At 47.3% G+C, this 277765-nt stretch overlaps 7 protein-coding genes and 2 long non-coding RNA genes across 21 annotated transcripts; 6 read left to right on the top strand and 3 right to left on the bottom strand.

Moving 5' to 3' along the window:
* Positions 1-5710: 5710 nt before the first annotated feature.
* LOC148685390 (uncharacterized) lies at positions 5711-7731 on the top strand. The gene is made up of 2 exons (XR_015950385.1): positions 5711-5920; positions 7418-7731. It is a non-coding gene; the product is annotated as an uncharacterized LOC148685390 (long non-coding RNA).
* Positions 7732-21605: 13874 nt separating this feature from the next.
* On the top strand, positions 21606-78703 carry KIRREL2 (kirre like nephrin family adhesion molecule 2). Its single transcript, XM_035119529.3, has 15 exons — positions 21606-22109; positions 54319-54468; positions 54984-55133; positions 57840-57997; positions 59817-59967; positions 61003-61108; positions 62482-62630; positions 63944-64071; positions 64504-64630; positions 65054-65154; positions 68153-68351; positions 69522-69632; positions 70545-70654; positions 74305-74388; positions 76958-78703. The coding sequence occupies exons 1-15, from the start codon at positions 22040-22042 to the stop codon at positions 77399-77401; spliced, it is 2238 nt and encodes a 745-aa protein (XP_034975420.3). The 5' UTR covers positions 21606-22039; the 3' UTR covers positions 77402-78703.
* A 10316-nt stretch (positions 78704-89019) lies between these two features.
* Positions 89020-144755, top strand: APLP1 (amyloid beta precursor like protein 1). Of its 3 annotated transcripts, none has more exons than XM_088671138.1 (16): positions 89020-89437; positions 96737-96904; positions 100062-100191; positions 101698-101810; positions 105034-105212; positions 105559-105815; positions 107235-107365; positions 108436-108510; positions 109396-109554; positions 114585-114713; positions 114832-114931; positions 116767-116913; positions 125705-125772; positions 130941-131009; positions 140357-140500; positions 142226-144755. In XM_088671138.1, the coding sequence occupies exons 1-16, from the start codon at positions 89336-89338 to the stop codon at positions 142322-142324; spliced, it is 2070 nt and encodes a 689-aa protein (XP_088527264.1). In that variant the 5' UTR covers positions 89020-89335; the 3' UTR covers positions 142325-144755. The 3 variants fall into 3 exon arrangements, with proteins under 3 accessions (XP_088527264.1, XP_060131688.2, XP_088527263.1); XM_088671137.1 differs by having other exon boundaries at positions 89047-89437; positions 130941-131066; XM_060275705.2 differs by lacking the exons at positions 125705-125772; positions 130941-131009; positions 140357-140500; positions 142226-144755 and adding an exon at positions 125515-125594 and having other exon boundaries at positions 89031-89437.
* Positions 144756-152896: 8141 nt separating this feature from the next.
* On the top strand, positions 152897-165108 carry UPK1A (uroplakin 1A). 2 transcript variants are annotated; one of them, XM_035117988.3, is made up of 8 exons: positions 152897-153077; positions 158719-158820; positions 159420-159620; positions 160082-160156; positions 161665-161772; positions 163419-163598; positions 163792-163875; positions 164748-165108. In XM_035117988.3, the coding sequence occupies exons 2-8, from the start codon at positions 158758-158760 to the stop codon at positions 164790-164792; spliced, it is 756 nt and encodes a 251-aa protein (XP_034973879.1). In that variant the 5' UTR covers positions 152897-153077; positions 158719-158757; the 3' UTR covers positions 164793-165108. The 2 variants fall into 2 exon arrangements, with proteins under 2 accessions (XP_034973879.1, XP_034973877.1); XM_035117986.3 differs by lacking the exon at positions 152897-153077 and adding an exon at positions 154873-156236.
* A 2919-nt stretch (positions 165109-168027) lies between these two features.
* On the bottom strand, positions 168028-215542 carry ARHGAP33 (Rho GTPase activating protein 33). Of its 2 annotated transcripts, XM_035117984.3 has the most exons (22): positions 215201-215542; positions 201549-201637; positions 200045-200129; positions 199794-199877; positions 196453-196590; positions 195058-195150; positions 193991-194113; positions 192542-192619; positions 191019-191085; positions 188750-188809; positions 187797-187946; positions 186786-186888; positions 185319-185463; positions 182282-182364; positions 181984-182091; positions 179966-180111; positions 177962-178151; positions 177455-177600; positions 176782-176856; positions 175739-176299; positions 173969-174333; positions 168028-173802 (listed from the first exon to the last, which is right to left on the bottom strand). In XM_035117984.3, exons 1-22 carry the CDS (start codon positions 215204-215206, stop codon positions 172660-172662), a joined length of 4038 nt encoding a protein of 1345 aa, XP_034973875.3. In that variant the 5' UTR covers positions 215207-215542; the 3' UTR covers positions 168028-172659. The 2 variants fall into 2 exon arrangements, with proteins under 2 accessions (XP_034973875.3, XP_060131690.2); XM_060275707.2 differs by lacking the exon at positions 181984-182091.
* Positions 215543-221041: 5499 nt separating this feature from the next.
* Positions 221042-244569, bottom strand: PROSER3 (proline and serine rich 3). 2 transcript variants are annotated; one of them, XM_088671134.1, is made up of 13 exons: positions 244402-244569; positions 231731-231840; positions 231508-231616; positions 230666-230964; positions 229638-229783; positions 228684-228745; positions 227655-227734; positions 227391-227509; positions 226212-226402; positions 225223-225750; positions 223662-223833; positions 222791-222872; positions 221042-221640 (listed from the first exon to the last, which is right to left on the bottom strand). In XM_088671134.1, the coding sequence occupies exons 2-13, from the start codon at positions 231739-231741 to the stop codon at positions 221574-221576; spliced, it is 1866 nt and encodes a 621-aa protein (XP_088527260.1). In that variant the 5' UTR covers positions 231742-231840; positions 244402-244569; the 3' UTR covers positions 221042-221573. The 2 variants fall into 2 exon arrangements, with proteins under 2 accessions (XP_088527260.1, XP_088527261.1); XM_088671135.1 differs by lacking the exon at positions 244402-244569 and adding an exon at positions 232831-232853.
* A 3461-nt stretch (positions 244570-248030) lies between these two features.
* On the top strand, positions 248031-257091 carry LIN37 (lin-37 DREAM MuvB core complex component). 8 transcript variants are annotated; one of them, XM_035117990.3, is made up of 10 exons: positions 248031-248103; positions 248853-248907; positions 249140-249215; positions 249437-249487; positions 250875-250904; positions 251923-252008; positions 252334-252500; positions 253723-253872; positions 255720-255793; positions 256884-257091. In XM_035117990.3, exons 1-10 carry the CDS (start codon positions 248032-248034, stop codon positions 256963-256965), a joined length of 843 nt encoding a protein of 280 aa, XP_034973881.2. In that variant the 5' UTR covers position 248031; the 3' UTR covers positions 256966-257091. The 8 variants fall into 8 exon arrangements, with proteins under 8 accessions (XP_034973881.2, XP_088527256.1, XP_034973880.1 ...); XM_035117989.3 differs by having other exon boundaries at positions 248080-248608; XM_088671132.1 differs by having other exon boundaries at positions 248080-248608; positions 249294-249487.
* Positions 257092-263142: 6051 nt separating this feature from the next.
* On the bottom strand, positions 263143-268395 carry HSPB6 (heat shock protein family B (small) member 6). Its single transcript, XM_035117078.3, has 3 exons — positions 268101-268395; positions 264872-264994; positions 263143-263755 (listed from the first exon to the last, which is right to left on the bottom strand). The coding sequence occupies exons 1-3, from the start codon at positions 268332-268334 to the stop codon at positions 263558-263560; spliced, it is 555 nt and encodes a 184-aa protein (XP_034972969.3). The 5' UTR covers positions 268335-268395; the 3' UTR covers positions 263143-263557.
* Positions 268396-268582: 187 nt separating this feature from the next.
* LOC148685389 (uncharacterized) lies at positions 268583-269491 on the top strand. The gene is made up of 2 exons (XR_015950340.1): positions 268583-268924; positions 269210-269491. It is a non-coding gene; the product is annotated as an uncharacterized LOC148685389 (long non-coding RNA).
* Positions 269492-277765: the final 8274 nt, after the last annotated feature.

Genomic DNA, 277765 nt, shown 5'->3' with positions numbered 1-277765 from the left:
ACATGCACACCATTTTGAATGGCAATGTCCATCGACTTTGAGAGGTCCCTGGCCCCCTCAATTTGGAGGGGGGGGGCTGAAGAGACCTCACCCCCTAGAAATTGGCTCCTATATACACAGCCATAGGTGGGTGATCAGGAGATGCATGCTATTGGGTATGGCTGGAGCTGTTGGTGAGCAGTGTCAGAACAGGCAGCGGGGGTGGCCTGGACTGCTGGTAGGTGGGACCCCCACTTTCCCCCCTGCCCTGCTGCCCCATCAATCAAACCCCCTTCTCCCTTTTCAGATTATTTAGGGGTTGTTGTTTTTTTACATAATTTGTATGATACTGCACTACTCTTTCTATTCACTGATTGTAAATAAATTAAAATACCACACACATAAACACACACACAAACGCCATAGATTGATAGACAGAGAGCACGCATACAGACTCACAAATGCGCATACATTTGTACACATGCTGAGAGCAGACTTCCCTATTTGATCTAGTTCTATCTTCTGAGGCAGTGGATAACAGGTATTTGGAGGTTTGGGGGGGGATGTGAACTTGGCAGAGAGACAGTAAAATTCATGAGTGGTGCAAATTTGGCGACAAGGTGGCTCGGTCACCCACGTGGTCCACCGGGAAGGTCCCTGACAGCTGCAGGCAGCCTACAGATTGCCCGCATGTTTCGCCTGCTTCCTTGAACTCTGTAGAGGAAAACATGGCTCTATATGTAATTAACAATAGCAAACCAGCTTATTTCCTTTCCCGGGACACATCTTTCTTTACTTAATCTTTCCCAACCTCGATCCAGCCCTCCAGTATTCAGCTAAGCTTAATATACATGCATTCATCTAGACAGACAGACAGGGGCCTATAATGTTAGTTGAATCGTGGCCCCCCTCTCTCTTGTTTTTTTTGTTTTCCCAAATTTATTGCGTCCATAATCAATACATCCCATAATTTATACCCCCAAGCTGTCTCTTTTTTTTGTAGTCCTGTTCGATTTCCATCCCTGAGCTATGAGCATCTGTGCTTCCAACAGCATATTTTGTGCAAACTTTTTACCGGAGTAAATGATGTTCTCTTCATTAATGGATCCCAGCAACAGGCTCAGTGGCTGGAATCCCAACCTCTAAATCTCAAAGGTACAGGAAAGGTTGAAGGACTTGCGTATGCTTAGCCTGGAGAAGAGGAGAGGGAGGGAGGAATACATTTTGCATTTAGACACTATAAATAGTAGTGACCCTATACATCTTGGGTAAGGAAGCTCAGGCAAAAGTGATCCTCTGGGCTTCACTATCTAGCCCTCAGGACTCTCCCCAGACATCCCAGACATGGCCCCTCTCCCCAGGGTTGGCCCAAGACATTTACCCAACGTTGGGTAAAAGATTCCTGCATTGCAGGGGGGGCTGGGCAAGATGCGCCTCGTTGTCCCTTCCAACTCTAAGGAAAAGGGTAAAGGACCCCTGGAGGGTTAAGCCCAGTCAAAGGCGACTCTGGGGTTGCGGCGCTCATCTCACTTTCAGGCCAAGGGAGCCAGCGTTTGTCCACAGACAGCCTTCCAGGTCATGTGGCCAGCATGACTAAACTGCTACTGGCGCATGAAGGACCACGATGAGTGCCAGGGCGCACGGAAATGCTGTTTACCTTCCTGCCGCAGCAGTACCTATTTATGTACTTGCACTGGTGTGGTTTTGAACTGCTAGGTTGGCAGGAGCTGGGACAGAGCAACGGGAGCTCACCCCATCGTGGGGATTCGAACCGCTGGCCTTCCGATCAGCAAGCCCAAGAGGCTCTGTGGTTTAGACCACAGCGCCACCCGCATCCCCTTCCAACTCTATGGTTCAATGAACAGTGTGAATCAGAGGCTGTTGTTGGGTGAGGAGGAGGGCCTGCTCTGAACCATACTGAGCCCAGGAAACCCCGGAGGGCAGCCCCCACAATTTCCTCCATAGGGGTGGGACGAGACCAGCCACACCTATTTGCCAAGAGGCTGCTGTAGAGGTGGCATTGGAGGGGGACTGCCGAGGCAGTGGTAGCTCCATTATCAGAGGAGTGTACTGCCGCTGTGGCAGCCGCTGTGGCAGCAGCAGCAGCAGTGGGCGATGCACTCCTTGCAGCCCAGATCTGTTGCCCCCACAGATCCTGCCACCTGAGGTGGTGGCTTCACCTTCCCCCATGGGTGGGCCAGCCCTGCCTCTGCCTAATCCAGGCCCCTCACCAGCGCTGTGTCACATCCTCCCTGAGTTTTTGCCTGACTGGAATGTGGACATTCTCCTGGGTTGGGGATAGAGAGGGTCATGTGAGTGTATGCAGAAAGCAGTCTACAATAGAAAAGTAAAATTTACATTTGTTGCTCCAGCCCCATTTTCTTTGGGCCCCACCCACTGCTGGAATGTGGCCCCCAGAAGGTTACGCAGAAGTGAAAGTGGCCCTCAGCCCCGAAAGGTTTCCCAGTGCCTACTATGGCTCCTTACATCTTACGCCAGAGGTTCTCAAAGGGTGTGGCAGGAGAGGGTGCCAGGTGCCAGGAAGATTCAAGGACAATCCATATTATATTTTGGGAATGACTCAAGTTCTTATGTAGCTGCTTTGTTTTATATTATCTGGATGCCTCGCGATCATATTATAAAGTAGTTGTGTTCTGCGTTCTGTCTTTTTTGAATTTCCAATGTATTTATTATGAGTAAAAAGTTTGGAGTGGCGTGAGCAAATTTTTATTCTGAAAGTGTGGTTTGAGAATCGCTGGCTTAAATTTACGGCTTCTTGGACTTCCCTCAGCAACAGAATGGACCTGTGTGTTTCCTTTTCTTTCCGGCATCCCTCTAAATATTTCAAAACTGGCAACACACCCTCCCTTTAATTTTCTTGTCTGTGCGCTGAACATGCCCACTTCTTTCCGTCTGCCCTCTTTGGCATGTATCTTCTAGACTTTTGACCGTCCTCCTCATCACTCATCTTCTGCGAGATGGTCCCAGCGGCAGCTTCCCCCGCAGCTGATAAAGTGCAGTAGTGCAGAATTGGAAGTGGGGTGTGGGAAGATTATCCCAGCGAAGGAAAGCTACAACCATAGGAGACGGCAAAGGGAAGGTTCCACTATGCTTGCACCTTTGAGACTGAGCTCCTGCACTGATCCTGCTTCCACTGCATGCTTTCAATTTAGATTACAGTGATCAGCATGGGGAGGGAACCGGAGGACTAGTTAGCATATTCAGCAAGATTAATTGGTTAAGTTTTTAGTGGACTGTACCCCTAATAAGCACGGATAAATCTGTCAATTTCAGTTCTTTCAGTTTCAACTTTTTCCAGTCTTAAATGCAGTTTTCCACATTGGCACAGTGAACTGTTTACTTAAAAAATAAATTAAAAAATCTTATCTAAATCCATCAACATTTTAGTGAAAATTTCTCCTTAAAAAGCCCACATTTTTGTGCACAGTATAATGCCTTTTTGTAAGTTATTTTCACCAACATATGCATTGGTGTGCCTCCTTTCCCCTAATATGTGCGTTGTGGCATGTATTTTATTTTAAAACATTTATTTCCTGCTTGATTGTAACAAAACCTCTGTGGGTTGTTTTGTACGCATTGTTCGGGCAGGGAGCTGCTTTGCAACATTTGGAGAAGTGTGAATTCTGAAGGAAAGCTGTGCCTCAATTTGCATACTGGTTCGAGAAGTGCAAATTAGTGACTTCCTCACCAAAATGCAAACAACAACTGAATGTCCCCATCTTTAACCCCTATAGGCTGGGATGGCATGTTGAAATACTCCCTGCACATAAAAAGCTAGCATGTCAGTGGGCCAGGCTTGACACTTCAAGGGCAAACAGCAACTTGGGGCGGGGTGGGGGGGGGTCGTTTCAGCAAGAAAATATACAGGGAAAGAAAGTTATGCCCGCTCCCCAGCACCACATTTCCGAAACAGATGAAAAGCCCTCTTAATTTTTAAAAAGAGAGAAAAAATAGAATCCCAAGTACAGGATTCAAAGGCATCTAACCTTCTTCCTGACATGCTGCTTTTCTATGCTCAAGGATGTTTGTTTGCTTGTTTGTATGGGGGGGGAACTATTCAAACATGGACCCTTCCTCAACTGCAGCCTGTTGTGATGCAGAGACAGCCCACTTATTTGTGCCCGACACTCCGAATGCCTGATGTCTGGAATTGCCTTTAGTAGTCCAGAGAGGCAGCCTCTCTCTTCCCCACCCACTCTCCTCCCCCTTCTTCCCCTTGATCAGACAGAGCTGGGGGAATTTACCAAGCAGCAGGAATAAGCACATTGGCCTGGATCCCTGGAAACGCCACTAGACCGAAGAGTGAGTTAAGTTCCTCACAGTGGGAGCCCACTAGCCCAGGAAGAACAACTGTGAGGCTTCCAGAGGGTTTCAATGAACCAACCCCTCCATTCCTATCTTAGACATTTCTTTTACACACACACACACACACACACACACACACACACACACACAGAGAGAGAGAGAGAGAGAGAGAGAGAGAGAGAGAGAGAGAGAGAGAATTTTCCTTTTGTTTTATAATTGGCAGGTTGTGCATTAAAGTTGTCTTAAACTTTTTCACAATATACGATTACTTCCTTCCCCCAATCCTGATTTGAACATGCCTGTCTTGTATTTGTAGATGGCACATGGTAAGCAAGGACTTGACATTTTGTGTGTGTGTGCCATTAGGGCTTGTTTGAGCTGAAAAGGTCTGGTTGTAAATTAAGAAGAAGGGAAGAGGGAGAAGCTATCCGGGCCATGCTGACACTCAGAACAGAGCATTGCTAACACAGTTTGGGAAGCATTCATCAAACTGCACAGCAGTATTTCTGCAACGTAAGTTCCCAAGCAAGTTACACCAGTCGCCTATCTCAGGCCACTTTCAAACCGCCTCCTTGTTGAGCACTCACCCTGATTTGCTTGTGAAAAGTTTTCAGGGAGGTTAGAAGGCAACAGGTATTTGTTAAACATTTGTTCAGATTTGTTTGCGGAGAGTTTAGACGACGTTGTGTAAAAATGCAGGTTCGGGTTACGATTAAAGGCAAATCTGCCAGATCCACCCTTTCCGAAACAAGATGTGAACTGAAACAACCCTCTGAAATTTGCACCCCTTCGAATTTTGCAGTACAGCCAAGCAACATGTACAATAATGCCTAAGCTGGAGTGAACTGCACATAGAAACACACAAATTAGTTTAAACAACATACAAAAAGTGTGTTATTTTAGGTCCCATTGCATTGCCAACATGTGTCCATTAGGCAAAACTGCATACAAAATTGAGCATTTGGGGAGAAATTTGTACGAAAAGGCCGGTTAGGACTTCTTTTTAAACTGACATGGAAATGTGAAGGAAATGAGAAATGGAGGGAAAGCAAAATTGACAGATTTGCCTCCCTCTCACTTCAAAGGAAGTGTTAGCCCACATTCCCCACTGCCTTCCCCCCCCCCCAGAACTGAATTTGCCAGTATGTGACTGAAATTAACTACAGTCTGGAAGCACTCAGAGAAGAGGCTTCTGGGTCCGAGACGATTCCAGGACCTTCACTCCCCTGCCTCTGTTTCCAAATTCAAAACCATCCATCAGCCACTGGCTCCCACATTGGTACAATAATTTCCCCCCACAGCTCAGGAATGGCATATTGCACAATTCTCATGAATAGAAATAATAAAGCCAAGCCGACGAGCACCGTCCCCTCCTTTATCTCAAACTCCCCCCCCCAACCCGTAGATCCCCAGCAAAGATGGCTGCTTAGACCGTGGAGGAGGAGAAACCCCATCTGGAGCAGCCTGCAACATGCCATCGCCAACAGAGAGGACAACTCTTGCCAGGCTGTTCCCGTATGGGAAGCAGATGGGTGACCGGCCATGTACACCGTCCATCATTCGGCCTGTCACGGCTCTATGGAAGCACTCGACAGGGAGCAGGCCACAGGCAAAGGTAACAAGAAGGGGAGCAGAGTGCACATTGGAACAGGGCAAAGGAGACAGCAGAGAAAAGGGGACACTGTAAACAAGCTGAGCTATGCAACTCGTGTCCGTTTCTAACCTCTCCCCCCCTCCTTGCAGCTTTCCTGCCCAGTAGGAATCAAAAACACGTTGGAGGTAGTCTTAGGGCGGCCACTTGCACACGAGCACAGGGAAAGAATTTGATTCGGTTTGCATTTTAAGGTAAACTCGCCTCATTTGCACAGTATGGAACAATGCATGAACCGAGAAGCAGCCCGCCTTCAAAATTCGCACATCTCTGAATTTTGCAATGCAGTTCTCTAGCCAAGTAATGTGCTGGAAAAAATGCATATAAAGGAATGCCTATATTAACAATATAAGCATGCAAAAGTTCATTATATGAGTGGGGAGCAACCTGCTTTGCAGCTTAGGCAAAATTGCATACAAAATGTGTGTGGGGGGGTAGTCCTGACCATTATTTTGGTGTGAATATTTCTTTTTAAAAAGAAAAAGCAAGCTAATGTGGAAGTGTAGAGAAATGAACTGAAGATTAGAAACATGAGAAACCGGCAATTTTGCGTCACCAAAAAAGAAGACGCCAATTTTCATAACATTTGCATATGCTAACTTATAACTAAAAATCTAGAAATCAAGATAGACTTTAGAGAGAAACCCCAAGCATCTCACTAGCATAGAAAAGCCTACAGTCAGGTGAGTTGGACACCTGCTCAGTCTGTTGTCCAGGTGCTAAATGTTGAAAGGCAACTTTCTCCTGCTCTCCTTTCTTATGGTTTGTTATCTTCAAAATTGACATGGACCCAGGGCCGGCCCAAGACATTTGGCACCTGAGGCAAACCATAAAATGGCACCCCGCTCCCCACTAGGAAGAAAGGCATTAGTGAAGATGTGCATCAGAAACGGGGGGGGGGGATAAAGAGCTACTTTGGGATCTGCTGCCCCTGTGGATCCTGCTGCCTGAGACAATCGCCTCACCTTGCCTCACAAATGGGCCTGCCCTACTTGGTCCCATTAGCCCGTCAAGATAAAGGGCTCCTTCAAACAGAGGACTGCCCTCTGGAAAGTAGGACATGTGGCCACCCTAACCAGCCTCACCATTAGGCAGAGTGAGGTGACGGCCTCAGGCAGCTGATTTTAGATGTTATGAAAAGGGAACAAATTGTTTGTTGGTTATTATTAGGGCATTTTTACTGACAGCGAGGGCGAGAGGCACTAATGAGATTTTGAGCCTCAGGTGCCAAAGGACTTGGCCGGCCTTGGGTACTGGGTGCCTTGACTTTGCATCCTGCTCACACCCAAAACATGCAGGCAGAGGCTCTTGCTTGTAATCAAGAATTAGATCTTTATTTGGGCAAGTAACGGCACAGTCCCAACATGACACTTGGGGGGGAGGCACATTTTGCTGCTCTGTGTCAAGCAGAAAAATGTCTTGGGCTGGCCCTGGGCAAACCAATTGGCTTTTTTTCAACAGGCCGCACCGTGAGAGCATAAGCCAAGATTCTAAGTCTACTTGTTTCACTTTAAGAAGAAAAAGGGGGAAAAACAGCCTACTGCACATTGCTTTTCAAACTGGTGTAAACACATCGCATCTAACCCATTTGAAAGATGCAAATCCACAAGGTGTGGACTTCAGAAATGATGCTGTGTATCAAGGAGACAAGAATGGCAAACTGTTGGGTAGCTACAGGTGACCATTTGGCTGCATATCTATGTCTGATGTGTGGGGAAATTGTCCTTACCACTTTTCTGAATGTTTAATTTTTATTAAAAGTTTAATGCTTGCAATGCTATCTCCTCACTTTGTTTATACTGATACTGTGTGTATGGATACCATTTATGTATTTGCTTTTTAAATGTAAATCACCTGCATTGTTTCTATTGTGCACACACGCACACACACACGCACACACACACACACAAACTCGATCTGTAAAACAGCTAACCATGAATTGGTACCCGCCCCCCGTTTAATTGCCCAGCCTCTCCTTTCCCTCATTCAACAGTAGTGTTTATCCTTCCAAGTCCCCCCCACAGAAACTTATCCAGGTTAATTAAATAAAAAAAGTCCAGAGCCTCTTGTGGTTTCTACATAATTATTATGCTGCCAACTTGAGAGGACAGTACAGATGTCCAAGCAACCCACTTCCTGGGGTACTTTGTCTATCTCCGTGAGCTCTCAGCCTCCTCCAGAACCAAACCTGCATGAAGCACAGATATCAACTCTTGCAATGGAAAAAAAAATCTCTCCTGTGAGACTCTCAGGTTATTATTGTCTGGAAAAACTGAGCTTTAATTAGCCATTCGTTAGCATGCTGTTTATTTTTCTTGCGTTCGTACTCCCCTCTGCCTTCTACAGCTGCTGTCCAGGACAGAACCCCAGCCCCATTCATGGCACTGAGGATACCTCCCACTGGAGATAATTATTGCCTTGGCTCTACCTGCTTCCTTCCATGAGCTCACCCAGCAATCCCATTAGGCCCCTCGTGGTGCTGGCACATAAACACAGGCACGTGTAAGTGGGCTGTAGCAACTTAGTTAACACACTTTTACATCTTGCAGAGTTCTTTAGGGTCTTTTGGGCAGCCTGGTGGCCCAGGTCTTTCCATTCCCACACGTGAGATGCATAGCTGCCAAGTTTTCGCTTTTCTCGCGAGGAAGCCTATTCAGCATAAGGGAAAACCCCTTTAAAAAAGGGATAACTTGGCAGCTATGGTGAGATGTAAAGTTCAACTCACTTCCGCCGGATTTATGGTGTGGCCAGTTACCAAAAAAGAAAAGAAAAGAGAGCTTGCATTATCATTAGCAGCAGCATACCAAAAAAAAGTGGGGGGTGTAGCAAAAAAAAGAAGGCAGCAATTTGCTTTTAAAAGGTGGTCTGCATCACCAAAAAAGGAAGACAGCAATTTGCATATAAGACAGTAATTGATATGTCTAGGTGCCAATTTAGAAACAATGACTATAATTTAAATAGAAATGCAATACCTCTCACCGTAGTGGGTAAGACAGCAGGTGACTTCCATGCAGGCTTAATCTGTTGACCAAGTGCTGCAAACTGGGGGTGGGCAACTTCAAGGCTCCTGCTCTTTCTCTGGTTCCTTATCTTTAAAGGAGACTTGGGGCTACTAGGCAGTCCTCTGACTGCTCTCCAAAATAAAGGGCTGCTCTCTGTAAAGGAAGACACTGGACTATCCTAACTGTATGAGAGCCACTGAGCAGAATCCATTTCCCTTCGGTGCATTGGCTGGGTGACGGAAATACAAGTGGCAAGTGGGGGGGGGCAATTTCAGGGGAGAAGCAGCAGCTGGGAGTGGCTTCACCCTTCCCCTACATGTGATTTCCCTCCACCACCACCATAGAATCATAGAGTTGGAAGAGACCACAAGGGCCATCCAGTCCAACCCCCTGCCAAGCAGGAAACACCATCAAAGTATTCCTGACAGATGGCTGTCAAGCCTCTGCTTAAAGACCTCCAAAGAAGGAGACTCCACCACACTCCTTGGCAGCAAGTTCCACTGTCGAACAGCTCTTACTGTCAGGAAGTTCTTCCTAATGTTTAGGTGGAATCTTCTTTCTTGTAGTTTGAATCCATTGCTCCGTGTCCATTTCTCTGGAGCAACAGAAAACAACCTTTCACCCTCTTCTATATGGCATCCTTTTATATATTTGAACATGGCTATCATATCACCCCTTAACCTTCTCTTCTCCAGGCTAAATATACCCAGCTCCCTAAGCCATTCCTCATAAGGCATCGTTTCCAGGCCTTTGATCATTTTGGTTGCCCTCCACCACTACCACCACAATGTTTCCCTCACCATCTTCCCCACAACCTTGCCTTTTAATCTTAGAGCCAGCTTGGGTGGAAGGGGCGTTACAAGCCAGTAGAGGCTGGGTCACTAGGGCACGGCCCCATCAAACTCAGTCTGCTCCCAGCCAGCCCCCACCTGCCTGCCTTCTTAATTGCAACCAGTCCGAGGCGTGGCATTGCCTGTGTGCTTTTGCCTCCTTGCTCTCAGTGTTGCCCTTCTAGTACTCAGCAGCAAGAAGGATGGGGGCAAACCTAGAATTACTTGGCTCTGCCTGTCATTGGCTCATCCCACCTACTATTGGCTCCCCCCTACTGCTGCCTTCTGCCCTACTAGTCCCAAGGGGGGGGTGTTATTGGGTTGTTGTTTTCATTCTGATTATATATTTTGTGGTTTTATATTTAGATTTTGTTCTGTGAGACCTCCAGGTATAGGGTGGAATAATAATAATAATAATAATAATAATAATAATAATAATAATAATAGGCAGCAGTCACCACTAGGTACATCCCACTCACATTCAGTTTATTCAGCCTATATGCGGTAGAAACCGGTGCCTGCTGATTTTAGCACACAGTTCTACCCCGAGGTACGGAATTAATGTCGATTTGATTTCTGCACCATTCATATCGGTCATCTAGCACACTTCACCAATCTGACATTGTCACTATCTTGTGCACAAGACCTCCAACATCACGCAAAAGCTATGCGTGTTGATTTGGCAACGCGTGACTCCCCCGTTTAGGTTATCTGTTTCTGCACATTGCCTGCTAAATATATACACAGCCATTTACTGACCCTCTTACCCAAATTCCTAGGCTGGCTTTATTGCATCGCTGACACTTGATGGTTGACACCTACCTACTTTTCAACAAGTCTACAGGAACACGAGGAAATTACTGGGAGCAGAGGTGGAGGAGACAGGCTTTTAAGGAATTCATGGTGTGCAATCTGCTGTAAGTTTGCCCAAAGTGTGTTGTATTTTCTTCAGCGGGGCTTATTAAGTATGTTCCGTGTTGCAGCCACAGAGAGAAAAAAAGGTGAGAAAATGCATTTTGCAGCTGGCTACAGATCACCGGAGCAAATCGCGTCAGGCAGGAGAGCAGAAGGGTGGGGATTGGTGGGTCCCCACATTGTAAATGCTTCTGCACATGTTTTAGCACATGTTTTGATCATCATGGGGTTAGCAAGCATCAAACATCAAATCTATTGGAAGGGAAGGTGAGAGTGGCTAAGGGCAATGATTGTAGGGCAGGGTTTCCAGCACTGAAGCAGAAGGAAGAAGCTTGCTCCTATAGGACAGTTATCAAGGCTTGGATAACTGCTTTGGTCTTAGCACTTTAATGTGTTGTTGTTTTATTGGTTGTAAGTACGCCGTTCTCTTTTTAGCATATGGTAAAATGCCCTGTGGTTTTCGATGAAGGGTGGCCCATAAAGGAAACAAAATTAAATTAATAAACCATCAGCCAAAGACTTGACCTGGTTTAGACTCAGATATTACCTAAATCAGGACTTAGCCCTGCAACATGAGAGCCTGTGTGGGGTAATAGTTAAAGCATCAGACTAGGACAGGGGCAAGATCTGGGTTCAAATCCCCATTTGGCCATGAAGGGTGTCCTTGGGTCAGTCACTGAATCTCAGCCTAACCAACCACATGCAGGATTGTTACATAGGGGATATAAAAGGCAGGCAGTGTGTGTTGCCATGAGTGCCTGGGAGACATGGCAGAATATGAAGCACAATAAGAAAGATCATGCACACCATACAATTAAAGAGAAAAGATTCCCGGGAACTGTAGTATGCTAAGGGTGCTTAGAACCTCTGTGAGGGGTAAACTACAGTTCCCAGGATTCTGGGGGAGGCAGAAGATGTACTTTAAATGTGTACACAAGACAAAAACAGGGACACGGGTGGCGCTGTGGTCTAAACCACTGAGCCTCTTGGGCTTGCCGATCAGAAGGTCGGCAGTTTGAATCCCCGCAACAGGGTGAGCTGCCGTTGCTGTGTCCCAGCTCCTGCCAGTTTGAAAGCATGCAAGTAGATAAATAGGTACCACTGTGGCGGGAAGGTAAATGGTGTTTCCGTGTGCTCTAGTTTCCGTCACGGTGTCCCGTTGTGCCAGAAGCGGTTTAGTCATGCTGGCCACATGACCCAGAAAGCTGTCTGTGGACAAACACCAGCTCCCTCGGCCTGAAAGCGAGATGAGCGTTGCAACCCCATAGTCGCCTTTGACTGGGCTTAACCATCCAGGGGCCCTTTACCTTTTACCTTTACCTTACAAGACAAAAAAACCCTCACAAGCATAGGGAGAGCATCATTACCTCCCCACGTAGAGCAGCCAGAACAGGCTTCCATTCATCCAGGATTTGGTGGTACTGCTTCTGGGTCAAAGAGCAGAATGAAACTCCGAGAAAGTGCTGCATCTCTCTTGAAAACCTGAGCTGGCTGTGATGGAAGGGGTGCTCTGACGCTCCTTCCCCACAACCGTTCCAGCATCCCAACTGTCCCACCTGAGAAGCCAAACAGCTGCTATGTGATGGCACTCTGAATGTAGGCTGTTTTGCATCCTTCTTGGGAAACTCCACTAAGCAGGAGGGGGTGGGAATGGGTGGGAATGCATGTCCTCTGAGTGTCAACAACTTTTCTGAACATCACATACCCCTCTTCTCAGAGATGGGGAGAGAGCATTGAATTTATGGGTTTTTTTAGAAAGGGGGGACACACATTCAACCTTCCCAGCTCATTCATCCCCTGGGACTCCCTGCTGCGATTATCTGTGAAAGGGCCTGTGAGTGCCAACTGCCAACAGGCGCTTGGCAGGCCAGTCGATAAGGAGAGCCCCGCGCATGAACAAGTGGCGAGACTCAAGCAGCCTTGGGTATCTCGCAGGTCCGGGAAGGGCCCCCGGTCCCCACCGGTGGCACTCGAGCTCTGTTTCTCACCAGCTTCCTCCACTCCCACCTGCCTCGAGTTCGCCGACCCGCCCCGCTCGGCTCCTTCTCGCCCTGCCAAAATGGAAAGGGGGACTCCATCAATTGGCAAAGGCGTCAGAAAAAGCTGTCGGAATTCCCAGGCCCAGCGAGAGGCGAGAGGCGAGCACAGGCCTCGTCTCCCCTGGTTACGCGGCCTGCTGTGTCCCTATTGAGGGAGCAGCAGAAGGGGCGGTGGTGTGTGGCGGGGCTGTTGTTGTTGTGTGTGTGTGTGTGTTTTCTTCCTGAGGGGGGAAGAGAGAGAGAGAGAGAATATAAAACTTGAGAGGGATGTGTGAAAAGGCCAAAGCTCCTCCCTTCCCCACCAACTTTGTTTGAAGGCATCTCTTCGAACACCCCACCCCCCACCCCATCTGAAGCCATGGCAGTGGCGGGAGAGGAGGCGACAGAGGCGGCTGGGAGCGCAGCCACACACTGCCGGCCGGCTATGGCAACATGTGGCTGCGCTCCCACCGTATCCTTGGCCGCTCGCTCCGCAGTCCAGCTGCCGTCAAACAGCCACCATTCAGTGGAGTGCTGGAATTGGGGGGTCAAGAGAGTAATGATGGGGGGGGGACGATGACAGCCTCCAGTAGACAGAAGGTGCTGCTGGGGTGGAGAGTAAGGGGCTTGAGAACCACAACGTCTGGGTGCCATGCCACTTTCAAGCACCCGTCTTTACCAGAGACAGATCTCTCCCTTCTAGTCATGCCCCCAATAAATCATTGCCCCTATTTTGCCTTTGGGGAATATATATATATATATAAGGGAAGTAGGCACCAATATTGGCAATTCTTTGCGGTTCAGTCCTATTCTCTGGGTTTCAAGCTGTTAAATATCTGACTGGGGAGGAAGAGGGATTCAAACACAAGGCCTCTGGTCCTGGAGCAGAGGAAAGCACCTGCTGAGGCCCACACCCTTGCATAGGGCATGCTGGCATGGGGTGGGGAACCTTTTTCAGACCCTGAGGGTCATCTAGTCCAACCCCCATGTGTTTGTGTTGCTGCTAGAAGTGCTATTGGCTCCATTGTGAAATCCAGATGTTTTGCTTACGGGTTCCTAAGGGATTTTATTGCTGTTGCTGAAAAGGAAACCGCTATGATCGACAAAGAGTCTTGTAGTGTTTTAAAGACAAACAATTTTATTCTGGTACATGCTTTTGCTGGTTCGGAGTCCACTTGGGTCAAATTAACGGGGTGCAGAATGATGATGGGAAACCTGTGGCCTCCAAATCTTTTCGAACTCCAGAGCCTATCACCCCCAATCTGCACGACCAGCGCTCAGGGATTTTGTGAGATGTAATCGAACGATGGAGGCGGCGTGTGGCACAAGTCCTCCATTCTTGGCGAAGAAAGAAACAAATATGAGCTGTGAGGTCAAATTAAATTCAAGAAATAAAGTGCTAATTGTACTAAAGCTAATGTTCTCTCTCTCCCTACACTCATTTCTCTCTGCATATCTTCAAGTTTGGGTAATATTTTGGGCAGCTGATGTCGACCCTGAAAGCTTATGCTATAATAATGCTCAGGGTTGGATCCTGCATTGTTAGTTGAAGACAATGGGACAAGTTGACTTAAGTCCCGTTGGTTTCCATAGGAATGAAGCAACCAACTTATAGTGCAGGGAGTGCCAACCTTTTGGGGTCTGTGGGCACGTTTGCAAATTGGAGGAACTGTTGTGAGCAACACACACACACACACAACACACACACAAACCTCACAACCAAGCACAGACTACAGCTTATTCTACAGGCTACAGTAAAACTATTCTTTCAAGCCTAATTTCAGAGGGCAGAGGGACCCTGCAGGCATCAGGGAGAGACTTGGTGGGTGCACTGCAAACGCTCCTCCAGGCACCCCATTGGGGACCCCTGGATAGTGCAATCCTATGCATGTATACTCAAAAACAATCCCCACTAAGTTCAGCAGCACATAGCGCGAAGTAACCAAAAAACCAGGTCTGAACCATCCTTAATCCTGATCTGAATCTATTCCTTTAAGGCAGGGGTCGGCAAGGTTTTCCTCGCCTGGGCTGGTTCACTCCAGCAGAGATCCCTCTGTGGGCTGGAGCGAGCGAGCGTCCGCGTGCGCATGAGCCCCCGCAATTTCCAGCGTTGCATCTGCACAGATGCAATTTCTGGCACCGGGGAAGCATAGGCGTACCCAGGGGGCAGGGGGGGCAGCTGGCCCCCTGAAGCCAAAAAGGAAAGGGGAAAAAAGGTGTAAAACAGCTCGGCGCAAAAAAAAAAAGCCGCTGTTTTTTTACCAGCGTAAAAAGAGGCCGGTGGAGAGGAGTTGCGGTGGACCGCATGACCGCCCCCTCCCCTCCGGGGGGGATGTGGACGTCATCACCAGCCAATCAGTCGAAGGCAGGGCGCAGCCTCCGTCGGAGCTGGCAACCGTCCACGGCCCTCTCGCCACCACCGGCATGAAGCTGTCTGACCCTCTCCTAACGCCACCCAGGGGAAACTTGAAGGAAGAATCGGCACTTCCTCCAGGGGACCACGCTGGTCAGTCACTTTTATAGGGCGCAAAAGACACGTCATGGTGTACCAGTGGGTGTTTAGTTTAGCACTTCGCAGATACAGCAGCAGCAGTCCCGCTGCTCCTCTGGCACTGCGGCGGAACAAGCGCCGCCATCTTGCTCCCTCCCTCCCATCTCAGAGGGGCAGGACATGTCCCGGGCGAAGGTTCGCGCCTGCTGCGCCGGCGCCGAGAGGCTGCAGGAGCTGAAGGGCCATCACGGCTGGAGAAGGCAAGCGGCTCGCCCCGTCCCCTCCACCAGGACCCAGCGATGGCTGCCAAAGCGTACGGGTGTATGGGAAGCCCCCTGGGCAGGGTGGCGGCACCAGGTGGTCCGCTGCCCATGAACCTGTTCGCTGCCTGGGAGGTGGACGGCTCCGGCCCCAGCTGCGTCCCGCGGTGATGCCCGCCTTCCTTGCGCTCGCTCCGGCGGGCCCTGCCGCCCCGTCGAGGCTCCGCTGTCCGCCGCCCCAGCCAGAATGCTCATCCTCCGGGGGGCATGGACGTAGACCACGCCTCCTGGGAGGATCCCAGCCATGTCATCGCCAGCCAGCCAATCAGGTGGCTGGGGAGCGTGGCCGGGCCCCGTGGCTTGCCTGCCCCCCCTAGTTTTGATCCATGCGAGGAAGTGAGTCCCCCCGCCGCGCTGCGCTGGTTTAGTGCAGCACGCAAGGACTCACCGAGCGGGCAGCTCAGTTCGGGGGCGGTTTGTGGGCTGGTTAAATGACCCTGCTTGTGGCCCATAGGCCTTAGGTTGCTGACCCCTGCTTTAAGGTGCCACACGACTCTCTGCAAACCCTGTCGTAACAGACTAACGGAGCTAATGTGTCTCTGAAAACACGCTAGCCATGAAGGCAGAGCAGGACAGGCTTTTGTAGAGCAAATGACTGTCTGACTTGATGCTTGATGTTAGAATATGCGTTACAAATACACAAGCGTCTTTAGTTTTCACCTGTGAAATATTGAGGAGCTTGTGAAAGTAGTGTCAGGAGCAAGGACTACTGGTTTTTAATATTCCCATCTCTGGAAGAGGGTTATTGGGGTGAAATCAACAATATGCATTAATCATTGGATTTATATCACCATCATAAAGTTGGGCACTTGAGCTAGAAGCCTGAGGTCACTATGTGGACCTCTCCATGTGCTTCCTGTATATGCATCATTATCCCGGATATTCTGATATATAGCATATATCATGCCACTGCCTTTTCACTTGTATCCTTGAAGGGAGATTAAAATGCATTGTACTACCACAAAAGCATACAGCCCCAAGGCTTGTTACAGCAAAACAACATGAGGTTGGGAAGGTGCATGTGCTCTGATTGGCTAAGTTTGAACCACGCAGAAGTGTGGGGTAGTGGTTAGAGCGCAACCAGGGTTCAAATCCCAACTCAGCTATAAAGCTCACTGGGTGACCTTACCTCGTAGGGTTGTTGTGAAGATAAACATGCAGGGGAGAAGAACCATGCATGCCACGTTGAGGCCCTTGGAGAAAAATTGAAATAGAATCATGGAGTTGGAAGGGACCACCAGGGTCATCTAGTCCAGGCATCCCTAAACTGTGGCCCTCCAGATGTTTTGGCCTACAACTCCCATGATCCCTAGCTAAGAGAACCAGTGGTCAGGGATGGTGGGAACTGTAGTCCATAACATCTGGAGGGCCACAGTTTGGGGATACCTGATCTAGTCCAACCCCCTGCAATGCAGGAATCTTTTGGCCAATGTGGGGCTCAAACCCACGTCCCTGAGATGAAGAGCCTCCTGCTCTACTGACTGAGCTAGAAGTAGTGCTGTTGTACTCTGAACAAATCCCTGGAGTTGTATGTACCACAGTCAGCTTTTGCTGATGTAAACACGGGCAAGAATCCAAAGCTTCCATTCATGGAGTCTGATGCTTCTCCCAGGCCCTGCCTCTGCCGAGAGCACAATCATTCCCCCTCCCATACAGATGCCAATTTCCACCCCCCTTCTTTAATCCCCAAATCTTCAGAATATTCTTTTCAAATCCTCTTGGAGGGGATTTTCAGCGGGTGCTTTGCTTCGTGTCTTGAAGCTCCCCTCCCCCAGGCCAGCTGCAATGCTCGCCCAGAATCCTGCTTACACGTGTACAAAAACACACACATGTACTACTGGTGCATGCACACACCCACCCCCAATTGCAAACACAGCAGCACAGCAGAATTTCTGCAGCCACACTTCGGCCGGTTTCTGCTGGTGATGATCTGTGTGTCAGCAGCGTGGCAGACCGACACATGTGGAGATTTAGAGGGAAAGACGCCGGAGCATATTTTCCAGGGCTGAGCCTTCAGCCAATCTTCCTGGCCCGCTTAAATCTCCACCTCAGAAATATATCTATGTACGTATAAAGCAGCAGAAATCGCTTTAAATCTCCCCCTCCCGCTCTTTGATCAGCAATCTGCTTCCCATTCGCTGAGCTTCACTCAGGGGACTAACCTGTGACATGGAATTATTCCCACTAGTGGCTTGGAAAGAGGAACCTGAAACCCTGAAATGTGGGTTGTTCCCAGCACTTTTAAGCTCTCGGATTTGGACAAAGAGGAGCAGGGTGCCAGGTGGCAGAATGGCTCTCTCCTTTTGAGAGGCTAGTGGGCTCAGTGGTTTGGATGGAGCAGAACCAGAACTCCTGGATTCTAAGGTGTGGGGCTGGAGCCAATTGCATGGAGTTACATCTCTGGATCTGAAAGGCTCCCATAATTCCATGTTGTTCACCATCGTATTCCCCCCCCCCCAAATGAGTAAATAAAACGAGATCTGCTTCAGGATAGGACAGATGAAACGAAAAGCCTTGACCAGTGCAGCACTGAATGCCATTATTGTGACATGGGGTGGGGGCGGGAGAGGCCAGCTCTGCGAATCCCTTTGCCCTACCCCAGCCCCCAGCTGCCTGTTGCACACACTTCCAAGAGATAATTGGGAACAGATGCTAGCGGGAAAGGCGTGTGTTAAAGAAGGGAGGGGGTGTCCACAGTCTAACGGCATCTTAGTTCTCTGCTGCAGAAGGGCATCCCACCCGGGAACCAGCAAAAAAAAAAGGTCAGCGGAGGGACAGCCTCAATAGTTTTGTCCTCTTAAACCTGGAGTATTGGAAACAGGCATAGAGGGAAAGGAGGCCTAGGCCTGGACTGAAGGACTCAAAGCCCTGTGGTGATACAGACAGAATCACCATAGAGTTGTAGAGTTGGAAGGGATGGTGAGGCACGAATCTTTTTTGCCCTTGGGGCTCAAACTCATGACCCTGAGATTAAGAGTCTCATGCTCTTCCAACTGAGCTATCCAGGTGCTGCAGCTGACAGGGCAGTGGAGGCTGGAACTATTAAGGCAAACTGGGCAGTGCCCAACCAACCTCTGCCTCCCCTCAGCCAGATCTCACCTGCTTACTTTCTTACATATATCCAAGACTAGGAAGTGGTGCTTCCTCCTCCTTAGTGCCAGTGCTGCCCTTGTAGGAAGCAGGGAGGCCATGAAGTTCACTGGGTGACCTTGGGCCAGGCATTTTCTCTCAGCCTGTTGCCAGGGGGGGGGAGAGGGAAGGGGAGACTCAGGTGAGATCCTTGAAGGGAAGTTGGGATAGAAATGTGGTGATTTATTTACCGTATTTATTGTAAAGGACTGTATTATGCAGTCTCTCCTGGTCACAGGCCTTACCTGTGAACTCTTTTTCCACTTTCCCACTGAACCAAAGAGCCAGCCCCTTACAGGATGTGGAAGATGCGTTGAGCATATCCAAATGATTCAATCTCACTTACAGGTCAGAACAGAGAGCAGACCTATCAGATGTGCTGGTCAAACCTCCCACATCTCGTAGGTCAGCGACCCCTGCTGCTCACACAAAACCCCACCAAGAAATGTGGCTGTGCTGGCAAGGAATGCAGGGACGGAAGCTGCAGTGCCAATTCACATAATCCCATGTGATCACTGCATCAAAAAGGACGGAGTTGCTCATTTTGGCAGTGTGGTGTAACCTGTCTTGCAAATGCAGAAATGCAGCCCATCCTAACTCTGCATGCAGGTGACAGAACAGTCACAAAGCCATGCCAGTTGGCACCTTTTCTTTTCTACCTCAAACCATTAGCATAAATCAACCTGTCTTTTCTCATATTGTGCAGAATTCCAGGCACACCGGGAGCTACCTTTGAAACTGCCCCGCATGTGCACATATATTAATGGTAGCAATGCAGGATCAAAAGCAGAAGAAAGCTATTTTTGAGACTGAATATATTTTCTAATCAGTGTAGGGTTTGTACTCAAACTACGGGCACAGGAAACGAAGAGATAGTAATCATGGTAAACATGATGCAAAAAAGCCTCCGACTCCCCGCTCCTTCCCTCCCAGGTCATCCCCCACCCACCCATAATCACACGCTGCCCATCAACCAGAAACCAAGAAATCCAACCACTGGTGCATCTAAGTTCAGAACTGTCCACACTGACTGGCAGGCTTTCAGGCAGAGCTCCTTCCCAACTTTATCTGGAGGTGTCAGAGATTGAACCTTGGATTTCCCGCTGCAGCCTTTCTGTAATCTCTTTCATTACAGAAAGTATTTTGCAGGATTACCATAGGTCCAGGCCCGGTTCAGGTTGCATGAAGTCATGGCGGTGTACATTTTCCTCACCAAAGAGTAACCACAACTCTAAACATCTGGGATCAAGGAAAAAGCCCTCAGCCTCACCCCTCTCCCATCTTCAGTATGGGGATAATGCCAACCCAGCGTTGTAAAGATGGTTGAGATCAGGCATACGAAGTTCTCTGAGCAGTCTCAAAGCACAATCCTATCCACTGCGTTCAGGATTGCAACCTGACAGTGCAATCATATTATACTTGTCTACTTCAATGGGATTTACTCCCAGGTAAATGCATTTAGGAGTGCAGCCTAAAGTACTGAATGAATGCCAACCTAACATTATTCATTTCCAAAAGCAGGGTGGGAGGGAGAGTAGACTGGGTGTCATGTGACCTTTTGCCCTGAGGGCTTGTGTACACATTCCCTTCTTTGCTCTGCATGCAGGGCACTACACTACCACTGCTGGTTTGGCAAGCAGAGTTAGCCACAACCCATATCTCTCCTGCCATTTCTTAGACAATACAGTACTGCATTTATATGCATTCTCTCCACCACCACCCCCAAAAAAACACCCAGCCAATGCAAATTGAAGAAAAGAACAATTGCATTTTTATATAGTAATGTGTACATAGCCCCAGATACTAGGGGATCAGGAACTTGTGCTGGGAGGAATGCACTCTGCACGTGCTCAATGCACTCACGTTCCAAGGGTCTGCAGGTTAAAACAAAAAATAGAGCTAAAATTTGGCTCCCATTAAGCCTTGCCTATGAGTTAGACAAGCAGAAATTTGAATTAGACAAGCCCCTCCAGCCTACCATTTAAGCTATGGTTTCGCTTAGGCCTGCCTGGGGCAGTTTAAGGAGGGAGCTAGGTTATGTGCAAATAGGGGCAGGCAGAGTCTCTTGCGGGCAAGCAAGGCCCGGTCAGAAAGCTGCCTTGATGCGTGTAGTTGTTGCATCAGATTGTTGTGCAGCTTGCTTTCCCACCCCAGGGGCTTGCTGTCCCCCCCCCCATTTCTCGCCTTCCTCTCTTTCCCTGCAAAGCGGGTCAGCAGATCATTCCACCAACCCCCCCCCCCACAAATAAATAATGCAACTTCCACACTTTTCAACATAGGAGCCCAGAACAGGCAAAGTATCAGAGGGGAGATTTGATTTCAACAAAACAAAAAATACCTTTTTCCAGGGTAGGGGAGAGAAACCAGGAAAACAATACTTTTCTTATAACACCACCAGGAAAAAATTAATGAGGTTCTATATGGAAGGAGTTTGGAATATGAGAATGCTCCACTGCATCCTTTCTGGGACTATCGGATGCTGGCATTCTCAAGATCCTTTTAAATATTAAAAAAGGACAATTAGAAACACACACACACACAGCCTTTAATTTAACACTCAGTATGATGTGCCCCATTGTGATACACGATGCGTTGGACGAGGTGCGTTTGCTAGCGTGCTGCACACCCTTCCGCAGGGAGCAGCTGCCTCCTCCCCCTCACACGCACTCCCCACCGCACCCACTAAGCTCGGACCTTTTCACCCACGGGGGTGGGTGGGGAGGAGGGGAGAGGAGGGGGCGATGCGCGAGCCGGTTCATCCATGCCCGCCCGCGAGCGAACCGGCAAGCCAGCCACCGCTAGCCAGCGAGCGGTTTCTGAATGTGAGCGCGTGATATATATATATTTTTCTTAATGAGTGCAGCTTCCCAGGCAGCCAATCCGGAGCCGCGGTGGGCGTGGCCATGCTCTACCCTTGCTGAATGAGCAGGAGCTCCCTGGAGGTGGACGGCTACAGTGTGGAAGTAGCTGGGGAGCTGGCAAGTCCTGCAGGAGGGGCAGGAGAGCGCGAGGAAGGCAGGAAGGAAGAAGGGAGAAAGTGGTCCGGTCCCTCCCCGCTTTTCTTTTCTTTTCTTTTCTTCTTTATTTTAAGGGGATGAGCTTCGGAATTTTTCCTTGCAACTTCAAAAATCCCTCCTCCTCCAACAACCTCCACTTTTGCTTTAAACCATCCCAGTCCCAGACACCAAGGTCACGATAGACGTCCCCTCTCTTAAAAGCAGGAAAGAACCCGCAACTGTTGGAATCCTCGAGACCCGGGTCAGCCTCGCTGAGGAACTCGAAGGCGGACACGGGAGAAGGACGGTCGTGTGAAAGGGAGGCTCCTGCAGTGAGACCCATCCCCGCTGAAGCGCCCATTCCCACCAGCACCCACCCTCGATGCCGCCCACCATGAGGACGGCGCTCCTGCTGACCTGGACCGTATCCCTGAGTTACTTTGCAGACCCAGGTATGAACTGCAACTGCTTTATATTTGTCAAACTTCCTTCTGGTGGAGACGGGAGGGGTGTGTGTGAGAGGAGGGGGGAATCTCCCAATTTGCCAGCGTTAAGGGGACCCCCCCCAACACCCCACCCACTGACCCTAAACTTACGACTTTAAAAATAATAATTGAACAGGTCCAACTCTTTCAGAAATTATATCAGGCTATATATTATTATGATTGGGATCGGGCTGAGAGTGCGGGGAGGTTGCTCTGTTTCTGGCTACAAGGGTGGGGGGGGCAAGGAGCAGTGCCTCAGGACACCTGGGTTCTATTCCTGACTCTGGGGAAGATCATGAGGCTTAATGGTTTGAGCAGAGGAACGGAGGCGGCCGGCAGGGACCTTCCTTGAGGAATGGGTTGGACTGCTGGAGCGGTTTTTTTTCCTGGGGTGGGTGGGGGGGCTCATCCGGACTGTGCCAATGATTCTTGAGTACGCATGTATGTATGACCTTGAGGAGAAGTCGCCTTTGTACCACCGCCTTTGCCGCTCCCTGTTATCTGCGGGGGTGAATTTAAGCATATAACCTTTGGTGCAGCCAGCAACGAAGTGAGAGGGTCGTTCCCCCCCTTCTATGGGAAGGGGTATTACCCCCACCCACCCACACCCTTGTTAAAACCACGCGTTACAGTTTCATCTCAGGGAGGGATTTTTTTGCGCGCGCGGGGTGTGTGAATAATTATTCTAATTTTTCCCTGTGGGAGTGGGAGGGCTAGCATCGCCCTGCCTGATTCCCTGAAGTGCTCTTCTCCGCGGGGGCGTGCTTGGGGTTAGGGTTGATCTTTGAGTTCCCTTCCACCCGCAGACTCCCTCTCGTGGTTAACCTTGAACGGCTAAATCTCAAGCGATCTCGGTTCGCACGCCGACCAGCGCCCCCCCCTCCCCGCCCTCCCGCAGCCCCCTCTTCCCACTCACCCATCCCTCCCCCCACAGTACTGCAACCCCAGCACCCACTCCTCGTTGTCATTCAGGTGCGGCTTTATTAGCAAGCATACACGATCAGTCTTGAAGGGGAGGGCGGGAGAGAGGAGCGCGGAACCTCTGAACTCCCCCCTCCCCTTCTGAATCTGGGTAAGCCTCGCCTGGCATTGGTGTGCTTCCACCCACCCACCCACCCTGCAGCACCTTTACTTTTAATATGATTTAATTTCTGCCCCTCCCCTTCCTGTCTTGTAATTTCTACCAGAGGTTCAGGAGTTGGGGGGGGGGGTGTTTAGGAGACCTGGCAAGTTCAGTGCTAACCCTTCTCTATTCAGAAGTAAGTCCTATTGAGTTCATTGGACGCTTGCGCCCAGGTAAGCGGAATTTAGAATAGCACCCTGAATTCCAGAAATTCCAAACTCTGGTTGTTGTGGATGCATAAGTGGAAACTTGGGGGGGGGGGCTCTGCAGATGCTCAGAGTTGTGCCTCTCACCTCCCACAACTGGCATTGGTGTCTAGGGAAAGAGTTCTGTGATTGAGTCATGTAGGGAATGTTGGGGGGTGGTTGGCTAGTTAACCTGCCAATCAGCTTCAGTCTCTGGTTATGAGATTTCTTTGCCTAGATTTGGGGTCAGCCCCTCAATAGGCTGCATCCCCTACATGCACAGGAGCAGGCCTAGCTGGAGACTCCAATCATAGCTTTTTTAAAGGGAAATTCCCTTATTCCAAATAGGATTCCTCACGAAAAAAGGAAAAAGTTGACAGCTATGGACTCCATATGTATCATATACATTTAAAGCAATCCGCCCCCACCCACCCCCACCCCAGAAAGAAAAAGAATCCTGGGAATTGTAGTTTAAGAGTGCTGGGAATTGTAGCTCTGGATGAGTAAACTACAGCTGCCAGTATTCTTTGGGTGGTGGAAATGTGCTTTAAATGTATGGTGTTTAGGTAGCCTATGGCATGTTGGGGCCTGAGGCGGGATGGGAGGAATCCAAAGAGCACTCTTCTCCCCACATCCTGTCCCCATTGGCACATGGTGCCATGCACTGGGAAAGTTTTCCTGTGCAAACCCCCCCCCCTCCAAGAAGCAGGATCTGGATGTTAAGAGATACCGTGGTTCCATCTCAGTTGGGTTTGTGCGGTGCAGTGGACAGGCCTGGTGGATTGTGGGTCAGGCATCTGCCTGTGTTCTGCTGTGCTTCCCTTAAAGGCATCATATATACTGTATATATCTCTGCTGCAACATGGGAAGCCTGCCTCCAAGCAGGGCACCACAGGGTCATCCTGGCAGTGGGTCACTGGGAGGAGCCACCTGGGCCAGTGGGCAGATGTGGTTGCACCTCCTCCAATGTAGAAAGGGAATCCTGTACCTCTTTAAATGGCTCTGCTGTTCGGCCAGGAGGAGCTCTCCTCCAGTCGCAGTGCAGTGATGGGGGAAGGTGCACCTGCTGAACTTCTCCCTGACAGCTCTTAAAGGCACAGGAGCCGTTTTATTTGGAGAGGACCAGAAGCTGCCTTCTGGAGAATTGCACCCATGGTCCGTCTATAGGCTCAGTATGGTCCATACCAACCCTGGCAGCGCCTCTCCAGGATTTCGGACAGCGGCCTCTGCCAGTCCTAGCTGGAGATGCTGAGGACTGAACCCGGGGCCTTGCGTGTACAAAGCAAAAACGGACTCTACCACTGATGCAAGGAGTCGAATGTGTCTTCCTTTGGGCCTGGCAACCCTCTGGAGTTGGCCGGGTTCTCTTGGCTCATCTGCTGTCAGATGCCTTCAGTGGCAGCGATGGGAGTGCAGAGCGGCGCCCCCAGGGCAAGGTTTGGGGGTGCCAGGATGCGTGGGTTGCGGAGGTGTCGAGGGGATAAGTGAGTTCACACTTGCACGCCTGGCTTAGCCTCTGCCCCCTGGCTACAAGTTCCCTTTGCAGTAACGCTAACGATTCCTGAGTGGTTGTGGCGCTCTTTCCCCCCCATGGCGCCTGCTCTTCGCTGGCGTTGAATCAACCTCTGCACAAGGGTGGGGAGGGAGCCAGGGAGGGGGGCAGTGTCTAATGATGATGTGTCTTGAGCCAGTAGCCAGAGGCGGCAGCCGGAACATGGGAGAATAAGATGCAGGGCGGGGGAGTTTAAGGACAGAAACAGGATTTCAAATGGTCGCGTTAGGGCAGCTGAACACTTCTCCCTAGAAAAAGAATTTCCCTGTGGCACCAATGCATGGGCGGAAAGTTAACAGCCTTGCACTTTTTTTTGCATTGTGTGATTTATGACGGGGAACCTGTGCCCCCCCCCATGCCGTACTACAACTCCCAACACCCCCTGACCATTGGGCATACTGGCCATGGGCCATGCATATAAGGAGTCCAACAGCAACTGGGGGACACTGCCTCCATGCACGATCTGGTCTCAGCGGTGGTGCTGGAGAACACCAGCCTATTGTAACCAGGGCCTTCAACATCCAAGCCAAGGCTCTCTTATCTGGGCTGCCTCAGGAGGACTCTGTGACTGTCTTGGGGACCCTGTGGGCATCCAGATGTTGGGCAGATGATCATTGGTTATGCTGACTGGGGCTGATGGCAGTTGGAGTTCAACAACAGCTGGAAGGACACAGCTTCCTCCTCAGCTCTTTACCAACAGAATTTGGTTCATTTACCTTTTTAAAAAAATAAACACACCCCTACTGTTCCTATCTTCATTTTCCACAACAGTTTTGGTGTTTGCAGGAGACTGAGGAAGCAACCTGCAAAGTAGGTTGTTGTCTGTGACGGCATGTGCAGTGATGCACTTAATTTCCAAGGAGCTGCAACACTTTTCGTTTCCCCCCACTCATTCTCTAACATTGCAACGTCCTTATAATCTCTGACTTTTTTCCAGAGCTGGGACCCCTCTTTAACATGGATCTCCAACACGGAACCCCTTTCTAGGTCTGATGTCCTCCTTTGCCGCATGTTTTCTCCTCCCTTAATCTCTTTCACCTTCTCTATAGGCAAAAGTCCCTCAGTCGCTTCCCCCAAGCTCCGGATAAAACAAAGGCTCCATCACTGATGCAACCCAGTATACCAGGGATGGCCATGTTGGACTACAACTCCCATCATCCCTGACCATCAGCCATGCTGGCTGGGGTTGATGGGCGTCGGAGTACAATGACATCTGGAGAGCGGCACATGAGCTAACTCGCATCACACCATGTGAAGGCTATTGGTCTCTGTCAATGTTCATTGGTTTGCCCCATACTTCCTGTCTTCATCAAGGACCTACCACATATCTGGCCCAACAATAAGTCCTACATTTGGCAAAGGATTCTAAGAGATGTTTGGAGGAAATATTGTTTTCAGCCCAGGGACCGCCTTCCTCAGAGGCAACCTTTCAGGGGCCTCTTGGCAGAGGTGGGCACTCAAAGGAAGACACAGAGCAAGGCTGGTCAGGGGTGTGGCCTGGAGTGGGTGGGTGTGGCTGTGAAGGGCAAAGGGGCGTAGCCTGAGGAATGTGGACAGAGGCCTTGAGGATGACGTTGAGTTTCACCTTCTGTATTTTATGGTGTGCTTTTTCATCAGGGGGGTAACTATGGGTTGGGGGGAACAGGTTCAAGGGGGGCACAAAAATCGCGTCTCCACTCTACTTGGGAGTGGCAAGGAGCCCACCCACCTGTTTGCGCACTCTCCTTGCCAAGGGTGCAAGAGACAGGGAGGGGACGCCTGCAGCTCCTTGCCCAGGTCACAAGGGAGCCTAGGTACGCCCCGCTCTTGGTTCCCATAAGGACCTGCCTAAGGCTTCGCAGTTTTGACCTCCACGCTCCCCTTCATTGTAGGGGAAGGTCTGTAGTTGAAGACTGTGCCTTTCACAGGAGCTGCTTTTCTCTCCATCAAGGAACCCCTGGCAAGCTGCTGTGGAACCCCAGAGTTCTTTGGAATATATTTTGAAAAGCACTGTTCTATTTTAGTAACACAGAATAAGGCAGACTCTCCCCCCCCCCCCGACACACACACACACACTTTCCCTCTTTTTATTTAGTTTAAACAAAGCTTTCAAAGAGCACACAATTCTCCACTGAGCCAAAGGTGTTCCGAGCTGGCAAAAAAATGGTATTGTGCGTCCCTGTTCTGTCCTTGCTTTTTTTAAAAAAAAGCATCTGATCTGAAATAGTTGTAATGAACCTGCAATTGTCAAACATTCACAGCTTCTGCCCATCTAAGGCTGCTTTTCTCTCTTCCCGCCCCCCCCCTTCCTCTGTGCTTCAGGGTTCTGTTTGGTGTTCCAGCAGCATAAATAAATAAATAAATACATTTCCAGCTGGCTCCCAGAATTCTAGAAAAGGGGATAATTTTCCCTCTTAAACCTTCAAAAAAATTTTTTATTTTTTTTAAAAATGCAGCCATCTCATTGAGAAGCTGTGTGACTGAAATTTGGCAGGAGCAAAAGCTGGCCTGGGGGATGTGCCTTCTGTTGTCTCTGTGGAAATCCACTCAAATTTGCAGTGATCTCAAGTTGGCAAAGTTGCAACGAGTGCATTTATCTGAATACTAATGCTGAGCCTTGCCTGTATTAAGTTATGCAAATGACTACCCCCTCCCGCCTATCACTGACACAGAGCTGGGAGGTGGGGTGGGTGGAAGGAATGGCTGGTCGGCAGCCCCCAGCAGTGGTGGGGGTGGGGGTGGGAGAGGAGGAGGAGGAGGAAGAGAAGGCTGCCTTGGTAAGGCTGACAAAACAATTATAACTGATGCATTGATCAACTAAAAATAAGCCTTGCCGTAATTCAAGGTGATCTTTAGAGTATCTCGGAGGAAACTTAACATGGTGCGGCTTCTTCCCCCTCTCTGGGTGAAATGACAAATCGTTGAAGTGCTGGGAAACCTGCTTAGCCAGAGAACTGCAGAGAGCTGGCAGGAGGGGTGGGGGGGGGACGCATGGCCCTCCACATGTTGTCAGACTCCAACTTCCAAACCATTGGGCATGCTGGCTTGAGCCAACAGGAATGAAAGGGCTTCAGGTTGGCTATATCCAGTATGCACAATGCATGCATTTTTTATTTTTGCATACATCACCCTTCTGCAGGTCAAATGGGCAAAAATGCATACTTAAATCCAGTCCAATGATCCACTGGAAAATACCAATGGTGCTGTTTTTCAAGCCTTCGCCATTTCACCAGGCGCTGTCTGCAAACTTTCAATATGGTCTTCTTAACCCTATGGGGTTAAGCGTGCTTTTATACTTAAAAAAGAAGAAGTGGTTTTCCCACGAGGCTAAATCCGTCACTCGTTACCTGTTTCCACACTTGCACAAGATGGGTTACGGGAATTGGAAAGTGGACACCATCCTGTCCATAGTTGTATGGGCCGTAAGAACTGAACAAATGCACTGAATGATGGATTGCATCCAGAGCCCATGTGCTTAAAAAGAAGAGAGAGAGAGAGAGAGAGAGAGAGAGAGAGAGAGAGAGAGAGAGAGAGAGAGAGAGAGAGAGAGAGAGAGAGAGAGACTTCTATGCTGATGTGTTCTTTGCTGTGGAACGCTATTTGCTTCAATCACTTTGCATCTGTCCTGGGTTCATGTTGCAAAATAAAGTATTTCATGCGTGTATGGACCACCACATATAGAAAAGTGTTAATAAGTTAAGTTTGGCACGGCACCAGTCACTTTGTCCATGGCTGTTGGTGACCCAGCTGCTTAGAGGGAATCCGTAGCACTTCTCGTCTTGCCCCCCTGGCACACCAAGAAACTTGAGTATTGAAAACCATGCTGTGCAGGAACTTTGTGCTGGTGGGCACAGCTTGAGTTCTCCCGTTTTGCTTCTCTGTTGGTTCAAGCAGGTTAAACAAAGCTACGTGAGGGTTAGCACAGGGCTGGGTGTTTATGGCACCTGGCCCTCCAAATGCTCTTAGACTCCCTATCCCATCAGCCCTAGGCCAGTGGCCAGGGATGATGGGAGTCGTAGCCCAACAATAGGTTTTCTGGCCCAATCCAAACCCCGGGACTGTGGTTTGTTTTGCTACCCGGCCTTGAACCAAGGTTTGCTGGCTTTTACTGGTCATGGTTCATCAGGGCAAAATGCAAAGGCTTCCCCTTTTGTAATGCCTTTATGAAGTAAGGGATAAAAGTGGGAGTCAGGGCCATCTTAAATGTACCAGCGCCGTGGCACGATGATCTGTCCGGTGTCCCACGCACTCCGCCGGGCAGGGCCAGGCACAGCAGGCAGCCGGAGGCACGGCGCAACAGGCAGGGACGCAGCCAGCTGTGCTCCGCCTCCGCCTGCTTGGCTGAAGAGAGACGGCAGCAGCGGCAGCAAAGCTGGGGGGAACCTGGACCTGGGCTATCTTCCGCCCACACTCCTTCAAGTCACAGCGAGCACAGACAGCGCTGCCCCACAATGCTCCGCGGCACCTCATTTGCATGCATTGTGGGGCAGCGGTGTCTGTGCTCGCTGTGACTTGAAGGAGTGTGGGCAGAAGGTAGCCCAGGTCCAGGTTTCCCCCAACAGAGTCAGCTCTGCTGCTGCTGTTGCTGCCTCACTTCAGCCACCGCTACCGGGAAAGGAGCGGAGCAAGCGAGGCGGAGGCGGAGGCGGCTCCGTATGCCTCTTTGATGTGCCCCCTGTTGGGCGGGCACCCTGGTGCACCATGCCAGTCAGCCCAATAGGCAGGAGGGCCCTGGTGGGAGCCTTGAGCCTCATGCACCAGCCCATAGATCATGTGCATTGTGTAAACCAGGGTTTCCCAAACTTGGATCTCCAGCTGTTTTTCGACTACAACTCCCATCATCTCTAGCTAGCAGGACCAGTGGTCAGGGATGTGGGGAACTGTAGACCCCAAACAGTTGGTGTAAGCCAAGCTGGACAGTGTGTCCAAACGCAGCCAGTGCTTGGCTGAGGATCCCCACTGTGCCTTTCCCCAAACATTGGTGGTTTCCATGGATTATTCTGTTTATAGATTTTGGTTTGTGTCCAGCAGCCTGTTGCATTGGCACAAACTGGGGGGGGGGGCAGGGAGGAGGAGGAGAAGAAGAGTCTATAGATTTGAAAAAGGACGCATGAAAACAAATGAACAGCTCAGTCCCATAATGAATGGCGCATAAAAGTGCCTATCTCTCCATCTCCTGTAAATACTGGCATGCTTTGTGGATGTGAGGCTGCTTACACTGTATGAAGTGGCAGTTGCTATTAAACAAAATAAAGCTCTTATTTTCTCGCGTCTCATCTTCTGTCACGAAGTAATTGTCTGCTCCCTTAATTTCCTGCGGCAGTAAACATTTTGGATTGATTTTTCCACTTTTTTTTAACACGTCTGGAGAGATGCTTTAAGATAGCCATTGATTATTACCAGCGAAAATTGTTGGAGGAAATAGGGAAAATTGAATTTTCTCAGGGAGAAAAGACACAGAAGCCTTCAAAAACTGCAGTTATTACATGCTTGATGGCCACTAGATGGATTGGCAGCCTCCCAAAGATTTTGTCACTGCTGAACATATTTCATGGGGAAGAGAGGATTCAAAGAGCCGTGTGACTCTTCTCCTGCAGTTATTGCTCCTTCCAGAGCCAGGACTTAACATGATGTATTGGTTTCGCCCTAGAACCTGTGTTTTTTTGTGCTTTTTCACTGCCAGAGCCCAGCCCCAGAACACGTGGAGCTGTAAAATAATGGATGTATCTGCTGTAAAATGAGGACACTGTTCTTAAGACATGGTTTTCTCCTCTTGCCATGGTGGGGCAGGGCTGTGGTTCATTGGTAGAGCATGCACCATGTATGCAGATGGTCCAGGTTCAACCCCCAGCATCTCCAGGTAGAACTGGGAGAGACTCTGGTCTGAAATCCTGGAGAGCCACCAACAATGCTGAGCTTGATGAACCAATTCTGTAACAAGCCAGTTCATCTGTTGTTGAATTCAGGCTCCCATCAGCCCCAGCCAGAATGTGTCACGGCTGAAGGAGGCTGTAGTCCGGTAACCTCTGGAAGACCACGTCATATCTGCAAGGGCATATTGAGAAGTGGAATACAATGATCTCCCGCATAAGCTGGCTTCCATGGTGGTAGACATTGGTGCCACCCAGATGTTGTGGACTACAACACTTGTTCTCCTGGGTTATTGGCTAGACTGGCTATGCCTCATGGGAGTTGCAGTCCATAACTGGAGGCCGCCATGTCTGGCCGCCCCAACTTCCAATACATTGTTCAGCTGCGGTTTGTTACATGTTACAGACACCAAGGACCTTCAGACAGCTTGGACAAGAGCAGGATCTGATTTTGTCCTTTTGGGTTTACACCTTCTGCTTGTACATAGTGGTACCTTCCCCTCTCTTTTTTGGCGTGTCATAATGGGCATGAATCCAAAACAACCTGGGACTTGGCTGCCGCTGCGAGTATTTTTATTAATTTGCTTGATGGGGGGGGCAGCTGCTCCCCTGGCTACGCCCATGCAGCTTCCCACCCCCAAAATCGGTGGGGTGTTTTTGTTTTTCTTTAAAGGTAAGTGTAGCTTCAATACATCCATAAATTAGGACAATCTTTACAGGATGTTATCATGGCTTAATAAGCCAATAATCAGCTCCTCCTTTCCCCCCATTGCAGCACAAGGAAACTAACCAGGACTAACTAACCAGGACCTTTTCCGGTTTGTCCTGAACTGAAAACCTGTGGTTACCAAATTCAGAACAAAGCAGGATATGAATCCATGGAGCTAGTTCCTTTTCATCCTGACTTGTTTTGAACAAACTTAGCAAACCCTTTTCAGTTAGAGTCTCCCTGCTTTAATCGTGGTTGGTGCAAAAGTAAGAGAGCACAGGGGCTCTGTTGGGGAATAGGCTAGGTAACATTTCAGCTGACAAACCTGAGATACTGTGCTGTCCATACCGCACAAAGTCTCCAGCTGTAACTGTATTGCTTCACAAACACTATCTCAACTGCAAAAGCACATACAAAAAAAATGATGACCAGGACTGATGGGAGCTGGGCTTCGACAACATCTGGAAGGCAGCAGGTTTGGGAAGGCTGCTTTTCTGTTACGATAACCCTGGAGGAACAATATAAACTTTCAGAAGTGCCTGTGATCTTCCAGTTGTGGTTGGACGACCATTGGCCATGCTGCCTGAGGCTGATGGGAAGTGGAGTCTGGCAACATCTGGTGGGTCACAGGTTCCCCGCCCCTGGTTTACAAGCGTCTTCCTTGCTTCCCCTTCTGCCTGGAATTGCTTCCCCAAACACCTTTGTGATGCTGTTTCTCTCTTCCGCCCACCCTTCAAATCCTTCATCAAAGGCCAGCTTCTCTGGGAAGCATTTAGCCCAGCCCCTTCCCTTAGTCCTCATCCCCTGCTGCAGGGATAGCCCATGCAGTGGCCTCCGGATGCTACTGGCTTACATCTCCCATCATCCTTCAGCACTGGCCAGGCTGGCTGTGGCTGATGGGAGACGGAGTCCAGCAACATCTGGGCAGCAGAACATTGGCTGCCCCTGCTCTACTGAGATGAAGCCCAAGTTCCGCAACTGTATTATATCATTTCCCACCCCACCTTTGCCTACTCTCCACCTTTCAGCAGTATCTGGAGAGTCACCACATTTGCTGTACCCCTGCATTTTGAGAACTAGGCTCCCCCTTTTCAGTCGCAGAAATAAAACAACAACAACAAATTTATTATTTATACCCCGCCCATCTGTCTAGGTTTCCCCAGCCACTCTGCGCGGCTGCCAACAGATTAAAAACAGAATAAAACATCACACATTAAAAACTTCCCTAAACAGGGCTGCCTTCATATGTCTTCTAAAAGTCAGATGGTTGTTTATTTCCTTGACATCTGCTGAGAGGGCGTTCCACAGGGTGGGCGCCACCACTGAGAAGCCCCTCTGCCTGGTTCCCTGTAACCAAACTTCTTGCAGTGCAGGAACCGCCAGAAGGCCCTCGGAGCTGGACCTCTCAGTTAAAACCCTTCTCCACAAAATAAAAAATAAACAAGTGGAGCGTTGGGTGCCACAATTTAGGGAGGAGGCTGACAAGCTTGAACTAGTGCAGAGGAGGGCAACCAAGATGATCAAGGGTCTGGAAACCAAGCCTTATGAGGAACAGTTGAAGGATGTGGGTTAGTTTGGCCTGGAAAAGAAGAGACTGAGAGGATACCCACCTTCAAATATCTCAAGCGCTGTCACATGGAAGAGGAAACAAGCTTGTTTTCTCTGCTCTGGAGGGGAGGACTCAGACCGATGGATTTAAGTTACGAGAAAGGAGATTCAGACTAAATACCAGGAAGAACTTTCTGGCGGTAAGAACTCTTTGGCAGTGGAACAGACTCCATCGGAAGGTGGTGGACTCTCCTCCTTTAGAGGTTTCTAAGCAGAGGTTGGATGGCCACCTGTCATGGATGCTTTAGCTGAGATTCCTGCATTGCACGGGGTTGGACTTTTATGATTCTCTATTCTGTTTCTGTCATTTGTTCTGCTTCTAATGTTCAGGTGGGAGTAGCGGTGCTTGCATTGCCAAAATAGCGCCATGCAAGAGGGAGGTATTGGCAGGCTTGTGGGGACCCCAAAATTTGTAGAAATACCCCCCAAATCAGAAAAATTGTTGGCTGGGGGAAAACACAAAGGGGAGCCAAAACCCAAAACAGACCAGTTGTAGACTGCATGTGTGCACTGGCCACAGAATTCTGGCAGAGTCAGAGGGGGAATGGGATGGAATATCCTGGAGGGGGAATGTGGCTGGCTGGCTGGCTGGAACAGGATCGCTCCACACTGCAACACTTTGTTGCGGGTCCTACTTGTAGGCATTCAATTTGCCTCCCCAACACACCCAGCAGGCCCACGTTATCAAATGGCATTGGTGCGGTCATGATTCGTGAAGCTACGTAATTCATTAAGACTGTTGCCTGCTATATTTTTGAAGTGTATATCCTTTAAAGACCAGGTACATGAATCACGAGAGCCGCATTTAAAGTGCAGTGCTGGTTGCGCATGATCTGTGGAGGGAGCGCATCAGAATGTACCAGATAATTCCCCAGGTGGTTAGTGACATCTATATGCAAATATAGATGGATGTACATCCTGCAATCTGTTACATGCCACTGCCTCTTGGCAAAAAAAAGAAAAAGAAAAACCCTTCATATACAAGGTAAAATGAAATGTGTCTGTATCATCCCAATGCCTGAGACTTGTGGAGCAGACCATAGTGGTATCATAGGCTGAGGCTATGTAGGACACCATGGGGCTGCCAACAAAAGAGATCTGGGTCTAACTCACAGATCTCCTGAGTAGTTTGCAGCAGATGAGCAAGATAATTGACTTCCCACTGTAATAACAAAAAAATGGTGTGTGTGTGTCCCCCAACCCTTCTAAACAAGGCAGCTGAGATGATGAAAGCTTGGATTGTGGGGGAGACCAGGAGAAAACATGACTGGCCTCTATTCTGGTACCCGAAAAACAAATTCCTGAGCATGTTCTCCAGGGGAATTCTGTTCCATAAACCTGAAGGTACATGTCTCACCACCACCCACTGCCAGCTGCTGTTTTCCACCTGGTTCCAGCTGGTGAATCTCTGGACTCCGGTGACAAATGAAATAGATCACACAAGCCTGGTGTCTGCTTGTCCAAGTTACAGAAGACTCGCAGCCAAAATCTAGACAGGGCCCAGGGAAGTGGTCCAGCAGGAAAAGGGCAAAGGTGACGATGTAAAGATGCAGGAATATGACAAACAACGAAGCTTTCCGGGTTTTCCCTCCCACGTTTTGGGCAAATTTTCCACTTTGGAAAAATGAGGATCTGGGGGAAACACCGGGAAAGAGGAGTACGGTATATTCTCTCTTTCATATCACTGATCGAAAGCAGCAGCTAGTATTTTAAAATAATATTGCCGCAAAACACCCAGGCCCAAGATGCAAATAGGTAGCAATATGAGACTGGTTCGTGGTCTTGATATTGATGCTTGCTGGCCTAAGGCGCTAAGAATGGGCTTCCCAAACTGGATACTGGGCAACCTTAACTGCACATGTTCAGAAGCCTCTGGGACAGCAAGGGAGCAGTGGAGGGATCGTGAAAAGACATGACAGGAGGCTTGGCAGTGCTCCTGATCCACACTAGCTTTTGCCTCCCTTCCCACTTTCCAACTCATGTGTCAAATGAGGGTGGCTGCTCGCACATTGCTGATAAAGACTAAATGCATCACCAGAAAGACTGTTTTTGCATGCCATGTGCATTTGTTTGTTAATGTTAACTGCATTGATCTGCTAATTTATATGGATGGAGGCAAATTTAGAAATAACTACTATAATTTAAATCGGGGTGGGGAACGTTTTTCGGTCTGAGTCATAGGCAGCCTTCTGGGGACCAGCCACTTGGTAGTTGTGGGCAGGGATACAGCAAAAGTGGGCGGAGCAATTGATGCAAATGTTCTCCTTGTATGGTAGGCTAGTTTCTGCACATACTCATGTTCCCTTCCCTCTTCGTCTACCCAGGCAATCAAGAGGCATTAGCAGAATTCAAGGAAACATTCTAGGCAGGCAAAGAATATTTTCAAGGGCAGTGCAAAGCAGGGCTAGCCCAGGGCCGGCTCTAAGGCAAGGCTGCGTGGCGCAATGTGCCAGGGCGCCAGGGGAGCACCGTGCTGCTGTGCCTGCGGCAACTGCGCTGGGAAACGGGGTGGGGAGGGGGTGCCGGAGGGATCTTCGCATCAACCAGACTTCAGCCAAACAGCCCTTTGGATAGGCATGGGGAACCTTTAGGCCACCAAACATTGACAAACTACAGCTCCCATCATCCCAGGCCATTGTCTACGTTTGCAAGGAGTGATGGGAGTTGTAGTTCGGCAAACTGGAGGGCCAAAGGTTCTCCATTCCTGAAATAGAGGGTTGTCCCTCTGTAAAGCAGAGCTGATGGCCAACCGACTTCAAACAGCTTTGGGAAAAGCCCTAGCAATGTTGAAGAAGTGTTGGGGTGAGACTGCTGCCCCTCTCGTTCTCTCCGTCCACCCCACCAGCTCAGGCCCACCTTTCTCCAGAACATTAACCAGACAGAAAAGCCCTTAAATTTGGCATGTGGCTCCATTCTAATCTACTCAGGAGTCCCTTATCGGGCCTCACAGCCACTTAGGCATTTCCAGAAAGGAGACGGCGCAGCCGGCTTGCGCTTTGTCACATCTTGAACACTTGTTGTAGCAGAAAGGGGAGAAGGTGAAAGAATTGGCAGGAGCTGCACCAAATGAATTGTCTGCCTCTCTCTCTTTCCTTTTGGGGTTTTTTTGGAATGTCTGCTGGGCAGGACCGGTAGGGGATGCCTGGGCAGCAGTTTCATGGTTCCCCAACCCAACCAGCCACTGTCAATTAGTGAGAAATGAAATTGCATTTGAAAGTTATGCACAGAAAGGAGAAATGTTGGTGGAAAACTTGTGGCAGAGTGCATTGTTCTGGTTGAGTCTACCAAGGCATTTGGTGGCTGTCTGTCCTTTTATTCTACAAATGATATCTCTGCTAGGATGCATCCTGCTCCTTTTCAGGGTGCGCATGCCTCCCGGGGAAAAACTACAGCATCTTCTGCTGGCTTCTCTGTAAGGGCAGGAAGCTGGGAAAGCAACCTGTTGTACACCTGACTCCTGGTGGTGGTGGTAGTTTTTTTTTTAATTGAATGTAAAAGAAATCATTCTGGAAAGGTCTCTCTAAAAATAAACTAATAAAAGATAAAAGGGAAGACTCCCCTTAACAACAAGATCAGCAAATGCACCTGTCTCAGCCACAATGGCTGCCAGCCTCTATTCTTGAATTCAAGCCCAGAGGAAGATATCAGAACACAATGGGGTGAAATTTGATTTAGTGCGAATCTACCCGATTTGTACTTTCTGAAACAATAGATGAGCTACGCTTTCAAATCCACACCTCTCCAAAATTTGCAAGGCAGTTCTTTGGCCAAGTAATGAGTACAAAAATGCATATACGTGGGACCAAACATGCCTAAAAATGCCTTAAAAACATGGGGTGGAGGTAAGGATATGGATAACTTTTGCATTAATTTTCTGGAGGGCTTTTAAATAAAAATCAGAAACGGATGTGGAAATGACAAGAACTGAACCTGAGACTGGGAAAATGATAAACTGGGAGAAGTTGAAAATGGCAGATTCTCCCTTCCATCCTCCTCCTATGAGGCTTTTCCATATCGGGAAGCACCTGCAGCGTAGGAAGCTGCAGAGCACAAGGCAAATGTTTAATGGAAAGAAAAGTAGCACACTGGCACTCTCAGCCACTTGAAGATAAGCTGAGCCCCACCACACCAACCAGAGCAATAAAGGGCGTTCAGAACTTTCTTGGCTGTGAATGAGGAAGAAGCAGCAGAAGCCTCTTTCGCAGGAGCAGAAAACTTTCAAGTAGTTGGAAGAACGGTTTTGGCACAGCTCATGCAAAGGAACGGAAGTATACAGTATGTAGCACTAATTCATAGGGAAGAAAGTGGTCTGCTGCAGAGGACATCCAAACAGTGGTCTGGAGCTCTTTACACCATTCTTGGGGCCAACCTCAACAAATGTGTCATAAGTCACAGGGCTCATCTACACTCGCTTGTCCTGGCACTTCCCTCTGGAAAAACCCCATTTTTACTGCTGGATCGGAGCAAATGTCAAATGGGTTTTCTCTGGGCCAAGTGTCCTTATTTTCCAGGGACAGTCCTAGATTTACAGAAGCTGTCCTAAGTTTCTGATTGATGCTGGAATGTCCTGCTTTTCCTTAGGACAGGCGTCTCCAAACTGTGGCCCTCCAGATGTTTTGGCCTACAACTCCCATGATCCCTAGCTAACAGGACCAGTGGTTGGGGAAGATGGGAATTGTAGTCCTAAACATCTGGAGGGCCGAAGTTTGGGGATGCCTACCTTAGGACGTCCCTATTTCCATCAGAGAAATGTTGGAGGGTATGAGTCAAGCAGAAAACAACTCAGACCCAAGCTTCCTTGTCACAGGACACGCCCTTAGGCACACTCTTACACACAAGGTTATTATTAATATAGGATGTCAGGGGTGGAGAACCTGTTTCTCTCTGAATGTTGCTGGGCTCCAACTCCCATCTGCTGCATTCTGCATGGGCCACAACCACTGAAGAGGATAGGAGTTTTATTCCATCATCCTCTGGAGGGCCATAGGTTCCCCATCCCTGACACAAACACACAATGAGTGGTGTTCACTGAGAGCCCTACTCAGAGTAGGCCTCTTCAAGTTAACAAACTTGACTAATTTAGGTAGGTTTGTTAATCTCAGCAGGTCTATTCTGAGTAGAACTTAGTTCTATTGCAACCCAGAATTCCTATCCCGGTTTTCAGATGAATATTATTTCCCAAAGGAGTTCGTATCAACAGAACAAAGTTCCAGACGAGAGCCATCTCCCTGCCTTCAGGCTTACAGACTAAAAAAAGACAGCCAGGGCAGGAGAGCGGAGGGAACAGGGACATCTGTTTTGACAATGCCAGGACAAAGTCGTGAGTTAAAAACAGACATGCACATCCAGCTGTGGCCAGGCTGGTTTGCTTGGGCAGGGGTTGTGCAACTAACCCATGAGCCCTTAGTCCCTGGGATGATGGCAGAGGCCAGAGTGTGCTATCTTCCAGCTCTACAATCCAAGGGCTATCCATACAGATATATTTTAAAAGGAGATGCCCTGTTGGCTTACTAACACGCTTGCTTCAGAAGTACAAGGCAGTTGATTGCACGGTCAAGGGATGTAGCAGGTGGAGAAGAGAACCATAGAACTGTAGAGTTGGAAGGGACCCTGAGCACCGTCTAGTCCCGTGTTTCCCAAACTTGGGTCGCCAGCTGTTTTTGGACTACAATTCCCATCAGCCCTGACCACTGGTCTTGCTAGGGATGATGGGAGTTGTTGCCCCAAAACAACTGGAGACCCAAGTTTGGGAAACACTGATCTAGTGCAACCCCTTGCAATGTGGGAATATGCAGCTATCCCATACCGGGATTGAACCTGCAACCTTGGCGTTAACAGCACCTGACTCTAACCAACTGAGCTATCCATCTGCAATAGCTAACCTGCAGTGGAGGCTGGTCCATTGGGACAGATGAGGCCCTGCTCCACCAAAGATCATCTGCTCTCAGCCAGACCTGACCTGCCTGCCTTCTTACTTCTTACAGTACATCACCTTTCTCCAGCCTGAGGGCCTCCAGCTCCCATCAGCCAATGGTCAGGGATGAAGGGAGCTGTAGTCCAATGATATCTGGAAGGCAGCAGGCCAGGGAAGGCTGAAAACAAGTTGGAGCATATGTCCTAAGGCAAAAGTAGGCAGCCCATGTACCTCCAGAGATTGCTGGATTTCTCCTCCATCAGCCCCAGCTAGTATGATCAATGATCAGGGATGATATGAGTTGAAACAGCATCTAAAGAGCCACGTGTTCCCCACCTCTAGGAACATAGGAAGCTGCCTTATCCTGAGTCAGGTCATTGGTCCATCTAGCTCAGTACTGTCTACACTGACTGGCAGTGGCATTCCAGGGTTTCAGACTGGGGATATTTCCAACCCTACCTGGAGATCTCAGGGATTGAAGCTAGGACCTTCTGCATACAAAGCAGATGCTCTACCACCGAGCTATGGTCCTTCCATGTTTTGCCCCATGTTGGGCACAAGGTTCCTGCATTTCAGGGGGTTGGACTAGATGATCTTCATGGTCCCTCCCAACTCTGTGATTCCCCTACAATATGCCTGAGGGGTTCCTGGATTTGACTTTGGTTTAGCCTGATGCTACTGGGGACAGTGTGTGGGCACCAGGGCCTGGGAAGACGCACCGAGCAGATATTGGTGGCTTATGTTAACGTGGCGCCGTCCCCGAACTTTGTGTGCGTTTGTGGCAACGGAGGGGGTTGGCAGATGTGCCTGGTGGATTTCCAGGGGCACCATAATTCAGGGCAGAGGGGGAGGAGACCAAAGGAGTGGCCAGCTTTACAGAGACAAATGCACAAAATTAACATCTGTTGGCTTCTGGGAATGACCTAATTTCTGGCGGTTGAGCTGGTGCCAAGCAGCTATGGCAACATACTGCAGGGGTGTGCAAAGCTCAATGCCAGGCCTGTCAGCATGAAAGGCTGGTAAAATTAGAGAGGTGTGTCCTTGTCACCACGATCTGTTCACGTTGGGAGCACAGATAAAAGTGCCTACGCTCACTCCCTTCACCAAAGTGGGTTCTGAGTAGCTTGAACAAGAGCCAATGGGTCTCCTTTGCTGTAAAAGCATCCTCCATACCAGTCATAGGCAAACTCGGCCCTCCAGATGTTTTGAGACTACAATTCCCATCATCCCTGACCACTGGTCCGGTTAGCTAGGGATGATGGGAGTTGTAGTACCAAAACATCTGGAGGGCCGAGTTTGCCTATACCTGCTCCATACTCTCCACCAATAACTAGGGGGAGATAGGAAAGACCTATCACAACTTCCTGACACATCAGCCTCCTTCTCCCCACCCCCAGGAGTGGTTCATGTGCCTTATTTAATTTATTTTAACTTATTAAATTTGTTAGCCACCTCCCCCCGCCCCACAGTGCAACCCAAAGAGACTTACAGCAACCAATAAATGACATGCTTTAAAACCACCAGAAAACAAAACACAATTCTGTACAGTTGTACCTTGGATCCCGAATGCCTTGCAAGTCAAATGTTTTGGCTCCCAAATGCTGCAACCCCAGAAGTGAGTGTTTTGGTTTGCGAACGTTCTTTGGAACCCGAACGTCCGATGCAGCTTCCGATTGGCTGCAGGAGCTTCCTGCAACCAATCAGAAACCGCACTTTGGTTTGCGAACGTTTTGGAAGTCAAACGGACTTCTGGAATGGATCCCGTTCGACTTCCGAGGTACCACTGCAAATGTAAGAAAAACCTAAAAAGCAGAAAACATCATAAGGAATGGGACAATCATAAAAACGTAGAGCTGGAAAGGACCCCAAGGGTCATCTAGTTCAACCCCCTGCAATGCAGGGATCTCAGCTAAAACATCAATGGCAGATGGCCATCCAACCTATGCTTAAAATGTAGCCTGCAAGGCTGTAACTCAGTGGTAGACCACCTCCTTTGCATGGAGAAAATCCCAGAGTCCGTCCACGGGTAAAGCTGAGAGCGCTCTCTGCCAAAAACCCTGGAGAGCTGCTGCCGTTCAGTGTAGACAGTACTGAGCTAGACGGACCAATGGTCTGACTCAATTTAAGGCAGCTTCCTATTTCTGCTACGTGTGCTATTAACATGTTTTAATCTACATAGACGGAAAGGCTGTGATGGGCATTGCGTCAGTCAGGCCCTGCATCCTGCAGTGGCCAGATTCCCTTCTCCCAAAGTAACACAGGCGGCTGCTTTCCAGTGGTTCAGACCCCTAGCTTAACTAGCTCAGTTCTGTCTACACTGACTGGCAGCAACTGTCCGGGATTTCAGGGATGGGAGATGCTGGGGACTGAAGCTGAGGTCTTCTGTTTGCATAGCAGATGCTTCCCCCCGCCCCATTCCCTGGGCTCCAGCCCTCCCCTAAGCACAGGTGTGTGGAAAGTTACCAAGCTCCTGGCGGGCAGAAGCCGAGGTCTTTTGAGAGGGTGCCTGAGCAAGGGGCACACATGGGTCAGAAGTCCTGGCAGCGCTGCTGAGCATGAGGGGCACCCAGACCAGACAGCCTGGAGGTGGCTGGATGGCGGAACTGATGGGAATTGAATGAGGCTGTGATACAAAGCGCCTATTGTCCGCCTGCCGACTTGCGCACTCACAAGCTGCCAGCTCTGGCTGAATTCCCCCAAGCCCACCCCCCACTCGCAGGACGGCAAGATGGGATTTGTGCCACACACACACACACACACATGGCTTTCCCCTCTTTTTGCCCTGTGTTCTCCAGGCTCACTTCTGAAAAGCATTCTTATTGAGCAAGAACCGATCGTGGCTTTCGATCCACCTCGGGGAGACCAAGCTGCCACCACAACCTCCTTTCAGCTTCCCATCATAGAGGAGAGCCAAGGCTCTCTGGAGCTGTAGGGGGCAGAGCACCTGTTTTGCACACAAAAAAGGTCCCAGCTTCAATCTCTCCATTGCCAGGTAGGGCTGGGGGGAACCCTTGAGAGCTGCTGCCAGCCAGTCAGGTGGCCCACTGGTCAGAATAAGGTCACTTCCTGTATTTCTATCCACCCCAGTTAGCGCATTTGGCTGGATGACTTTCGGAAGTGGTCCTCGGAGGACGACTCCGCCTGTTACCCCATTTGCTTGCAACATTCCCTCCGACGACAACCCCAATTCCTACTGGATCCTTGTGGAATAGCTCTGGAAAAGTTATATATGTACCCTCCAACCTTTCTCCGATGAAAATAGGGACGTCATATTCCACGATGGTAGTAAGAATAATTTTATTATTTATCGCCCGCCCATCTGACTGGGTTGCCCCAGCCACGCTGGGTGGCTTCCAACATATATAAAACCATAATAAAACATTTTAAAAACTTCCATATACAGGGCTGCCTTCAGATGTCTTCTAAAGGTTGTGTAGTTACTTATCTCCTTGGCTTGGAGGTCGCGTAACTCCATACCCTCCAACATTTCTCCACTGAAAATGGGGACACCCTAAGGAAAAGCGGGACATTCTGGGATAAATCAGAAACCGGGACAGTTTCTGTAAATCTGGGACTGTCCCTGGAAAATAGGGTCTGGTCAATGAGACCTATTGTCTGCTCCCCACAGCTTCTCTCGTCCTTGAGTTTTTATACCGCCCAATTAAAAGCACTGGGGTTCTTTTAACCAACAAATGAAGCAACTTTCCATTTTATTTTTCATTGCCACTCAGTCTCAAACCCCTTTTCCAAATCTCTGCCACAGCAATGCCTCTTAGTGCATAGTTGCTATTGGCTAGGCAAGCGTCACAAAAACATCCCAAACCCAAAGCCCAACGCCAGCCAATTTTTTTGCCTGTTTGTGGGGGGGGGCACCCTCTGTTCTGTGTTTTGCACTCTGGGGTTGGGGAGAGAAGGTGGATTCACTGCTCTTTTTAGAGCCGAGGGGCCAGGAAGTCTGCTGTGGGGCGCAGCTGGGCCTTCCACACGAGGTTCAGGCTACCCAGTTTGTATCCAGGTTGGCGCTGCCACGGTCTCCTGCCTACTCTGGATTCTAATTGGCTCCCTGAGGTGAATTTGTTCCTGGGCACGGTGGTTTTCCCGGCTTCTGTTCTTCTGGGCAAACTTTTTTGCTGGGGAGGAGGAGCCGCACACCTCCCTGGTGATCCTGCCCTATTTCCGTGGGGGTGGACAAGGAGCCTGGCAAGAGCTATTTGTGCTATCTGGGCGGCTTTCATCTCCCTTCCCCCTGCAGCTCTGGCACAATGGACCGCCGATTTCACGCCTATTAGCAGGCAGGAATGCAGCGGTTCGCCTCTGCCTCTGTGTAGCTTCAAAAAGGATTTGCCGTGAAGCGTGGAAATACAACGCAGAGGCGGCCCTGGGCCTGAGGCGGGGAGGGTGCGGTGGGAGGAGGACGAACGGAGCCAACAAGTGGGGAGAGGGGAGGTGGAATATGCATGGCAGTGTTTTGTAACTGGAACACGGGAGTCGCGCCTCCCGGCAGGCCCCAGCAATTACAACCCTACGAAGAGCCGTGGATCCGTGTCAGAACACACGTGTTGCTTGCAGAAGGTCCCAGGTTCAATCCCGTGCATCTTTAGGTAAAGGTAAAGGGACCCCAGAGCATTAGGTCCAGTCGTGACCAACTCTGGGGTTGCGGCGCTCATCTCGCGTTATTGGCCGAGGGAGCTGGCGTACAGCTTCCAGGTCGTGTGGCCAGCATGACAAAGCCGCTTCTGGAGAACCAGAGCAGCACACGGAAATGCCGTTTACCTTCCTGCCGGAGCGGTACCTATTTATCTACTTCCACTTTGACATGCTTTCAAACTGCTAGGTGGGCAGGGCTTGAAAAACAAAACAAAACTATGGAGAACCTCTGCCAGTCCCTGTAGCCCAAAGGCAGGGCAACTTTTTCCGAGCTTGAGAGTCACATTCTCTTCCAGGGAAGAGTTCTATTATGCCGCCTCCTCATGAGACCACAAGTAGTCTCCACTCAACGGTGCTGCGTTCACACCCTACGTTTAAAGTATATCATAGCACTTTAAACAGTCACAGCTTCCCCCAAAGAATTCTAGGAAGTGTAGTTTCTTACAGGTGCTGAGTGTGGTTAGGAGACCACCACCTTATTCCCCTCTCAGAGATACAGTTCCTCCTGCCCCTGGGTAGGCTTGTCAGCTTTTGACCCACCTCTGCCATTTGATTGGCAACAATTAAGGCAGTGATTGAGCTTTATCTCCAGTCTATGAAATTCCTTTAGAGCTGATGATTCTATGGCATAGCCAGTACAAAAAGTTGGCAACCCTCTAGTCTCATTCTCTCTCTCTCATCACTTGCATTTCAAGTACAACAGTTCTGACAAAGGGTTGTATTGAATGCTAGTTCTACTCAGAGTAGATTGTTTTGAATCAATGAACAAGACCTAAGATAGAGCCATGATTTTCAATGGGTCTACTCTGGGTAAGACTTGGTTGGCTACAACCCCATATCTGCTTTAGGGGATCCTGAAAAAGCGTCCCTAGGTGCATTTGCCAGATGAAGTGTCCTTGTTTGTGGGTGCTATGCTGCTCTCTTTGACCCAGGGGCAGCAGAATTGTGATATCAGGTGAAGGAGCTGCCACTCTTACATGTTGTTGGACTACAACTCCCATCATCCCTGATCATTGGCTATCCTGGCTGCGGCTCATGGAAGTTGGCCCAACAACATCAGGAGGGCCAGAGGTTCCCCATCCATGATTTCAAGACTGGCAAAAGGCGTGGGGTGTGTGCATAAGAAGAAATGTTAGCTAGAGATGTTGACGAAGTTCTCAAGTTCAAGAAGCAACTCCAAGGACTTGTAAAAGCCTACCTTAAATGAAAGCTGAGCTTGTAAAGTCCCCCTCTCTGTTCTTCTTGGCCTCAGATTAAAATCTAAACCAAAGAAGAATTCATGGCTTCCCCTGGCTCATCCCTGCTAAGCTTTCCTTTCCCCAAAGCTACCCATTTGTTGTTGTTGTTTAGTCGTGTCCGACTCTTCGTGACCCCATGGACCATAGCACGCCAGGCACTCCTGTCTTCCACTGCCTCCCGCAGTTTGGTCAAACTCATGTTGGGAGCTTCGAGAACACTGTCCAACCATCTCGTTCTCTGTCGTCCCCTTCTCCTAGTGCCCTCAATCTTTCCCAACATCAGGGTCTTTTCCAGGGAGTCTTCTCTTCTCATGAGGTGGCCAAAGTATTGGAGCCTCAGCTTCACGATCTGTCCTTCCAGTGAGCACTCAGGGCTGATCTCCTTCAGAATGGATAGGTTTGATCTTCTTGCAGTCCATGGGACTCTCAAGAGTCTCCTCCAGCACCATAAAGCTACCCATACACCCACTCTAAAATACATTCCCTTCCCATTCCCTGAAGCTGTGGCAGCAGCAGTGAAGGTGTGCAGGGGGGTAAAAGAAGGGAGGTGTGTTTTGGGTGTTAGTGGGGGGCTGGCCAGCTGGCTTATTTTTTTCTGAACTCTCAGATTTGCTTGGGGAAATTACCTGAGTGTTTTTGATTGTCACCTCCCCCAGGAAATTTTTTTTGGATAGTTTCCAGGTGAATGTAAGGCAGGTTTTTGGAGAGTTCGCCTATTTCTAATCTTGGCTGCAGTGGTATCTTTTTGTGTATGGAGACGGCTCTCATAACAAAGGGACGTCTCCTAGCCAGATGACAGCCGTTTCTGTCTCTCCTCACAGTCTATTCCTGCGGTGTTGACAACTTCTAATGGTAAAGCATTCCTTGCCTTCGTCTCTCCCTTCCAGAGCTGATAACAGAACCCAGGCATCCAAACGCTTGATCTTTTCCCGCACCCCCAACCTCAGGGACGCAGGAAAAACCATTCTACTTACAAAGTGCAGTTATGAAGTACAATCCGGAAACTGCAGCGAGTGCAGAATGCTGCAGCACAATTGCTGACAGGAGTGAGGCCTTGTCAGCATATAAGACCTGGGCTCAGAGAGCTGCGCTGGTTGCTGATATTGCAAGGTGTTAATGTTAGCGTATACAGCCCTTAAAAACATGAGACCAGTTTACCTACAAAATCACCTTTACCCCACATGTGCCCAACTCGACTGCTTTGATCGGTTGAATTGGCACTATTACAGGTGCCACTCAATATCCATTTATGAGAACTCGATTGTTTAGTGTGGCGGCAACTGAACTTTGGAACTCCCTGCCTCTTGAAATCAAGCAAGCGCCGTCATTGTACTCTTTCCATCACCTGCTGAAAACATTCTTGTTTTGGCAAGCCTAACCCAGGTGCTTAGAAAGTTGAAGTGATTTGAATCTGTTTTAGTATTTTAACTTTCGTACGTTCTAATGTATGGTTGTGTATTTCTCTCGAATTTTCTGTTTTATCTCTTTGTAAACTGCCTTGAGGTTTCTCGCAGTCAAGTGGGGTATACCTTTTTGTGAAATGAATAAATAAATAAGCACACGTCTCACAAAGTCACATGGTGTCCTGGTTTAAGACGGAGCACAGATCCGACATTTTGTGACCCCAGACAAATCATAGTGCTTGCATATTAAAAGTTTCTAGATATCATGGTTCCTGGAATAAACAATCCCTGTTTAAAATGTGTAATGAGTGTAAAACGTGTCCCCATAACCCTGTTCCATGCAGGGAACCTAGGAGTGGGCGGTTGCTGTGGGCTGTTTTTGGATGTGAAGTTATGGGATGTTTTTAATTGACATATTGGCGAGCTTTGCAATCCCTTTGGTTGTGATGTTAATTGTGGATTGGATTATTTTTAGCATTAGGTTGTAGCGGTGGTATTAGATTTTTTATTAGGTGTTATCGCGCTTCTGTATTTAGACTGTTTGTTTTGGTCCTGAACATCTTTGTGCACAGATGTTTTTTGTGGGAATTGTTTTATATAAATATAGATTAGATATAGATTAGATATAGATACCGGTAGATATATATAGAGGCTATGAGTAGGCTATGAGTAGACCAGGCGCCCCCTCTCTGTGGGGCCTATGAGTGAAGGCCTATGAGTAGTTGAGGGCCAGGAATGAACTATGAGTAGACCAGGCTCCCACTCCTTGTGGGTGGCAGGGACATTGGCAAAGGAGGCCGGGCTGGCACACTCATCCCCACCTCCACTTCAATGTGATGGGAATTGTGTGACTAACGGGATGCCCAAAGAGGGCTCTAGCTTTGTAGCTCTTTACCGCCACCACCCTCCATCCCAAACCTACGCAAAATTTTGGACTCTGTCTTAGCAACATGGGGAGCTGCCTAAATGAGACCAACAGCCCACCTAGCTCAATATTGTCTGCACTGACTGGCAACGGCTCTCCAGGGGGCGTTCAGGCTGTCCCCCAACCCTATCTGGAGATGCTGGGGGTTGAACCTGGAACCTCCTGCATACCTAGAATCATAAAATCATGGAACTGTAGAGTTGGAAGGGACTGTGAGAGTCCTCTAGTCCAAACCCCTGCAATGTGGAAATATGCAGCTGTCCCTTATGGGGATCGAACCTGCAACCTTGGCATTAGCAGCAGCACGCTCTAACCAACTGAGCTATCCAGTCTGGTAATGCTACAGAAAAACAGATGCTCTGTCCCTGAGCTATGGCCCTGCCGGCTAGCCCCATGCTCTCACAACTATCCCCAAAGAAAGAAATAGTGTCACGTCCTTTAAAGGTGATCTGGTTGTTTGGAAGTCTCCAGTCTTGGGCACGCTTTGGCACTGGAGAGTTAGTGGCTCCTTGTGGCTCAAGGAAGGGAATCTCCCTCTCCACCAACCATGAATGTTCTTCCCTGCCTGACACTGCACTCCAGTTTCTGCCGCTCCCCCTCTCTCCAGCCCCTTTGCCCTGCTATTTACAAACAGCATCTGCCGGTACCTCAACAGCCGTGAGCAGCATGACAAAAAGGAAACGCATTTGCCAGAACTGGAGTCCAGCAGTGGTGCTCCACCCCCAATCAGCAAAAGTGCATGAAGCGAAGTGATGGTTTCGAGAGGGTGGTGAGGTCAGGAGGAGAGCTCACCCACCCTGCCGTTCAGATGGAGTCACACTGCCCTACATGAGGCTCCCTTGCAATGGTGCAATGCTTTCGAATGTCACCAGATGGGAGCCCATATGGAGTCCCCCCTTTGGGATTGTGGCAGGAGTGTCCCCTGCAGCTGTGTGTGTGTTCAGGAAGTGTGTGTGTGTGTGTGTGTGTGTGTGTGTGTGTGAGAGAGAGAGAGAGAGAGAGAGAGAGAGAGAGAGAGAGAGAGAGAGAGAGAGAGAGAAGTGAATGAATGAATGAATTTGCCAGGCTATTAAACAGTGTTGGCTCCAGATATTTGGGCGGTCCCATTGGGCAAGATGACCTCATTGAGGTCCCAGAATGTGCCCATCACCTCGCAGCTCTCTCCACTGCCCGCTCACTCACTGTTTCCCTCTGGATCTGACCTGCACCCAAAGGAGAAGGCAATGCAAGCTGCTTGCACCCTTGGAGTTTGTATCCAGTTTCTGCTCAGAGTACACTTTTGTTAGTCAAGTCCATTGATTTCAAAAGAACCTGCTCAGAGTAGGATTGGCTTTGGATACAACCCTCACATACCCTCCAACATTTCTCCAATGAAAATAGGGACATCCTATTCCGTTATTTTTATTATTTTATCAGTACCCCACCCATTTGACTGGGTTGCCCCAGCCACTCTGGGTGGCTTCCAACGTATATAAAAACATAATAAAACATTAAACATTAAAAAAACTTCCCTCTACAGGGCTGCCTTCAGATGTCGTCTAAAAGTTATCTCCTTGCTCAGGGGTCGCCTAACTCCATACCACTGATAATAGAGATGTCCTAGGGAAAAGTGAGACATTCCAGGAGTTTTTTCAGACCAAGGGCCACATTCTCCTCTTAGCAACCTTCCAGGAGCCACATGCCAGGGATGGGCAGGGCCAGAGGCAAAAGGGAGGGCAGCAACAGATGCCAATTTTACCTTTCAGCATGTGGCTAATTCCCCCACATACATGTACCTCTCTTCCTCTGCTATCCAGACAAGCAAGAGGCATTCTTTCAGCCAGGGAAAAAACACTCAAGGAACATGCACAGCACAGCCAATGAAGGGTGCAGCCTAGGGAGAATTATGAGGGCTAGTCAGAGAGACCTGGAGGGCCACGTTCAGCCCCCCTGAGCCTGAGGTTCTCCACCTCTCTCAGAGGCATGTTCTCACTTTTTTATTATTGATTATTTACCCCACTTTTTATTTCCCTGGTGGACCCATCCACTCCAGAGGAGCAAGTGTGAGAATGAGTTGTGATGGAAGAAGAGAAGGTGCCCCATTTGTGCCTGGGGAGGGCTCAGGAGGGAACACACACAAACACCCCCCGTAGAAATAGGGTTGGTCCTTTCCCTGTTTCATCGCTTTAAGAACTGTTTTGTAAGTGAGGTGTTGGAGATCAAAAAGTGTCCTCCCTTGGGTGGTGAGTGAGATGAAACCGAGCCGTACAGAGGGTCCTTCTCTTCCTTGCTGTAAACACACACACACACCAACACACACACAATTTTAGGAAATGGTTGGGCAGTCGATGCTCAGATGTTCAGATGGGTACCAGGCTTGGTGGCCCTGTTCCAGCCGGCATCAGATCCCCTATTCCCCTGGGGTGGTTGGACCAGCCTGCCTTTCTGACTCTCTTCCAGCCCTTTGTCTCTGGCTCCATCTCCATGTCTCAGCCCTCTTGACCCTCTTGAGAGGATTATCGTGCTATTCAGACCCTCGTTTAGTGGGTAAACTTTTAAACAATAGGACAAAGGCCTGGCGTTATTGGATTGCAGTTAAGCAGGCTTTAGTGAGGAGATAAGAGTCTCAAGATGGAGGGATCTGTGTGCCAATAAAGGCTCTTTCAGCCTCGGAGATCTTAACAGTCTCCCAGTGGCCGAAAGGGCGGAAGGCGCAGGGGGGCGGGGGGGCAAAAGCTGGGTGCTGGCAACTAGATACCGTATGCTTCAGCAGGGAGTGTGTGTGTGCAAACCAGCAACATTTATTTTATTTCTTCATTTAAAAGCATTCAGAAACAAATTAAACAGGGTCCGATCTTATGGGTTTGGGGAAACCTGGGCAGAAAGACACATCTTTACCATATGTTTGAAGCAGCGGGCAGATGCTGCTTCATGTATAGAAGGGGAAATACTATTGCAGGTCACTCCAATCTCCAAGCATTGTGGCTATATCCTGGCCACAGTAAGAAGGAAGCAGAATGAAAAGGCTGTTTCTGCAGAGTCTCAAAAACCCAACCTTTTAAGGCTGATTCACACATCCCTATGTATCGCTTAGTTATTACCCTGAGCAGCTTTAGGGCCTGTCAGATCCCTCAAAGCCCAGCCTGATCACGGAGACCATCCATAGAAGCAAAGCTGGTTTTCCCCTGAGTTAGTGAGGCTCATTTGACATCAGCACAAAGCCGAGCCTTTCAAGTCGCAGTCTCCAGTCCGGTGGAAGTTTCTTCCAATAGAAATTCAGGAGACGTCTTCCAGATTAACCTTTAAACGTTTGCTGAAAACGTCACTGTGCCACCAGGCTTATGCAGATAATAAAGACAAAATAGTTTCTGTAATAGTTAGCTGGTGGTCTGCTAACTACGTAATTTTACGTTTTTCTAAAGTTTCTCACCATATGTGTGTGCGCGCGCGCGTATCTGTTTTGTGTGGTTTTTAAGTGAAACTGCAGTATAAGTGTAATTCTTACCAATGGGTGAATGTGTTGAATGTTACCTCTAGCAATAGTAAGGATCTGTTTTATAGTGTCTGAACCACACCAGGATGTTGCAACCATTGGAAGATAAGAAGCTGCCCTATGCAGAGTCTGGCCATGGGCTCACCTTGCTCAGTAATTGCCCACACTTGATGCAGGAAGTCCACTGCCATGGCACCCCTGACATTTGGCCGTTCAGCCTCTGCTTAAAAACCTCTCGGCAACTACCTCCTGAAGCAGGCTGTTCCGAGGTCCCACAATTTGTGCCCTGAGCAAGCTCCTCTCTCTCTATCTCTCTCAATTAATCTGAGGACAGCAATGTCCCTCGAAAGAACACTGGCTTGAAATGCATTTTCTACAGACAAGAAAGTGTTAGGTTTTTCTCATCTGTCCCCGGACTAATGAATGATCAGTCCTCCCAACTCCTGGATAGGCCTGATCTCAGTATTGCACAAGTTCACTCTGCAGTAAGCAAGCGAGCTTTATATGGATCAGCAGTCTCTGGGGAAACTTCTCTAAAATATCTATTTAAGCATCTCTTGTTTCTTTAATGGTCAATTGAGCAGGAAACCATGAGCTATTCAACGGAGCATGACATCCGCAGCAAGCAAACCTAGCAAATCCCCTTTGGGGATCTTTACACAGAGAGTTGTGAAAAAGGATACCCCCCCCCCCAATACGCAAGTGGGATAGCATAGGAACAATAAGCAGAGGCCCTGCTGCAGTGGACCAAAGGATCCGACCATCATGTAGTATCGCCTCTTTTTCTCGCCGTTTTCATATGTACATAGGGGAAGGCTGCAGAGGAGATTGAAGCGCATTCTGGAAATCTTGGTTTTCTGGATTAAAGTGCTCTGTTGCCCTACTGCAACAAATCCACTTTTATTTTTATTTTATTTTTTTTAAAAAAACCTTTTTGCAGTTAGGAAAGTGTTGGGGAAATGCACCGGGAAGTGTGGGATGTGCATATGATGAACACCGTACCAGCAAATCAGGATGAAAGCTCATTGTCGTACAACCTCCCTGCCAATGGATTGGAACGAATGCGCAATAAAAAGGCTATGCATCGCCTAACCTTTGCATAAGCTTTGGGCAAGCAAATGAGGGTGAGAGCTGAATTTTCAGGTCCCCTAGAGGAGCCCGTGGTCTCTGGGGCAGCAGCATGGATCTGCTCCACTGTCTGCGCACAGGCAGGGAGGGGAGATCATCCACGGCTGCCAAGGCACATGTACAATCCTTGAAATCCATTTGCGTAATAGCCCCTGATGAGACATGACACTCTGGCTGCATGAACATGTTCTGGATCTTAAAGGATATGCACAGGTGGAAAAACAGTCCTATGCAAAGCTGCTTTGGGAATTTTATTGAAGCATGGATTATAAATTCCTCAAATAAACAAAATAGAAATCAAGAATTGTTTTGTTTCTTTGTTTAAACAGTTTATATACTGGTTGGAAGGGTAAGGATTGTACACTGGCGGACAAAGGGGGGCGGGGGCGGTGCGCCCCAGATGCCATCTGGGGGTGACATCGCGGCCACCCCTGGGCCACTCGCTGCACACCCCCGGACCGCTCACTGTGCATGCCCCCAGATGCGTGCCACGCCCCCCTGTGGGCAACATGCCACGCCCCCTGGGGTGCGTGCCAGCCACGCCCCCAGATGCACGCCGCTCCCGGTGCTGGAGCAGGTAGCTTCCCCACTGGGATTGTATCCATGTTTTACTCAAGTCGATCCATTAAAATGAATGGATCCAAGTTAGTCATGCCCATTACATTCAGTGGGTTTACTCTTAAGCAGGCATCCCCAAACTGCGGCCCTCCAGATGTTTTGGCCCACAACTCCCATGATCCCTAGGTAACAGGACCAGTGGTCAGGGATGATGGGAATTGTAGTCCAAAACATCTGGAGGGCCGAAGTTTGGGGATGCCTGCTCTTAAGTATGATTAAGCATTGGATACAACCCCAAGCACACATCTGACAGTGTGTATGCGCTATGCCTTTAAAGCACCATTCTTTCCCTCAAAGAATGCTGGGCACTGTAGTTTGTTAACGGTTTCTGGAAACTTTAGCTCTGTGAAGGGTAAACTACAGAGCCCAGAATTCTCTGAGGGAAAGAATGTGTTCCAAATGTGCCTTAAAGGTATAGTGTCTATACAGCCCCATAACATAATAAACAAAGATTAAATGAGGGGGACCCCACCTTTTAAAAACCCTACATTACAGAACATTATAGTTAACTGCTGAACAGGATGTCAGAATAAACCATTGCACATGAAGAACTACAAACAGTACAATGGAAATTCCACATTTTCAAGCAACATACATAACAGCCAAACAAAATATCCTCCAAATAAATTCATTACAAATGAAAAACAACTGCAAAGCAGGCAATAAAGTAATACCTACATTGTTTTATTGGGATTGACAGTATAATGGGATATACTGATTTATTCCTGCATAATCTGGGCGTTCCGTGCATTCTTATTGACCCCCAGATCCTTCCTCCACCCAAAGCAAATATAGGACCCCAGAGGGCGCAGTGATTTACTTGCTTGCGCATGTGTGTGTGTGTGTACACACACACACACACACACACACACACACACACACACACACACACCATCTCTAAAGTTTCTTTTAATGCATTTGCCTAGAGCTAGGGGAAGGGAGAGCAAAAGAAAGCTGTTTGACGGTGGGAACACAGAGTGGAAACAGAGGCTTCCTTGGCTGAAGGGCATGTGCAGAGCACACCAAACCAGCACCTCAGCAGTCTGTGGCGCGGAGATAAGGCAGTGCCAGGGACCCGGGGGCTCCTGCGGCGCCTCAAAAAATTGAAACTCTCCTCTAACAGCTTTCCCTCCCTGCTCTCCTGCTTCGCAAACCCCCCTCTCACTCCTCCCAGGTCTCCTCAGCGCATTTGTGGCTTTTGCTGCTTCTCCCACAAAAGGAAAGAGAAGGAAGAATTTACCAACAGGAGGAGGAATGTTATGGGGACATGCACTCACCTCAGCTGGGGAACAGGTTTTTCCCCAGGGAGGAGGGTAAACTGGCCCAGATCTCCCGCATTACTACTAGGGATGTGCAATTCTGTCAATTTCAGCTTCTCTCTATTTCCCCTTCTTCCATTCTCATCCTTTCCACATTAGTGTGTGTGTGTGTGTGTGTGTGTGTGTGTGTGTGTGTGTGTATTGGGGGTGAATTTCTCCTAATATGCACATTTTAATGTACAATTTTGCCTGACGTACACACGTTTGCAAAGCAATCTCCCCAACCCAGACACATTTTTGCACACTGTTTTCACTCCCCTGTGCCCTTGTAAGCACACGTTACCCTCCTACATGTGTTTTTGCAGACGTTCCTTGGCTGGAGATTCAGAGGAGCTCCAGTCTCGATGGAAGGCTGTGTTTTTGCTCACGTGTTGTTTCCGAAAGCGCAAGTGTGGGAGGTTCATCTTTAAACGCAAACTGAACTCTGAATCTCTCCCTAATTGCTTGACCTTAACCACCTTGGTGCCGTTGTTCTTTGCTCCCCAGGGTTGGCGGCCTATTTCTTCCAACAGCCCATGGACCAGGTGATTGTGTCCGGACAGTCCGTGACGCTAGCTTGCGTGGTGATGGGCTACCGAGGCATGGTGCAGTGGACCAAGGACGGGCTGGCCTTGGGGGGAGAAAGAGACCTGCCAGGTATGCTCACCGTGGTACTGGGAGGGAAGCGGGTACAGTAGCGATGAGTCGCTGTAGTAAACCTGTACGACTCCAGGGGGCGCTGCAGGTGCCTCTTTCCATCCTGGGTTCTGCAAACTTTACCTTACATGCAGCGGCGTAGCTAGCCGCCTGGCTGCCCGGGGCGGCAAACGCGAAGGCACCCCACCGGGGGGCGGGGTGTCTGTCGCGCGCATGCATTGCGCATCACGACGCACGCATCATGGTGCATGTGTCATGACGCGCGACGCACGCGGCACAGAGCATGCACACAGGAGGCATGCGCCGTGGCGGCACGGCAAACCCCGCAAGCAAGCCATGGAGTGAGGCAGTCTCGCTTACATCAGGGCTTCTCCTCCAGGCTGGTGGAGGTGGTCAGCCCTGTCCAGCCTGCTGCCCCCCCCCCCCGCCCAGCCTGCTGCCCGGGGTGGCGCCCCCCTCCCCCCCCATTACTATGCCACTGCTTACATGACAAGCTGCTTTTCTCCTCACTGCAGGCTGGTCACGCTACTCCATTGTTGGAGATGCATCTGCTGGGCAGCATAACCTGAAGATTGACTACGCTGAATTGGATGATGATGCCATCTATGAATGCCAGGCCACTCAGGCCGCCCTGCGATCGCAGAGGGCCAAGCTGACCGTACTTAGTGAGTTCTCTTCCCCTCCCCCTTCGTTCCTCAGACCACTGACACGATTATCCCACTTCACCCTCTTTTCGAGGCGGTCCCATCCTTGACCAGAGTTGCTCAGGCGTGAGAGCGCTTAAAATCCAGTTTTTCAAAACCATTCTTTCTCCCACCCAATAATGATAATGATAATAATTTATTAGTTAGACCGCACCCGTCTGGCTGGGTTTCCCCAGCCACTCTGGGTGGCTTCCAACAACATCACGATACAACATCAAACATCAAAAACTTCCCTAAGCAGGCCTTCAGATGTCTTCTAAAAGTCAGGTAGTTGTTTATTTCCTTGACATCTGGTGGGAGGGTGTTCCACAGGGTGGGCGCCACTACCGAGAAGGTCCTCTGCCTGGTTCCCTGTAACCTTGCAATGAGGGAACCGCAATAAGGTCCTCGGAGCTGAACCTTGGTGTCTGGGCTGAAGGATGGGGGTGGAGATGCTCCTCCAGGTATACTGGGCCGATGCCGTTTAGGGCTTTAAAGGTCAGCACCAGCACTTTGAATTGTGCTCAGAAACATACTGGGAGCCAATGTAGGTCTTTCAGGACCAGTGTTATGAGGTCTTAGCAGCCACTCCCAGTCACCAGTCTAGCTGCTGCATTCTGGATTAGTTGTAGTTACCGGGTCACCTTCAAAGGTAGCCCCACATAGAGCGCATTGCAGTAGTCCAAGTGGGAGATAACAAGAGTATGCACCTCTCTGGCGAGACAGTCCGCTGGCAGGTAGGGTCTCAGCCTATGTACCAAGTGGAGCTGGTAAACAGCTGCCCTGGACACAGAATTGACCAGCGCCTCCATGGACAGATTTGAGTCCAAAATGACTCCCAGGCTGTGCACCTGGTCCTTCAGGGGCACAGTTACCCCATTCAGGACCAGGGAGAAGACAATCCTGGTTCATATATAACGAGAGTCGAAAATTCCTGCATCCAGTCCTGGCTTCTTGGATCCTTTCCTGGCTTTTCTGCTAATCTATCAATGTGTCTTGGCAGCATAAAAGGAGCTGGAGGATACGCTGTTGTGACAGCCCATCAACACACAGCCACAGGGGCTTTTGCAGTCCAGGCTCAGGCCCAGAGGCGTAGCTAAGAGGGCGGGGGGCACTGGGTGCCACATCATGGAGGTGGCACTTACCACAGGGCCTGCAGCGCACCCAAGCCACGTCTCTCTGCAGGGTGCCAGAGTGGAACATGGCTAGGGCACTGGGATTCCGGCGTGGCCTGCCTCACCCCGCAGGCATCTCGCCCCACAATATGGCACCTCGCCCTGCCCCCTTTGTGTGGCATTCATGTGCCACCCAGGGTGTCCAAGCGGCTAGCTGCCCAGGCCGAATCCTGTACTCTTTACTTGCTGGGAAGTAGGGGTGAGCAAATGGGTCATTTTCAGTTTCTCTCATTTCCCCCAGTCTGGAATGTAGCTCCCCACATTTCTGCAACAATTTGAGATTATTGTTTTTTGCCAAAAACAAAAACCCCGCCTCGTGAAAATTCACCAATTTCAGTGTGAATTTCTCCTAACAGCTGCAGTGTTGACAAATATATGCATTTCTGCAAGCAAGGTCCCCTAATATAATGCATTTTTGTACGAGTACTTTCATATCCATTCATAGGCATGCTTTACACTAATCTAGGCATTTTTGTACGCATGGCTGCATTGCAAAATTCAGAGCTGTGTGAATTTTAAAGGGCTGCTGTGGCTCAGTTCATGGGCTCTTTTGGAAACTGCAAATTAGGTAGCTTTGCCTTTAAGTGTGAGATGAATTTAATTTCTTCCCCATCCCTATGGGGAACTCAAAACGTCTCTCCGCCAGTTAGGAATTCCTGACTCACTGCTTTTGTAGCACACCTTCCTGTGTCTTCGCTGAATCAGAAATATACTTTTACTCTGGCTCACTCTCCTATGCGCAGTGAAGAGTTGGCGTGCATCTGTCCCATTACCACCAATGTCCCCACCTGGAGATGCTGGGGGTAGAACCTGGGACCTTCTGCATTCAAAGCAGGTGTCCTACCACTGAGCTACACCCCTTTGCTGCTATCAGAGGCCTAGATCTTAGTGCTATTTTAATGCCAGCTTTGCGGACAAGCTCATGCTTCGCATGCATAGTTCCTGGTTCTATCCCCATCATCTCACATTTAAATGATCTGGCAAGCAGCTGATGGGAAAGACTTTCCACCTGTCAAAGTTGGCTTGTCACAGGTTTGGGCAGGTAAGGATCCAGCCTACCAGCTGTGTTCAGCAGCCCACCCCAGCCCTATATTAAAGATGCAGCCAAGGACCAGCTACTGCAGCCAAGACTTTGCTGCAATCCTATCTGGCTCTGCTTACACCTGGTAGCGCTGCTCCCTCTGTAGACCTCAGCTAATGGTTTTCTGGATCAAGGACCCACATACATGATAAGCTGGTTTTGCTGCGTATCCCCTGAAGAATGGGGGCCAGCCAGAAAATCTGCTGGCAGGACGTTGCTGGCTGTTTTGCAGTAAACGATTAAGTGCTTCACTTCTCCCTCTTCACAAAATCTGGCTCAGATGGAAACTCTCTCCTGCTGCTTCCGCCATGCCCAGGGTGTTTGTTGTTAATATTCTGGAGAAGCTTCTGTGGCCCAAACGTCTTGCACCTGGGAGTTCCCCCTTACCAGATAACACAGCTAACCTATCTTCTCCATGTCTCTTCTTCCAAGTCCCTCCCAACGACCCCGAGATCCAGAACGGTCCCATTGTGCATGTGATATCCAACATCCCCTACAACTTGTCGTGCCGTGCTGCCGGGGCCAAGCCAGCTGCCGAAATCAGCTGGTACCGAGATGGGCAACGCCAGGAGTCTGCCATGTACTCCAAGGTGAGACTCTGCTGAGTGTTGGCAAGAACTAGACAAGCAGAGGAGGGGGGTGAAAAGTAGGACAGCGAGTCTGAGATCTGTCTGGGTAAGCCTGGCGAAATGTCCAGCACCCTCCCTTCGTCCATCACAATCTGCGTTGTCAGGCTGACTTATCCTTTCACCTATTGCTGCTGTTGCCGAACGACATGTCGGTAATAAAAGCAGGCTCCTCCACAATTTAATTGCGGGTGACAGGACTGACCTGGTGTGGATTACTGAGACCCCAGTGGACAAACTGGGAAGGCCAAATCTCTCCCAAGCGCTTGGTGGTGCAAAAACACAGGTTGTCACTGTCATTCATTGTAACTCCATCCTTCTCCATTATTTCTCTGTTATTTTTCACTGAGAAACTAATGCCAGGTTTTAGGGGTTGTTCTGAGTGTTAGGGTTAGGATTAGGATCACGAAGATGAAACAATAAAAAAGGTAAAAGGTAAAGGACCCCTGGACAGTTAAGTCCAGTCAAAGTCGAATATGGGGTGCGGCGCTCATCTCACTTTCAGGCTGAGGGAGCCGGCGTTTGTCCACAGACAGCTTTCCAAGTCATGTGGTCAGCATGACTACACTGCTTCTGGCCCAATGGGACACTGTGACAAGTGCCAGAGAGCACAAAAACACTGTTTACCTTTCTACTGCAGCGGTACCTATTTATCTACTTGCACTGGAGAGCTTTCGAACTGCTAGGTTGGCAGGAGCTAGGAAAGAGCAACAGGAGCTCACTCCGTCACGGGGATTTGAACAGCCAACCTTCTGATCAGCAAGCCAAAGAGGCTCAGTGGTTTAGACCACAGCGCCACCCGCGTCCCTGTTACTGCCCAGTAGCCCCCCCCCCTTGCATGAGGGTTGCTGGTGAACCCACAGTCAATTGTGCTTGGGGACTTCAACCGCCACACCACATCTGGGCTAGCTCAGGACTTTGTGACCATATCAACCAGGGGACTATCTCAGCTTACTAGGCATGGGGAGCCTGTGACCCTCCAGATGTTCAGTAAATCATAGAATTGTAGAGTTGGGTGGGACCATGAGGGTCATCTCATCCAACCCCCTGCAATGCAAGAATCTTTCACCCAAAGTGGGGCTCAAAGCCACAACCCTGAGATTAAGAGTCTCATGCTTTACCAGCAGGGTTGGATTACAACTCCCAGCATTCCTTGGTCATGCTGGCTGAGGATGTTGGGAGTTGTAGTCCAATGGCCATTGGAGGGTCACAGATTCCTCAGTCCAGCTTCCTCAGTTAAGCCACCACCACTTTGAATCGTGCTCAGGAACAGACCAAAGTTCAGCAAAGTTATTTCAATATAGGCGAGACGCATTGCACAGCAGCAAGCTTGGTCCCAACACTCAGTGTACATTTGAATAAGAAGGCACGGCCAATCCCGGCGTTCTATGAAATGTACCTGATGATATACAAGCTTTCAACCACTGGTTGTTGTATTCACACATTCACAAATGGTAATGTTAGACCTGTCTGCCCTGAGGGAAGGAAGAAGCAAGGGAGCCTAGGCCACAAAGCACGCATGCCACCAGCTCCCCATTAGCCAGAGAGGACTCTGTTGCTCTACATTTGATATATAACGGATTCATTTTAGGATTTTAAAATGGTAAATCCCCTTGGGTGCCTTGGCAGACAGGCAGTATACAAATCCAATAAATGAACACTAGATGCAGGCTGGGAAAAAGAAAAATGTGTTTGTGTTTGTGCGACGTATAGAGGCCCTGTCTCCAGAGAGTGGCTATCCAAGGAAATATTCAACATGGAAACCCTTCTTCCTCTCCTGCAGGCCCTCATGGATGACGGCAAGCGAGAAGTGGCTGTCAGCACCCTCCTCTTGACCCCCAGCAGCAGGGACATGGGCAGTTCGTTCACCTGCCGAGTCAGCAACCCAGCAGCCCCAGCCGGCAAGCAGACCACAGTCACCCTCAATGTGCAATGTGAGCCCACAGGGCATGGGCCTGCGGGGAAGGGGCGGGACTCTGTGGCAGCGCATCTGCCTTCTGCACAGAAGTTCCTGGGTTCAATCTCCCAGCACCATCCATTGTGGCTGGGCATTTTCCCTGCCCGCAGCTCTGGAGAGGTGCTGCCAGTCAGTGTAGGCAATACTGAGCTGGTGGTCTGAATCAGTATGAGGGAGGCAGCTTCCTATGTTGAAGGAGACCTGGGAAGAGAGGAAATGGAGCTGTTTCACCTGGAAGCGAGGATTCTGCGGTGCAATAAATGTGGCCACATTCACAGCGTAACATTAAAACGCCACGAAACCAGTTTAAACAACCACGTCTTTTCCCAAGGAATCCTGGGAAATGTGGTTAGCTAAGGGTGCTGAGAATTGTCAAAAGAGATGCCAATTCCCCTCACAGAGCTACAATTCCCAGAGGGGTTGAACAGTCAATCCCGTTTCCCAGGGAACACTCTGAATTGTGTGTAGTTCTGTGAGGGGAATAGGGGCCTGCTAACAACTCTCAACATCATTGATAAAGTACGGTTTCAAGTGCTGTGGTGCCACTTTAAATGTATAGTCCAGATGGGGCCTAGGTCACTGTGGGGTGGTCCAAATGAAATAAGAGCTTGGAGTCCTTATGTCCTGCAGAAGCAGTGCTTTTTGTACCTTGCCATGGCTCGGGGCTTCTGAAAGCATGGAAACCTGGAGGAGCAAGCTATGTGGAATCCTAGCTACCTGCCTTGGCAGTAGCCTAACTGACTGTACTCAGGTGGAACAGCTAATAGACACCGCATATGTTGATAGTAAGGGAGCCAGGCAGATGCACCGATGGATAGTAAAAGATTCAAGCAGATGTTGGCTATAGGCACAAACTTTGGCACCCATTTCCCAATTGGGATAAAGGCCTCGGGGAGAAAAAAAGGCATAAACCTTACCTTTTGGGGATCCCTTCGCCGGGTCACTGGGGCCTTTACACTAAAGGAAATAAATGTTCAGGATTTTCATCTGTTCCTCTCCCTCTGTCTTGCAGATCCACCAGTTGTCATGCTCTCGGTGCAGCCACAAACTGTGGCCGAGGGTGGCAAAGTGAGCTTCCTCTGCACGGCCACCTCCAACCCTGAAGTGACAGGCTACAGGTAAGGGCTAGAAAGAGGAGAGACCCTGACCACCAGAGATCTTGCAGCAGCAATGGTGTGACTGGGATGCCCTCTAATGGCAACACTGCAGATGGCACGCTTGTCGATGCTTGCCAATTAGCAAGGCAGCAAAGTGTATTTGCTTTCTTTTGCTGTGGTTCTTGCCTTTTCCTCGCCCTTCCTCATCTTTCAAAGGAAGAGAAGAGCCCTGGGGAATCAGGCCAGAGGCCCATCTAGTCCAACATTCGGTTTCCTTCAGTGGCCAGCCAGATGCCTTCTAGAAGCCCAAATGCAGGACATGAGAGCAATTTAGCCCTCTGCCACCTTCTTAGGCACTGGTGTTACTGCCTAGCCATCATGACTAGTACCCACTGACAGCCTGACCCTCCAAGCATCTGTTTAAACCTTCTAAGTTGGTTGCCATCTCCAATTCTTGTGGCAAAGAGTTCCACAGTTCGACTCTGCCCTGTGTGAGGAAGTAATTTCCTTTTGTCCATTCTGAATCTCCCACCTTTCCGCTTCATTGGATGGGTCCCGGGGAGGGAGAGGAACTTCGGTTCACTTTCCCCATACAGCACATGATTTTTATATATCTCTCTCAAGTCCCCACACCCTCCTTATTCACCTGCTTTCTAAATAAAAGATCCCCCAGGAGAGGGGAATATTTTTTGGTCCATTGGGTCAGAGATCTTCCCTTCCTACGGTGGGCCAACTTTGATGGGTAGGCTGAACCACCCACCTGTCACCCACCTGACATCGTATTGACTTTGAGTGATTGACAAGTGGTTTGTCACCCCCTGCTGTCCAAGCTGACCCGCCGAGTTGAGCAGAGATCCTGCACAAAGCAGGAGTGAACTCTCCACACATCAGGGGGCTCAATCCTGCTTTGTGCAGGGTTCGGGCACTGGGAATGGGCTGGTGCACCTGAAGTAAGCAGGATTGAACTCCCCATGTCAGTGGGTGTGTGGGAAGTTCAATCCTGCTCTCTGCAGCTGCATCCCCACCTGCCTTGCACCTGGTGTCACACAGAGCTGTTCGGCAGTGGAATTTGCTGCCAAGGAGTGTGGTGGAGTCTCCTTCTCTGGAGGTCTTTAAGCGGAGGCTTGACAGCCATCTGTCAGGAATGCTTTGATGGTGTTTCCTGCTTGGCAGGGGGTTGGACTGGATGGCCCTTGTGGTCTCTTCCAACTCTATGATTCTATATGATGGGCATGGTTTTGGGGGGGGGGTGGCCTTGTGGTCCAAAATGGGGAGGCCTTGTGACCCACATTTGGCCCATGAGCTGGAACGTCCCTGGCCCTGACGTAGGGGAACTTTTCCTCATAAAGTACCCCTTGAGCTGAGCTCTCCTAAGACCACACATCTCTTCACAGGTGGGCTAAAGGAGGTGTACCTATTCCGGAGGCCAATGGCGACAGCTACGAGGCAACGGTTGACCAGTCCTTCTTCACAGAGCCTGTGTCATGTGAGGTGTCCAACGCTGTGGGCAGCACCAATGTCAGCACGCTGGTGGATGTGCATTGTAAGTAAAGGAGGCGGCCCCAGATCCCGAGATAAGTAGCTCGGTGGCAGAGAACACACTTGGCACCAAGAAGATCCCAGGGTCAGCCCTTGCCATCTTCCTTTAAAAGAATCAAGAAGTGGAGCAATGGGAAAGACCCTTCTAGCAGACCTGAGAATGCCAGAGACAGTCTGAGTGATAAACACTGAGCAGGGTGGATAAATTGCCTGACTGTGGGGCCACCAGTATCTCCCATGGCGCCTGCAAAAAGTCTCAGTTAATATGCCCTCTAAAATCCACAGTGTGTGAAAGACATTTGCTTTTTCTGCTCCATTCCTGCTTGAACTTGCTTGGCCGCCCTGACATGGCCTCCACAGCAGCCATTTTGTGTTACAATGCCACACGCACACGGGCAGCCATTTTGCTCCCACAGCACTTTGTTAAAAGCCCAAAGCGTGCCCACTGAACCTAGGCCTGGCCTTGTGGAAGGCAGCTTTCAATGTGGCAGAGGGTCTCCCAAGGTTTACTCTGCTTATGGGTAATGTAATTAGGGTATGTAATTGTGATCAGCTCAGATAATGGACTGAGTGGCAGGCTCTGGCCTCAGACAGTCCCTTGCCATCCTGTTTTGCCCAACTGCTATTTGGCTAGTGTAGGTCATGACAGGAATCCTTGGGAATTACATTCAGGAAGGGTGAACAACCTCTGTTTGCCTTGGAAACGATGGAGAGGTGTGTTGCAAGCAATCGCTTTTGAGTGCTCTCACAAACATTGGAGGGTTTTTTTGAGTACTTGGAAATATTACGGGTGGTCGGTGGGGAACAACTATTATTCCCACCTCTCTCTGCTCCAGCAAAAAGCCTTGTTCCAGCAAAAACAGATGCTCTAGGGGGGAGGGGAAAGCCCACTTTGCAAGGAGTTAAGCTTTTGCACAAATACACACAGACAGCAACCGTTATTTTGTGATCAGCCCTGCTGGAAGTGCCCCTATGATCTATTGGAGACATCATTTCTTTCAGTTCGTAAATAGGTCCTTTGGTGGACTTGACCTTGGCTCAGAGTGTGACAACCCTGCTCAGAATGGGCTGTGGCTGCTTCAGCCCTGCTCACAAAAATTCGAGCGGGGTGCTCATAGATTTTCTAAATTTTCACCCCAACCCTAAATTACATGGTCAATGTGCTTCTTATACCCTCTTGCCATGATTCTTACCAAACCTCCAGAAGGTAGCCACTTCCAGTATCATTATTCCCATACTGCAGATAGGGAGACTGAGGCTGAAGGTCAGTCGCGCCATTCAGCTAACTCTCGGCAACCCCTTTCTTTCTGTCCGCAGTCGGACCCCGCCTTGTCTCTCAGCCAAAGCCCCTGACGGTCGACGTTGGTGCAGACGCCTCTTTCACCTGTACCTGGACTGGGAATCCTCCTCTCACCCTGGCCTGGACCAAGAAAGGGTCTACTGTGGTAAGTGCAGCATCAGCCCCCTGTTCAGATTTTTATTATAACAACAACTAGAAACAAATGTGAAATAGAAATACCGTAGTCTGATATGGCAAGTAATTTACACCAGGAGCCCATGCGCTCTGAACTTGCTTGCAACTTTCAAATCATGCCAATCTCCTTTTTTCCCCCCTCAAAAGTTGGGAGTCAAAAATAAACCGCTCTGGGTTTGTAATTTGCAAATTACACAAATAAATCTCGGAGGCCCACCTGCCACTCGCCAATAAACACAGAAGGATGCCCCGCCCACTTTGCCTCTGGCCCCGCCCATCACCAACATGCAGCTGCCAATAAATTACCACCAGAAACTGGGGTCAGGAGAGAGACTCCCCACCCCTGCTGGAAAGATTCCTTTAGTCCTAAGAGAGCCACAACCAGGACTCCTTGTACCAACAGGTGCTGAGCAACGGCAACACTCTGCATCTCAAGGCGGTGACGCAGGAAGACGCTGGCGTTTATGTGTGCAAAGCCATTGTGCCGCGCATTGGAGTGGCGGAGAAGGAGGTGACCCTGGCTGTGAACGGTGAGGGGCCTGGCCTTGCGTCGGGACCGGGTGGCGGGTGTAACAAGACTGTTAAAGGGAGCAGAGCAAAGCAAAGACGGGATAGGATTGCAGCTTGCCTTGCCTGGGGACCATAAGAAGCTGGCTTAGCTTAGACCATTTCCCTTCTCGCTCCTACCTGGAAAAGCCACAAATGGAACCATGAATCTTTCTGCCTCTGCATGCATGGCAGATGCTTTACCGCTGAGCTGTATGTCCCCCTTCCCTGGGAAAGATAGGAGGGAGCCTTGATGAAATCTGCAAGCCTCTAAACCTGAGATGCTCTCTTTTTAACCAAATCATAGCCAGCTCCTGTAGCCTTCTAAAACAGTAACTAAGGGATAGGGAGGGGAGGGAGGCCCTCTTCTGTATTGAACACTGCCCTGATTGTGTCCTCCTTTCCAGGTCCACCCATTATCAGCGCAGAACCAAGCCAGCAGACTGCAGTGGGAACCAAGGCACGGCTGGAGTGCTTAGTGGGGAGCGTCCCACCTCCTGATAGGATAGTAAGTGCTTCAGTCAACTAGCCTTTCCAGACCTGCTGTTCCTTGTCCCTTAACCTGTGTGGACTTCAGTATACCTGAAGGAGAGTCTCCACCCCCCATCGTTCAGCCAAGACACAGAAGTCCAGTGCTGAGGGCCTTCTGGCAGTTCCCTCGCTGTGAGAAGTGAGGTTGCAGGGAACCAGGCAGAGGGCCTTCTTGGTAGTGGCACCCACCCTGTGGAACGCCTTTCCATCAGATATCAAGGAAACAAATAACTACCTGACTTTTAGAAGACATCTGAAGGCAGTCCTGTTTAGGGAAGTTTTTTATGTCTGATGTTTTATCGTTTTTTAAAATTTTATTATTATCATTAATTCTGCTGGGAGCTGCCCAGAGTGGCTGGGGAAACCTGGCCAGATGAGCAGGGTGTAAATAATAAATTATTATTATAAATTATCACAGTCTGCATTGATGCGGGTTTATCTGTATAGCCTTTATTAGTGCTGCCCATGTTTTATTTTAGTTTTTAGATGTCTTAGATGTTTTAACTTTGTACTGAGAATTGTATCTTTTCTGACTGACGATAGAATAAAGAATGATGATTATCATAGTAGTACTTTGCAAGCTCAGGAATTCATCATTCTGGAAATCTCAACTTTTAAATCAAGAGTACGCAGGTTCCTAGCCCTCTGGAAGTACTTAATATTACATAGGCACAGCGGCTATTGGATAGCTGTTCTTAAAACATGTGTGCTTTATTTTCCCTGCCCGTCTTGGGGCAAGCTCCAGCAGCTTTCATTATAGTTTCAAGTTGAACGTTATTATTTCTTTTATTATACAAGCATCTTTATCCTACCTTTCAGCTGGAAAAAGGGGGAGGGAAGTGATGGTTCAGGACTGCTTATAACCAATTTAACACCAGCACATTACGAAAATGAAAACACATCAAATCGGGGACGAGATGCAGCAGATAAAGCTGCTGTTAAAAATAAGGATTGGTTCAATGAGCTCTTCAACTCCTGCTCTACAACGGAGTTATGGTCGTTCCCCAACCACAACTGCCTGTGATATTCCAAATGCTGTTACGCTGCAGCTTCCTGGTTGCTCTGAGCTGAGACACATTCTGAGCAGGCTCTCCATCTGAGGGTGTGGGGCTCCGCCAGACACAGCATTGCCCTTTGCCCCCTTCAGCAGAGGCAGAATGAATTGTGCAAAATAAGCAGCTCAGTGTGCAAAAGTTGCTTAATCTGCAGGATTTATATGGGTCACTGAATTCAGCATTTCTTGGCCCAGAATCCCAATGTTCCTACCCCAAAGCACACAGCGTTCTGGCCTTTTTAATTTCTCCTTGACCAACTAGAGGAGATCCATGGGATGGGATTTTTTATTTTTGCTTTTGAAAGCAACAAATGCAGTCGCGGAGAATGTCCGGTTCAGATTAGAGTTGCAGAGCTTTGTGGGGAAGTTTGGGGCTTCCAGATGTTGCTGAACTGCAACTCCCATCATCCCTGGCTATTGACCATGCCTACTGGGGCTGATGGGAGTTAGAGTTCAGGAACATCTGGAGGACCAAAGGTTCCCCACACTGGGGTTAACTTTTGCCCCCTGTGCTGTTTTTTCCCCTGGCTGAAATCTCCCTCCACCTGCTAAAAAACAACCTACTAGCTAATGAGTCAAAACATAAGATGCCATGGTTCCTCTTGGGCAAATAGCTTAAGGGGAGGGGTGCAGTGTTCACCTGAGAGAACAGCACGGAGGGGGAAGGGTTAAACCCCCTCCTCCAGTCCCAGCCTGAATCAGGATCCCATATGTGTTTCCACCTGCCTCCAGATAGCAGATTGCCACCCCCACCCCTTCCCAGATCAAAGGTTTTTGAGAAGCTGGTGGGTTTTTAGAAAAGCAGGAGTGGGGGGAACCCTGCATTCTTGAAAGTCAGTGAATGATACAACTTGGAACCATTCACCAGGCAGAGCAAAGGTTTATTGACTTTGTTCCCACCATGCCGAGAAATCCTCAGAAGGCCTAGCGCTCCCCTTGCAAATTTAAATCACTACGCAAGGTGCCTATTAACATCTGGAGAGCTATTTGTGGGTCGTGACTGACTGCAGTTCTGGTGATTTCCCAGCCCCCTTCCACTCGAGAAGCAGAGATCAAACAGATCTGCAGTAGCCTAGACAAAATAAGCAGATTTTTGCGTGTGGTCTATTTTTCTACATTGCACACAAGAATTTTTCTGCATCGCGCACAAGAATCTGATAGAGTCTTGCATGGTGATTTTGGTGCACCATGGGTTGTTAGTTTTAGTTTTTGTTTTTTGCATGGTGCAAACAATCCTATTTTTTCCCCATAGTGGTTTCCTCCCCCCCCCCCCCACACACACACACAATGCATGTGATCAGCCAGCCACAAGGTGGAGTAAATGCCACATGGAGTTGTGTTTTCAAAGAGTGTGCATGTGACAACTGTCACACATGCACCAGCTCTGGGTCCAAACCATCTTAGCACCCTTGTGCCTCCCATCTGCCTACCAATGGCATAGGGATACATCCCAAAGTGCAGGCTCTCTCCATGACAACCACTATTGCCATGACCATTCTAAGGTGTACATCAAATAATGAATATATGACAAATGCATACAGTATAGCCATGAGCCAGCTCTTTTAGCACACCCATCCCCCTGTTTTGTTTAGCATCCAGACTGATAAAGTCTTCTGGTGGACTCAAAAGCTTGCTCACTAGTTTGTGACATTTTGGCAGAGCATAATGGGGAATTTTGCAAAAGAAAAGGGTAGCCGTTTGACCCATTGCCTTGCAAGCTGATGTAACCTCCCTCTCCCTCTGCTCGGCTTATTTGGTGGATATCTCTCTTGCTTATTTGACATACAGAGTGTTTGCAGGTAGCTCTCCTGCAGGTGACGCCATTCACCCTTAGGTCCAGGTGTGGCGCCCCTGCCCGGCTCCATCCCAATGCCCCATTGCTGTTCACAGCCTTGATCCTCTCCCTTTCCCCTTGTCGCAGGCCTGGGCGTGGGGTGAACGGGTACTGGATGCTGGATCACTGGATCGCTTCACCGTGGACACGGTGGTGACAGACCAAGGGGTGCTCTCGGCCTTGCTGATTGACCCGACCCACGACACTGACTTTGCCCTGCCCTACAACTGCACGGCCTGGAACCGCTTTGGTGCCCGTTCTGCGGCAGTCAGCTTGCGCCGCCAAGGTGAGGCTCCCACCTTTGGTCAGGAAGCCTTTGGAATGATCCCCTGGGGCAGAGAGGGAAGACCTGCAACCCTCCAGGTGCTGGCAGACTCCAAATCCCATCAGGCACAGCCAGCATGGCAGGGACGATGGGAGTTGTAGTCCAATGGCATCTGGAGAGCCACATTTTTATTCCTCCAGGTTCTTTGGACCTTAATTTCTGCTGATCTTTCAACGGGGGTGGGATTCCGTTGCATTTGCTTTTTTTTGTACATACTATTAGTGAGCTTAGCTGCCAAGTATCCCGTTTTTCGCGGGAAACCCCCAGATTTTAATCTGTTTCCTGCTGTTCTCCCGAATGGAGAAAAATCCCGGAAATCCCCCAGATTTCCTACCTGCCAGGGAGCCTCCATTTTGGATGCTGCTCTGACCATGTGTGGGCACCAGAAATAGGGCAGAGCAGCACCGGAAGTCGCTTCTACGCATGCCCGGCGGTCATCTAGGTTGTGGCCGCATGGCGGCGGCCGTCACCAAGATGGCCGTCACCATGCGGTTACCACCAAGATGGCTGCCGGGCATGCGTAGAAGCGACTTCCAGTGCCCACACATGGTCAGAGTGGCCCCGGAAGTTGCTTCTATGCAACTTCCGGTGCCGCGCCGCTGCTGATCCCGCATTTTTCAGCGGGAGACTTGGCAGGTATGTTGGTGAGCATCTTAGGTTGTTTTTTCTCTTGTCCTTATGCTTCTTTTTAACATTTGCTTTTCCAAGTTGCTTTGCGCTCACCTTTCTGGGAAAAGTGATGATATGATGGTGATCATTATTTCCCACAATGCCCCTGGCATGGCACTGCCCTGAGTAAATCAGGCTAGAAAAATAAAATTATGGGGAATCCCAGGGCAGGCATTACGGGTGAGCCCTCAGAAGCTGCCTGAGGATGCCAAGTGCTGACCCAGGCCCTTCCCCTACTAGACCACCTAGTGTCAAATTCGGAGCAGGGAGACCTGAGTTCAAATCGTAGCCACAAACCTCCCGTGGGCAAATCGCTGTCTTTCAGCAGCCACAGTGTGGTTGCAGTGATAACATGGGGTAATAAACCCTTGTAAATTGCTCTGAATTCCTTCAAGAGAGGGCAGGGCTACCTAATACGACAAATAAAAAGTGTGTGTGTGTGACCCATCTTATTCCCATCAGAAGTCCTGTCCGTCCTAATTTTGGGTGCTTTGGCTGCCTCCGGTGTTGCTGCCCTCCTCCTCCTGGTGGTCTTCTTCTCTCTCTGCTACCGGCGCAAGCGCTGTGGGAAAGGTGAGGATCCCTGCAGCCCCTTCTCCCCCCCCCTCCCCTTGCTTTGTAGGTCGTTCCAGACTTGAAGTACACCTGGAGGACTGAAGAGAGCCTGGGGAGGCTGCAGTGCCAGGAAAGCAAGCCAATTGTGTTTGAAGGAGGTGACACGAGGCGGAATAGCACAGCAGGGAAGAGAAGGGAGGCTGGGAGGCTTTCTGTCATTACTGGAGGGACCATTGCTCAGCACACCTGCTCAGAGCACATGCCTCACCTGGAGAAACTTCTGTCTCCAGTGTCTCCCAGTTCAAAAGGGGCTCCAAGATCTGTGTTTGGAGAGCTGCACCCTCTCTCCCTCCATGGTTCTCACATAATTTCAATTTATGTTGCATATTATAGTTACTCTATACCTTCACCTTATCACAAAATTAAAACAGAAAGGTCACCCACACACACGCACTGCTGTTCTTACTCAAATCCTATCTGCATGGACATCTAAGAGCACATTACCAGAAAATGTTAAATTTCTGCCACTAAACAGTAGATTAGCACCCCAGCACAACAGTAGATTAGCACCCCAGCACAACAAATCCACTTTTTAAAAGAAAAAAAGAAAAAAAAAGAAGCAGACTTACTGCAGATCAGAAAAGGATTTGATTTGGGGCAGGATTCTCTCCCAGCCCTACCTTGAGGTGCCTGGGATTGAACCTGGAATCTCCTGCAGTGCTACACCACTCAGTCACGCTGCCCTGCATAAGGGAGCAGACATTCAAGGAAGCACAAAGGAACTTAAGGTATCTCCTCCTGTGATACCTTCATGTGTGCGTCCATCCAAAAGTCCAAGTTCTGTGAGGCAAGGAAGGTCATCTTTGTGTGGAGCTGTAGGCAAGGAAGGCAGAATTCATGCCTGTATCTGTCACTCTGCCTCTTCTGCAGCCAAGCGGGGAACGCAGCTCTCCAAGGCAGACATCCTGGTGCAGATCACGACGAGCGAGAGCAGCCCCAGCCGGCCGAGCGAGACCGAAGACGATGCCAAGGAGCCTATGGTGAGTAGAGCCAGGATCCTGATTCGCTGCCCAAACACTCAAAAGGTACTTAATATACATGAAAGCACTCTCTGGGGGTCCTCTCTTGCTAGCCTATGGAACAGGGGTTTGGAACCCATCACCCTCCAGATGTTCTGGGACTCCAAGGGTTGTTGCCAACTAAGTTCTAATCAGAGTAGACCCATTTAAATTCATGGACCAATGCTAGTCATGTTCATTTATTGCAATGGGTCTCTCCAAATGGGACTGTGCACTGCAACCCCTCAGTCCCACCCAACACGACCAATTAGCCAGAGATGATGGAAGTTATCATTGAGGTTGAATCCTGGCAAGACAGAAGTACTGTTTTGGGGGGGGCAGGCAGGTGTGGGGACTCCCTGGTCCTGAATGAGGTAACTGTGCCCCTGACTCACAGCTGTCCATGGAGGCACAGGTCAATTCTGTGTCCAGGACAGCTGTCTACCAGCTCCATCTGGTACGCAGGCTGAGACCCTACCTGTTCACAGACTGTATTGCCAGAGTGGTGCATGCTGTGCTGCCCACTTGGACTACTGCAACATGTTCTATGTGGGGCTACCTTTGGTGGCCTGGAAACTGCAATTAATCCAGAATGCGGCAGCTAGATGGTGACTGGGAGTGGCCGCCAAGACCATATAACGCCGGTCCTGAAAGACCTACATTGGCTCCCAATATGTTTCTGAGCACAATTCAAAGTGTTGGTGCTGACCTTTAAAGCCCTAAACGGCCTTGGCCCAGTATACCTGAAGGAGCGTCTCCAACCCTATCATTCAGCCTGGACACAGAGGTCCAGCTCCGAGGGCCTTCTGGCGGTTCCCTCACTGCAAAGTTACAGGGAACCAGGCAGAGGACCTTCTTGGTAGTGGTGCCCACCCTGTGGAACGCCCTCCTATCAGATGTCAAGGAAATAAACAACTACAGTGGTACCTCTACTTACGGATAACTCTACAGTACTTACGAATGTTTCTACTTACGAATGGAGCTCCGTCCGCCATCTTGGATGCGGTTTAGATAGGATTTTTTCTACTTACGAATTTTTAGATAGGGTTGCTTCGACTTACGAATTTTTTCTCCCAATGCATTCCTATGGGATTCGACTTACACATTTTTTCAACTTATGAATGTGCGTTCGGAACGCATTAAATTCGTAAGTAGAGGTACCACTGTATCTGACTTTTAAAAGACATCTGAAGGCAGCCCTGTTTAGGGAAGTTTTTAATGTTTGATGTTTTATTGTATTTTTAATATTCTGTTGGGAGCTGTCCAGAGTGGCTGGGGAAACCTAGCCAGGTGGGCGGGGTATAAATAAATTATTATTATTATTATTATTACTTCTACTTCAATGCACAAAGCACACAGCCTGCTAATAATACAAGTCGAGCCCTTCCAGAGTCCAGCATCCCTTTCCCACTAGTGGGCAAGCAGATGTTTCCAGAAAACCCACAAGCCTCCAGTATTTGGTATTCAAAAGTACAAGTGGGGCATACAACAAAATGTTGCAGGGTGGAGTGCTGGGATAGCTTAGTCAGTAGAGCATGAGACTCTTAATCTCAGGGTTGTGGGTTTGAGCACCAAGGTGGGCAAAAGATTCCTACATCGCAGGGGGTTGGACTAGATGACCCTTGTGGTCCGCTCCAGCTCTACAAGTCTACAATTCTGTGCTCTTCAGGTTATCTGGCCTGCCAGCCAGCCAGCCAGCTATGCACTTTCCCCAATATATTCCATTCCCCCTCCTACCTGGTTTTCCATTTCTCTCCCCACTCCATTAGTTCGCAAAGTCTGGGCCCTCTTTTTTAATGCTCAGTCCTCACTGGGTTGTTAGAGGGTTTCGCCAACCACCAAGAACTGGCACCCAGGTATACATAGGCTACGACATGGCCTCTGAACATGAAGGCTACATTGTGCTGTCATGGTACCACTTTGTTCTACCCTCCATGAATTTTTGCCTAACTCTTCTAAAAGACCATCTAAGCTAGCAGCCATCCTTGCATACTGATAATTAACAAAGACTTGAGCACTGCAATACACTCTTTGTGCCTGGTCTGGAACCTCCAGCTGGTGCAAAATGAGGCAACTAGACCATTGATGGGGACAGACTACCTACCACCAGCACACACAGTGATGCCTCGAAAGACGAAATTAATTCGTTCCGCGAGTCGTTTTGTATTGCGAAAAATTCGTTTTGCGGTTTTCCAATTTAAACAAAGCAAAGCAAAAAAGGGGGAATTCGTCTTGCGAAGCACGGCCATAGAAAAATTCGTCTTGTGAGTCAACAAAAAGATCGCAAAACGCTTTTGCCTTGAGAGTTTTCCGTTGCGTGAGGCATTCGTCTTGCGAGGTACCACTGTACTTCAAGCTTACACTGGCTGCCCAAATGTTACGGGGACAAGTTCAGGGTTCCTGTATTTATTTGCAAGGCCCTTAACAACTTGGGTCAAGGCTATCTTAAGGACCTCCTGATCCCTTATCTCCTGGCCTGACCAATGAGATCCCCCATAATATAACTACTAGAAGCCCTGAATTCAGTGTTGAGGGCCCAAGTCCATTATTGTTGTTGTTGTTGTTTAGTCGTTTAGTCGTGTCCGACTCTTCGTGACCCCATGGACCAGAGCATGCCAGGCACTCCTGTCTTCAGGTCCATTATATAATAATGCTAATAATACTAATAACTCCCCCCCAAATGAGATGACATGGGCACCTTTCTTGCACTTCACACACATGACAAAAGACTTCCTTGTTCCAGCAGGCATGTTGAGGTCGGGGTAGGCTTTATGGCAATCTTTAATGTTTTGTTGTCCCGTTTTCTATGGATTAGAAACGCAAACAATGACTTAAATAAATAAATAAATGTGCCATGTCTGTTAATTTCAGCAGTCTAAACCAGTGTTTCCCAACCTTGGGTCTCCAGCTGTTGCTGGACTACAACTCCCATGATCCCTAGCTAGCAGGATGGTCAGGGATGATGGGAACTGTAGTCCAAAAACAGCTGGAGGCCCAAGGTTGAGAAACACTGGTTTAAACCAGGCATAGGCAACCTTGGCTCTCCAGATGTTTTGGAACTACAACTCCCATGATCCCTGGCCACTGGCCCTGTTAACTAAGGATCATGGGAGTTGTAGTTCCGAAACATCTGGAGAGCCAAGGTTGCTTATGCCTGGTTTAAACCATCCGTTGTCCTTGATCAATTTCATCAGGCACCCATGCCCAAGTTCTAATAGGATGAGAGAGAAGATCTCTCTCCACCCTTTCCATACCATTCAAAACTCAGTAATAATTTGTCTTCCCCCAGCCCCACCTCCCTTAGACTGGTCATTGATAGGACAGGAGGGTTTGGGCTGTTTGCCAGAGGTGGAGGGAGGTCTTCCCTTGAGCTTAAAAAAAATGTACTTCTGCCAACCTCATTGTTTCCCTGAGCCTGCAGATCATGCGCCTCTCACACGCAGGTGGTGGTATTTACATAAGGAATGGCTCTCGCAGCCTGAATGATAATAAAGAGAAGACAGAAGGAGGTGCTGTCATGGATCTCCACTGTCTTGCCTTGCCTGGTCCTAAGGGACCTAAAGAACTCCAGCCCAGGACAAGGAGGGCATTTTTTATAGGCTGCTCATCTTTCCCCCTTCATCTCCCTCCAGGCCACAAGCAGTGAGTCTCCAGCTACATCCCACACTGAGCACAGTGAGATCCTGGAGGATGACGAAGGGAGCCAAGAGCTGAAGGTGAGCTCAGCTGGGACTTTGGGAGGCTCACCACTCTGCCTACCGTACAAGAGCCCTACGTCAGGGTTGGCCAGCCGGTGGCTTCCAGATGTTGTTGGCTCCATCTCCCATCATCATCCCTGACTGTTGGCCAGGCTGGCAGGAGCTGATAACATCTGGAGTCCAAACATCTGGAGGGCCACAGGTTCACCACCACTGCCCTAAGTATACCTTTCTGAACCTCTCAAAGACCAAAGAGTCACACGAACGTTTTAAAATGCCTTCCTAATCCATACCAAAAGCCTGTCCCATTTTCTAGTTATCTGTCTCCTCCGATAAGGGCATCTCCTCCTCCTTTACAAAAAATGTTTTATCATTTAAAATACTTCTTAACCACCACCAAAGATTTCAAAACATAAATACAACATAAAAACCAACAAATAAACAATAAACAAACAAACAAACAAAATATTGTTATATTCAGCCAAGTGGAGGCGGGCTAAAACTGTTTTTAAAGGAAGTGAGAAACGAAGGCAAAATTCCACCGAAAATGCACTGGACTTGACAAGATTGTAATACACACAGCAAATGTGCCTGTTTGGGGAGGGCACTCCAGAGTGTGGGTGCCACTGCAGAAAAGACCCTCTTATTTTTTGTAAATACATAAGGCAGCTCAATTAAAGCCAGGTCACAGTACTTGAAATTCAGCTCCCCAGCTGTAGAAATGGACAGACCAGTAGCTCTCTTGGGTGCTATGGTTAAGCAACAAAATCAATGATTATTATGATTATTTATCGTAATTGTAAATGGCCCTTCCACCAAAAGAACCCCTGGGAAATGTACAACAAAGGATAAATTACAGAACTGCACCAATGATTTAAAAAACATAGTTAAAATTTGGTGGCAAAACCCAGTTAAAAAAACAGTCATTTGACAATTGACAGTAATCCTAAATTGGCGGTATACAGTCATACCGTGGATCTCAAACGCCTTGGCTCCCAAACAAATCAGCTCCCGAACATTCAAAACCCGGAAGTGAATTTTCCAGTTTTCGAACGATTTTCAGAAGCCGAACATCCAGCATGGCTTCCGATTGCCTGCAGGAGCTTCCTGCAGCCAATCAGAAACCACACTTTGGTTTCCGAACGTTTTGGAAGTGGAACGGACTTCCGGAATGGACTCGGTTTGAATTCCAAGTTATGACTGTACTGCATCAAAACATTGAGGTTCCATAGGCAAGATTCATGGAGGATACGTCTAACTCGTTCCATGTTTTCCCTGTTGAGCTTCTGACTTACCCCACCCATCTCAGAAAATCCAACTTTCTTAACATGATAGAACCAGCGGCTCAGTTTCCCTAGGTGTGGACGACCCATTGCACAGCTATTCTGTGGGTTTCCAAGGTGGTTATTGATTGCCCAAAGCATTTCTTCCTCTATGGTGTGTTCCTCTCTAAGAATCATCACTATCATCACTTTGACTCATCTCTTCTAATAGCATTGCTTTTACCGTATTTCTGTTTCTTTTCTTCTTTCTAGCCCTAAATTGCCCTTGGCAATCATGATTGGGACTACATGATTGGGACTACATGATTATGATTGGGACTACAATAAGGGGGGAGGGGGAGTATTTAACCCTTTCTCTCCACACCATTGTCCCCAGTGAAAATCTTTCCCATCCCCAAAGTTTGAGGCTGGGGGAAAGGGGTCTGCCCTATGGTTACCAGATTTTTTTCAGTAAATCCGGGGACACTGAAAAAAAAATATTCATGCTTTATTATCCATAATTAAAGGAGGCACAAGGGGTTCACAATCCACATTAAGCCGAGCTATGAACAGGCCCTTAGAAGTTTTGCCCTGGTGTAATATTATATTCCTGTCATTTAGAAGCACTACTTTGGGGGAAGCCATGGCTGTTAAAAGGGGTCTAACCCTCCTGAGTTCCAACCACTATGCCACACTGTCAATTCTCTCTAAGATTCTTTGCATATAATTTGTATTAAATTTTCTGTTTTACAATTTAAAATACTCATTTTCCATCCTTAAGATATCAATGACTTCCTTTCTTCTCTTTCCATGGTTCATTTTACATATCATAAATCCCTGCACATTTTACAAAAGCAATACCCTTCAGTATTCCATTATTGCATCCATCAAAACTTATTTACACTGTTGAATTTATCTTAATATGGCCAGCGTTTTCAGCTGTACACAACTATTTCCCATATACAGTGGTGCCTCGCTAGACGAATTTAATTCGTTCCACGGGTCTTTTCTTATAACGAAAAATTCGTCTAGTGAATCCCATAGGAATGCATTGATTTTTTTAAAAAAAATTGCCCATAGGAATGCATTAATTGAATTTCAATGCATTCCTATGGGAAACCGCGATTCGCTAGACGAATTTTTCATAAAATGAATTCGTCTAGCGAGGCAACCTCCACTCGAAAAATCCTTTCGTTAAGCGGAAATTTCGTTAAGCAGGGCATTCGTTAAGCGAGGCAACACTGTATTTAGATTCTTTGGGGCACATCCTGACATTTGCTTCCCTGGCATTCCAATACATATACAGATATTTTTTTCTTCCGTAGGATCCAACCAATGGCTACTACAAGGTGCGCGCCCACGAGGAACCAAGTTTGGTTAGCAGCTTCTCGGAGTACACGTCGGCCCCCCGCCCATTGTTCGGGGCGACCTCTCTGTACCCTTCCACGGGGCCAGTTCAGCCCAAACTGTACGAATACGCTCACCGCTATACCCTGGGCACACCCGGCTCCCGCTCAGCCTATGACCCCCACGAGCGTCTTTTCCCCCAGGAAAACATCTACAGCGGGTCGACCTACCTCACCGCCCCCTATAGCCGGGCCTTCACCAGCTACGTCAAACCGAGCAGCTACGAGAAAGCGGAGAGCGGCTACGGGCAGTCGGACCAGGCCAGCAAAGTCTCGGGTTGCTCTCGCTTCTCCTACACGTCCTTGTCCCAACAGTCTGACTATGGGCGCCCCGCTCACCAGCGCATGCAGACCCATGTATGACTCGGGCCCGTCCCCTGGCAAATGCCGGTCACCTCCCGAGAAAGAGAAAAGGGAACAGACTCCGCTCACTTGTGGCTAATGGACTCGGAACGGCCAGGGTGATAGACTGGCAACCCTCACTTTCCTCCTGAGGGTGCCCAATTCTCCTTGTGTGTATATCGGTGGGGTGGGGTGGGGACGGCGGCAGGTAGCTGGCTCGGCAGCCAAGATGGCCGACAGCCCTCTCGCCATCTTCTGACTGGGACCAAGCCCATCTCACTCGGGCAGCAAGGAAACCAACATCCTGCCTGCCTTCGTGCCAGGACGTGAAGAGTGGGTTTGAAAACGGTGGAAAGCCTTGGCTGAGACAGAGGACAGACTTTCCGGGGAATCTGTCTTGACTTGTAAGAATCCGGATTCAAAATGGCGGGCACAGCTGTCTGTCTGACAAAAGCATTGGCGTAAGAAGCCAGTGGGTGCTGAAAACGGTGCACAGTATGGTGCCGGGACAGTGATGGGACTACGTGATGCTTGTTCTCTCTCCTCACCCTGAAACAGAGCTGCCTCGAGGGCAAATCCCCTGCCGTCAAGGCAAGATTCTCCACCAGCCGCATGATTCTGGGAAATCTCCAAGCATGGGCCCCTCCCTAGTGCTTGCCTTTTAATTTTTTTCCTGGCTTGATGCTGTGGTTTAAATCATTCCCTCTGCCCCCCTCTTTAGCTGGGGTGTCTCCTAGACTCCCGCCCATCCCCTTTAATTAAAGACAAGCAAATAAACAGGCAAATATCGCTTTGAACAGGACGGCACCTGCACTGCACCGGGCCGACAGGGAGGTGGCGATAGTGCTCAACGTTTATGCCATTTTAAGACTTGCCAGGACTCTCTTTAGGCACATTTAAAAGGACAGGATGATGCTGAGGATTAAAATCCAATTATTAAAAAAGCCAAGGATGGGACTTGGGAGGATATAGGAAGCCAAAAGCCAATGGGATCTGTTGATTTCATTTGTGAGATTCTTTTTCTTTTCTTTTAAATAAGTTATTCCTTGTTATTACTTTTTGCCTTAAGTGTATTTCTCTGCTATTGATGGTTCTGACATTTTTGTTTCAATCTTTCCAGAATCTCTTGGGAGTGCTTTAGTTTTTTGGGGGGGGGGGGTATTTCCCCGTTTTGTTTGTTTTTGCAATTTTTATTATTAGACTGGGATTTCACACTAGCACACAACGGTCACGCCTGTTTGAGTGTGTTGCGTAAGATAAGGGGGAGTTGTAAATGTATTGCCTACTGCAGAATTCAAATATTTATATTTAATTTAAAAAGCAGGTCGGAGTTATGCTTTTGTTATTTTAGCCTTAGAATGCTAGGCAGCGGGACAGAACACAAATACACACCAGTGGAATTCTGGGAACAGAGGAAGCTGCCTTGTACGTACCAGGGCAGACTGGCTGGTAGAGAAAAGTGTGTTACCCATACACTTTCCAGCATATATTTGCAACCTATGAGATCTGGGACCTTTCCTTTTGAAACTCAAAATCTGAAGGAAAAGGTGGGGAACCGTTGGCCCTCCAGATGTTGCTGGACTATAATTGAAGGTCACAGGTTGCCCACCTCTGCCTTAGATTCTCCAAAAGTGGTACCCAATACTCTGTTCTGCACTTCCATGGAACTGAAGCAGAACCACAGCTCTGACCCAATGCAACAGTGAACAGGATTCCTGTGCATTTGACCCTTTTGCAGAAGAACAGATTTCAGCAGATCCCCTGTTGTGCAATACAGTCATACCTCGGTTTGCGAACGTGATCCATGCGGGAGGCACATTCACAACTCACAGCGTTCGCAGCCTGAAGCGCCATGTCAGCGCACACGCATGATGCGATTCGGCGCTTCTGCGCATGTGCAAGCACCAAAACCCGGAAGTAGCCCATTCCAGTACTTCCGGGTTCGGCACAGTCCACAACCCAAAAAAGCGCAACCCGCAGCGTTTGTAACCTGAGGTATGACTGCAAATACTGAAGGTGCTGAACCCGTTCTCCTCCACAGTGGGGGGGGCTTCCCCCTAGGATATCTGACATAGCACAACATCCTTTGGGGAGGGACAGCATCTCAAGTTCCAGCCCTGGCATCTCCTGCTACAAAAACCAAGTAGCGGACGGTATGCAAAGGCCAGGTAAAAGGGTTTTTTAATGAGAAGTAATTTGCACTTCTCAAACCATTACACAACCCGAAATGCATCCTTCAAAATCCGTGCTTCTCCAAATTTTGCAATGCAGTTTTCCCACCAAATCATGTGAACAGAAAACATACATGACGGGGAAGTTTGCAGACAAGAATGCACAGATTCGGGGAAACTGCATACGAAAAATGCATCACGTTAAGAGAAGTTGCTTGTGTATATTAATCAGAACTGCATACAAAAAAAATGTGTTTATTAGGAGAGATCCGCTGACAAATTTTCCTGAGGATTTGGGAGGGGGGAGTTTTCAGAAGTCACTACGGAATTGTGGCAAACTGAATTTAAGACTAGAAAAATGAGAAATTGAGCCTCGTCTATCCCTAAGTTACACCGGATGAGAAGTGCTTTATTTTGGGGAAAGGGGTGCTGTTCAGCGGCAGCACACATGCACTGCATGCAGAAGACATCAGGTGCAATAGTTGGTTGCAGGTGAAGGACGCATGCTGGAGACTCCAGTCAGTGGATAATACCAGACGAACAAATAGTTGGACTTGTGTATTAGACAGGTTCCTATGTTACACACACACACACACACACCCCACAGTGCGCGAAAGAGATTTGCTTGCTACACCAAACCCTTCCTGTTTCAGCATTTCTTTTCCCACTTCAGCGGTATTTCACAGGTTTTCCGCTGTGGCCATGCTGCTTTTGAAACCAGATGGGTGGGCGGGTATCTCACCGTCTGTGTTGGGGCAAGAAATGACTGTGTGTGTGAAATCCGTGAAGGTCTCTACTTCTCGTGAGTGTTACATCAGCCACATGCTTGCGTTGTTTAAAGAGCATCGTCATTCTTATCCTCACTATCTTTTAAATTGTCTGCTAAAAGTAGCGTTCCTCTTTGCTGCTGGTATACAACTTGCAGGGAATGGCAGCCTTACCCCACCTCCCCACACAGACAAAAATGTGTGGGGCTGTGGCAGGGAGTGTGAGATAGTTTCGGTAAAACAGCATCACAAATGGGTGTCGTGGAAGATATCGCTACCAAGAGGTACTAGCATTGATGGTTGTGTTCCTCACTGTAGTACCCTTATGAATACAGTTGTTGGGGAGAGAGTTGTTCTGCTGAGGTCCTGCTTGCAGGCTTCTGTTATTGATGATGATGATGATGATGATGATGATGATGATGATGATGATGATATTTACTTGCACTTCAGGTTAAATGATCCTTGAGGTCCCTTCCAACTCTACAATTCTATGATTCCATGTATGTACACACAATGGTGAGCACATGAGGTTCCCAACTGTCCAGAAAAATAGCAGCCCGGCTTTTCCTTTGTCATTTAACAGCAGCTTGAAGTACAGAAATAAGCAAGAGCATTCCACAACCCGGAGATAACAAGCGATATCACTTGCTAATTCGTGGTACATAATCATTATTTGTTTTTGTTGCCAGTCTTCTTAACCTTGTGCCAGCTGGGTGCTTTGTCCCTTCAAGGTTAGAAGAGGGCAGCTCCTTGCCCCAAGGAGCCTACCATCTAACATTGCACAAAGGGGAAAAGGAAAGTACCAAAAGCAGAGTAAACAGAAAAGCAATAGGAGATTATTTCCATTACATGAGCTTAAACAAGCTGAGTTACAGTAAGGTATAGAAACTAGGAGGCTTGTCTATTGTTCCTTTTGTAATGCGAGGAAGTACTGTAGCTCAGTAGCAGAGCATCTGCTTTGCATGCAGAAGGCTCAAGCCAAAGCAGCTTTGTGTAGGGCTGGGAAGGAAGGGCTCCTGATCTGAAATCCTGGAGAGCAGCTGCCAGTCAGTGTCGACAATACTGAGCTAGATGGACCAATGGTCTGAGTCAGGAATATAGAAAGCTGACTACTGTATTTTGTTGTTGAAGTTCATATCCTACCCTTTCAACTCCCAAGAGTTCTCAGGAGGGAAAAAAATAAATGAATAAAAACCAAAAGCACACAATAATAAAAACACGCAAAACTGAAGCAGCACCAAAAGCCAATCGAAATTTGTGAACAGCAGCGTTACCCCCATTTAAAAAATGCAGGCCACAAAAGCTGCAGCTTGAAGGCACAGCTACACAGACCAGTTGCGCAAGTTGCCCACTCTGCAGCCATGTGTTTGAGATGCTATGAGGCGTGATATAATCCTAAATCTTAGGCAAGTCAGCTTCCCTCCACCAGCTGGTTTTGACTGCCTAGTAAAAAACACAAGCCCCCCAACCAAGACAGACCCATTCTGTAAGCTTATAGGAAGCAGAATTAGCTCTACACAATCTATGCAAGTTACCAAAAAATACACATTTTTTATTATAGCATTGCATTAATCAAATGTTATTGATTTATTTGACCACTTGCTGTTAGATACTGCATGTGCAAATGCACAGGCAGGACTTTTTCGCATGACCAGCAGTCACAGCACATAGCTGGGGCAAATAAGTTTCCAACACTTGCTGTGTGCTTTTGGCAAGCGCAGTTGCTCTGTGTTACTCTTAAGCACAGGAGCGCTCATGTACCGTAGCTCTTTTTAGAAAGTAGAAAACACCAGCTAAACTACCTCCCTGCCTGAGATGCACATAACCACTCTTCCCATTTTGAGGGCCCTCTATTTTTATTCCTATGATTAACACTTTTTAAATTAAAAAAAAGTGGTATGTTCTCCCCAGCACCACCAAGTTGCCAGCGTTCTCCACACAAGGGTGCCTCTGCAGAGTTGTAACTGATGGATCTTTCCCCATCATGCCCCACAACAAGGAAAACTTCACCTTATTTTTATTTCTTATGTGGCGGGGAGGGGGAGAGGGGTGTTGTTGCTGTTGTTGTTAAGGCACCGGGTTCCTGCCAGAAAAGAAGCTGGCAAACTTGTACTCCGATCTTCTTTGATTCCTCTCCCCTCCATTATAAACAGGGGACAGGATATTGCTCGCTCTACTCCCACGGGCACAAATGTCGTGCAGAGAGAAAAGTGCAGCATTTATCATCTGCTCTTCCACAACAGCTGGCAGACGAGGCGACTTCACTCATCCTGCTGGGGGTGTGTCATGCAGTATCGAGCCATCATCAGTAGAGGGCTGCCAGTAGTGTGTCTAGAGTGGCAAGAAGGGCCCACAGGCAGCCTGGGAAGGAGGTCAGCAGGTTGATGTGACCTTCAGCAGTCCCAGCATGTGTCCTCCGAGGGCTGGTATGCAAATGGCCCAGCCAAATTCTGCTGTAAGCAATGAGACGCCATGGAAGTGTGTCATATAGATGGTTATCTCATGCATGTTCCAGGAAGCCAATGGATTGTGCCCAGCCTGCTTCTCGAAGGATCTAATGAAAAGCCCAATTGTTCCTCAAGTGCTCTTCTTACTTGATGACCTCACACTCACCCAAGCCTGTGTTTCATAACCATGAAGCTCTTAGTGCAGGCGCTGGGGTGAACCATCCTCAGCCTGAGGGCCACATTTCCTCGTGGGCAAGATTCCAGGGGCCGCATACCCTCCAACGTTTTCTCCAATGAAAATAGGGAAATCCTATTCCATTATTATTATTATTATTATACCTCACTCATTTGACTGGGTTGTTCCAGCCACTCTGGATGGCTTCCAACATATATAAAAACATAAGAAAACATGAAGCATTAAAAAACTTCCCTATACAGGGTTCCTGCACTGTGAGAAGTGAGGTTACAGGGAACCACGCAGAGGGCCTTCTAAGTACTGGCACGCGCCCTGTGGAACACCCTCTCATCAGATGTCACAGAAATAAACAACTACCTGACTTTTAGAAAACATCTGAGGGCAGCCCTGTTTAGGGGACTTTTTAATGTTTGGTATTTTATCATGTTTTTAATATTCTGTAGGGAGTCGCCCAGAGTGGCTGGGGAGACCTGGCCAGATGGGTGGGATATAAGTAATAAATTATTATTATTATTATTATGGGAATCTGGGAATCCAGGACTGTCCCTGGAAAATAGAGACACTTGGAGGGTCTGCATCCCAGTGGTAGATAAGGTCAGTGGCAAAACATGGCTGGTAGATGTGCCACTAAGCTACTTCCTAACTACACAAGATTCAGATGTTCTTAGAACTCTGCCCCTCCCCACAAAACCATCTCAAGCCTGAAGGAGGGTGCAAACCAGGGCAGATCTGGTGTGGCCTAGAGAACATGGCCTGGAGAGAGTCCTGAGGGTAGAGAGGGCCTTGTTGGGTTGTTTTGAGCCCCCAGGGCAGAGGTTCCCTACCACTGCTATAGTGTTGTAAAGGGTGTTTCTCCAGCCGCCGCCGCCGCCTCCCAGTTCCTTTAAACCGCAACTTGATCTGCAGGTGTTTGGTCCACCCGGGACAAATGGTGCCTCAGATTAGAAGCATTTTTGGCCCACCCCACATGAATACTGTCACGCCATCTCCAGAGGAGGAAAAAACTTAAACGCGATGCAGTTTTCCCAAAAAATAGACCAGAGGCAATTGTATTTCATCCAGCAGAGCTTTAGTGCCACTGAAGGCAAATGGGCATAATGATCACAACTCTAATACATTCAGGATTGGCGCTGTCCATAAGAAATACAGTTGCAGTACTTACAATACTTATAATAAGACTTAAACTTATATAGCATACAGAACACCACACTAGAACCAAGAGACAGAAAGAGAAAAGTAAGTGAGACCCAGGCTCCTCCTGGTCTTACTATTATAGTCAGCACGACCTTGACAGAAAGATAACAGAACCCGTTTAAACCAGCTGTATTCCGCTTCCCAGAAGAAATAACCCAAACAAGAACCTTTTGCCTGTTTCTTTCACAAAGAAAGAAAACTTTCCACAACCCTCTTTAACTAAGCAGAACAGGAAAGATCTCTACACATCAGATCAATACTTTCTGTACTATGAAATGCAAACTGACAAATACATAGGGTGGCATTCAAGTAAGTTATATGCCAAGTAGACCCACTGAAATTAATAAGCAGGGCTAAATTGGTTCTGTTCTTTTCCATGGGGCAGCTTGTGAGCAAAACATGGTTGACGCCATGCTTTTAAGAATGACATTTATAGCCCATTTCACAACTTCATGGCACCATTTATTCCCCTGCATTGCATATATAAGGTGGTAAATTTGCATGTGTGAATCTACGATCATTCAGGTGTGGATGACTTGTCCAAAAGGACACTGATATTGTCGATTTTTTAGCAAATTTAGAAAAAGGCACACCCAGAAAGGAATGCCAATGTGATGTTGACTGCACAAGTTGGTCTCACCAGCTTTACAAGCAAAGATGAACCGTGTTTGGGCCAATCTCTGGAGGGCACCAGGTTGGCAAAGGATGCTATATTTGTTTCAGCTGCTGAATAGATAGTTGAGTAGAGAGGGCCAAAGCAGTGTTGCCAGCTCACAAGGTAGAAAGCTCAGTTGTGCCAATGGGGCAGCAACTTCTCATCCTTCTATCCCTGAATGTGTCATCTCCACCCCCTGCTGTAAAAAGCAAGAATCTCTGGAATGGGGTGGAGATGGATGACAGGAGATAGGGAAGAAAGGTCAGCTTCTCTGCTCAGTGCCGTTTCAGGAAATTTAAAGGTACAGGGTAGAGCTCCAGGTTGCGACCCGAAATCATGCATGTGACCAGCAAATTTAATAGGTTTTGGCCCTTCCTAGCTAAACCCTGCTTCCTGCATGTAGAAACACTCCAAAAGGACAGCCTATTTCAGAAGAGGAAGGAAGGCTTTTCATATTCAGTAGTGAACTTTCCTTCATTCAAGGTTTTGGATAGCCACCCTTCAGCTGTGATTCCTGCATTGCAGGGGGTTGGACTTTTGCAGCCTCTTCCAACTCTACAACCTCCACCAGCCCCCAAACCAGGTGATCTGTGCTGCTTCACTGCTCAACACCTGCTTGATAATATGCCTGCATTGGGGTGTGTGGACATGCAAACACACACACACATGGGATGTGAGGATTTTTCCTTGATGCCGATGAAAAACCCAGAAGGGCAATCTGTGGTTCCTGTGCTGAACACAGGGTCATCCTTGCCGGGTGAGAGCAACAAGCTGTGATTTAGCAAACCGTCCAGCCTCACCCTGCGAGTCATGGAAGGCAAGAGGGGGGGGGGTCCTCTTCCTTCTCTCAGCTGCCTTACGGTAATTGCATTTGCTGCACGAGCATGCTAGCTGGTTGCCATTGGCTGCAGCAGTCTCCTGGCCCTCGCTGCAGCTCTCCATAATGTGTTCTGCTTAACACTGCCGGGCATCATAACAAGAGTGGAGAGCAGCTGGGTCCCTGCTCTGCGAATGTTTGTTCACAGAGTGTGTCAGTGTCACAAGGCAGAGATGAGGTGATGCGATGTGGTTGTAACTGAATGCCAGAGGGCACTTTTCCTCCCTAAAAGAATTACGTCTTGATTTGGGGACATGGAGGACTTCTGCTTCCTCATCCTTCCTGTGTCGGCTTCTCATCCCGGTTCGCCATCAAGGGAGCAAGAGGATTCCCAGTTTTACAGACGTCAGTGAAAAGCCGAGTTTTTTAACTAGGGATGCACAAATCCTGACAGATCAGAATGGGCAAAAGATCACTATTGTGCTCACGGTCCTGTTTGCAGGATTCTCATAGGCATCTGGCTGGCCGCTGTGAGAATGGGATGCTGGCCTTGACAGGCCAATGGGTCAGATCCTGATGTTTTTACAAGAGTAGCTATGCTTTGCATTTCACTCCAAGTGCATCTCAGGAGACAATAGTATAAAGTGTGACTTTTGGAGATGCTACAGAAATGCACACGACAAAAGGCATTCAAAAGTAGGTGTTTAAATATGAACTTGTGTGCATCCCCCCCTTTTTTTTTTTAAAAAAAGGGCCGATTAGCACAGAAACAGGACAGAACGGGTATGGAACAAACACAGGCAAGAGTGGCTCCGACAGGAAGTTTTCCAGTATGAAGCACCAGAGGAGGGGAAGGAAGGAAGCTCCACCAAACTCACCCTCAGCCCAATAATGCCATGTTTACTGGACCAAGATGTAGGGCTGGGAAGATTTTCAAAGCATGGAGAGAAAAGAGATCCAGCACCTGCAGATCAAGCAGCTGTTAAGAGGCAGTGGCCACAATGGTCAGTCAAACGAAACCGGCCATTCTTCGTTCATTTGACCTCTCTCATTACTCAAAAATAAACAGCGGCTAAATGTGCAAAGGGCTTCTTTTTAAAAGGCAGCACTGCAGGGCGGGTGGGAAACACCTACCTGAGACAGCCAGAGACAGCTGGTACGTCTCGCTCACTTACGCAGGTTGCCACACGAGGCTGCCCTGAGCAAGGGACCAACATCCCTAAGTGGCCGACTTAGCACCAGAAAAAGCTCCCACATGAGGGGTCTATGGAGCACGGTGACACCATTTTCAAACCCAGGGGCCATATTCCCTGCAGGGCAACCTTTTGGGAGCTAGATGCCAAGCAGTGGGCAAGGCCAGAAGGGAAAGTGAGCAAACTGAATGTGATGTTCTCTTTCATGCAGCAGGCTACTTGTCGTCAGGAGCAGAAGCAGGTGAAAGTTTGCGCACCCACTCATATACCATCTCTCTAGCATTATCAGTGTTCAAGGGCACATTCCAGGGAGGCAAAAGCACTCCTTGGAAAATTCAAAGTGGCTTACAGGGAGCTTCTCTTAACCAGCTGCTGACCAAGTCCCCATCTCTTAATGGACAAGAGAGCAACATGCGCCCTTTCCACGTTTCCCAGGCTGAATTTGTTGTCAAATTTACCCCTATGGCTGCCATGTGCCACCTTCCATGTGAATTGTCTTTTTCAGAGAGATGCCACACACTGGCCTGACCAACATCATCATCAAGCTATTTACTGCAACTGCAAGTCACTTGCCACAAGTTCAAACCCCAATGAGCATATATGTGAAACTATGGGTCCCCGTCCCCACCCCCAACATGCATCGCTTTGCTCCTGTTTACACTGAATTGCATTTGCCATGTTACCATTCTCTCAGTTTGGAGAGAGAATTTTGGATCGTTTCTAGAGCTCTTCACAATCTCTTTGTGTCAAAGGTCAAAGGATTTGCTTACAGAGGCCACCTTTCCCCTTGGCGGGTCTCAAATGGGTGAGTTTAATGTCACTCAGAAGCACAGAACTTGCTTTGCATGTAAGTCTTGGGACCCATCACCAATTCCATGGCATCTCCATGACTAAAAAGATCTCTGGTACCAAGTGATGAGAAATAACTCTGCCCCGAGACCCTGGAGGGCTGTTTCTAGTCAGAGCAGTCAGTGTTGGGCTACTAGATGCACCAAGGATCTGAAAGGTTTAACAACGTACACAGCAAACAGAAATTTACTAGTGAAGTCCAGATGATGGGGAATGTCTACCTCTACCTGCTCTGAACTCATCTGAGTGACAGGAGTCTCTCAATTCAAAGGAGAACAGAAGAGAAAAGGCTCTTGGGGATGTTCAGAAGCTGTGAATAATCAGTGTTGGGATTGGCGAAGGAAGATCATGCACCCCACTGTCCCTGCAACACCCCCCCCATAGCAATGTAGCTCACTGGCACCCCTTGGGCCAGTAATGCTCTCTCTGCCTAACCTACCTCACAGGCTTGTGAGGATAAAATGCAGAAGGGAGAGAACTGTGTGCTTCTCCTGGAGTTATTTGGAAGAAAGGTGTGATATAAATGCAAAAACAAGTTTTTTTTGGATGTCTGAAAAGGGCTGGGGGGCACTAGTTAGGCATTCATGTGAACTCACCGAGGGAGCAGTTGCCTCTTGCCCCTTTGACTGCTATGAACAAACTGTATTGGGGGGGGGCAAGACCCCCACCAGGTCTCCAAGCAGGAAGGAAGCAAAGTTCCACATTGTCATCAAAAGCTGGGGCATGGGACCATTAAGTCCAGAGTCTAAAACTACCTAAGCGCATCACTAAGGGACTTTCGGACATCACCCAAAGGCTCATCAAGAAGAGCTCTCCTCCCGCAGCACCGTCTAATTAACAGCCCCATCCTACTGGGAAATAAATCCCATTGAAATGAATGCGCCTTGCTCCCGGGTAAGTGGTGTCTCTGAACTGCAGCCTAAAGTGCGACGGCCCAGGAAGGGCGAGCAGCTCCCCTAAGCATGGACAGAGTACCATTCCCTTTTACCAGATACCCCCTCCATGGTCGCCGCAGGCCCCTCCCTCGCCTCTCTCTGCAATCCCGCCGTCTGTCCTCCAGGCACCTCGGATCCAAAAGGCGGGGGGCGTTTTCCGGCTGGGGAGAAGAGCGCACGGCGATCAGGTTCGACGGCGGGGACGGGACACCCCAGCCTCCGCCCACACTCTCTTGCTTGGAAAAGGGGCAGCCGCGAAGGCTCCCCGCCCACCTCCTCCGTCTGCAAGCGGCCCGCGAGCCCCGCCTCCAGGCTGCTGCGACTCTGGCTCCGCCCTGCTGGGCGCTACGTCGCAGCTATTGTGGCTGCAGGCAGAGCGGCAGGAGGGGCCAAAGAGGAGGGGCCAGAGAGAAGCGCTGCAGCCGCAGCAGCAGCGGGGAAAGAGGAGGAGCAGGCGGTGGCAGCAGCAGCAGCGGGGCCAGCTCCTCCTGTCACAGCCCAGCTGGGAACCGACGGCGCAGCAACAGCAGCAGCAGCAGCAGCAGCGCTTGAACTGGTGCAAGCGCGCGCAGGGAGGCGACCCCCCAAGCCCTAGGATCTCCCCCAGCGCCGCCACCCATCCCAGGTTCTTCCTTGCCCGCGCCGCCAGAAGGAGGAGGGAAGCTCCCGGACGCCGCAGGAGAAGCGGCCGCAGCGTCGGCTGAAAGGGAGAGCGAGCGAGCGAGCGAGCCATGGCTGGGGCGGCGGGATGCGCCGTCGCTGCGCGCTGCTTGCTGGCGCCGTTGCTCTTGCTGGCTTCTTGCCTGGGGCCCGGAGGCGCAGCCAACACCCAGGTGAGCCCGCCGAGAGGTTGGTTGGGTGAGTGGGTGGGGCAGGGAGGAGGGAGGGAGGGAGGGAGAGTCTCCTGGGCGGCTGCTGCGCCCGGGGAGCTTGCGGGGGCTTTCTTTTGCCCACCCTCGACGAGGTGTCTCTTTGGAGCGCAGGAGGAGGGGACTGCCGGGCGAGGATGGCGCGCTCAAGGTGTCCGGGGCGGGCTGCCCAAGGTCACTGGCAAAAGGGAGAGACCCCTTGATCCCCTCGGATCTCCTCCCGGTTAAGAGGCTAAGGAAGGAGGCGCTTATCGGGAAACCTGCGCCTGGAGGGCGGGCGGGAAGGCAGGCGGACTGGGTGGCTGGTACGGAGAGTAGCGGCTGGAGGAGGCGACGTCGTAGGTGATGGCCAGACGAGGGACTGGGCAGGGAGGGAGGAAGCCCAGCAGCCGCCGCCCCCTCTGCCTTTGCAGGAGAAGCTGGCATCTGTTTTGCTGTTTGCTCGCCCTGCCCAGATTCCATCTGGAGATAGGAGGCCTGGGGGGGATCGATACCCACCCACTTCATCTGCTTGGGAGACGGGGTGTCCCCAAAGCGAGAAGAGAGGCCGGTGTGGCGTGGCGCTCTCCCCCTCCTCCCTGAGACCTCTTCTGGACCCCAGACGTCTCACCTTTTGCCTCCGGAGTGGGAAAGAGACATTTGGTGGATGGGCTGCAGGGCCCCCTTGTTTCAAAGCCAGTGGGGCATTTTTTAAGGGGCCTTTGGGCTCTTTTGGGGTGTGTGGCTCTTCTCTCCGGATTGGCACTCCTCTGTGTTTTGTTTTGCTTGCCTGTGAGCAGGGCTGCATACAGACCTTACATTTAAACATAACCATGGGAATTGTAGTTTCCCCAGTCCAGATCTACAGTTCTAAGCCTCCCTTACCAACTACGGTTCCCAGGATTCTTCTGGTGCGAGGAGTGGGAGAAATGTGCTTTGAATGTATGGTGTGCATGCAGCCCAAATCCCACTGGATTGGCGGGGGAGGGGGGGACACGGGACACATTCATCCAGGTGAACTTCACAGCCCCTCAGCCCCATGGCTTGGAAGCCAGGGAATCAGCCTATTAGCTGAACCATCTAGCACAGCAATGAGGGTTAAGCAGATGGTGGCCTTCCTGAGCTCAGGGAAAGTACCAAAAGATAAGGTACTTGTTTTGAAATGATAGGATGGGGCCTGCAGAGGAGAGTCTGTCTGTCTCTCCTATGCACAGCAGAGAGAGAGGCTGGTGGGCCAAGCCATGCCTGGTGATTATTGCAGTCCTCCATCTGGGCTGTCAACCTGCCATCTTCTGTGGAGCGCAGGACGGTCTCCCTCCTCCCCCTCCACTCGCAACGTCAAACCTAGACTGTGCCATATCTTCCCTATCAAGAATTGGCATTGCTCAAGCATCTGCTGAGGGCCCCCTCCCCTGTTGGGCCCCCTGGACCTACTGCAGTGGGGGGAGGTAGGGAGGATGCTTAGGCCTAGGGCCTTTCAAAACATAGAGCCAGCATTGCCCCCACCATTTCTACTCAAATTAAATCTGGACCCCCCTTAAAAGAAAACAACAACCAGAAGCTCAAATTGCAGTTACTCCATGTCAGATCTCAAATGTTTGGTCTCAAATGTTGCCCACTCTGCTGCCTTTCTCCTCCCAGGCCAAAGATGCAGGCCTGCTCTTCATCCTTCCTAGCTCTCTTTAGGACCTTGTTGTAACCCTTTGATGGAAGGCTGCAGGTGTTTCTGACTCAAAGTCCCCCCCCAAGTCCTACCTCCCACCCTTAGCTCACTGAGATAAGATGCAGAAGCAACTTCCTGGTGTTGCACCATTCTTGGTCCTCTTGGTAGCACTAGACCCCCGTCCAAAGCCTTGGTTTGGATGCAAATTCCTCGTGGTGCATGTGTTGGAGCGGTGAAGGGGGTGGGGAAGACTTTGCTCACTACTCCTTTCTTGCTTTGCTCTGTGGAAAAAAATGGCTTTTGGCCATGGGTTGGCACATTGCGCCGGAGAAGCACCATCTGCGTTTGCCATGGTGGTGATGTTGTCAGTGCTGAAGAGCCTAGCTGGCAGAAGAAACCCAATTGGCCATACTTGCTTGTACCCTATCAGATCTCAGGATCCCCCCTCTCTCTGAGAACAGGTGAATAATGGCAATAGAGCCATCACGTGCTGCTACTTGGTGGGAGGTATGCGATAATAATTATTCCTTTCCAAAAGGGTCTCGGTCAGCGCTAAGATCCTGTGTTCTCAATACAGAACTTGGCTCCTTTCTGAACAGAAAGCAAGAACGCCCATGGGAACTGTGGTTCTTCGGGTGTTCTTGGGGGAACCTAAGCAGCCTAATGAGACTTTAGCTTCCTCTGTCAACATAGAAGGTGGAGTATTGGGGAGGGGAAAGCATGAAGAGAGGATGGAATGGAGTGGAGTGCCTTGAAGTAGGCATGGCTAGTTGGCTTGAGCCCTGAACAGGAGCACTTCCCACTGTAACACTTTTCTGCAAGCCCTACCTGTTGGCTAAATAGAGCACCTCTCTGAGAAGGTCCTCTGCTGGATCAGATTTAACACATCATCCTGCCCAGCTTCCTTTTATCTCAGTGGCGAGACACATGTCTAGGAAGTCCACATGCAGGACATGAGTGCAACAGCGCTCTTCCCACTTGTCCTTCCCCAGCAAGGTGTTGGGGGTGGTACACCTCTGGAAGTCATGCCAGAAATGTGAAGGCCCAGGTAAGAAAGTAGGAAAATTAAGGAAAAACCTGCTCCCCAGATTCCCCCCCAAAAAAACCCACACACCCTGTTCTTCCCCACCAAAAAAAGGAGGGAGAAAACCCAGATTCCCCCCCCCCAGTTATTTTCCAGACCTTCACATCTCTAGGTAGGGCATCTTCCAGTAGAGAAGCTCCTGGACAAGCCAAAGGCCATGTCTTGTGGTCTCATGCCCAACTTATAACTGTCCAAGGCAGCGAACTAGTTATGGTTGGAGGCAGAACACTGGTCTAGATGGAGCCATGGTCTCTGTGTTCCAGCAAGACGATTCTATTATCTCTACAGTTAGGAAGAAGACTGGGTGGGTCTGACACCCTTTGCCCTCCCATCAGCAGGGGTGGAACCCAAAGCGTTCTGCTTCGCAAGGCCCAGGCCACATCTCCCTTAGGTGTCCCCTGTTTCTACTTCACAGCAGCTGGGAGACTTGTGACGAGCTGTTCTTTGTTTTCCTTGAGAGAAGAGAACTGTCTGCAGCTCAGGCAATTTGTGGCTGGCTTGAAGTGGGACAGCAGTGGTAAAAGCCCACAGAGGAATTCCTGTTGTAAATGCAGTTGAGTTGCCATTGTTCCTAAATCTGAACATAGCGTGCGGTATTAGAAATGAAAGCTATTTCTAGTCTTCTGCTTGTCCCTTCTGCATGCACGACAATCTACCAATAGGGCTAGAAGGACTCATCTCCTCCTGGTCGCAATGGGGCTTGGGGCCGGATAATCACAGAGAAGGCTCCATTCCCTTCATGAAGTTTCTGTTAGGCCCTAAAACCAAAACGTGCCATGTAGAAGCCCTCCTGCTAACAACCATTCACCTTTTTTGGAGTGGTGTGTTTTGAGAGTGTGGTGCCAAGCAAGGGTTGGTGGGTGGGTGAACTTGCCACCCTCCTCCACCGGACAAGGGAACAGGGTCCTTGCACAAGCCTGCATTTCTGCTCAAAGCAGAGACTTGCAAAATCCATCGTCTTTGCATGGCAAGGTTCCCCATAAATTTCGGGCGCTTCCTGAGGTGCCTTCTGCTCCACAGGCCAGCAGGAGCAAAACGGAGCCTCCATTCTTCCACCTCTCGCCCCTGCCGCTTCTCGCTTGGCTCCTGGCCTGCTCTTCCTCCATCTCACACAGCTAGCTGGTGCTGTGATGCTCTGAGCAGCCTGAATCGGCTCAGGGGGATGGGATGCAGGGCGAGTTGTAAGAGAGAAAACATAAGCCTTTCCATCTCCCTTCCTTTTTACGCCCCCCCCCCCCCCGCAGTTCTGCCTCTCTTAGGCTGCATTCCTCTTTTAACCCTGCATAGTTTCCTCCTGCAACATACAGTTGGGGAGAGCCAGCAGATTGCTGCCACTGTAGCTTTTTTTTCTGCAGGGTCCCTAACACACACACACACACACACACACCCCGCAGTGAAAAAGATCCTGTGTTGTTGGGGGGGGAGGGGGAAAGCAGGTGGATGCTTCCTCTCCTCTCTATCTCATCTCGCTAAGTGCTTGTGGGGGGGAGCAGGAGGGGGGATTAGCGCTGCACTTATTAATCCCGGTGCCAATTAACCACTTCCGTGCCGCTCTGGCTTCCACTTCCCAGCTACCTCTTTGTCGTCGTTCACCTGTCATTGATGCCGCTGTGTGTATGCGCGCAGCCCCCCCCCCCCGATTCTTGGTCAGGGTGCTGATTGGGGGGGTGATGACTCAGGCATCTCCTTTTTCTGCACGCCCCCCTTTTTGTTTTTGATGCCTAACCCCACTCCACCCTGGCCTGCAGGGAGGTCAGCCTGCAACCAAATTGCAGCAGCTGCTTAATCGCTCAGAGCAGCAGCTTAGCCACGGGATCCAACTTAATCCAGGCCTCACTTCTCCATTGTCCTCCCCCTTGCACACACGCACACACACACATACAGTGTTGCCTGTTCTATTCCTCCTCTTCCCCCCCCCCCTTTCTCCACCAGCTTGGAGGGAAAATACAGGCCCCGTATGTACCTGGCGTGTGTTCCTGGTTGCACTGTCCACCCCCACCCCCCATCTCTTGGGGAGATTGCAGAGCAGGTCTTCCTAATCTCCCTCCCTTGCCTCAAGCTGTCACCTTTTCCCTCCTCCCCAAAAGCAGGAAAACTGAGATCCTTAGTTCAATCCAGGCAGAGCGGAGACTGCAGGGGAAGTGGGAGTGGCAGGGAAGTCTTTTTGCAGCTCCACCGCTGGTTCTCCTAGCCGGAACCAAAGCCATCTTTGCTTTCCCCCCATCTCCTCCCCCCCCCAAGCACCACAGGTCCCCCACACTCTTAGTCCCCCTGCAGCTCCTCTTTACACTTGTCCCTCAAGTGTTGTGTTTGCTCTTGCTACACCCACGCTTAAAACAAACTCTGTGTGTCTGTAGTCCTTTCTCAGCCTGGCCCCCATCCTTGGCCCGGAGCCAGGACTGCTTGCAATTTGTCTCTCCAGATTTGGACTTCCGATGGGTTGTATCTTATGCTAGTCCTACCCGGAGTAGACCTATTGAAATGAACGGGCATGGCCGACTTCACTGTGTATTTCAACTACAGTACATATGAATTTTGCAAGCAATTTTGTGCTTGGAAACTGCTTAGAAGCCATTTTGGAATGTAAGCAATATGTAAGTTAATAAATTGTAATATCAAGCACCCATTCATTTCAGTGGGACTACTCTGGGTACGACTTAGCTGGCTACATCCTTCTGATTCCTTCCAGACCTGTTATTGCTTTGGCCTTAGCTAGGAAAGTGGGAAGAGATTCCGTTCAGTTTGCAATTACCAAATGTTTTATTAATTAAATGCCCCCTTTTAGTTTGGTTGTTTTGCTTTTAAATTAAAAATGGACTTGCACATCTTATAAATTCTGTGGTGGGTGTAAAATAGCTATGTTTGAAGGGTGAGTCTAGGATGCCTAGCAAACACACTGATGTGTTGGCTTTCTGCATGGAGACAATTTTTTTGACACAGACGTGGTTTTGGAAATAAATGAATTCCCTGTTGTGAATGTTGGTGTTTTGTGGAAGGTTGTGCCACATTTCTGCCTGGGTGTTGTGAATTGGCTCTGTTAGGGAAATGTTGGGGAAATGCTGAGGTGTTTTAGGTCAAGGGTGAGGAACCTGTGGCTAAGAATCAGGGGAGAAAGTTCAGTTCAGTTTGTGTTTTAATTCTCGCTTTCCAAGGCAGCAAAGAAACTGAAATGCAACCATGCTGATATAGCTCAGTCAGTAGAGCTTGAGACTCTTAATCTTAGGGTCGTGGGTTTGAGCCCCACATTGGGCAAAAGATTTCTGCATTGCAAGGGATTGGACTAGATGACCCTCACGGTCCCTTCCAACTCTAGGATTCTATCCCTCGAAATTCACACGTCTCTCTGAATTTTGCAATGCACCTCTCCATCCATGCAATATGTACAAAAATGCATATATGAGAGTAGAAATATACTATGCCAGCAGAAGTAACATAAACAATCTGTTTTGCTTGCAAACATGAATTAGGCAGAATTGCATAAAACACATATATATATTAGGAGGAATCAGCACAAAAATGTTGACAATTTTCATGAGGACCTTTCATATTTGCGAACTGATGTGAAAATGTGGAGAACTGAGTGTAAGATTAGAAAAAAGAGCAAGGGGGGAGGAAGTGAAATTAATAGACCCATCTATCCTTGGTTTACAGTTGCTTGTTTAGCTGGGGCCTTGTCTCTCCCTTTCTAGTGCCGCCTTCTGACTTGCTACCTTGGACACTGTGGTGAATAAGGCCTTGTTTGTGCCTTTGGTCCAGCCGGGTGAAGTTATGAAAACAGCGTTGTTGTCACTGAACCAGGCACACTGGTGTTGCAGTGGCCCTCAGAGGCCTGGGCCCCTTAGTGGAAGTGGAGAGGGGGAGGCAGGGGACAGAGGAGAATGATAAGGTGGGGGAGCCTCTGCTTGCCTCACACCTTGTGTCTGAAGCGGCACTGTGAGAAACACTGACTGAGATGGGAGGGAGGGAGGGAGGAATCTGAGGGAAGGGGGGTGGCATTTGGACAGAGATGGATGGCAGCATAGCGAAATTCTAGATGAAGGAATAGAGAAAAGGAGTGGAAGGAAGGTGAGCTGGGAGCGGTGGGGGGCGGTGAGGAAGACGAGGAGGAGGTGGTGCTGATGCCTGGTGGGAGTGGGCCCAAGATGAGAAACTGCTGAGGGAGGGGCTGGTGATGCAGTATTAATTTCCATCTGGGAGCTGGTCTCCATGGCAACAGAGAAGATCTGGCAACTCCATGGGGAGCGGTTGCCACAGCAACAACATCCCCACGGTTGCTGAGGAGGAGAAGACGGAGAGAGACGGAGAGATGGTGCAAACAAAGATGGGGGGGAGGGAAACAGCAAAAGGGCAGGTAGATGCGAAGATGCGAGGCTTCGTTGGGGGGTCATAGGTGTGATGTGGCTGGGGAACACCCTTCCCTGGTAGCTCTGGGAGGTGCCCTGCCAGGAGGAGACTGTTCAACGTGATCCAAACGTGTGTGTGGTGTTTTGCAGAACGTGCCCGTCTTATCATCCTCTCTTCCCTTTGTGTGTTGCAGGGGATGGGGGCAGCCCTTGGGCCGGCACTCGGGACTCCCCAAGTGGCCATGTTCTGTGGGAAGCTGGTCCTGCATCTCAATGTACAGACAGGGCGCTGGGAGCCTGACGCCTTCGGCACCAACACCTGCTTCCACACCAGTGAGGAGATCCGGAGCTACTGCCAGGAGGTATCAAGCGCTTGCCTGCTCCTCTTCCACGTCCAGTGCTTCCTCGAGCCCTCCTTCTCCTTTTTGCCTTGTCCCATCTCCACCTTCCAATTCTGCTTCAATTCACCCTGAACCATATGCTTAACCCTGCACAGGAGTCTACACACACACACACCACACCATTGTGAATCTAACCTTGGCTGTCCCTGTCTTTGTCATCCACAGCGTTTCCCAAACTTGGGTCTCCAGCTGTTTTTGGACTACAACTCCCACCATCCCTAGGTAGCAGGACAAATGGTCAGGGATGATAAGAACTGTAGTTCAAAAACAGCTGGCAAACCAAGTTTGGGGAGCACTGGTCTACCAGCTCAATCCATTGAAGCCCATTTCTATTCTATAACTGGGTCCAGAGAAATAACCCAAGGCTATTTGATGTGGTTAGGAACTTGCCTTATATCTGCTGAGATTTTTCGTCCAGCTAGCTTAGTAGCAGCTATCCAGGGTTTCAGGCAGACAAATTTCCTATCGCCTGCTAAGTCATAAATGTACACAAAGAACCACACACATGCACCAGGAATAGATTCATCAGTGAAACCAAACAGGTCAGTTACCTGGCTGTCCAGCTACCTGGGCATTCCATGTATACAATGCTAAACTTATTGGATGGCCTATAGACCTATTGAGCAAGAAAATAATAAATGAGCTCACTTCTAGAATGTTGTCCTTTTGCCCCCTGCCATTCCCTATATGCTGAGGTGTCTGGGGACATGAGCGCTGAAAGTTATGTTTGCTGGTATCTTTTATGTGCTGCTATCTTTGCATCCCACTTTTCCTCCAAGAGGCTCAAGGTGGCGTGCACAATTTCCCCCCTCCCTCCCTTGGTCTCTGGCCCAAGCTCTCCCAGTGAGATGAGTGGGGATTTGAACCCCAGTTGTCCAGGTTCTGCACCTCAACCTCGGCCCTCCAGATGTTTTTGGCCTACAACTCCCATGATCCCTAGCTAGCAGGACCAGTGGTCAGGGGTGATGGGAATTGTAGTCTCAAAACGTCTGGAGGGCCGAGGTTGAGGAAGCCTGTTCTACACCAATGAAACCACACAAATGCTGGTTGTTGGCCTCAGTGGGGTATATAAGGACTGTCAGAGGTCCCCACTCCATCTCAAAATGCGTTGATAGACAGCCCCTCAAGTACACAAGCATCCAGAAGCATTGGCACCAGACTTTCTGTTTGTCTGTCTCTCACGCACCAAGCTGTGTGCCCTCCTGCTTTGCTTAGGACTTCTCTCTCCCATGCTGAAACAGATGCATTTGGCAGGGCCACTATCTAATACAAGTGTCCCCCTCTTTGTGAATGTTATTGGCAGTGCCACTCCCCCCCCCCCACCCAAGACAAGCATCTGCACCACTGGTGCATCAGGAAAGTCCAACTACCTGCCATAATAAGGGAGCATCATCCCTCCCTCCCACTACCCCCAGTTAATCCAGATCGTAATAAGCACTCGGTTTGTAGAGAAGGCGCAGGACGCCTGCAGGCTCTCAGTATGGACTTGGGCATTCCCAGCCCTACCTGCGTTCTGCGTGCAAGGCAGACACTCTACCACTGAGCTATGACCCTTCCTCAAAGTTTAAGCTCTCTCAGCTGCCATGAAATCATCAGCTGGCCCTAGCCCAGCCACCGCCTCTCAGCATTCCTGTCTGCAGTATGGGGATAATAACACCACATCTGCATTTATGCTCAAGTATTCAAAGCGCCTGATGTATGCCGTTGTGTTGTAATAAACGGACCATCAAGTGACGATTTAAGTCAAAGGGCTCAGCCAAATTAGCCCAGTCAAATGATATAAGGGGAAAGCAAACAGAAAAGGTCCTCCATAGCCATCCTTGCCCTGGAAGAAACACTGAAGCTCTATGCCTTTCCCTAGGGTGGTCCTACAGCAAAGAAGAGGAGGCAGATTTCAGAGTACCTTTGAGGGTGCCAAAGTGTTTGCAGAGGGGAGAGAGAGATGGTCCACAGGGCTCTATCTAGTCTCCAGCACAACTGTTGTTCAAACAAACCAGAGTTGTGTAATGCCACGGCGGCGGATTTCCTACCTGCAGTTAACAAAAAGTCCTCTGTGCAGATCACAAATAATAGTTAAACTCACGAATCTACCAGGAGCCATGTGTTTAATACAAGTAATTTTAAAAAATTAAAATAGAATATAATATATATACCACAGAAATACCAGCAAGAGAAACAGCAATAGCATAAAGAACTGTTTTTAAAAGTTCTAAAACTGGAGAGAGAGAAACTGGGGAAATATAAAGGTCTTCGCTTGGTGCTGACAAGAGCACAATGCAGTGAACAAGTGAGGAAGGCATTCTCTAGTCAGGAGCCACCACTGAAAAGTCACTGTCTCTTTTGGCCACTGGTCTTGCCGCATTTAGCAGGAATATCCAGAAAATGGCTTCTGAAAATGTTTTTAGGGTCCCGGCAGGTATATACGAGACACATTGGCAGAAGGATGCCATTTTCCACCTCAGGCACCAAAGTTTATCGTGAGCTGGCCGTTCCTTCAGGTTCACCCTGCTCTTGTTTGGGAAATGGGATTTTTCTTCTTTGAGCTTGCAACCCACCCACCCGCTCCTGTGCCTTGAACATGGAATCTGAGCCCAGAGTACGTTCTGAAGGAGCTCTGATCTCCAGACTTTGGTGGCAACCAGACAGGAGGCTGCTGAGACAAGGGGAGAAGGACAGATTGGGGAGGACAGATTGACACCCTCTCCCCTTCATTGTACAAAAACCTGCCAGAGAAGACTTGGAGTTGAAGCTGGCTTCAACACCGCCAACAGGACAGCATCCTCTACCCCACCTGAAGGCATCAGGCTAGCTTACGGGGTTCAGAACAGGCCACCTAGCATGCAAAGATGGCCCTCCCAACACCTCACTATTGCTCCCTGCCCTATAGCACCTACCTCTTGAGGCATCTGCCTCCCTCTGCCTCATAGTAGGGCCACCACTGTACTTAGGAACTCCAGGAATGCCACTCTAAGGCACTTCTTCAGAGGGAGGGGGAGGAAATGTATGCATTTGCCATTGTTCTTTGATGCATCGTAAGGATCAAAAGCTCTTGTGTCCCCTCTCCCTGTCTCCCATTCCCTGCTGTGATCTGTGTGCCTCTTCTATGCACCACCCGCAGGTGTATCCTGAGTTGCAGATCACCAATGCCGTGGAAGGCACCCAGCCCGTCACGATCGACAACTGGTGCAAGAAGGGGAGACCCAAATGCAAAGGCCACCAGCACATCGTGGTGCCCTATCAGTGTCTGGGTAAGTGCCTGATGAGGAACAGCCACAGGGAGTTGGCACGAGAGTTGTGCTTGCCGTATTTAGTGTAGACCAGGGCTGGAGAAGCTGTGGCTTTCCAAGTGTGGTTGGACCTCACTTCCCATCATCCCTTACTATTGGCTAAACTGACAGGGGCTGATGGGAGCTGATCAGCTAGGAGAACACCAGAGGTTCCCCATTCCTGGTCTAGACCAGGCAGGTCATTGTCTCTCTGCTTGTAAAGCAAGTGCTTTCCTACTGAGCTGCTGTTGTTATTGTTATTATTATTATTATTATTATTATTATTATTATTATTATTATTATTTTGCACCCCACCCATCTGACTGGGTTACCCCAGACACTCTGGGCGGCTTCCAGCATATCCAAAAAACATAACCAAACATCAATCATTAAAAACAGGACTGCCTTCAGGTGTCTGTCTTCAAAAGATTGTCTAGTTATTTATCTCCTTGACTTTTGATGGGAGGGCGTTCCACCGGGTGGACACCACCACCGAGAAAGCCCTCTTCCTGGTTCCTTGTAACCTCACTTCTTGCAGTGAGGAAACTGTCAGAAGGCCCTCGGAGCTGAACCCCAGTATTCAGGCTAAACGATGGGGTTGGAGACGCTCCTTCAGGTAAACAGGGCCTATGTCCCAGTACATTTCTGAGCACAACTCAGTGCTAGTGCTGACCTTTAAAGCCCTAAAGGTGAGCACTAGCACTTTGTGCTCAGAAATGTACTGGGAAATAGAAGGAGCAAGCGCCAGTGTGTTGCAATGCTAAGGGCAACCTTCCCCAACCTGGTGCCCTCCATTTAGCATTAGCCATGCTAGCTGGGGCTGATGATAAATTTGTATGGACCAGCTGTAAGCTGCATAACTATGAGAAGCTTCCTATCTTGGAAGTTGGCTTATAGAAGATTCAGAGTATTTGTCCATCATAGAATCATAGTTGCAAGGGATCACGAGGGCCATCCAGTCCAACCCCTGCAATGTAGGGATCTTTTATCCAACATGAGGTTTGAACCCATGGACCTGAGATTAAGAGTCCCATGCTCTGCCAACACCAGCCTTTCCCAACCTTGGATCCCTAGATGTTTTTGGACTTGCAGCACCCATCATCGCTTACCATTGCCCATGCTGGCTGGGACGGATGAGAGTAGTAGTCCAAAACATATGGGGGCACCAGGTTGGAGAAGGTTGGGTTAGAAAGATTGCAGGTTCGATCCCCATAAGCGACAGCTGCATATTCCTGCATTGCGGGGATTTGGACTAGGTGGCCCTCAGGGTCCCTTCCAACTCTACAACTTTATCATTCTTGGGAAGACTCAGGTTTAAATCCCCAGTTAACCAACACAGTGAGCTTCACGACTTTGGATCTGTCACTCTCACTCTCTCTCTCCAACCCACCTACCTCGCAGGGTTGTGGTTCTTTCAAGGATGGGTGGGATTTTTAAAATTTAAAATGTCATAAATTGTAACGCTGTCTCCTCCTGTTCCTTTTCCAGTGGGTGAGTTTGTGAGCGAAGCTCTCCTCGTGCCCGACAAGTGCAAATTCCTGCACCAAGAAAAAATGGATTCGTGTGAGACCTACTTATATTGGCACAGCGTGGCCAAAGAGGTGAGCAGCTGGGAGCACCTTAGTGAAGGGAAAGTAGCAGATAGTTTAAAGCAAGGGTGGGAAACCTTCTTTTTTCCAGTTGTGGATCACATTCCTGCCTTCTTTTTTCCAGTTGTGGATCACATTCCCTCAGGAGCAATTTGCCAGCCTCCCCTTTCCTCTCTCTCTTTTCCCCACTGCTGAGTGGGCTGCCTTGGGAAGGGCAGATCACTCTTGCCCAAGGTCTCAGTTGATGGTTTGTAGAAAACTCCCCCTTCCAACGCTCTGCCCATTTTAGCATATCCTCTGCCTGCCCTCTTTCCCTTTCTCCAGGGACTTGAAAACAATCCAGGGCCTGCAGGTTTCCTACCCCTGCTTTAAGGCAAGCACTGCTGAAGGTGAAGAGGCTGTCAAGACTCTTTAAAACAGTCTTTTCCCAAACTCGGGTCTCCGGTTGTTGTTGTTTTTGGACTACAATTCCCATCATCCCTGACCACTGGGCCTGCTAGCTAGGGATGGAGGGAGTTGTAGTCCAAAAACAGCTGGCGGTCCCAGTTTGGGAAACACTGCTTTAAGGGATGTTAAGAGAGTGTTTGTGCCGCAGTTACAGGCTGGTTTTTTGTAACCCTCACCGCTTCCTCCCAAAGTAGGATGCTAGCAGTGATAACTTTTAACCTCCCAAGTTTCCTATTAAATGTCCCTGGAGGATGACCGTGAGATAATGCAACCTACGATTAATTTCCGGGTCCAATTCAAAGTGCTGGTTTTGACCTATAAAGCCTTAAACGGCTCAGGACCGCAATACCTCAAGGACCGCCTCTTCCCATATGAACCTATCCAGACCCTGAGATCATCTTCTGAGGCCCTTCTTCGTGTGCCTCCTCCTCGAGAGGTCAGAAGGGTGGCAACATGAGAACAGGCCTTCTCTGCAGTGGCTCCCTGTCTGTGGAATGCTCTCCCCAGGGAAATTCGCCTGGCGCCTTCACTATACATCTTTAGACGCCAGGCAAAAACATTCCTCTTCAACCAGGCCTTTGCCTGACCTGACATCCTATACCCTTTTTAAAATGCTGGCTCTTTTCAGGTGGTGGGTAATCTGGTTTTTGTTTTGATTTTATGTACGTGATTTTTCATGTGAGACCTTCGGATATAGGACGGCATAGAAATTAAATAAATAAATAATACTGTACATCATGTCAAGCAAGTCATTTTTACCGCTGACTTTCTTTTGGGGCTGGGGAGCAGAGGAAACATGGAAGTTCCTGCAGAGCTAGGCAGCTGTTGTGTTGTGTGTGAGTGGAGGGGGACACAGAGGGAATGTGGGTGCCTGAGATTGTGAGTCTGTGTGTCAGATAAGTGATAAAGGGGAGAGTTTGTGTGAACTGGGGGCATTTGTGAATGGGGGGACGAGGGAGATAGTAGTCCTGGCCAGGTCTGGATCCTACCCACTAACACGTGGTCCCTGGGCGCAAAAAGGCTGCCCACTCCTGGTATGGTATAAGTTTTTTTGGGGGGGGGTGCAATTTCACAGTAGGACAGAAGAAAGCTATGGAATTTAGCTTCCTTTTTTAAAAATAGTGTGGGGTTTTTTTGCTGCTTTTTAATTTCAAGTTACAAAACATAGCCATACAAGGAATACAGAGCTTAGTAGGCATACAGAAAAGAAAGAAAAAATAGGAGCTGATGGTTGTAGTTTTACATGTTCCAAAAAAGGCAGCCAAATGAAAGTGTCACTCCATAAGGTTCCATAAATTGATGGAGGGTGAAAACTCTCTCTGGTTCTCTTAACCAAGTCAATAAAAGGATACCATGTCATTTAGAAGGTGTGAGTCTTTCCCTCTGCCCCAAGGTGGATATTCCTTTTGTGAACTAGTTAATTTGTCCATAAGCACAATGACCAATACTTGTGAAATCCAGGCTTCGAAAAGATATGCATTTAAAGTTTCCCCCCGTTTTGCAGTCACTAATCTTACTGCAGTTAATAAATGGAGGATGAGGTCTTTATTGGTTATGCTCTTAATCTGAGGAGTAAAATTAGATAGGAGGACTTCCTAAGAACATAGGTTTCCTTTTTAAAAAAAGTTTTTAGACCTCATGAGTACAAAGATAATGTTTGGCACGGTGCAATCAGTGCCTGCCAAAATCTCAGAAACAAGAATGGCTACTGGATAAGGCTTCCAGCTGAGGGATGAGGTTTCAGGTCCCTGTGTTATTTCTTCTTTGCCCTGCCCCACTCTGGAGTAGCAGAAAATGGGATAAATTAGGAAAACCAGTTTTGCAGTGTATAATATATCATGCACAATAGGAGAAATCATGTAGATGTCATGTGTTTAATTTGCAAAAGGTCTACGAGATTTGTTTGGTATTCCTCGTAACAGAGTTTTGAGATACTTTGATGCAGAATTTAAATTTTCTTTTAAATGTAAAGTTCACCAACCTCACAGTGAGAATTGGTTGCATTCAAACATAATTGCAAAGCATGAATTGGTACTATGTCTGTCTTTTTATGCCAGTTTACAAACCATGTTCTGTGAAAGTCTGCCAAATACAGGTGAAACTCGTGAAATTAGAATATCGTCAAAGGGTGCATTTATTTCAATAACGCATTTTTTAAAAAAAATTACAAATGTTTTCTTTTGGAAATTCCACAGTAATAAAACAAATAGTTACAATAATACAAAAATAAACATCACTATTACATTTCATTAATTACACTCCATTTATAATTGACCCGCCTAACGACAAATAATTACAATTACAACAAATAAAGGCTTGACATATCTTGCTTTGCATGTCATGCATCTATCTCATATATTGGTTTCACCTTTTAAGTTGCATTACTGAAATAAATGCACTTTTCGACGATCTTCTAATTTTCTGAGTTTCACCTGTAAGAATATCCAAACCATGAACTGGGGGTGGTGGTTTGCAAACCATGGTTTGAACTAACCACGGTTTGCTGCAGCATCTGAAGTCACAAAACCACAGTTAGGGTCATTGTTCTGCCTTAAAAGAGGCTGCTGCCCCATGGTGAGAGGTGTGACGGTGTGTGTTGAGCAGATGGAAAAATGAAAGGAGACAAGTGGCTGTGAACCATGGCTTGCTTGCTGTACATCTTGAAGCTCAAACCATAGCACAGGTTCAAAGCACAATGGCTAGTGCAAATCATGCTTTGGTGTGATGTCTGAACGGAGCCAATGAGTGACTTAGCAGCATTCTGACATTGTTCATCTCCCATTCCCAGGCCTGCAGCGGTGAGGAGTTGGAGCTTCACAGCTATGGCATGCTGTTGCCCTGTGGGGCAGACCGCTTCCGTGGGGTTGAATATGTGTGCTGCCCTGCACGCCCCACAGCTCTCAGGCTGGAACAAGCCACTGAGGCACCCCAGATCCTTGCCCATCTGAGAGAGGAGGCCCTGCACAGGTGAGCAAACGACCCCAAACTGCACTTGCCACTCGCCCCTTAATGTTGATGGTGTGCAGTATGGGACGCTTTGGAGGTTAAGAGGATCCATGTTGGGGAAATTGCAATATATTCCCCGCCCCCCACAAAATAACCAGAATTTATTTGAATTCAGGTTTTTAATTCTGCAAAATTCAAGGCCCTATTTGCTTCCACCCAGGTGGCATTCACACTGCTTAAGATGTTCTGCAAGGTGTTACCCACACAGTTCCCCCCTTGCCAGAAAGACCCCCCCCCCCCCAAAATGCACACTCTTCCCTTTAAGTATCTATTGTGGAGTCTCCTGACTGGATGGTTCTTTCTTCAGCAACAAGGTTCCGACAGGACGCATCCCGACAGAGGAAGAGAGCCTGGAAATGGAGGAAGAAGGGGACCTGGATGAAGATGAAGAGGTGGAGGAGGATGAGGACGACGAGGAGGAGAGCCCTGGAGATAGTGCCCCTGACCCCGATCCTTTCCCTGCTGCCTGGGATGACTATTTTGTGGAACCGGGTTACTATGACGACAGCATCACCCAGACTACCATCACGACCACCACGCAGACCACTGAAGAGGATATCAAAGGTAAGCTCTGGAGGACAGGACAGGGCTAGCATCTGGATGGTGAAGCTGTGGACCACCAGATGTTGTTGGGATCCAACTCCCATTAGCCCCTGTGAGTGTGGCCAATAGATGGGGATGATGGGAGTTGTAGTCCAACAGCATCCGAAGGGCTACAGGTTCCCCACCTGCTCTTCCTCACTTGCCTGTTCTAGAAGTAGCAGGAGGGAGGAGAAGGAGCTCCATCCTCCTCCATCCTTTCCCTCACCTTTCTGGGAGACCCTGTTGATCTGTCTTATAAAAAGCAACGATGAGAGAGGCCTACTGAGGACGCTTATCTCAAGGAATGGAACCCGAACCTAGCTGTACTTTGTTTTTCTGAGAGCGGGTGAAGTCAGTGTTCCCATTCAGGGCACTTCTGAAGGACGAAGTTCATGGAATCCCTGCTTTAGATGTTAGCACATGAAAGGAGGGGCGCATGGAGCCAGCAACCAGCTACAAGGGGTGGTGGGACGAGAATGCTCAGCTGCTTCTCCTGGTCACGTCTCCTCCTCGTCCTCCTCACAATGGGGCGCCTGTTCTAGAGGCAGCTCGGAACCTGGCTCTTCCTGGCACAAAGGGGCAGACTCAGTGAGCCACTACGTCCCTCAGCCGACACAGCTCAGGGGGGGGCACAAGGGGGCACTCCCGCCTCAGTCTGTGAGGAGCCAAGGGGAGCTGAGAATTCAGCGGGTTTTTTTTGTCCTGTACAGTTTTTGTAAGAGGTGGGGTTTGATTCAATTTGATGTATCGTTTAGATTTTCATTCAAATGGATCTCAAAGCGGCTTACAAACAGTAAGAAACATTAACATAATAGAACATCACAAATACAGGCACGAACATTTTAGGCACGTCCAATACAGGCGCAACCGCGCATGTGTACATCATACTGAACCTGGAAGTGACCCAAAAAAGTCACAAAAAAGGGTAGAATGGGGAAGGGGCGGAATGAGGTGTTTGCAGGCTTTTTCAACATTGTTTGAAATATATGCGATTTCATTTAAATGCAGTGCCTTGGAATGTAACCCCTTCATAAATTGCAAGTTGTCTGTACAGCATAAATCATATAAAATAATCAACAAATAATCTATAAAACAGTTACAATCTACAAAACACTATTAATGAAACAGCAACTGAAAAATAGGCGGGGTGGGCCCGTTATGCCATGTGAGGCTATTTTACAGCCTTTGCCAACATGGCGTCCTCCAGAGGTTATTGGACTATGACTCCCATCACGCTGGGGCTGATGGGAGCTGGAGTTCAAAGGCATCTAGAAGGTTGGAGAAGGGTGTGTATTGATGCCTCGCCTGAGTGGGGAGCCCCCTGTCCTGTGGGGCATGCTTTGTGTGGGTGGGAGGGCCGAGGCATGGCGCCTTGTGTAATGCACTTCCCTGTGTTTGCAGTGGCTCCCACTCCTCGCCCCACTGATGGAGTGGACGTTTATTTCGAAATGCCCGGAGATGGGAACGAACACGCCAACTTCCTGCGTGCCAAGATGGACTTGGAGGAACGGCGCATGAGACAGATCAACGAGGTGATTGGGGGGCAGCTCTAGAGCAACTGTCATCCCAAGTGAGGGGTGTCCTTGGTGAAACACACTTCCCTTTGCTGAAATTGTGAGCGTCTTCAATGCACTGGTAGCCTGCTTCACAACTTGGCCTGACCATGGGGTTGCGGCGCTCATCTCGCTCTATTGGCCGAGGGAGCCGGCATACAGCTTCCAAGTCATGTGGCCAGCATGACAAAGCCACTTCTGGTGAACCAGAGCAGCACACGAAAACCCCATTTACCTTCCCGCTGGAGCGGTACCTATTTATCTACTTGCACCTTGAGGTGCTTTCGAACTGCTAGGTTGGCAGGAGCAGGGACCGAGCAACGGGAGCTCACCCCGTCACGGGGATTCTAACCGCAACCTTCTGATTGGCAGCCCTAGGCTCTGTGGTTTAACCCACAGTGCCACCCGCGTCCCTTGTTTCACAACTTAGAAGGCACAATTTGTCCTCGTCGCATAAGATGATAAATTTGCAAGTGTGGATTTGATCACAATCGCTCAGAGGCACATCTTGCTGAATAGGCTTTGATGTTGTAAATTTCCCCGCATGAATAAGACAAACCAAGTGTTAACACAATGCCTGTCATGCAGGCCAGCTTTACGAGTGAAGATGAGCTGATTGTTTTGTTTTGGCTGCTGAGTGGATAGGAGAGAGTCTGTGGCAGGGGCTGTAAACAGTCACCAGGGACACCTGCCCATAATTCCTTCTCTAAATGTTGAATTTGCTCTATACCAGGGATGTCCAACTGATCGATCGCCATCTACCAGTTGATCGCGGGGTGTTCCTGGTCAATCCCGGTCGATTGTGGGACCCTGAGCTCCCCCTTCCCCCCAAAAAATCTCTTGGAAGTTGGATGTGCCTGCTCTCTATGAAACAGCAATATCCAATATATAAAATGCATGCCTTCAAGCCTGACAGGCGATACTGAAGGTGTAGGGTGAGAGGACACAATAGGAACTGCATCATGGGGTCAGGGTTTGTGCCAGGAAGAGACGTGGGCCTTTTTGTGGGAGCATCGTCCGCACCTCATCGCTTTGTTTCAATTCAACAGGTGATGAAGGAGTGGGCCGAGGCAGACAACCAAGCAAAAAACCTGCCCAAGACGGATCGTCAGGCACTCAATGAGGTAACAAAGGACCTTTTCAGTGATGGCCCCACAGCTATGAAACACTTTACCTACCAAAGTGTGAATGGAGCCTTTGATTGAGACTTTTTAATAGGCTTAAAAAAAACCCACCACACACCTATCCCAGCTTACTTTTTCCTAGGTGTTTTTCTTTAATAATGGTGCTGGTTTGGAAATTGTTTTATATCTTGGACAGATTGTTTTTATGCTTTTAAATGCTTTTTGGGGGTATTTCTCATGCCAGTATTAAAAATGCCAGCTGCGCTGGGGATTTGTTGAAAGGGTAGGATACAAATTCCCAAAATAATAAAAACGCGTTTAAAATAACATGTTTTTAATTTTCTTTCGTTGCTGCTTTTGGCTCCTTTTTTAATTTTTACATTTTTGAATGCTGGCTTTGGAATGTCTAGATATATTTTTATTTTGAAATGGCATCATTTCTCTCCCCCGTTCCCAGACTGCTATTTTGTAGAAGAAAGCATATGAATGAACTTCATGTTTTGTCTGTGTAGATGTATTTACTGGGGGACGGCTCCATCAGTCCAACCCCTCCTATAACCTTTACAAAAACCCCACACTAACCCATGGGGAATCTTTTTTGCTTCTGCCCCCACCCCATGGGCCAATTTTGACAAGTGAGCATAGCTACCTGCACGTCAGTCGCACCATGCAATTGTTATTTCACATGATTGACGGGCGGCTTGCTCCTCCCACCCACCCAAAACTCAACGTCAGGTGTTAAAGGGGGCAGCGTGGGAGAGCTTGTACATCTGCTCAACTTCAGCGGTGCTGTGCAGCACCAGGTGTTCAGAGACCATCACCCTTTGGCCCCAGCAGATACATTTAACTTCATGACCATCTTGCCTTCTCTCTTGGCTGACCCAGCACTTCCAGTCCATCCTTCAGACGCTGGAGGAGCAGGTGTCTCGAGAGCGACAGCGGCTGGTCGAGACTCACTTGGCCCGTGTAGTGGCCCTGCTCAACGATAATCGACGGGCAGCACTAGAGAGCTACCTGACTGCTGTGCAGACTGATAATCCCCAGGTAAGGAAAAGCATATAGAGGAGGGAGGGGATGAGTTGGGTGGGAAGCTGCTCAGGAATGCTGTTCTTTACCTTTACCTTTACCTGGTTGGATGCCATTGCCTCCTTCGAATGGCACCACTCTTTGGGGTTTTTTTGCATCTCTTTGGTTTTGTTAAATTAGTTTTTGTTTTGTTTTTTTAATTTTCATTCTTTTATTTATATTTTATACATTTATTTACATTGTATACATTCTTATTTATTTAAAAAATTGTTTTTGACAAAGTCATAATCATAAATAAATAAGAATAAAAATATGCACCCCACCCACCGAGACCATTCCACTGTAACTATCCAACCTCCCAGAATATCAACAACTCTTGCGATGGTTTGACCCCTTTCCGTTTTAACAGTACAAGTTCTACAAACGCCCTCCATATCTCCTCAAAATCATTTGTCCTGCGTATTCCCCATCTTACCTTAACAGCACATTTTAATTTATCGTTAATAGCTATACCCCACACCTCTTTATACCATTCTTCATTCTTCCATTTTATGTTCTGCTTGCCCCTTCCACTTCCTGGCTATAATAATTCGTGCAGCTGTCAATGAATTTGTGAGCAAGTCCTTCATAGCCGTTAAATTAGTTTTTAACAATAAGATAATTGTTGCTTTCGTTTGTAAGCCACTTTAAGCAGCTCCCTTTTGTAGGGGAAAGTATGAGGGTTTTTAAAAAATAAATTATGCATTAACTTGTCCTTTTCTAGTTCAAACTCTTTCTTCTCCCCTATTATTATCACCCCCTCTGTTAAAGATCTTTTTGTTTTTCCTTGGAGACCTTATTACCCAGACTACCTTGCACTCTGCACTGACTACAAATCTGGGCATGTTAATATACAGGACACATTTGTCCAGCACGTGCCCAGTCTCATGTAGATGCACGTGAATGCTTCACATTGCACATGGATGTGCCACTGCATGTATGTGTGCATTTAAATGTAACTGACTGCACATGACATGCTTACATGGGTAAGTGCTTTACACTCATCACCTGTAAGAATCAGCCTTTATAATTCAAGTTCTCTGTGTGCTTGAACTCTGTGAACTCTGGTATTGGGGAAGAATCCTGCACATATCACAGAGCAGCAAAGCGGCAAAAGTATTAGGCAGCAATCTTCGAGACATTTTAAAAGAGAGTAAGCTCTATTGAACGCTTTGGGACTTACCATCAAGCAAACATGCCTAGAATTTCTCTGTTTAGCCCAGAACATCCAGTTCAACTCTCCACACAGCCATGAATCTCACTGGATGACTTTGAGTCTTTATTCATTGTGTCTCAGCCTAAGCTCTACCTCACAGGGTTGTTGTGAGAATAACATGGGGAAAGCAGACCGTGTTTGCGGCCCTGATCTCCTTAAAGCAAGGGCTGAGCAAAAAATGAAATGAAAGATTTGGGTTTGGGTCAGTTTCTGGTAGAACTCCTGAGAATCTCTAATAAACATTTTAAGTAAGAAAGCATTTTTTTCCTACCCGGCAAAGGCTGAGAATATGAGTTTTTGAAACCCGTATGGGCAATGCAAAGTTAAATTTCTGAAACCAGAATTCCAGTGCGCTAAAAGTTATCCATTCTGAAGGAAATCAGCCCTGAGTGCTCACTAGAAGGACAGATCCTGAAGCTGAGGCTCCAATACTTTGGCCACCTCATGAGAAGAGAAGACTCCCTGGAAAAGGCCCTGATGCTGGGAAAGATGGAGGGCACAAGGAGAAGAGGACAACAGAGGACGAGATGGTTGGACAGTGTTCTCGAAGCTACGAACATGAGTTTGACCAAACTGCGGGAGGCAGTGGAAGACAGGAGTGCCTGGCGTGCTCTGGTCCATGGGGTCACGAAGAGTCGGACACGACTAAACGACTAAACAACAACAACAAAAGTTATGGCCGTTTGCTACATTTCCATTGCAGGCTGACTTTTCGACTTCTTGTAAACAAAAAAATAAGCAAAAGGGAGGAAGGTACAAGAGATCTCCCCTCTCCACTCCCTTTATCTATCTGTCGTCTTTCCTTGCAAGCTCCTTTCCTGTTTATCTCCTTTGTCTCCTCTGTGCTTTCTGCTTCTTCTTCTGCCTGGTACAGCCTCTTCCCTGCTATTCATCAAGCTGTTTCAGGGCCAGCTTAACTGAAGGCAAACGTAGTGGCAGCCCGGGGTGCCGGTAATCCAGAGGTGTCTTCCTCAGCAACCCCCAAGAGGGGAAAAATCTCTGCTAACCTGCAGTTTTGGGGAGGCAGCGCAGAGGCACTCCTTGGCATGGCTGATATCCCTTCGTTCCAGAAAAGAGGATCAGGGGCCTTTTCCTGCCTATTCCAGGGCACATTTGCAAAGTCATTAAAGATTAGAATAAGGAAACAATTTTCTGTTCAGATTTTGGTCACCTGATGTGCTAAGCAGCAGAGCAAGAGCGCTGGGGCAGAATTAGAACTCACGACAAACTTTGGGACAGCATGGAGGGCAGGCTGAGAACAGATGGAGGCTGGCAGGATGTACTGAACCAGAATATGCTGCCCTAGATGCACTGTTTTCTTCCCTGTCCTGGACTCCTTGGGGAGGAAGGGCAGGATATAAATCCAATAAATAATAATGATAATGGCAATAATTGTCCAGAGTGCCAAGCCCTCCGGTCAGAGGACTGTGTCACTCCTGTGGCCTCCGCAACAGGCCTCTAGTTGTGAATGGAGAACAGTAGCAAGCACGTTGTCGAGTGTCATGAATGCACAATAAAGCAACTGTTTGTTTATTGCATTTGCTGCGCAGGGAAAGAGATGGAAATGAAGGTTGATCTGGGAGGATAACAGACAAGCACACCCTGCCTGCACATTTCTAGGGGGCGGGTGAGGGAAGTTAGAACAGTTAGCCTGGAATAACCTCTGGAGCGTGCAGGTGCCAAGAAGAGAAAGATGCTCGTCCCTGTCATCCTGTGTCTTGTAATAAAAACAGTGCGAGGCGAATGTGTTCCAAGCAATACAGATCAAAACCATGCAACGCGAAGTGCTGGGTATTGTGCGCCTCCGTTGGGTGCTTGGAAATGGACAGGATACAAGGAGGAAGGAGAAGCAGGACGCAGAAAAGTTGCATGGAAGCTGTCGCAGAATTGTCGGGTTGAAAGGGGCCATGAGGGCCATCTGGTCCAACCCCCTGCAATGCAGAATATCTTTTGCCCAATGCAGGGCTCGAACCCACAACCCTGGGTTTAAGAGTCTCCTGCTCTGCCGACTCAGCTATCCTGGCTGGTTAAGTTAAAGATGATGTTGGTAGCATGCTTGGGAGTGGACACATCTAACATCAGAAGGAGAGCCGGCTGAATCGGGCCAATAGCTCATCTAGTCTCGCATCCTGTTCCCATGTACCTATGGGAAGCCTGTACATGAGCAGAGCATTCTGCCTCTGACAGTGGAGACCAAACATAGCAATCGTGGCTGGTAGCCATCAATCTAATTTTCCTTTTACAGGGGGAAACTGCTGCAGGGGCCCCCAGTCCAGTTCAGGCCCGTGCCATGGGAGGAGGGAGGTTAATCCTTCTCCTAAACAATTTTTTTGTTTGAAACCCCTTCCCTGTTTGGCCCCAAAGCTTCCTTTGCAATGTTGAGGGGTGATTTTCAGCAGGGAAACGGAGCAGATGATGTCACCCTGTCCTCCTATGCTGTGGTTCTAAAACCTGGATCGGGGCCCCCCCACAGCTCTCTTTTCCGACGGAAGAGGCGCAACTTGCTTCTAAGCATTGCTGGTTGGAAACAATTGTCCGCGACTTCACAAAGCAGGTGTGGGCCTTCATTTAGGAAAAGACTCAGGGAAAACCTTTAACCCGACCACACTTAAATGCACTTGCCACTCACAATAGCCCATTTGTGTGCAATGTTAGGGCAACAGCGAGTTTGTTCCTGGGGAGGTGCACCACTAGTGTGCTAGCAGGGCCATGACAAGGGGCTAATTCAGGGAGCCACAGGGGAATGTGGCAAGCTCACACTAGTCAGGCTTTCACTGTGGCCCCGTGGCCTGTGTCTGGTGTAGGTTAACCCAGGAAGAGGTGGGAAGGGGGCCATGCAGGTTGTTCAGATGAAGGGTCAGGAGACGGTTTAAAAGTACCTTTTCCCAAAAAAAAACCCAGAGTCCTTTTTGTTGGGAATAATTCAGACGGAAATTTCCAGGTGTCAAAAGAGGTTATTTATGTATGCCACTACTGCGGCTCATGTTTTGTTAGCTCAAAAATGGAAAATGAGCAAGGTCCCGACTAAAGAAGAATGGAAACTTAAGCTGATGGAATATGAGCAGCTTACGGACTTCTTGTTGCTTAGTTGTTTAGTCTTGTCCGACTCTTCGTGACCCCATGGACCAGAGCACGCCAGGCACGCCTGTCTTTCACTGCCTCCCGCAGTTTGGTCAGACTCATGTTAGTAGGAATGGAATACTGAATGGGTTAGTTTATATAAAATAGGCAGGGATTTATGTTCTGCAAAATGAACCATTGAAAGAGAAGAAGGGAAGTCGTTGATATTTTAAGGGTGTTTAAATGAATATTCTTAAATGTAAAACAGAAAATTTAATAAAAATGAAACAAAGAAAAAAGGAGAGGGTTAGCCAGTGGTCATAGAAATGCAGGAAGTGGCCTTATACTGAGTCAAACCAGACTAGATCAAAAGCTGGCAGTGGTTGTCCCAAGATTTAAAGCTGGAGACATTCCCAGCTTGAAGATGCTGGGAATTGAACTTGGGACCTTCTGCATGCAAAGCAGATGCTCTACCACTGAGCTATGTCCCCTCCACCCACTTATTTGTTTCAGTGAGCTCAGGCCATTGGTTGGTCTAGCTCAATAATGCCTACACTGGCTGGCAGTGGGTCTATAAGGTTTCAGGCAGAGAGTTTTCCCCCAGCCCTACCTGGAGACGCCGGGGATTGAACTTGGGACCTTCTGCATGCAAAGCAGATGTTCTACCGCTGAGCTACACCTGCACCTGCCTAACTTGTTTTGTTTTTTGTTTTGTCCTCTCCCTTTGACCCAGCCGGACCGCGTCCTGTTAGCCCTGAAGAGATACGTGCGGGCAGAGCAGAAGGACCAGCGCCACACCCTCCGACATTACCAGCACGTGGCAGCTGCTGATCCCGAGAAGGCTGAGCAAATGAAATTCCAGGTCTGGTTTCCATCCTTCCTCTTCTTCTTCTTCTTTCTCCTCCTGCTCTTGGGTCCCTGCACTCACACCTTCTTGGCCGAGGGGAGCAATAATAAACCCGGGCTGCTGTCGTCCCCAGGTCTACACCCACCTGCATGTCATTGAAGAACGGATGAACCAGAGTCTGGCGCTGCTCTACAAGAACCCTCAGCTTGCCCAAGAGCTTCGAGGAGACATTGGTAGGTCTAGATGAGATGGACCCAAAGGTCTGACCTGGTAGGAGAGGGCTTCCTATATATTGCTTTCAGGGGTATGTCGTAGAGCTACTCCTCTCCTTATCCCAGCTGTCCATACCATAAGATCTTTAAGATGAGGCCCTTATGCACAGCCATCTGTCCCGTGAAGTTCATTCAGAGACCCTTCTTTCTGATAGCGCCGTATCTGTGGAGGTGAAGGGCCGTGGCTCAGTGCTAGGGCATCTGCTTTGCACCCAGAAGGTCCCAGGTTCAGCCCCGTGACATCTGCAGACGAATGCCTCATCTCTGAAATGCTGCAAAAACTGCCTGCCAGTGTCAGGCTCCAGGGACTTGTCTCCCCCACCCCACCCCACCCCACCCCACCCCGCTTTGGCAGTAGATACAGCAGAACAAGCAAAAGGAGTCTCTTACCAGTTAGAGATTTTAATGAGCACAGCGAGAGAACAAAGAATCCATTCCTAGGAATGAAGGTGCTCCCAATTAAGGGTTCCCCCCGCTTCCCCCTTAGTCACCCACGTCAGTTCCACGTCTTGCAACCTGATCTCGCAACCACTGTGCTTTCTGTGCTGCCACCTTATCTGCTCTCCTTGACCTTGGGCTGAGCGGATGGACGCTTTCCAGCGAAAGTGAGTCTGTTAACTCTCTCTCTCCCAGTTCTTCTTCTCCTAGCTGTTCACCACTCAGTTCTTCCCAACTTCTGCCTTCTGAACTATGTCCCTCTGCAAGCCACTGTTCCAAATCTATACTGTCCCACTGCTCCTGGGAAGATTCAGGGTCCTGACTAGGAGCAGGGGGAGGGGGAGGCTCCCACCATTCCTCCTCAGTGCAACCCTCCTCAGCACGGTCCCTGACAGCCAGTAGGCAATACTGAACTCAATAGACTCAGTAAAAGGCAATTTCCCATGTGCCTATTTTGGAGAAGGGCCAAAGCCCAGTAGAAGAAGATCTGCATTGCATGTGGAAGGTCCCAGGGTCAGGCCTTATGTCTCCGGATAGAGTAGGCAATGTCCTCAGTCTGAAACCCTTGGGAGCTGCTTCCAGTTAGCAGAGACAATATTGAATTAGGTGGCCAAATGGTCCAACTCAGTTTAAGGCAGCTGTCTATATAGTCCTAATGCCCTCCCTTGAGGGATAAAAACTGCCCAGCAGTATTATAATCATCTCTATGTCGGTTCAAAACTCCTTCTGTTTCAAAAAGTCCCAGGTTTTTGGAATTTTATTAATAGACAGGCTATTCTGCTTGCTTTTTAAATATACTATATTTCCCCCTCTATAAGACACCCCCATGTATAAGACGCCACCTATTTTGGGGGACTCCAATTTAAGAAAATGGGGGAAAATCTATCTGTGTATAAGACGCCCCCAAATTTTGGACATTATTTTTTAGTTTAAAAAACCCTAGTCTTATACATGGAAAAATACGGTATATATATTTACCTTTGTCTTTGGTTGTTATGTATGCTGATGTGCTCCTTAATTATACAGCATTCATTTTTATTTATATTTGCTTTTGTATACCATCTTGGTGTAGATGAAGGGTGGTCTAAATGCATTTTTTTTTAAAAAAAAAGTAAAGGGAAATTCTGCAAAATGCTGGGTGTCCTCTTTGAGTGAAGGGTTAGATTTGCCAAGCAAGCACGGAGAGGATCCCATAGGGATGGCTTTTAATAATAATAATAATAATAATAGGGAGGAGGAGGAGGTGGTGGTGGTTTGGGGGAAACGGTTGCAACACACATAATTGCAGGAGGGTAGGAGTGGAGTCGGCTGAAGTTCAGGGCAACTCTCTGACCCATTTCTCTGTAATGCTCTCCTAGAGGAGCTGCTGCGCTCAGAACGGGTGACCACCAACGAGCTGCTCACCACCTCCATCTCAGAGACACGCACCACTGAGGAATTCCTGCCCATGGACAGTAGCGAGGACTTGGTTTCTGAGAGCCATTCGTACCCACGTGATGGAGAAGGTGAGTTCAGGATGCCTTTGAAAGAGACGGTGCTTTGCTTAGCAAAGGTGACCAGCGCACTCCTCAAGTCATGACTCTCCCTGGAGCATCGTAGTGGCCCAGTACAAAAGGAGCCGATTCACAGGAGATCTTGTTTTTATTTTAAAATATGTTTAGGCTACTTACTATTCAGGGAATTGCAAAACAGTTCATGCCATAAAGATATGCGTTAAAAACATTTCAAAAAAAATGATACAGGCATATAGGATTGAGGAATCCTGCATTAATCATCAGGAACTGCCTGAACGATGGGCAGGGATGGAGGAGAAACTTGGTTCTGTTTGAGTTTTAATGTGAACCTACCCAATTTGGATTTTTCAAGTTACAGGTAGGTAGCCGTGTTGGTCTGAGTCGAAGCATAAAAAATAAAAAAATTCCTTCAGTAGCACCTTAAAGACCAACTAAGTTTATATTTTGGTATGAGCTTTCGTGTGCATGCACACTTCTTCAGATACACTAGAAACAGAAGTGGATTTTTCAAAACATAGCTTTCCTTAGAAATTCTCACTTCTAATTCTGCTTGTTTGTTCCCTCTCGTGAGTGAAATTGGTAGGACTTGCTTTTTGGTGCATAGATGTTTGGGGAAGACATATCCACTGTGGAAACTAAGGTGCTTCGAGGGTGTTGCTATTTGCAGGTGTGATTCAGTCAATGCAGAGCAAATTCAGGTTGTATGATTATAGTTGATTAGGAAGCCTTAATCTTGCTTCTCCCCCAAAAAAACCAGACTTCTTGCAGTAAGGAAAGTGACGGTGAAATGCACTGAAGATTGTGGTTTGCCAATTGCTTGATGCAACGTCATCTAACCTCCCTGCGATCCAATCAGAACAAATATTCAGTAGACAGCATCTAATCTCTCCAGAAAGAAATCACGATGGATGCTCAATAAAGCCTTATCTAGAACTGGCTCTGTTGACTTCAGGACTAGATTTCTTGGCACTGTTTTCAATTTAGCCAAATTCTCACTTATTTTTGTATTATATTTTATGTTGCTTTGATTTTCTTTCCTTTAAAAAAACACAACGCAACTATTAACCAATCATCATACGTCTGCACGAAAAGCAGGCTGTCTGGAAAGGCATACAGGTTTAAAAATCAAGAGAGATAGAGATGAACGAGAGAGAAATAAGAGAGACAGAGTGAAAAGAATCCAGCCACATAGAAGAGAAATAATGAGAGAAGCCACCAAAGCAAACAGCAGCAGTCTGGAGACAGAAAAGAACAGATAGCAGACACATTCCAGATGTAAAAATGGCTGGCTTGGTGACTGATTGTATCTGAGGATCAAAGGATAATGAGGAGTGCTGAGATTGCATGCTTGGGCAGAAGGATGGATGGTGAGATGATCAAAGTCCACAGAGATGCAGACTATGAAAGAAACGAAGAAAGAAAATATCTTAAATTTGATGGAGAAAGGCCATAGCTCAGTAGTTCCCTGGTGTGTCTGGTTAAAAAGGATCTAAGAGCCGATGGTGGGACAGACCTTTGCTGGAGACATTGGAGAGCCACTCAAACAAGGCTGAGATAGATGAATAAATATTCTGACATGGATTAAAGCAGTTTCCTATGGGCTATTCTTAACCTTTTAAAAACTCAACTTTTAGACCCGGAACTCATGCCCCATATGAATGGGTTGAGTGATACAGCCGAGTGAGAGGTTTGTGGATGGGTTGTTGCTCATTATTTGACTCTTGTTGCAATTTGACACTTTGGTTCAGTGCTCTGTTTCCATCATCTGACGCTTTATCAGTATGGTCAGTTTTGCTTCACTGTTGAGAATGACCATATTTGTTGAAATTCCATTTATCTCCCATTTTTAAGGAGCTCCGAAAGGATCTCTCCCGGCAGGGTGAATGGGCATTAAAACAGCTAATGCAATTCAACGCAAGCAAGTGCAAAGCTTTGCACTTTGGGGGCAAAAAGCTGCATCTTCACGTCTATGTTTATACGGTCTGAACTAGCTAGCGGTGACTGGCCAAGAAGGAGTTCTTGGGATTATTATGGTGGATAGCTCAATGAAAATGTCTATCCAGTCTGCAGCAGCTGTGAAAAATATGAATTCCATTTTGGTGACCATTAAGAATATAAATTAGGAAAGGAATCGAAAAGCAAAACTGCCAATATAATAATGTCATCATAAAAAATCTATGGTGCGACCACATTTGGAATACTGTGTGCCGTTCTAGTTACCGTGCCTGAATACAGTACAATATTGTAGAGCTGTAAAACGTTGAGGAAAAGGTAATTAAAAATGATCAAGGGGCTGGAGCAACACTCTCTTGAGAAAAGGTTACGGTGTTAGGAGCTTTTAGTTTCGGGCGGGGTGGGAGAAAGTGAGTAAGGGAGAATATTATGTAAAGAAAAAGGATAGAGAGATGTTTTCCACCCTCTTTCATAATACTAGAAGCCAGGGTCTTTCAATGAAGCTGAATGTTTGAAGATTCAGGGCAGATGAAAGAAAGTGCTTATTCACACAGCACATAGTTAATGGCCACAAGCCTGGGTTGCTTTGAAAGAGGGTTAGGCAAATTCTTGGAAGACAGAACTATCATTGGCTACTAGTCAATTTTATGTAGTTGTTATTAGTGTAGAAAGCCCTGAAGTGTCGGAACCCACACGCTTGAAAGAGTGCCTCCCCCAATACTTACATATTTGTGGGAGGGCTCTGCTTGTGATTCCGCCAATGGACACTGCCTTTGGTGTAGCAATGTGTGGCAGGGCCTTCTTTGTGACTGCCCCTATTGCAAAATTGCCTCCTGGTGGAGATCCAATTGAGCCCCACCCTGATTTCAGATGGGCAGCAGTTTAAGACCTACTGGTATCTATTTGTCTGGGCCTTTGGTGTATAATCAGATGGGAGGTTGATTGTCCAGTTGTTTGCTTTCTGCTGTATTGCATCTAATGATTTAATCTTTCTGTGTTTATTGTTTTGATTTTATCTGTATGATTATTGTTAGACCACCCGGGCTCCTTCTGGAAGTAGGATGGGATATAAGAATAATAAATAAAGAAGTAAAAATAATGATTTTGGAGGGCATATGGCTCTGGATACCAGTAACTGGGGGGCACAAGTGGATAGATTGCTATCGGACTCGGGTTCGGCTTTCAGACTTCCCAGAGGCATCTGGGTGGCCACTGTGAGAACAGGATGCTGGACTGTTTAGGGATAGCTCAGTTGGTTAAAGCATGGTGCTGATAACGCCAAGGTTGCAGGTTCAATCCCTGCATGGGCCAGCTGCATATTCCTGCATTGTATGGGGTTGGACTAGATGATCCTCGGGGTCCCTTCCAACTCTACAATTATACAATTTTATGACTATATGGATCTTGTTCTCTTATGTTCACAAACCCAATCCTGATCAGGCCTTCCTACAACAAAAATTTAAACCAGTGTTTTCCAAACTTAGGTCTCCAGTTGTTTTTGGACTACAACTCCCATCATCCCCAGCTAGCAGGACCAGTGGTCAGGGATGATGGGAATTGTAGTCCAAAAACAGCTGGAGACCCAAGTTTGGAAAACACTGATTTAAACAATACAGTGGTAAGACTCAGAACATTGAATGTGTTTCCTCGTTTAATGGCATCGTCTAGTTCAGGCTTCCTCAACCTCAGCCCTCCAGATGTTTTTGGCCTACAACTCCCATGATCCCTAGCTTGCAGGACCAGTGGTCAGGGGTGCTGGGAACTGTAGTCTCAAAACATCTGGAGGGCCGAGGTTGAGGAAGCCTTGTCTAGTTGGACCCTGTGAGAGAGCAGCATAACCAAAGCTGAGCTGGGATTTGAACTTGCATCTCAATGGCCAGTCTAGATACGGAGCAGAATGAAGTGTTGGAATCAACTGCAGGGAGGCATCACACCCTTTTGAGTGCTCCCCTATGTTAAAAGCTCCCCGCAAACAGAGAATGAGCTCAGCAGACAGACAGGCTAGAGCTCCACTGCTCTGCTTTGCTACTTGCTGAGTGTGTAACATGAGGAAGCATTCCAAAGCAGTATCCCCCACCTGTAGTCTGAAGAGGTTGCAGTTCCAAGACTTTTTCCCCCAGATCCTAAGCAATGACATCATCTTCTGGAGCACGGGGGGGGGGTGTAACTGATGGACTTTGTTCTTGCTCTGGCAAGTGAATGAGGTGGTAGCGAGACTTTCATGTTTGCTTGTGACAGATTAGCATAGAGGAAGTCGGGAAATGAGGGGAAATAACCAGAGGCTGGGTACTTCGTTCCTTTTTCTTTTGATAGGGTTCCTTTTTCGTGCCTTCAGTTTTTGAATAGCAACATTTCTTTGCTTGATTGCTATTATTTCTAATTTAAAAACTTAAAGGTTGCTCTTCAGTTGGCTGAAGGTATCTGTGTGTTTTTAGAAGTTGAACCTAGGTCCTAGGCAATGAGAAGGTCAATGGAGTTACTCCCAGGAAACAAAGCATAGGATTGCAGTGGTGTTGATCTTAATAAACTGTGGTTGAGTTAATGTGCTGCTGTGCGTTCCCATAATAATGCCTGCAGTTTTGGACTTCACTTGGGGTGTGTCTATAGGGGCCCTTGCACTTCAGAATGTATCACTTTATCGCTGCTCCTGTTGCGTATGGACCCAGCATGGGTCCAAACACCAACAGTCATCAAAAGCATTCCAGTTCTTAGCAGAGAATTCTGCTGGCAGCTTTTGCAGATGCCCACCTGTTCAGCCCATGGCATCTCCAGTTAAAAAGCACCCAAGTGGCTGGTGATGGGGAAGACCCTTTGCTTGAGACTTTGGAGGGCCATTGTCAATCTGAGTAGGCAGTACTCTTCCATTTGAGGAAGGGCCCCATTGGCTCAGTGGTAGAGAATCTGCCTTGCCTTGCAGAAGCTCCCAGGTTCAATCCCCAGCATCTCCAGGCAGGGCTGGGACAGGCTCTTCTGTGAAATCCTGGAGAGCCCTGCCAGTCAGTGTGGACAGTACTGAGCTAGATGGACCAGTGGTATGGCTTCGTGTAAGGTAACTTCCTTTGTGCAGGACTAGATGAGGAAACAGCAGGCCTGGCAAAAGGCAATTCTCTGTGCCTGTCTTCTGCAATCTGCAAGCCTCATTGGAAGGCCCTAGGTTTCAGGAAGAGACTTATTTAACTGAAGCCCTTTCTGCTTGGGCAACCACAAAGGATGTGAAAATCTGTCCGTTTCAGTTTCTCTCTGCTACTATTTTTTCCCATCTTAAATTAAGTTTATTAAATTTTTGCATCAGTTTGTGAATCTTTTTTTAACTCCTCATGAAAATGCATCAACATATTAGTGTGCACTTCTGCTAATATACCCATTTTTGCAAGTGATTTTCCCCATCATAGAATTGTAGAGTCGGAAGGGACCTTGAGGGTCAACTGATCCAACCCCCTGCAATGCAGGAATCTTTTGCCCAAGGTGGGGCTCAAACCCACGTCCCTGAGATTAAGAGTCCCACGCTCTATCGTCTTTGCATGTTTTGTGTGTTATTTTGCAGTAACAGATGCATTTTATGTACAATTTCTCCTAATTTACACATTTGGGGGGTGTGCAGATTTTGAAAGATAGCTGTTGTTTTGCAAAAGCCTGGTGCAGATAGTCTCTCTTCCAATACAAACTGAACTGGATTTATCACCTCCCTCCCCTCGCCAATGCTAGCAGCAGTATGATCTGGACCTGTTTAACATCAGTTATCCTGTGGTGATAACCTAATATATATTGCAGGCAGAAATTTTGTGGTCTAAGGGGAATTTGTTGGGGGGAGCCAAAACCCAGCCGCGCACAGGGGATATTTTACTCAGTTTCTCACAAAGCAGCAATACAGCCCACCAGCTTTTAAAACAGAGATTGCCTAATGGGGTTAGAGTTGTTTGGTTGCACTGCTGCTTATGAGCGATTAGGTAAAATACCTACATGCTTTTTTATTTTTGGTTCTGTCTCCACAAGCAGAAGGTCTGACTTCTGTCTAATGAAAGCAGAACGTTCTAGGGAAGGGGATATCTTTAGAGGAGGTCAGACCCCCCAGGAGCACTCCTTTGGCTATAATCTTATAATAACCCTTTGGTTCGTGTCAACCGTTCAGTTTGCTCCTATGAGTTCAAAGCATGAATTGTAAAAATAATAATGCTCTCTGGGGTGTGCAACTTGCCTCTCGCTTCATCCTAGATTAATAAGAGATTCTGTAGCACAATAGCAACGATGCCATCTCCTCTGGTATGCAGAGTTAGGTGGAGGAAACTGCACATTTCCCTAGAGGAAAACAGCAGCCTATGAATGAACTAAGATAAAAGAGGGTGGCTCTGGAAGAGCAGACTGATGCATAGCTGCCAAGTTTTCCCTTTTCTCGCGAGAAAGCCTATTCAGCATAAGGGAAAATCCCTTAAAATAAGGGATAACTTGGCAGCTGTGCTGATGCAGTGATCTTCTTATGCTGGATGGCTGCTACACCAGAACGGTCACCTCCGTAATGTGAATGGTGCTCCAAAGAGGCAAAGTCGACAGCGTGCAACAACAGCTGTAGGAATGAAAGCGAACAGAGCAACAGGGACAGCCAGCATTGCCAGGAACTCCTACTGCTACCTATTCATCATTGCATTATGCACTGACGGTGCCTCGAGGCTACCTGCACGTAGAAGGGGCCAATCGGAATGTGCAGAAGAGCAAATTGCTGGGCTGAGGCTTCCTTACCCTGTCCCAGGCACCCTCATGCTCTCGTTCATTGGCATGGCGTCCACATTTATGGCCCTAGCCACTTGGGGGGGGGGGAAGGCAGTGAAGTCATTGTGACAATAGTTCTGTGTCCAGCGGGGAGTGTCGCATCAGAATCACGTCTCCAGTTCTGCTGCATGTATCCTGCAAGGAACCATGAGCCGTGTCCCCTTTCACTTTCTTGTCCCCATTCACAGGTCCACGAATGTGAGGAGATGTATCAGCTGTTGGGAGAGTGAACCTTCCCCATATTTGTTTTTGTCTCCCTGCTTGCCACCAACTGCAGTTTTTATTTTCTTCAGATGGTGTCTAAATGATGATACCTCGTGATGGGGAGGGGGGAGTGGCCGGGCACCTGCTTGGCATGTCCTTGTTCTCTGGTGTGCAGAAAGTGGACAGAGATTTTCTTGCTCAATGCAACTTGGAGTCTCAACAAATCTAAACAAAGTCCTTCCTGGTTCAACTAGCCTTTTAAGTAGTCATCTTTCCTGGTCTGCATCTTTATTAGAATGGTTTTTGTATGTTCTAATTGTTTTATATTTTGTGCATTTGCTGCCCAGGGCTCCTTCAGGAGGAAGGGTGGGATATACATTTTATTAATAATAATAATAGTAATAATGGCAGTAGCAGTAATAATAAAATGTTGCCAGGACTGACAAACTACTTCTCCCAGCGCATAGTTCAACTGCATCATTCATCACCACAAGGTATAGCGATGGCCACCAAACTTGGACAGCTTCCCATGGAGGTTAGACAAATTCATGGGGAATGAAGCTATCAATGTCAGCTAGCTATGATGTCTGGGTACTACCTCCAATATGCCTCTGAACACCGGTCTCTGGAGATCACGAGTGGGAGAGGTCTCTTGAACCTGTGTCCTGCATCTGGGCTTCCTGTATGCTGGACTAGATGGGCCTTTGGTCTAATCCAGCAGCACTCCTTTTATGTTCTTAACTTTCTTTTTCTGGCATGCCTTGTTTCAATGGCTTTCAAACATTTTTTGCCTGTAGAAGGAATTCTTTCTTCCACTGATGTGTTTGCCTCAGGAAGAGCCCCTTAAATATCAGTTGTGGAACTCTTGTTCAGTATAGAAGGTTCTGGAACATCTTCTTGCTATTGCCATGGGTGCAATAGACCACACACTCAGAACTCACCCAATGCTCTCCTACAAGAGAGGAAGTGATAACCAAAGCATCTTTCAGGGAAGCTTTTCTGCCATTGCTGGTCTTCTCTTTGAGGGGACCCCCAGATTAGGGGTGAGGTAGGCAAACTTATCTAATTCACACTTCCTGAAACAATATGCAGACTGAAACGCAGACATCCTTTCACATGTGAAAGTTTCTGAATTTTGTAGTGCAGTTCTCCAGCCGAGTAATGTGTACAAAAATTCACATACTAGGGTAAAGTGTGCAAAAAAGTGCACATTTTAAAGAAAATAACATACAAAAATGCATTGTTTAAAAAAAGAAACCACTTTGCTTTAATGTGTATGTTACAAACATCACATACAAAAATCTGTGAGTAGAAATCTGCAACACAATGCTGGCGAATTTTCCTGAGGACCTTTTAAAAAGAGATTTGCAAATTGATATGGAAAGGTGGAGAGCTGAATTTAAGATTTGAAAAATGGGGAATTGAGGGAAACCAAAACAGATAGGTTAGCGCCTGCCCCTAACCCAACCACTAATGATACCATGTTCAGTGAATCCGCAGTGCTCCTTCAAACACAGCTTGAAAACCAGTTGCCCTACTTGCTAGCTTTGCCTTCTGCTATCTCAACACCCTTGGCCTCAAACTTGTCTTCTTCTTTTTCCTTTTTCTGTTCTTTTCTTTCTTTATGCTATGCTTAATCTCTCCTCCTGCTGCTCTGTGGGGAACGGGCAGATTCTGAACAAGCGGACAAGAAAGGTGAGTGCCCCACTCCCATAAACAACACCACCTCCTTGTGAGTTTTGGTGGTGTGGGGGGAGAAGAGTTTTGGGTCATTTTTTTGTCCAAAATAACTCTGTGCCAGAGTAAATGGTGATACCTGAGGCGCTTAATGACTCGAGACCTCTGTTCCTCTGTCCCACAGCTTCAGGGCTGGCAGAATATGACTATCCAACCAGTGACAAGGCCTTGCTGTACGAATATGAGCGCAAGGTAAGCTGGATGTTTATTTAGCATTCATTGTTTTTATTAATATTTACAGCCTTCCTGTACGCCAAGCAGCTCAAGGTGATGGGCATGATTCCCCTACCACAACTCCCATTTCAGCCCCACAATAACCCTGTGAGATATTCTGAGACCCGCTCCATCTTTAAAGCACATCCCACCCACCCAAGAATTCTGGGTACTGCGGTTTCTTAAGGGTTGCGGATCATTATAACTCCGTGAAGAGTCAACTACAGTGCCCAGAATTCTTTGAGGGAAAGCATGCTTGAATTTGCTTTAAAGGTATAGTGTGTACACAGCCTGAGAGACATACTTTCTGGCTCAAGGTCAACCAGTGAGTTGAATGGGGTTTTGAGCTTGAGTCTCCTCAGTCCTAGCCTGACACCCTGTCTAGGCCCCACAACTCTCTCACTATCATTTTATCTTCTTAGTTTTATTAGCTGTGTGAGTAAGTGTGGCTGGTTGCTTTCAAAATCAAAAATGGGCTTAAGCATCTTGCAACTTCTGGGGATAACAAGCCTTGGGGGCCTACCAAACTCTCTGGTGTGTCGGCTTTCCAAATGGAGGGAGAATTTTAGGTCATGAGGTTCTGAAAACAAATAGTTCCCCATGGGAATGTTGACGTCCTGTGGTTTTGTGGATGGGCTACACCGCATTTCAAACTACAAGAAAGAAGATGACCTAGGGCAGCAAGTCTCATACGTTTGTTAGGGGGGACCTAGGCCTCTTCCTCTTTCCCCCTTGACCTCAAGGTTTTCAAGATGGAGGTGGAGGGAACAACCATTGTCACCTGCAATTCCTGTGCAATGTTTGTTTTCTTGCCAAAGGATGTGGGTAGCTACACCTGCAACAATTGCAAGTTGGTTGCCCTACTAGAAAACAAGGTTGCCCTTCTGGAAGAGAAGGTGCAGCAGCTTCAGGGGCGTGTGTCTACGCTCCAGAGAATTAAAGAGCTGGAGCTTTTCTTGGATGCAGCAGAGCACACTGTCTGCACCAAGGAGGAGACAGGGGATCTCCCTGAGGAGGAGGTCAGTTCCCCAACACAGCAGCCAGATGTATGGAGGAACGTGACTCATAGAAGTAGAAGGCCCAGGGATCGCTTTGAGTGCTTAGAATTACACAACCGTTTTGAAGTGCTCATGGAAGACGAGGAACAGACTCCACCTGAGGATCTCTCCCTCATCACAGTTGATGAGGAATATGAAGACGAGCAACCAAGTCAGTCCTCTGGAAATATGCAGGTAACCTTGGAAGGGACAGCACATAGAAGAATCCCAACCAAGCCTATGAAGAGGCGTGTAGTGGTGATTGGGGATTCCCTACTGAGGGGTACAGAAGCAGTGATCTGTGGGCCTGACAAGATGTCTCGAGAGGTGTGCTGTCTACCTGGGGCCAAGATCAAAGATGTAACAGAACGGCTGCAAGGAATCATAAAACCCACCGACAAATACCCCTTCCTTTTGGTGCATGTGGGAACCAATGACACTGCAAGCCATAGCTTACAGAAGATCAAAAATGATTATGAGGCTCTGGGCAGGAAGTTGAAGCAATTAGATGCACAAATTGTCATCTCTTCTGTCCTCCCAGTTGAACGACATGGCCCAGGGAGAGAGGGAAAAATAGGGGAAGTGAACAACTGGCTTCGCAAATGGTGCAAACAGGAACGGTTTGGATTCCTAGATCACGGTCTGCAGTTTCTTGAAGATGGATTTCTGGCAAGTGATGGACTGCACCTCACAAAAGTTGGGAGGAATGTTTTTGCCACAAAACTCAAAAACCTCATCAGGAGGGCTTTAAACTGACTTATGTGGGGGAGGGAGACAGTGGTCCTGAAGGTAGGAGTCTATCAAATGCTGAAGATGATCATCCAAATGTCAAGGACCAAATGGAGCAAGCAGCATGCAGACCTAGTGGTGGGACGAAAATATCCTTAAATAAGAGACATGGGGGAATGATCAACGGTCTTCAATGTCTGTATACTAATGCACAGAGCATGGGAAATAAACAAGATGAACTTGAGCTCTTGGTACAGCAAACTAAATATGACATAATAGGCATCACTGAAACCTGGTGGGATGAGTCTCATGACTGGAATGTAGTAATAGAGGGATACAATCTATTTAAGAGAAATAGACCAAACAGGAAAGGAGGAGGAGTAGCTTTATATGTTAGGGATATGTATACCTGTGAAGAGATCCAGGATTTAAAACTTCAAAGCCAAATTGAGAGTATCTGGGTCAAAATTAAGGGAGAGAAAAACAACAGTGATCTCATTGTGGGAGTTTACTATAGATCCCCAAGCCAAACTGAGGACACAGATGATGCCTTCCTGGAACAGATGGCCAAGCATTCCAAAGGAAGTGAGATAGTAGTAATGGGGGATTTCAACTATCCTGATATTTGTTGGATGTCAAACTCAGCCAAGAGCATAAGGTCGAACAGATTCCTCACTGGCCTTGCAGACAACTTCATTGTCCAGAAAGTGGGAGAAGCAACAAGAGGACCAGCCATTTTAGATCTGGTCCTAACCAATAGTGATGACTTGGTTAGTGGGGTAGAAGTGGCAGGATCATTAGGTGGGAGTGACCATGCTCTTCTGGAGTTTATTATCCAGCGAAAAGGAGCAACCAAGCATACTAAGGTCCAAATTCTAGACTTTAAGAAAGCCGACTTCAGAAAACTTAGGGAAACGCTGGGTGAAATCCCATGGACAGTAATACTAAAAGGGAAGGGAGTTCATGATGGTTGGGAGTTTGTTAAAAGGGAGATATTAAAAGCACAACTTCAGGCAATACCAATGAGACGGAAACATGGAAGGTGCCTAAAGAAGCCAGGCTGGCTATCTAAAGAACTTTTGACTGAGTTAAGATTTAAAAGGGATATGTACAAAAAATGGAAAAGGGGGGAAATCTCCAGAGAGGAATTCAAACATATAGCCAGCACGTGTAGAGACAAAGTCAGAAAAGCTAAAGCACAGAATGAACTCAGGCTCGCCAGAGAGGTTAAAAGCAACAAAAAGGGCTTTTATGGGTATGTCCGTAGCAAAAGGAAAAACAAGGAAACAGTGGGGTCACTCAGAGGAGAAGATGGTGAAATGCAAACAGGGGACAGAGAAAGGGCAGAACTCCTCAATGCCTTCTTTGCCTCAGTCTTCTCCAAGAAAGAAAACAACGCCCGACCTGAAGAATATGGAGCAGATGATTCAGCAGGGGAAACACAGCCCAGAATAAGTAAGGAGGTAGTACAAGAATACTTGGCTAGTTTAGATGTATTCAAGTCTCCAGGGCCAGATGAACTACATCCAAGAGTATTAAAAGAACTGGCAGAGGTGATTTCAGAACCACTGGCAATAATCTTTGAAAATTCCTGGAGAACAGGCGAAGTTCCAGCAGACTGGAGGAGGGCAAATGTTGTCCCTATTTTCAAAAAGGGGAAAAGAGAGGACCCAAACAATTACCGCCCAGTCAGCCTGACATCAATACCAGGAAAGATTCTAGAGCAGATCATTAAGCAAACAGTCTGTGAGCACCTAGAAAGAAACTCTGTGATCACTAAAAGTCAGCATGGGTTCCTGAAAAATAAGTCATGTCAGACTAATCTGATCTCATTTTTTGACAGAATTACAAGCCTGGTAGATGAAGGGAACGCTGTGGATGTAGCCTATCTTGATTTCAGCAAGGCCTTTGACAAGGTGCCCCATGATATTCTTGTAAAGAAGCTGGTAAAATGTGGGCTAGACAATGCTACCATTCAGTGGATTTGTAGCTGGATTACTGACCGAACCCAAAGGGTGCTCATCAATGGCTCCTCCTCATCCTGGAGAGTAGTGACTAGTGGGGTGCCACAGGGTTCTGTCTTGGGCCCAGTCTTGTTCAACATCTTTATCAATGACTTGGATGATGGGCTTGAGGGAATCCTGAGCAAGTTTGCAGATGACACCAAGTTGGGAGGGGTGGCTAACACCCCAGAGGACAGGATCACACTTCAGAATGACCTTAACAGATTAGACAACTGGGCCAAAGCAAACAAGATGAATTTTAACAAGGAGAAATGTAAAGTACTACACTTGGGCAAAAAAAATGAAAGGCACAAATACAGGATGGGAGACACCTGGCTTGAGAGCAGTACATGTGAAAAGGATCTAGGAGTTTTGGTTGACCACAAACTTGACATGAGTCAGCAGTGTGATGCAGCAGCTAAAAAAGCCAATGCAATTCTGGGCTGCATCAATAGGAGTATAGCATCTAGATCAAGGGAAGTAATAGTACCACTGTATTCTGCTCTGGTCAGACCTCACCTGGAGTATTGTGTCCAGTTCTGGGCACCACAGTTCAAGAAGGATACTGATAAGCTGGAACGTGTCCAGAAGAGGGCAACCAAAATGGTCAAAGGCCTGGAAACGATGCCTTATGAGGAACGGCTTAGGGAGCTGGGTATGTTTAGCCTGGAGAAGAGAAGGTTAAGGGGTGATATGATAACCATGTTCAAATATATAAAAGGATGTCATATAAAGGAGGGAGAAAGGTTGTTTTCTGCTGCTCCAGAGAAGCGGACACGGAGCAACGGATTCAAACTACAAGAAAGAAAATTCCACCTAAACATTAGGAAGAACTTCCTGACAGTAAGAGCTGTTCGGCAGTGGAATTTGCTGCCAAGGAGTGTGGTGGGGTCTCCTTCTTTGGAGGTCTTTAAGCAGAGGCTTGACAGCCATCTGTCAGGAATGCTTTGATGGTGTTTCCTGCTTGGCAGGGGGTTGGACTGGATGGCCCTTGTGGTCTCTTCCAACTCTATGATTCTATGATTCTAAGATTCCACCTAAACATTAGGAAGAACTTTCTGACAGTAAGAGCTGTTCGGCAGTGGAATTTGCTCCCAAGGAGTGTGGTGGAGTCTCCTTCTTTGGAGGTCTTTAAGTGGAGGCTTGACAGCCATATGTCAGGAATGCTTTGATGGTGTTTCCTGCTTGGCAGGGGGTTGGACTGGATGGCCCTTGTGGTCTCTTCCAACTCTATGATTCTATTTACGCTAGATGACAGCTGCCCTATGTTGCTGGAGGGATTTGGTGCCAAGGAGAGGGGAAACACTGCTTTGAAGTCTCTTTTTTCTCCCTTAGCCCTTCCAAAATCTAAGTATCTCCTCCTCTCCTCTCACCACAGGTCAATGTGTCCGCCTCAGATGTCAAAGGCATGGTGTACAAGTCCCAAGAGATCCAACGTGATGAGCTGGTAAGTGGCTTTGGAGCCAGCCAGAAACAACTGCACCTCGCCATCCCACCTGGTCAGGTGTGCATCCAACCCCACACCCTCCCTTATGTGCATTCTGTACCCTGTATTCATCCATCCAGACTCATCTATCTCCCCACCCCACCTCACAGACTAAGGCCTGAACTAGAAGAAACACCTGTCACCGAGCATGCAAGCTTTTTCAACAACAACAAAAAGTAGCTGGGGAGAGACATCTAGTTTGACCCTGAGAGCTGGGTGAAGTGGCTGTCATTTATCTCCCTATTTATTTTTTAAAAACTGGGCGTTGAGGCTTGCCTGCCTGCCCCTCTCCCTCTCTTTCCCCCCCCCTCTCCCCCCTCTCTCTCTCGTCTTTGCAGTCGTTCAAAGCTATTCTGTCATGTGATCATGCGTAGGTGTGGGAGAATGTATGCAGCAAGTAAAAATATGCTTCTGAAGGTAATTCTCCCTCCCTTAAATTCATGAATGAGCTTCCTGGAATCACTCCCGAGTTTTCAGCATGCTAGGCCCAGACCACACGTGGAAGTAGTAGTGTGGTGGCAGGGTTGAGATGCAGTGGCGTGGAGACCGCTCCCTGAGATAGTGGCAGACAGAGCAAGTCCTCTGCAGGCAGGAGGCCCCAGTTCCATCCCTGGCACCTTCAGGTGGTGAAGCAGCCTCTGCCTGATGCTTGGGACATAAGGAGAGGCGAGTCAAGACATTGGTGCAACAACCTTAGCTCCACTTGGAATGTAGCCACAAATGGATTAGCATCAGTTCTCTAGGGCTTCACAGAGGAATCTTGGTCAGACCACACCTGGAGTACTGTGTCCAATTCTGGGCACCACAATTTGAGAAGGATGTTGACAAGCTGGAACATGTTCAGAGGAGGGCATCAAAGATGATTAAGGGTCTGGAAACCAAGCCTTATGAGGAGCGGTTGAAGGAGCTGGGTATGTTTAGCCTGAAAAAGAAGAGACTGAGAGGAGCTAGGATACCCATCTTCAAATACCCCAAGGGCTGTCAGATGGAAGATGGAGCAAGCTTGTTCTGGAGGATAGGACTTGAACAATGGTCATCTCATCTAACTCCCTGTAATGCGGGAATGTTGCTCCAATTTTTATGTGCCCCAGCAAGCATGGCCAATGGTCAGGGATGATTTGAGATGGAATCCCGCAACATCTGGTGGAGCACCACACTGGCTACCTTTGACCCTAAGGCTTACAGCATCGCACCCAGTTGTTGTTGTTGCTGCTGTTGTTAAAAAAGAAACTAGTAGCATTTCTGTAGCTCTCTACTAAAGCCCTGATGCTCCAACGCAAAGCAGCCGAGTGCATGGACAAATTTCCCAGCAGATGTTTGGCACCGTCAGCTTTGGCACAATCAATCACCTCTGGGTGGATGGGAAAGGGGTGCTTAGACGCAGTTCCTCCATCCCCACCACCTCCCCAAAATGGCACTGGATGCTGTCGAAGCTGGCAGCGCCAAGCATCTGTTAAGCAGGTGTGCGTGGCATCGCATCCCATGTTCAGCAAATGGGAATAGCGCTGGATCCATGGGCTTTGGCCATGCCCATTTCTGCACATGTGGTCAGCATTCAGCAAGGCAAACGTCTCTCAAAATCTGGGCTTCGAAGCACGGGTTGCCCTTGTTGGATCCGGGTTCTAAAGTTACTCCCTTTCTTCCCCCCCCCCTTCTCTTTTTTTTTTTGCTTTTAACTTTAGTTCCTTTCAGAACTCTTGGGAGAATTCCATCTGCTCCTGGTGATTTATGAGTTTAATCTATCCGTTTGCTCTAAAATGTCCTCCAAAGACGATTCACTTTCTGTCATTTCTTCAGATTTATTGCCTTCATGGGGAACAGCTTGGGTGTATCTCACCAACCTTGTCTTTGTCTAAGACAGATGCAAAGCACTCATTTAACTTCTCTGCAATATTTCTGTCTTCCTTAAGTGTTTTTTTTACATCTTGATGGTCTAATGACCCAAGCAATTCTCCCTGGCAGGCTTCCTGCTTCTAATGTAACCCTTTTAAAATTCTTCTCCTTGGGCTTTTATGTTTCTATCTAGATGCTTCTCATTCTTCCTTTTTCTTCCTCTGTTCCCCCCCCCTTCTCCTACCTTATTAGGCATTTTATTATGTTTCAGCTGATAGAATTTCAGCTCCTTCATTTCCCTTCATTTGGGCTGAATCTCCACTTTTAGAAAAGGACATTTTCTCAATGTTATTCAAGTCAGTGCTCTTGGATCTTTATTCATTTTATTTTATTTTATTTATTAATATCTATTTCTTATTAAACATAAAATCAACATAAATCAACATATCACACAAAATACACCAAAAAAATCCAAATTATACAAAATTAAACTTATAATACAAAAAAGAAGGAAAAATATTGGATCTTTATTCAGAAAGGCTTAAAAATGTACCTTGGCAAAATTTCCCAGTCGGATGTCTTAGGAATTGCTCTTTTGGAGAGAAAAAAGAAAGAAAGAAACCTCTCCCTCTTGTAATGATTATTTCATCCTTGTTAATAGTAGGAAAGGGGAGAAATTCAATTTTGTTTCATTTTAATCAGCAGCTACCTATTTCACACTTCTTGAACCAATATGCCAAGCAAAACACAATACGTTCATGAATACAACATACAAATGCATTACATATTGGGAAACTGTTTTGCAAAGATCTATATACCGCAGGAGAAATTTGCACTAAAATGCTACAGATTTTTAAAAGGTGGTGTTGTTTTTACAAAAAAAAGAAAAAAATGCAAATTACTGCAGAAACATAAAGAACTTAAGGGTGGCATATATTTCATTTCATACATATATTAGCTTTACTTGGCTAGACTGCTTCGTTGCAAAATTTGGCGAACTGTGAATTTCAAAAGATGGCTGTGTTTCAGTCTGAATATTGTTTCAGAAAATGTGGTGGGTTTGCCTTTAAAAGCAAACAATCAAATTTCTTCCCCACACCCCTACCCCTCTTTTGTGTGGCGGCCATTCATATTTTTTTTCTTTCTATCTGCACAAATGTGTATGTTCATGGAATGACCTTATTTGTTTGTTCCAACTTTTTGGGATACAGAAATTGTGTCTGCTCCTTCTAGCCAATGTTCATTTCCTAGCGTGTTGCAGCTTGATGCACTTTTCCGAGTATCTCCTTTGATGTTGTTGCTGTTGTTGTTGTCCTGTGTACAAAAGCCATTCTCTGGCTTCTGTCTTTGCTGCATTCTGTTCAAGCTGTAGAATCCAAAGCAGAATGGGAGCAGGCTGGGAAACGTCTTAATGAACTGATTTCGGGCAAAGCACTAAACCATAGTGTGAGGGACAAGGGATACAGGGAAGTCCCTCCCATCTTAAGTTCCAGCCCATCCCCAAGCGCTGGAGAGAGTAGGGAGAGCTCTGCCTCCAGCGGAGAGTCAGGAAGTGGTGTCCGAGGCTCAGGCAAGGTTGCGGAGCCCATGCCCCAGGTGGGACAGGAAGATGGGAGCACGGGGGGAAGGCCAATCCCCCCAACTCCGGAATTGCGACGCAAACGTAGGGGGAAGAGGTTGGGTCTCCCAAAGCTTCTTTGCTGGAAGAAAACGCGCCAATCGCCATTCGGAGGTTCTGACACCTCACCTTAAGCATGTATATAGATCGTTCTGACCACTGTAAATAATCAGCACTTAATAAAAGCCTAAAAAGACTATGCTGGAGTCGTTACTCTAGAGTAGCCACATCAGGCCCTCTGACACATAGATTAGCAATTTGAGGGTGAACTGAGGAGAGTCCCTTCCCCTTGGTGTGGCCATGAGGAGGAATTCAGAAGCTTTTGCTTCTGTTCTAGATTAACTGCAGTATTAGCATGTTGTCTGAACCCAGACCAGACTGTGGTTAATCTTAAATATGATTAGTTAAAACAAGCCAAAGGACAGTGTCCCCCACAGGGGAGAATTTTATTTCTTTAAAGCATTTGTGTCCTGCTCTTCAGCCCGGAGTGGCTTTCATGCAATCAGTTGAAACAAGACAGTCCCTACCTGCAGGCTTACAATCTAACAGAGGGCCTTTTTGGTAGTGGCACCCTCCCTGTGGAACCACCTCCCTTCAGATGTCAAGGAACTGCACAACTTTTAGAAGACATCTGAAGGCAGCCCTGTATTGGGAGTTTTTTAATGTTTGATGTTTTCTTATGTTTTTATATATGCTGTAAGCCACCCAGAGTGGCTGGGGAAACCCAGTCAGAGGGGTGGAGTATTATTATTACTGACAAACATGACACACAAAGAGAAAGGGACAGGGAGGGAAGAGGAATAACTCAGGCACCAAATTTCACATAGTTCTTATAATGACTAGCTGATGGAATGAGCCTTGCTTTGTATCTCACCCATTGATGCAGGCTGGCGGAATGGGCTGCAATATGGAAGACTGTGTTCAATAAGATCACTCCAGGCACTGATGATTCTGAAGTTGAGAAGAGGCAGAAACATGCCCCATATCCGTGGTCTTGCCTATATGCAGCCGCATGATTTTGTGCCATAGAAGCTTAAACACCCCCTGCCACACTGCGAAGCCCGAATAACTTTTAATAATTGCTCGCCATTTATGAGCAGGCTCAGGGTCTGACTTTGAGTCAGGGCTTTAGAACTGCGGCACATGAGGAAATAAGGAAGGGAAAGCTTCAGAGTTCCTTAAGCACAGAGTTCCTTAAGCAAGTATTCTCATCAGGGACAAAAAGGAGGGATTGATTGGCAAGGATGGCCACCTATCAGGGATGCTGTACAAGTGGCTTTCCCACAATGGTGGAGGGTTAGACTAGAGGATCTTTTGGGGTCCTTTCTGACTCTGCGATTGTAAGTGGTATTGGCTCATCGAAACCTTATGCATATTTTGTCTTTTAACGTCTTTACGATGCTCTTGGTTATATGCCAAATTCCAAATCCCCGTTAGAGTCAGTTGACTCTGTGCCCCGTGTACATCTGTTGTAATATAAACCTCCAGCTACACCTTGGCCTCTGCTTTCTCTGTTGTGGCTGGTTGTTAGTTCAGCTCTTTTCCAAAAGGATCACTGGCATCAGATTACTCTGCAGGAAGCAGGGTGATCCGGTTTGCTTCTCTGCAGAATCCCAAACCAAAGAGAACTTTATCTTAAGGGAGTTGGGTGTTTTGTTTTGTGTTCTGTGACTGAGGTCACCCTCTGCTTTGTGTCGCTTTTTGCTTCCTGGTTTATGGATTTTTTCAAATTGCGCTTGAAGGAAAGGTCACTTCTGCTACATTTCTTTTGTTTGTGGGCATTAAAGGAGTTTTCTTAGGGGGGAAATTGGAGATGGAAGTGTTGGCTTTCCGGTAAGGGCAAAACTGTCATCCAGTTTGCTTGGCCACAGACGTCCTTTGTATTCTGCAAAACCAGGTGATGGCAATCAGTTAAGGTGCCTTGACAAAGGATGCTAAAGTTGAGTTTTTGTCTCTTCTTTTTCAATAATAATAATAATAATAATAATAATAATAATAATATAGAAATAACCAACCATCTCCACATGGCAAAATGGCATAGAAAGTAGAAGCACCATTTTGCAAACTGAAAAAGTGTTCATTCCGGCCCCATGTAGCTTTTACATCTGAATTACAGATGCAGGAACTTTAAACATTGACTTAAGAATCATTTGTGAAAATGGCCTTGGGCGGGAGAACAAATCCCATTTTATTTCTGCTCTGAATGCCTGACGAATGCTGCTGGGATCAAAAGCTTACACTGAGCGCTGTGGAACTTTGCAACAGTTGATGTAATCTTTACCTAATCCTTTTCTTCTTAATAAGTAATGCCTTTTGTGAGTGCAAATTCCATCCCAGTCTTTATCCGCACAACAGCCCTGTGAACAAAGCCCCTACTCTCACTTTTTAACAGGTCAGAACCAAGTCAGTAGGTGGCTTGCCATTGGCTTCATCATGATTGGTGCCTTTCTACGCATTTCATGGCAGAAAACTGACATTTGCCACCAGTGGCGTAGTACTCTGGGGTTGTGAGAGGTGAAAAAGCCCATTAGTATTTCTTTAGCAGAGTCCCTGTCTCCAGGGTCCTAGAGACACCCAATTGGCATGAAAGAGGGGTTTGTAGTATGCTTCAAAGCTGAGCATCTAGGAACCACCAGAAACACAAGGTGCTTCAATTTCAAGAGAATGGTGTGCAAGTTCTGTTACATCCGATGAAAACACAACAGGTCGCTCCAAAAGAAGATATCGGAGCACTCCAAATCATTTGCTGATATACGTGCACAAAAAAATGGCAGATCTAGTTGAAAGGAAACACAAGGAAATCTGCACTGATGGTTGCAATGCGGGCTAGATTATACAATAATCTTATAATTGTACAATAATAATAATCTTAGAAGAGAGGAGCAACCAACACTAGTTCTTCTAAGATTGTGCCTATATTATTGCTCCCTGTAATAAACCCTCAACCAGCTGAGCTTAATGTCATCTTAGAAGTGAAACAGAATTACCCAAAATATAAGGTGTTGATTTCTACATACTAGGCGGTCTGCCTAGGTATGCAAAAGCATTTAAGTTGGGAATTAAAATTATTGGGGGGGGGGTTCAAGAACCTATGAACTTCAGGAAGTGATACTTTTTAGTGCAGGAATTAAGATCCTCTATTGGTGTGGTAGTAGGGCCCACCAAAAATAAAGCAGTCATTTCTTTTTACTCAAACTGGCCTGCAGTGGTATATACATGTGTAAATTAAAAGGGCATGTTCCTGTTGAAGATTCATTCCCCGTGTCTGCAGTCATGAGATTGTTGTCTATCACATGACTGTGTATGTTTTCGTTCCATAGAGTGGGAAGTGACGAAGACAGGATGTTTGTGTTACTGTATTCCGTGAAATGGGGTTATTGTCCTTTGTTCTTTCTTTTTGCTGTCTGATGCTAGAGAGAGAGGGAGCCATGTTGCAGTGCTCCATGTGTGTTTATATGTAAATAAAGTAGATTAGCCAAATGCTGAGTTGCTGAGGTCTGTTACGCAAACTGCGAACACTCTGCAGATCCCTGAGTGTGCTGATGTCTGCTGGCATCAGTCGCTGTGATGTTCGGGCAGAAGAAAGCTTTCAAAGCTCCCGAACGATCGACCAGAAGGGAGAAAACATGCCAGTCAGGCATGTGTCTCTGCCAGGGTCCTACACGTGACTAGGACAATTCCTAACAGTTCCAACCGGGCAAAGGCACTCAAGGGTACAGAGTGTGGCCGGTGAGGCTAATGTCTTGGAGAAAGAATTTGGCCTACAGAGAGGGCCACAAAGAGAGGCCTGCAGAGCCAAATTCTGCAACTGGTGGGATGTTATGCAAGTTGAGAAGAAGAAAAGCTAACTGGGTGGTGGAGGAGAATAGGCTTGCTGAGCCTGTAACAGTTCTATCCAGCTTTTTCCATTGAAATGCCTAAGGCAGCTTACGAGAGGCGTTAAATAAGTACTGTAATGCACAACATAAAACCAGAAGATAGCACATGAAAACAAAAAAAAATCAAAAATAGAGTTTAAAACATCAGCAGGACGGCTTGCCAGAGAGAGAGAGAGCAGGGTCTTGGTGAGCCATTGAAGTGTCATTGGGAAAGAGTCAAGGCAGTCTTCCTCAGAAGAGGAATGCTGGGCGCAGTTACTGAGAAGGCTCTCTCTTATGTCCTAGCAAACAGTTTGCATGTTGGCAAAATTCAAAGGAGGTGCTCTCCAGAAGATCTTAATGAGCTCATATGGGAGGAAGATGTTTAACTTTCCTGGTGTTAAGCATTTAAAGGCTGCATTCGGACATCGCAAACTATTATTTATCATGACAGGAACAAGTTATGGCTTGCCTTCATCTTGCGTCCTCCCTCCTTCCCTCTCCTCCTCCAACATAGTTGCAAGGAGTTTCATAGTTGGAAGCTTCCACATCCATTTTGGATTAACCACAGTTTAGCATTATGTCCAAAATCTAAACTGTGGTTAACCTTAACAGCTTGTTGAAACAAGCTAGCTCTGTAACCTATGTTTAGAAGTTGGCATGTTTAAAACAAAGCATAGTTAAGATTAACTGCTGTTAAAAATTAATTTCAAAGAAGATGACTTCAGTTTGTTGGGTTCAGGTAAAAAATGGCAAACCGGTTATTTATTTATTTTAAGTAAGAGCTTCCCAACTTCTCGTCATAGTTTCACCAAAGGACGCATGCAAGCCCAAGGCTCACCACAGCTCATTCCGATTATGACAAACCATGTTCTATGTCCAGATGCAGCCAGAGTTGTTGTTGACATCTTTCTGTCTCACAAGACAATGGAGTGTGCCTCTGAGGGTGAAGTCAAACCGCTGGAGAATCACAGCACCTGCTGTGGCTGCAGAGACCGGTAGCTTATAACTGGAGCCTCCTGCATTGTTTTTACTGTGATAGCAGCAACAAAGTGACCTCCCCGGGGTGCAAGCCTGGGCAGTGTGTATGGAGGTCCTGGGCTGCCCAGACAACAAGAGCCCCCTTTCTGCTTTGCTGATAGGGTCCAAAGGAAAGCAGAGCAATACATTTGGCACCAGCTTGGCTGCAGGAACTGCTGGAAGGAGGTGGTACAAGGCACCATCCAACCATCTTAGGGACTCCACTTGGGATTTGTGTAGGGTTTACTTTTTGGCACCTCCCAAAGATGTCCCTCAAGGCTGCCAGCATATAGCTATCAGATTAACAGCAGAGCAATTCTAACCGACTTGGTCTTCATCCCAAATAGAAATGTTTTTATATAACATCTCCCATGTGCATCACTTTATTGCCACTTCCAGCTACAGATCACCTTTTTTTTTTTTTACTAGATCAGCCAGAAGGCAATGTGGGCCATGTCTGGACAATTTCATACTATAGCAATAAACACACAGCTGTTTTCTTTATTTCTTCCATGGGATCTAGGCATCTTCTGTTATAGAAATGTTGCATCCCCCCCACCACTCAGCGTTTGTTTCCCCTCCAGAATTTCGTCACTGGGGGAGAGGATGTCAAAGATTTTCCCAACCAACTATGATATATTGTTGGTTGTTTGAGTGTCACGTGGAAGGTGATTGCATCACCGGAAGCCTTCCTATGATACTACTGAGGTGTGCGACATTTTCTCAACTCCCCTTAATCTTTTTGTAAAAGTAAATAAATGCATTTTTATAATGGCCTCGGCGGCAACATACACTCCTGAGCTACTAGAATGCTGGTTTTGAAAGAAAAGGCACCGTGTTTAGGAACTCTTTTCATCTCACCCCTCCTTGGTGTTGTAGGAACAAGACTTCCCTCCTTTTGTATTGTGAGCAATCAGATTTGGAAGAAATGAAGTGGAACTCACCATGCTTATGATATCATTGGATCTCTTCTTCCACAGGAACCAGACACCTTGGTAACCATCAACAGGGGTGCCCTGATTGGCCTCCTTGTAGTGGCAGTTGCTGTTGCCATGGTGATCATCATCAGCCTCCTGATGGTTCGCCGGAAGCCCTACGGGACCATCAGCCATGGCATTGTTGAGGTACTGTTGGAAAGGACCATCTTTCCCCCTAGAGATGCTGGATGCATGACTGGAGAAGGATGCTAGCTAGGTCCTTGGCATTCAGGCTCATAGAAGACCCTGAACTCTATTACTACTATATAATTATTATTGCTACTCTTTCCACTTGTAGAGCACTTAGTACCTGGAGATCTCAAAGTGGTTTATGACAGACAGACACACACACACACACACACACACACACACACACACACACACACATCCAATAAAAACAATGTCAAATGATGTACATCTAAAACACAGCATCCATATCCCTAAAAGCAATATAAAAAGGTCAGAGAGTGTTACAAAACAGCATAATGTAGAATCCCAGCCAACATAAAACACCCTATTCATACAACCACTTGCCTAGTCTCACACTCACACTCCATTTGCACAACCACTGTAACCGTTATGTCCATCAGTCAACCAACCATTCACACACAAACTGCACTCACTCAGTGGTATTACAGCCCACATGCAAAGGGTCACTGCTGAGCATAAATATGTAAAAGGCTCTTCCTCACCTCTGAAGCACTTATGCCCTCATGCTGCACACTCCCTTGACCCTCACTTAGTTTATCATGCCAGTCTGGGAGAAGTGACGGCGGGCAATGGCATGTGGGGAGAAGGAAGGCCTGTCCCTTCCCTTTGTGATTCCCCCATCACTCTTGACACAGAGAGGTTCAGTGACCCTTCATAAGGCCAATTGTCATTGCAGTAGCCCTTGGCTACTAGTAGACCCCAAGGGCTTCTATGACTCCCTGACACACTGCACCAGGATGGTGGAGAAGAAGGGGGGGAAGGGAAGGACCTCTCTTCTCCAGGTGGTTAAGTAAAGGGAAAGGAGGGGCAGTGGGTTTAGGAGTCTTGGGGGAGGGTGTTTTGAGCACCAGGCAAAGCTGCCCAGGAAGGGATACAGTGGAACCTCGGTTTATGAACAACTCGGCTTACGAATTTTCGGTTTACGAACGCTGCGGACCCATCTGGAACAGATTAATTCACTTTCCATTACTTTCAATGGGAAAGTTTGCTTCAGTTTATGAACGCTTCAGTTTATGAACAGACTTCCGGAACCAATTGTGTTCATAAACTGAGGTACCACTGTATTTTCTAAGCCTTAGAATGGCTTGGAAAGCAAACATTAACTGTGCGCGTGTGTGTGTGTTTAATTCAGTTTTATTTTCCAGCCAATTTGAGGTGGGTGGGCCAAGTCTGCCCATCTCTAATCTAATCCAGCCCTGAGCCTGAAAGACCAGGAGTTCTCCTCAGCCCAGAGGAAAGAGTCTGTCCACCACTAGGAAAGCCATTCCAGAGCAAATGGCACTGGATGGCTCTTACTAGGGAACCAAGCCACATATTTCATAGAAAAGCAGGGGGAACAAAAGCAGAGTTTCTTGCCAAAATGACCTGAGGGGGGAAACTCTTGAACCCAAATATGGCAATGAAGCAGACGCCAAGTATGAACATATTGCATTCCTGCAGGGAAATAAATATAGTATTTTTCCCATGTAGGAATCTTGTGACAGGTAAAGCCCGCCCACTACAGTTTTGTATAAGTTTTTTGGGGGGCATAGCTTTGGGGGGGTCATAGCTTAGACGCTGCCCTCTGGGGTCCTTTGCTGGTGGACTCTTGGTGATCCCACAACTTTGTTTAATGCCCTCCTCTCTTTCTCTCTCTTCCTCACCCCCTTTTGCACATGGCAGGTTGATCCCATGGTTAGCCCTGAGGAGCGACAGCTGAACAAGATGCAAAACCACGGCTACGAGAACCCCACCTACAAATTCTTCGAAGAGATGAACTGAGCTCCTCAGTGCTGGGGGGGGGAGGCGGGGGACGTGGTGTCACTGGGGGAGGTGGCCGTTGCCATGTGGGGGGGAGGGGGTGGTATCTTCAGCGGGGAGAGGGGGAGGTTCCACGAGCACTTCCACACCGAGCCCCTCTTTCTGTACCCTGGCTGAGCCGTGCCCCCTCCCTCTGTCCCTCCTCCACCTCATTTTCGTTCTTCCATTGGCCATATTCCTCCTCACACATGGGCGAGTGCTCTCACACACATGCATCTTTCTGAGCCTTACAGCTCTCAACACTGGCCTGCCACTTGCAGTTTCCCATCTCTTCTCGCCTCTCTCCATCACCAACCACACTCTCGATTCTTCATCATTTTTTAAGAACCACACACACACAGAGAGAGAGAGATACACACACCCCACACTTTCAAGCTGCTGGTATCAGGTGCAGTCTCTGGGTATCTCAGCTCCTGTCCTCTGAATACCTCTGCAGCCATTGCCCAGACTGCTTATTAAAGCCACAGTATCATCCTGGGGCACCAAGAACCAACCACACACACGAACACATCCTTAAAAACTCATGTGTGCACACCACTAACCAATGCTCAACTTGTGTGGGGCTATCGCATGCACAACATCCTAACCTGCACCAGGGACAAATCCCATTTTGTTTTTGAAATTACAGCCCAACCCTGTGTGCCCTCGACATAACACTGCATTCCATGAACCCCCCCCCCTGCATCCATCCATTGCACTCACTTGCAACTCCATTTTGCAGGGATTTTTATTTTGAGAAATTGAAAGAAAGAAAACACACACACACACACACAAACCATGGAACGCCCGTAGTTTACATGCAAGACAAAGAGTGCCCCGCACACTCTAATTGCCCCGTTGCTAACCTAGTCTGCCTCCAGCATAGGAAACGAGTCCACCTACACTTGCTTGCCTTTTCTGTCTCCACTTGTATTATGCTTCCTTTTGAACTCCTCACTAGTTGCACTTAATTTATTGGAAAGCCAGCTAAAGAGGGGTAGACCTGAGTAGGTGAACCCTCTGCTTCCCTTGGCCCAGTTAACTTCCATCAGCACCTTACTGACTAGTTTTGGAGAGGGAAGGGGGAAGTGAGGATTAAAGGTCTCCTCCCCGCCTCCTAGTCCTCCCTCTCTTTCTCCTCTCCCCGCCCCCGCCCCAATCAAAAGATGTACGGGATAGGAGGGGCAAAGTTGCTGAAACAGATAAGAGGGCTGGTCTTTGTCCATCCTAAAGTTCAGCAATTGTTTGGGTTTTTTTTCTTCCAATGGGGGTGGTCCATTATAGGGCTAGGCTGTCATAAACATATGCCTATTTTTGTCATTTGCAGCAAGATATTTTTCCTTACAGTAGGACCTTGCCAATCACGCAATAGGGTGCTGCCATCTTGACTTGATCACCTTCCAAAGCAATGCATATTTTGGGATGAGCCATCTCAGCATCTGAAAATGAAGGGAATTGGGGACTGTACGGGCTCCATTCTCTTGCCATCTCTGATGGTGTACACCAATTGCACTGTAGTGTTTCCCCACCCCCACCCCCACTACTGGATAGGCCTTGTCCTGCCTTTTGGACTGTACCATTTTACTAGCTCTTCTGGGCGGTTGCAGTTGGGTGACAAGCCAAGGGAATAGACCATAAAGTTGGCATATGTCAAATTGGGACTCTTGAGCTGGATTAGAAGAAACGATGCTTTGCCCTGGTTTTGATTTTGTTTTTGGTCCCCCCCCCCACCAGTGATTTAATGCCTTTGAGGCATTGGGCTTCCTAACTGTGAAGGGTTAAGTTCGTAAGAAAAAGACCTGATGGATCAGGTCAGTGACCCATCTAGTCCAGCATCCTGTTCTCACGCTGGCTAACCTGATGCCTCTGGAAAACCTGTAGGTAAGGCCTGAGCATGGCAGTAACTTCTCCTCCTGCAGTTTCCGGTTTTCGGAAGCATTCGTGTCTTTGACAGAGGAGGCAGAGTATAGGCATCACGGACAGTATCCAATGATCCTATTGTTGCCAGATCCTATTTCACGCTGGGCTCTTGGCCTTTAAAGATCTTCCTAGGAGATAAAAGATTAGTGTGCTATCCACTCGGTCAAGGGAGCCAGCGTGCCCAGAGAACCGCCTCCTCCAATAGGTTCCTGCAGTCCCAGAGGTGGGCCAGCCCCCTGCAACCTCTGTACTCAAGTTTTGAGAATGAAGAATGTAAGGCTTTGCGCCCCCAACTTCCTCTGTTAATTCCCTCGTCGTTTATTCACTCTGTGTGCCCTTCCTTGTCCTGTTTTGGGTTTAGTTCTTGTTCCTTTTTTTTTTAAATGCTGACACTCTTGAAATCAAGATGCAAATGTCAAAACAGACAAACCAGGAGATGGATTTCAATTGCCAGCCCTCCCACCAAACTAATAAAATGTTGTCACTTCTCTAACCCCAGCGCCAGACCCAGACTCTTCTGTGAATGGGGCCATGGTGGGGAAGGATGGAAATGGGGCAGTGGGCTCTGTGTGTGCACACACTTTCCACTCTTTGCTGGAAACGCGAGGTTTCAAGGAGGAGGTTGGGGGAAGGGGATATAAGAAGACCGTCTTAGTTCATAAACATCCTCTCCCAATTCTCTATGATGGCCAACCAACACGTTGCCATCGAGGATAATCTTTGGACTCTTACCCTCTCCTCCTCACTTCCTGCATAGGCCCAAATCAGAAAAACTATGGTTTGTGCCAGAGATAGGGCACCTGGTTCCCTTCAGAGGTTGCTGGACCACACCTCCCATAAGCCCTGCTAGCTGGGGTTGATGAGAATTGGAGTCCAACAACATCTGGAGAACCATAGCTTGCTTCAGCTGTGAAGGGAGGATATCCAAGCAAGTGTGGGGAGGACCGAAACTTGTTCACATCAGCCAAACTGTGATTTGGGTTTTCTGCTCAACCAGGCCTAACCCTCCCAGAGCTCTTCGTGCTTCAAGTGATGCAATATCGGTGATCCACCACCATAGACAAAGCCTTCACGGTCACCTTACTAATTCAGGCCAATGGAGATCAGGCACACATTCAACTTTACATCCTGGCCCTTTGTGAATCAGTCCATCCATATGTTTGCAAGGGGGGATGAGTGCAGTAATGGGGAACCTGTGGGGCCCCACAGATGTTGTTGGACTCCAGCTCCCATCATCCCCAGCTGGCACGGTTTCAATATCATTAGGGCCAAAATTGAATGGTGAGGATTGCTTTCTCCCTCACCTGATCCAACAGGGGGAAGTGGTGATGGATGAAGCAGGGGTATGGCATGTATGGCCCACCAACTGTTTAAGACAGGCATCCCCAAACTGCGGCCAGATGTTTTGGCCTACAACTCCCATGATCCCTAGCTAAGAGGACCAGTGGTCAGGGATGATGGGAATTGTAGTCCAAAACATCTGGAGGGCCGAAGTTTGGGGGTGTCTGGTTTAAGACAATGCCTTTTAGAGGCTTCCCGGTTAAAATGGGAATAAAGACAATGATAACAGTCAACTTTGTAAAAGTGATTGCTTTTTTGGTGCTGTTATAAAGGTCTCTTTGTTCTCCCAAGTTAGCATGTCATCAGGTGTGCTAGCTTCAGGGGGTGGAGGTGTTGTCATCCCCCTCAATATTCCATAGCAGGTGGCTCAGCACACCAAATATTGAGAGGGTGGAGGAGGCCAAACCGCCAAGCCGAGTGTAACGCAGTATCAAAAGCAGGCTCCTCCTGAATGAAAGAGAGGAGGAGCTGTGGCCATTGAAGCTGAACAGCACTGGGCAAGGCTGCCCCCCCCCCCGAGGACGTGCCTCCTCCCAATGTCGTGTGCTAAACCACTTGGCTCCCCAAAATTTGGGCCAAGGTGGCACCTCCGCACATCACTAGAACTTATTAGGCTGGTACAAACTAGATCACCGAATCTGTGTGTGTGTGTGTGTACTGTGTTTTCATGTTTCACTTTATGTACCACTTAATATGTATTATTCACCACGAGGGAGAGCTGAATCTCTCTTGGTTCCTCTCCATTTCTCATTTTCCCAAGCTTGAATTCAGTTCTTCACATTTCTGGAGCAATTCAGTATTATTACTCTTTTTAAACCATCATGAAAATTCATTAGTTTGCAGTTCAGACTAACAAAGTTGCTTTTGCTAGCAATTTCCCCAAGTTACATTTTTGTATGTTATTTCCAATGATTTATTCATTTTTATGCACGTTATCCCCTAATACAGGCACCCCCAAACTTTGGCCCTCCAGATGTTTTGAACTACAATTCCCATCTTCCCTGACCATTGGTCCTGCTAGCTAGGGATCATGGGAGTTGTAGGCCAAAACATCTGGAGGGCCGCAGTTTGGGGATGCCTGTCCTAATATATGCATTTTTGTGCACACAGCATTGAGAGAGAGAGACCTGCATCGCAAAGTGTGAATTCTGGAGGATGATTGTGTGCCACTTCACGTATGGGTCCAAAAATGTGAATTAGCTGGCTTCCCATTCAAATGCAAAAAAACTCCAAAATTCTCGCCCACCTCCCTCTCATGGTGCCACCTAACAAAGCGCCCCCATTTTGCGTGAGCCATAGAGCCACTTGGGTCACAGTTACTCCGCTGAATGTTGTTGATGGAGCCAACTCAAGGTTTGAGGGACCTCTGGGCAAAATGCTCCTCGGGGGCCTTTCAAAACTATTCAGGGAGGGGGGGCTTTGCAAGTGGTGGCCAGTAGCACTCTAAGCCCTGGCACATGGCTGAGTCTATCCATAATTTCCCACAATGCTGTCTTGCATAACATCACTCCAGGGCAGAGCATTAAAGAGGTGGCTGGACCCAACACCAGGCCTCAGGGAGAGGAAATTCACTGGGTCCCCGGAAGCTGCCAGTAACACCACAAGTGGGCGATGATCAAGGACAGCCTGTACTTCAGAAACTGCCTGCATCACAAAGAAAGAAGAACAGCCAGTTAATCCTACTTATCTTTACCACAAAGTGTTAACACGTAAAGCAGGGGTCCCCAAACTAAGGCCCGGGGGCCAGATGCGGCCCAATCGCCTTCTAAATCCGGCCTGCGGACAGTCCGGGAATCAGCATGTTTTTACATGAGTAGAATGTGTCCTTTTATTTAAAATGCACCTCTGGGTTATTTGTGGGGCCTGCCTGGTCTTTTTACATGAGTAGAATGTGTCCTTTTATTTAAAATGCATCTCTGGGTTATTTGTGGGGCATAGGAATTCGTTCATATTTTTTTCCAAAATATAGTCCGGCCCCCCACAAGGTCTGAGGGACAGTGGACCGGCCCCCTGCTGAAAAAGTTTGCTGACCCCTGACGTAAAGAAAGGGTATCTCCCTGGTCAAAGCCCAGGAGCCACTTCTAAGAGATGTCTGCATAGCATGAGCACTTAGCGCCCTAAACAGTTTTGGAAGTGTTGTGTCAGGTTTGTGCTCATTCTAGTTTTGAGATAAGGCAACCTGGGGACTAAAGGTAAATGCTGTGAGAGTACAACTGCTGGCAGCCAACATGGTGTCCTGCAAATATTTTGGGAGACCGCAACTCCCATCAACCCTGGCCATTGCCTATGCTTGCTGGGGCTGATGGGAGTTGTAGTTCAGCAACACCTAAGGAGCATAGCTGTCAAGTTTTCCCTTTTCTCGCGAGGAAGCCTGTTCAGCATAAGGGAAAGGGGACCCCTGACCATTAGGTCCAGTCGTGACCGACTCTGGGGTTGCGCGCTCATCTCGCATTATTGGCCGAGGGAGCCGGCGTATAGCTTCCAGGTCATGTGGCCAGCATGACAAAGCCGCTTCTGGCAAACCAGAGCAGCACATGGAAACGCCGTTTACCTTCCCGCTGTAGCGGTTCCTATTTATCTACTTGCATTTTTGACGTGCTTTTGAACTGCTAGGTTGGCAGGAGCTGGGACCAAGCAACGGGAGCTCACCCCGTCACAGGGATTCGAACCGCCGACCTTCTGATCAGCAAGCCCTAGGCTCAGTGGTTTAACCACAGCGCCAGCATAAGGGAAGTTCCCTTTAAAAAAGGGAGAACTTGACAGCTATGCTAGCGAGCCACAGGCTCCCCACTCCTGTATGAGCCAATGCCAAACGAAAATGGGAAAGGGATCAATGTACTGTGGCCAGGTGAAGCTCTCAAGCCTGACCTTTCTCCATGGCTAGCTAAAATAATGTCATCGCTCAGGCCACTGGCCAGGATAACATAAAACAATGCAGAAATATTTCCAGAAATAGAAAAAAAAATGCTCAGGTGCCGCCTGTAAAAAACAAAATCTAGTCTGGGCTTTCTGGGTCAAGATTCCAGCACAAACTGTAAATAGATTTTCATAGCTGGTAGGGGATTACACGATCTCTTGCATCATTTGCTTGAATGAGTCATCCACAAGCAAGATAAACCGGTTTACGAAGAATGGACTCGTGAATAATCCTATCAATCAAGCGCTCCAACCTTTTAAACTGCATATTGAGGGCTGAACAGACCAGAGGACCCAGCAGGTTGGAACTGAACGGAGGCAGATCTGCCTTGTAATGGCAGTAAGGGGAGGATCCTTCTTATGATGCTGATGCAGTCCCTTCGGGGGGTCATTTGTCTGGGAGGGCCTTCATGCAGAGGAGGCAGAACCCAAAGTGGGCAGGTTCAGTAGGAATGGACAAACCTGCCAGATTTAGTCCTTTTAGTTTCTCGTCATTCCAATCTTAAATTCGGTTCTTCTAATTTCCCCAGCAGTTTGAACGTCTGTCAGCTTTTTAGTGCACGGAAACGCCGTTTACCTTCCCGCCGGAGTGGTACCTATTTATCTACTTGCACTTTGACGTGCTTTTGAACTGCTGGGTGGGCAGGAACAATGGGAGCTCACCCCGTCGCAGGGATTCGAACCGCCGACCTTCTGATCGGCAAGCCCTAGGCTCAGTGGTTTAGACCACAGCTCCACCCGTGTCCCAGCTTAGTACATTTAGTAATGTCCTAATAAAGACATAATTGCATGTGGCTTTGACGAATACACACCCTTTGCAAGTAACTTTCTCCAATTTGATACATTTCTGTATGCTATTTTCATTAGTAGTGTGCGCACTTCCTCCAATTTGATACATTTCTGTATGCTATTTTCATTCACAACATAGTGTGTGCATGCTCAGAGGATGACCTCCAAACCATCCTAAATATCTTTGCAGAAGCTTACAAAAAGCTTCACTCAACATCTAAAAAACCAAAGTGCTGCACCAACAAGTACAAAATAACCCCCATGCAGCGTCACAAATCCAACTCAGTGGTGTAACATTGGAAAATGTTGATCACTTCTCCTACCTAAGGCAGTTACCTTTCCACAAGGGCCAACATTGATGCCAAAATCCAGCATCACCTGAGCTCTGCGAGTGTGGCCTTCTCCCGATTCAAGTGCAGAGTGAGGACCGGGACATTCACAGGGAAACCAAAGTGCTTGTTTACAAAGCTATTGTACTACCAACCTTACTATATGCTTGTGAAACATGGACCACATATAAACGCCATCTCCAACTCCTCGAAAGATTCCATCAACGGTATCTCTGAAAATTTTTACACATCACTTGGGAAGACAGACGAACTAATATCAGTGTACTGGAAGAAGCAAAGATCACCAGTGTGCTTCAACATCAACTTCGTTGGACTGGTCATGTTGTGCGGATGCCTGATGATCGTCTTCCAAAGCAACTACTCTATTCCTAACTTAAAAATGGAAAGTGTAATGCTGGTGGTCAACAAAAGAGGTTTAAAGACTGTCTCAAGGCAAATCTTTAAAAATGTAGTATAAACACTGACAACTAGGAAACACTGGCCTGCGAGCGCTCCAGGTGGAGAACAGCCTTTACCAAAGGTGTCATGGACTTTGAAGACACTTGATCTCAGGACGCAAGGGAGAAACGTGCTAAGAGGAAGGCATGCTTGGCAAAACCACACCGTGATCAACTCCCGCCTGGAAACCAATGTCCCTACTGTGGAAGGACGTGTGGATCCAGAATTGGCCTCCACAGTCACTTACGGACCCATTGTTAAAATCGTGTTTATGGAAGACAATCTTACTTGGCTACGATGATCGCCAAAGAAGAAGAAGACGTGCATTGTTGCACACATACCGTGGGTTGCAAATTTCAGGGAAGCGACGGTTTTGAAGAACAACTGTGGTTCGGTTCTCGTCTTAATTCAGAAAGTGTGGATTTGATGGGTTAGTCTTTAAATGTGAACTGGATCTATTTTTTACCCCACCCCTAAAGGTCAGAACCAAAGTAGACTCTCTACCACCGCCTTCCCTCTCTGCCGCCACTCTCTCCCCTCCTTTCCCCCCTCCTCCTCAATACTGTCATGAAATTAGACCGAGGTCCATTTGTGTCTCCAGTGCAGCTGGTTGCCCACCCCTGATTTCCACCCCTGACTGGGAGGGAAATGTTTTGCATACCTTAAGCCAGTGTATACCTTAGGCCAAAGGAGGAGATGGTGAGTAATAGGACCAGGGAAAGAGTTGAGCAAGAGCAACCACAGTGGCCACCCCTTTTTTTTAGTAGTGGGGATGTTAGAGACAAAGAGGTTTGCCAGGACCTTCCCTACTAATCCTGGAGCAACAGGGTTTATCTTACTGGTTAAGGGTCCCGTTCTGGGGGCTAGCCAGGTTACAGCAAATGTCTCCCCCAAAAGAAAAAATATATAAATAATGTGGCACCTAAAATACTAACATAAACTTAGGACTCAGCTATACAGCTGCAAATAAAATGGTCGGGGGTCCCTTTACCTTTTACCTAAGTGTGTTTTAAGTGCAATATACAATGTGACACTAGCTGGCGATGGTGAGCCTTATGGAAAATTCATTGTACGGTATTTTTAAAAACGCTTTTTAAAAAAGCATTTTCAGAATGGTTTTTTTATGTGTGTAGATTCCACCTTACTCTCCTAGGATGGGTCACTTGAAAATTGCTGGGTGTTTTGGCAGATCACAGGGCTGACCCTATCAGGCAAAGTGAGGGGACTGCCTCAGGAGGCAGATTTGGGGGGCCCTAGACCAAGCTGCTAAGAAGGGCATTTTAAAATATAAATTTTAATGGGAAATTAGTGTACTGTACTAATAGCCATGTTATGACAGTCATAGGCCCCAGCCCATGGCTTTATTAAGATGCTTGATAATCTGATCTGGTCAAAATGGCCTCTGTTTCTTTTGTCAAGGTGAGGGGATAATAAAACCCAGGGCCAAGTACTTTTATCCATTCTGCTTCCATGCAACAAGGACCACTGTGTGAGAACCTCTGGGTTAGTCTATTTATTGCAGTATAAACTCATACCCTTCAGCATTTCTCCGATGAAAACAAGGACTTCCTATTCCTTAATCGTGATAATAATAATTTTAATATTTATACCTCACCCATCTGACTGGGTTGCCCCAGCCACTCTGGGCGGCTTCCAACATATATAAAAACACAATAAAACATTAAACAATAAAAAAACCTCCCTATACAGGACTGTCTTCAGGTATCTTCTAAAGCTTACTTATCTCCTTGGCTCAGGGGTAACATAACTCCATACCCCCCAACATTTCTCTGATGAAAATAGAGGCGTCCTAAGGGAAAGTGGGACATTCCGGGATCAAATCAGCAACAGGGGTGGCTTCTGTATATCCGAGACTGTCCCAGGAAAATAGGGACACTTGGAGGGTCTGTAAACTTTACTATGGACATGAGCAGACGTCATCAAGTATTCGCATCACGTTCCTCAAATATAATCCTCTGTTTGGCAGGTTATAGAGTGGGATGGTTTTGCTTCAAATTTGACCAGACTCACTTACGTCTGCTGGGAAAAAAAATGAGGTGGTTTTAGCATCACCCCAAGAGAACTGGGACAACGTCCCATCCTACTCAAAGCTCTTCAAATGTGTACAGAGTGCAGAGGTGGTGAGCAGCAGGGGCAAACAGTTGTAAAGGACAAGAGGTACCGTCAACAATCAATCTCTCTTCCCGGGGAACTCTGGGAATTATAGCTCTGTGAGGTGGGGGGGGGATAGGGGTCTTCTAACAAGTATTTTTTGGATTAGACCCATAATCTGCTGTTTCAAATCAATGCTCAGATTCAGCTGACGGCCATTAAAAATAAATGCGGTTTTCAAAACTGCTGATTGAGTTGCACTTATCCCTAAATTGGATTGTGGCTGCAAATAGGTATGTACATTTATTGATTGATTGATTGAATTGCCTGCCCCGTTTTCCTATTAAAAAGGTAAAATGCTCCAGGCAGATTGCAACGAACACACACACAAAAAACACATCTTCCCTGCTTAAAAACTCAAGAGAAAAAATAAATAAAAGCCAGGGCTTTTATCCAAATAATAAAACAACGTTATTACTAAAAGCGATCAACCTCAACCCCTTTAAAAAAATGAACCTCACAACTTCATTTCCACTCTGCTTGTCTGCCAGGGTGCCTTGCAAGCTTTCGAAGGCTCCTTGCAAGGGAAATTCCCGTCCCCAGCTAACCACCTGGAGGACCCAACTATGCAATAGCTCTGGTCAGTCAGCCTTTTCCTGGGTGGGGCATCAACCAACCGAGTGGCAGAAAACAGGTGGTAAAATCTTCCCTCCTGGTCTTTCCTGCCTCCAATCCAGAAAATCCAGTCCAGTTTTCTGACCCCCCCCCTCACTCCCTACCCACTTTGCCTGGGCAAATATATAAAGGGCAGCTTTAAGATTGTTGCACCTTGCAGAACAGGATACAGGTGGCTTGTCTGCAGCTAACAGGTGAGTGGAGGCTGTAAGCTGGGAGGTTTTGAGGATGGAAAGGGGCCCATTGCTGCCTTTCAAAACTGCAGTCCCAAGCTGAAGAGCTGTGATTGTTTCCATGTATGTACCCTCCAACATTTCTATGGTGAAAATGGGGACATCCCAACATTTCTCCAATGTAAATAGGGATGTCCTAAGGAGAAGTGGGACATTCCGGGATCAAATCAGAAACCGGGACGGCTTCTGTAAATCGGGGGCTGTCCCTGGAAAATAGGGACACTTAGAGGGTATGTGTGTAGAGTTCTTATCAGTGGTGACTGCCTTCTGATAGCAGTGGCCTTCCAGAGCGGTAGCCATTGCAGGTGAAACCGTGGAGTCTTGTGGCACCTCAAGACTAAGCTTTTGTGGGGAAGATGCAGCTGATCTCTTTAGCTGAGTTGCCTCCACTTCATTTGTGCGATGAAATGGTTCCTTCCAGAAATGGTCAACAAGGCTTTATTGCAATCCAGCTAACCTTCTCAGTCTCACACAAAGGAGGTGTGCGCCTATATTTGCAAAATCTCTCCCTAGTCGTGCTTTTGTGCCTCAGATTTGCCATCAGTTTCCATCCAGGTGGCTGAGAGGAGTGTGGTTCTATACACGCCATACATTTAAAGTATGTTGCTTTCCCCAAAGAATCCTGGGAACAGTAGGCTGCCCCTCAAAGAACTACAATTCTCAACACCCTTAACAAACTACCGTTCCCAGGATTCTTTGGGGGAAGCAATGTGCTTTAAATGTATAGTTCATACGCAGCAAAAGTGTGAGGCTTGTGGCAAAGTGCTAGGTCTGTGGTACGGAGGGTTGAAGAAAAACAACAGAGGCTATACCTCAGGATGGGGGTGGAGAATATTCAATTCTCATTCAATAAATTTATATACCAAGCTAAAATGTGCACGAAAATTGCATCTGTTAGTGAAAATAACATTTAGAAATGCATTATATTTGGGGAGATTGTTTTGCAAAACTGCATGCAAAAATTGGTATATTAGGGGGGAAATTGCCAGTGAATTTTCATGAAGACTTTAAAAAATCAAATCGCAAACTGACACGGAGAAGTGAACTTAAGTTTGAAAAAAATGAGAAGTGTGAATTTTGAAGGATGCCTGCAGTTCACTTCACATATTGGTTTGAAGAAGCATAAATTCACCTTTAAATGTTCTACGTCTGGTTCAGTGCTTATTATGTTGATAAAATATATCCCAAACAATTTCCATTGAAATGATGGTATATGGTGATGTAGCGTATTTTTGAGAAGCTGTCTGGAACATGAAACCAGTCAAGAGAACCTAGGAGGCAATTACTGCCTGAGAGTAGACACCATATAGCACAATTTGTTTTACTTCAGAGTAAACACACAGGAAAGGCGTTTGTTTTTAAGATTAAAAAATGGCCTACAAAACCACCTTTCTCTCCAGCTAAAATTCACACACTGACTACACTGCACAATGCACAAAAAGCCTCTGAAATGAAAATAGCCAATATTTACCAATTTCCAGGTGCTGAACATTAAAATGCCAATAAAATGTGTCAATTGGTTCCTGTTTAGGTGATATAAAGATGGTCATGCCTTGAGTACATAATTTCATTTGGCATCTCTGTATTCTTCGAAGAGAAACAGTATCTTTAGGTGCCAGGCAAAAACATTTCTCTTCAACTAGGCATTCGGCTGATTAACATTCTATGGCTCTTGAAACATGTTTGTGGGAAAGAGTTATTTATTTGTTTTTGTTTTATTATGTATTTTGTATTCTCATTTTGTGTTTTTCTGTTGTGAACCACCCTGGGATCTTCGGATGAAGGGTAGAACACAAATTTAATAAATAACAAGAAGAACAATAAAGGCGAACAGCCTCAAACTCTCTCTCAGTAAAGAGGGCAGTCTGGGTTTCAAATAATAGATTCAAGCTAATTAGGCAACTCTTTGACTAAATGCTTCTAGCCAGAACGCAAGTACCTCCAGAATTCTTAAATCCATTTGCAACCCAGTACTGATTTGGGGCTATTAGTTCTTGGCAAGATGAACTGACTGCCGCAAAGGTTTCAGCATGCTCCTTGGAGGATGGACCTGCCGCCTCCTTGGCAGCCCCCACCCATGCCACATCGACAGTGGCCTCTTAGCGACTAGGGGGCACTGCTGAGCTCCTCCCAACTCTAGGGAGAAGGTGGTGGGGACTGCCCTCTGGGGTCTCCTGGGGTCTGCACCTATCTGCACAATTCAAAGTGTTGGTGCTGACCTTTAAAGCCCTAAATGGCCTCGGCCCAGTATACCTGAAGAAGGTCCAGCTTCAAGAGCTTTCTGGAGGTTCCCTGACTGCAAGAACTAGGTTTACAGGGAATCAAGCAGAGGGCCTTCTTGGTAGTGGCGCCCGCCCTGTGGAACGCCCTCCCATCAGATGTCAAGGAAATAAACAACTGACTTTTAGAAGACATTTGAAGGCAGCCCTGTTTAGGGAAGTTTTAATGTTTGATGTTTTATCATGTTTTTAATATTCTGTTGGGAACTGCCCAGAGTGGCTGGGGAATAAATAACAACAACAACAACAACAACAACAACAACAACAACAACAACAACAACATCTGGGATGTCTCTGAGCAGGCCTTGTCCCCTCCCTGCAATGACCTTTGATTCCCACTTCAACCATTGGGTCAGGTTGATTTGATTCCACCCCCACCACCCCTTGTTCTCAGCATAGATCTTCCCTCCCCCGCTTGTTCACAGGTTGGGGAGGCATTTTGCAGTTCACCTCAGGTGCCAAAATGTCTTGGGTCCTTGGTAATGCTTGGAAGTTGTTTGGCTTGGATCCAGGGTGGAGAACCTAACTGGCTCTCCTTCACACCTTGAGTGCTTTGGCTTGACTGGAAGGTGCCCTTCAACTCTGATCCTGCTCATCTGAATGGAGGACAGAGTGCTGAAGGTTGCCTGTTGTACAAAAGTAAAAATTTGCATTGGTCGCTCCACCCACGCCTCTCTGGCCCCGCCCACTGCTGGCATATGACCCTTGGAAGGTTGCGCAGAAGGGCACTTGGAATAAAGAAGTTTCTCCACTCCTGGATTAGATGGTATTTGGCCTCTGATCTTCATCCCCTCCCATTAAACAGAAGGATGTAGGAAGAATCCTGCAAAATTGCACCCAGGTAAGGTGTCCTTGTGTCCTACTGTGGCAGAGGACAGCCTTCCAACTGAAGAGCTGACAAATATCTGTCCAAGGATAGCTCTCCAGGCCAAGTCCACGGGAAGGGAGATCAAGAGGGGTCTTGTAGTGGCTCATCAACAGTTAGCAACATATGGCCATCTCCCTGGTGCCATACAATACCAAAACTGGTGTTTCCCTCTTGGAGAGGGAAGGTGTGGCAATGTGTACTCTGCATAACAGGTTTGAGTCGCTTGTTCACTTTCCTCTCCCTGCAAAACAACTCTGGAGGATGCAATGTGGATCGCCAGGAATCCCTGCAATGCTGTCCTGAGGGTATAGCTAACTCCACCAGTTAGACCTGCCCTTTGTGGAGCCAGCTAGGCAAGAACTGAGGGACAGGCGCTCCCAGACCAAAAAGAAAAAATCCACACACACACCAGACCTAGCCAGGAACTTCCTTTTTCCCTCAAATCTCTTAAGGACTTGGGTTGTTTGGCTCCATATATACCCTGCCTTTATCCATAAATTTGGGGCAGTTTTTTCCTTTTTCTAAAAAAGACTGTCCCATCATACAAATCCCTGGTCTGTTAGGTCTTAAGATACACAAGTTTGCAATGAAGATACATTTTAAATTAATCTGAATTTCTGTTTGGCCACCAAAATTATTCTGGTTCCATCACCTGGCATCCTTGCATACCCACCTCAGCTTCAGCACCCTTGCTGCATGGGATGCCTGCATGGGTTCCCCTTTTTAAAAAGTTTCAGTATTATAAGCAGTTCCAGGCAACTGAATTCAAATTTGTCCTAACTTTTCACAATTTGTCATTCTTGAGCATTGCACACAGGCCTCCGGTACCGTTTTAGAAACCTCATTTTCCCACATTCTAGAAAAAGCAGGGTTAAATGGTTCTGAAATGTCTTGGGAGACTCCATGAGTCCGGGAGGCAGCACAGGACTGTTTGCAAAAGGTCTTTCAAACAGCCTGATATTGTTCTTTGAAGCTCTGATTTTCAGGGGTTTGAGGATCAATGCTGGGAGGGAGAAATAATTTTCAACTACTGCTTAAAAAATTCCCCACCACCACCACCTCCATTTTAACAGTTGTTTCAATGGAAGCTGCTTCCTCCTCCTGGAACAATGTGCATTCCTCCACCACCAACTAATGGCCAACCGAGTGTGCTTTGCTCCAGTAAAGGAACCATCAGGAACTCCCTTTAAGCTCCTGATCGGTCCTTCAAAGCTTGCCCAAAATGGAAGCCTGAGCTGGAGGTTCCCAACCCCTGCTGAAGAGAACTGTGATTTGCTCCCTATCATGAAGCACTTTTCCTGTGCAAGATGGGTCAGGGGTGGTAAGTTCACTCCTGAGCACCAAATCTGATCCTCCAGACCAAGGTTTCCCAAACTCCAGCTGGACTACAACTCCCACCATCCCTATCTAGCAGGACCAGTGGTCAGAGATGATGGGAATTGTAGTCCCCAAACAGTGGGAGACCCAAGTTTGGGAAACCCTGCTCTAGACCTTTCTATTTGACCCTTGGGGCACCTCCCACTGGCCTTGCTCCAACTTCTCCTCAACTGTTTTTGCTGGTTAGGATGAATTCTTGAATGCTTCTTTCTTGCCTGGGTGGAAGATAAAGAGTGTGAGTGTGTGTAGAAACTGGCCTACTGTAGAAAGGTAAAGTTTACATTTATTGGTCTGCTTACTTTTGCCTCTGGCTCCACCCACCACTAGCATGTATGTGGCCCTTGGAAGATTTCCAGAAGGGATTGTGGCCCTCAAGCTGTCAAAGGTACCGTCCCCTCCCTCCCACCTGAGACGGGTAGCAACTGTTCTAGTTTAGGTCAACTGAGTCTTGAGTTCCTTGATAAAAGGCCACTGAGTTGTTTCGTTGGGGTAAAAACATAGTGGTGTGCCTTCATTGCAAAGGAAGTTTAGCATCCTGCCCTGAGCTCTTCCAGTTCCCAGGAATATTGTGGAGTACCCTAAAGCCTACATATTTGAGTCGATACCTATTGGCTCAGTTACCTGCCTCCAGACGCACTTAAAATAGAAAACAGTTACTTCTCTTCTTTTTGTATACAAACTGTTAAACCAGTGAAACATTAAAATTGATTCCTAGGAATGGAGTACAAAATAAAACATGTAGTAAAACTCAACATTTCAGCCCAAAAGCTCACGTCAACCCAAGAAGTCGGAAATGCCATAATCATGGCCACCGTTGAAAAGACTCTCATCCCAAATGCTGTGTGATCTAACTCAGTAAAGATGGTCCTTAGATCAATCTTGCCATTTGATCTTCTCCATCTCTGCACGCTGTTGGGTACAGATGTTTCAGAATGAGCACTGACCAAGCTGGCTTAAGCATTTCTCCCCTATGCAAACTGAGACAGGAGTGGTGGAAGCGAACCATAATCCCAAGTCTTTTCCACTGGCTTTTTGGAATCACCTTCTTATTCCTTTTGTGCTTTTCCGCCTTCTGCAGAACCCAAGCAGCTGTTGCAAGGAACCTTTGCTGGGAAACATGGAGGAGAAGGGCTCATCTTTTGTCGTGGGGCTGTTGGTGATGGGCAATGTGATCATCATGGTGAGAGTGCTGAAGCTACCATGTTTGTAGGTTTGTAGGGAACCCCTGGCTTTTTGGCTAGCAGAACTTGTGTCAAAGGAGAGCTGGCATAGCTCAGTGGTGGAGCACCTCCTTTGCTGATTAAAGGCCCCCAGTTCAATCGTCTACATCTCCATTTAAAAGGTTGAAGGAACAGATAATGGGGCAAGACGCCTGCTGGAGAGCTACTGCCAATCAAAGTGGAGAGCATTTGGGCTGTGGGCCATTCCCTCTGCAGGTCCCCAGATGTTGCAACATCTGTGCACCCACAGTTGGCAAAAGCCCACAGCCCAAATGCTCTCTACTTTGGCCCTAAACCATAGACCTTTGACCATGATGGCTGGGGGGGGGGATCGGAGTTGGACAAGTCCAAGGATTCAAGGTTGGGGAAGACTGGGCTCAATGGACAAATAGGGTTGTATCCAATGCCAGTCCTGCTCAGGGGAGACCCATTGAATTTAATGAGGCAGGCCCCTTATTTCATTGAGTCTACTCTGAGCCATACCTTGCTGGCTACAGCCCCTATTTTGAACCTCCCACAAGGCAACTTGCTATATCAGAGCTTTCTCATATTTACGCAGCTTGCAGGGCTGGCGCTTTACGCGGAGTCTGTCTGGGTAACAGCTGATCCCTACAAGGTTTACCCCATCATGGGAGTTACAGGCAAAGACGATGTCTACGCAGGTGCCTGGATCTCCATCTTCACCGGCTTTTGCTTCTTCTGCGTGTGCGTCTTTGGCATTATCAGCCTTGTGAATGGCAACCGCCTGATGGTGTTGCTGGTGAGTAAAGCAGGGAGCAGGAAGGGACTTTACCAAATGCTCATCTTCCCCGCCCTGCCCCCACCCCCACCCCCAGCTGGAATCTCCTGCCATTCCTTAGCAGTGTTTGGGGGGCAAGGGATGGAATCAGCTTTGGCACACTTCTCCTTCCGGTGGGAAGAGTGCAAGATTGCTATGGGTGGCAATATGGAAAACTGAAGGCATCTTGAAAGAGAGAGCTGTGGTTCGTGATGTGTGTTCCACCTTCCCCTATGTAAAACTCGGAGAGTTGTGGGGCTGGCACCAGTGGCTTCAAGCAGGGCTTTCGAATCAAACCTTCAAAACTTCTGTTTGGACCCCGCAGAAGCCTCTTTGTCTCCAGCCTTCATGTTCTGCCTTGGGAAAGGAAGGTTGGCTTGCTCAGGCCCTAGCGGTCGGCAGTCTCCCTACCTGCTTACCTGGTTCTTTCTCCTTGTCTTCAGTATCTGGTGCTGATCCTGGTTGTCTACTTATTTGAGTGTGCTTCTTGCATCACGTCCTACACACACCGTGACTATGTAAGTACAAGCAGACCAGGGAGAGTCGCCCAACTGTGCCTGCCGCTGGCGGGAACTTGGCTCTGTCCAGTTTGAGAGAAAGGGTGGGCCTGTGTCATATTTTAGCCCAGGGTGGGAAATCTCCAGCCCACTAACCCCCAACATAATTTTCAGGTAGCGGCTGCATCACCACAGGAAGGTGACTGGGCTGAACACCAGCAAAGGCAGAACAATTTTAATTCTTTTCGCAACACTGGGCTAAGCGGAGAAATGATAGTCTCTCTGCTCTGTCCAGCACTATGATCAGGAGGAAAAATCACCCAGTCCCTGCTCATCAGATGATCAATCTAATGATTGGGGAGGGGGAAATAACCTTCCCTTAGCTAATCTACAGTGTGTCTTCTGTGTGTGTGTTTGTAGCGAGCACCCAAGACACAACCACATGTGACCTTTGAGATTTCATTGGCGGACTTTTCCTTTGTTTTTGCTTTGTTTTCCTCCCTTCAAGCTCCAAGACTCTGTTTGTCCTCCTGGCCTTGTGCTCCTCCTTGGAAAAGCCCAGACGAGCCACAGATACTGTCAGTATTGATGGTTTCATTCTGCAAACTGAATTGCACTTGTCACCATTTTAATCTGAGAAACAGCCACCCAGTTTTTGGCTTATGCCCTTTGTGCATAAGTGCAAAGCGCCCATTTGGATGGACCATTGCCACATGGATGGCGCAGATGAGACTAATGCACTGGATTGGTCCTCTTGAAGCATCCTCTGAACCAGCCCACTGTCTCTTATGAGTCTAGGCTTTGCCAAGAGGGGGCAGCTGCCCCCTAAATAAATAGAAATACTTAACTAACAGATCAGTTCTGCCCCCTCCCTTCAACGTAAATCCTGGCTACACCCATGGTCCAGGTAGTTAGCATTGCAAGCGCTGAAGCCTTTCCAAAGTGGTTTTTACAAGTAAAGCTAAATTAGTTGGAGTTACTTTTTATGTGTCCCAGTTAGGCTGCAACCATGGGAGCCAGGGGTGTATATTCTTGAGGAATATCAGAAGTAAGAGGGCTGTTACATTTTTTAAAAAGTCTATTTGGCCTAATAAACTAAACACCTTAAGTGATCCCGTTTCTCTCACTGTAGAGAACCAACAAAACCTAGGGTCACATCCATACCACCCATTGAAGTACATTTATAGCACTTTAACAGTTATGGCTTCCTCAAAAGAATCCTAGGGAAATTGAGTCTACCCCGCACAGATTCCTGGCATCCTGAACAAACTACAGTTCCCAGGATTCTTTGGTGGAAGCCCTATGATTTGTTTTTGCCTTCTATCCTTTTTTTTTTCCTAACCCCATGATCATTTTATGGAACGAAGGCCTGTCATTTTTCTTCTCTGCCAGAAACCATGGTGCCATGCATTTACACAATCCACATTCTTTACAAGCAGAATGTTCAGAACATATGGGTCTTGTAAAGAAAGGACGTGGGTGCTGGGGAATGTGGCTGACCAGCATTCTCTCTCCTTTCCCCACCCAAGGTGGTTTCGAATTCCAAGCTAGTAACAAGACAGATGTTGGCCTTCTACTCATCGGACACTGACCAAGGCCGGGAACTCACCCGCATGTGGGATCGTTTCATGATGGAGGTAACATGTCCCTTCCCAACCTATCACCTCTGGGCGGAGGCTGAGCAGAACTGCCAAGAGCTGGCCATCTTGCAACTGAGAACGTAAGAGGGAACCTGCAGGATCAGGCCAATGGCCGATCTAGTCCAACAGCCTGTTCTCACAGCAGCCAACCAGGTGGAAACTCACAAACAGTACCTGAGCTGCCATTCCAGCAACTGGTATTCAGAAGCGTTACTGCCTCTGGCCGTGGGTTTTCTTGCCGAGTGGGGAAATCTCTGCTTTCCAGACAGCGGCTGGCCGAAGGGCAAAGTAGAAACTTGCATTGCTCTTCCTGCAGAAGAACCTACTCTTGTGCCATTCCTGGAGGCTAATAGATTATTAATAATATTAATAATGACAATAATTTGCTATGTTGCCTTGGCATGCTGAGGCTGGGGAATCACAAACTTGTAGCGTTGGAAGGGACCATGAAGGTCACTGAATCCAAACCCCTGCAATGTAGGAATATTTCACCCAATTTGGGGCTAGAACCCATGACCGAAGAGTCTCATGCTATCCCTCAAGGAGCCTGTCGCCCTCCTAGGCTACCACTTCTCTCATACTGGTTGAGGCTGATGTGAGTTGGACATCAACATCTGGAGAGCTGGAGGTTGCCCACCCCTGGTGTAGGTCCACATCATCTTCTTCCTGCCTACCTCCTAATACAGGAACCTACCATAAGCGATGGAAGCATCGGGACATAGCACATCCATGTTTCTGAAGGCAGTGATTCTCTATGTACATGCAAAGTCTAGATCTGCTAGGAAACTGATTTCATGTTTGCACAAGGCCCTCTTGAATAGGAACTTAAGAAGCTGCTTTATGCCTTTGGGTCAGACCCTTGGCTCTCCTAGGCCTTGGACAGAAGTATTTCCCTTCCCATCCCCTGATCATTTCCACTGAAAACTTCCGGGATTGCATCTGGACCATCTGCATACACAATGTGTGTCAGCTCTTCTGCAATCGACTGCCCTCCATACATTTTGGACTACAACTCACATCATCCTTGACCATTGGGACAAGGGGCTGATGGGAGTTGTAGTCCAACAACCTGGAGGACACCAGATTGGAGAAGACTGACATTTGCTCTTCTTCTGAGCTGCAGCCCTCCTCAGATATTTCTAAGAAGCCTGAACAGAATAGCCTCTCCCCATATGAACCGACCCAGACCCTGCAATCATCACGTGAGCCCCTTCTCCGTGTGCCCCTTCCCAGAGAAGTCCAGAGGGTTGCAACATGAGAATGAGTGGTGGCTCCCCGTTTGTGGAATGCTCTCTCCAGGGAGGCTCACCTGACACCATCATTATATATCTTTAGGCACCAGGCGAAAACTTTCCTCTATAACTAGGCCTTTGGCCTTTAACTCTCTGTGGCCCTTTAGAAGTGGAAGGGATATTTTTAATGTATTTTGTTAAAACCAAGAAGAAATGTATCTATGTGGAGTTTTTTTTGTCTGTTTGGTTGGAAGTCGCTTTGAGTTGCCCTGGGCAAGATAAAGCGACTAACAGATTCAATAAATAATAACAGCCAGGGAAGGCATAGCAAACAAGCAAGGGGTCCTCTGCCAAAATAGCTACTGCAGTACGAGGTGTTAACACTAACTGGGATGCTTTTTCCACCTCCAGCAAAAGTGCTGTGGCGCCAATAATCCCATGGATTGGGTGAACTACACCTCGGTCTTCAGGAGCAGGTACCCTGAGGTGGTGGCCCCTTGGCCTTTCTACTGCTGCAAGCGTGATCGCAACTTTGTCATCATCAACGAAGAGGGCTGCAGACTGGGTCACATCGACTACATCAACACTCAGGTACTGTGGTCCTCAACATCCTTCCTGAAGTTGCCTCCCATTCCTGGGCATCTTCATGAGAAGTACAGAACTGTCTGCACGAGCGAAGTCTCCCTCTCAAGGTCAAGACAGCCCTCCTTTTTAGCCCCCGGGGGACTCTCAGCATCTCCTCGTCAGGGAAGATCTCACTGCCTCTCCTTCCTTCCTTCCTCAGGGCTGCTTTGAGCACATCAAGCATGCAGTACAGAGCTACGCCTGGGGAGTCTCTTGGTTCGGCTTTGCTATCCTCATGCTCACGGTAAGTCCTAACTTGAAGGGCTTGTTTGGGGAGGAGGTGAAAGGAATTTGCTGCCACCAGATGTGGTGGTGGCCGCCAGCTTGGGTGGTTTCAAAAAGACGACTAGACCATGGAGGATGGGGCTGCCAATGTTCACAACTAGTCACCATATGCCTCTGATTGCCAGTTCTTGGGGGTTGCAATCAGGGAGAGTCCTGATGTACTCATGCCTGGCTTGCAATCTTCCCAGTGGCATTTTGATTGACCACTGTGAGAACACAGTGCTAGACTAGAAGGGCCTTTGGCCTGATCCATCAAAGCTCTTATGTTCATTGTCAGTGGGCTTCTCTACACAACCTACTTACTCACCACTCAACGTGATTTGCTTGCACAAAGATTTCCTTCACATTGTGCTGTAATGTGGAATGCTTAATAACTCCTAAACTCAAATTGCATTTGTTTTCATTGTGTTTCAATTCCTGCTATTTCCCGTTATTTGAAAAAGAGACGCCCGTCCTTGTCATCTCTGGTTCACCATCAGGATTAAAATGATATTGCATGCATGTTTGACAGTTTATGTGTAAAAGAAATGATGTGATAGGTTACAGGATCCTATATTTAAATATATTTAAATATGTTGTGCAAGCCACCTTGAACTCCTTAGAAGACGACTTAAAACATGGGTGGCCAAACTTTGGCCCTCCAGATGTTGCTGAACTACAACCCAGTCAGCATGGCCAATTGCCAGGGAAGAGAGTTGTAGTTGTAGTTCTGCAACTTCTGGAGGGCCAAAGGTGTGCCAGGTAAGCATGGTGCAAAAGAAATTGTAATGACATGGTTAAGGGAGGGTGAGTTGCAGTCAATTTTGTCATATGTTGTCCTCTCTTCCACAGTGCCCTGTTGTACTCCTGGCTATATACCACTACACTACAATGTGAGGGAACCCAGCTGCTCAAGCTGAATTTGTCCTATGATGGAGCCCTCTTCCTACACCTCCAGGCAGGGCACGGCATCCTGATCCATCTTTGTGAGGAACCTCCATGGTTTCCTTCTATAGTCACACTGCACCATAGCATGTTCTGTAAGGCTGACTTGCTCCCTACAAACTTGACTGTGGCTGGCTGGTGTCCCTGCTGGACACCTTTAACTCTGCCATCCTGTCACTCGTATCCTTTGGAGGAATCTTCCAAACCTTCTTTTGTGAAACTTTTTTTATTAAAAAAAATGTATAATAAATATTTGAAATCCAGAAAAGGTACTCTCTCTGTCTCTGTCTGTCTGTCTGTCTCTCTCTGTATGTGTGTGTGTTTTCTCTTTTGAGAACTATGGCATTTAATCTGGCTTGCTCACTTACTGGAAGGTGATTGAGGAAATGGACAGCAAAAGGTAGGTGGGGATCCACTAACAGATCTCACTGTGATCTGCAGTAGATCAGCAAGGGCTTTCCATTTCCAGTTGCTCTAACAATAGCGGCAGCAATAGATCTCCCACCACCACCACCTAATTGTATAGCCAGATCACCCCTAGGGATGTCGGAGAATTCCAGTGGAAATGGTAGCAAAAATTGCCAAGGTTTGCTTATTTGTGGCATGTCCAGAATGGAAAGCAAACCAAGGAATAGGTTTGGTACTCACCATTGTTGTTTTCAATCTGCAAATCAGACTTAATTGTTTGTGTGTGCGTGCGCACACATCTGCATTGTGTTTCACTTGTACTGAACGGTAAAATCCCACCACAGTAGACAGCAAGATGAGTAGCAATAGCTTTTGTCAGAAGCAGAACTGCAGCAGAATGAAAGCACAGGTGCATGTGACAAACATAGGAGAGCACAGAAAACGATGCCTTTTTCACATCCCTAGTCATCACAGCACACAGATTTAACAGCCTTATTTATCCACCTTCAGCTAAACCATAACCTGGCACTCAATTAAAAAAATATTTTTTTAAAAGAGTAAACCTAAGTGGGTGGGGATAATGTACCAAACTGGAGCCAGCCAGGTCCCACCTACTCCCAGTTTGAAATTGAAGTTAGCAAAATGAATGTCCAACTTTACTGTACGACTGGTCTTATGGTCATATTATTTCTTCCCTTCTCTTTTGCTTCTCCCTTCCCTGCCCTGAGCAGAAAACTACATCCCTCTGAGGGAAGAGGCATGACTCACTCGATTACCTCTTTCCAAATTCCTTTTCCCCTCTTACTTTCCCAGGATAGATGCTGTGACATGTCTTTGCCAAGGAACTGTGCTGGCTGGGGGCCCACTTTCATCCCAAGCACCACCAAACCTGCATACACCACAGGCTCAGCCCCTCTCAGCCAGCTACAAAGTTCACAGGGTGACCCTGGGCAAACACCATATTTTATCCTAAACCACAATGTGGCTGATAAATGTGGTAAAATGGAGGGAGGGCAATCAGAGAATGCCACCCTGGGCTTCTTTAAACTGGGTTTCACCTCATGTATTCTGCATTTGGTGACTGCGGCAGCTACCGTTAATGGGCATGTGTGAACCTGCTATCACAGGTTGTAAAGACCGGTGCTAGAACTTCCAGGTCACTTCCTGGAAGGGCTGTCTAGATCAGTGTTTCCCAACCTTGTGCCTCCAGCTGTTTTCGGACTACAATTCCCATCATTCCTGACCACTGGTCTTGCTAGCTAGGGATGATGGGAGTTGTAGTCCCAAAACATCTGGAGGCACAAGGTTGGGAAACACTGGTCTAGATCATGTGTGAATCAGTCCTCCAGTTGTAGAATTTGTTTTTCTAATGTCACTCTTTGGTAGCCACTTCACAGCTTGCAGCAAGGCTGGATGGGTAAGTAAAGACGTACAGCACTGTATCATCAGAGCTCATTTTGTGCCAAATAGATGGTTAAAGTAGGGAAGGGCATTAAGGCATTTAAAGCCCATGACTTCCCCAAAGAATCATGGGAAGTGTGGTTTATCCCTCGAGAAGCTACAATTCCCAGCACCATTAACAATCTACAGTTCCCTGGGTTCTTTGGGGCAAATCACGCACTTTAGATGTGTTGCATTCTTGCGTCTATGTTCTAAACACACACTCTTCATTAAAATAATAATAATAAATGACTGCGATGGGTGAAAAGGCTAAAAGATACTATAAAAAGCTCTCTCTGGATATGAAACGAGCCAGCAGACTTTACAAAACTTTAAACAGCATGAAAATTCATCCCCGTTGACCTGGGAAACTGCCCAGAGAGGAAACATCTGGGCGCGCTCTAAAAATAACAGGTGTTCATAAGACATGAAGGAGCATGTGTTGAACATTACAAAACAAAAACCACCAACTACCAAGGGCACATAGACGGCAAATCCTGGAAGTCATCCACAAGAAAGAGGAATGGAGATGGCATGGCTTCCTTCTTCTTCCCCTTGGAAATGGCCTTGACTTTTGGTCATCATTGGGCCTACTCCTCTCACCATATATAGTGAAATAGATGTTGAGCTGAGGAACCCACCACTTAGACTCACTGTTTGGTGGTGTGTAAGAAACAACTATGACCAACCTCCTATTTCACCCTCAACATCCAGAATTAAGGGATGAAACTGACAGCAAAATTTAGCTGTGGCCAAGTACCACTGACATCCCTAGACTATTGGTGCAAATGTGTGGGTGGTGTCATATGGTTTAGTCACCAGATCATATTGGACCTGGTTGCATTTGGGTGGAGACAGGAGTTTATTGTGTTTGCTAGGTTATTTCTAAAGAGAAAGGGATGTTTGTGTCTAGCTTCTGGATTGGTATGTCCTCTGAGCAGATGGTTGGTGGTGACCCGTGACAGGGCCTTTTTGGTGGTGGTTCCGTGTTTGTGGAATAGCCTCACTAGAGAGGTTCATCTGTCTCCCACATTCCTAACTTTTAGGAAGAATCTAAAAACATTCCTGTTTACCCATGCATTTGGTGGCTGAAAGATCTGGCAACCCTGAAATTATAAGCTGTGAGAATTCGTGATTGTTTTTGGAGGCTTTCAACTGGTTTTTAGAAGGTTGTTTTTAGAAGTTTTAATTGTATTGTACTGTTGATGTGTTTTTCTGCCCTGGGCTCCTTCAAGAGAAGCGCAGCATATAAATTTCAGTAATAAGATGATGAACATGACTCCAAGCGACACAAGCCGTTTCGTCCCATCCGTCTCCTTGCAAGCAGAGAGACCACATGCCCAAGCTGCCAGTTTGCCTTTATTTGTTAATTGGTTTTGTTTTAAGCCATTTAGTACAAGAGTCCAGGAAGAAAGGGAGGTCGATTCATATCCGAAAAGAAGGATGCAGCACATCAGGTAGTGAGTAAATGCTGGCCTTTAGAAACACAGGCACAGACACACGTGGCAGTGACAGCTTCACAGCATCAGAGAATATGGGACTGCCCCTTCCCCTCCCCAGAACCCTTTGATGTCAGACCCTGGGAGACATCGCACAGAGGAAACAATAGGAAGCAATCTCTTGGTGTTTGTTTGCATGCATGCGTGCAGCAAAACGAGGTGGTAGAATGCCAAGGGGAGTGAGATAACTGCACCACTTCAAGCCATGAGTGGGGAAATACCGTTGTTAAATGCTTACCCATGAAATGCAGGAAGAAAACCGGCGCATCAGGGAGGCAATTTCTTGCACAGCCTGTTTTCGATTGTGCTACTTTCTACTTACAATTTTTCCATTAGAGTGCCCAGATGCAATGCAAGAGAGTTGTGCGTGGCAAGCGACACATGCTGAAATTTGCTACACGACTCTTAAAGGCGCAGGAGCCCTCTTCCTCTTTAGCATTTGGCCACCCTGATTTTTCACATAGGAGACTATTACAAAAATGGGACACCCCAGACACATCCCACCTGCTTTCTGTGGTGGTACAGTCCGCTTTGCCGTCTCAGAAATAGGTTGCAAACCATCTGGATAGCCTATTTGATAAATAAATACCACTTCGCTCTGCTGCAGGTCGGGCCCAGGCGAAAGCAGGCCTCACCCATTTGCCTGCCAAATGTACAAGTGAATATGTCAGTCTCCCAGGTCAGGAATCATCTTAAAGGGTTGCACAGAACATTATATTTGAAAGGCACAGTGGTCGCCCAGAAACTGCACCTACATCTACAATCCAATTGCCCAGAAAGTCGGAACAGCAATATGCACCTTGATCTCCCATGGAAGGTATATATTTCTATGATGATCCTGCTGTGAACGCCCAAAATTTTGTCACATTTACATAGGCACATTGGCAGGCCCAGGGAAAAGTTGTGCATGGCTAGAACACATCTAAATAGAGCTATCAGCAGTTGTCTGTGTCTGAAATGTGTATTCGGGCACTCTCAGAAGTCATCTTGGGTTATTAGCATTTTCTTGTGAATATGAGCATCCCCCAAATTTTGGACATTCGAGCTGCAATCCTAAGGCTCTGTGTTGTGGGGGACAGGACTAAAGGCAGGTGTTTTTTTTGCTTGATCCAACATCCTGCTGGGTTGTGACACAGAGGACAGAAATGAGATTGGAGAGGTCCTGCTGTGCACCTTCGCCCTTTTCTGCTTTTTGGTTTGTTTGTTTTTAACCATTTCCTTCCCATTACTCCAGGGAGGTGAAATAATAAGCAGTAAAATACATCAGCTCCTGAACTGGCAAGAGATTGAAAGATCTGTCCATTTTGGTTCTCTCCATTTCTCGTTTTCTCCAGTCTTCAATTCGGTTCTCCACATTTGTTCAGCAATTTTCAAGTTGAAAATAATCCATGTGTGAAAATTCACCAGCATGTTAGTGCTGATTTCTTCCAAGAATAATCATTGTGTGCGGTTTCCACTTGTCCCGCCACTTTCCTCCAGGAAAACCCACTCTTTAGGGTCGAATCAGAGCAAACATCAATTGGGTTTTCCGTGGATTGATGTTTGCTCAGATCAACGCTTGAAGAGCAGGTTTTCCCCAGGAGAAATGGCAGGGCAAGTGGAAAATGTGCTTTCTAGGCACGGGAAAACTGCATGTGTGGACAAGCCCTATTACACACAATTCTGCAAACAATTTATCCTAATTCAATGCATTTTTGTATGTCTCTTTCACAAATGTATTCATTTTTATGTTTCGGTTTTCTTATTGTTTTGGAAAGAGCATATCTGATAGATTTGGCTCTAAACACAAAGTGAATCAAATTTCTCCCCCATCCCTACGGAGCTGGTGTAATTTATTCTCTTCTTTGTGGGGTATTGGGGTGGACTTCCTTTGGTTCACACCCTCCCCAGTTCAGAACTCTCTCTCAATCTCTCCATCCTTGGAGATGGAAAACAGATGATTCCCATGACCTCTGGGGTGCCCTTCCCAAGGGGCCACAGGACTGCTGTGCCCACGTAGCAAATAAATATACAGCAAAAACTCCCAAAGACTTTCCACCCCAACACAGACCAGGGCCACTGGTTTCAGTTCCAGTACCATGCTTTACGTGGGTTTTTAGACACTAGGTTTTTCGGAATGTGCTCACACGTTTGCAATGCAACACAAGAAACAGCCTGCAACGAACTGTTCCTATGTAAACCTAGGATATATAAGAGGGTAAAGGACCTGGGGCAGTCTGAAAGTCATTGCCACAGCAGTAGTACAGAAAGAAAGAAAGAAAGAAAGAAAGAAAGAAAGAAAGAAAGAAAGAAAGAAAGAAAGAAAGAAAGAAAGGGCAAGATTAGTGCAGTTTCTGCAGTTAAAACAAAAGGTTCAACTGTCAATCAGTCCTGGATCCGAAATGCTTAAGTCAGGGCACATGTTTCACGCTGAAAACCATATCGGAGGTGGAGAATTATTTCCAAGTCATTTGCATATCATTTTATGCATATACGAGTATCATCTGCTTTAAGATGGCCGCTGCCTGGTAATGTAGAGGGAGGATCTGGATCTCACCACAAGAGAATGCAAGCCAGCTGGGGTGGCCAAGATCCAGATATGGCTGATCCCAAACCTCGCGAGGGAACCCAGACCCTTCGAAAAGGGACTTTGAAAAGACCAGGTTAAGGCTGCAATCCTATGTGCACATACTCGGGTGTCAGTCCCATCGAGCCAAGTACAACTTGACTTCCAAGTAAACATGCAGTAGGATCAGGCAGTTAAAAGCGGGGCATGACCTTGAGGTCGCACGGAGTTCAGTGGGGGAGAGTTAACCACATGCTCAGCTTCACTCTGATTGAAATCAATGGGACCCAAATGCGCATGCAATTTGTCTGCATCGCGCTCAGGCAGTATTCCCGTCCCCCCCCCAGTGATGTGGGGGAAGGAATTGCCATCAGCAATTGTTTTTCTTTCTTGAAATTAAGAAAGGAATCATGAGGATTCCAAAGAAGCCCACAGGCCGTATAAAAGTGCTTTTGTGGAGTGGGAACCGCATTGGGCTTGTCACCTGTGCCCTTTGCGTCAAGGTGTGATTGGTCAAAAGGGGAATAAGGCATAGATTCCCCTCCCTCCTTCCTCCCACCCCACATACCTAAAATACTGTCCCATGAAATATATACAAACATCACAGACGCATACACACACACACGCCCACCAATTCCAGACAACACAACACACATACCATATAGACATGGATACCCAACTCTATGTCCTCCCAGGCACACACAAACCCAAACACACACACACACACACACACACACACACAAATTTACATAAGCATCCCATGCCAAGCACACATGCATCTTACCTTCCACTAAAAGAAACAAACCCACACACGCGAACCGATATACAAAGACCCTCCAATCCTAAGTAAACTCACAAATGCGTGGCCAACCTTCCCCTTGCCCGCCTGCCACCCCTGAAGCTTCTGGAGACGCCACAGTCTGCCTGGCTTGAAAGCCACAAGCACATGGTCTGGGAACAGGAAGCAGGAGGTTGCAGGAGTGCCTGGTCACATTGCTCTAACGAAAGCATCCCTTGTACCCCCTGGCACATATGTAAGAAGCCAAGAGTCTTGTGCCTTACTGTCTTGCCAGGAACTGGCTTCATCTCTGGGAAAGCAGGAGAAAGGGGAGTGGGTGGGTGCTGTTAATGTTTTAATGGGGTTAAAACAACGGTTAAAAAGTTAGAACTCATCCTGGATCGAAATACCCGACGATTCTTTTTTTAGGGGAGTGATCGGTGCGGCATCCGTCCCCAGCTTTCAAAGAGCCTGCAATATCACCCAGCAATAGCATAGCTGAGTGAACAGCGCCCCACTGTGTCAGCTAAGGGCATTGCACCTCCAGGAGCACAGACAGCCTCATTATTCGGCTCCCCTAGACATCACCTGCCGGCGATGTCTTAGGGGCAGCGTTACCAAAGCAAACCAGGTGACGTCATCCAGGGGTGAGGTTCAGCCACATCACTGTGCCCATCGCACTGGGGATGAAGGACCTCCTCTGGAGAGGCTAGGAATCCACTGCTGGCAGTGGGGATGGGGGGGCAGGGACACAAGAGATGTAGCGTGGAGCGTAACATAAAACAGCCATTACGGCGAAAAAGAGGCTTGAAACAATACGATCAAAGGCTCTGCCATGATGTCATGCCGGTCAAAGTGTGGGGGACACCATGCAGGAGCCAAAGCTGCCTTTGGAGATTTCTGTGCTCTCAAAACAAAAACCACAGGCCAGTCCTCAAAACAGGCAGGCGCAGCAGCCAGCGAGGGGCCTGGGCACGACGTTCCTGGGACCTATAGCAACACATCCTTCCTTTCAACACCCACATCCCCTCCCCCCGCGCCCTCCCCACAGCAAACAGTACCACAATATAATTCCATAAACACCGGTGGGGAAAAGGAGGGGGCAAGGACCCGGAGCCCAGCCCCGAGGATCCAAGGCTCGCGGCCTCCTCAGCAGTAGCTGTGCGTCTGGCCCTCTGTGTACACGGTCCAGCTGGGCCCCAGGTAGCACCCAGATGGAGAGCCCTCCCTCCTCTCCACGTTGCCGTACTGCGGTGGAGACTCATCCAGCTTCCGTAGAGACGAGGCGGGTGCTGAGGCCTGGCTCCCTGGGTGAGCAGGGGGTCCGTCGTAGGTGATGATGGGCTCCGGGCCATAGGGGGAGCGGCCCCAGCAGGCCGGAGGCGGGCGGTAGAGCTGCAACAACGTACGGCTGCACGGCAAAGCATCCATGAGGTGGCGGTACTGCCCCGTGGTGGGATACCCCCAGCCGAGCCTCTGCTTCTGAGGCAACGGAGGTCTGCTGTGGTGTAAGAGAGACTGGGGGGCTCCGGGGTCGGAATGGCTCCGGGGGTGTGCTGCTTCAGGTGGTGGGGAGGGCGGAGGGGTGGTGGAGGGGGGCTCAGGGAAGGGTATGTTGACATAGATGGGCTCTTGGCGGGCCGTCACGGGAGGCGTGGGCTGGACGTGCGCCCGGGGGTTCTTTAAGATGGGCTGGAGGGAGGAGGGTGCTGGAGGGAGGAGGGGCTGGCGCCACGGCCGCTCAAAAACCCCGTAAGAAGCGTTGAAGGTGGCCAAGTACTCCGGGGGAGGGCAGGAAGGCCAGGGCCGTGCCAGGCCCGGGTATGCAGGAGGCTCCCCCACAATCTCATAGTAGAGATTCTCGTGCTCCAGCTGGGGAGGAGAGGGGGTCCCGTTGACCCCCACCTGGGAGGAGGCCGGGAAACGGCCGTGGTGCCGGAGCTGGTGGTCCGGGAGGTAGGCCTGGAAAGCAGGCAGCCTGCTCTTGAGGGGCAAGTGGCCGGCGGCTAAGGGGAAGTGCGGAGGAGGCGGGGGCTTTGGCGGGGCAAGAGGCTGGCTGGGCAAGGGGTAGGTGTCTAGGGGCTGGCGGGGGGCAGGGCAGGGCACAGACAGGGGAGGCGGTTGGTTGCGGAAGCTGTAGGCACCTGGTGAGACAGGAGACGGGGAGGACAGGTGGTAGGGATCCGAGAAGGAATGCGACGGGTGGTCTCTCTGGGCGAGGTCAGCAAGGACCCTCCGGTAGGGGGAAAAGGAATCCGAGCTGCTTGGGGGCGACGCCTGGTTGAGAGGCACCTGGAGAGAGATTAAAAGCAAGGGAGGTGGGGCCACGATTAAGGACTGGGGTGGAAATATCAAGTCTATCAAAAAATACGCTATGTCTGAGAAGTGTTCCACCTTTCAGGAGCCCTCGTAAGTTCTCATCCCAGCCCAGCACTTCCAGAACCCACAAGGCCCTCACCTGGTTTCCCCCCTGGCGGCTGCGGCACTGGCTGCCGATGCTCCTGCCCCTGGCCTGGCCTTGCAGGGCTGGGGGACCAGGGGCCTTGGGACTGGGGCGCACCATGGAGTAGAGCGCCCGCGCTCCACTCGTCACCTCTCCCGCCTTGCACTCCAGCGACAGGGAGCGTCGGAAATGTGTCCGGGGTTCTCGCTGCCCGCGACTAGCTTGCTTCTGGCGCTTCTGCTGCAACGCCGCCTGGTGGGCGCTCTCGGCTAGCGCCAGCGCCATCAGCCGAGCTGGGTTCTTGGGGGGAGGCGGAGGCGGGATGTGCCGCAGCACGGACAGCACGCCGGGGGAGTTGGGAGCTGCTTCGGCCTTCGGACCTGAATAGGAAAAAAGGGAAAGGGAGAGAGATTAGAGCCGGCCCTCCCATTGGGGTGGTGAAGGAGCTTTCTAGGAGTACAACAGAAAGACTTATAACTGGTGGTTGCTCCTCTTCCAGGACGGAGCACATGGAGGTTCCTGATGAATGAAGGATGTGGTACCTGTGGCTCTCCAGATGTTGCTGGATCACAACTCCCATCATTCCTATCCGTCAGCTGTGCTGCCTGGACCAGTGGGAGTTGTAGTCCTAAAAAGTCTGGAGGGCACCAGGTAGGCAAAGGCTGCCCTGCTACTACTTCAAAGTAATAACAGCAGTAAGCAAACGGTCCTTACTGTTGGCGTAATTTGAACAATGGGTTAAATTACACAGTGCTTGGGCTCATGTCTTGGGAAGCACATCCCCCATACCTGGAGGTTCTGAGATAAGGGTGCCAGGTGCACTGGGTTACCATAGCAACACCAGTGATGCCGGGTGTATGATTTGCTGAGTCATTCACCCTCCCATTGGTTCAGGAAATGTGCCTATGTGTAGAGATTTGTATAGTAGTCTCTAGGGCAGGCATCACCAAACTGCAGCCCTCCAGATGTTTTGGCCTACAACTCCCATGATCCCTAGCTAACAGGACCAGTGGTCAGGGAAGATGGGAATTGTAGTCCAAAACATCTGGAGGGCCAAAGTTTGGGGACGCCTGCTCTAGGGCATTGCTTTCTTTATGTCCTCTGTGTGTGTGTCTTGTCTTGATGATGTACTGTTTGCATGTCAGGGTCTGACTCTGAATCTGTGGAAAGTCAGGGGGAAAGGCTGTGGGTTTCATGCAGTAGTGTTGGATAATAATAATAATAATAATAATAATAATAATAATAATAATAATAGTACTGGGTTGCCCCAGCCACTCTTCCAACAAAAACAAAAGCATTATAAAACATCAAACATTAAAAACTTCCTCATACGGGGCTGCCTTCGGATGTCTTCTAAAAATTGTGTAGTTATTTATCTCCTTGACATCTGATGGGAGGGCGTTTCACAGGGCAGGCGTCACTACTGAGAAGGCTTTCTGCCTAGTTCCCTGTAACTTCACTTCCTGCAGTGAGGGAACCACCAGGAGGCCCTCAGAGCTAAAGCTCAGTGTCTGGACTGAAGGATGTAGGTGGAGATGCTCCTTCAGGTATATAGCATAAGACCAGAATAACTGTACATAGCAGTTTATCTATAGTTTAGCTTCCTCTCGTGTGTGGAGACAATACACACTTTGTTACTTTGAACGGTGTGGGACTCTGGAAGAAGATGTTCTGCTGGGAGCAGGAAATCTCTGAAGGCTCTCCAGGGGTTCCATGTACTCTGTTGATACATCACCCTGGCTGAGGAGAATTACCAACTGACTCCCACAAGGCACCAACACTTACTGAGTGGCGACGTGCGGCCTTTGGCTTGCGTGATCTTGCAGCGGACTTCACGCTCGCAGCTGTCGCTCAGCTGCCCGCCAGCAGCACACAGCAGCATTGAGATCATGTGTGGTGGAGAGGCATGCCCGCCGGGGCCCCTGGCCTCGCCCCCGGTGAACATCTCCAGCATCTCTTCGGGGAGGGAGACAGGCAGCGGCTCCAACGTATCCTTGCCGATCGTGGGGGGCGAGCAGGGAGAGAGCACCCGCCCGGGGCTCGGAGGCCCGGAGTCGTCCGAGAGCGAGGGCCGCTGAGCCGGGGGGCTGCACTGGAAGGTCAGCGGGTCAAAGTCCAGGCCACGGAGGCCGGGGGGGCTGAGCTCCAGCTCTGAGTCCAGCTCCGAGTCGCCTTCCAGCCAGGAGGAGCGGCGCCGGGCGGCCACATCTGCCGCCCCAGCCGCCAGACCCTCGCCTCGGCCGGACACGGAAGAGCCTAGAGAAGAGCATGAGCGGCACGGCTTGAGGGTGGGGAAGGCATCGCTGCTGGAGTGTGGACGTCGCAGGCAGGGCAGCTTGGGGAGGCCTAGGACACGGACCGAGAAAGGAGAAAACCCACACAGGTAAAGGAGATGCAACTCCCTGGCCCACTGTCACCCACCCACCGGATGCACACCCGAGAGGAAAGGGGCAAGCCTCAGCACCACACAGGGCTATACTTCTGCCTCTAGGGGACTGGCTGCTTGCATACCTGGTGCGCAGTTAGAGATCCCCCTGAAAGGCAATGGGTTCAAGCCTGACACTCTACAGCAGGGTGGGAGATACGGTATATCGTCCCAAACTGGGCTATCGGATTCATAATTTCTGACCTGGCAATATATTGTGAATCACGATATGTGCGTGTATGTGTGCTATGCAAAAATCACAATGTGGGGGAAATTGTGGAGCTAGCCAATGTTTCCTTATTTACTGAATTTTTTTCCTGCGCTCGCTCCCGACGGAGCCCTGGTGGCAGCCCTTGGTGCCCTCACCTCCCCATATGTCCCAGCCTATGAGGTTTCCTCTTACCTGCAATACTGGCCTGCGATGTCAGGGACTCCTCGCTCTTGGCTGATCGCAAGGTGACAGTCTCAGGCTGGCCCCCTGAAGCAAAACAGGACAAGGAAGTAAGTTATTAACCGAAAAGGGCCTTATCTCAAGGTCTCAATCTTTCTTCCAATCCTCACCCATGAAACAAACTTTATTCACTCTGGGATGAATATAAAGCCATAGAGGAATGCTAGTTGGGAGGACTTCCTTTCAGGTTCCCAAGCAATATATGTTGTGCACCTGGCAAGCACACCACACCTGTGGAATTTATTATCTGGTGCAGAACTGAGCACCTGTGTATCTCAGCTTCTTTTTAAAAAGAAAGCAAGTTTCTAGCCCTTAAGAGTGCTGACTGGGGGCTTATCCATACTTCCCTGTTGTTGTGTAATATGTTTTCGCCACTTGCCTAGCATGGTGGTGCAACAGCCTCCCAGCAGTGGAACCACTGCAACTTACCAGGAAGAGTGAAGCAGTGGCAAGGTCTGGGCTGTGTGAACACACTAGTGGAGCAAACCCAGTGCTGCTACAACTCTGGCCTCACCACCACCTTGCCCCTCCCAGATTGGAGGAGCCGCTCCTGATTTGTACACTGTCCCGAAAATCCATGGATGAAGAAAGCAACCCACGATCAGGTGTTGACCAGGTCTCTCACCTGGCAGAGACTCTCCAAGCCCAAAAAGGTCTCCAAGGCGGTGTGATTTCTTGCGAAACGTGACCGGCGTTTTGCCAATGGCGAAGAAGGCCTTCCAGCTAGGACCTGACGTCTTCCGCAGCCTCCCATTACTTTCTGCCTTTTGCCTGCAGGTGGGAGAGACAGGTCAGCCCAAGGCCACCAGCTCCGGCAGCTAAGCAGTCTGAGCCTGTGCCAGATTGCAGAGAACCGTCCCAGTTGCCTGCTGTCACTGCAGTTAAAAATTAAAAAAACAACCTACAACCCACTTGCATCTGAAACATCAGCTCTCGAAGGGTCATTGCATGCATCAATCTGACAATGGTCTTCACAGTAGTGTAAGAACTGCTTCCCCAGATCAGAGCGAGGCTATTTACTCCACCATCAACTGGAAAGCAGGGCATCAAAGTGATGCGAACCCACTTGTTGTTCGCTCCCAGCACCTGATGCTTAGAGGTACACTGCACCTGTACATGGAAGCCCAATTACCTGGTGTCGGGTGAGCTCAACACAGAAGAAAGTTTCCCTTGCCCCTGCAGATCGTTGGATCCCTGCTTAGCCTCTGGCTTGGTAGCCTTGCATAAGGCCTGGGTCCGTGCCTGTGCTTCTTCCAGGGACAGCAACCGGGTGGAGGGGCAGCTGACCACCTGGGATTTGGGTCGGGGAAGGAAGCAGCGCCCTGTTGAAGGAGACAGGCTGCATGAGTGCAAAGAGGGAGATAGCCTCATGGCCCACCATCTCGACAGGCAGCCAGGCCCACACTTGCCCAGCATCAGGAGTGCATGCAGTCATAGGGAAAAGAAAGTGCAGCCCCTTTGCATCATGTGGTTTTGCATATCAGGACATCATAGCAATCATGAGTTCCTTAGCAGGTCTTAACATTAGGTAAATGCAACCTCAGATGAACAGTAATGCATGACATATGACTCCATGTCATGATTTGTTTAACAGAAATAAAGACAAGACGGAGAAATCATGTGCGAAAAAACTAAGTACACCCTTACTGCTTCCATACGAATTAAGCGGCTAATTAGCTGATCATCAGCTAGTATGCCCATCTCTATACAAGCCAAAGTTTTGGCACTTTGCTGGTCTGGAGCATTCAGGTGCGTTTTAACACAATGCCAAGGAAGAAAGATGACACAATGCTCTTAGATGAGCATCATTTTGCTGCTTTTCCCAGACTACCACCTAAGACAAGAGGTTCATCTTGTACAATGAAAGGGCTGGCTGCATGTTGCAACTATTTTAAAAACATTTGGTACTTAAAAAAGATATACATACACATACATACATACATACATACATACATACATACATACATACATATAAAAAGTGTACATTCTGCCTGAAAGGAAACCTTTGAATCATTAAAGGAGTGAAACTGGCAGCTGAATCAGCATCCGACTTACTAGCACCTACTCCTGCCATGCAAATTGCAAAACCAGGCTCACTTGGTAGGTGACGAACCTTCTGAAACGGCTCTTTAAATATTTGTTTGTTTGCTTAAAAATTTATAGGCTGCCTTTCTGTCTGAAGGCCCCCAAGGAGCTAACAAATGAAACTAGAGCCAACAACTAAAAAGGCAGCAATTAAAAACAAACAGACAGAACAGTTAGGTTTGCCTTCAGCCTCTGTTCTGCGCATGAATTATTCCCCTGCCACTGCCACCCATCCCAGAGTGGGGGAGCATTTCATTGTTGGAAAAATCTAGGAGCCAGAGAGAGAATTTTAGGAGCCCCATGCTCAAATTGGAACTGTTATGCCAGACCTCATGGTGAACAAGAATGAAATGCTTTCAAGAATCCCAATAACATCCCATAACTCTAAGCTCAGTGCTGAAAGCAGAAGAGGTTTCCCCCAGAACTTTCCAGAATGTCCTCTGTAACAGTTCGTTTCTACTTAATTTCACTTCTGCCCTCTCCCAACAACCAGATGAATTATTCCCTACACTAGGGAGACCCCATAAGAAAGAACATGCCGGTAGTTATAATGAGTCACAGCACTGGTCTATTTAGCTCTGTTTTTTCTACACTGACTGGCAGCCACTCTTCAAAGTTCTAGGCAGCAGTCTCTCCCAGCCCTAGGGGTTGAATTCCCAGGGTAGTTTAACCATCAATCCCTCTTCCTGGGGAACTCTGGAAATTGTGGCTCTGCGAGGGGTCTCCTAACCCCTAATGAACTACAGCTCCCAGGATTCTTTGGGGGAAGCCATGACTGTTTAAAGTGGTATGAAAGTGTTTTAAATGTCTGGTGCGGATGGGGCCTCTTCATCAAGGAAAACCGGTGACAGCTCCTTGCCTGGGAATAGATTGGAGTACAGTGGCGAGGAGAACAGGGCTCCATTGATTGTACAAATTCAAGCAACCTGAACTGTCATGGTTTCCTTCAATAATTCTGGAGCAAGCAAGCAATTCCGTGACAATGAGGCAGAGGGATTTCTTAACAGATTTCATAGCAGCCTCAGAAAAAGTCCCCTTTGGCGCGAGCTACCTGCGCTGTCCTTGCCGACGGAGGTGAAAGTGTCGCTGAAGAGCACCTGAACGTTGTTGAGGAGGAATTCAACCACGAGGGACTGGACTCGGACTTCCTGGAAGGCGTCGGCTCCGCACTGTGCAACAACCTCCAGAGCCATCGACCTGCCGTAAAAAGCAGCGAGGGGGAGGGATTACTAGAGAGCCATGTTTTCCTGTAAGGTGGGCCTGGGGAGGGGACAAGCACGTGCTCACAGCCCCAGAATATCATCGTTGAAAGCCCAGAGGGCATAGTCCCTCGGTAAAGTGGCTGAAAAGCGCCAGACCCACAAAGCAGCATGATAGAAACAGATGTGGAATGTGGAAAGGACCCCCGGAGGAGGAGGAGGAGGAGGAGGCTGGTGTTGGAGGGAAACCCCAGGGAACCATGGGTAAGTGATGGGGAGGTGGCAAGAGCAGGAGCTAGAGGGGAAGGTAGAATAAATGCTAGTAAAAGCTCAGGTGGAGTATTGGATGAGCTCTCAAGCAAGGATGGTTAATCATTTCCAGGCCGAGGCCTGCACTGGTCAACTCTCTGAAGGCCCGAGGGGTGCAGGGACGGATTAACAGTGCACACTCACTGAGCAAGGCGCTGGACTCTGGGAAGGAGGCATGAGGCTCTGACAAGGTCCTAGAGTCCTCCCCTCTCCTTCCCAAAGTCTACTTAGCTCTTTCCCAGGTTTAGGAAAGATGTGGAAAGCTCTAGGACCCTGCCAGAGCCCTTGGGCTTCCTTCCCAAGACCTTGGGAAGACAGTGTGAGGACTGGGAAGGGGTGCGCCAAATGTTGGCCTCGCACAGAGTGTCATCGTGGGTAGGTATGACTGAACTGGGGAAGTGGGTAGCCTTAAGGCACCACAAAAAAAGGTTTTGGCATGATGGCATCACAGCAGGGACACACAGGAACAGTGAAAAGGATGACAACGGAGGTTTTTTTGCAAGGGAGGAGAATCATAGGGGGAGGGGGGACTGATGCAGCCTGCCCACTAGTCATCTTTGAGCTAGAGGCCCTAAACAGGAATGCCTGGGGTTAGGGACCCACAACAATCCCTTGAAGGTAGGGGTGGGGAACCTGACAAATACATTCTCTGGGGGGGAGCCCGTTCAGGTGGTGGGCAGGGCCAAACCATACCTCATATATATATATATATATATATATATATATATATATATATATATATATATATATATACACACATACACCCACACACCCACACACCCCTCTCTCAGCCCCGAGCTCCGTAGGTAGAATATGAGACTCTTCCTCTCAGGGTTGTGGGTTCGATCCCAACATTGGACAAGAGATTCCTGCACTGCAGGGAGGGGGACTACAGGGCTTTTCAGGTCCCTTCCAGCTCTATAATTCTATGATTCTCTCTCTCTCTCTCTCTCTCTCTCTCTCTCTCTCTCTCTCTCTCTCTCTCAAAAACACACACACCCACACACCCCTCTCTCAGCCCCGAGCTCCGTAGGTAGAATATGAGACTCTTCCTCTCAGGGTTGTGGGTTCGATCCCAACATTGGACAAGAGATTCCTGCACTGCAGGGAGGGGGACTACAGGGCTTTTCAGGTCCCTTCCAGCTCTATAATTCTATGATTCTCTCTCTCTCTCTCTCTCTCTCTCTCTCTCACACACACACACACACACACACACACACACACACACTCCAATCTCACACAGTCTAAAGCCTGAGCCAGAGCGCCAGAATATGCTGGGGACAAAATGGGGGAAGTAGAGAGGTGCTTAAGAGCTGTAGATTCTTATCCCTTGGGGCTGAGTGCAGGAAGGGTCGAGTTCATGCCCCAGAGAGTTATGGGTAAGGGCTGGTGTTAGCGCAGGGGAAATGCCGTGGGTAGCATGGAGAGAGGATTCAGAGAGCACTGCAGGCAAGAGCTGGAGAGGGTGCAAGGCGGAGGAGCATCGTGGCAACACAGGGAGGGCACGGGGTGGGGTGGGGTGGGGAGTGCCAGTGCAGGGCCATTGATCTGGGCGTCTCACCGCAGCAGGTTGGGTGCCCAAACGATGGCTAAGTTGCGGATATGCATGCTGGTGTTTTGACTGTGCATAGCCATGCGGGCCAGGTGCCGCAGCAGGAATTCCAGGGTCCTGTTGGGACAGAGCAGAAGCTGCTACAGCTAGACAGTCCGCTTCGACGGACCGCCGGCCCCCTCGCAAACCCTGCCCTCAACACCATTCCACCGCCCCCCCCCCTTGCAAGGGATCTTGCATTCACCCTCCCGCCCCTTGCTGGGAGAGCCACCTCGGGCACCGTATTTGCGCCTCAAGCAATGCCTACCTATAGTGCGGTGGGGGCAGCTGCTGAATGACGTCGTGCACTCGCACCAAGCGATCCTCGTTCCCTGAAACAGACACGGCCTCCTGCGATGACAGGGCAGAGGAAAAGCAGAGGGAAGGAGTCAGCGTGGTCGCCAGGCCTCTTGTGGAATGGTAGGGCTGTGCACAGCTCCCCCTAAGCTGGTGATTTGGAGCAGCCCTGATCCCACCCAGGGCTGACCTATATCGGTTTGGGGTCCAACTGGATCCATTGCACAGCCCTATGGAGAAGGACTGGGAGAGTTTGCTTCCAGGTCCGATTCAAGGTGTTCACATTAGTGGGTGAAACCCTAAATGACAAAAGCCCCAAATCTCTGAAAGACCACCTCTATCCCTACTGACCCTCTCAAGTGTTAAGATCAGCAGAGGGGACCCTCTGGGTGGTTTCACCACCTTGGGAAATGTGGGGAATGGTGGTCTAGGAGAGAGCATTCTCTGCGGCAAGCCCTAAATTGTGGAACTCCCTCCCCAAAGAGGTCATCTGGCAGCTTCATTGCACAGCCTCTGCCATATTCTGAACATCATTATTTATTAAATTTGTATGCCGTCCTCCATCCAAGATCACAGGGGATCACAGGGGAATTCACAACATTAAAATGCACCTCTTTACTCTGGCCTTTGACAATTAAGGTCTTTTGTTTTGAGGAAGGCACCTCTTTTACTAAATTCCTAATTTTCTCTTCCATTTGGAATGCTTTTACTTGTCTTACAACTAACACCATTATGGCATCAGGTGATTGACAGGTGGGCGGCCCCGATAAGGACCCTGGCCCAGCAATTTGAAAAGCTTTCCCAACCCAGATCAAATGTTTCCTCTAGGATTTGACTAATATCGACTCTCCTGCCACTTAAGCATGTGTGGTTGAGACCTGCCCTCTGGGGCAACAGAGAAGAAATCTTTGCCCTCTTCAATCTGACACCCCTTGGGTATTTGAAGAGTAAACAGAACAACCTTTTTTGGAGAGAGAGGTGAAAGTGTGGAGGCTGTTGAAAGGCCATGAATAGGAGCAAAACAGAGCAGGGTGATATGGAAAATGAAATAAATTACAAAGCAGATTTAGGAGTGTGGGGAACAAAACCTTCCATTCTCATTTCATTGTTATTATGAACATGGATACTGTTTATGTAGTTAACTTATTTTAATGGTAATAATTTTGCAATGTTTTTATTGCACTTACTCTCTCTGTGTGTATATTTATATATGTTTATCTGCTGTAAATTGCTTCGAGATCTACAGAAACCACCTTTAAAAAGATGGACCTAGCAGATGTCCATGATTTAAGTGCTTCTGCACTCTTTGGCTAGAACACTGGATGGTGGGAACAAGTTTACTTCTTAGTGGGCAACTGAGCAGATTACTACATGCATGTTTTCCCTTATTTTCCCCCCAAGTAACAGGGGAAGAGCCTTGCTTGTCGTTCTTAAAATGAAAGCTGAAAATTCAGGAAAGGGGACTGGAACATCCCTGGGGTGGGCTTAGCGACACCACCAATCCCTTCTGCTCCAGCTTTCAATTGACTGAGAAGGTGAAGTCATGCCTCTGAAGACCCCAGCTCATATTTATCACTAGCCACTGAGAGCCAGTGTGGTGTAGTGGTTAAGAGCAGTAGACTTGTAATCTGGGGAACCGGGTTCGCGTCTCCGCTCCTCCATATGCAGCTGCTGGGTGACCTTGGGCTAGTCACACTTCTCTGAAGTCTCTCAGCCCCACCCACCTCACAGGGTGTCTGTTGTGGGGGAGGAGGGGAAAGGAGATTGTTAGCCGCTTTGAGACTCCTTCGGGTAGTGATAAAGCGGGATATCAAACCAAAACTCTTCTTCTTCTCTTCTTCTAGCCATGCCTGGATGTTGCCCCTCAAAGTATCACAAATACAAGCCAAAAGGAATTTAAAAGGAAGGGAAGGAGGGGGAAGGAGGGGGAAGGGGGAGGCAGGGTTAACCAAGCCTGAAATAGCCCAGCACAAAGAGCAGGTGATTCAAAAGAATAAGGAAGTCGGGAGAAACTGCTGCACGTATTATTGTGTAGGCAGCAACGTTGGCGGGCGATGTAATTGTGCTCCACTGCTCCACCCCCTCTTCTTCCTCTTTTGTTCTGTGACTCCAATTTTTATTGTTTAGCCCTGGGAACACGCACATGGAGTTGGCACAGCCAACTCTCACTTGACAGTTTGAGCACACAACAGCTGCCATTTCTGAGACACTGGGACGCCCACAGAAACTCACCTGGAACACAGGGCAGGTGATGGATCTGGCGGGGGAAAGGGGAGGGGTCATTGGCACCAGTTGTGCTCAGTTTACTGTTTCTAGTACAGTGCAACCTCAGTTTTCAAGCGTCTCGGAAGTCGAAGGTTTTGGCTTTCGAATGCTGAAAACCCGGAAGGAAATGCTTCCGTTTTTGAACACTTTTCGGAAGCTGAACGTGCCACACAGCTTCCCTATTAAGTTTTCCGGACATAAATGCTTCTGGACATGCAGGCTTCAGTTTTCGAACATTTCAGAAGTCTTCTGGAACAGATTATGTTAGAAAACCAAGGTTCCGCTGTATGTTCATGCACTGCCCTGAGGACTATATTGCTCAAAAGCAACTTAAAAACGGAATGATGATAATGCACACAGGCAGCTCGGAGTCTTGCTCTGGACTCCCCTCCCAACTGTGGTGTAGCGGATGCATATGAGAGGCAAGGTCATTTCAAATGTGGTCCAAAGCCCGCCTGGACCCACCTTGAATTTCATTCTGCTACCTAGTAAAGACAATGGGTGGTAGCTATCTCAAATCTATTCAGAGCAGTGGCTGTGCAGCCGTCTGTTGTGGACACACTAGTTCTGAATTTCTAGCTCTCTGGATTTCCTGTATTAAGCAGGGGTTAGACTAGACGGCCTACATAAACCACTCCAACTCTACGATTTCTTCAAGGGGTAGCTGAGGAATGGTAGAGGCGGCAGCAGTGACCAAAAGCGGAGTGGGTGGGAGACTTCTCCCAGCGGTCTGCAAGACTCACAGCAAACTTGTTGTAGAGTTGGTAGGTGAGCAGTGGGTTTGGCAACTCCCGGAAGTACAGCTTGCAAAGAGAGCTGACAGAGTGGATGTCTTGTAAGTAGACGTCCCTGGAGAGCTCAGGCACTCGCTCACTGTCAAACTCGTGCCTGGAGGGGATAGGAAGCCGCGGGAAGAGAGAAATTACACAAAGCAGTACATATTGAACAGTGACCCACAGCCAAGCAACCTTTCGCTTGGCCTACTTAGGGCCAAACATGATGTGACGAGGCAGCTTTCTGCATGTCTGCCCAAAGGGGGGGGGACTCTATTCTATACATGAAAAGAAGTGGGTAGGGGAGAGGACTGAAACCTTTGTTCCTCACCTTACCACAATGCTCTCTGTTGCTTTAAACTGTTCTCCCAGTTCCAAAACCCGGATTGCAGCACTTATTTATTTAATTTCTATTTCAACCAAAATCTTCCAGCCGTTCAGAAATCCCAACAGAAAGGAATCAATGCAAGACAATTAAAATCCCGCATTCAAAACACCTAACGATGCTACTACTGCTGCTACTAATCAATAAGAATGCTATATATTAAGTAGTGGGATTAAATAAATATCCCTGTACAGCATGCATGAGTAAAACAACTAGGAACCTCAAAAAGAAATCATATGGAAAACGTCGAATTCTCAGAATGGTAATGAGAGAAATATTACAAGCAGCACATAAAGTGCTAGGAATAAACATCATAAATTGCTGGGTCTCCATGTCAAGGCTAAGCAAGGCTAGAACTGGGAACCCTTGACTCTGTATGCCAGCAATGAGAAACCCAGGGCCCTCTGGCTCTCTTTATGGTTGGAATGTATCCTTGAGCTGTGGTAACAATTGCTTTCCTGGATGGAGAAAGGTTTGTGTGCATAGGAAGCAGACTTTTGCATGGCTGGAATGCAGCCTAATCAACAAAGGTTTGCTCCGCCCACTTTTGCATCTTGCCCTGCCCACCACTGACCCACAGTCTGTGGAAAGTTGCCTACAAGGCGCTATGGACATCAGGCTGAAAAATATTACCCTATCCCTCTTGCATGTAGCTGTCCCATGTGGTGAACCACTTCCTGTTTGGGGCAGAACTTTGCCCGAACTACCAGTCTCGGCTCCTATGCCACAAGGCACAGGGTTCATCCTTCCTTCCTTCCTTCCTTCCTTCCTTCCTTCCTTCCTTCCTTCCTTCCTTCCTTCCTTCCTTCCTTCCTTCCTTCCTTCCTTCCTTCCTTCCTTCCTTCCTCCTCCTCCTCCTCCTCCTCCTCCTCCTCCTCCTCCATATGCTCCTTTTCATGTACAGGATAGACCCTCCTTCATTTGTGAGTAAGATAGATGTGGCCATCATATCCCATCTAATTTGGCTGATAAACCCCACCTTTGCCTCTAGGGCTTTCTGTGCTAAACAAGGACCCGGCCCACAACCCCTGCTCCTCCTGACCAGGGCTCACCGCAACCGTTGGATGTTGGAGGAGACTCCAGAGAGACGGTAGATGCCATCCACAATGCCATGTTTCTCGATAAAATCAGAGCAGGACCGTAGTACCTGGGGGACTGGCATAACAACAAGGAGCATATCTAAGAACAATATAATATAACAAGCATCCTTACAACAACCACATAAGGTTAGGCCAGTCTGACAGCTACAGTTGTCCCCTTGGGTCAACATGTTAAAATAGGTTTATTTTATTTTTTCTTGTAGATGTTGAGCTCTGGCCACAAGCACCCATAAAGGACTAGGGAAATGAAAGTGATCAGCCACAAAGCTGCTCTCTCCCTCCCTCCCTCCCTCCCTCCCTCTCTCTCTCTCTCTATATATATATATATATAATGTTGGCAGCATGATTTATCTGAGCCCATCTCTAGTGAAAAATGAGTGGGAGATTAGCAGCCACACCTAACACCCATATTCTTGCTAGTTAGCATGAGAAGGGGCTAGGTCCACTGTATGGCTGGGCAGATACTCAGACCATAGAAATACAACAGCTAGAGAGGGCTCTGTGTGATGTCATTTCCCCTCCTCTTCGCTCTGTTCAGCCCACACATGTGGGCACCTGGAAGGGTAAATGGCAACTCATATATCCTCTCCTGCCCATTAAAACCCATCCCACAGAATGCTCTTCAGTTGGTGGACATACTAAGGACAGAAATCAAACGAGGAGTGCTGACGCAGTTTGAGGAGAACGCTCAGCCATACAGACACTTCCACCCCCTCCAATGCTGCAGAGGAGAGACAATTGTGGTGTGGCAGTTAGAGTGTCGGACTAAGGGCCTGGCAGACCACAGTTCAATCACTACTTAGCCATGAAACTCACCAGGTGATCTTGGACCATTCACTCTCTCTTAGCCTAACCAACCTGACAGGGTCATTGTTGCTGAGCTAAAATGGACTGTGTGTTGTTTTCCTAGTAGTAGATGAGGCCGCACTATCAGTAACAGGAAGGATCTGTGGGCAAAATTACCATCATTGCCTGAGTTCTTGAGGTGTTCGCCCAAATCGCAGCCAAACACTCTCTCTCGGAGGATCCCACGTTGCTTCAGGCGCTGCTTGCTGGGCCTGGACTTCATGAAAGTGCGAAGGAACCCGATGAGCTTGCCATGCTTCTTGGACACTGGAACAGAATGAAAGAGAGAGAGTTGCAGCCCTTCTCCAAGCCACTGCAGGACAGCCATTGCATGCGGGCTGCATCACAACACCCAAGAAGACAGCAAAGATGCTACATCCCTCCCCAAGCTGCTGTTTGCTGCAGGAAGCTGGTATTGCAGCCAATAGTATACTGCCAGAGAGCCCACCGGGTGCTGCTGGACTATGGGCTCCCATCAGCCCCCAGCCAGCATGGGATGCTGGGAGTTGTGGCACAGCACCATCTAGAAAACCGATACTTTTTCTTCCAGGAGAAAGGGCAATCTTGGCAAGGACTTTTGTCAAGGACACAGAACACAGGGAGAAAAAGCTGAAGCACACGGCCACTTATGTCACGATCTCAGTCCAGATTGGGTTTCCAAAACACATTCATGCGTGCAGATTCAAGAATGAATTTAATGTAATGTGTGCTTAAGCCTGGGTTGGTCCAAGACGAAGGACAAGATGGTGCCCTCTTCTGATTCCACATCTAGAATCTGACAGACTGGACACTGAACATTGGCAGAAGGACACTAGGGGCAAGAAGGCTAGCTTAGGGGGTGCAGAGCAGGCCGCATGTCACACTCAGCTCTGTCCTGAAAGCCTTTCCACCCCACCCCACCCTGGTATATACTGCATGAGACAGCTGCTTCATCCTGCCTAACAGTAGGAGCCCTGCCTTTATCCCTCAAGCATGGTCCTTTCTTAGTCACCGAATGGTCATGCACACAAGTTTACACTAAGCGTTACAACCAGCATCAGCTCTCCCAGTCACCTTGGGTCGTGTCTCACCTGAGGTTGGAGAGAGGAGGCCTGGGGGCCCAGGGATGCCACAGCTCATCCCTTCTGCATCTGCACAGGAAGACACACAGAGCATGAAAGGCCAGGAAAGATTAAGAATTCGGTAGCTCAAAGCTACTGGCGTAAGTTGCTGTCCCACACTTCACCTCATTCAAACAGAGTATTTTCTAGGGCTGGTGACAATCTTACATAAACACCATCTCTTTTCAAACCACCGCAATCCCTGAAGCAAACACATCAAATCAAAACAGCACAAGGGCATGAGAGGAAGATGCAGTAATTGTTTTGGACACACAAAATGGCTGCCATAAACCTCCCCTCTCCCCCACTTCCAGTTCTTGTCATTTAGTCGCCAGGGGCATTTCCCATCCCTTTAGCACTCTTAACTTGTGAGTCAATGTCTTTGCCAGGGCTACTCATCATAGTCTGCTGTGCCATTTCTCGGCTGCGGCCTACTTTTGAGAGCTGCCCTGATAGATTTCTATGCGCACCAAAAAAACTCGGTATAAAATAAAATGAATTGCCTCTTTTTTTTGAAAGCTTCACACAGTAACCCAACTCACACCCTAATTTCGGAAAGCTAACACAGGAAATGAAGGTGAGGGGAGCCTAATTGCTGAGAAATGATGGTTGATAGAGATCATGGTTGAGGAAGTCAATGGTTGTAGTGGCTGTGTGAAATAGATGGCAGGTGAAATTGGGTGAGTGTTTATGAATAATATGTGTTATGTTGGTCGAAAGTTTACATTATACTGCCTTGTAGTATTCTCTGACTTTATGCGTATTGATATTGTTTATGTGTATGTTTTATTTTTATGTAAATCATTTGACATGGTTTTTTTATTGTTCTTACTATTTATGTAATTTTATCTACTATAAACTGCTTTGAGATCTTTGGATAGTAAACCGTCTATGAATGGAAATAAGAAATAATAAGAAACAGAAGGACACAAACAGTAACACCAGACTAGGAATGGGGGATAAATTTGTTTGGTCTGCATTAAATTCACGCTCCCCAAACCAATACACGAACCGAAACCTCTGTCGAAATCCACATTTCTCCAAATTTTGCGATGCGGTTCTCCAACCAAGCAATGTCCAGAAGTACATACATTTGTGAAAACAGCAAATTCTGCTAAAGGTTCTCAAACTCTTTTTCTCTAGGCCACACGTAAAACTTTGCTTGCAGCACACCAATTTTTTTATCGATAGGAAATACATTGGAACAAATAAATCATAACTAGAATTGTTCTCTTTTACCACTTGATGTTCTTGCTTTCATTTTGAAAAGGTATCTATCCATATTCTAAAAATAAAAAATGATACTATACTACACTGAAATGTTTCAATGTTTCTTTGATTGACCTCGAATCTTCCTGCCATATTTGCCACCCTCTCCTGCCACACCCTTTGAGGACCACTGTGTTAAGCAGAAATTGCTTGCAAAAAATGTTTATACAAGGTAAAATTGTGTACCAAATTGTCCATATTAAAAGATAACGGGCAAAAAAAGTGAATCAACATATGGGATGATGGGCTGAGGATGATAGGAGTTGTAGTCCAAAACATCTGCAGGGCACCAAATTAATAAAGGCTGCTATAGACACACACTGCCCAGCTCTTGTCAGCCAAGTGTTCCAAACAACTTACGACTGCAACCTAGATACATTATGCAAATTAAACAAATTTGCATTAGTTTTGCATAATTTATGCCCGTTTTTGCACTTGCATAGTTTGATTGATTTGGATAGTCAGTGTGATGGATGTTGGTCTTAGATTGTGAAGACCCAGGTTCAAATCCCCAGGCCATGCAGCTGCCTGGGTGGCCCTGGGCCAGTTGCTTTTGCTTAGCCTAACATGTCACAGCATTTCCATGACAGGAAAAATTATACAATCTCCTTAGTTCTGGTACAATAAAAAGGAGAGCTAGACTGGAGAATCAGAGCACGCGCATAGCTTCTGGAACATTTGTGAAGAGCCGGTCCTAACATTAGGCACAGTGGGGCAGTCGCCTCAGGCGGCTAATTTTAGGTGTCATGAAAGAGCTAGGCATCTGAAAGAGCACAACGTGATCCTCCTGCATGCAGAAAGACACAAGTGTTCCAGGGTTGTTTCCAGTAATACCAATAAATATGCAAAGTGATTGAAAATGTATTTGCTGGAAATGGGGGTCATTATGTTTCTACAGCAAGCCAAATTGTAGATCTAGGAGAATCAGCATATGTAGTAGAACACAGCAAGTCAAGGAAGATGTGCTCACCTGTTTTGAGTCCTGGGCTGGGGCGCTCTGAGAACAGTTCCACACACTCGCTGGGGAAGAACCCCACCTGGAAAAGAGGCAGGCAAGGAAGAGTTCAACATACAGAAGAAAAAGAGGCCCCCCTCCCTGACAAAGCTAAATATGCCTCCTTAAGAAAAACAACCAGGCCTTCCCCTGGTTTAGGCACTTCTTAAATCCTACCTCAGTTATTTATGCCCACCACAAGTGAATGTGGCAAACAGGCCATTAACAAAAATTCTGATGCAATCAATTCATCTATACCGGTTATGGATTAACCAGTATAGGCATAAAACTGTCCAGACAGGTGATGATGGCTAAATTCATGCACTTGCCACACTAGGTGACTGGAATTGCCATGGAGGGAGTGGGGCCGACTGAAGCAAGCTACTGAGAGTCATGTTTCTCTCAAGCCAAATTGCAAGAGGCCTCTCTGCCGACTTAACATGGTCCTAAAATGATACTGACCCCAAAAGCATTGGTATTTGTTTTGAAAGGAATATCTGGTTTAATAAAAAATAAAAAAAATACGCAGAATTGTGCAGATATTTTAAGAAAATCCGTGAAACGGCATTTTGGAGCAAACTAAAATATCAGGGTTTTTTTTTAAAAAAAATGGATGTGCTGATAAAATGGAGCTGAGCAGAAAATTAACAGTGAACCGGTGCCAGAAAAAGCTCCTCAGCTGATACATTGCAGCCTACATATACCCAAATGATGTCTTTTCAGAAAGACAGAAGAGTGGCACTAGGCATAGCTGTCAACCCTCCCATTTTTTTGTGGGAAACCCCCTTATTTCAATCAGTTTCCCGCTGGCAGCCCGGATTGTAAAATATCCCATAAATCTCCCGGAATTTAAAGGAAGCAGCTCCTCTCCCTCCCTGTTGGCCAGGGAGGCTCCACTCGCCCCTCCCCCCCCGCAAGCGAGCAGCCAGCCGCCGCCCGGTAAAACGCCTCGCTCGGCAGCTGGCTGCTTGCTCACTTGCGAGTGCGGCCGGAAATCGCCTCTGCATGGCCGGGCATGCACAGAAGCAATTTCTGGTGCCCTGGACATGCGCAGAGGCGATTTCCGGCAGCACTCGGCAAGTGATCCCTTATTTTTCAATCCTAAAGTTGACAGCTATTTTTCAATCCTAAAGTTGACAGCTATGCACTATGATTCACCAGATGTTGCTGGACTACAGCTCCCATCATCCCCAATCGCTCTCTGAAAGTCTGCCACTTTTTCAAGTCACTTGTTTAAATCAAGGTGGGGAAGATCTCCATCCCAGCCAGGGCTGCACACCAGCAATGAGAGCAACCCAAGAAAAAAGGGGTGGGGCCTAAGCCACCACACACAGACACACACTCATACCCCTATCTAGACACACACACACTCTTTCTTCACTCCCACCCATCCATCCAAATTTCTCTTTAATACAATGTGGCCATCTAAGACATAGTGCTGATCCTATGCTCCAACATATGTCTCCTAATGCAATGTGTCTTCCTTCCTGAATCCCAACCTGGAATCCATGTTTTCCTCGCCACCAGCTCCTGTCCTCCTTGGGGGGCATATCAATCACAGAGATGATGTCTCCAACCTGTGCCAAACAAATTAACAAAACAACAACAATCCTATGTTAGTGCATGGGCCACAGTGGGCAATTTCCAATGTTAGCCATACTTAAAAGTAGATCCACTGAATCTACTAGATTTAAGTACCTCAGAGAAGACTCAATGATTTTGGTAGGTCTACTCTGACTACGAGGAACGCCCAGAACCTCTACGGGACTTGTTCCAGTCTGCCAGAGTCTGGGTTACAAAGGTGTGTACTTCATATGAAGGTGATTAAAATATATAGGGTTGCCTCCAACTAAGTTCTTCTTAGAATAGACCCACTGGAATTAATGGACCTAAGTTCACCATGTCCATTAATTTCAATGAGCCTATTCTGAGTAGGACTCACACTGGACACAACCTTTAGTAGTTACATTTTAAATTGGGCTTTTTCTGAAGTACCTCATATATATGACCACATTTTATCAATCTTTTATACTACCCAGAAGAAAGTCCCACTGAGTCCCATTTGTGAAACAAAGAGAAAACGTGCAGAATTGATCTATGCTGACAAACAGCAGGTGATGTTTGTCCCCAGGGAATCCCTGGGCTTCCTCAGAAGATTGGTGAGAAAAATTTATCCCCCACCATGACAGGACATTCCTTTGAATGTGCTGGCACATGTGGGTCCTAGGCATGCCCTGAGGTGCACTTGGTTCACACAAGATGACAGTGAGGCCCTAGCAAGATAGAGCTCCACAGGAAGCAAGATGGCACCCAAGGTTTTGCCCCAGAATCCTTTGCGGTGTGCAAGGGACTCCACCACAGATACGGAGTGTTCCTTGGCAGGCAAGTCAATGTGAAAGATTCAAAGATTTGGAAACCACAGTGAGGGGGGCTGTAAATATTTTTAGGAAATAAAAAGACAGCTGTTTTATTGATTATTGTTTCTTTCTGGTTTTAAATTCATGGCATTGGAAGCCAACGTTAGTCAGGGTAGTCCCATTTAAATTAATGGAGACAATGAACTTAATCCCACTGATTTCATTAAAAAAAAAAATCCTTCCAGTAGCACCTTAGAGACCAACTAAGTTTGTCATAGGTATGAGCTTTCGTGTGCATGCACACTTCTTCAGATGACAAACTTAGTTGGTCTCTAAGGTGCTACTGGAAGGATTTTGTTTGTTTGTTTTGCTAGTTTGTCTGTGACTGTTGTATACCTGGAAGTGGTAATGGTTTAACCCCCCCCCCCAAAAAAAATCAGTTTTAATAAATCTTCCCTGGGGGAGAGCAACTCTTTGTGCTCCCAAGCAACACCCTAGCTGGGAAGAGAGATTGAAAAGATATTGCATTGCAGATCTACCCACAAGAGAAAAGCCATACCGAAGTAACATGCACTACAAAGTAGGGCTCACCTCAAAAGAGAGCTCGTCGGATGCCTGCGCCGTGTAGCGTTTTACCACATGAGCAGCTGCAATGGCAGGAACATTGATAGAAGCTTCCTCGTTGACCAGCAGTCGGTTGCCATGGTTATCAATCTGAAATATAAGGGGAGGGGGAGAATACAAGTGAAGTGGGTGAAGCCTTGGAATGTTCTGTGGGTGTCATCCGGAGAGGAACAGGATGCCATTATGGCTGGGGTAATACTCAGAGGTAGATGGGAGAAAGGAAAAGACGCACCTGAGATACAGATGTTAGAGAATTCCATCAGAAACTGAAATAAGAGCAAAAGTCCCATTCTCCCCCCCCCCCCAATTTGCCTGTTCGTCAGAGGTCAGGAACAGAAATCACAGAAGCAAATGCAAGCAGCATTCGGTACTGTACTGTTGTGCTTCTAGTCTGCAAATGTTATGTAAATCGTTATACTATTTGCTGAAATGTTTTTGACATTTCCCTTCCACTGAAATCAATTGCTTTATTTAATTACACACTTTTCAGCCGCAGCAGATAGCAAGATGAATAGCGTAGGTTTTAGCGGAAATCAAACTGTAGCAGAACAGAAACAGCACTGATTGTGACGGACCCAGGACTGGATAAAAATCGTTACCTCCTTACATCCCTAATCCCAGCATACAGTAACCAGGTCACACCATTCACATAGGGCTTCCATCTAATTTTCTGCTAGATTTCCGCAACAGGCAGAAATGGGTATCTGTGGAGCCCTTGAAAGCAAGATTAACATTTCTAGCACTCTGGCAGCGTCAATGGTTTACTCTGTGTAGTAATATTACCTACTTAACTTTTCTGCAGAAAATTCCAAATGTCTCAGGCATTTCACATATATTGTTTAAGACTTGTATTTGTCTGCTTCACACACACACACACACACACAAACAAACAAACAAACAATATTATATTGCACAGTGCTTCATCAGATCCTATATGAGAAATTAAAATTAAAAGAAATACAGAAAGCATATTTCAGCTTGCAAATGATATAGCTGCATCATCTACCACCACAGCTACCCTCACTGTTCCTCACCTCCATCCAGGTGAGGACTGGTCCACAGTTGATGTTGCTGTCCACAATGGCTGACAGCTTCTCCAGGTACTGTGAAAGCATGGGCACCAGCAGCTGCCAAAAGGAGAGAGAAAACGTAAGATGTCACTGGCATAACAGCTCCCTGATTTGGTGTCAACAGAAGCCGACAACTACTTGAGAAGAGATGGTATAATGATGGGTACTTAGGAAGCACCAAAGTCTGGAAGTCTTTGGCAACGCTGTCTCTGAACATGTGCAGAGTGCTTATTACACAGTAACTTGCGGCAGGTCCCCCACCTATTAGGTATAGTGGGGGTAGTTTCTTGGAATTAAAAGACTGGTAGCCCTCGGTATCGGATAGCATTTAATTTAATTTCATTATTTGTTATTACAATTACAGTGGTACCTTGGTTCTCAAACTTAATCCGTTCCAGGAATCCATTTGACTCCCAAAACCATTTGAAAACCAAGGCGCGGCTTCCGGTCGGCTGTAGAAGCTTCCTGTACTCAAGCGGAAGCTGAGTTGGACATTCGGCTTCTGAAAAACCTTTGCAAACCAGAACTTACTTCCGGGTTTGCGGCGTTCGGGAGCCGATGTGTTTGGCAAGTAAGCCATTCGTGAACCAAAGTTCCACTGTATTTCATACCAAGGTGGAATGCACTTCACAATTTTATCCTCACAACAACCTTGCAAGGAAGGTTAGCCCAAGAGGCAGTAGCTGGTCCAAGGCTACCCAGTGAGCTTCATGGCTTGAGTGGAGATTTGAACCCTGGTCTCCCCGGCCCTATGCAACACTCTAACCACTTGGAAGGGGTCATAAGGATCATCTGCTCCAACCCCCTGCAATGCAGGAATATTTTGCCCAGCAAACCCACACTCCCTGAGATTAAGAGACGCATGCTCTACCAAATGGGCTATCAGCATAGCTGCCAAGTTATCCCTTTTTTTAAGGGATTTTCTTTTATGCTGAATAGGCTTCCTCGCGAGAAAAGGGAAAACTTGGCAGCTATGGCTATCAGGGAGAGTGACCACCTTGCTCTTTGCCTCACGCAGCAAAATGTCTTGGGCCAGGCCTGTAAGTCGGGGTAGAATAAGACTGAGAAAGATGTCCGGTCTCCAGAGGCAGTGCAAATTCCCTGGACAATTTATATACTAGTGCAGGCATCCCCAAACTGCGGCCCTCCAGATGTTTTGGCCTACAACTTCCATGAGCCCTAGCTAACAGGATCAGTGGTCAGGGAAGATGGGAATTGTAGTCCAAAACATCTGGAGGGCCGAAGTTTGGGGATGCCTGTACTAGTCAGAAGCCTGTACTATGCACGCCAGAAGCCAAGCCACAGATAGTCACACCCTCCTCAAAACACTCCCCACGCACCCCTCAAAATGACAATCACCTCAGGGTGGGCCCGCATGTGGCTGAGGGGCGGCAATTCGGGAAGCTGAGAGAAGCGCCTGTCGAAGATGCAGCAGTGGAGGTGAGCATCCAGGGTACAGAATTCCTCGTAACTGCGGTGTACCTGCCAGCTCTTTCCCTGCGGGGAGAAAGGCAAACACTGAGAAACAAAAAAGTAAAAGGTTGGCCCCTAAGAAAAGTTCAAAATACCTTTAGTTGGCTTAATAAATATTATTTTAACCTACTATGAATTCAGAGCCATGCAGGTAGAAGAGGTTGACAGATGTTGAGCAAACCCAGGGTCAATATGTGTGTGTGTGTGTGTGTGTGTGTGTGTGTGTGTGTGTGTGAGAGAGAGAGAGAGAGAGAGAGAGAGAGAGAGAGAGAGAGAGAGAGAGAGTGTTTGAATTGCATTCGCAGGGCCCACCCAAGCCCAGCATTTACCACAAAGCATCCCTTGAGCAGCTGTTTGGTCACTGCCAGGGAGGGATCATCATTAACACCTGTCCTGGGCCTTTAAACAATTGCCACCCACCCCTGGTGCTTTTATCAGTGACAGACGGCTCTGATAAAATTCCCCACAATGCCTCACAGCGCTGCTACATCAGGGGCAGTGTGGGAAATTTTAATGGTGGTTCTCAGACCCAGCTGTTCCATCTCTGAAGGGAGCATTGCTGTGGCTGCTGCCACCCGCCCCTGCCACCAGGTAAGCCCACGGATTTGTGGTAAAATTTAAATGCTGGCTCCCAGACTCAGTTGTCAGTAATGATTGGAGCACAGTCGCTGCAACTTCCTGCAGTGCCAGCCACAGCAAGTAAGCCTAACAAGGATTGCTGAGGGACCCCTCAAACCTGGAACTGCCCTGTCTCTGTGCCAAAAGTTCAATGAACACAGCAGAAACCAAGGCCCAGGGGCACAATCCAAACACACAGACAACATCCCAGACATGCGTCGAGATGCTGGTGCAGTGTGTGGCAGTTGGAAGAAGGAGAAGGAGGAGGAGGAGGAGGAGGAGGAGGAGGAGGAGGAGGAGGAGGAGGAGGAGGAGGAGAAGAAGAAGAAGAAGAAGAAGAAGAAGAAGAAGAAGAAGAAGAAGAAGAAGAAGAAGAAGAAGAAGAAGAAGAAGAAGAGGAAGAAGAGCATGCTAGGGATTAGGAAAGGAACTGAGAACAAAATTGCCAATATCATAATGCCATTATACAGTTCTATGGCGTGGCTGCATTTGGAATACTGTGTACACTTCTGGCTGCCTGGCCTCAAAAAGGATACAGTATTCTAGAGTTGGAAAAAACTTTTGGGAGAAGGACAGTCAAAATGGTCAAAGGAATTGGAGCAAGTCCCTTGTGAGGAAAGGTTGCAGAGTTTGGGATTTTTTTGGCGTAGAGAAAAGGCAATACGGCAGCGATAAGAGGCCAAACAGATCAAAAATTAATTGAAGAATGAGATTGTGTAAAGGAGTACATGAAAAAACATTGTTCTGGGATAAATATATCGATATGCAATGAATAAGGTTTACAGGGTAGAAATATTGAGGAAATGGATGGAAGTGGAACAAAAACAAAGTAATACGAATAAAAGAAGATTAAGGGAAGGAGGTCAAACATGGGTGGAGGGAAGTCTATGTTTTTATGTATTTTTTGGTGTGTTCTTTTTATTTATTTTTCTTTTGTGTAATTTGTTTTTTTTGTTTTTTTTCTCTCGTGATATTGTTTGGTTTTTGTTACTGCAATTCAATAAACTGTGTTGGTTTCAGTTTATAAATAAATAAAAACAAACAAACAAAAAGGTAGCATGGGAGAAGTGCATGAATGGCATGGAGAAAGTAGATAGAGAAAAGTTCTTCTCCCTCTCTCATAACACTAGAGACTCAAGGCCATCCAATGAAGCTGAATGTTGGAAGATTCAGGACAGGCGTCAAAGAAAGTCCTTCTTCACATAGCTTGCAGTTAAAGGCTGAAATTTGCTCCCATAGGAGGCAATGATGGCCAAAAACTAGCATGGTTGTAAAAGAGGATTAGACAAATATGTGGAAGACAAGGTTGTCTGCAGCTACTATGCACGATGGCTATGTTCTCCCTCCAGGGTCAGAGGCGTTATGTCTGAGTCCCAGCAGCAGGGAATCGAGGGTGGGAAGAGTGAGGTTGCACTGAGGTCCTGCTTGAGGACTTCTCACGGGCATCTGTGAGAACAGGATGCTGGACTAGCCAGTCCTTTGGCCTGGTCCAGCAGATTTGGTTGGCTGAGCAGGACTACAGAACGGGAATATTCCAGGTTGGCGGAACTCATACCAGCCTTCATACAAATATATCCCAGGGTGGTTCACAATTAAGAAACGACAATTACATACAATTACATAATTCAAATATAATAAAACACGCAGCACATAATTAAAATGGAAGCACAGCACAACTTCAACCCTAATTCAGATTGCAGAATAGGTAGCCAGATTATCTAACATTTAAAGGAAACTAGGTCTTTCCCTCAGTATCATCAAAAAAAGACAAACAGAACGCTGTCTCCCCTACAAACCTAAACCTGTTTTATACCAATTTATGAGCTCCCGTTGCTCGGTCCCAGCTCCTGCCAACCTAGCAGTTCGAAAGCACGCCAAAGTGCAAGTAGATAAATAGGTATCGCTACAGCGGGAAGGTAAACGGTGTTTCCATGTGCTGCTCTGGTTCGCCAGAAGCGGCTTCGTCATGCTGGCCACATGACCTGGAAGCTGTACGCTGGCTCCCTCGGCCAATAACGCGAGATGAGCGCTGCAACCCCAGAGTCAGTCACGACTGGACCTAATGGTCAGGGGTCCCTTTACCTTTTTTAACAGTCAAAGAACAATGAATCCTGGGAATCGTAGTACAGTAGGTAATTAAGAATGTATCAGAGACGCTTAACACCCCCTCCTCAAAGAGCTACAATTCCCAGAATTCCCTGGGAACGCGCATTATGCCTACTTAACAAGCCAATCCCATCCAGAGTTTTGCATGCTTAAACCCATTGCACAAAACCATATCTACCTCTGCACTGGATCTGGCTGCAAGTTTGTAGGGCAGGTATAAACCTTGGTTAGATTAGAAACAATTTTGAATCTTTTAAAAAGTAATTCGCTTTGAAATAATTTAAACTGTCAAGTTAAATTGTTACTTTTTTAAATTGAACTATTTTTGAAGCTTAAAATTATTTCCGATTTAACCGATTTAACCACAGTATAAAATAATGTACTAATGGGTGAACAGCTGCTAGTCAGCTGAAAACTCGGCTCAAGAGGATAAGAAGCAAATCCAACCAAATCAAACAAATCCAACAGGTTTTGCCAGTTGACTCCCCCGCCCCGCCCCTTACCTGGCAGGTGACCTGCACATCAAACAGCACCTCTCCCTCCTCCAAGTGGCTGAGATTCTCATTCTGCTCAGGTGCAAGCTGCAGCTGTGGGGAGAGAGAAAATTTAAGTGCCCCCTCCAGCAGTGGGGAGGCAGAAACATCCACCTGTCCTGCCACTTCCCTTCCCAGCCTGCCACAGGGACTCAGGTGCCCAAGGTAACAGGTTCCTCAACCTCCCAAGTCCTGCGAAAAAAGCAGGGTGGCAAACGTACCTCAATGTGTCCAAAGTCAAGAGCTTCGTAGTGGAAATGAGCACACTCGGTCAGCTTGGGGAAGTGGCCTCGTGTGATGGAAAGTCTGCAGGGAAAGAAAGACAGGTCTATGTAAGGGAATGAGTTACGTTGCTGTGGATGTCAACTCTTGGGTTTCAAGTCTAAGGCAAAATACTAAAAAGCACCCTATTGCAATATGCAATGAAGTCATTGTGACATCCTGAGCCCAACCTCCCTCCCATGGGTGTCCATCGCAGGGGGCAGGGGAAAGGATTTTCCTCCCCACCCTGCCCTAGATGAACCATAATTCTAAAATTCCCAGCTATCTTTCATTTTTTAAAAAAAACATAAGGCTGCATACACACTATACCTTTAAAACATGCTCAAAGCACATTCCCACACTCCCTCCCCAAGAATTCTGGGCCTTTGAAGGAAAGAAGGCACTTCAAATGTGTTTTAAAGAGTATCGTACGTACGCAGTCTAAGTTCCTAGCATTTGTAGAATCTCAGATAAAATGTACACACGCAATTCTTCTCATTTTTGTATGATGGAAACTAGCCTGCTCCCCACTTTGGGTGTTTTGTTTTGCTTTGCCTCCACCCCACCCCATAAACCAGGCTTCCTCAAACTCGGCCCTCCAGATGTTTTGAGACTACAATTCCCATCATCCCTGACCATTGGTCCTGCTAGCTAGGGATCATGGGAGTTGTAGGCCAAAAAAACCTGGAGGGCCGAGGTTTTGGAAGCCTGCTAAACATTCCTGTGGAAGCCCATGGATCTTCCTCTCCCCAAATCCTACACTTGCTCCCTGCCTTGTCTCAAGCCCTCTCTCTGCAGGCCTTTCCCCCGTCATCCTAATTCCTTTAGCTTCCTTTCATCAGGCACTCTCTCAGCCCAGATCTGCGCCATAAAATGAAACCAAATCCAGTGCACATTTACAGCACAGGACTTCTCCCGACAACTCTTGGGAAACTGTCATTTTCCCCTCACGGGGCTGCCGTCCCCTTTACAAACTACAGTTCCCGGGATTCTTTCAAACATTAAAACTATGCTGTGGATCTGCCCTTAGAGCTGTTCTGCCTTCATCCTGCATGCTTCTTCCTCTCGAGCCACATTCAGCATCGCTGCTACTAGCATTGCTTTCTAGTAGCGATGCTGAACGTGGCTCAAGAGGGGAAGAAACTTGCATCAAGGGTGCCTGAAGCCAGCAACCACCCATATATCCCCTCTCACATTAAATTGTGGGTGGGCACTCACTCAAAACAAGACCGTAGTCTCTTCGCCCTATGTTATATCTGCAGGATAGGGAGAAAGAGCAGGTGTAGCTTTTCACAGCAGAGAAATAAAAAACTGGCGCCTGCAGATCAAACGGCCACACCTTTTAGAGGCTGCAGTGGCGAGTTCCAAAAGTTGGCGGCTATACGCTGCCTCTCAGCCCTGGGGGTTGAATGCAATGCAACACAACCTTGGGCCTGTTTTCATCTCTCTTTCTCTCGATTTTACCTCTTGGTTGGCTTCCCCTTGATGCTTGCATTCCCCAAGGAGCGGACTTGACCCTCTCCCGTTGTATCGATGTTGTCCGTGCTCCGGGCCTGTGCAGTCAAAATAAGGAAGGTATGGATAAATATTGACACTGGTATAAAGAACCAGAAGACATCTGAAGGCAGCCCTGTTCAGGGAAGCTTTTAATGTTTAATAGATTATTGTATTTTAATGTTCTGCTGGAAGCTGCCCCGAGTGGCTGGGGAAACCCAGCCAGATGGGCAGGGTATAAATAATAATAATAATAATAATAATAATAATAATAATAATAATAATAATATATTATTATTATTATTACTTCCGACACTTCTTCCCACAGCCAAAACAACGCCAAAAAAAAAAAAGTTATCCGGGTATCACTCTTCAGGCTCAGAGCTGGCCTGCTACAATTCCACCCTGCAGCTAAGTCAGGGATTGGTTGGCAGACGGATTTCACAGTATCTTCCGCAGATAATCACAGGAACCTCCCAAGTTACAAAAGGATACAATGGCTGATCTCCCAGTACAATGCCGGTCCCTGACATTCTATACGAACAGCATCTTTAATAGATGCCGTCCAGCCTTCTCCCTACATCGGCTGCCACATTATCTAGCTCAGTTTCCCAGTTTGCCGAGATACGTTTTATTTTGTCAACCTATCTTAAAGAACTGTTTGCAACCCCCCCCCCCTTTTTTAATTGCTGCTCGTTTTGCTACCAATACTTGTCATTTTCCCACCACCATCCAGATAACTGATTTATAAAAGGAAGAAAAAGTAACGTTGTTGGACAAAACATTAGCCCCTTCGTTGGATAGCTCAAAAGATATCACAGGACACTGCTTGGAAGATAGGGAGACCTGTGATCATGTGACATTATGCATTTCAGATGCCGAAAAACCCAAAATAAAATAAAATAATCCAGAGCGGAATTACGCAATTCAAAATGCTGTAGCTGAACCTGTAAAAGCCCACAGGTCTATATATAGGGGCAGTGCTGAAGCAAACCTTCCTGCTTGTTCTTTTCACACACACACGTGTGTGTGTGTGTGTGTGTGTGTGTGTGTGTGTGTGTGTCAGTTTTTCAAAAATATTTTGACAAAAATACAATCTAACATTTTCCAACAAATATTTATATTTTTACTTTTCCCCACTCCTTTTGCAGTTTTTTATATTTTTTTGGGGGGGAAATGTAATGCTACATCTCCTTCATTACTCCAATTATCTTTCAGTGGTTTGGGGAATTCATTACTCCAATTATTAATGACTCCCTGGCTATTCTTTTGCATTAATATTAACTGTTTGATTTAAATTAATCCTGCTAATGAGTTTATTTGTGTACAATAACATCTCATATAATCCACAAATTTTCCCCAGTCTTTGATAGTTCTTGTATATAAATAAAGTGAGCTTGGCTAGTCAAAGCCTGCTCGCCAGCCTTGGTGGGACAACTCAGGCCCCAAATACCCGAAAGGCCACCTCCTTTCCTACAGACCCTCTTCTGTGCTAGGATTGGCAGCATACCCTCCAACATTTCTCCAATGAAAATAAGGACATCCTAAGGAAAAGTGGAACATTCCAGGATCAAATCAGAAACCCGGACAGCTTCTGCATAAGAACTTCTAACAAAGGAGAGTCCTCCAAACACTGTGAAACAGGTCCTTCCATCAAGTAGTTAGTGTTTACTCAAAATCTCCTTTCTTGTCATTTGAACCCACGGGTTAGAATCCTGCCTTCTAGAGCAGGGGTAGGGAACCTTTCTTCCCTGGCAGGCCTGGTCTAGATTTAAAAAGTGAGCGGAGACCACCCGCCTGTCAATCACATGACATCACAATGACATCAGGCAACAAGCGTCTTTGAAGGCACGCTGGGAGTGTCCCATCGAGAAGTCTTGCTAAAGAGTCTAAAATGGAGGGGCTTCAATGCGAACCCCTCTGTGATCCAGAATAGCTCAGTCAGTAGAACATGAGACTCTTAATCTCAGGGTTGTGGGTTTGAGTCCCACACTGGGCAAAAGATTCCTGTATTACAGGGGATTGGGCTAGATAACTCTTGTGGCCCCTTCCAACTCTACGATTCCATGAAATGTTCCTTTGAAGCAATGCCAGTACTAGCCTCATTCCTGACGTCAGACGTGGGGAGTGATTTTCCGGGAATGGCCTGGTGGGCCAGAGTTGGCCCGTAAGCCAGAGGCTCCCTACCCCTGCTAAAAATAAATATTGTTTCCTTTATGTCACAGACCTTCAAATATTTGAACATAAGACAAACCACTGGATCGGGCTAGTGACCCATCTAGTCCAGGCATCCTGTTCTCACAGTGGGCACCCAAATACCTAAGGGGAATCCTTAAGCAGGATCTGAGCCCAAGAGCCCTTTCCCCTCCTGTGGTTTCCATCAATTGGTATTCAGAAGCATTACTGCCTCTGACCATGCAGGGAGAGCGTAGCTTTCATGGCTGGTAGCCACTGACAGTCTTATCTGCCATGAAGATGACTATCTATCACATCACCCTTTAGTCTTCTCCAGGCTAAACAACATACCCAACTCCTCCAACCTTTCATTATAGGGCTTGGCCTCCAGGCCCCTCACCATCTCCCCTGCCCTCCTCTGGGCACTTTCGACTTTGTCGATTTTCTTCTTCTTCTGGGTGAACTGGACACAGTGCTCCAAGGGAGGTTAGAGGACAATGGTCTCCCTGCTTCCCATGATCTAGACACAATACTTCTGCCGATGCAGCCTAGAACGGCTAAGAGCAACAAATCCACATCTCTTCCTCTCTCCCCCAGTCATTCACTGTGAGACAAAAAGTTATGGGGTGTTGCCGTTGCGTCCGGTGTTTCCCTGCTCCACTTGATCAGCCTCCTCAGCTAGCAGAGGTGGGGGAACTGAAAATGATGGTGCTTTGTTTTATTATGACACATTTCTAGGGGAGAGAAGATGCGAGGCTGGTGGTTTTGGAGACGGCCACATGGAAAAGTTCCAGTTTTACACAAAGCCTGTTGTGATTCAGCCCAGGTGCCCGCTCACAGCGATGAAAAGCACGGCAGTCAATGGAATAACACTCCTCTGCAGGAGCAAATTGAGTCATCCTCCATTTACTCAGTGCCAGGAGCAATTCAAAGAACTCATTTTGCCATATCATGCTTTCAATGGCCTGGGACAATCATAGCTCAAGGACCACCATCCTCCATGAAGCCCTGCCTGTTTACTCAGAACCTCATCTGACTTGCCCCACCTTGGTAGGTCAAGCAGGTATAGGGATAGGGCTTTCTTGGTGAAAGTACCTCACCTCTGGAACACCCTCCTCAGAGATGTCAGTTACCTCTTACCTAGGGCTGTATCCAAATAAGATTTACTCAGAGTAGACCCATTAAAATTGATGGCTCAAAGTTAACCATGTCCATTAATTTCATTGACTCTATTTTGAGTTATGACTATCATGGAATAAATCACTTTACTTTAATCCTTTAGGTAGGGTTGTTGAGCTTGCTTTACAAAATCTATTTTAAAAACCACAAGTTTTTCATCTGGTTTTTTTTTAAATGAAATTCACTAAAATCCACACTGCCACCATGGGCTGCCATACGTCCAGATTTTCCTAGACTGAATACCGGCTATGTCTGGGAAATTCTGGACATATGGAATCTCTACCTTAGGTATAAAAAGACTTTTTAAAATAAAAAGTATTTTCAAAGGAATTTACCTGAATGAATTGATACTACAATCTTCTGCTAATTTCACTGTTGCTCTGTTTTGTTTGTTCTGTTTCTTGGCTGTAAATAAGAACGCAGGAAGTTGCCTGATACAAAGTCAGACGGTTTTTCTCTCAATACTCTATGGGCTGTTACAGCCTTCTCCAACCTGGCACCCTCCTGTTATTGTTACACTACATCTACCATCGGCCCCAGAAATCATGGCTGGCAGTCAAGTCCGGGGCAAGTTGTAGTCCAACAACAACTGGAAGGCACCAGGTTGGGAAAGGCTGGTACAGGGACCACATCGGGACAATCACATATCAGGTAAATAAGATATTAATAAGACTGCGGATCGTACCTGCGGTCCATTCGCTCTTCCCTAACTTCAGCGAGCTAACAAACCAGAAAATGCATTCCAACCACAGCAGTTTTCCATTTTGTCAGAACTGGAAAACTATAGTGTCCCCCCTTGGGAACTAGTGAAAATGCAATTTTGAATCAAAATGGTGGACTGAACCTTTCAAAACTGCCCTGATATTTTCTTGTTTCTTTGTTATTTTAGACAAACGGACGGATGCACGGGCTAGCAGCCTTAGCCCTGGTATTGGTTGGGAACTCTACCTAAATACTTTCATCGCAGAGATCCAAAGCTCATTTCCAGTCCCTATAGATAGACTGACAATCGACACAGCTAACTAGGTATCGCGCACCTGCCTGAGAAACTTGGCAACTACTCAGAGGAAACACAGGAATGTGACTTCAGCCAGGTCAGGCTTTTTGTCCATCTAGTCTAGTTGTGCCTACTCTTATAGGCAGCGGCTCTCCAGGGTCTCAGGCAGAGTCTGCTACCTGACCCTTTTAGCCGGAGACGCCAGCAGGGATCGCATCTGGGATCTTCCAAAAGTAAAGCAGATGCTCTACCACTGAGCTATGCAATGACGGCTCCCAAGAGCGTCCCATTGTTCTGGAGCAGACGGAAGCTCCTGAGCAACCCAAAGACACAGGTTGGCAGCAGGCACAAAACTCAATCACACACCGCAACAGGATTGCGCAAGCAGGGAGGCTGAGATCTGCAGCTATTTTGCCACCACCAGGAATCCAACAGGCATCCGAGCTGCCCTTGTGACTTAGGGTGAGGAAATACCCGAGTGTGCACTGTGGCTGACGCATGCTACGACAGGGGGAACGCTGTTGTGCGCTGGGATGCATGATCAGCTGAGACGCTATTTCCCTTTCCTCCCAGGGCCCCCTCAACTTCTCCATTTCCTCTCCCCTACAAAGATCTGATGGGAAACTCCCTCTCTGATTAATCCTCATCTGGGACATGGGAAGCTGCCTTGTACCAAGCCATGCCATGCACCTATCTAGCTCAATATTGTCTATGCTGACTGGTGGCACCAGCCGCTCTCCAAGGTTTTGGGCAGGGTGCCTTTCCCAGCCCTACCTGGAGATGCCAGGGATTGGACCTGAGACCTGCTGCATGCAAAGCGGATGCTCTGCCTCCGAGCCATGCCCTCTTCTCCAAAAACCCTCCCTCCCAGGAATACTTATGAGTAGACTGCCATCAGCCCTTACAGAAAACCACAGGGTGGGCCATCCAAATGCAGGCGTTGTCTGCCATTGCTCCAGAAATCTGGAATGCCTTCCCTCTGCCATACATGAAGCACCATCCATGAGTTGATCCAGGTAAGGTAAAAAAGGTAAAGGACCCCTGGACAGCTAAGTCCAGTCAAAGGTGACTATGGGGTTGTGGCACTCATCTCACTTTCAGGCCGAGGGAGCCGGCGTTTGTCCACAGACAGCTTTCCGGGGCATGTGGCCAGCACGACTAAACCGCTTCTGGCACAACGGAACACGGTGACGGAAACCAGAGCACAGGAAAACGCAGTTTACCTTCCCACTGCAGCGGTGCCTATTTATCTACATGCACTGGCATGCTTTCAAACTGCTAGGTGGGCAGGAGCTGGGATGGAGCAACGGGAGCTCACCCTGTCGCAGGGATTCAAACTGCTGGCTCAGGTGTTTAGACCACAGCGCCACCCGCGTCCGTAGTTGATTCAGACATCTTGTAAAGGCATATGACCCATGATGTGCACTGGCGGTGTAATGTTTGACCCTTTCCCCTGAATAGCAAGGACTTAAGAATATAAGAACAGCCTGCAGGATCAGGCCTGCAGTGGTTCAGCTACTTCAGCATCCTGCTCAGGCCAGTGGTCCATCTAGTTCAGCATCTTCACAATGGCCAACCAGATGCCTTTGGAAAGTCCATAGGCAGGACCTCAGAGCAACAGCATTTTCCCCTCCTGCGATTTCCAGCAACTCGTATTCAGAAGCATACTGCTTCCAGCTATGGAGGCAGAGCATTGCCATTGTTGCTAGTAGCCACAGATGGCCTTATAATCTTCGTAGAATCAAAGAACTGTAGAGTTGGAAGGGACCCTGATGATCAGGACTGCAATACCTCAGTCCATATGAACCTACCTGGACTCTGAGATCATCTTCTGAGGCCCCCTTTCCTGTGCCTCCTTCTCAAGAGGTCCGGAGGGTGGCAACACAAGAAAGGGCCTTCTCTGCAGTGGCTCCCCATCTGTGGAATGCTCTCCCCAGGGAGGTTCACCTGGCACCTTCATTATACACCTTTAGGCGCCAGGCAAAACCGTTCCTTTTTAACCAGGCCTTTTGTTTATCTGATTTACATCCTATGCCCTTTTAAAATGTGGCTCCTTTTTTGAGGGGGGGAGTGTTATTGGGTTGTTTTTATTTTGATTATATAATTGTGATTTTTAAGTTGATCTTGTTCTGTGAACTGCTCTGAGACCTCTGGGATTTAGGGCGGTATATAAATTCAATAAATAATCATCACCCTCAAATCCAAACCCCTGGACTATGCAGCTGTCCCATACAGGGACTGAACCTGCAACCTTGGTGTTATCAGAACCATGCTCTAACCAACTGAGCTATCTTACCCAGGTAATGAATTTGTCTCTCCTCCTTTAAAGCTATCTAACTTGGTGGTCATGACTGCCCCTTGTATGAGCAAATTCCATAGATTTACTATGAACTATGTGAAGAAGAGCTTTCTTTTATCTGTCTTAGGTTCATATAACGCCATTAAGGATTGAGCTTTGTGTGGAAAGAGTCTCTTGCCGGATTGAAATGTTCACACGCAACAGGAGGGCACATTCCCAGATTCCCATGGCAGAAGGGCTGCGTGGATGGCTTGTAACAGCTGATCATAGTAGAGAGTCTAGCACATGGCTGGTAGAATGCACACCCCCATGTACACAATCATCATTAGCTCCGTACAATATGGATAAGAATGTACCTTTCCAGCCATCTCACTCAGTTCACTATTTCAAAGATTTTAATGCCACTTTCTGGGTCAAGAAGGCGGACATCATCACAACAAAACACAAATCGTTAAAAAACAAAACCACAACCTAAAAATAATAATAATAATAATTAAGAAATAGAAGTCGTTGAAATAATGCAGAGCACTACATGTTTTAAAGCAGCTTGAAATAAAAAAGGTTTTCTGAAAGTAGAAGAAGTATCAGCTAAGGCTAGGTTGATCAATTTGGGGTTTCTCTTAAATTCTCATTTCTCCAGCCTTAAGTTCGCTTCTCATATTTTCACATCAGTTTGCAGGGTTGTGTTTTTTAATTCTCATGAAAATTCATCAGCATTTTAGTAAAGATTTATCCTTCTTCTTCTTCTTCTACTACTACTACTACTATTAATATTATTGATTGAATTTATATTCCGCCCTATACTGGTACTTGGAGGTCTTAGGGCAGTTCACAGAACAAGATAAACATAAAGAAAATTATGCAATTCTACCTAATGCACACATTTTGCAAAGGAATTTCCCCTAAAATAATGCACTTTGTATGCTATTTTTACTAATATAAGCATGTATATGCACACTTTACCCTAATGTTCACATTTCTGTAATTTTTTGGGTTGACAAGCTGCTTTGTAAAATTCAGAGACGTGTCGGTTTTGGAGGGCGGCTGTGTTTGGTTTGCATATTATTATCGATATATTTTGCCGAGTGAATCAATCTTATTCCCATCCCTGGTCTCCCAAGTAAGGGAGTTAGACAATATGGGGACACCACCAAAAAATGTCTCTTTCTCTCATCTGCCAGTCTAACATACCATGAGGCATGGTTCTCAAGACCCACGAAGCTTTGTATTAGTACAGGCAATCATTAAAATAACTTTCAAATACTTTGGCTTAATGTCAATAAGGCTAAGAGGCCTCATATGACGCATACAAATAGTATCATTTAAGATAAGGTGGGTAACCTTAAACTACAATTCCTACTAGCACCAGCCACCCTGAGGAGTGGTCAAGGAAGATGGGAGTTGTAGTCTGACACCTGGTAGGCTACAGGTTCAGGGAAAAGGATAATCTAGAATCTTTTCATTGCTTCCAAATGGGGGCTTTGGGTCGTATAGATAAAGCACAAGGATAATTATTCATATTGTATTGTAATGGTTGGGTGGGTGGGTTGTAAGATGCTTTAAATTTGTTTGATGGTGGGCTTCCATTTTTTGATCAATACAAAGAAAGAACTGAGGATTCCCTGTTTGTAGAATTTTAGTGCATTTTCATACATATCTGAATCTGGAGCGCCTCCAGCACACTTTAAAAAGTGTTCATTCTAATTTGCAGCAAAGGCTTGTGTTCCTGGTGAGATTTCAGTGTTATCTGGAAACTAGGAACAAGAAGTCCCAATGCCTGATATGGAAAAAGGAGTTGTTTCGGAGAGGCTCTCCCACTGAAATCCCACACTCGCCTAAGATATGGTGACTTCCCTTGACCCTCATCTGCCTCCCTCCCACAGCCCTGAATTAACAGCAACAGATCAAGAAAAGCTACCGGTGTCTCCAGGAAATCAAGCAGAAACTTCCTCCCAAGCTATTTTTCCCCTCTAGCGTGCGTTTCAGGGGAAGTACCTCCGACTTAGCTCTGCACTTAATACCAAAACTGGCCTATTCAGCAGTTTTCAAAAATCTTTCTGTATCTCAAACTCACAAGCAGTTCTTTTGCCTCAGTGACAAGCCAAGGGGCTGACCCTAAGCAAGCTGGTTTCTCCAGTTAAAAGGGAACGCAGGCTGGCTAATTTTGTTTAATTATTACATCTATATCACTTTTTTATTACAACTATTAATATCAGGCAGGAACCTTCAGCGTTCTCTTTTTGGCACCTGCTTAAAACATTTTTGTTTAGGCAAGCCTATCCACACAGGTAGAAGTTATATCTGCTTTTATTTCTTTTTATTATTATTATTTATATCCCACCCATTTGACAGCTTACTGTACTTATAAAACATAATGACACATCAAACATTACAAACCTCTATAAACAAGGCTGCCTTCAGATGTCTTCTAAAAGCTGTGTAGTTCTTTATCTCCTTGACATCTGAAGGGAGGGCGTTCCACAGGGAGGGTGCCACTACCAAGAAGGCCCTCTGCCTGGCTCCCTGTAACCTCACTTCTTGCAGAGAGGGAACCGCCAGAAGCCCCTCGGGGCTGGATGGTGGGGGTGGAGACGCTCCTTCAGGTATACCAATTTTAATGTCTTATTTCATGCTTTTGTAAGCTGTGTATAGGTTTTATTACAATCAAGTGGTATATGGATTTTGTTTAACAATAAATATCATAAGAGGAGTAGGTGGGGTCTAGCTAGCTTGCTGGAACAGAAAAGGAACACTCCCCACTGCAACATTTTGTTGCAGATCCCTCTTGTACTGCCATTCGTGCACATTGCACTTCATAGAATTCCAGCATTCCTTCAGGAGGGTGTTAGCACTGTTACGCTATATCAATGCTACTAAGAAATCAGAGAGTTGGCATAGATGTAACCCAAGGTCCCCTGATAACTAGAAAGTGCCAGAAACCACTAGATGTCATATACAGTGGTACCTCGGGTTACAAACGCTTCAGGTTACAGACTCCGCTAACCCGGAAGTAATACCTTAGGTTAAGAACCTCAGGATGAGAACAGAAATCATGCGGCGGCGGCGAGGTGGCAGCGGGAGGCCCCATTAAGCTAAAGTGGTACCTCAGGTTAAGAACAGTTTCAGGTTAAGAATGGACCTCCAGAACGAATTAATTTCTTAACCAGAGGTACCACTGTAAATCATTAGAGGACAAGCAAACAATAGGACTGAGAAGGGAGGAATTTGTGCATCTTTCTTTCAAAATGGGTGACATAATGCCTGCCCTGAAATGGTTACAGCAAGTCCACACTAGCTAGAAAGCTGAATTTTTTCATGCAGAAGGCCCAAGGCAACCTGATCTCCAGAAAAGTGGGAAATAGTATATTATTTGTGTATTTCTCTTTCAAAACAGGAGGCAAGAGAAAGAAAACAATCAACAGTCCTTTTCACATTACTGGAAAGCCTGAATCTGGTACACATTGCAACCAAAGACACCCATTTCTGCAAAAGCAGAGATAAACTTTGACACTCAAAACTCCTGACGTAGAGTTGCGTTAACAGAGGCCCGCAGATATGAGCAAAACCACACACAGTGTTTCTGCTTTTCTTTCACACTTTCCCATCAGTCGACTTTGGAAAGCTTGCAGAATTCAAGCTATATGTTCCAGTGGCCAGTACAGCAAGTCAGCGCTGACCTATTCTGAGTATCTCCAGCTTGTGGACCACACAGGGCAGATCAACACCATATACAGCGATGCCTCGCAAGACGAAATTAATTCGTTCCGCGAGTTGTTTTGTATTGCAAAAATTTCGTCTTGCGGTTTTCCAATTTAAACAAATCAAAGCAAAAAAATGCAAAATAATTTGTCTTGCGAAGCATGGGCATAGAAAAATTCGTCTTGTGAGTCAACAGAAAGATCACAAAACGCTTTTGTCTTGCGAGTTTTTCGTTGCGCGAGGCATTTGTCTTGCGAGGTACCACTGTATTTAAAGCACATTTGGTGCACATTTAAAACACTTCACTTACCCCCTACCCAGAATTCTGGGAGCTATAGTTTCATCCTCACAGAGCTACAATACCCAGGATCCTTAGCAGACAGTTCCTGGGATTCTTTGGGGAAAGTCATGAGCTTTAAATGTTTTTTAAATGTCTGGTATGAATCTGTGGCCCCTGGCAGTCCAGAAATAAAAGAAGCAGGGAAGTAAAATGTGAGCACCCACCTCTGTGGTGCTAACCCAGAGATGACCTCCACTTCATTAATGGGATGTTAGCTACATTTGGACTGAACTGCGATGTGAATTTTAAACCATGTATTTTCATCTGCCCTTAATTGTTTTTGAATGATTGTTGTTAATTACGTCGCGATCCACACCTGGAATTGTGTAATGAAGGGCAGGCAATATATAATTGCAAAGCACACTTGTTGTTATTTATTAAATTTCTAACCCACCCTTCCTCCAGAGGGAGCCCAGGGCAACAAACGGCCAAGCAATTAAAAGTAAAATAAATAAAAAACTTATGAAATATTAAAAACCTCTAAAAACAGTTACATATCCCGGCAGCTAAGCCTTTCAAGGTTGCCAGGAACAGCATATTTCAGCTATCCAATGCTTGGGTGAACAGGAATGTCTTTAAATTCCTCCTGAATGAAAGAGACAGACCCATCGCACCAGGGAAGACAATCATAGATGGGGCGCACCACCAAGAAGGCCCTGTCCTGGGTCAATGCCAACTGGGCAGCAGCTAGCTAGTGGCAGTGGCGGGGCCACCAAAAGCATCTGTTCTACTCAAGATATACCGTAGCTCAAGATAAATGCAAACTGCATTCAACACATACCTATACTAGCTACCACATACGACTCAAGCAAACCTTCCTTCCCTCTCCCGGCCACCCTGCACCCACTTTCCCTCTTGCTGCCTTTGTCTAGCAGAAAAGGCGTCTAGCAGAAAAGGTGTACTGACTTTTCACACACATTTGCATTTTTCTCTTTGCACATATGCACATGGGTTTGTTTCATTGCGGCTGTTCCTGGAGCAAATGTGGAAACATGATTTGTTTTCATTTTGTTTTTACAACTTCCTATTTATCAATCCGTCAATAAAAATCCTATGTCTTACCTAAAGGGATTAAGGGGAAAGTGAAGCCAAATGAGTGATGGGGGGGGGGGAGGTATGCTGGCAAAACCTGGAGGGAATGGTAATGTCAAGCCAGAGCCCAGCCTTGCATAAAAACACTGAATATTCTTCAACTTGAAGCAGACACGGGGAACTTGTGGCCCTGCACTTGCTGTTGAACTCCAGCTCCCATCAGCCCCAGCTAGCGCAGCAGATATCGAGGAATAGCGGGAGTTGTAATCCAACAGCACCTGAAAGCTTACAGGTTCCCCATCCCCAACTTAAAGGAATCTGGCTCAGAGCATTTGAAGTCAATCTGAGAGAAAAAGACTGCCGCTCACGGGTGCATGTACACTCAACCCTACTTTCGCCTCCAGCAAAACAGGTTTTGCAGGGTTCTGCATCATTTCAAAACCCTGCAAGACCTGTTTGACCAGAGACCACAGAGAGACAGCATGTGAAGCCAAGCCTCAGACAGTTCCAATTCCTTTTAAGCAAAGGAAAGCACCATCCATCTCCACTCAATGCCTCTGATAGCCTGGTGCAAAACTGCTTGGAGCTGTAACAGACAAACACCACAAAGACACTGGTAAGTGGGACAGAGGTAATTTTTCAGGGTTTCTTTCAGAATTGAGGGGATCAAGACTCTGTATATCTGTGTCCGTCCGTCCCCCGTTGTGCCTACCAATGGGCCAGTCTGTTAATGGTGCTTCTGGTCAACCTATATCAACAGTTCTAGTTACAGGTAGGTAGCCGTGTTGGTCTGCCGTAGTCGAAACAAAATACAAACATTCCTTCCAGTGGCACCTTGGAGACCAACTAAGTTTGTCATTGGTATGAGCTTTCGTGTGCATGCACACTTCTTCAGATAGACAGTGTATCTGAAGAAGTGTGCATGCACACGAAAGCTCATACCAATGACAAACTTAGTTGGTCTCCAAGGTGCCACTGGAAGGAATTTTTTTATTCTATATTCAACAGGGAATTCTTTCCCACTGGCCAGAAAGACAATGGCAGAAAGTAGCTGCTCCAACACACTGTAAATTGTGGGCAGCATCTTAGATCCCTCTCCAGGCTACAGTAGCCAGTGGTCCTAATCACCTAATTCTAGTCTTGATTGCCTGCTTCCTGACATTGGCTTTTCACCTTTTGTTTCTGGGGTTTTTCTGCAAATCCAGCTGCCGGGGCCTAGCAACGCTGCTGCTGCTGCACTCCCAACAGTTGATGTTGAGTGAAGCAGAGAACAGCCTCCTAATTATTTGGGGGAAGTTGTGGAGTGTATTTTTGTGTGTGATGTTCTAATTACAATGGATGAGGCACAACTCCTAATGACGGGGAGAAAGTGGTGGCGACGCATGGGGCCGGGGGGGGGGGAGAGTGGATCGGCTGTCTTGGTGAATTATTATGGTTGCTCTCTAGGGCAGAGGAATCTTCCCCCTTGCGCCACGGCGCTGGTGGGTTGGCAGGGGGCATCAAAAGCGCTCCCTTGACCTAGATCTCCCCGAGTTTCAGGACTTGAGGGAGGGATGCGTTCCCACTCCCCCCAAAAAATGCCACGGGAGGGGGGTGAGGCGGAGAGAAAGCTATCGGAAGAAAAATAAGGGGTTTTCAGCTGACTTTCCCCCGTTCTGCATTTTGCTGAAATCTGATGGGGGGCTTCCAATTTCACCTCTCTTTCCACCCCGCCCCGGCGAGGAGAGTGACGGGGCGCGGTGGTGTGTTCCTAGGGGCGCCCGATGTGGGTTTCGATGGTAACAGGTGCATGCCGTGCGAGAGGAAGAGAAGGCGCCCCCTAAGCCCGCCCCACATCTCCTCTTTCCCACCCACCCCACCCCACCCCCCAGCCAGAGAGAGAGAAAGGCGCCTTCACTTACCACCATGGCGCCGCGATCCTGATGTGCTCCGGCGGCGGCGGCGGCAGCCCGGGCCAGTCCCGGGCCGAGCCGAGACAATAGGGGAGGGAGCAGCGCGGCCGCCCGACGCCGCCAGCCGATCCTCTCCGGCCCGGCCCCTCGGATGCGCGTCCGTCCTCCTGCCCGTCTCCGGCTGGGGAGCGCCAGCCAGCCAGCCAGCTAGCGAGGCGATCGGGCGGGCGGGCGGGCGAGCAGAGCAGCGGCGGGGCGGGGAGCGCAGGAGGGCGGGGGCGGGCTCAGGCTCGGAGAAAGACGAGGAGGAGGGGGGCGGCAGGGAAGGGGGGTCGATCGGCGGCTTGCAACAAAAGGGGCGCAAGGAAACGAGATGGGGGGTGCAGGCGCGGGATCCGACAGGCGACCCCCCACACACACACACACGTCGCCCTTCCTCGTTTTGAACCCCGGCACCCACCCGCTTTTTTTTTTCCGCCGTGCGATCGCACCGAAGGGGGTTAAAAAACAACAACCCTGAAACAAAAGGGGCAGCTGGAAGGGACGGCACAAAGGGGCTTCTGTTAGCCTGGCCGACGGCTCTCCAACCCCCCCCTCAAAAGAGCCGTGCATAGATGGGAGGCGCCCCAACGTTTTTCCTACCTCAGCCATTTATTATATAGGCAGTCCCCATCTTTCTTTCAAAAGGAGAGAATACATATACTGTATTGGCGGCGGGGGAGGGGGGGACACAGTTCTGCTGCCTCGCCCTAATTCAGGAGATCTGCCCCTCGGGAATGGTAAATATAGAGGACCCAGGCGTCCTAGGAGTTCCCTCTCCCCCTCCCTTTTTCCGTTTTTGTAAAATAAATAAATAAAACCCTTGCAAATGAGACGTCTCCCTTTCTAACAGCTTGGAGCAAAGTTACAAAAAGGGCCTCGTGCTGTTGTTCCCCACAAGGAAATCACCTTTCTGGAGGTAGGCCTTTCTGAATTATGTCCTCCTGCTCTCCAGATCTGGGTCTCTCTCTCTCTCTCATTTACAGGCACCCCTCAAATTTGCTGGATTGCTACTACAAAGTAGTACAGTATGTGCATGTGAAAGCTGGCTCTGTAGGAATGCAGGCATGGACTGGGGATCCTTGTATTCTTCTCCTGCCCCCTCCCCACCCTTTATAGGGACAGGCTGCTGGAGTTGGGCTGTGGCTGGCAGAGATACCTGGTTAGTCAGGCTTTCCTTGCTGCTTTGTGTGGATTTTGAAGGAGGAACTGGGAACTAGGCCTCATGAGCTCCCCTTGTGATATATCCCCACGAAATAGCATCATCAGAGTGCAAAGGAGCACCACCGCTGCCAGTACTTAAAAGCCCTGTTTAATATGCACCGACTGAACGGCTTATTATGCCTTTATGTAATTGGATGGTAAGTAAAAAAAATGGGGGGGAGGTTGATCCTACCTCACAAATGCGACAAAGCAAGGTATGGCACAGTGGGACTCCATTACATAACGACAAGTGACATTCTTATTAATAGACACTGTCACCGCTGCCTCATCTCTCACCAGCCCTCCCAGGTAGACAACATGGAGGTCAGACCAGGCGATTGCTGACATCGCAACAAGTCCAGACAGGGTGCCTTGGGGGAGCTGCATTCATCAGTCCACCCCGGCGGATGGCTCAGATGTATGGGTACAAGACACACAGAGAGATAATCCCAACCCCTCAGAACCTGCTCGCATAAAGTCCTCATGCTTCCATGCAAGGTCATCTGGTGGGTTAGTAAATTGGCTCCATGACGCATCACAAGCTTGATAGGTTTTGGAGAACTCAGAAGGTTGAGAGCATAAAGAGAGCTCTGCTGGATCAGACTGATCCAGTCAGCATCCTGAGTCACATGGTGGCCAGTAAAAAGACAACTCTGGGAAAACAAGACAAGAGATAAGTGTAATACCCTCTCCCATAGTTCCTCAGCAACCAGTAATTCAGCAGCTTATCTCCTCTGAATCCGGTACCATAAAGTCATCGTGACTAGTTGCCACAGATAGCATCGTCCTTTATGAATTTGTCCAGTCCCCCTGTAAAGACATCTAATTCAGGCTACCATACAGATATCCTGCTTTACTAGACAGAAGCCCTATGTCAAGGGCCATATTGCTGAAAAACTCATATTGCCCCGGAACTGAGATACAGAATACCTGTAAAACATGTCACATTAATCAAGGACGCAATCCCAAATTAAAAACTGGATCTACAGTATAAAAGCCAGTTTAACCCACATTGCATTTGACCCTAGCAACATTCTGTCACATCCACATCCTTCAGAATGTGCCAGAATCCTAAAGGAATCTCATGTGGGAAGATTACGCAAGAGTCGTTTTGATGCAAACACAGACCATTAGCTACATGAGTAATATCTTAAGGTCAAGGCATTTGCAGGCAAGGATGAGTTGCCATCTCTGCTCCTGCCAGCTAGGTCTCCAAAGGTCACTGTCCAAATCCCACTCACTGAACAGAAATTCAGAAAAACTAACAGAACCTTAGAAGTTCAATGATGAATTTGTTGCCCTAGAAATGGGCCAATATACAGCTAAGAGATGAGGACAGGACGACGACTGAGGGAGCAATGTGACAAAGTGGTTCGAAACAACAAAAAGTACCTTGTTCTTTGCCAGACACGGCCATCTCGATGCCTGGCACTACCTAGGCTACCACAGCTGTGCCCATTCAACACCACCCATCCCAGCTAGCTCCCACACTGTCCTGCACTGCTACAATTCACGTGGCCTCTCCAGATGGACATCCAGTCAGTCACAGTTCAAGTTAACTCACAAGTCAACCTGTGATAGCTTCGTGCAGAACATGGGTGAAGGTCAGAAATCAAAGGATAGGGGAGCATTCAGGTTTCTGATTTGCTGATTGTGGCCACATACTGGCACTTAGCTGCCTTGAGAATAGGGAGGGAAATAAATAAATAATACCCCGCCCATCTGGCTGGGTTTCCCAAGCCACTCTGGGCAGCTTCCAACAAAATATTAAATATACAATAAAATGGGATGGGATGCCAACATCAGTTCAGGAGTGTATGTATAGGCAAGTGTCCCTCAAGGGGACAGATGGACATGCCCATAAATAGATCAAGTGGACTCAGGAAGGGGGAAAGAAGTGACCAAATAAAGACAGAATTTTCAAATGTCAGGATGTTCGAGATGATGGGGAAGTCATAGCACAGAGATACAGCATCTGCTTTCCACACAGCAAGCCCCAGGTTCAACTCCCAGCATCTGCAGGTAAGGCTGGGAAAGAACCCTGCCTGAAACCCTGGAGAGACAAGTGTAGCAAACACTGAGGAATATGAATGAATGGCCTAACTCAATAGAAGGAAGTGACAGGAGTGAGCCAGCAGTAAATCACACCAAACACTTTGGAGTTAACTCTTTTATTAGCAAAAACAGGATCTGCACAGGAGTGTCAGGCCTAATGAGCCCAGCAATTCATCTCCTGCAGGTCTTGCCCCCATGAAGCGGTTGCAAAGCCTGAAGGTCCCTGCCTCCCCACAGCTGCCTAAGTCCCCTCCTCTCCAGTTTTCCTCAAGGAATCTGAGACTGTGCCTGTGTGAAGCTAACTTCTCTGCACTTTTCATGCCTCTCCTGGTTCTGGGAGACCAGAGGCAGGGCAGCTTGTCACAGCAGGAAGGGGAGACACCCGAGCCTCTTCACCAGCCAGACTCATCTCTGCCCTTGGGCCTCCCTTCTCTCCTACATCAGCTTCTGCCTGTAATTCTGGACTTCTTTCTGCCATAGACTCTCCCCACTCACTAAGCTGTGTTACCTCTTCAACTTCCAACACCACCTCTTTCAGTCTTCTTCCTCTTCTCCATCTGACCACTCATCGTCATCCCACCCCCAATTCCCTGGCTCTGAGCCTTCCCTCATTGGGGGGTACCCCCAACACATTCCTCTACATCCAATCTGTCTGTGACATCCAGCTACCTATGTTTGGCCCAGTTGCTTTGCAAGACAATGGGACACACTCATATATATAAGGACCCAGGTGGCGCTGTGGGTTAAACCACAGAGTCTAGAGCTCGCTGATCAGAAGGTCGGCGGTTCGGATCCCTGCAACGGGGTGAGCTCCCGTTGATCGGTCCCAGCTCCTGCCCACCCAGCAGTTCGAAAGCACATCAAAGTGCAAGTAGATAAATAGGGACCGCTCCGGCGGGAAGGTAAACGGTGTTTCCATGCGCTGCTCTGGTTCGCCAGAAGCAGCTTTGTCATGCTGGCCACATGACCCAGAAGCTGTCTGCGGACAAACGCCGGCTCCCTTGGCCTATAGAGCGAGATGAGCGCCACAACCCCAGAGTCGGACACGACTGGACCTGATGGTCAGGGGCCCATATATATGCATACAGAATAAATATGTGGTAGAGTGCCACATTCCTAGCTTGCTCATTTGCCCCACTCAAGAGTATTCCATTTAATCTCTCGTTTGAAGCCCAACTTAGAAAAAATAATAATATTTTGTAGGGATACTCCTGTGTTCAGTTCCCTTTCTCCACTCATAGCCAGACATCGCAACCTAAAGGGCCCAAGGCTGCAAATCGAAAAACCTTTTCCATCCTCTCATGCTGAAAGGGTGTGTGTGTGTTACGCCCATATTTAAACCAATTGGCAGCAGTTTCAGGACTGATAAAAAAGTACTTGAACACAAAACTCGTAATTCACTTACGGAATTCCTTACCTCCAAAATGTGGTCATGACCACAAGCTTAGATCACTTTTTTAAAGGCTTAGACAAGGAGAACACTGCCAATGGATATTAGCCACAATAGCTAAATGGAAGCTGTTGTGTACTGAATACCAGATGCTGGGATCAAAGGGGGAACAGGCCATCATGGTTGGCAGCGTAATACTGCACTAAATGAGCTTTCAGTCTCACCCATAATGCTCCCTGTTAATAGACAACAGGGACAGGGAGGGCGCTATGAGAAACCAGCCATGGGGAAAGTTGTGATTTCTTGGGATTATTCTACGCTGGCCCTCCAGCATCTATTTCCTTTTCCCCCGGTCATTTTGAGGAGCTCCTTATAGAGTCTTTTGATCTTCCCTCATATTGTTATTAGGCTCCTATACTAAGCGCTGGCAGTCTTAAAATTGCTGCTCCATAAAAGGGCACCAAATATCTCTCTGGACAGGACAGATTTTCTGCTGGAGGTTCTGGGATCACACATATATGATTTCCAGGACTTTGGAGGAAACAGTTTATAACACATTAAATGAATACTTTTATATCTATGTCCCACCTCGCATCTCCCCATCCATCTTCTTTGGCTGAGCAGGGGCAACACATTCATCTGTAGCATATTTAATCACTGTCTTGGGAATGGCATACTGTATGTGACAAGGAACTGCATGGCAGTGAGTTGGCGGAGGTGGGACAGAGGCCCCTCACCTCCAATCCTCTGCACAAAGCACAGAAATGCAACAGGTTACTGCAGAAGGCACTAAACTTACAAAGCTGGTCTGCAGGATAGCATCCACACTGCCTTGTCCTGCACAAACCTTGCAGTTTGTTGCAGTCGTCATCACTCCTTCAAGTATCCCTGCTCTTGAAGGTTAGGCAAGTGACTACTGGAAATGAGGTGTGACAACTGAAAAGGTCCTGTGAAAAACCCTCCCCAAAGAGGCACACCTAAGGCCCAAGTAAACACCTCTTTATTTTCCTTTATTTTCTGTTGCCAGTTTTAACTCTCCTAGTGTTTTGATGTTACTGTTGGTTTTTGTTACTGTTTTTTGAGATTACGTTGTTTAAAATCCAATAAAACACAATTCGATGTAAGGTGCCTTTGACAGCTAATTAGAAAGGTAGAATACAACATTTAATAAAATAAAATGTATTTATTTAGGGATTGTTCCATTCCAAAGGTGGCTAAAATAAAAATGATTGCCTAGTGCCTCCTCTCCAAGTCAAATGGTTTTAGACTTCATTAACCATCATTTAATTGGACAGGAGGTACTGAATAGGTTATGTCATCTTACTGCAAACCATCACAGTTCATTTTGATCCAAAAATACACTTTTTATTTTAATCTCACCACAAAAATACACAATGAAACCATGTAAACAATGCACTGTTTATGCTTTAGGCACATCCCTACACACCAGTGCCTGGTCATTTTGCACTCCCAGTTGGCTTTGATGAACACACCAGCTTGTTGGGTACAGGCAGCACAGCCAAAACCAGAAGAGTGCTAGCATAAATAAGAACTTCTCCCAAACCCTGTTGCTGAAGCCATCCGGAGGTGTCTGAACAAGGAGCACAGGACCCAGTCCACTGCCGTAATCCCAAATTATGAATCGGAGATCCTTCAACCACACTCAAGGTGCAGAGGAGATTGTGTAGGAGTCTGTCATCGACGGGATAAGTCTTGATCAGAATGATAGCCTTCAAGCTGAGCTACCTGGACATCCACAGCTCTGCAAGGGAACAGAGCAGAATGGCATACCGCCTTTAAGGGCTGGAGGAGACCAAAGCAACACAGCCATACTGTCAGAGAATAAATTGCCCATCAGACCAGGCAGCTGCAATTTGTTTTGAGCAGTGGGGCAGCACTCAGCAACCACTCATAGCTGAAAGCAAAATGCCCTTTGCACTAAAAATCGCCAACTTATCCTAAATTCTAAGATATGCATAAATTAAGCAAATTCTATTTCCTGCATACTTTATTCTGCTTCTCTCACATACGAAATGTGTCAAAATGGCATGTGCGATGCCTAAATGCACTAAAAAAATTAATCATAAACCACATTTCTAACTTTTGAGATTACTAGATATTTTCTACATGCTTTCAATCACCACAGCTATAAAGCCTAGAAACACTGCAAAAATGAATACAGACCATCAAAAAAGCTGAATTCTGTGCTATTATTATTATTATTATTATTATTATTATTATTATTAAAGTGATTGTATGGAATCCACTATCCACTATCCTGTCCATACCCTAAATTGTACTTTAGGGAAGGATGAAATCTGGATGAATATGAACTATAAAGCCTTGAGTTCTTGCCTGATCCTAAAACATAAGCAACCCCTTACAGGTCCTTATGAAGAGACAGTGTGGTGTGATGGTTGCAACACTTCACTAAGACCAGAGAGACTCCAGCTCAAATTCCTACCCAGCCACAAAACTTTACTTTAGGCCAGCCATCATTTCTCAGCCTAACTCACAGGATTGGTTGCGGGGAAAGAATGGGTGGAGGGGGAAACTATACACATCACCTAAACTCTTTTGAAGGAGGGGAGAATATGTATCAAGCAATATGAATTCTAACGACCTCTTTTCATAAGAGTTGCATCTAAAGCTGGGGTGGGTGGGAAGAAGAAACATACAGAGAATGTGTTGACACTGCAAAGGCACCAGGGATGACAACAAAGGGGACAACACTTCTAATGATCTGCTCTCAGGTATCCATTATGCTTCAAAGCCAAAGGAGAGGGGCACTGAAAGCCTGGCAAGACATCAGGCAAAGTAAGGCAACCGTTCTCAGCAGCTAGCAAAGACTTTGAAACAGCAGCAATCCCGAGAGAATGCCTCTGGACAGTTTGCAATGAGCAGCGACCCACCTCAGCTGGCTGCGCAGCAACTCCCTCTGGCCCCTTAGCACCTGTAAGAGGGGGTCATCCTCAAACTCTGTGCCATCCGAGTCTGCAAAACAGAAAAATTAACTCCACTTTAAGTGCCCTCTCCTTTTCCTGCCAGTCAAGGCTGTGGAGCTCTCCAATAAATCTCTGCAGGGACCTTCCAAGCTGTCTGTTGTTTATATGCTTAGAACCAAACGGTCAGTGCAAACCTGTAAAAGAACCCACTTCACCAGTGTTTACCATTTCCTCCTGCTCAATTCCCACTTCCACATACTCCCCTGCTCTTGCTCCAGCCTTCTTCACCTTCTACCCCCTCCCAAAGCGCCCACAAGACTTTTCTCCCCTTCTGGGCTGTGCCTGTACAGTATTGTGCCTCTGGCTGTGCCTGTACTTTGACTAAAGGCATGTGGCAAATAGCTCCTGTTACAGCACCAACACTATGACACACAACATCTGTAGTTCTAGATCTGTACACACACAAAAACCCTCGCTCGTGTAGGCACTTTTAGACACCCTGTGTCTTGCTTACTATGTTCCTTCTCTAGCCACATCTCAATTTCCATTCCACCCATTACTGATTTGGTCAATGTGTTCAGAATAGCTGCAAAATCAGAATTAAGCTCATGCTTGCCCAGTGGAAACTGAACAGAGCATCATCATCGCCCGTTGCCAGTGACGGCCACCCAGTGGTCCAGAGTCCAGGTCTAGGTTTCCTGTCCAGAGTTTATGAAATGTGAAGCCAGGCAGGAACTAAAGGAACATGCTTGCACAGGTGAGACGAAATGGACCCCACTATGAATGTTTAAAGCCCTCCATGAAATCCACATATCTGCCATTCCCTCAACTATCCCACCTTCAGCCTGCTCCAGCAGCTGAGCAGCCATGTTCAGGAGCTGGGGATGTGAGGGAGCAGAAACAGCTCTTGGCCGAGCTTCATCCAGGCTTTGACTCTTTGAATTCCTCTTTGGTTTGTCCCTATGAGGACCTGGAGAATCAGGTGGGGAGAAAAGTCTTTCGGCAATCACCTGGATGAGAGAGAAAGCTAGTTAAATCTCCTCCTGTCCTCCTGGGAAGGAAAGCAGAAGTGGAAGAGCCCATTTCAGATACCCCCAAGCAGCTAATTGGAGCTGCTGGACCATGGTTCATCTTCCTTTTCTATAGTAAAGTCATTCCCACAACCCACTGGGAAATCTGCAAGTGTGCCACTTGATTACATTTTGCTTATCTACATAAACTTTCTGAATGTGCATATTTCTTTCCTGGCACAGTGGTCTTCAAGGGACCACAACACATTACCTGCTGAGAAATTCCTTAACATCTGCCAAGATGTCTATGCAGAGAAAGCCTGATGCTTGCCTGCTGTCTGAACCAACCTGGCTGCAACCTCCAGTGCTTTGAGATAATGTCACAGCAGGCCACAAGTCAGTCTGGTTAGCCTGAAGGGAAGCAGTTGGGGAGCAGGCTGCTAAACCAGGTTTGATAACTGGAGGCATTAAAGCTTCCCTTGGGAGCAAGAGGGGCCAGAATCAGGCTTGGGCAGCACTAGAGAAAGGGACCCAAGAGCAAACCAAGTCCGAGCAGGAGATGTGTGTGTGGTGCATGCGTTTGCAGTTGCTGAAATCCAGGTGGTGGAGATGTTCCTCCTTCACCTTCAAAGGGGCAGAAGCCTCCCTAGAAGGCTGCCATGAAAGTGGAAGGAACGAATGAAAAAACTACCTGCAATAAAGAGAAGAGCACAAATACTCCTCTTCCAGCTTTAAACACATTGTCCCTCGCTCCCATGGATGTCCCTCTACCCACCTGACCAAGCCCATCACAGGCATGCACTAAGGCAAACACTTCACATGGGCCACCAGCCAGGCCTGTTGGGTCCCACTGTCACTCCTGTCTGAATTCACAGCACAGCCTGTGAATTTGTATTCTCTCCAGCGGCTTTGCGGAAGGTCAATAATGACGAATAAGCCGTCTTTCAAATGAATGTTCTGTTTGCCAGAACTGATCGTCACTGCCTCCCACATGAAGGGCCTCACATAAACTTCCCTGGAACACAGTTTGAAAACCAGTGAAATATAATGTGGGGATACTTCACAATTTAGCATTTAATTTTTGTTAGCCATAAAGGAAGTGGGGGCAATTGGAACGGGGGGGGGGGATCAAAGGGGAAGAAACGTGTTAAGGATAGAAAGTGTCTAGGTAGAACTGGAAAGGGGCCTGCACTGAGTCAAGCCCTGTCTCAGATTAAAACCTCAGCGTAGTCCTTATTCCTAAATCTTTAGCAGCAGCTGCCAATAAAAGTATTCACATTTGTCTCTGCAACCATGAGGACTAGAAACTGAAGTGCTCACTATTCTGCATGATAGGCCTCTACATCACACTGTGATGACAGCCACAAAGATTGCCAGATATGTTTATACCTCTCCCAAGACATGTTGAATAGAATCTTTTGTGGGACTGACTGGTGGCCCTCGGAAGTCTCTGACTGGTTTGGCTTGGCCCTGCTCAGTTCTGAATGCCTTCTGGTTCCCTCTGGGCTCTGTGTGCACTCTCTCTACAAGGCGGGCTGCCTGTTGATCCTGATGCAAAGTGCTCTGGCCCAAAAGTTTGCTGGTTCCTGCAGGCCTTGGTAGGGGAGGAGAGTCTCGGTATGCAGGGACAGGATCCTCTTGCAGAGTTACTTCCTTCACTCCTTGCTCTCCCTTCCAACCAGTACAATCCCACTCCTTGCTCTCCCTTCCAACCAGTACAATCCCACTGCTGAAAGGAGCGGCTTCAATGAGCTGCGTGGAGCTTAGTCCATTTTTCACAGATTCTGTGGAGCAGCAGGGATGATAATCACAGGGGGTGGATTTCACATGTGGCTGGGCTTCTGATGTTGGCTGCACTCTTCCACCTTCACTCTTCCAACTTGCAGGTTCTGATGGCTTCTGAGCCACTCTTTCTCCCTGCAGGGAACAAAGATTGAAAAATATACATGACTCAGACTGCATCTACTGGACTTTCTGAGATGGAGTAGTGAGATGCTTAGAAGCAGATCCACTCCTCTCTGAATGCTTTGCCATACTGTATAGGATCAATACTATGATGGGAAAGTTGTTTACCTCATCAACTCCTGAACGATTGAAGTGGGGTGGGGTGGGGTGGAACAGCCACAAGCATCTTGGAAGTTATAAAGATGAAGTGGCCTGAAACGGTGCATTAACTTCGCAAGGTTTCTTCCACTTCAGCTCTCAACAACAAGGTAGCAAGAGCTGTGGTCCTCTCATGCATCACACCCTGCCTATTGCTTGTGCTTCTCCATCCTGTTGTGCACTGAAAGCATGGCTCCATCCCCTGCTTCCAAGGCTTTTGGTTTGCAGCTACACAGCACAGAGCAATGGCAAACTCATTCACCTCAAACTCTTACCAGGCTGGAAGCACGGGTTGGCTGGATATGTGGACTCCTCCAAGCTAGAGGGGGCATCACAGCAACAGCCTGGCTCGCTTCCTCCATCTTTCGCCGTAGGCGCCACTGGAAAAGGATATCATCCTCTGGTTTTGAAGAAGAACACGGCTGAGATCTTTGAGTGATATAGTAAGGGAAAGCATTCAGACTACCTAGGGAGGCAGAGAGAGATACGCATGAATGGAGTGTCTGCAGTGAACTTCTGAAAAAGATCTGCAAGATACAGGCATTGTCCATCGCTGTTTTCATTTTGGGATCATCATCTTTGAAAAAAGTGTATCTTGATTTGTCCCCTTTGGTGATAGCTTGTATAATTCACTGGATCTTTTACAGCAGGGAAGAGGAACCCATGGCTCCAAAGATGTTGTTAGACTACAATTCCCATCATACCTCCCCACTGGCTATGCTAGCTAGGGATGATGGGACCTGGAGTCCAAAAGAGCCCGTTCAACTCAACCAGCATATGATAAGGCATGTGTGCTTTTGAACAGGAATTGAATTAATATCAAGACAACACGAATTCTATACCAGTAATTCTGTGACGACTAGAAATTTAGCAATACAAATTTGCACAGTTGCTGTTTTGCCCAGTTTATTCAGCTGCTGTTGCCCTGTCCACGTGAGATCCTGCTCAGCAACGCCTCTGGCCTTTCGAAAGTTACCAAGGATTGCCTGAAGGGCTAGCAATTGGTTTGTTTGTAAATGAAAGGGGAGATTACTGGGATGCCCCTTACCAAATTCTGCCTTTGAGTGATGCACTGAAAGATAGGGCAGTCAAAAGATTTGTACTAAAGCAGCCATCATTCTTCACAAATCACCAAATAAGAACATCCACACTGTTTAGGAGGTAATCAGACTTGCACTCAGCCAGCTACTAGGTTCAGCCAACTTGCTTTTCCTCACATCCCCCCCCCCCCAAACAACACTCACTTTCTGTCATTGTCCTGGGACCACAACAGTGGCATTCCTTCAAGAGAGTTATTCAACCTTGAGCTTCAGATGCTGGGACTACAACTCCAATCACCCCTTACCAGTGGCTAAGCTGGCTGGGGCTGTTGGGATTGGAGTCCAGCAACATGTGGAGACCCCAGGTTGAAAAACACTGCCTTAAGAGGCAAGGTCCTGGATCTCATGTCTTACCTTGCAGCTCGCCAAGGCCAAGGTGATGTGGAGCACGACCAGTCATGTCTGTGTCAGCATTTGTGATGGTGGACGTGGGGGTAGAGCTTGCATGCCTGGAGCTGCTCAACGGGGATGTGCTGCATGCAGAGAAATATATGAGGACAGGCAAGTTATTAGGAAGGAGTAGCAGCTGGGGAGAGAACAGAAAGAGAAGCTGGAAGGCCCATTAGACATGAGGAAGGGCAGCCTAGATGATGAGTGAAATACAAAGGAGGTCAGTACCTTCTATGTAACAGCCTGGCTGCTCTCTCCTGCAGTTTAACAGTCTCGGGGTCCAGCGTGGAAGAATTCTGTGAGTCCCCCTACAAAAGAGTATACAAAGGAATGGGTCAGATAGGAGATTCTATAGCTGGGATGGGGGACTTGTGGCCCACCAGATGTTGTTGAACTCCCAACTCCCATCAGTTCCAGCTAATGGGGCAAATGGTCAGGGATAATGGGAGGTGTAGTCCAACAAGATCCAGGGGGTCAAACATTCCCCACTCCTGCTCTATACGGAAAAGAATGTCAGGATTCTGGCAGCAGGGCAAGGGGAGAAGCTGCAGCACCTATGGAGTGCCTAGTGCTAGCAAGCTCATGACCAAAAAATAGAAGATGGTCAATCCAATGGGACAAAGATCCTCTGATCCTCTGGTGCAGACAAAGTAGGGACAGAAAGCAGAAGAACACTAGTTAAGGTGAAACAGTCCCCAGCAATAATAAGCAGGGAGCTACTAAGACAGAGGAAATTGAAAATGGTCTTCTGATCTGTCAAAGTAATCGGCCAAACCAGGACCAAGCAAGACTCCTGCCTGCCTGCAAATCCTGAAAATTTAAGGTCGCTTGGTTCTTAATAAAAGATCCAAATGGGAAACCAAAAACTAATCATCCTGCTGAGAAGTGCTATAGTGAATATCACAATTTTCTCCACCCAGAGCACAGTCCTCAAAGCAGGACCAACTTTACACATATGATTTCCCCATTAACATGTTTATATTCTTCAAGGAGATCAGGGCAGCATGTGTGGTTATTCCATATTATCCTCACAACAATCCTGTGTAGAAGGCTAGGCTCTGAGATATGACTGGTTGAAGGTCATTCAATGAGCTTTATCGCTCATTAGAACCCATACCTCCAGATTCTGTACAATATTCCTCAACCCTGAGGGCTGAGATTAACAGTGATCCGTAAAGATAACATAGCTATATTATCTCCTTTTCTGATGGACAGAGCAGATCCCTCCCCACTCCTAGAGAGAACCTCCTTACTCACCGAGGGAGACTGGTCCAGAGCAGGACTGAAAAGAGACTGCCTCACTTCACTCTGGCTACTGTCTGCAAGGAGACACCATCATTACAGATTTCTGACTCTCACAGTTCAGACATCTTTGCAAAAAGCCTAATCTGTAGATCTTGGGTGGCTCTAGGCTCCCTCCTTCCCTTCCCTTCCCTTCCCTTCCCCTTTCATCCATAGGCCTGAAAAACTATGTGCTTGACTTTAAGTTATCTTCCAAATTATAGGTGAAGAACCTTGAAGAAGGCCAACATGAATCCACCCTTTGGATGGGTTGCTTGGTTGTGAGCAATGGCTGCTAAAACTATCACAGAACTCCCATGTAATAATGGGGGCCGTCAGAGCCCCCCATCTCACTTTGGATTGCTTTGATACCTTAAAGAAAATACCTTAGAACATATGCAGAGTTATCTGATAACTACAGAGAAGAGGGGACAGATTTAAATATTGTGATTTTAAAAATCCTGGCACACTATTATTTATCTTAGGCCCTCTTCCCAGTTGATGCCAGATGGGCACCTGCAGACTGTGGCACAATGAGGAGGGCCTCTGAGATTATCTTACTGACCAGGTGGGTCTGTGTAGAAGACATTCTCTCAGATAACCTGGTCCCAAGTTGGTCTCATATGTCTCTCTTATGAGAAATGCTAGGACAGGAGCAACCTGTGAACGCTACCCACCACTGCTAAAAAGTTCTACTTCATAGGAATTAACAGATAAGTGCTGGACAAAGACACAGCTCCAATGTGTGTGCCCATATCTAAATCTGCAAGTCTTCAAATCTGAAGTTTTTCCTACCAATAGCAACCACTCTTTTGGCTAGGGCAGCTACTGCTCCAACACAAATCCAATCTTTCTGAGGGCCCACTCATCCTGGTCTGCCTTGAGAAAAGTGTTCCCCATATCGGCACCCTTCTTGTTGGACTCAAGTACCTGAAGTTGGTGATGTCTCCTTCTTGGAGATGTTGCATTCAGGGGAAAACGAGCGGCCGAGCCACCAGAACTGTGCAGAGTGACCATTTGGTGCCCAGCGCTCCCTGCGGTTTGTGGGCTGCCCGTAACGAAATCGTTCCATATACCTGCCCAAGGATCAAAGGTGCCGCATCACAGACATGGACAAAGAACTTTGCTTCAATGTAGTGATCACTCCCAAGCTAGGCTAGAGACTCAATACAGTGGTACCTTGGTTCTCAAACACCTTTGTACGTAAGTGTTCCAGTTTTCGAAAGTTTTTCGGAAGCCAAACATCCAATGCTTTGTTGGCTATTGTTTCTGGGGTGCCTGCACCAATCAGAAGCTGCACCCTGGTTTTCAAACATTTTGGAAGTCAAACTGACTTCCAGAACAGATTAAGTTTGGTGCTTTTGTTTTTGCTATTTATTTTGCATTTTTGTTTTGGAAGCTTTTCCGGTTAATTTGTTTTTGTGACTACTGATTGGTTGATTGTGTGACTGCGGAAATGGATAAAAGCCCCCCATCCAAACAATGACTATGATCAGTACAGGCAAGAATTAAAAAAATAATAATTATCACCTACAGTACTGTCTTATTTATTTTAAAGTATAGTACATTGATTATTGCTTTCATTTTATGGACCAATGGTCTCGTTAGATAGTAAAATTCATGTTAAATTGATGTTTTAGGGGTTGTTTTTAAAAGTCTGGAACGGATTAATCTGTTTCACAATACTTTCTATGGGAAAGTGAGCCTTGGTTTTGGAACGCTTTGGTTTTAGAACAGACTTCTGGAATGGATTAAGTTTGAGAACCAAGGTACCACTGTACTCTGAGATAAGCCAGTATGGGAATTTGCATCCTAGAAACAGACTTGACTGAGGGTATCAAATGTGTTCTTCTTCCAGGCAGTATTTAAACCCAGGACTCCCATCCCTACACAAGTCCAGTAAACTCTTGCTGCTCTGCCCACCCACCCGAGAAGAAACCCTTAGCTAGCAGGCTTACCTGGCAATAACTGAATCGCTGTCTGAAACAGATTCCGGGGGCTTTGGCGAAGCCAGTGCCTTGGTCCCTGTTATCTGCTCTGAAGGAAGGCCCTTTGCTCCCTCGGGAGTCAGAGAGGAAGAACTGCGCTCAGTCGAGGGCCATGATTCATTGAAGCGGCTTGCGGAGTCTGACTCTGGGGGTTTCACCTCTTGGTAGCTGGACCCAGGAAGCAAACCTGGGGTTAGAGGACTCTGTGTTTCTGCCCTCTTGGGAGAGGTGGGGCAATTCTTGTGTTGTAAACGAGACGGGCTCAGAACCTAGGAGCGGGAAAGTGAGTTTTCAGAGTTGGTGGGCCCAAAGGGCTGACATAAACCTTCCAGAAACATTCAAGCCAAGATGTAACACAACTGCCTCTTCCTATTAGCTCCACTTGACAACTGTTTAGTCGTTACATTTTTATCCTACCCTTCCTCCAAAAAACTGAGGGCATCAAACATGGTTTCCTGCTGCCACATCCGTTTCCATCACAAAAATCCTGCGAGGGAGGCTAAGCTAAGAAAGGATGAATGGCCTGTGTCATGGTTGAGCAGGGATTTGAACTCCCAGCATTCTAATCAATATACTTTATTGGCTCTTTCCAGGCCTAGCTCAATCCCCAAGAATACAGAAATGCCTAAAGAAGAGCATTCATGGATAGAACAACACAATGGAATTTTTATCCAGCTCCCAAAAGGGACTGGATCAATAGGGATCCAAAAGACCTGTTTGACTCCCTGCTAGCAGCTCTGCTCCATTTTATTTCTTCGCTAGTGACTTTGCAGCATTATTTGCCCACCTCGTCTCCCTCCACCCCATCTCACCGTATATCGCTGCTCCTGCCTCAGTGGGTGTGCCTGGGAAGGGTGGTAATGGCTCCGCGAACAAGATTGCTCCAAAAAGGGGCTTCCCAGGGTGGAGAAAACAGCCATACTGCGGGCAAGCAAGGAATCCCAGTTAGTGAGGCCCTGCTCTGCCTAGATTGGGCACTTCTTAACAGAAGGAAACCCATCAGGTCAAACCCTTTTCTTCTTCTAGCTCTCATACCTGGAATCCATTATTCTACACCCAGATGTTCAGCTTTGATGGATGTGGATGTGGATGTGGTCTCTACATGCTTTCCTCATGGGATGATCAAAGGCTTCCCAATGTTTGAGCTGTAAACAAAAGAAACAAATACATACATTTTGCCATAGGCCAGGCATCCCCAAACTGCAGCCCTCCAGATATTTTGGCCTACAACTCCCATGAACCCTTGCTAAGAAGACCAGTGGTCAGGGGTGATGGGAATTGTAGTCCAACACATCTGGAGGGCCGAAGTTTGGGCATGCCTGGCATAGGCTTTACTTCTTTTGCATAATTTATTTTGTTTCCAAATGTTCGTAGGCTTTTCCTCCATCCTTCCCTTTTGTTTTTTATTAGGGTATTTCTGGTAATCATGATTTAGCTGAAGGAGGTGAAAGGGGCAAAAAGAAGGAATGAAGAATGGGGGCAAAAATATTAAGATGCAGTTTTGCCAACATAAGGATGGGCACTCAGAGAACTCAGATCACTGCTTTTTCTAAGTGCTCAAAAGCCCTTCATATACACTAGCTCAGTCATCTTTATAAACAATCATTTAAAGGTCAGCACTATTATTCCCACATTGCAGGTAAACTAGGGGACAAGAGGGTCAGAGATTGTGGTTCATCAATGGCTTCCGACAAACACACAGCTGAACTGAGAAGCTCTAGCTGATTCTCATCATCACTATTATAATGGCTCTCAAATACAAAGTTGGCATGTGGATTTTGAAACTATTTCTCACCCCCTGTACCTTGCCTCTGTCAACATGTAACTCAGAAGATTAAAAGATAAAGTCAAGGTGTCATATTCAAAGTCTCACTCTCTTCTAATTCATGCCACTCTCTGCTTCCATCTGCCCATCTATGCCATCTCAAGTACCATCATGAAGCAAAGGCAGGATATAAATCAGGCATCCCCAAACTTCGGCCCTCCAGATGTTTTGGACTACAGTTCCCATCATCCCTGAACACTGGTCCTCTTAGCTAGGGATCATGGGAGTTGTAGGCCAAAACATCTGGAGGGCCACAGTCTGGGGATGCCTGATATAAATGAACAGAAAATTACGTCCTGCTCTTCAACACCTGAAATTGCCTCCTTGCGCATCATCAGTCTGCTCCTCGGGCTATGCAGGCTCCAGCCACCTTAACATTTCTCCACAGCCAAGAATTTGCCCCCATTTGCCTGGCAAAGAAACCAACCACAATGTTCTCAACTGTGGGAATGTTAAACAAAGAAAGAAGAGGCCAGCACTGCAGAGTTGGGATAAAACCATCCTTCATACAAACTTAAGGCCTTACTCTATGGTATGTGTAGTCTATTTGTTAATCCAGCCCAGGGAACTTTATATAAATCCATTGACACAGAAGCAAAACAATTCCAAAATGTGACAAGATCCAGACCTGGGAAATGTTCTAGAGCAGCTAATCTGTTGCACAATATTATGGATTTCCAACTTAGCTGTGGTTCAGAGCAATGAATTATTTGCATAAATGAATTCTTTCCTTCCTGTAGCTAGGAAGGAAATTGCCATGGCACTTGTTTGCGCAGTGTGCAGTTACCAAGGCAACAGTTTTTGTTTTGCCCCCCCCCCCCCCGGGTGAAAGTACCCCATTCACTGACCCTGCCATACTATGAAACAATGAACAGCATGAATTCCATTGCTCTGGGGGAAATGTTATGACTCCAAATAACATCTGATCAAAAGGTGGAGTAATTCCTCTTAGAGCAAAACAGAGCAAGCAACTGGATTGGTTGATATGGGATAGAATAGCCTAGGACTATCACTGGAAGATCAAAGTTATGAAAATTGGACAGAATCATGAGGAAAGAAAATTCAACTCTTTAAGTGCACCCATCAATTCAGAAATCTGTGAGAGCATCTCTGTGCTTTTAGAGTATCTTCCTGTGTCTCTCCCAGCAAGGCAGGTCTGAGATGTCCACCTGCACAACGGAGTTGCACTGTAAGAAACGCTGTAGCCAAAGCAAGTTCTTACTTATTTAGGCCCACACACATCAGGCACAGCTACAGTAAATGCTTGGAGGATAGTTCAGATACGATCATTCAAACATAGAATAGTGAAAATCCCTCCATAGCAGAACCGCCGGCCAAACTGAAATGGTTACCAAGACAGTCTGTTTTGCTAACTATTATGACAACTTAACAGGCTGCTACTTGCAGCCAACATATCAGATCTTACCAATGGCCCTAGGGGCAGGTGGGGACAGTCCATTCCCCTGAGCCCTTCTGCCTGGAGGATAGAACTGTGCTGACTGTGTCAATCCTGAGTCCTCATTTTTTGCACTGGCCTGTACCTTTAAAGCCACACCCTGCCCCAACACAGTACTGAGAAGGAGGACAATGGGGCTTCCCAGCAGACACATGAAAACAAATTTCACTAAGGCCAAACAAAGACAACCAACCATACCCTAGGCCAGGCACGTCCAACAGGTACATCGTCATCCACCAGTAGATGACGGGGAGATCAGTGGCTCCCCACAACTCTGGCTCCCCTAAAAAAAGCTCAAAATTCTTGCCCTGCACCCCAAAGAAACGGGCCTTCCTCGTTCCCCCCCAAAAAACTCAACAACTTTCATCTGAACCCCCAGATCATTGCCAGTTTTTAACTGAGTAGATCGCAGTCTCTTGGGATTTGGCCATCCCTGCCCTAGGCCAACCCCAACCTCTCTCACCACCAAAGGAATACAAGCGAATAGTAAAGAGAACCCACACAAGTGACACTGACACAAAACCCCACACATACACTAAGTAGAATAGAAGCATTGCCACCCTACACCACCCCACTCACCATTCCCCCCTCCACCTCTTCCCCCTTTTTCTTCCTAATGTAACACTAATGTCTCAACAAATGAAACTGATCTGAAACGTAACTTGAAAAGAGAGACATACCACATACATTTGTAAACCAAGAAATCGTTAATAAAAATATATTTAAAAACAACAACAAAGGCCTCTGACATGCTAATGTCAGCAGATGAACAAGAAGCTGGTTGTATATCTGTGAGGTATATGCTGACTGAAAGACCTCTGGACTTTGGTGCGTTGAGAGGGCTCAGCCTCTCTAGGGGGAAATAATCCTTCTCTGCACATTTGTTCCTAGAAGCAAATGCAGAATTTGTTCAGACATGGTGAAAATGAAGTTCCTTACTTAGGCTGCATTCCTATGTGAAGACATCTGAAGGCAGCCCTGTATTGGGAAGCTTTTAATCATTGTTTTAGTGTTATATTCCGTTGGAAGCAGACCACGGTGACTGGACAACTCAGTCAGATGTATGGGGCACAAGTACTGGTAATAAATTATTACAGTATTATTTATTATTATTATTACACTTAGGGATCAAGCCTCAGTGAAGTCAGTGGGATTTACTTCTGAGTAGACATGTATAGGCTTGCACTGTTAGAGAATGTGAACACCACAACTGGAGTTGCCATAAGCAATTCAGGCCCAGGCTTCTATGCCTTATCAAACAGAATAGTTATTACAGCTAACAATACTAAATATGGTGTTACCAGAAAAATAGGGGTTCACTTTAGGGCCAGTCCCCTTACCCGAGTCATAATGGACATATAACATATAGTGGAAAATTTGAAATATCAGTTTTAGCCCCGCATAACCACCTAAACACTGGCAAGGAATGGAAAGTATTTTTCCATGCCAAACAACATTCTAACTGGACATCTCTTCCTGCCAAATGACAAAAGTATTGTCCTCTTTATTTCTCCCCCGCACTGCACTTGTACAGTACATGAAATTCAGCTGGCCAGGCTCATTTCTTTATAATGCTTGAGGAAGCATTAATGATTTTTTTTAGTGGCTACATCTAGCCCAAATGCTGCAAATGCAGAACGAAGACCATTAGCAAGCATGAATGCTATCTCCTAAAACAACTTCACGTTGCATTAGCAGATGACATACAGAAAGGGTGATCCAGTGACCGCTTCCATTACCGCTTTCCAACAGACTACCATGCACTTTGATAAAGTACAGAAATGCTAGAATTCATTCTTCAAACTGTACTGGTGCATTATTTAGTTCTCTAATTCTTTAGTATGGCACATGTGAAAAGAGTCAATGAGAGACAGACAGCAGTCTAAATGGAAAGAGGTCAAAATGGATTTAGAATGCATTTGCAGTATACAAGAACAACACAATTTAGGGAACTCTCACTGCAGAGTTTTCAGGTGCCAGATATGTTGATTCAACAGGATCAAATGAAAATACTGCTGTTCTATTTTAAACTGTAGACTAGGGAACACCAGAAGTGTCACACACACACACACACACACATACACTATAGGCTCAAAAAACACCCCCACAATTATTTTTCTCAGAATTTCTGCCACCATTCCAGTTTAGTGCTAAACCATACTATTTGCAGTGTCTTGATGCAGCATTGGAAGGGTAAATGGGGAACCAGGCAAGGGCACAAGGACATAATCAGCTCAACTTCTAGGCAATCACCAGGTCCAGTTTGCAACAATTCCATTCACTTTTTTGTGTGTGGCAAAGAAAATTAAAGAACAGAAGCAAGCCCCTCTTTAAACTGCTAAGCACAGTAAACATGCACTTGAGTGGATTTTCATGGTCTTTCAGTGCCAAAAAGACAGATCAGATGAGTGTTTTGTATGCCTCAAAATAGGCCACTCATCTGCCACAAATCTTAAATAAGGTCTGAAGTGGAAGCAGCAAAGCCTTAAAACAGAAGCAAAGATTTAAATATCTTAATCCATGCTGCTGCTCAAAAAGTCTTCCCTGGCCCCAAAGATAATCCTCCTCTTGCAATACCCCCAGCAAGCACAGAGATTCTTCCTTGAATATTTGACACCACAGCACTTGATGAAACATGGACGTGCATAATTCATCATTTAACCAAGCGGTGATAATTTAAGCAGACAGCTACGAGAGACCTGTCTAGCATTGAGAGTTAGCACAGAACTTCGCCATCTCTGCAGTGGTGTGGAGATGTCAACTTCCCCTTCTTCTCCAGCACACCACCCATCCTGCTTTTCCACCTTGGCAAACCAAGATCCTACTTCACATTACCTACAGAAATGGCAGGAGCTATTGATTACTCTCATACAGGTCCTGGTGCTGTGAGCAGTGCATCTCCAAACTGCAAGCTTGGGAGCCTTGTCATGTGCTGGCAAAAAGGGTTAATTAAGGCTGCATCAATGTTCCTTCGCTTGGTTTCAAACTGGCATCTTTCGGTTGGCAGGTTTAAAGAATGCCACTGTGGGTTGGCACATAAAGCAGGCTGGCTTTGCATTTTAATAGGGTGGCACAAAGGAAGAGAAAATCTTCAACCCAGATGGATTAAATAAATTGCTTGTGGCTTACTTTATGGCACCTGCTCAGGCTTGAATCAGTCTTCACTGAATGTAGATGTTCTTGCCTGTTTTCTGGCTTGTCCTGCTTTTTGGCATCAGAAGCCCCAGTTGTCAGCATTTACAGGATGAAAGAAAAGAATCCCAGCATTTTCTGTTACTGTTTTCTTTCCCCCTTCCCCCTGTGCAGTTACTCTAGCTGCTACATACACCAGGGGCTACTAATGCAAGTCAAGCTCCACTCAAGCTAATAAAAAAGTTCTGAGTTTCAGTTGGTCAGGGAGACCATCATGAACACAGCCCTTTCCTCAAAAGGGTCAAATTCAGTATCTGTATGATTTGTGGTTGAAAGTCCTCAACATTAGTATGTGACAGCTCTGCTTTTTTGACAAAAGTTTTTCTTTGTATTCCTCTTCACCAGATCCCCAAAATTACATGCATTCTTATAACATTCAAAGTTATGTAGTTCGCAACAGTTACACCATTAGTGATACTTAAAAAAAACAAACTCAGACACAGTATACAGTATTACTATCCCAATCATTTCCATAGTTAGGTCAGGTTGGCAATGCAACTTAGCTTCTGAACCACACAATTCTTGTAATATGTGCATTTAAGTATTTTGTTTCTTATGGGGAAAAAACCAAGTGTTATGGCCTTCTGGCTAAAAAATAAAATGAACCTATTAACCCAATAAGATTAACGGGGGGGGGGGTAAAAGCTTCATATATAGTCCTCTACTAATTAATTTACTAGGTTTTACAGTACTACAAATCAGAAACATCATTGGCATTAGAACAAGGAAGTTGAATACAGTATTTTTTTTCCATTGTTAAGGTTTCTAGAAGCTACAGGTCCTAAGATTATAATTCTGTGAGCACAAACACAAAGGGCCCTTGCCTTGTGTCGAATAAAACAAGTGCCACTGAATTTTCTATGTCTCCTGCAAAAGGTCGGGAGAGGACAAACCCAAAGCATAGTGAAGGACTGCTACGAAAGAGAAAATATATTAACCATTGGAGGGGGCAGGTAAAGAAAGGGCTAAATGCAGAAATAACTGAATACACCACCCTGGTCACTGAGACATTAAGGGACACAAATAGCAGCCTCTCCTGGGGCCTTCCAGAGAGATCAGGACATTCCTCTAAAGAGATGAGAACATACAGATGTGCAATTCATACTCTCACCATACTCTCACCCAACCTATCCTATTACACAGGAATGGGCAGGGACACACCCCATCAGTTCTCTCTTGCAGTGACTCCCAGGACACTCCCTGCATCTGCAAGTGAGGCCACAGCTGGCTCACTCTGCTGACAAGCCAGGTTGCATTGCTTTCACTTTGCCAGAAAGCTTCAGAGAAGGCAGGTAGGATTATGATTTCCAAATAAAACCAGAGTTTTCTGCATACTGAAGGAGCGTCTCCACCCCCATCGTTCTGCCCAGACACTGAGGTCAAGCGCCGAGGGCCTTCTGGTGGTTCCCTCGTTGCGAGAAGCCAAGTTGCAGGGAACCAGGCAGAGGGCCTACTCCAGTGGTTCCCAACAGATGGGGTCCGCGAGCTATGCCAGAGGGGTCCGCAAGATGCTATTAGAATAAAAATATATTAAATATATTTCGTATGATAACAGATTTTTTGTTTTGGCTGCTTCCTGCATGAGCAGAGTCTAGTGCAAAACTAGAATTAGATAGAGGCAGTAGTTCTGCTGTATGCCGTTAGGTGGCGCTTCACAAACACTACTGTTTTGCAAAGAGGCAGCGCGCGCATTCTACTAACGCTCACCTCCCCAAGATGCTTTGCGCGCGTCGGCTTCATTTGTGCACTACTGCACAGGTACCCTGTCTTCTCCATTCCCCTCCCTCCTCCTCGGTGCGCACTGCCTCTTTGCAAAACAGTAGTGTTTGTAAACAAAGCATTGTTTTTCGCGGAAGCTACAGTTCGCGTAGTTAAAAATGGACTGTTGGTTAAAAATATAAAATATAAAAAGACTCTTAATTTGGCTCTCACTTTTTAATTTTAGGATTAGGAATTAATGGGGGTCCTTGTCACAATAGCGGCTCGATGAGGGGTCCTCAAGAAAATTTTGTTGGGAACCCCTGGCCTACTCAGTAGTGGTGCCTGCCCTGTGGAACGCACTCCAATCAGATGTCAAAGAGGAAAACAACTACCAGATTTTTATTTATTTTTTAAAATAATTTTTATTAATTTTAATATAAACAAAAACACACATATAAAACAAACAAATAAATTTTACAAATCTTATTTCTTGACATTGTATTTGTGACTTCCTCAAATCTCTTCTTCCTGGTATTCTTAATATCTTAATCTAGACTATGGCGGATTTTCTAATCTTAACTCAAAATCTTTCCCTTAAAATATCACTTTATCCTCCTCCTTCTTCTTGCCCCATCACCACGGGTCCCCTCCTGCCACGAGAGGAACCCGTGAGCTGCGGCCTTCCAAAGGAGATCCATTTTTGTGTCTGGGTTTCCCTCCACCCCCTCCTCCCACCTCAGAGCACCCCCTGCCACCAGGTGCTTCCGAGTAAAGAGAGGGAAAGAGGTAGTTCTCTGCCCAGACACCTATCTAAACATAAAAATAATAACTACCAGATTTTTAGAAGACATCTGAAGGCAGCCCTGTTTAGGGAGGTTTTTAATGTTCAATAGATTATTGTATTTTACTTCTCTGTTGGAAGCCACCCAGAGTGGCTGGGGGAACCCAGCCAGATGGGCGACATATAAATAATAATAATAATAATTTATTATTATTATTACTAGTGCAAAGAGGTCATCCGATTCTTAGCAGCCCATTAGCAGATACAACAGCAACGCTCTACAGCCTCAGAAACTATAAGCCCTAGGAATAGCTAAACTAGCCACATATTATTATAGACTTAAACTCCACCTTTCTAAAAAATATGTATTACTCCCTGCTAGTAATGGGAGACTGCTGCACCTGGTAAGTATGCCTTGGCCCAATGTTGCAAATAAGGCCATAAAGGTTGCTAATCCATTGGGCTACACATACCACTGTAATGGGATAATCCTAACCTTGTCTGCCTAGAAGTAAATTCTGTTGAATTCAATGGGGCTTATTTGCAGGTAGGAAAGATTGCAGGATTGCAGTCATTGGCAGCATGCCAATAAGCTTGAGAAAGAACAATACTTCCCATTTGCCAAAGAAGTAACATGGTTATGCGCTATCCCCATAACGTAACTCCAATGTAAACTGAGTGTCACCTGTATTTCTAAACTACTGTAGTTGCAACCAATTAATTGTGGTTGAAAGGACAGAAATGTTTGCTCCAAACCTCAGCTCCATCTTCATGAGCTCTAAAAATGCCAGATGTTCAGAACTATGACTGAATTTCCAAGTGGCAACTTATTTGGAAGCAACACCGAATGAGCAACTGCAGTTTAGTACATATAACAGCTGATTGCAGAAATGAGTACTACTATTATTACATATATAACTCAGTTTTCGAACTTAATCTGTTCTGGAAGACTGTTCGACTTCCGAAAAGTTTGGAAACCGAGGATCAATGAGCTGGCTGCAAAGTCAATGGAATAAAATGAAAAACGCGCCTCTGAAGCCGTTTGGCTTCTGAAAATCGTTCAAAAATGGAAGCATTCACTTCCGGGTTGTCTGCATTTGGGTTTCGAATTGTTTGGCTTTCGAAGCATTCAGCAATCAAGGTTCCACTGTGTGTTTGTGTGTATAATATTTGTATACCACCCTTCATCCAAATATTCACAGAGTGATTTACAACATAAAAATACAAAGTGAGAACACAAAATGCATAATAATAAAAAAACAAATAACCCCTTACCAGAATAGTCTGACAAAATAAAGGCAAGGTTTATTACTCCTGGAAACACAAAACCATTATAAGTACAACATACATGTGACCATTATGAAGTCATGAAGTTACTGTATATTCCTGCGTATAAGACTACTTTTTAACCCAGGAAAATCTTCTCAAAAATCGGGGGTCGTCTTATAAGCCGGGTCGTATTTCTTATACGGCGAGTATATCCCAAACTCTAGATTTTACTGGAAAAGTTGGGGGTCGTCTTATACGTCCAGTCGTCTTATACACCGGAATATACGTTAACTAACTGGAGGAAAAGAAAGAAAGTAAATTCTGAAGCGGGGGGGGGGGTCTACATATCTACCAGTGGTAATTTATGAAGGACTATGGAAGGGAATAATAGGTTTGCTCTCTGTCTATTACCTGCCCACCCCAGGTTCAGATTACTGGTTATAAGTAGTGGTGCTTTGCTCCCAACATGAACTAGAAAAGCACAATTCTTGAAGACTGCAATCTAACACACACTTACTTGAGGATAACTCCCATTGAAATCAGTGTGACATGACTTCAGATAAGCATGAATATAGTCAACCTGTAAGATTGCCAAACGAATAGGCAGAGGTAGTAGAGCTATTCCTGCTTAATTCCTGCAATCTTAATTCCTGGAATTAAGCAGGAATTAAGATTGCCGGAAGAAATATCAACAACCTCAGATATGCAGATGACACAACCTTGATGGCAGAAAGTGAGGAGGAATTAAAGAACCTTTTAATGAGGGTGAAAGAGGAGAGCGCAAAATATGGTCTGAAGCTCAACATCAAAAAAACCAAGATCATGGCCACTGGTCCTATCACCTCCTGGCAAATAGAAGGGGAAGAAATGGAGGCAGTGAGAGATTTTACTTTCTTGGGCTCCTTGATCACTGCAGATGGTGACAGCAGTCACGAAATTAAAAGACGCCTGCTTTTTGGGAGAAAAGCAATGACAAACCTAGACAGCATCTTAAAAAGCAGAGACATCACCTTGCCGACAAAGGTCCGTATAGTTAAAGCTATGGTTTTCCCAGTAGTGATGTATGGAAGTGAGAGCTGGACCATAAAGAAGGCTGATCGCCGAAGAATTGATGCTTTTGAATTATGGTGCTGGAGGAGACTCTTGAGAGTCCCATGGACTGCAAGAAGATCAAACCTATCCATTCTTAAGGAAATCAGCCCTGAGTGCTCACTGGAAGGACAGATCGTGAAGCTGAGGCTCCAATACTTTGGCCACCTCATGAGAAGAGAAGAATCCTTGGAAAAGACCCTGATGTTGGGAAAGATTGAGGGCACTAGGAGAAGGGGACGACAGAGGACAAGATGGTTGGACAGTGTTCTCGAAGCTACGAACATGAGTTTGACCAAACTACGGGAGGCAGTGCAAGACAGGAGTGCCTGGCGTGCTATGGTCCATGGGGTCACGAAGAGTCGGACACGACTAAACGACTAAACAACAAGTAGAGCTATTAAAGTGCAAGGAAGAAAACACCTTCAATGAACAGACAACTGCCCCTACATTTGTCATAAGAATTTTCACTCCTAGAATCTACATAGATTTTAAAAAGTTGTGAAAATACTTTACTGTATTTTAAAACGTTTTGAAAAAATACATTGAATTTTGCATAGCTCGCTGTCGCCATCTCGTGTCACATTTGTATATTGCGCTTTACAACACATTTAAAGCCTTTTTTGCAGCTGTGTAGCTGAGTCTGGACCTTACTAATTGCTCAGCTAACATCACAGAAGACAGGCAGCTTATATACTGTGCTCAAACACATTTCATTATTACACATACCACATGCAACTTGGCAATTACCCTCTTTTTCAGCGTAGCATTTCATGATTAGTCAAAAGTTCATCACAATTTACAACTCTATGCCATGCAATTACCTAGGATGCAGCAAGTGCTTTGATCTTGACCACGGATGGCGACCAACTTGTTTGGGGCTTGAAAAACAAAACTCATTTCATTACAGGTTTCACCATCCACACATTCACACTTCTGCAACCTGGAAAGGCACAAATCTCGATCTTTTTAAAGAGAAAGCAGGGGTTTTCCATAGTTTTAAGTAAGCCCCACAAGTCATTTCAAAGTTTTGGAGCTGTGTCAGTCGCTCACTTCCAACTCAAAACCTGATCAGAGCCAATTTACAATTCGTGTAAATTGCTGGGTTGTTATTTTTTTATGATCCCACAACCCAAGGCAAATCTGAGGTACAGAAAGTTCAGCATCAACAAAAGTCACATAAAGCCAGAAGCCACAGGGGTTTTAAAGCAGAAAGCTTCCAGCTAGTCACAGACCCATAACTACAAGTGTAAAAGCTGATGATGAGCGAGAGGCTCCAAAGCAAAGTTCACACATTCCAAACACTGGTTTAAAAATAGAGAGGTCCTGCAGATTACCGTAGAGCCTGGAGCAATATTCAGATAATAACCAAATGGTTTCAATGTGTTTATCAAAGCACTGCAAAAAAACGCAACCTAGGTGGGACCACTATTACATGTCACATCTTTAAGGATATGCTTAAAAAAACAACATGTGAATGCAACAAGCTTGTAAGCCTGTGTTTGCAAATGCAAATAGGTACATGTCAGATCAGAACCAGCTGAAGCTCCCTCTTGAAAATACATGCACAGGGACAAACCTAGGTCTGTTGCCAGGTAACGTGTGAAATAGCCTAAACATGTTAAGTTTCGAGAATCATACCAAACGAATCCCAAACAAGCAAGTCTAGAAATGAATAAATCTATGGGGTGGCGTATTTCAACGCACAGGGCAATCTCTTCTGCTCTGCGGGAGTTAATTCCGGGATAATCTCCAACCTAAACTAGAATTCACAGCCAACGGGGCCTGCATTTCTGAAAACAATACTCCCTGCACACAGGAAAATCTAACAGCCACAGCTGAAGGGAATAGAGCTGGCTTAGTTTACTACACAAACACAAACACATAAGGTTGCCAACACACACCCCTCCCCCCCCCCGCCGGCAGGGTCCAGCTCATGTGCCCTTAATAGGAACGCTAGAAGCCAAAACTTAGCAGAGGAAGCTTCTTCCACCACTGGAATCTCCATGCCTGTTACTTTCTCCAACTATATAGGCAGCACTTTTTTTCTAAATAAATGTTATTGGGTACTCTCATTTTGACTCAAGAAAATCAGCATTTTATAGTTCAAATCGGGAAAAATAAATACAGTAAATGGACAAAAGTACAAAGAGTCACAAAATGTTTAGGGGTATGCGTGTCCCGTGCCCCCGTCCCCAGGAAACCCCCCACTATGTATAGGTGTGTTTTTCTCTGCCTCTACCGTAGCTGTTCACGGCTCATTATTTTAGCAGCCCCTCCTCAGCTCTTCCAGCAATACGATTCGATGATACTGACAAGCCTAAGGCTGCGACCCTAAACACCATTACCATGGAGTAAGCCTGCGTAGGATTACACCGCCAAAACACACTTACCTGAAAGTGAATCCCAAGGAATACTGCTCTGCAGCAATCCCTTGGGATTTTGCGCCTGGAGAGCGGCCCCGGATTCAGTGATCTCTGGCGCCCCTTCCCCGGGGCCTAAAGCCCTTCTTCCCGCTCAACCCAAAAGAAGCTTGCCGCCTTGGCCGTCGCCTAGCAACCGAAAGCGGAAGTCGCTGCCCGCGGAGGATGTCGGGTGCGCGGCTTTTTCAGTACTACGATTCCCACAAAGCATTGCGCGTCCGGGAGGGGAATATACGCCTGGTGGCTCCTCAGTTCCGGCCGGGCGCACGCACAAACTACAAATACCGTCATGCTCTGATCCAGAGCACATAGTACTACTGTACTTGCTTGGGTGCAAGTCCCATGGGCGTAGCCAAGTGGGGGGGGGGCTAATCATCAAAAAGTATTGAAAAAACATTTAAAATACTCAATTAACTTAGGTTCTGCCCCCCCCCACAGCAGCAGCCTGTCCCCCGTAATGGCCTCTTTTGGGGGGAGGGTTTTTTACCCGTGATCTCCCAAAAAAGCTCAACTGTTTGGTCCCCCCCCCCCAAAAAAAAATCCTGGTTATGCCCATGGTAAGTCCCATTAAACTCAGCACGACTTATTTTTAAGAAGGCACTGCAAGTACAGTACGTGACTAACTGTAATAGGAGTAAAATAAAAAAAATTCTGTTATAAGAATCTTGAGGTCATATATATGTATATATAATAATTGTTCATAAAACATGTACATGAATGTACAGTACAGGCACATGTCTGAAGCAGCACAGGAAGACAGGCCTTTCTGACACCATTTTGACTCTCTCTCTGACCAGGTGTTCCTCTGCAAGGAAGAAGGGGGGTGGGGGGAACCTTCTCATTGTCTCAGGAATTAAAGTGATAACCCTGGCATCCTGATACCTGACTGCCAGACAAAAGGGTGTGATTAACTTGGCTGGGAAACAGGGAAATGTAAATATCTCTCAATTTTGTTGATTAGGTTTTGGGGGCAGGGGGCAGGGTCCAGGATGCTCAGATTACTGCCACCAGACCTCCCCGTTCATGATGTGCCTATGATGAATCTAGGGAGGGGGGGTCTTGGGCTACACCCCTTCTGTGACATATGGATGATGCTTCTGGGGGGTGGGCTGAAACCAATTTCAAATCTCTTTTTAAGCACAAGACATCTTTGTTTGGGGTTCCTTCCTTGTTCTCCGGTGTGAGAGGAAGGACCCTGTTGCAACAGCAAAAATAAAAGTGCCTTGCTTCGGACGTCCTGGTTTGGTCTCTGTTATTTGGTGGGCAGGAGACGCTTAAATTCGTCTGCTTGCCTGGATCCTTGAGCTCTCCCTGGGTCAAGATCCATTTCTCTGGGTTCATAGGAACCAGCTTAAATTTTACAACAATTCCTTCAGTAGCACCTTAAAGACCAACTAAGTTTTTATTTTGGTATGAGCTTTCGTGTGCATGCACACTTCTTCAGCATGCACACGAAAGCTCATACCAAAATAAAAACTTAGTTGGTCTTTAAGGTGCTACTGAAGGAATTTTTTTATTTTACTTCGACCCAGACCAACACGGCTACCTACCTGTAACCTGTAATAGGAGTGTATTTGTAACACTCTGAAAACTAGCATGTACGCTAGCTAGAGTAATCCTGTGGCCTGTTTACTTGGAAGCACTTTAGAAGTATTTAAAAAGGATACCGGGAAACAAGTGCACTCTGGTCAGTGACCGAAATAAATTGATTGATTCATTCATTCATTCATTCATTCATCGGGAAACAATTATTCTTCCCACCCACTGAGGCAAGGAGGACACAAAGCATTAGATCTGTATTATTATTATTATTATTATTATTATTATTATTATTATTATTAGGAAACACTATTCTAGCACTAATACAGCCCTCCAGCAATGATACCGAAAATGCAGGTGAGCATTTCTAACAAAAGGCAGGGCAGGCATCTTTGAGATGTAAGTTCTTCATAAAAAGTGTCTACAGTATTATAATGTGCTCCTACAAGTCCTCCGAGACAACAAATATAGAGTGACGGCAGCAAAGGAAACTGCTAGAGAGCCCTGCTTAAATGCAACACAGATGGGCATGTCCAAAACTCTCCGAGTGCCAACTGTTTCCTGCCCCATAAAAAAATATGCATCTCAGAGTTGCTGTTTCATAGGGTGGTGTCAAGCAAGGGTGGAAGAAGAATGCCTGCTGCAATGAGTGACACTGAGTGTATTTTATGATGCTCAGGAACAAAGGACACTCCTTTCACACCTACCTGGGAGCCCCTACAGCACTGTGAGCACCTGTAATTAGCACTTGTTGGATCAGCAAAAAATCAAGCTGCAAACTAAGGTAGCAATCCAGAACTGGTGCTCCTGCTGGGGGCCAGGATGCTGTTAAGCTTGCGCATAAGGTAGCACTCTTCACAAGGATGCACGACCAAGGGTGGAGTGTGGGAAGCAGTTGGGTGGCAAGAAGTCCCCCTTTGATGAACTTTCCTTAGGTAAGCTTCAGAAAGTCTCACAGAACCAAAACTGTCGGTTTTCTCTGCCAGACAGCAGCTGTTAAAAAAAAACACAGGAGCCCAAACTAAAGGGAGAAACTTGTCAGCAACCACAGGATGGGCATAATGTAAAACTCTGGACTTTTGCTCACCACCATAAGCTGCACTTAAATAAATAAATAAATAAATAAATAAATAGCCATAACACAGTAGAACATAATAGAATATCACAAATACAGCACAAATCATTGTGAAACAATTTCAACCTATAATACACTCTTAACAAAGCAAAACATCACAATTAAAGCAAAAGTCCTATTATATGGTTAACAAATCAACATGGCATTTTAAATCTATAAAACAATATTAACACCGGTGAAATTTATGCTTAATTATTTGCAGTGAAACAAGGCAATAGAACTGAAAATTTGCAAACCTGACCTTAAGTTTATTTAAGCATAAACAAGTTCCGCTGAGTTCAATGAGAGCCACTACCCTAAGAATACTTGTTACTGTCGTTTAGGATGCTTAGATTTTTAGGGAAAGCAGTACAGCAGGACCCCCATTAAGGATCTGGACCAGCAAGGGGATATACAAAAGGGGACACAGCCAGGGGTCCCACCAGACCTGGAGCGAGCCCTATTTGCCCTCCCTCCTAGCCATCCTAGCAATCAAGAGGCATCTTTCCTGTGGTAGGATCAGATTCTCCATACGGGTCAATTGTCTGCAACTACACGGTACGCAAAAATGCAAAACGCGAAAACTTTGCAGAGAGGCTTAGGCAACAGTCTAACATCTGGCTGTTGACCAGAAGTTTGGTGGCTCGAGCCCACCCAGGGGCAACAGCTGTGGGCAGGATTCCTGCATTGGACGGGGTTGGACCCTCAATGTCCTTTCCAACTGGACTGTTCTACGAAAAGAGCAACCCCAAAAAATAAATACATAAGCTCATAAATACACTCTTCTCCACCAACCCCATGACTCCCAATATTTCACTGTGTTCCGCTCCTTAAAATACACATGCACAGAACGCACAGATCAGTTCAAAGGAAGGGAAGCGGGCAGCCCATTGGCCGAAGCTTGCCGCCGCCCCGCCCCCGGCAAAAAGTCGCCTACAACTCCCAGCATGCAGCGGGCCAGAGGCGGTTTTTCTGCATTCGTGCGAACTGGTATCAGAGAAGGAGCGATTGGCAGAGAGGTGGCTTCTGCTGTTGCAGCTGCGGGTGTTTTGCTGCTTCTTCGCTGGGGGGGGGGGGGTGTCCGGGAGTCCGGGATCGCGCGAGGGCGGGGCGAAGGAGAGCAAGGGCAGAAAGGCCAGCAGCAAAGCAAGCAGCAAAGCGGTGCGGTGGTGGGGGCGCCCTTTGGTCTGGAGAATCGGGGACCGGGTTCTGCCCTCTCTCCCGGTGTCAACGCTGTTCAGCCAGCCAGCGGCGGTAGCGCAGGAGAAGCAGCTCCGAAAGGTCAGCTGCAGCAGACCCGAAAGCTTTCCCGGCACCTTGGAGCCCGGGACGATCCAGGCAGTGCAATACTGCGCGTGTGTCTGCTCGGAAGTAAGCCCCACCAAGTTCAGTAGGGCTCGTTCCCGGGCTAGAGCGCACAGGACTGGCTGCCTGGCAGGAGCTTGGAAGAAAAAAAAAAATCCCAGAGATCCCGCTTCATCGATCACGTGAAGGGTCGGTAGAGAAAGAGGAAACTGCTGTAAGGTAAAAATGTAAAGCTGCTGTAAACACGGAGGCCAGAAATGTGCGCAAGAGGCTCAGTCTTGTGGCCCTTCTTTGCAAAATTTCATGCTTGTTAAAGCTACCCACCCTGCCTTTAAGGTCTTTTCTGTCTGCCTCGTTAGTTCATACAATATATTTCCCTGTTCTGAACATTAAATATCACTTGGTCGTAATGGCTAGAATCCTCTGTATCAAGTGAGACATAGGTTTTCTTTTTCTCTTGCAGGGAACTGTGATTCTGGTAAACATGCTACACACGAAGGTGAAAACGGAAAAGCCAGGTAGGGGGGCTCTGAAAATTCTCTGCCATGAAAGTCAGGGGAAAGCAGCAGAGGCTGAAAGGGCAGTGCAGAAGTGACCTCATCATTGCAGCCCCACAGGATCCACTGGGCACGAGGTTTGGGACAGCCACTATGGAGAGAGAAGAGATCCTATGTTGTACTGTAAAGTGGAGGGGGTGGGTAAACGCTTTCTGCCAGAATAATAATTTTCTCCCCTGCGGACCTTTCCCAGATCTGGAGGCAGCCAATGCTCGAAACCGTCTCGATGCTGTGCTGCAATGCCTACTGGAGAAGTCTGAGGTTGATCGGTAAGTATTGCCAGGTTCTTTTGGGTTCAGGAGTAGACAATGTGTATGCTTGCAATTTCTTATCTACCCTCGCCTTAGATTCCTTGTGGCGTGCTTTGCGACTAGCTCCTTCTCCTGCAAGGAGTAGTTGCTCCAAGAGGTGGGTCCTCAAGTGAGATGCCAGTTCCCCCCCCCACAGCTGCTGACATCCTGTTCCCCCTTTTCCTGACTCATCTCCGCAGGGAGCAGATGGAAGAGGACTCTGGGAAGACTCCCTCAGATGTACTCAGCAAGTAAGACGCTCAAGCATTCGCTGGTTGACTTCGCTTGCCCTTGATTGCTGTGGTTTTGGTGGGGAGGAGGCTGTGGCCAAGGGCCAGCTCCTAGATAGCTATGGTATAATAATATTGTAGCTATGTCTGCCAGCCAGGAAAAACGGGGGTGGGTGGAGGAGATTCCTGTATTGAAGTAGATGACCTTCAACACTAAAATTCTTTGATTCTGTGGTCCTGCCACTTTGGAACTAAGAATTGCCCTTCTAGATCAGGCCAAGGTCCATTTTGTCTAGTATCCTATTTCCTGGGCAGCAAAATTTCTGATTGTTGGGCTAAGGGTGCCAGAGTTGCCAGAATGGTACCACCCATGCACAAAAGTTAGACCTGGGAGAACTCTAGGTTTGCAGAAGTAAAATACATTTTAAAAACTGCCGTGGCAGTGCAGAATGGTAATAACCAGGCATCCCCAAACTGTAGCCCTCCAGAGCTTTTGGCCTACAACTCCCATGATCCCTAGCTAACAGGACCAGTGGTCAGGGAAGATGGGAATTGTAGTCCAAAACATCTGGAGGGCCGAAGTTTGGGGATGCCTGGTAATAACCATACCTCATTGTTTATTCCCAGCAGTTTAGGGTTGGGTGGATGAAGCTGATATTGTAGCCCCACTTAACTGGCCAATAATGCGAGATGAGCGCGCAACCCCAGAGTCGGTCACGACTGGACCTAATGGTCAGGGGCCCCTTTACCTTTACCTTTACCTGGGAGTAAGCCCCATTGAATTCAGTAAATCTCGTATGACAGCACATTCCTCCTGTGTTACACCAAATGTGAACAGGTGGGCAAGACTCTTGCCCAGGCGTATGTTGAAACTGAGTAAAGGAAAGATTTCTCCTTTTTCTTTCCCTTAGAGGCCCACCTCTGTTGAGAATCATGCATTTAGACAGTTGGCTTTTGTTTCCTGCTTCTTCTCTGGGTTTCTTACCTTTCTCTTCTCTCCAAAGTGCCTAGGAGAGTGGAAGGAACCTGTGAAAATGAGCCCCACAGCTTTGCCCTAAATACCCTAATAGGTTAAGGATATAATAATTTGCAGAAAACAAACAAACCTGGCTACTAGGTTTTCTGTGTCTGTGTTTGCCAAGAGGGCTAATAGAAAAGATCTTATTTGTAAAGTTTCCATGGGATATTTATTTTTATATAAGGGCTTTAAAAAATTAGCTGACTTCGACTGAAAGTCATGGGAGAGGAGTGTTCTTGGGGGGCCCAAAGCCCTAAGAATTGTTAATCCTCTCCTGGGACCAGCTATCCTGGAGAGCAGGGTTGTTATTTTTTCTTCTTCTTCTTCTTCTTGCTGGTGAAGCTATTGCATTCTGGGCAATTCCTAAATCCTCTTGCTTTGCGGTTTCAGGGACTCTTCTCCTACTGCCACAGGAAAGAGGTATGGTTCTTTACAGCGTCTTTCCCACCTGTTGATAACCATAGCATGGGAGACTTCAGATTTTGCCATTCTTAGCTCAGTTGGTAGAGCACGAGACTCTTAATCTCAGGGTTGTGGGTTTGAGCCCCACATTGGGCAAAATACTCCTGCATTGCCGGGGGTTGGATTAGATAACCATCGTGGTCCCTTCTTACAATTCTGTGATTCTATTATTCCACTGTTCTCATTCACCGGAAAGTGGCATTTAGAACTAGGCAGTGTGGATTGGCTGGTTGACGCTCTTGAATTGGATTTCAAATGAGCAAGTTAAGTAAGCCTGCCTCTCAAAATACACCTTCTGGAGGTTCTCTAGCACAGGTCTCTCATGCTTGAAACTATTCCTGCTGCAAACATAAGTTCAGTGGATCCTACTCTGAGTAAAATTGAGTTAGCCCTGTGTTACTTCAGGAGTTCACACATTTTGGTTGGCTTTGTTGGCCAGCTGTTTCTTATATTTGCCACCAACACCATCCACTGACATGCAGGGGGAACTTGAGGAAAGGTTGGGATCTTGTGCCTGAGCACACACTGAGACTGAGAAGCAGTGTAGCTTCTTGCTGCTTTCAAGGTCCTCAGAGCCTGTCACAAGGTCAGCAGGTGAGCCGAATGTCCCTCTAGGTGTTACTGAATGAACTACCGTTCCTGTCAGCCCCAAAAAGCATGGCCAATGGCCAGGCATGATGGGAGTTGTAATTCAGCAACACCTGGAGGGCCAAACATTCTGGCTGTTAGGACTTGCACTACGTAGCATTCCCATCAGATTTTGTATTTTGTGTTTTTTTATATTGTAATTTTATGCTATGAACTGTGCAGTATACAAATTTAATTAATAATAATAATCAGCCAGTGTTAGCGGCTTTCGGTTGCACAAGGGATGCTGTGGCTTGCCCCCAGGGCTTGGAAAGTGCCTTCAGGCCTTTCTGACATTTGTGCAGCGAGTTGGCCAGCTGCAGTTTCTAAACTGTGGCGTTGCTCTCAGGCCGTCCAGCCGGTTCTCTCACCACCGCCGCAAGAAGAGGAAAGAGACGGACGATGGATTGACAGAGGGTGGGCAGCAGAAACAGAGTGAGTAGAAACATTGGGCTGATCCAGCAAGACTCCTCTGAAGATGTGGTTGATCACAGAGTTGGCCGAACCAGGATGTGGGTGGAGCCTGTGAGAAGGCCACTCCTATCCCCTACTTGAAGCTGGCAATCATTGAAGCCAGTGCATGCTAGCTAATCCTATTGTTACCAACACTGACTAATAATAATAATGATGATGATGATTGACTAATAATAATAATGATGATGATGGAGCCCTTAGTGGCTTCCATGTAACCCCAAGAACTGGATGGCATTTTTAAAGGGCTGCCTTGCAGAGCTGTGTCTTGTTGCCTTGTCCCCCGCAGACACCTATGTCATCAAGCTGTTTGACCGGAGCGTGGACCTGGCGCAGTTCTCCGAGAGCACCCCGCTGTACCCCATCTGTCGGGCCTGGATGCGGAACAGCCCCATGGTCCGGGAACAGGAGCGATCTCCCAGCCCGAACCTGCCTGTCCTACTGGAGGATGAAGAGGTACTAAATAAGAGGCCCTCGCTTAGGAAAGGGTGTGGCAGGTCCAGTCCTCTCATTGGGCAGAGTGAGCCCTTTGCCACAGGTGGCAGACAAGGGGGAGGTAGCAGACTGGTATTCCTCCCCGCATCCACTGCTGCCAGCTATTGCTGCCCATCTTGGTTCAGTGTGGCATGGCTTGGCAAAGGTGGCCCAGAGAACTCTTACAGCTAACTATTACCTCAAGGGATCTAGGAATACTTGTTCCTCTAACCACCTAATCCAACATCAATAAATATTACCACAAAACCTCAGTGGGGAAGGGTTGGTGATAGTAGGTCTACACTGACATTGAGCAGAATTTTACTCGGCTGGCATGAAAACAAAGCTCTATTGATGATCAGTCTTTTTTGGCTAACCTTGGCTCAGCAAGACCACACAAATTTGCAGGCCTCCCAGAGAGGAGCTCAAAGCCGCTTTGCTTCTGAGTTTTAAATAATCAATAATTTGCTGCCACCTCACTCTGCCCAATGATGAGGCCAGCCCTGCAGTGTGGCATAGTGGTTAGAGGTTTGGACTTGGCTACTAGCTCAGAGATGGAAGATAACATTCCAACCAGAGAGGAATGGCTGATGAAGATGATGGACTATGCCGAAATGGCGAAACTGACTGAGAAAATCAAAAACCGGGAAGAGGAGAATTTTAAGAAGGAATGGGGGGAAATTATAATGTACTTAAGAGAACACTGTAAACAACTTAAAAACTTTGGCAGGATTTGAGTGGTGCTTGTAATGTACAAAAAAAATGGGAAAATGGATTATTATTCTTTTAACAAAGTAGAGAAAATAAGATAAGCACATGAAGAAAAAAAAGATTGACAATGGTAACCATTGAAGGGTGGAGGGAAGGGATTCAGAGAAGCCTAAATGAGAAGGTGAACGATGTGTTTGAATTTAAATTTGGTATGTAAAACTTAATAAAAATATTTTTTTAAAAAAGAGATTTGGACTTGGACCGCAGAGGTCCAGGCTCAAATCCCTACTCAGCCCCCCACAGCGCACAACCGTTGCCTAACCTACCTCCCAGATTACATTGTGATCAGGAAATGGGAACCTTCCCATGTATACTGCCTCAAGCTGGGAAACGGGTGGTGTATAAACATAGGAAACGAATGGGGGCAAAACTTTTCACCTCAGCGACATACTGAACCTGTGCCTCTCTTCTTTCCCTGTGGTTTTGATCCTAGGGTGCCGAAGGTCTGAATGGGAAGAGCCAGGATGTGTACAAACTGCCGCCTCCTGTTCCCTGCCACGCAGATGCTGCAGGGGAACCAGTAAACCTGCGTATCCCATCCCCGCTAGAGCCCGAGGACAAGGCGAAAGTAGCGGCTGACACGGTCAGAGCACCCTAAAGCTGGGAGGTGGGGGAGAAGGGCGAAAAGGAGTGTGGGAGCTTTGCTATTTTTTCCTCCTTCTCTGTGAAGATGCCAATTATGATTTGAAGCAATTTATATTCAGTGCTTTTTTCCTGGGGGGGGGGGGACATTTTGTGAATCTAAGTTTGGCCCCATTGAGGGGCAGTATTTCAATATGAGTAGGAAAATGAGAGCACCCCTAAACATTTTTTAAGAAGAATAAAAAAGCAATGTTTATATCGGGCATCCCCAAACTGCAGCCCTCCAGATGTTTTGGCCTACAACTCCCATGATCCCTAGCTAACAGGACCAGTGGTCAGGGATGGTGGGAATTGTAGTCCAAAACATCTGGAGGTACCGAAGTTTGGGGATGCCTGGTTTATATTTATATCTTGCTCTTCCTCCTGCAGACCCAAGAGCAGCAAACACGTCCACAATAAAACAATTTGTAAACATTCTAAAAACATTTGAAGGATCCAGAGAACTGTAGTGCTGAGAGTTGTCAGGAAACCCCATTCCCCTCACAGAGCTGCAATTTCCAGAGTTCCCTAGGAAGAGGGTCTGACTGTTAAACCACTCTGAATTGCAGCTCTGGTAGCAGAATGAGGGGGTTCTCCTGACACCTCCCAGCACCCTTATCAAATCACAGTTCCCAGGGCTCTTTGGGGGGAAGCCGCGACTGTTTAATGTGGCATGATACTGCTTTAAACAAATAGTGCAGATGGGGGCCTCAGCTTCACCTGCTGCAGAGTTAAAATCCGTGCCCAGGCCTAGCCAGCAATGATCTGCAGTTCACCGGTGTTCCCTCAGTTTCTGGTATACCTGGGGAAATTTGTAAAAGCTTGCAGTTTGCTCTAAGCAATACAGTGGTACCTCGGGTTACAAACGCTTCAGGTTACAAACTCCGCTAACCCAGAAATAGTACCTTAGGTTAAGAACTTTGCTTCAGGATGAGAACAGAAATCGTGCCCCAGCAGCAGGAGGCCCCATTAGCTAAAGTGGTGCTTCGGGTTAAGAACAGTTTGAGGTTCAGAACAGACCTCCGGAATGAATTAAGTTCTTAACCAGAGGTACCACTGTATTGACTGCTGTTGGGTTTTATTATTGAGACTGGGGACTGAACTCTTCTTTCTCTTTATTGTTGCACTAGTATGACACCTCAAAGTTGCAAGCTTCTTTTGAGCTATGTGGGAAAGCAGAGTATAAATAACTATAAAGGCTGAAAAACCACCAACTAATAGTTACTGAACTAGAATTTTCTGGCAAGTTTGATTCTGTTCATTAGGGGTTCTGTCAAGACCAGGGATTTCCCACTGTTCACATTCTCTCGCTTCCCTTCCGTCCTTTTTTACACGTGTGTAGATAGAGTTGTCAACTGAGGGCGGCATTTTATCTGAAATGGACTGCAGCCAATAAACATATAGGAAGCCTTATACCAACCAAAACATTGATCTCTGAAGCTTAGTATTGTCTGCTACGGATGTCAGCTGCACTCGCATAAACACACAAATTTTACACATGCAAATAATGAATGTATAGGTCATTTTAAACATTTCGTTTCTTTTAAGAAGTAAAGATAATTATTTAAAGTCAACAGACTACCAGCATGTTGACTGTGATTTCCGCAAGAAAATATATCTCTGCAGTTTTATTTTCTCCAACTAAGGGGGTTACTGCATCTTCATTTCATTTGTTTCTTGGCCTTTGGATAGCTTTTGAGTTGATTGGGTTATTCTGCTTGCCAGGCCGCTGTGTCAGCCCTACAGGGCTTTAGGCCAAGCAGAGTGCTGACGAAATCCCTTCTCTCTCTTCCCCCCCCCCAACTCCAGGCTTCTGATGCCGTACCTTCAATGTCCTCCCTCATCCACAAGAACATGGAGCGGTGGAAGAAGATAAGGCAGAGGTAGGATCCTGGGCTCTGGAAGCAAGGAGGAGGAGGGCATGAAGCAGAGAACCTTTTGCAGCGGAGGCCAGTCCATTAAGGCAAATTGGGGCACTGCCCCACAAACAGTGCCAGATTCATTTATGACCATTGTCCTTTATTAAATGTGTTTACCACCCTCCCTTGGTAGATCTCAGGGTGGTTCGCAGCATTAAAATACTAGATAAAAATGCAAAATACATAATAAAAACAGGAATGAAACAAACCCATAACTGCCCCTCCCCAGCACTCCCACAAACACATTTTCAATGATACAGGATGTTAGCCAAAGGTCTGGTTGAAGAGGAATGTTTTTGCCTGGCACCTAAAGATGTATAATGAAGGTGCCAGGCAATTCAGGGTGGTGCAAGCTGGTCTCCCGTACAGGGCACCAAGCTGAAGGGATGCAAAATAACAACAACAAACAACAATACCTGTATACGGGTATATAAAAAAATCAACTGTACCAAAATGAATTATGTGAAAATAAGAGGGGGGGGATTTCGTCCTCCCTCAGGGCACCATATTACCAAAACCGCTGCCTCCAATTTCAGTCTGCCCTTAGCCCAACCCCTTACCTGCCTCCCTCCTTACCTGCAGCCAGTCAAGGGAGTGGCCCTGGCTGTCAGCTTCCTCTCCTTTGATTCCTGTAGAGCAGAAGAGCTTTCCAAACTGTGTGTCGCGACATGTTAGTGCTCTGGTTGCCGTGTGTAGGCGTGCTTGTGTGAACGTTCTTATAAGGGGTTAGTTTAACCTCCGGCTTGCTAGCAAAACTGAATGACCGTGTCGCGAAACAACACATGTCTAAAAAGTATGTCGCTGACATGAGAAGTTTGGAAAGCTCTGCCATAGAGGAAGTCGGAGAACTAGAACTAGGTACCGGTAGCTCTGCCCACCATAAGTCTCTAGCACCACCTACCATTGGTCTCCCCACCTTACACCCTACCAGCCTCAAGGGGCACCAGCGACCGCTGTTTGTGGGGATCGTGGGAAACAACTGATCTGAGAGAGCCCTGGGTACAAAGAGACGTACGGAGCTGTGTGGCTGACTTATGGCCTCCGCTATTCACAGGTGGAAAGAGGGATCGCACAAGAACCAGCTGCGATACTCGGAGAGCATGAAGATTCTGAAGGAGATGTACGAGCGGCAGTGAGAGACACATCTGACTATAGCCAACAACCTTTTGTAAATCTCCCCTTCCCTGGAGTCCTTTGCCTTGGCATTAACTGGCTTCAGTTTTGTGGAACAATAAACACAGTATTTGGAATATGTCCCCATATATGTGTATATATCTGTTTCTTGGAGCTGAGGAGGACCCACACAAGTGAACCAGGATGCTATGAATTGTCAGGAGGTGTTGATATAATCTGTGTGAGGTTGGGCAGCTTCTTCAGACCCTAGACTTGATTCCTTTGTCCCGTTGGCTCCCCCACCCCCAGGCTGCCTAATGAATCCTCTTAAGGCAGAAAATAATATAGTTTTCTGCCTCCGCAAGGATCATCCTCAGCTCTAGCACTTACCTGCACCCTCTGCCCTTCAGTCCTGACTTGCACTTTGAGCTTACCCTCTTGGCTTTTCCCGAGTACTGGCTTCGTCCTATAACTCCTGGCTCACCTATAGGCGTGGTTTTGGCGGGAAGAAGAGTTTCTTGGAGAAAAGGTGGGCTAGAGACCTAATAATTCTGAAAAGGAGGGTGCTGAGGACAAAGTCCAGCTAAATCTCCTTCTGAGTTTCATTTCAGGGGCCTGGTGGGGGGAGAGGAATGACCCTGCACAGCTGCCATGCCAGGACTTGGCCGCTCCTTCCCTTTTCCTCAGTGATAGCAGGCCGGCAGGTCGCCAGGAGCTTGATAGGCAGAGCAACATGATCATGGTGTCTCCCCTGCCAGGTAAGTATGATAGGCAGAGCAACATTTGGGCCTGGTGAGTCAGTGGAGTGTGACACAGCCGGAGATCCCCAGAGTGGCTTTTTATGGGGTGAAATGAAGACAGCTGTCCGCTTAACTGAAGTGGGGAAAGACATACTGGGTTGCATCCACGATTAGGGAGTGTAGACTCATAGACGTGAATGGACATCACTAACTTAGGTCCATTAATGCCATAGGAACCTGGGAAACTGCCTTAACAGAGATCAGTGGTCCATTCTAGCTCAGTGGCTCCCTGACGGCAGTAACTCTCCGGGGTTTCAAAGGGAGGGTATGTGCCTCTGGCCCCTCCCACCACCGTCACGTGACCTCTGGGAAGTTGCCCAGAAGGGAATACAATAGGGTTGCCGTGTTTCAAAAGGAGAAAATCTGGACACAAAAGTCATTTTTGCAAGATCTCAACAAGAAAAAGAAGTTTCGAAGCTATTTTTAAGGAAATTCGCAGAAACACTTCCGACATGGGTTTGCCGGATTTTCCTGGACGTTTAAGCAATTTGCACCCAGACGCTGTTTCCGACAGCCGAGTCCCACAATGTCTGGAAAATTATGGATGTATGGCAGGGTGGGGGGTGGGGAACTATCCCTATTCTTGAATGTGACGAAGCTGAACCACCTCACACACACACAAACATAGATATATATAGACTATTAGACAATTGTGTATCCTACCCTTACTCCAAGCAGCTGGGGATAGGTTACATGGGGTTCTCAGTTTACCCTCTGAAGTTAGGCTGCCAGCCAACAGGCTCCATGACCGAGCAAATATTTCCCCTGGCGTTTTCCCATGTCCAAAGCCAACGCACTCTTGAGACGCACCCCCATGGATCTTTATGTCTTTTCCTTGCTGAGAAGAGTCACGAGAACTGCTGTGTCATAGCAGCGAAGGTGACCAGGATACCAGGGGAAGAACTTAAGTTATAAGATTACACGGTGGGGACAGTCCAATGCCTTTTAGCTAGTGCATCATATTATTATTATTATTATTATTATTAATCACCTTATGCACTGTGGTTCAAGGCAATGCACAATAAAAAGGAAACAGCAGACACATTTGAATTAAAACAAAATAGATGCATGTCACTAAGTTACCCAGCGGGGAAAGCCTTTCAGAACCCTGTTCAGTTGCCTCTGGAAAGTGCAGACTATGGACACCTGTTATCATGATGTCGCGTCAAACGCATGCGTGCCACTGGGCACCCACAATCTGGGGCACAAGTCAGTGCCTCTGAGTCAGACCATTGGTCCATCCAGCTCAGTACTGTCTACTCTGACTGGCAGCAACCCTCCATGGTTTTTGAGGCAGTGATTCTTTCCTAGCCCTCCCTGACGAAGCCAGGGTTTGAACCCAGGACCTTCTGCATGCAAAGCAGATGCTCCACCACTCCAGGAATTTTGTGCAGTGTCCAAATGACCCTCCACCCCTCAAAATATCACCCCTGATTCCCCCATTTAATCTGGGTTTAATGTTTCTGCGGGAAAGTCAGTAAGCAAAAGTAAATCCGGATTACATGAGGGAGCGGGGAAGTGGAATGGCATTTTGAGGGTGATGATATGTAGAGGCTGCAAAAAACAAAACAAAAACTTGTGTGCATATAAGCAGGGATGATCTAGGATTCTATGAATCCACAGCCAGTTTGCCCTGCAGAGGTATCCCTGTATTCATGTAGTAGATCACAGTGCCATAAGGGCAGAGGTTGCCAATGTTTTCTGGGCCAGTAGGCACATTTGCAAAGCAGAGAGACTGCAGCCAAGCACACACTACAACCTATTTTCTCTTGGCTATAATAGCGCACTTCTTTGAAGCCTAATTTCAATGGGGTGAGGAGACTCTGGGGGAACCCCATTGCCAACCTCTGCTTTTGGAAAAGGCAAAGCAAAGGAAACTTGTGGTTTTTCATTTGGGAGGCTGCCAGCTTTTCCCCCTTCTTTTAACTTGCTTTCTGAACCAAAGCTCATTAAGTTTTAACATGGGCAAGTACTGACAACTTGAAGAATGTGTCCCTTTTTATTCCGTTCTTTAGGAGTTACACCCTGGTGCAGAGGGTTTTCTGTCCAAGCTAGCTGTAATGGTACTCTTGACTCTGTGCTCAAGTGTTGTTCTCTTTATTTCCTATTTTGTGGTCACTGCCTTCGCTGAATAAGTCTGTTTCTTACGACACAGTGGCGCTAGAAAGAAAAGTCAAGAGTGAAAGATTTTTCATGTTTGCTTGGCAGAGCCACAGCCCACACCTCCACCTCCTTTGTTAGTGGGCAAGAAAGCCCTGTTGTTTTTAAGCCTGCACATCTCTGTACCTGGGCCAGGGGACACTGCAAAGTCACACCCTCTTTCCCTGAGCTACATGCCTTAACTAGCCTGCTTCTCATCCTTCTTGCCTGGCTGGAATACATCCTTGCACTCTGATAATACCTCTTGCTTGCCTGGATGGAGGAGTAGAGCATACCCTCCATCATTTCAATAATAATAAAAATAATAAAATAAAATACTACCCAGCCCATCTGACTGGGTTGCCCCAGCCACTCTGGACAGCTTCCAACACACACACACACACACACACACACACACACACACACACACACACACACACAACATTAAAAACCTGTACAGGGCTGCCTTCAGATATCTTCTAGTGTTGTATAGCTACTTAACTCGGGGGTCGCATAACTCCATACCCTCCAACATTTCTCCGATGAAAATAGGGACGTCCCAAGGAAAGTGGGACATTCCGGGATCAAATCAGAAACCGGGACGGCTTCTGTAAATCCAGGAACTGTCCCTGGAAAAAAACTTGGGCGAGGGAGCATGTGTGTAGAAGCTAGCCTTCTATACAATGTTAAATTTTATTTTCACTTTTCTGCCCACCTTTGCATCTAGATTTGCTCACTTACTGGCATATGTGCAGAAAGCTAGCCTGGTTGAACCAAGTGATTATATATTGGCCGTAGGAAGTGCATGAAGTCTTGTGTTTCCTCCTCTGGTTGCTTGGGAAAATGTACAACACTTCCTCTTCCGCCAACAAAGATTAGCGTCTAGTTTAGCAGCGTTAAACAAAATACCATCCTTTGCAGCATTAACATAGAAACTTGGGATAATGCTGCGGAGCTTTATCTGGGAGCTTGTAGGCAGCCTGCATCTTCCCTGTTGTAAAGTCCCTCTAAAGAAAAGAATGACAATATGGTGCCCAGAAAGTTAATGTGGCCCTTGGGCTAAGAAAGAGATTCTCTCCATCTGCAGAGATTAGAGCTTCAAAGCCCTGTCTTCTTTACTGCCATGGCAAAGTCAGTACTGTACAAATTAAGCAAAGTAACAGATGCTAGTCTAAGGGTGCCATGCTAGGCTGTTTAAATACTAGACTACTCGCCACAGGAGGCAAGGAGTTAGAGGCAGGCAGGCCAAAGAGAGTGAAGCACTTTTTCTCCTCCATGCTTACTACAGAAAGTGAGTGGACTGGCAAGAAAGTCAAGCCTATTCTTTAGTATCAGGGCATAGAAATGTAGCAGGCAGCCATTGAAGCAGATTCTGTCCCCCATCTGCAAGGGCAAAAAGACTAGTAAAAATTTGCAGCCTGGTAACTCTGGGGAACTTCTTTCCCCAGCTGAAATAAGGCCACAGCTAGGAGGTCCCTGCTGAATCAGACCAAAATCCTGTCATACCCAGTACCTGTAATAGCCATCCAGACAGAACCAGGTGCCCCCCCCCAAGCAGAATGTTCCAGTATCAGATGCACCCAATGAAGTTGGAACTGTAGTCCACAAAAACTTTCGCCATCATAATAATAAAAAATTTATTACTTATACCCCACCCACATCTGGCTGGGTTTCCCATAACCAATTTGTTAAGACTTGCAAACCGACAAGACTGTTTTGCTGCAAAATACTCCTCTGCAAAAATAAATATATTTAATCCACAATGGATTAGGCAGTTCACCAAGTTTCCATCGTTTGTGGAATGCGTATTGCGTGTCTCTGCCATGACTACAGTGCCCACAGATGTCAAGACACGGTACATTTTAAACACGTTTGCTACTTGCCTATACATGCAGAGACATCTGGAAATGTGCAAGGATTCACGCATCTTAAACACGGCATGCAAAGCCATTTTGTAATTACCATTTTAAAATCAGAAGCTTGAATGGCAATTAGGACGGGGGCAATAGACGATTGTTCTGGACATTGAGGGGTAATTCAAGTGAGTCTGTTAAGCTTCAGGTTCACATGGCTGCAACTGCACAAAACATAGCTTCATGGTGCTACATAAGCCAGTGTTAGATAAGCTCTGCTGAGAGTAAAAGGTAAAGGGACCCCTGACCATTAGGTCCAGTCGTGACCGACTCTGGGGTTGTGGTGCTCATCTCGCATTATTGGCCGAGGGAGCTGGTGTACAGCTTCCAGGTCATGTGACCAGCATGACAAAGCTGCTTCCGGCGAACCAGAGCAGCACACAGAAACGCCGTTTACCTTCCCGCTGTAGCAGAACCTATTTATCTACCGGTACTTGCACTTTGACGTGCTTTCAAACTGCTAGGTTGACAGGAGCTGGGACCGAGCAACGGGAGCTCACCCCATTGCGGGGACTCGAACTGCAGACCTTCTGATCGGCAAGCCCTAGGCTCTGTGGTTTAACCCAGTGCCACCCACGTCCCTGCTGAGAGTAGACCCACTCAAATTAATGAGCCTAAGTTAGGCCCCATCTGCACTTTGAATATCATAGCTTCCCCCAAAGAATTCTAGGAAGGGCAATTTGCTAAGGGTGCCGTGAGGGCACAGAGCACAGAGCTACAATTCCCAGGGGTTTAACAACCAAACCCTCTTGCCAGCTTCTACTGCAAATATTGGCGTCGCACAATGATGCTCTAGGCGTCCTCAACCAATTCAAAAGAAGTCATTGGGTCCAGATGACAGCCCTCAGAGCATTAAGATAAGAGAAATCAAATGCAAAACTGCTGATCTAACAAGAACATGCAGCTTGTCACTAATAATCAGCCTTTGTACCAGAAGAGTGGAAAGTGGCTAGTGTAAGATTAAGTATTTGGGAAATATATTGGGATTTGGGCTGTTGCAAACCAGTTAGCCTGACATCTGTCCTGGGAAAACTGGTGGAAGGCATCGAGAAAACAGAAGAACAAGCTTTGCTAGAGAAGAATCAGCATGGCTTCTGCAAAATAACCATCCTTTTTAGAGTGTTTTATGGATTGCTAGGGAGAGGGCGCTTATGCCCATGTCTTGCTCCTTCACTTCAAGGAATATGCTGCTGGATAGGCCTGATCTTGCCAGGCTCTTATGCTCTAATCTGGAATACAGTGGTCAATGCCATGGTCAGTGTGATGTGGAAACTTGCTACCACCCACCTTCCCTGCTGGTGCTGCCTTAAGGTTCATTGCCCTCCCACATCCAGATGCAATCACACACTTAGAAGGCAGAAATATCATGTTTATTAGCAAGTATCAGTGTGACATTCATTTTTTAAGCAAGAACATGTACCCAAGTTAAGTGGCATCTGTATTTATACAAAGCAAGGAGTTTGGCATGAACAGTGTAAGCCTGCAACACAAGGGTACTCCTAGCCAGAAGAAGAAAGAGCCCAATCTCTACTCCAGGAAGATCCTACTGGAGTGTAGGGAAATTGCACTAAGGGATCACCACCCTAGAGGCAATATATAGTCTCTGCTGCCAGAACCTCAGCAGGGAGCGGGCAGAGGGGAATGTCACTTCTGTGAAGAGTGAGCAGCCCTTGCAGCTACTAGCGAGGGGAGAGCAGGCCTGAGATGCTTGCTGGCTTCCGGTAACAACCGAGAGCAAAAAGCCAAGCTAGGCTGCTACCCTATTACTTTCCAGTGACGGCAGGCTTTTCCTGGCGGCTGATGGGGATGCTGCGCTCCACTCCGGGAAGAGCCTGAGTAGTCGGTGCCGTGATGGATAGCACCCCGTCGGGAGACAGGGCCGAGGTGATGGCTGCCGGGTCAACCCCCTTGGGGATCATGTAGCGGCGGTGGAACTCCCGGGAGATGTAGCCGTGCTCATCCTATAAAGAGTGGAGAAGCAAAAAACAGGCAAGTGACGAAGGGGGTCCAGAAATCTGCACTCTCGACAAGAAGCCAGGAAGTTTTTGGTTTTTTTATTTCACGAAATTTACACACTGCTTGATAGTCTAAAAAGAAAAAGGTCAACACAGTTTATGGAAGATAAACCATTAACATCAAGTAAAAATTAAAAACCCTACTTCTAGGAAGGGCATACGAGAGGTAAAATCAGGCATCCCCAAACTGCGGCCCTCCAGATGTTTTGGCCTACAACTCCCATGATCCCTAGCTAACAGGACCAGTGGTCAGGGAAGATGGGAATTGTAGTCCAAAACATCTGGAAGGTCGAAGTTTGGGGATGCCTGGATAAAATACTAAAACATTAAAACCACATCAGTCAATATCTGGACAAGCTTGTCTCAACAGGAATGTTTTTAGCAGGCACTGAAAGAGAGTGCAGTGAAGGCGCCTGCTTGATATCAATAGGCAGGGAGTTCCAAAGTTACTTCTGAATTATTTTATTACATTGGTTAGTTGCTTTATCTTGCCTGCCCAAGGCAACTCAAACAGGGAGTTCAGGCGGCAACACATGCCTTATTTACTGATGCATGTAGTTTTCACACATTTCAGGCAAGGCTTGTTGGGGGGGGGCAAGATCTGTGGCCCCTCCAGATGTTGCTGAACTACAATTCCCTGCACCCCATGCCGTAAACCCTGTTGGTTGGGATCAATGCAAGTTGCGATTCCAACAACCTCTGGAGGGCCACAGATTCTGCTCTGGACACTGGTGGTGCAGCAACAGCAGATGTTTTTCCAGGCAGTTCCAGCCAGTGAGGTTTCCAAATCCCTGCACACAGACTAAGAGGACTCTGGAGTTCAATAGGATTTGCTTCCGAGGTTGACTTAGCATGGCAGCTTTAACTTCCTGCTTTTGGATATGCCAGTGTTCTTCAACCTCGGGTCCTCAGAAGTTGCTGAACCACAACCCCCATCATTCCCAGGCGGCTTAGCCGATGGCAGCTCAAGGATGGTAGATCCCCAGATTTTGCTGGCCTACGACCACCACAGGGAGTTTTTAGGTCAGGGCCACCCCACAAAAAACCCATGAAGCCACATACCGGCCGTTCCTCATGCTTGGCATGAACTTCGATGTAGTCCCCAATCACCTTCACGCTCATCTCTTCAGGTGAAAAATGCTTCACATCCAACAACACAGAGAACTTGTCTTTGTCCATCTTCATCTGGGTGGAAGGGGGAAAACAAAGTAAAAACTGGATTCAACAGACAGCATCTTCTGCAGGCCAGCTCCCCCTGCCCACAGGGGTACTGTTGTGGACAAGTCAACACCCTTTTACTGTTTTTTTAAACAAGCCACAGGGTAGGCACTAACACCACTGGGCATATTTAGCATGGATGATTATAACTCATTGAACTTGTTAGTTGCCTGCTGAACAAAGTCTCCCAAACAAGAGATACTGAGAGCACAATAAACACAAATACATTATAATAAAAAACACGTCTACGGGGGGGGGGGGGGGACATCCTCAATAACAGAAGCACAACTAATAGCAAACACCACCGCAGTCCATCAAAGGCCTGGGGGAGAAAGTAAGTGCTCTAGTAACATACTGCACACAGCCAAAGGGTTTGGACAGCCACCTCACTACACACGTGAAGGCGCAGAGCTTGCTTTCCTCTTCCCTCACCATTCCTTCTTCCTTTTATATCATGCATTACCAGACTGTGAGCAACAACTGTCTTAATCCAGGGATCGGATGCCCAGGCCCAGGGACAAAATGCTGCCCTCCAGGTCTTACCTGGCCCCTGAGAATCTCCCCAGATCACACCCTTCTTCTGAGACCGCACCCTCTTTGAAGGTTTCTGCCTGGGTGGAATATGTCATTGAATTCTGCTAAGACTTCTTGTTTGTCTGGATGCAGGACCAAACAGGTATGCCAGGGTGTGCAGGGACTAGCTGACTGCATAAGGCAGAATTCACATTCGCTGCTCTGCTCATTCTCGGCTCTGGCCTCGCCCGCCAACACAAAAGGTTGTCGTTGGATGGACTATGCGGAACTAGCAAGGCTGACTAGCAGGATCCGAAACCAGGGAGAGGCAAGGTTCCAAAAAGACTGGAGTAAATTTGTGGACTATATGGAGAGGAACTGTAGAAGTTTAAAGACACTTGCAGGACTGAAATAAATCCTACAAAATGACTTTAAGTAGAGGGAGTAAAGGAACTGTGAGACAGGAGTGGATAAGAAAACCGAATGAGGGGTGGGAGGGAAGTCAAAGCTCGGCAGAGCACAGGGAATAAGAGATAGTTGAATAGATGTTAAAAGGATAAAATTTTGTGTTTATTGTGTGTTGTTGTGTTTGTTGTTGAATGTTTTGTTATTGTTTAATGTGTTTATTTGAAAATTTAATAAATTGCTCTTTTTTTTAAAAAAAAAAAAGGTTGTCGTTGGGCTGACAAAGTTCCCAGCCTCTGATATTATCTTTTAATATATGCACAGTGTTTAGGAAAGAAATTAGCCACTTTAATAACTGTTAAATAATAACAGGTAGGTAGCCATGTTGGTCTGCCGTAGTCGAAACAAAATAAAAAAATTCCTTCCAATAGCACCTTAGAGACCAACTAAATTTGTCATGGTATGAGCTTCGGATCTGAAGAAGTGTGCATGCACACGAAAGCTCATACCAAAGATAAACTTAGTTGGTCTCTAAGGTGCTACTGGAAGTAATTGTTAAATACTGTAATAAGTTAGAGCCACCATGAAGCCACTTTATGAGCACTGGGTTGCAGTTACAGAAACCAACATGGCAACAACCCCTCCAGGCTAAACACAACCCTTTATGATATGGGTGAGAATGCTCTGTATTTTACACCCTTTTCTAGCTATCTAAGCATATCATAGAATTGTAGAGTTGGAAGGGGCCACAAGGGTTAATCCAGTCCAACTCCCTGCAATGCAAGAATCTTTCGCCCGATGTGGGACTCAAACCCAAGATTGAAGAGTCTCGGGCACTACTGACTGAGCTATCCCTCAGGGTCAACACGCAGCTCTTCTAGGTAGGATCGCTGTATATTTAGAGCCAGTGCACCAAGAACACAGGAGCAATCTCCCTGCCAAGGGGTGTGATGAAGCACACTGGAAAAAGCAGTCGCAAGACAGAAAAAGCCAAAGTATGCCAGTCATGCATGGGGAGTTAAGTGGCAGTGGCGGCAGCAGCAGCAGCAGCGCAAGGCTGCGCTGAAATCTCCCCACGGATGAATTCTAACAGTTGGGTCTTAATGCCACAGCCCTTAAAAGCACCCCTCGTTTCCCAGATCCAATTACATATTATTTAGTCATTATTATTTATGGAACTGATGACCACAGCTCTTTTGCATGCAGAGAAAGACCCTGATTCAACCCCCGGCCCCTCCCGTTCTAACCGCAAGCAGAAGGGACTTGGAGGTGGGGGAAATTCTTTGGATTCTCCACCACTGTGTGGACAGCAGGAACAACAGCCAATGTCCGACTGAGCGAGAAAGCATCTCTAATATAGGCAACAACTATCTGTGGTGATGGAGGAGGTCCAAGGTTCAGTTCCCAACTCCTCCAGTTTGGGATCAGCTATCCAGCAACGTGGGGAAATTATCTCCCTGGAGAGCCACTGCCGGTCAGAGCAGGCGGTGCTGGGCTAGACAGACAAATACTGTAATCTGATCTGGGGCAAGGCAGTTGTGGGCAGAGAGCCAGCAAGACAGTGTGTCTTCTGTATAGCAAGAGTCCGGTGGGCAGGGGGCGGGTTGAGAGGCAGGAGTCCTGCATGCCAACCCCTTCCCCGCAGAGCAAGACAACCCAACTGGCATTGTCTCCCCCCTGCTCCCCCATAGGGCCAGCTGGGGAGGCTGAAGAATGTTACCATAATAGGTAAGCACAGCCTGCCAGCCCCTTGGCACCCTTTCCTCTTTCAAGCTCGCACCTTCACCAATTGGCAGCAGCAGCAGCACTACTTTCGAGTCCGTAGACCGTTTCCCCGCAGGAAGCGTCACATTCCCGACACGCAGGCACAGCCATTCCCACGACTCAGGTCCAGACATCGAGCGCTACCCATCTTTGGGCATTTCTATTCCCTTTTAATCCTAAGCAACCCTCTCAGCAGCCTGCAGTTAGGCGGGGGACCTGCTGCGCTGTTGCTCGGCCAAAAAAGCACTCTGCACACGGCCAGAGGCACCACGACATACATGTGGGGGAGGGAATTAGAAAACTAACTTTTCCCGTGATCCTTTTTCTTTTCTGGTGCAATTCCGCACAAAAGCCCCAAATGCATTCAAAACTTAACGCAAGGCGCACCTACCTCCGAAAGCCCCGTGTCCGGCATCTGAGGCATTGCGGGCATCGCAGGCATCGCAGGCATCTGCAGGCTCGGCGTGCGCATGTAATAGGGGCTGAGCGTGGCCGGGAACAAGTCGCTCTCGAAGAGCCCTTCGCCGAACCTCTGGTCGAAAAGACGCGGAGGGAAGAGCGACGGGAAGCCCGAAGGGAAGCCCAGGGGCCGCCGCATCCAGGGGTGGTGGATGGCGATGTCCATGGCGCGGAGAGGCGAAGGCGGGCGAGCGAGCAGACGGAGACGCGCAAAACAGAGACCAAGGCGAGCGGCTCACACCCCGAGCCCGACCCGCCGCGGCGCCTTTTATAACCGGCCGGCTCCGCCCCCTGGAAGCCGCTGGAACGCAGAAGAGCTTTCGGGACGGAGCGGGAAGCCCCGCGAAGCGCCCAGGTGGGCGGGGCCACGGAAAGGGGGCGGGGCCTGTCATCGAGGCTCACGTGAGAACCAATGGGCAGAGGCGCGGCTCAGCTCTCTCCCGGGCGCAGCGGGGGAAGGTGTCCCAGGATCATCCGTGTCATCATGATTCTATTCTGGAAAGGAGGCAGCCGGGAAGGTTCTCTCGGCGTTTCCCCGGCTTTGAGCTCCGATCCAGCCCGTTCCCACGTTGAACAACGGCCCTGCGACGCTGCAAAGTGGGAGGGCAGTGTAACGGTAACGTCTGAATTGAGGACAGGAGGTTAGTTATGGGGGGGGGCACATTTTTCTTCCCGTCGGTCAGAGCTGCCCCGCCCGCTCCCGCCCCCATTTCAGACGTTACGATGGTGAGCCGAAAATACACCGAGGGAAGAAACGTGAGTCCTTGTTTCCCTTTGAAAGAGCGCGCGCGTTAACAGATCTTTTCAAGATTTGTTTCGGAATGTAAAGTTAGCACTCTTGAGGTTTGTGGTGTTTACATCGGATGATAGTTAGGGACCCTCCCCACCAACAGAGAAGAGACATGGCATAGAGTCGGCCGTCTCCGCTTTCGCCACTCGCAGTGGGATAAAACTACCATGGGGGAAAGTACGCTATAATTTGAGATTTCCACAAATCCAGACATTTTTGTATAATTTGGCGTTCATTCCTTTATCACATAGGCAGGGCAACCTTCATTATTGAAGACAACCATGGACACAAGCCTGCCAAATCTGAACTTCACTTCACAGTTAAATAACACTAATATTCTCTGGGTGTTTGTTTTTTTAAACTGTGAAGACAGCTTTTCTTTTTTCTTCCATGGATTGGACTTTGTTCCTTAGGCTGCAGAAGTAAATGTACATATTCTATGTGCTGATAGTTTTTTCATCTGTTGTCATCAGTTCTTCTGGTTTTTGTATATATTGTAAAATGCAATAAAATATCTTTACAGAAAAACACCACCACCTCTCCACTTTTATGTCCCTAATACCGTTTCCTGCAACCCACATTCGCTTGTTTCCTTTCCTTCCTGCTGGCTTTGCCTTCTAGCATGATAGTAATCCTGGGAACTGTAATTTGTTAAGGGTGTTGCTGGGAATCGTAGTTCCACAGCTCTTGGGAGCCTTGGGGAGGGGGAAGCCATGCACTTTAAATATATGGTGTGTGTCAGTGACATGACCTAATAAAGGAGTTTGGAAATGTTCACAAAGCATTAATTTATTTAAAATGCTTGCGCTGCCTTTCAGCGCAAGTGGAAGCATCCCTGTTGCGCCTGGCAACATGTAGATACTTGCTTGCCCTTCCTCAGCCCAAGGCAGAACCCTGAGCTCACTGGACCAACCCTGCAGGAACCAGGCGATGGATTGATGGAAGAGACAGCACATACCCAGCATGCTTAGCTGCTTCACCAGCTTCTCCCTTTATGTAGCACTGCCTGCAAAGGACCTGGGGGTTCCCTTCACAAAGCAGGATAATCCAGGATGCCAACTGGGGATAGGATACAGGAAGCCCAGGAGCTCTGCTCCAAAAGATGTAAACATGGTTAACTCGTTCATTTACTGCAGGACCTGTCGCTCTCCAGATGTTATCTGACTACAACACCATAATCCCTGTCTCATTGGCCAAGCTGGCTGGGCTGATGGGAGTTGGAGTCCAGCAGTACCTGGAGGGTCACAAATCACCCCACTTTGATTTAATGGGACATAGCATGCTAAAGGGACTGATTCACACCTCCACCTACTGCAGAAATCCTGTAGTTTCTCGACAGTACAGGTATTTCCCTCAAGTCACCATTTTGGGAAATATTTCACACCTCTAATCCAAATCTCTGAGGGAGAACTAACACGGCAAATTTCGCTCCTTTATAAGCAAAGGTAGTTGGAAAGAAGGGACTCTATATTATATTTTGAGGCTTTCACAAACAAGAGTCTTATGGTTCAGCTTTTTCAATAAGCAGCTTGGGATCTTGACATGTAGACCACACAACTGGTCAACACTTGACTCACAGGTGAATGCAGTAATAACCTTGGTTGGAAAGTACTGTAATATAAAACAAGCCTGCAGGATCAGGTCTTCTGACCTGTTTGAACTTCTCTCCATGGTGTTTGGTCCACAAGTGTAGGAAAGATACACTAAATGGCATTCTAATGGACACTTAGCAGTTGTAAACACTTAGCAGTTTACATACAGCAGTCATCTCTCCCCACAAGTACCGGTACACTTGCCTTCTATAGCAAGCTGTGGGTTTGGGTTTGGGAGACATACCTTTCAAATGCCAAATCTCCTTTGAAACTGAAGGGATAGCAGCCCAACTTCCTGCTCAAGGCCTTTATTAGGCTAATTAATTTGAGACTAGTAAAGCTGCTTTGTTTCCCTGAAAAGTATTTTACGAAATTAACATCTGTGGTATGAGCACAAATGTTCCAATCTTCTGGCACTGTTAGCTCCTCTCAGTTTCAACTGGGAGAATTGTCAGTGTATACTTAAAACATTCTTATTGAAATCCTTAGGATGTGCCCCTGTTGTTGTTGTTTAGTCGTTTAGTCGTGTCCGACTCTTCGTGACCCCATGGACCATAGCACGCCAGGCACTCCTGTCTTGCACTGCCTCCCGTAGTTTGGTCAAACTCATGTTCGTAGCTTCGAGAACACTGTCCAACCATCTTGTCCTCTGTCGTCCCCTTCTCCTAGTGCCCTCAATCTTTCCCAACATCAGGGTCTTTTCCAAGGATTCTTCTCTTCTCATGAGGTGGCCAAAGTATTGGAGCCTCAGCTTCACGATCTGTCCTTCCAGGGAGCACTCAGGGCTGATTTCCTTAAGAATTGATAGGTTTGATCTTCTAGCAGTCCATGGGACTCTCAAGAGTCTCCTCCAGCACCATAATTCAAAAGCATCAATTCTTCGGCGATCAGCCTTCTTTATGGTCCAGCTCTCACTTCCATACATCACTACTGGGAAAACCATAGCTTTAACTATACGGACCTTTGTCGGCAAGGTGATGTCTCTGCTTTTTAAGATGCTATCTAGGTTTGTCATTGCTTTTCTCCCAAGAAGCAGGCGTCTTTTAATTTCGTGACTGCTGTCACCATCTGCAGTGATCAAGGAGCCCAAGAAAGTAAAATCTCTCACTGCCTCCATTTCTTCCCCTTCTATTTGCCAGGAGGTGATGGGACCAGTGGCCATGATCTTGGTTTTTTTGATGTTGAGCTTCAGACCATATTTTGCGCTCTCCTCTTTCACCCTCATTAAAAGGTTCTTTAATTCCTCCTCACTTTCTGCCATCAAGGTTGTGTCATCTGCATATCTGAGGTTGTTGATATTTCTTCCGGCAATCTTAATTCCGGCTTGGGATTCATCTAGTCCAGCCTTTCGCATGATGAATTCTGCATATAAGTTAAATAAGCAGGGAGACAATATACAACCTTGTCGTACTCCTTTCCCAATTTTGAACCAATCAGTTGTTCCATATCCAGTTCTAACTGTAGCTTCTTGTCCCACATAGAGATTTCTCAGGAGACAGATGAGGTGATCAGGCACTCCCATTTCTTCAAGAACTTGCCATAGTTTGCTGTGGTCGACACAGTCAAAGGCTTTTGCATAGTCAATGAAGCAGAAGTAGACGTTTTTCTGGAACTCTCTAGCTTTCTCCATAATCCAGCGCATGTTTGCTATTTGGTCTCTGGTTCCTCTGCCCTTTCGAAATCCAGCTTGCACTTCTGGGAGTTCTCGGTCCACATACTGCCTAAGCCTGCCTTGTAGAATTTTAAGCATAACCTTGCTAGCGTGTGAAATGAGCGCAATTGTGCGGTAGTTGGAGCATTCTTTGGCACTGCCCTTCTTTGGAATTGGGATGTAGACTGATCTTCTCCAATCCTCTGGCCATTGCTGAGTTTTCCAAACTTGCTGGCATATTGGGTGTAGCACCTTAACAGCATCATCTTTTAAAATTTTAAATAGTTCAGCTGGAATATCATCACTTCCACTGGCTTTGTTATTAGCAGTGCTTTCTAAGGCCCATTTGACTTCACTCTCCAAGATGTCTGGCTCAAGGTCAGCAACCACACTACCTGGGGTGTACGAGACCTCCATATCTTTCTGGTATAATTCCTCTGTGTATTCTTGCCACCTCTTCTTGATGTCTTCTGCTTCTGTTAGGTCCTTACCACTTTTGTCCTTGATTATGGTAATCTTTGTACGAAATGTTCCTTTCATATCTCCAATTTTCTTGAACAGATCTCTGGTTTTCCCCATTCTATTGTTTTCCTCTATTTCTTTGCATTGCTCATTTAAGAAGACCCTCTTATCTCTCCTTGCTGTTTTTTGGAAATCTGCATTCAGTTTCCTGTATCTTTCCCTATCTCCCTTGCATTTTGCTTGCCTCCTCTCCTCCGCTATTCGTAAGGCCTCGTTGGACAGCCATTTTGCCTTCTTGCATTTCCTTTTCCTTGGGATGGTTTTCGTTGCTGCCTCCTGTATAATGTTACGAGCCTCCATCCATAGTTCTTCAGGCACTCTGTCCACCAAATCTAAATCCTTAAACCTGTTCCTCACTTCCACTGTGTATTCATAAGGGATTTGATTCAGATTGTATCTTACTGGCCCAGTGGTTTTTCCTACTTTCTTCAGTTTAAGCTGGAATTTTGCTATAAGAAGCTGATGATCTGAGTTACAGTCAGCTCCAGGTCTTGTTTTTGCTGACTGTATAGAGCTTCTCCATCTTTGGCTGCAGAGAATATAATCAATCTGATTTCGATGCTGCCCATTTGGTGATATCCATGTGTAGAGTCGTCTCTTGTGTTGTTGGAAGAGAGTGTTTGTGATGACCAGCTTGTTCTCTTGACAGAACTCTATTAGCCTTTGCCCTGCTTCATTTTGAACTCCAAGGCCAAACTTGCCAGTTGTTCCTTTTATCTCTTGATTCCCTACTTTAGCATTCCAATCCCCTGTAATGAGAAGAACATCCTTCTTTGGTGTCATTTCTAGAAGGTGTTGTAGGTCTTCATAGAATTGGTCAATTTCACTTTCTTCAGCACCGGTAGTTGGTGCATAAACTTGGATTACTGTGATGTTAAAAGGTCTGCCTTGGATTCGTATCGAGATCATTCTGTCATTTTTGAGATTGCATCCCATTACAGCTTTTGCCACTCTTTTGTTGACTATGAGGGCCACTCCATTTCTTCTACAGGATTCTTGCCCACAGTAGTAGATATGATAGTCACCCGAACTGAATTCACCCATTCCCTTCCATTTTAGTTCACTGATGCCCAGGATGTCGATATTTATTCTTGTCATCTCATTTTTGACCACATCCAGCTTACCTCTATTCATGGTTCTTACATTCCAGGTTCCTATGCAATATTTTTCTTTACAGCATCGGACTTTCCTTTCGCTTCCAGGCATATCCGTAACTGAGCGTCCTTTCGGCTTTGGCCCAGCCGCTTCATCAGCTCTGAATCTACTTGTACTTGTCCTCCGCTCTTCCTCAGTAGCATGTTGGACGCCTTCCGACCTGAGGGGCTCATCTTCCAGCGTCATAACTTTTATATGCCTGCTGTCTTTGTCCATGGAGTTTTCTTGGCAGGGATACTGGAGTGGCTTGCCAGTTCCTTCTCCAGGTGGATCACGTTTAGTCAAAACTCTCCACTATGACCTGTCCATCTTGGGTGGCCCTGCATGGCATAGCTCATAGCTTCTCTGAGTTATTCAAGCCCCTTCGCCACGACAAGGCATTGATCCATGAAGTATATTTATTTAGAAGGGGCTAATTATACATTACCTGCAAATGAATGCCGCTGTGAAGCCCTAACACAATTCTTTTAAGTGAAAAAGCAGTCTGGGGAGAGAATAATTTAGAGTTGAGAAGCAGCAGGGGCAGGGAATATGTTGAAGGGGAGGGGATATCTTTCCCTAGCCCAAGGAGATGATAAAAGTGTGTACTATTAACTATGTTCAATGATGAGGGGGGGGGGAGGCGATGTCCTAACACTGGAATATCTCTCTGCAAATCTTTGGGAGGGGGGCAAACATCACTATTATTACTCAACTTGTATCCCACCCTTCCTCCCAAAGTTTAATCTCAGAATAGCAATACAACACATTATAAACATAAAGCTGTGCACATATTTAAAGCATTTTAAAAACATCTAGAAGAAGAAGACGAGGAGTTTGGATTTGATATCCTGCTTTAAGGGAAAGGAGAATGTTAGTCTCAAAGCGGCTAACATTCTCCTTTCCCTTCCTCCCCCACAACAAACACTCTGTGAGGTGAGTGGGGCTGAGAGTCTTCAGAGAAGTGTGACTAGCCCAAGGTCACCCAGCAGCTGCATGTGGAGGAACGGAGACGTGAACCCGGTTCCCCAGATTAGGAGTCTACCGCTCTTAACCACTAGTGGATAGATACTGCAATAGCTGATAATCAAAGGGAGACAGATTTACTGCTCCAGGGAGGCCACACCACAAATGGGGAACCACCACCGAGAAGGCCCTGTCATGGAGAAATACCAACTGGGCAGCAGCCAGAGCTCCTCTTCTGTCCATTGTAGGGCCTAAGATGGCTAGGGAGTTACTCCTTTCAGGACTGGGGTTTCAAGCCATTTAGGGGATTGTACCTAGCACTTATTGATCTCAGTAGCTAGGTAACTTAATTGGTTCTACTTGAGGACAGAGACTCTTCCCCCCTCCCAACTTTATGAGGCTATAATGCATTTTGAAACCCAGAATATTGGAGTAGTGGGGCATGGCCTGACCATAAAAATAATATTTTTAAAATGTGCAGAGTTGTTTCCAGTTTGTAGGGAATGTTCTATTTTGTTTTAAGAAAATGCATTAAATGATTTATTTATAAAACAAATAGCTTAGAAGCAGCTTATTATCATATGAATATCCCATCTCTCCTCCAAGGAGCTCAGGGTGACACAGGGTTCCCCTCCTTCTCCATTTTATCCTCACAGCAACCCTGTGAGGCAGGTTAAGCGGAGAGACACGTGACTGGCCACCCAGGGGCCTTGTGGATGAGTAGAAATTCAAACCCTGGTCTCCCTAGTCCAATGCTCTAACCACTAGGCAACACACTTTTAGATAATGCCATATTGTAACCTCCTTGCTCGCAAAGCTCATGTGCTGTTTCCATCACTCAGAACCTTGCCACGCACATATTCTCAAAGGATTTTAAAAGAGCAGCAGCACCATTTTCCGCAAGGAGTCAGACTGCTTGTTCAGCTGCCTCTGGGGCTAGGTGGGGCAGTTATCCCATGAGATCAGTGGTGCTCCAGTGGGATCAAAACATTCAGAAGAACAGGGTAGCTTATAGTCAGACTATTGAGTTTGGGAACGGGTGTGGACTGCTCCAAAGCATCTTCTGGATTACACCAAAAGGCTGGAATGCTGCTCTCAACTCTTTTGGATAACAGGTGTGTTGCCTTTCCAGGTATAACCTCAACCCAGGTATAACCTCTCCCTTCCCTGAAGAAAAAACAACAGGATTTTCTTTCCACTGCCAGCCCATTTCTCACATTTTAAAAATAATAATAAAATACTATGTTTTTATGCTACTCTTGAATCTTGTTCCCATGGCAGTTTGCAAAAATAATTAAAAGCATCAAAAACAAAGCAGTAAAATAAGCTAAAAGCCAGATAATCATAAAGGCAGCAGACCAGCCAAGTGGGTTAAAACTGCACCCAGAAAGCTTGGTGGCAGTAGAGGGGGTGGGTGGGGAGTCCTTTGCCTGGCGCTGCTAGGAAAACAGACGCCAGACAAACCTCTATGGGCTTTCTCCTTTGGCAGAGACAGTCCCCTAAACGTCAAGTCATTAATTGATGCAAACTGCTGCTGCAAGATGCAGTGATTGCTGCAGCTTTCAAATGGGATCAGGTGAATTTATGGAGCGCAGGCAGCTTTACCTTTATGGGGTGGGGTGGGGGGCAGTATTAGACGTAACATGCAAATGGAGCCTCCGGATGCAGAGGCAGTATAGCATCAAATACCAGCTGTGAGGCATGAAGGAGAAGAGACAAGGGAAGGCTGTCTGCTTCATTCCCCGCTGCTGTAGATCCTAGATCAGGGGTTGGGAATCCTTTTTTGTTCCAAGGTCTGTATTTCCTTCTGGGACACCTTCAGGGATGGAAGGTTAGGTGCCAGGGGTAGGTGGAGCCAGAGACCCAAATGGGCAGAGCAAGGAATGTAATTTCTACCTTTGTTCAGCAGGCTACTTTCCACATGCTCATGCACTACTCTACCTTGTATCCAAAGAAGCAAGAGGCATTATCCGGCTTTAAAAGCACATTCCAGCCTAGACAAAAACATGCTAGGAGGATGAAAAGCAGGGCTGGTGGTCTGATGCAAGGCCTGGTGAGAGTCCCAAGGACCAGGTATAGGGAGGTCTGGAGTGCTACATGTGGCCCTGGGTCTGAGGTCCCCAACCAGGGTTCTTGATGAATTCTTGGTCTGATCCAGGTTGACTTGTCTTATGTTATGTAGATAAAGGACTGTATGGGCAATCCCTTCAGAATATATTTGTATTTAGAGTGATCTAACTCGGTTTCCCTCTTCCTGCCCCCGGTTCCTTCCTTTTCCCCATCTATGATGGCTGAGAACAGCCTTTAATTTCCTAGTCCTAGTCTCTTGGGAGGAAGTGATATTGTTGGGTACCTTCTTTTGATGTTGGACATAGTTTGAAGAAAGTGAGGCATTGGGAGAAGTGGCTAATGAAAAACCTGCACATAGCTAGTAGCATGTGGGCAGTCAGGCAAGCCACAGGCTAACAGGTTAGCTATCTATAAATCAGATTATTTTGGAGTTTGGAGAAGCTCATGCACGGACTGATGGCCATGGGGCCATGCAACCTCAGACTACCTGGGGGAGTCACTTTGCCACTTCTTGGGGGCTTCCAAGTGGCCGACTGAAGTGCTTGCTTGGTATGTATATATTGCTTGCTGTTTAGAATAAATTATTCAATCTTCTCTCTCACTGGTGTTTTGTATTGCCTCTGAATCCTTTTCTAAAGAACCAATTTGCATTTGGCAAGACAAGGACTGAGGCAGAGCCAAAGTGGTGTAGTGGTTAAAGTGCTGGACTAGGAGCTGGGAGACCAGGGTTTGAATCCCCATTCGGCCAGGCATCCCGTGGGTGACCTTGGGGATCTCTGCCTAACCTACCTCACAGGGCAGTTGTGGGAATTAAGCAAGGAGGGGGAGAAGCATGTACATTTGCCACCTTGAGATCCTCAAGAGAGAAAGGT

This window comes from Zootoca vivipara, chromosome 6 (assembly GCF_965207765.1).
Source record: "Zootoca vivipara chromosome 6, rZooViv2.hap1.1, whole genome shotgun sequence".
NCBI lineage: Eukaryota > Metazoa > Chordata > Lepidosauria > Squamata > Lacertidae > Zootoca > Zootoca vivipara.
The sequence above is the reverse complement of the archived record's forward strand: the minus strand, read 5'-3'. Positions and strand labels throughout refer to the sequence as shown.

Coding starts and splice junctions, on each gene's coding strand:
- PROSER3 (XM_088671134.1), bottom strand. Junction 225,751..226,211: donor CAACCCGTGCTTCCAGCCTG/GTAAGAGTTTGA, acceptor TGTTCCCTGCAG/GGAGAAAGAGTGGCTCAGAA. Junction 223,834..225,222: donor TTCAACATGTCTTGGGAGAG/GTATAAACATAT, acceptor TCTCTCATCCAG/GTGATTGCCGAAAGACTTTT.
- LIN37 (XM_035117990.3), top strand. CDS start 248,032: ATGCAGCGGGCCAGAGGCGGTTTTTCTGCATTCGTGCGAACTGGTATC. Junction 252,009..252,333: donor GGGTGGGCAGCAGAAACAGA/GTGAGTAGAAAC, acceptor TGTCCCCCGCAG/ACACCTATGTCATCAAGCTG. Junction 253,873..255,719: donor CGAAAGTAGCGGCTGACACG/GTCAGAGCACCC, acceptor CCCCAACTCCAG/GCTTCTGATGCCGTACCTTC.
- KIRREL2 (XM_035119529.3), top strand. CDS start 22,040: ATGCCGCCCACCATGAGGACGGCGCTCCTGCTGACCTGGACCGTATCC. Junction 54,469..54,983: donor GGGAGAAAGAGACCTGCCAG/GTATGCTCACCG, acceptor TCCTCACTGCAG/GCTGGTCACGCTACTCCATT. Junction 61,109..62,481: donor CCTGAAGTGACAGGCTACAG/GTAAGGGCTAGA, acceptor ATCTCTTCACAG/GTGGGCTAAAGGAGGTGTAC.
- ARHGAP33 (XM_035117984.3), bottom strand. Junction 187,947..188,749: donor CCTCCTCTCTCCAACCTCAG/GTGAGACACGAC, acceptor ATTCTGTTCCAG/TGTCCAAGAAGCATGGCAAG. Junction 186,889..187,796: donor CAAGAACTCAGGCAATGATG/GTAATTTTGCCC, acceptor TTGTTATGCCAG/TCCCCCAGGTACTACGGTCC.
- UPK1A (XM_035117988.3), top strand. CDS start 158,758: ATGGAGGAGAAGGGCTCATCTTTTGTCGTGGGGCTGTTGGTGATGGGC. Junction 158,821..159,419: donor TGGGCAATGTGATCATCATG/GTGAGAGTGCTG, acceptor ATATTTACGCAG/CTTGCAGGGCTGGCGCTTTA. Junction 161,773..163,418: donor GGGATCGTTTCATGATGGAG/GTAACATGTCCC, acceptor TTCCACCTCCAG/CAAAAGTGCTGTGGCGCCAA.
- HSPB6 (XM_035117078.3), bottom strand. CDS start 268,334: ATGGACATCGCCATCCACCACCCCTGGATGCGGCGGCCCCTGGGCTTC. Junction 264,995..268,100: donor CGGACACGGGGCTTTCGGAG/GTAGGTGCGCCT, acceptor CCTTCCACCCAG/ATGAAGATGGACAAAGACAA. Junction 263,756..264,871: donor CCAAGCATGAGGAACGGCCG/GTATGTGGCTTC, acceptor CACTCTTTATAG/GATGAGCACGGCTACATCTC.
- APLP1 (XM_088671137.1), top strand. CDS start 89,336: ATGGCTGGGGCGGCGGGATGCGCCGTCGCTGCGCGCTGCTTGCTGGCG. Junction 101,811..105,033: donor GGCACAGCGTGGCCAAAGAG/GTGAGCAGCTGG, acceptor TCCCATTCCCAG/GCCTGCAGCGGTGAGGAGTT. Junction 105,213..105,558: donor AGAGAGGAGGCCCTGCACAG/GTGAGCAAACGA, acceptor TTCTTTCTTCAG/CAACAAGGTTCCGACAGGAC.